General features: G+C 36.1%; 5 protein-coding genes across 11 annotated transcripts; 3 read left to right on the top strand and 2 right to left on the bottom strand.

Annotated features, from left to right (window-relative positions):
- Positions 1–8986: 8986 nt before the first annotated feature.
- Positions 8987–49401, top strand: EMILIN2 (elastin microfibril interfacer 2). Of its 4 annotated transcripts, none has more exons than XR_005557632.1 (9): positions 8987–9403; positions 15256–15378; positions 22352–22527; positions 23944–25833; positions 30875–31345; positions 33138–33173; positions 34076–34204; positions 38475–40769; positions 48894–49401. XR_005557632.1 is itself a non-coding variant. In XM_039351028.1 (8 exons), the coding sequence occupies exons 1-8, from the start codon at positions 9288–9290 to the stop codon at positions 38804–38806; spliced, it is 3273 nt and encodes a 1090-aa protein (XP_039206962.1). In that variant the 5' UTR covers positions 8987–9287; the 3' UTR covers positions 38807–41997. The 4 variants fall into 4 exon arrangements, 1 of the variants encoding a protein (XP_039206962.1); XR_005557633.1 differs by lacking the exon at positions 48894–49401 and adding an exon at positions 47026–47698 and having other exon boundaries at positions 34079–34204; XR_005557631.1 differs by lacking the exon at positions 48894–49401 and adding an exon at positions 47026–47698.
- LPIN2 (lipin 2) lies at positions 42544–85479 on the bottom strand. Its single transcript, XM_039351029.1, has 20 exons — positions 85303–85479; positions 78717–78914; positions 77675–77770; positions 76101–76402; positions 74334–74441; positions 73032–73158; positions 70787–71123; positions 66127–66226; positions 64669–64856; positions 63510–63603; positions 61521–61590; positions 60286–60375; positions 59338–59417; positions 57300–57447; positions 55881–56029; positions 55547–55633; positions 54664–54816; positions 52461–52575; positions 48564–48667; positions 42544–45499 (listed from the first exon to the last, which is right to left on the bottom strand). Exons 2-20 carry the CDS (start codon positions 78903–78905, stop codon positions 45355–45357), a joined length of 2682 nt encoding a protein of 893 aa, XP_039206963.1. The 5' UTR covers positions 78906–78914; positions 85303–85479; the 3' UTR covers positions 42544–45354.
- A 5723-nt stretch (positions 85480–91202) lies between these two features.
- On the bottom strand, positions 91203–162610 carry MYOM1 (myomesin 1). 3 transcript variants are annotated; one of them, XM_039351024.1, is made up of 38 exons: positions 162452–162610; positions 159947–160370; positions 154279–154401; positions 151856–152069; positions 149124–149281; positions 141499–141591; positions 135265–135353; positions 135082–135147; positions 132878–133048; positions 131584–131745; positions 129470–129611; positions 128129–128328; positions 126710–126766; positions 125069–125193; positions 123246–123429; positions 122591–122765; positions 121458–121579; positions 120348–120665; positions 117836–118032; positions 116672–116798; positions 116112–116296; positions 115278–115392; positions 110533–110689; positions 109657–109763; positions 109066–109110; positions 105821–105957; positions 104467–104611; positions 102418–102477; positions 102244–102311; positions 101691–101804; positions 99802–99889; positions 98333–98371; positions 98138–98243; positions 96405–96568; positions 94870–94906; positions 94074–94096; positions 93411–93466; positions 91203–92382 (listed from the first exon to the last, which is right to left on the bottom strand). In XM_039351024.1, the coding sequence occupies exons 2-38, from the start codon at positions 160330–160332 to the stop codon at positions 92086–92088; spliced, it is 5052 nt and encodes a 1683-aa protein (XP_039206958.1). In that variant the 5' UTR covers positions 160333–160370; positions 162452–162610; the 3' UTR covers positions 91203–92085. The 3 variants fall into 3 exon arrangements, with proteins under 3 accessions (XP_039206958.1, XP_039206960.1, XP_039206961.1); XM_039351026.1 differs by having other exon boundaries at positions 154279–154398; XM_039351027.1 differs by lacking the exon at positions 120348–120665.
- Positions 162611–169858: 7248 nt separating this feature from the next.
- On the top strand, positions 169859–181103 carry MYL12B (myosin light chain 12B). Of its 2 annotated transcripts, none has more exons than XM_039351023.1 (4): positions 169859–170013; positions 178320–178518; positions 178670–178831; positions 180598–181103. In XM_039351023.1, the coding sequence occupies exons 2-4, from the start codon at positions 178335–178337 to the stop codon at positions 180768–180770; spliced, it is 519 nt and encodes a 172-aa protein (XP_039206957.1). In that variant the 5' UTR covers positions 169859–170013; positions 178320–178334; the 3' UTR covers positions 180771–181103. The 2 variants fall into 2 exon arrangements, with proteins under 2 accessions (XP_039206957.1, XP_039206956.1); XM_039351022.1 differs by lacking the exon at positions 169859–170013 and adding an exon at positions 177633–177741.
- A 7691-nt stretch (positions 181104–188794) lies between these two features.
- Positions 188795–200277, top strand: TGIF1 (TGFB induced factor homeobox 1). The gene is made up of 3 exons (XM_039351021.1): positions 188795–189932; positions 197427–197653; positions 199255–200277. The coding sequence occupies exons 1-3, from the start codon at positions 189917–189919 to the stop codon at positions 199801–199803; spliced, it is 792 nt and encodes a 263-aa protein (XP_039206955.1). The 5' UTR covers positions 188795–189916; the 3' UTR covers positions 199804–200277.
- The last annotated feature ends 7418 nt before the right edge of the window (positions 200278–207695 follow it).

The raw sequence follows: 207695 nt of genomic DNA, 5'->3' as shown, positions 1-207695 counted from the left end.
AAATATTAACCTTATTCTAAATTGAAGAACTTAATAGTGGGAAATTACAACTGCACTTAGTGATTCTGAGAAATATACCAATTTTCAGTGATACAGTTTTGTACCACTGTAAAGTGGTACAAAACTGAGGTAAAATGACTGAATTCAGTGCTACATTGGGTCATAATATTAAGTGTTTGTTCATATTAAATTAGAAAAAGCTGTTATTCTGAAAAATGCATGAACAATAGTCCTGGAAATCAGCAAAAGTATTCTGCTCTAGATGTTATGTTTGTTACAAAAATCTAAATTCTCTTAGATTTCTTCTTTCCAATCCATTCTGATCTAATGATTGATGAAAATAACTCTGAAGCTGTCTACAGAAGTTTCTACCTATGAATCAGCACAGACTGGGCACTTTCCTTCAGGAGGAAGCCAACAGACTATATATGGGAGAAAACTAAAAGGAGGTAGTCTGAAATCACCAAGGCTGTTTTGGCAAAGCAAATTGGGTAATTCTGCTTCAGTGAAATAAAGCAATTCAGAACATGGAGGTAACTAACAAACCAAATCTGTAGTGCTTCTGACACACCTACTAGAGACTAAAATCCCCTACTGGGAACTTAAATTTGCATTCCTGCACTGAGCAGAAAGATGTCTAAATTATCCCTTCCAACTCTATGAAACTTTTGAGTTTTTAATTCTATAAAATCTTAAGGTTACTATTTCACTAGTGCCTAAATATTCACAATGCTTCTGGCTTTTTATGTCAGTTTAGGTTTTTCATTGGGATCTTGATTTTCTAAGCCCACAAAATCATCACAAACAACTCAAATTGGTTCTGAATTTGGCTAGTTCTCTTTATCTCTGCTAATTTGGTCCTTGATTATGTATCCTACAAAATCTTCAGGAACTGTAAGAATTTTGCCCTCAAGAAATGCAGTCTGTAGTAATACTGAAAAATAATTTAGCTTTATTGCCTTGTTCATACATAGTGTTCAGGCATGGCTTTGTTTGGATGAAGATTTATATGAGGCCTGCCAATTATATTTTGTAAATCATAGATTATGGCATAAAGTTACATTACATTATGATTTATTCAACAAACTGATTAAATAAACTTGACTTTGCATGATACACCTACCCAGTTAGTTGGGAGGTTTTTCAGCTAAAGTGACAAAATTATTTGTTTTGGAGAAGCTCACAACTAGTGAACAATTTTAGAAAAAAATATTGTTTAGTTAATCCCAGTTCTAGAAGTGAAAGAATTAAAAAAAAAACCACCTGATTTGATACAACTATTCTTGTTTAATAACTCAAAACAAAATTACCTCCCATTTTTCTACCTTCCCTCAGAACAAAACTATCATTGGTTTTGAAATGTAGAGAATAATTTAAGTACTTTTTCTTTAACACAGATTAAGCTAGGCTATTATATACTGCTTGCTTGCTTCATTAACTTTTTGAAACAAACTACTTTTTGAAGAGTATTTGGAAGAAAAACTATGTTTACATGAAATGTAAGAAAGATAATCTTGTCAATGTTGAAAATCAGACTGATTGCTTATTAGAAGGAGGCAGAGGACATTCCTTAGGTATGTCAAATTTGTGCCTTGGTTTCAAGAAAAAAAACTCGTTAATCTTTCTCAGTGGTTGAGAAGGAGTCCATAGATAATTGAAACAAATATTCATTTGTTTGTATATTGTTCTTTTATCTAATCAGAATGATTGCAATTGTAAAAAAAAAGCAGCATAAAGATACTAAATAAAAAAAACCAAGGAGACATAATAAATATATACCGTATATAAATACTAAATAATCATAAAACAGTTCACAAAATCTGGTTGTGAAGTGTTCACATCACAGAATCTTCTTATGTGAAGAAGTTACCTTTTTGCTATAACATTGTTACCAAAAAGGGAAACTGTTTTTACAAGTTGCAGTTCTTTTATTTAAAGATTGAAATTGCGGCATTAAACAAAAAACTCTTTTAATTACATGCTTTTTGTTGTCTGTTTGTCTGAAGACTATCTTTGGACCATGCTTGTTATCTCTTACATGCCATCCCTCTCATTAAGGCAGCAGCTTAAGATTGGTGCTTCCAGTAGATTTTTTTTTTTTACAACAAGGAAGGATTCTGGTTTAATTTAAAGGAAGAATGAATTTACATTATTCATATACTGGCCACATTCTGCAATAAAATCTTTTACAGTTTTAGACATTGTAGCCAAGCATTATGCAGTTAAAATGCCAAAATATGTGAGAGTGCACACACAAAGCATAGTAGGAGTCTCGATTTTGAAATAATTTTTTGTACTACTAAGGCCAGCTATCTGGAATTATGTGTCTTTGAATTCAAGGAAGCTTTTTTTCTTGAGGCTTGTGAACTATGATACATTAAGTATACTAGAATCAAAGAAAGATTATAGGTTTTCTTTAATCATTTCTACCACCAGTTCAGAATTACAGGAAAGGACCAATTTTATTGGAAAACTCTTAAAAGGGAACTATTTATACATATTAGTTTTCTATCTATAATGTTGCATTGTTATTATTCCTCATGAAATGCATTTAATGTTTTTAGGCAGGCATATTAAATATGAATTTAGAGGGAGAATTCTTAAAAGTGAAAACCTAAAAAATTCTGAACACTCATACATTTCAGGGTGTGAGTAATGAAGTCCATACGATTGTCTTCCAAAGATAGTTTGCCATTTAAGGCTGCAATCCATACTCCAGACTTCTATTCAACATGACACAATTATTTTAGCCTTGCTACTGCCAATGGATGTGTTTTCTTTTACAGTGCAGTTAGAAATTTGGCAGCTTGTAAATATGTAAGGCTTAATATATGATATGGTTTCATCAGATATTTATGCAAGTATCTCCACTTATCATAAAGCAATTGCATCTATAAATGGGGTACTTGTGATAAACTTTGGAAACTTAGAATGGTTTATAAACCATTATAAGTTTATTTATAAGTTAATATTATAAGTCAAGATTTGTTTGGTACTGTATTTGATTAGCACATTGTGTGAGTCCAATCATTTGTAAGCAACAGATAATGAGTTAAAAAGTACACAAACAAACAATTGAGTTCTATTTAATAAAAGTTTAAAACAATGTCTTAGCATGATGACAAAGTGACAAGATACAAAGTAACCATCCTATTTTTTAATTATTTCATAGAAAATAGAGGCTGTTGCTAATATAAACAAACAAACAATAGAACCATTCCCTACAGCCAGTCTTTCTCCTGCAACTATTGTAACTACATATTGGTTTGGTATTCTGGGAACTAGGCTTGCAATCTATTCTGCAACTTAACAAGGTTATGAAGGGTACTCTATTGAAGTATTTAACAGAGTAACAAAGTTGGAAGAGATCTTGGTGGTCTTCTAGTCCAACCCCCTGCTCAAGCAGGAAACACTATACCATTTCAGACAAATCGTTGACCAGTCTTTTCTTCAAAACCTCCAGTGTTGGAGCATCTACAACTTCTGAAGGCAAGTCATTCCACTGATTAATTGTTCTATCAAGAAGTTTCTCCTTAGTTTTAGGTTGGTTCTCTCCTTGATTAGTTTCCATCCATTGCTTCTTGTCCTGCCCTCAGGTGTTTCGGGGACCCCCCCTCTTCTTAAACGTTTTCTCTCAGAACCACTTCCCATTTTAAAAAATTATGGAGGTCCCCCCCAGAGCTTATATTTAATCAATATTATTATATTTAAAATTAAAGTCATGGCTTTTGCTGCTACTATTGCTTCTCACAATTGATGGGATTCTAAGATATTTTTAATATAGGCTAGCAAATAATTTTGATTTTGTGGACCTTTAAGAGGGTCCTGAGGAACGCCCGGGTATTGTTGGATCATGCTTAGAGAAACCCTGCTCTATTGTATCAATTAACCTTTTCCCCAGTCTTCCATTACAGTTCCTATTTTTCTTCTGTAGAAGTAGTCTATGTTTAGTGACTATTGTTAAGCAAAGTGGTTGCAAAGTGGAACTGCAACTGTGCTGATGATCTTACAGGTAGTCCTTGAGTTAAAATGGCAATTGGGACCAGAATTCTGTTGCTAACTGATGCAGTAATACCACATGTCACATGACCACATTGTTTAATATCCATAATCCCTGCAGTCCCCGCTGCAATCATTAAACGAAAAATTGTAGGAAATTAAGCAAGTATTTCCTCTCGACATCAGTTTTCAACAACTAAACTCAGACAGAAAGTCCCAGGTTACTTGCAAACAGGCCAGCAGGCAGGTAAATGACTGCTGTCAGGTGGGACTGCTGAATGGCTAGGGAGGCATGCATAAGCATAATGGGGCTTGGGGTGGCTGCTACCAAGTGGGAGGGTGTGCAAGTAATGGGGGAGGTGCAGCATGAATGCAATGGGTCTTGGGATGGTTGGTGGCAGGTGGGAGAGGTGCACAACTGGCCAAGGAGGTGTGGTGTGAGTGCAGTGAGGTTCAGGGAGGGTGCTAGGGAAGTTTGCTATTGAGGTTAAGGTGCTGGCTTAGAAACCGGGAGACTATAAATTCTAGTCCTGCTTTAGACATGAAAACCAACTGGGTGATCTTGGACCAACCATTCTCAGCCCAACCTACCCAGAGGATTGCTGTTGAGGGGAAAATAGGAGAAGGAAGTAGAATTATGTATGTTCATCATGTTGAGTTATTTATAAAAATAACAAATGCAGGATAACAAAAAGTTGTGATCATGTGATTGCAGGATGCTGCAATCATTGTGAATCAGCTCCCAAGTTCCCAGATGGTGATCATATGACTGCAAAGGAGTTGGTATGGTCAGACCTTGAGGACTGATGCTAACCATCACTCCTTTAGTACCATTGTAACTTGGAATAATTGCTGAACAACTCATTAACTGAGGACTACCTGATGTTCAGCTTTCCTTTGTTTTACAGACCTGCAAAGGTCATAAATGCAAGGGCTAATCACAAAGCTACTTTTTCAGCACCATTGTAATTATGAGTGGTCACTGCACAGTTACTAAACAAGGACTACCAGTATGTTTGATTTTCTGTATTTCTCAATTTTACAAATTTAACAATATTATCTGTATTTTATTATTTGCTGAATTTAAATTTCCACTCAAATTGCATTTTAATATTAAAATTTATATTTGTAAGGAACAAATAAATCCTTGTTGGTTCAATAGTAAGAGCAAAACTAGCAAACATTATACTACATATGGAAAATGTTTTTACATCTTGGGACGACTTCAAGGAAAAGAAAACAATTAGTCATAAGCTGAGGGCATAGGTACATTTTAGAAAATAATGTTTAGTTTCTCTCATAGCCCTAAGTAATAGGCACAAAATCCTTATGAAACAATTGATTGTTTTAAAGCTCTATTACTTCCACTACAAGGAAGAAATTGATACGTCACTATTAATTTTCTCTTTAACTTTGATTATACAATAAAGCTTGCTATCTAGAATCATTGGAATTTGGATGTAATTTTCACCACAACTCAAAACAGATTGTACTTGATGGGGTAGTAAATCAAGGCAAATGTTTTCTATATACAGGCATGACAGTATTTCCTGTTATTTTGATCAAGTCACAACTGATGTTTAATCATTCAGTACTGAACATAGAAAGAGCTTCAGCAAACATATTATTTTGGCAATTACTTTGTCATAGAAGCATTTGGGTGATTTCAAAAAAAGCTAAGGAAGGATTGGACCTATTTAGTATTTGGATGAGAAATCCCAGGGCAATGGGAAATTGAAAAAAACTTTCCTGAATAATGTTCTAGAGGTGCTAGAGAAATTAAAGAGAAGTTTTAAAACTAGTAAATTCATACTTGGCCACTAGCTGTTCTTTTTAATGGCTGCCTGAGTCACCCAGATGAAAAAATATGTTAAGGAACATACTAAGAATCCCTCTTTCCTTTCATTCTTGATTTCTTTGAACTGTTATAAGTAATATAGGTTGCAGGACTTTTTAAAGAGAATTATAGTAAATTAAAATTAGAATGTTCCTGCACTAATCTAACATAACTGATTAAGGCATGGTCTCATCCTGAGGCATCTGATAAATTTTGACAAATTTGAAATCCTAGTGATCTTATATCCAGCAGAGGTACAAAGAAGGTGCTGCAATCTCTCTTTCTCTCTCTCTCTCTCTCTCTCTCTCTCTCTCAGGAATTAATGTCACCCATTTGTTTATGTAGTAAAAGCTCGTGATGTGTCTCTGTTCATACATGCAACCCTCCTGTCTAAAGGTGGAATGAGAAATTACATTGTCTCTTTTTTGTGGTCCATTTGGACGTTTGAAATACAGGTGTGCTTATATATAGCTGTTGAAGAATCAAGAATCAGGTAGTCCTCAGGTTCTGATGGCAATTCAGACTGGAATTACATTGTTAAATGTTGTGATCTTAAACTGCAATGTCATACAGCTGTATCACTTACCAACAAGTGCTACTTGCCACACAAGTCATGAAGTGAGAAGCAGCAGTAGTCCTAGGTAAGGAACATGGAAGTGCTGCACGGGGGGGGGGGGAGATTGACAAGGCCCTGGTACAAGCCTTACATGAGTTGGGTGAGGCTGGGGATGAGGGGTGCTGTGGCAGGGCACAAGCACAAGAAGGCCATGAGGTGGATGGCACAGTAGGATGCAAGGGTAGGAAGATCGGGGTGGGTGGCGCAGCAAAGCCCAAGATTAGGAAGACCAGGGATAGATGGTGCAGCAGGAAAGCCAGAGGATGGATGGTGCAATGGAGCCCTTGTGCCGGGAGATTTGGAGGGACTTATTTGAGTGATTTACAACTTTCCTTGCCAATTTCCCCATTTCTTGTTTGCCAAGAGCCCAAGCAGTGATCACATGAGAGCAAAGATGATGTGATGGCTGGAACTTCAAGGATAAGCGGTATGTACCACTCAGCACTATCCCAACAGTCACTGAATGACTGGTCAGTAAGTCAGTAAGAATTCAAGTATGTAACTTCAATAGAAGTACAGTATTACAGTTATTGGTAATTCTGTATTGGTATTATTGGCCACGATTTATGAAATTTGGCTAGCATGTTTGTGCTCTGTGTACATATGTTTAAAGATTAGTACTTTAGAAAACTGCTTATTCAAGCTAGTAACATCAGCATTAATTCCTCATTCCTTTCCTCCTATTTATTAAAGATATATAATTTTAAAAACATATTTACACTATGATGCTGTTCTATTCTTGCCATCAAGTAAGCTCCATTGGACTCTAGGGAATATACTATTATATTGCCTAAAGATGTACTGGATTATATTATTAATTATATGCATGCCATTCCATTTACCAGACTTCACACATTTGTGATATTTTTTTTTCCTTTCAAAACAAAAACACATGCACATTCTGAAATTTATTATAGCCTCTGCTGTCACTATTTTCCTCATCAAAACTTCTAGTTCAGTTAAAGGCATACAGATGCCTTTCAACTGACTGGTAGAAAACCTTAGGTTCTTTCTTCAAAGTATATTAAAAACTAGCTTTAAAATTATGAATACAAACATATCTATTGAGATGGAGCCTATGTGTAATTGCTTTTCATGGAACAAATATTTCCTCACAACTTACAAATGTGTCCTAATTTATATTCAAAACATCTTCTACATCCGAAACAGTAATTTTCACACCTTCAAGGACATTGTTCTGTTATACTGAAATTATGATTTATTTCAAGTTTTGAAGAGCCATAGTGGTGCAGTGGTTAGAATGCAATATTGCAGGCTAATTCTGCCCACTGCCAAAAGTTCAATTTTCAGCAGCTCAAGGTTGATTCAGCCTTCCATCCTTCCGAGGTCAGCAAAATGAGGACCCAGATTGTTGGGGGAGCAATATGCTGACTCTGTAAACCACTTAGAGAGGGCTGTAAAGCACTATGAACCTGTATATAAGTCTAAGTCAGTGTTTCTCAACCTTGACAATTTTAAGGTATGTGGACTTCAACTCCCAGAATTCCACAGCCAGCAATGCTGGCTGTGGAATTCTGGGAGTTGAAGTCCACATGCCTTAAAATTGTCAAGGTTGAGAAACACTGGTCTAAGTGATATTGCTATTGCTACTGAAAATTGTAGTCAACAAGCATATAGTTGTAAGTTTATTCAGCTAGACAGGTTTGCATGCTTTTGTTCAGTAACTTTGTATTTGGTGTAAAAGTAGATGATTAATGAGCTTTCTTCAAGTAAGAGGTCTTGTGGTTTGCAGATTATTACAATAATTAGACTTTTTAAAGAAATGAACCATGATGTATCCTCAAGGTATGACAACAAAATAAATTGTGCAGTATATGCATGCCTTTAAAGGTAAGGAACTTTCTTGGCCTATCTATGTACTACAAAAACTCTTGTTGTCGTGACTCATGACCTTTAAATGGGGAAAATGCTGCATCACGGGGCAACAGTTTTTGAGCCAAGGCATCTCAAAGTGACTTTCTTACAGATTATGTCCAAAATCCTGAAACAATGTCCCAAGGAGGCAGGGGTTGTCTAGCTGATTACTAAAGTGCTTAAACATACTGAGCACTTGTTTTGGACACGTTGTGTAAGAGCATTCTTGGAAAAGGAAAAAGGTTCAACCAGTCCTCAGCTGAATGGAACAAAAAGGGCCAGGGAGGGGACGGTTTGGAAGCTAAAACTCCTTCTGGTCAGAGTTTTCGCTAAGCCTTCCCCAGCAGAGAGAGATTAAAGAGGCCTCCTGACAAAGGGCTCTGTAAGTGAGGGGATGAAGGTGAGGCATCCGGGGTGCTTGCGTGACTGCTCGAAGAGTCAGGAATAGGCACCAGTCTCAAACCCTTCACTACCATTTAGTTTCTCACGGCCACCACACGCTGTTTCTCCTCAACTCTCCACACGCTCTTCTCAGAAGAACGCCGAGAGCAATTTGTGCCTTTCTCCTTAGCAAGAATGAGAAAGGGTTGCACGCTGTTTGGTCAGAGAAGAAAGGGGGGGGGAGGAGGAGGAGGGGGAGGAGATGGAGGCTAGCCACCCTTCGGGTAGGATGTGCGAACTGGAGGGCGGAAACTTTGGAGGAAGAAGAAGGGAAGAAGCGAGCGGGCCGGAGAGAGAGTCGGTGGGATTTCTTGCGCCGGTGGAAAATCTCAGCGGGAGAACAGAACCGAAGTGAAGGAAAAAAGTGGCGGGAGAAGAGAAAAGGCGTGTAAGAAACGACGAAGCAACGAACAGAGTAGCCAGCGGGCAGGCGAATCCCACCACAGCGGCTCTGCATCTTCACGCCTCGTCGCTTCCCACGCGAGTCAAGTGAGCGGTGGCGCGCCAGTTCGAGCGGAAATGGAGCTGCTTGGGAAGCCCCTCGGCTGCGCTGTGGCGCTCGTCTTATCTCTCGGGGGCTGCTTCAGTCTGGTCTCCCCCCACTCGGGTCCAGGTCGTTCGGGCGCCAGAAACAAGTAAGACTCCCTCCATCCCTCCGACCCGGCTTTCCCCCAATCCACCTTTCCTTCTCCGAGCCTCGGGAAAACTATATGAACATTTCAGGTCTGCCTCTTCCCCCACCCTCTGCGTACAGAGACCTTTGTGGGCTCACATATTATTTTCCTGCCATTTGTAATGCTGCAGGGTGAATAATGTAAAACCCAAATCGACGGGTGGAGTCCCCCGTCTCTTGGATAGGCGGTGAATCCCGGCTTTTCTCCCTGGTGTTGACAGGTCGCAAGAGGCGAGGTCATTTGAGGGTTTGATACTCTTCTCAAACCGGCCAATTGGAGCAAATGGCTGCCTGGTGGCAAAACGGAGAATGGGTGGATTGGCGAGCCTACGGAACCTCTTCCCTGATCCATGTAGTCACTTACACCTTCTGGGCTGGGAAGCACGGCCTGTTGGAGTTGCCATTTTCTGAAAGAACTTGGGCTGAGTTCACACGTGCCTGATTTTTCCTTCCATGAGTTTCCTAGCTCGAACTAAGTAGAAACGTGTACGACTTGAATTGGCTGATTCCTTCTACAACGTTTATTTTGTGATTCATTTCTTCCTTTTGAATATTTGTACAGTATCCAGCCTTTGATTGAATTTAGAGATCTGGTTCCTTTTTAGCCAACCCAAAACAGTTTGCCTGCCATTGAATTTCAGTACCAGGCAGATACTTCTGCTTATTTTGACATTGTTGTATTCCCCCCCTCCCCGCCACTAATGACTTAAAGTTAGAATTATTGAGTGACACTTGACAGTTCTCCATTGAATTTATCTACACTTTAATCACCGTAAGAGTGTCATACCAATCTATGGCAGGCCAAAATTTTTTGGACAAATGATTTTAGCCCTAGTGCAATGGTGGCGAACCTATGGCATACATGCCAGAGGTGGCACTTAGAGCCCTCTCTGTGGGCATGTGTGCTGTTGCCCCAGCCCCACCTCCCTCCATGGCCCCCTCCTCTCCAGCAGCTCCCTCAGTGGAGAGTTGTCCGCGGGCGCGGCCTGCACAGAGCAGTGCAGCCAAGGACATGGCACCCGGGCAGCAGGGACAAGACTCCGCCCTCGCACCCCGTCGTGAACAGATGATGTGGGGTGCAGGTGGAGGACATGGCCGCCATGGTACTGCTGGGCTGCTGGGGCGATCTGTGGCGGGCTGTGGAGGCAGTGTGTGGTCCCACGGGCAGGGTGGGGCATGGAGTGGGGGCGGGGGCGGGGCAGTTTTTGGGCACTTGGTCTCTAAAAGGTTCGCCATCACTCCCCTAGTGGCTAATAAAAAACAAACAACAGTCGAACCAATTGTAATGTATGCAGCGTATGCACTCTTGAGCACACAATCCAATAGTTATTCTCTATGTGATGCCTAAGTTCAGACTGCGCTTCTTTTCAGTTGGAGATTATTATTTCTGACAGCAAAATAATATTTTCTGCTGTTTCTATAGCATATGAATACTATCAGGCTGGTCTTCCCCTTAGTGAAAACACATGTTGACAGTGCTTAGACTATATGTGTAGTTGTCAAAGCGTGTCTTGTCTTTATTTATTAAATGTATATGTCACCCATCTTGCCATCCAGAGATGGCATTTTTTTATTGGTTAATCAAAGAGAGATCAATTTTCAATTGATATCAGTAATACTTGAGTTCTTTTGAACATGGATTTAGTGCTACTCCTAGACAGCACTAAACATGTTTCAAAACAGAATGAGCACCCTAGATGCAATATTTACCACACTTGGAATAAATACTGCATTCAGTTTTGGTCACCACAATATAAAGAAGATGTTGAGACTCTAGAAAGAGTGCAGAGAAAAGCAACAAAGCTGAGTGGACTGGATGATAAAACATACAAAGAACAGTTGCAGGAACTGCATATCTCTAGTTTAATGAAAAAAGGACTAGGGGTGATATGATAGCAGTGTTCCAATATTTGAGGGGCTGCCACATAGAAGAGAGGATCAACCTATTCTCCAAAGCACTTGAAGGCAGGACAAGAAGCAATGGATAGAAACTAATCAAGGAGAGGACCAATCTAGAACTAAGGAGAAATTTCCTGACAGTTAGAACAATTAATCAGTGAAACAACCTGCCTCCAGAAATTCTGAATGCTCCAACACTGGAAATTTTTAAGAAGAGACTGGACAACCATTTGTATGACATGGTATAGGGTTTCCTGCTTGAGCAGGGATTGGACTAGAAGATCTCAAAGGTCCCTTTTAACTCTGTTATTCGGTTATTCCCTCTTTACAATCTGGATTGGAAACAATCAAGGAACAAGAATCCAAAAGCTCTAAGAGTATTTATTATAAATAAAATAAAAGTTACAATACAATTCAAGCAAATATCTATTCTCAAATGGAACAAGTATATATAGGTAGTTTTAGGGCAGCAAAACTCTTGCTTATTTTCTCCCACTCTTTCTATGCAGAGTGCTAAATACACTATTAGCATTTAGCAATATCAATGGCATTTAAGCTTATACAGTATACCACCCCACTGAGTTTTATAGCACTCTCTGAGCAGTTTACAAAATCATCTTATTGCCCCCAACAATATGGGTCCTTATTTTTTTTTATTGAAAATTTTTAAAAGTTTTTACAAATAAGGAGAAAAAAAATAAAAAACAAAAAACAACCCTACCCAACCACCCCAACCCTCCCAGTCCATCCCCCCCACCTTCCCAGAGCTGAATATAGGCTTAATTAAAATTTCTAAAAATCTTAAAAAAAATTAAAAAAATATAAACCATTAATATATCTAAATACATTACCTAAGCTTATAAGATAATTAACAATAATATATATGTAAAAAAAAAACAAAACATAGGTATTAAAAAAAGAGAAAAAAATTACTTAAAAAGAAAGAGAATAAAAGAGAAAAGAAAGAAGAAAAGATATATATATATATAAAAGAAATAAAATAAGATGAGATAAAAATAAAAAATATAAGGAAAGAGAAGAAAAAAAATACAATCTATAAAATATTAAAATTTATATATAGGTTATTGAAAAACTAAGTAATATTTTTATATCCAACTTATGTTGTATAAAATCTATCCATTTTTCCCATACCGCAAAAAACTTCTCTTGCGATTGATCCTTTAAAAAAGCCAAAATCTTTGCCATTTCCGCCAAATAAAAAACTTTAAAAAACCATTCTTGCAAGGTAGGCAAAGATTCCTTCTTCCAGTATTGCCCTACTAACAACCTTGCGGCTGTGATTAAATTTAACATCAGTATAACCTCCTTAACATCACAATCAGTAACAATACCCAACAAAAACAATTATGGGGTAAATTTTACCCTCCTTCTAAAAATTCTTTGAATATTCCACCATATCTTAATCCAAAAAGCTTTTATATTTTTACACGACCACCAAATATGATAATAAGTAGCATCCAAACAACCACATCTCCAACATTTAGGCTGTAAGTCAGGATACATACGAGACATTTTTTGTGGATCAAGGTGCCATCTATAAAACATTTTGTAAAAATTCTCCCTTAAGTTCTGGGCTTGTGTAAATTTAACATTCCTCACCCAGATGGTTTCCCAAGTGTCTAGTAGAACTGGTTCACCAAAATTTTGTGCCCATTTAATCATACATTCTTTAATTAGTTCTGGTTCTGAATCCAGTTCTACTAGCAAATATGGGTCCTCATTTTATCAACCTCGGAAGGATGGATGGCTGAGTGCCCCATCAGGATTGAACTCCATGCTGTGGGCAGAGTTTGCCTACATTCTAACCACTGCATCACCAGGGCTCTTCTTTTGTAATAGGCAAAAAATAGCAGAAAAAAGAGTATGGAGTATGTCCTGCCATGGTTATGTGCAAGCAGGGAAAAGTCCTGAGTAGAGCAGAATGCTTCTTGCTACTGGGAGTTGTAGAGTGAGGATAAAGCAGTTGGAAATGGTACTGTGCAGATGTATAAGATAAAAAAGTACACAGTTACACTGTACACACTAAGATATGTTTTATCTATCTATGCTTACATAAAGAAGCCTTAATTTACCACGTTCCTCTGTTTTGCTAATATCCCATAGCCTCATGAAAATGTATATCAGTGTTCCACATTTTGATATTTGCCAGATGTGAAACTATAGCTTCTATAATCCTCAGCCTGATTGGCTAAGAATTGAAGTAGTTTTAGGCATATACTATAAAGACACCAAATTTGTGAACATTGTTTTAGATGACTTTATTAAGTGTTCTTTGCACTTTAATTTTATCACATTTTTGTCGTTCCATCTGGATAGTGTTGACATCTGAAGTAATGATTTCAGTAGAAATGTATATTTCACTTGGTCTTTCTAAATGGTATTCTAGTTGGTGATGAGATTTTTTGGTAGTCTCTTGCAGGAGGTCATCCAAGTAGGCAGGTGTATTGTAGAACTACCACCATGTCACTTTTGTGTCTGTTGTTCCTCATTTATATAAAAGGTTGTGTGAAAAGTCTATATTACTTTAGATAGCACATGACACTAGAAACTTACATTTTTGCATAACATTTATAGGTAGTCCTCTACTTACAATCATTTGTTTAATGACAGTTCAGAGTATCTGAATGGCACTGAAAAAAGTTACTTATGACCAGTTTTCACATTTACTACCATTGCACATCCCCATGGTCATGTGATCAAAATTTGCTTGACAACTCGCATGTGTTTATGACACTTGCACTGTTCTGGAGTCATGTGATCACCGTTTATAATCTTTCCAGCTAACTTCCAACAAGCAAAGTCAATAGGAGAAGCATGGATCATTTAACAACCTCAGTGATTTGCTTAACAACTTTCATAATGGTTCGAGTCAGGGATGTCCAATCTTGGCAACAGCAAGGGTTTTGGACTTCAACTCCCAGTTGGATGGAGAATTCTGAAAGCTGAAGTCCACAAGTTTAAATGTTGCCAAAGCTGGACATCCCTGGTTTACAATAAATAATTTGTTTAAAAAATAATAAATATATTTACTGTTATGGAGATTTGAATCTTTGAATGCCTGTTCATGCTTTTTCCAGGGCTATTGTTATTGAGAGTAGCCTGACACGTAAGATTTTTTTGTTGTACTTGAATGTTTCAAAATTTTATTAAGCAAAATTCCACACAGATGGCAATACTTAATCTTTAAAGAAAAGAATAGAGTTCTATTAGAATAGGAAAATTTAATTCTAACAAGCAAAAACAGTAAGCAAAGATATTGAAATCTGATTTATGTACTTAAAATATTTGCCTTTTTTCATTTAGTTTTCTACAGTTGTTCCGCATGCAGAGTTTGCATCATGATGTATTTATATCATTATTCTCCACCTGTTCTCGCCCCGCAGGCATTGTTTGACCCACTGATAATCAGCCATAGCTTATATAATATAAATTTAATACATTAGTACTTAAGTAAAACCATATTATGATTTAGCACAATGTGTATGAATCCTGTCTCTTTTGCATTTTGGAATCAGGGATTTATGTCTCCGTATCTCAAAATACAAAAACCATAAATCCTGTGTCTATTTATCTGGGAACATGGCTCATCTTGCATCTGAGTAGACATACATAAAATGAGCTCTTATCCTCATACATTTTGTTATTCTCTACACCGCTACATTTTATTTAACTCCTATATTTGCATCCAAAAAGAACACATACATTATAGCTAGAGGATCTTCTGTGTTCCTCATGTGTTGGATCAGTGGTAGGAAGTGGAAGAAAATAATTGCTTCTCTGCTTTGATTCTCCCTTGGGTAAAACATTTGACCAATATTACATATTTGATTTAGACAAATAGTTTAATAACATGTACTGTAATGTGTGCCTTTTCTATTCTTGCTGTCTCTACAGAAACTGGTGTGCCTACATAGTGAACAAGAATGTGAGCTGCTCTGTGCTGGATGGCGCTGAAAGTTTTGTTCAAGTTCAGTATGTATGTCTTTGGAACCAGGAACCCTGCCCACATGCTCCTGTGTAAGTAAGAATACCAATCTAGAATGGGAGAATATTTGATTATTTTTTTCAGCAAAGCAGTATGGCCATAAGCAGCATATCATGAGGATCTGTACCATTTTTTTTTTAAAAAAATTGCAACTGTAGCATAAAATATTTATATTATAGTCCAAGACAGCTGAAGCAAATTAGAGAAACTGACTCTTCTTCAATAAATCATTGAACAATTTATTGTTACATTATTCAGACTAAAGAAGGAAATTGCAAAAATATTATAATTACATAACTAATTTGAGACTAATACCAGAGAAGAATTTTTCATAATACTTCAATCAGAGTTAACATATTTAGTACCTAGCGTTTTGTTCAGTCTACTGATCAATCTGTGTGACCGTTTGTTGGTGGAAACAATTCTTCGGCTTATATGTTTTTCATTTGCAGGTTGCAGGCATCCTGAGCAGTCATAAACTTTGTTGTAAATCATTAGCAGTCTTTGAAATAATTGGGATGAAGCCAAAATATACCCATAATTTTGAGTCTGTGTGTTTGAAATGTGTGTTGCCTTGATATTCAGAAATACATATTTTGGAATGTAAAGAGTTACACTTTTATTAAATAGAAACCACAAAGCCATTGAAGGAGTTATTAAAATAGAAATCTTAGCCAGCCATCTGGCCAGCAGCTAGCCATTTGGCCGTAGTGGCAGGGGAGGGATGTTAGACTGATGTGAACAGCATAATAACACAAGCCTCACCCACCCACCCCTTTTTTTTTTTTTTGCATGTGTGACAACACATGCTCAAAAGAGGCAGAACTTGTAGTGAAACTTCATGGTATTGTTTTCATCAGAATAATCCTGTGGGTGCCATTGCATCTGTCCAAGTGGATCATCCATGAAATACGGTACCAGAAACCATTCCATTACTTGGTTCTCAAATTGAGAAGTACTTAGAAGATACTTTATTCCCATATTTGAAAAAGTCTAGCAAGTAAATCCCACTGTTTCAGTGCCAAGAGTCTTGACTATGGTACATAGTCTTGGTCTGCCTCTCAATCTACTAAACCCTATTTTTGTAATATTTTGAATTGCAAATATAAAATTATATCTAAAGTGATAGCAGAATTGCAAATGTGATTGTAACTAGCTTGTTGCTGACAAGGGAAGTGGCAGTATGAATAATGGAGGGCACAGCATCCCTCTGTCTTTTCTTTATGTCAGTTGCCTTTCTTCTAATTAAGGATTTGGGGATTTGTTTGCCATACAAGTAAGGCAAAGTGTCTACTTAAAAGAAATTCTCTGTTGACTAGGTTGAAACAATGTAAAGCTACATACTCTCCTATTTCCTTTTAGCTTATAAAAGGGAAAGAAGGGGAGGGAGGAATACCTGAGGCTAAGATGTTACCTTACATGAACAAACTTGGATAAGTCATCCCTTAGGGTTACATTTGAACAAACAGCCTTACGTATGCATCAATCTCCAACATATCTCTGTCTTTATAGGTGAAGAATTATATCATTTTTAATAATGCATTCAAATAGCTCAATATGTTTTAAAATACACAGAAGAAAATATTGTTGGATAAGTACTAGAATGTACCAAAATGAACCAGGAATAGATTTTTTTATATATTGTAGCTTATTAATTACATTGGATGGGTAACTAAAGCATAAAGTATTGAAAAGACAGAAGATGTAAAGTATTTTAAACATGTATTTCAGTCTTTTGAGATTTTTATTTATAAATCCCAGATTGCTGGGTGGAATTAACTTTTCATCTTGCATCCTCTGATCTAATATTACTTATCTCTATCAACAAAGAGCAACAATACATTCCTTTTCTCTTATTTGCACAGAGGTTTATACTCTTATGCATCATTCACAACTAACCATGAAGTTCACGCTAGTTTCCCTTTTGTCCAAATGAAACATAGACATCTATATTTGAGCTTTAATGTTACTTGACGTTTTAAAGAAGAGGATAATGCTCTATTAATGTTTAAAATGATAATAGAGTAAAATATAAAAGTTTCACAATGAATAACTTTATGTAGCGGTATAATTGAATAGCTTAGTGTTGCTGGCTTAATATTCTCTCCATCATGGTGACCCATAATCCTTTTTATATGACTTTATATGCTGCACAGTCATTGTGATCAGCTTTGAAAAATGGACCATACTCTCTGGATGTAATATATATATTCCAGACCCCAGTTTGTTTTAGGATATTTATGACTTGCTTGCTATGGTCCCTCATTCTCATGTAGCAGATGATGTCCTTTTGAATAAGGGGTTAACTTGCCCAAAAGAACTTCAGGTTAGTTCAGTGCATGCAAAGAAAAGGAAGAGGTTCATTGCTCTGCTTCTTATTCATGATTATTTTGGAAGAAAGGAAGAATAATTCACCAGCAGACAGCATTACTTGTACGGGCAGAAAGTTGGTTGAACACATTGCATGCAGCTGGAAGGATGAATACATTCAGGGTTTTTTTGCTCAGTTCCTGTTTTAAAATTATATACAAGCCAGAAATGGAAGTTTAGACCAAATTAGCTGATAGAAGCCAGTTATGAATCCTGACATTATTTAATTGGCTTATTTAACTATATTGTAGAAAGAATAGAAAAAATGAGCCCAGTTTTTTTTCCCCCATGGGTTTCTTTTTGTTCTGGCACATGTATTTTACTAAGATAACACTGTGTAATGTTGTAAACACCCTCTGAAAAACTTAAAGCTACATTTTTCTATGAATAAGATTTATATAATTTATAATACTGTAGTATACAAAGTTCATAAAAATAGAGTATACAAATTCATTATATTACAGAATGGCTGGAGAGCCTGCTTCATGTAGTGATTAAGGCACCAGGCTAGAAACCAGGAGACAGTGAATTCTAGACCTTGGGCCAGTCACTCTCTTAGCTCAAGGAAGGAGACAATGGCAAGCCACTTTCCAAAAACCTTGCCAAGAAAATTGCAGGGACCAGCCCAGGAACTAAATTAAAGGCAACCTCCCCAACAACTTGACTTCTAGCATTTCTCTCCTAGTGTATGTTGCAATTTTTAAAAAATGAACAAAGAAAGCAATACATTGGAAAACAAAGCCAGAACTTTCTATTCATATGGTAAGTTCTAAAGATAAGTATTATCACATCTCTTGATGCCACTAGGAAGTTGTCCGTATGTTTGATTTCAGGAAGGCAGTGAATCTTTTCAAGACAAACCTTAGATCTCAATGAAAAACACAGGTGGTAGATGTTATAACTTCAAACACTCCTGTAAACTATCACAGAATGTTTCTAAAGGAAACTAACAATTAAGAAACCACAATATGTTTCTAAAGGAAACAATTAGGAAATCCCCAATAGATTTTAAAGGCCATCTTTAACTCTTCTGTGAAAAAAGCTTTAGAAAGTACCCCTGATCCTCTGGATAATTGGAACATTTTAAATAGTACAATGTTTGCCTTTGTGTGATTTTAGTTTCTCATGCTTTATAGTAAAAAACACTGTTAAATCTCATGGGAAATATGATTCCATGGTTTGGGAATGTTTAACTGCTGTGGATTCAGCAATAAGGGAGTGGTTCTGTTTTCAGCAGTTGCATAACACTTCACATTTCTACTGTGTTCTGCAATAAGCCCATTTGTGCACTGATGTGGAAAAGATTCTCTTCTCCATGAGGGGTAGAGCTATTTGGCTGAATGCAAGGAAATGATGTGTGTGTGTATGTGTGTGTACACTAGATAGCCCATGGCCCATTAGGTCATTCCTTTTCCCACATATAATAGAGGCATGCACCATTTTCTCTCCCCTCATGAACTTCAGGAGAGTCCCAGTGAAGCCGCCTCCTCCTCCTCCTCCTCCTCCTCCTCCTCCTCCTCCTCCGACCTGCTGAACTTCCTGCCTTTGCTTGGGGAAAGGGGAACAAAAGACTAAGGAAAACTGACCCCACTTCCCATTCCCCACCCTCTCTCCCGTGAGTAAGAGGTCCTCTCATTATTGGCATTCCTACCCAGACCTGCCTCACCAATAGGCATCTCACTTGGTCTCTGTCTGTTCCTCTTTTCACATAAAATGTAGGCTTGTACCATTTTCCCTCCCATCACAACCCTCAGGAGAGCCCTAGGTGTAACCTCCTCCTCCTCCTCCTCCTCCTCCTCCTCCTCCTCAGATCTGTGGAACTGTATGCCCCTTTCTGGAGGAAGGAGGAACAAAGGGAGCTGTGGACCATGAGGAAAACTACCTCATGAACCACTACTCCCAATTCCAACATGTTCCCAAGGGACCCCTCCCTCCATGGAAAAAGAGATTTCACCTTTTGACCCACATAAATCAGTAGACTGAGTATTGAGTGAAACATTGTCCTTAAGAAAAATATACTGAGGTTGTTTTGTTAGGGTAGTGATTTTCATGGGTATGTGTGTTAAAGACATAAAAAGAACAGACTTAAAATCACAATAGTTTTATTGATATTTGTAAACTTAGATCAAAATATAAACATTTGGGAAATCTTATCAGATAACATTATATGTTACTTTCCAGTGGTAAAGCAAGTGGTACAATGGATTTCATAGCTTTTTAATTATTTAAAGCTCAGTTTCCAATCATCCGTTTGAACTAATATAACACATTAAAAGGAAACCCCCAATACTACTAAGACATCAGTTTTCCAATTTTTGGTAGATGCTTGTACAGTCATGTAAAAAATAAAAATCATTTAAAGCATAATTGTAAATATACATTTTTTGAATTTTGTAAAAGTTTTGTTATTCAAAATTTTACTCAATTTTCTTATCCCTTATATCGAAGTCTTAATATAGAAACAAGTTGATGTGCATGAAGCCCATGAAGTTTGATGTAAGCTTAAATAGTGTTAGAGATATCTCTCTAAAGCAAACATCATATTCCATTCACTTCAGAGAATTAAAAAAAAAAGTAGCCTAAATTACTTGTGCAATAATAAGTGGGTATATGTTGTGGGTAAGAACAGAACACGGGGAAAGCTGTGGGTGGTCAGGATATTAGGTTTTCCACCTTGTTCTCCTTCACCACAACTATTGTTTACATATTTCTACATTTCAACTAAAAGTTAGTCTTGTATGTATCAGATACTGGAATTTATTCCTGAATGAACATGCTCTATGCATAATTTTCCCCATTTGTTTATTTAATTAATAATAAATGGTTTTTCAGATGTCTTAGCAATGCTTATAACAGAAAATTTTATATAACTGGAATTTATTTTTGTTTTGTGCACTAAAGACTTGTGCTTAGTGTACATAAACAGAATTTCCCTGTTTTCAAATAATGCAGAAAAGTAAAAAAAACAACGATGTGACTTTCAAAACTAGGTTCAAAGCTGTTTCTAAAATGCTGCAAAGATTTGTCCCTTAGTTTTCAAAAGGAATTGCAGTAGTTTCATTTGATATTGAAGGCAACTTTAAATATTATATTAATATTTAAATTATAAGCTTAGATCATGTAAACATTAACATTTGCAAAACAGTATATAGGTAGTCCTCAACTTACAGTTTGTTTAGTGACCGTTCATAGTTACAACAGCACAGAAAAAAGTGACTTATAATCATTTTTCACACTTACGACCATTGCAGCATCCCCATGGTCACATGACCAAAATTCAGATGCTTGGCAACTGACTCACATTTATGACAGTTGCAGTGTCCTGCAGTCATGTGATCACCTTTTATGACCTTCTGACAAGCAAAGTCAATGGGAAAGCCAGATTCACTTAACAGTCGTATTGCTAATTTAACAATTGCAATGATTCACTTAACAACTATAGCAAGAAAGGTTGTAGAATGGGGCAAAACTCACTTAATGTTTCACTTAGCAACCAATGTTGGGCTAAATTGTGTTCATTACTCAAGGACTACCTGTATGTGCAGTGATTAGACTGATAGGGTAGTATAGGTCAAATGGGATCCTACGTCTCATTCTTCAAATTGTCTTTCAAACTACTTCCATTTTACAAAGTAGTTTAAAACCTTTTCATATGTTTTGAAGATTTAGGACAGTGTTCAGCAGTAGTCAAGCTAGTTTGTAAATCCAGCCATGAGTTCAGTATTCTGAGAACAACAGTGTGATTTAAATCCATACAAATAATTCAAACAGGTCCTTTGCCACATGTGGGGACATGAATGAAGGAACTCTTTTAACAGTTAAGGAAGTGATATCCTTTGAAAGGTTCACATTGCTGTTTCCAGATATCCCTGTAAGCTTGTTCATGCACAACATGTGATGCATTATCAGTATCACAATGTATTTGCTATTTTCTATTAAGTGAATCTCTCCAGATGAGTTGGAATGCTGCTGCTACTATCCCTATCCATCTATGAATGTGTAAGTGTATCTCTCTGTGTACCATTGTCTCTGAAGAAAACAATTATTATGTTCACCATTTTCTTCATACATGCTGTATTTGTGGTAAAATTCACATTTTCATTTCACTCAAAAAAAGAAAGAAAATGGATTTGTTACAGTCATAGGCCAGAGTTCAACTGAAATAATTATAGAGATAAAAGGGCCATTTAAACCATCAAGTCCAAGATCTAATGAATAAAGGGATCCAGATTAAAGCATCCCTGGCAGATGGCTATAAAGGCCTTGCATGAACACAGTCAGCAAAAGATAAGCCATCACCTCTCTTGTAATTGATTCCACAAACAACCTACACAATCTACATCAGGGGTGGGGTCAAACTGCCAGCCCACGAGCTGGATGCATCATAGCAAAACCGCGCCCACCCCATTGCCGGCAATAGCAAAAAAGTTGTGCTACGTTGTGACACGTCATGTGACATTGCAAGTTTGACACCCCTGATCTACATTAAGGAATGATAAATACATCTTGGTATGTCTAAAAGATAGTACACTCAGGTTTCTTAATTTTAATTATTGTATTTGGTCTGCTTACATGGTTTGCTGAAAGGACAAAACAATAAAGATAGTTCAACATGCTACTTTTAATTAATTACAGGTATCGAACAAGTTTGAGGCCTAAATATACTTTAACCTACAAGATGGTAACCGAATTAGAGTGGAGATGTTGTCCTGGATACATGGGTGTAGATTGCAAAGAGGCTGTAGCAGAAAAGCCAAGATCAATAGCTTATCCAGCAGAACTTCCACCCAATGATATGAAGCCAAGCTTGGGTAAATGTTTCTTTAGCTCTTGATCTGCATGGTCTTTTTGCTGAATTTTACGCCAACCTTTTATTGTTTAATGTGCTTTGCTATGCTAGCTAGATTTATTAGTTCTGTTAATTCTGTGAGGTAGGTTATTCCTACATTATTTTATGTGTTATTTTCTACATCATTTCTACCAGTGCATATAATAAAATCATTTCCCATGACAATAGACAATTCTTAACCACTAGTTGAAGTTTAGTAGCTATGTTTTTTAAATTTATATTAATCAATGAAATTGGTCAATAATTAGCACATGGCATATAACCTTTATGATTTTGGCATAACTGCAATATATGTTTCATTAAATGAAAATAAAAATTCATTTTCAAAATTCATATTATAGAATTTGATTATAGAGCTGATTAAGTTTAGGACTATGTACTAATAAATATTTTATACCATTCCACGGAAAAGCCATTCCATTACTCATATTCAAAAATATCTTTTGATCTTATTCATAGTCGAAAGAAAGAGTAATAATTATTACTGTGAAAGGTCAAGTTTTAGCTTTAAAATTCTCTAGATTTTTCATCAGATACATTATCAAATTTATATAATAAATCTGAGTAATATTTTAAAAATTGAAAGTATATGTTCTTTGGGGATTATATACAGGTAGTTCTAGATTAACAATTGCAACGTTCAGCAACTGTTTTAATTTGTGACAACGCTGGAAAAGTATTTTATGATCAATCCTTAAACTTATAACGGTTGCAGGATTCCCACTGTCCAGTGATTGCCATTTGCAACTTTCACAGCTGGCTTCCTACAAGCAAGCCAGCAGTACACTTTCAAGTCACAGTCACATGATGCCACCCTTAACAACTGCAGGTGCTTTACATAATGACTGCAGCAGAACTAACGCCTTTCACATGACTGCAGCAGAACTGACCTTTCACTTAATGTTGTGCCATTTAGTGATGGAGCTGCTTATCCCAATTGTACTCATTAAGTGAGGACTATCTATATCTTATTTTTAATTACTATAACTATTTTGCCTTTTTTATTTCAGTCAGTTTGTTAAGATTCTACTTTTATAATTTTCCCAGCATTTTTGATGTGACCATCTTACAAAAATTTAGTTTGCTATAATAAGATATTATTCAACTCATATTTTCTGTATATCCATTAATAGGCTGTTACTATTAAAGAGAAAATTTTCCTTTTGCCTTTCAAATTGGTCTCTTAGTTGGTTTTGAGTTTCTAACATGATACATAGATTTAAATTTTCTTATGACTCCTTTCTTTATGTGGTTTCTTAGTAATGAAATGTTTCAAGCTGCAAAAATGTGAGTATGTAAATAATTTTTTTCAGTGTGCTCCTTTTTATTGTTCACTACTGAAAAATAATTAAAAGACTGCCACACTTTTCCTCTACAGATTCTAGACCAAAACAAAAACAAGAAGATTTACAAGATAAAAAAATACAGTTTTTGGAGGATGAATTATTCCGGCTTACACAGACTGTGCTAGAACTTCAGTCCTCTATAATAAGTGCGGATAAAAATCCAAAAGTTACTGGGCAAGAAACTGCAAGTCAGAGAGTAATATCTTGGTTGAATAATCTTCATGACCATCCAGGGTTGGACAGTACTTTGGAGGGAAAAACAGAGAATACCTATCCATTGAACACTAATGACTCATACAAATCTGGAACAGAAATCCTAACATCTGAAGAAGATGAAATAAAGGATGACCTGAAAGCCAAAATAAATAGGTTGGAACAACTGAATGGGAAAGAAAATGGCTATGAAGGACAATTAAAACAGCTCCAAGAAGCAGCCCAAGGACCAATAATAACAATGCCCAACAATCAGTTGTATCAGGAATATATAGACGCCAAATTTGAAGCCCTGAGACAGGAAATGTTGAAAGAATTTGAGAAGAAAATGGCAGATCTGAAAAATTCCTGTGAATACAAGCTGATAGGTATACAACAACACTGTGATAATTATGAGGCCAATTTCTTGGGACTAAGAGAATCTGTTGCAGAAAAAGAAAATGACCTAAGAAAACAAATTCAAAATCTACAGAATGTTATCAAAGCACCATTAAACCAACCATGCTGCAGTGATGCTAAAAGCGATGACATTAGAGAACAGATGAACACTTTGGATAAAAAGATAGAGAAAATTGCAGAAGCAAATAAAATTTTAAATGCCAGGATAGATAATGAAATAAAACATATTTCCATTCCATATGCAGAAGACAACTTTGATGAAAAATGGGAGGAAATAGAAGCAAGGATTAATGTTACAGAGAAAAATGCTGAAGAACACTGCTTTTACATTGAGGAAACTCTTCGTAATGTTATAGCTACTAAAGTAGACGAAGTAAGGGACTTATTTGACAAAAAGTTCCAAGCAATAGAAAGAAGACTAGGTTCTACTATTCTAGATATTGCTAATGTTACCGGTCCAGATGATATATATACTACTCAAGGATCAAGACTGCGGAATAATTCAGAATCTGAAAATAAGCATATTGTATTGGAGATTAATCTTATGAAGAACAAATTACAACACACTGAAGATTTTTGCCAGTCTTTATCAAAGTATTTGGAAAGTCTTCAGAAAGGAATAGAAAACACTAACAGTAAATATGATCGATTATTTTTGAAAACAAAAGACAATTCTGATATTTTAAAATCTTTCAATAGCTCTTTCAGTGAAAAGTTCAATTTAATTAAAGGCACTCAGCGTGACATTCATAAACTTCATAGGGATCTGCGAATAGTTCGGTTTGGTCTGAATGCTATTGATAAAGATGTAAAACTCCTTCAGAATGACTTAAACAGCTGTAAAGATGAACTTTTAGGTGTTAATTCTACATATGGGAAGATACAGCTTGAGTTGTTCAGAAAAACAGATGAAATACAGAAAACGATGAACAATCAAACAATTAATCAAAACAATCATTGTTGCAATCACTTAAGCAAAAAGATAAATCAATTGAATGGGGAAGATTTTTTTAACTTGACCAAATGTAGGGATAAATTACCTGGCATCTCAGACTTGGAAGATAAAGTATCAAATGTTGAGAAAACTTGCAATAAATTAGATTCTGTCTCTAGCAGTCTTCAAAGGATAAAGGAAGGATTAAATAAACACATATCCAGTCTTTGGAATTGTTTCAATCAGATGAACATAACTGTAACATCTCATTCAAAAGATATTTTTAGCCTCAAAAATTTTACCCAGCAGTTCAATAGCCAGTTCTACAAATTTACCATTGACCTACAGGACCTGAAGAAAATTCAGCCTCCCATATGTAAGTTGGCTTGCCTTTTCTATAGATTAATTTTTAATTAGAAATATAATTAATATAGTTAAACCAATTTTAAAAATTAAGTGGCAACTTTATTAGAAAACAAGGGAAATAGAACAAAATGTCAAATTATCCCTTATGTTTTGCATGAATGCTCTTTACTTAAGTCCAAGCCTTCACTATTATGCCAGTTTGTGCCAGATATCATATCATTGCTTTACATGCACCATTAAGGTAAAAGTAATCACGATTGAGTCTAGTTGGACTGTTGGATTGACATGGATATTTATATACATGAAACTTTTGAAGTATAATACAGAAGAGGTTTGCCATTGACTTCTTGGAGATGTTTATGTTTCCCACAGCAATACCTTTGGCTTCCCAAGTAGTTCAAAAAATTCAAGGTTAGGTAGATGCTGTCACTATGTTTTCATTATAACTTTAAATATATTACAAAATGCAAATATCTGGAGCTGCAAAATCCCAATTGACTTTGATATGGCAGCAGAAAGATACAGAATACTGTAACTCTTAGATGCCATCTAATAGTCCCACAGATTTTTGCAGCCCAGAATTATAAATATGCTTCAAAACTTAAAACTTGGAAAGCAGTAACAGTTAGCTTTCAGTCTCGTAAATATCAATATCATAGGGCAGATTTCTCACAAAAATGCTTGTGAGCACTAAAGAAAGAAATAATATATATATGTGCATTTGCCATGTGTTATTTTTTTTCAGTGCCTTCAAGTCAGTCTTGAACATGGAGACTACATGAGCAGATGTGTGCAATTTTTTTGCTAATATTTTGATAACATTTTTGGAAGAGGTTTACCATTGTTTTCTTCCCAGGACTGATAGTGTGTTACTGCCCTAAAATCACCCAGCTGACTTTCATACATAAGGCAAGGCAACAACTCATAGTGTCCTGGCTTTTAATCAAGTGCTTTTAATTACTACAACAAACTGACTCTCATCATATAATATACTCAATATTAAAAAAAATTGTATTTCAGACCATTTACATATACTTTTTATATCATATCATATTCAAAAGTGAGTGTGCAACATTTTAAATTTTGTTTATTTTCTTGTATTAAAATTTTCTATCGCTTGCTTCCTGGTTCTGATTCTCTGCAGTCCTTTTCTCTAGGCTGCAAAGTATATTTCATTCTTCTAATAGTTTATTTTATTTACTTGAAGCACAATGGAGCCAAGGACATTTTAAATGACTCAACTCAAATATATGTTGACAAGTTAATGAATATTGTTGATAGACTGTATGTATAAAACATGGACCAAAGCCTTATTTGGTTGCTTAGTCAACACTTCCATTTAAGGTAGTGAGATGCTTGGTCACATAAAGATGATTCAGCTGATAATGGAGAGTATCCTTAGAATGACAAAATCTGCTCATAAATGTGAAGATTTAGGTTGGGAGCAAATTTATTTTCCATAAAAAGGGGATTTCTGCTCAAAAGTGCTAGGCAAACCACTAAAATAGGATTAATTAATGACAAGTATTCACAATACCATAGATGCCTTTTTTGTACATGGAAACTCATGTTCAGTATATCAGAAGAGGATTAAATCATGTCAGCTTTCAAATAAACAATGTTAAAAATATATAAAATGTGCGATAGATGTAGTTAAATATAGTTATTTCTCCAGTCATTCCCATAATATATAAATATACAAAACAGCTGTATAAATATAACTTCCCTATCTAGGAAAACAATAGCTCAATATTTATTTCTGCCAGTAAGAATCTGTATTAGGCTCAACGCTTGTATAAAAGCTGTGTTCACATAGTACATTTACAGATACTTAAATATGGTTTATATGCTATTATTTCAGTTTTGAATTCCTAACAAATATCTTGTATTTAAGTTATCAGTCATGTCATGAGAAAGCATATCTTGATAGTTAATAAGTTTCATTTCAGAATTGTAGGCACAGATCATGGCTTTTCTATAATTTATATAAAAGAATTGTTAACTGTTTTAGCCAATGTTATTTTGCCTTAATTGGTAGAGAATGACAGGTGTTAATCAACTGCTAACCGTGTAAACAAAGCATTTTGTATGTAAGTACTGTCTTCTAGCTGCTTTGCATATAGATGTGTGCTGTTTAACATCACACAAGAATGAGCTTGCTATGGAAGTGGATTGACACCTGAAATAAGTTTTGTCCTTTTTAGATTATTTACAAATGTTTTGCCTATAAATGGTGACTGCTTTATCATTTGGCCTTTCAATGAAACTGTGTGTGATATAAAGCGACTGTATCAGACATCCAAAAGGCCAAAGTAGCATTTAGTGCAGTGTTGTGACATGGATGGGTATGTACCTGTCTGTTTTTCAATGCTGTTTGTCAGTAGCAATCCTTCCTGGAGAGGCAAATATATCTTTAAATGTAATCTCTAAATTTAATATTTGATATTTATAATTCTGCATACATCTGCCTATTTAGTAAGGCTAGTTGTTACTGACCAGGGAACCTGGCTCATGCTATTTTGTAATTATCCTTGGAACAAAAGAATTTGTGATTCCTTTTATATATTTCCTTATTTCTTCCTTGCCAAAGAAAATATCTTTTAAAAATTGATAAAAATAAGTAAATATGAACCTGAGAACATAATGTACACGCTAAGTACAAAGCAAAATGGAAAGCTGAGTAACTTTGGGACAGTCACTCTCTCTCAGCCCACCTGTTCAAGGGGAAAATAGGAAGAGGAAGGAATATTATGTATGTTCGCACCTTGAGTTACTTATAAAATAATAAAGGAAGGATAAAAATAAATTAATAAATTAAGAGGCACGTTGGCCCTCAGTATTATATAATAACATAGTTTTATCATTTTAAAAATTCACTTTCCTTCAGCTTCCTTTCTTGGCATCATGTGAGTCTTGTCTTTCTATACGCTTACCAGTAACATGCATCTCTCTTTTATTCTAGATTCTGGGAGATTTTTCTCCCTACTTCAATAAATCTTGTATTTCTTTTCGAAACTGTGCTGGGGGAAGCAGGACTTGACCTCTTGTTCTTATACACGGCTATGAATTACATCATGCCTTCCATCAGATGTGAAAGTCACATGGGTGGATTGTTTTTCTTGGCACATTAAATGGCAGCTCGTCCCATGTCTATCCTTTTCTTATATTAGACAAATAAGAACTAATTTCCAGTTGCTGTATTAGACGCAAAGGAAGCATGTGCAGTTTTAAATTTGTATCTCATTCAAAGTGTATAATGGAAATATATAGTGAAGATTGGAACAACTTAGAAAGAAGCTTTAAAAGTTGTCCTTCAACCTGGTGAAAATATAATCAAGTAAAAATATGTGAGAGAGACAGAATAGGTGCACACATCTATAATAGTTTGCCTTGATGTCTCTTCCTTTAAAAAAGTTATTTAAGTGGAGACAGGAAAAAAGATATTTAAAGAGAAAATAATTTATAACTATATATTGCTTTAATAATTGTTTATTCATGTCAGAAGCATCACAATTAAAATAAGTCATACTATATGACTTAAAATTTAAAATATAAAATGCAAGGTTAAAATATGTACAAATTAAACAGATCTTGCCCAGAAACTAGCAACATTAATTGTGTTCTGTCATTACATTAATTTTTTTGCCTCAATAATTAGTGCATCTTCTTAGTAGAACTACAATATTTGGGCTGTCAAAATTTGGATGATCAATAAATCAGGAGTCCCCAACCATCAGGCCGTGACCCACTACCGGGCCACGGCCCATTTGGAATCAGGCAACATGCAGTTCCACTTGCAAAAGTGGTGGGGCTTGCATGCAGCAGGCGCTCGTGCTCATGCACACCACCACCTGTGCGAGCGGCAAGCGCTCACGTTCACGTGTGAAGGTCCATTTGTGTGAGCAGCAGGCGTGTGTGAGCATCCACCATTCACACGGGACCATCCCTTCCCCCCCCCCGCTGGGCTGCCATGCCAGAAAGGTTGGGGACCGCTGCAATAGATGACAACAAAGAGGTACAGAAAACTAACTCATTTCTGCCATCTAGTGATAGTACATATTTTTGCTAACCTGATCTAATAGCCCTCCTTATTCATATCCTTTCTGAACTTTCAGGAATTACCCAAATGCTATTTAGGAAGGTTCCTCCAGTCCCCAGAGCAGATTTGATAGATGATTGTAAGAATAGTTCAGAAATTATTCTGCTAAAGATATTTTTTGTCAGTATGCGGGCAGCATACAGGTAGTCCTTGCTCAGCACAACAATTCAGTCCAACAATATGATTGCTAAGCAAAGTGGTCACTAAGTAGTAGCATCATATGACAACAACTGGGCTTACTATCTTACTTCCCTTTCAGTCATTAAGACAGTGACATAGTTAAGTGAAAAATCATGTGAATATAATTTATGGTTTTATTTCCATACAGTACAATATTAACTTTGCTTGTAGACGAAAATGTGCACCAATTGTAAAGCATATGGATGATCTTGTGATTGACAGATATTCTCCACTTGCATTCTTACCATGCACCCACCAATCTACACTCATCCACCCACTCACGAGCCCCTGTCTGGGGCACCCATCTATACCCACTCATATTCTCTGGTGCCTGCCCTTAGCTCTCACCTAACAGCTTGCTTGCCTGGCACTCCTGCCTCTTCCCATGTCATTACCATGGGATGTCCTTGTACAAAGATAAACATGGTCCTGGGATTATGAAGGCAACCAAGACTGCCAGAATTGCTGTGGTATGGTCATATGAAATCATACTTTACAACCATATCGCTTAATGGTATAAATTCTGTCCCAATTGCCATCATAACCCAAGGACTACTTGTATCTGGTTTCTATTTGAACAAAATCCTAGATCTCTTAATTAATACATATGGTTCATTGGTTGCTTGATGTGATCCTTTCATTATAAAACAAAAGCATATGATCAGCCTTGCAATTCTGTATTATAATTAGGTTAATGTTATAGATTTTGTTATAATATTATAATCTATAATTTTATCGATATAGAAGTTTTCTATTCTCTATATATCTTTAGATGAAAAGCCATCAGTGCTGCTACCAAAGGAAGTGCAAGGAGAAATTCCTCAGCCACAATCAGACCCAAGAAAACCATTACAGTCATCTCAGCCAGACAAATTTCCAGCGCCAACACAGCCAAGGATTCCTGTACAGTCACAAACAGAGGTGCATCTGAAACTATCACAACCCCAAAGATCAGTACAAATTCCAGAATTAAGAATACCTCTGCAACCATTGCGTCCACAAATAATCATACAGCCCCCCTTGCAAGGAATACCTCTTCGGCCATCCGATTCCAGAATTCCAATGCAGCCATCAAAACCAGGGTTCTCTTCTTTGCCTGGATCAGGTGGATTATTGATGGAAGCTGGACAGGCAGGCCCTCCTGGTACACGTCTAAGGTCAAGAAAAGGACTGCCTAAAAGAATAAATGGGCAGGATGGCCACAATAACATGCTTATAGCTGAAGGATATGCAGGTGCACCAGGTGAGGAAATCAGCATTTTTAACTGTGATCAGTTCTTTCAAATCGCTGATGAAATCAAATTACTCATTGTAATTTTTTGTTCAGATACTATATTAAAAAATGCAATGAATGTCATCAGTGTTGATTAGGCATAGATAAACATAGACAATATTATCATGGAAAAGATGTTAAAAGGGAAGCCATACTTATATTTGACTTGAAGTGTGTGTGTGTATGTGTGTAATATCACTAAGCTTTCCAGTATAAGTGCTTTCACTCAGGTTTTCAGCTAGCTTGCTTTGCATTCTGTTTTTCTTTGCTATATATCAAATTATTTTTAACATTCCATAGCTCAGTCCTCATTATGATATTTTGGGGACCTTTACCTTATCATTTTAAAGAATTTGTCTTTGCATATATATGAAAATCTCAAGATCATTAAGGGCACTTATATCCTCCCTCTAGTTTTCCAGTGATCATTTGGGAGCCCAGTTTTGTAAGCTTTAACTGCTGAGTTCACTATCAAGATTATCACTTATTGGAACGGGTAATGGATACAAATGAAATGCAAAGAAAGTGGGACTGAACATTACTAAGGTTTTTGAAATACCGTTCTGGAGTTTGTCGAAATCCATTAAGAAGGGAGTTAATTCTTCCTGTACTTCAGAAGTAGATGGTTGCTTAATCAACAGTAAGAAGGAGAAGCGCAGCGTGATTACAGCACAATCTGCTATTACCTGCTACTAGTTCAGGATAAATACTGGTCTCTAATTATGATATTAATGTATTAATAAATCATAATTTATTAATTTTTCCATTCATGGCTGAAACCCCCAAAGGATTCAATGGCATAAATGACTTTTTTTCAGGGCTTAATGCTAAATTTAACTAGCTTTCTCAGAGTAAATATTAAATATTATTAATAAAATGACCAGACTTGAAAATCAGTACTCAGAAGTAAAACCCCAGCTCGGAAATTCTTCCAACAGCTCATGATACATTTGTCTTGGAATTATAGTGGGGGTGTTAAGACAGTAGCTGCTAACTATATCCTTAATTGCTGTTTTACTGAGAAAGGATAGAATTTTTCTCACTCTGTCCCCCACCCCTTTCTTCTCTGAGAAATTACTTTAGAGCAAGGATATCCAACCTTGGTAACTTTAATGGCTAGGTGGGGAATTCGGGGAATTGAAGTCCACAGGTTTTAAAGTTGCCAATGTTGGGCACCTCTGCTCTAGAGTCTAGAGCAGCGGTTCTCAACCTATGGGTCGCGACCCCATTTGGGGTCGATCGACCATTTCACGGGGGTCGCCAAGCAAGGCTGTCCGCCATGTTTTTCCCCTTTTCCGGCGGGTGCCTTACTTCCCTTGGGCTGGGCCAGCTGGTGGCCCAGCCGGTGGTTGGCCTGCTCTGTCTCTGCCGCTTGCCAGCTACGCCTCGGCCGGCGCAGGGGGCGGCACCACGCATGTGCGGCACTCTCGGGCAGGGAAAGTCCTCGACTTATGACCGGTTGGGTAGTCCTCAACTTACGACCGGTTTAGTCCTCGACTTACGACCGGTTTAGTCCTCGACTTACGACCAGTTGGGGGTCGCGGCATTAAAAAGGTTGAGAACCACTGGTCTAGAGCAAAAGGAAAAGGTTATTTTTACCACTATCTAACTTCTTCATTACAGATAGCAGTTCTAAAATCACTGAGTTTGAAAAGAGCACTCCCTAAAATTATTTGAAGGCTGCACTAGTAAAATGGGACAGAGAGAAGAGAATAATAGTTTTTAAAATATTATTTACATATATGTTCTTCTTATTTTATAGGTTATCCAAACCCACCAAAATCTCCATCTCCACAAGGTAATGCTGTTGCTTCTCTTAATCTCTTGAAGCTAATTTCCACTTTATACTTCTTGAAACAATTTATACCATAAATGCTATTTTTGGAAATCTTATTTGAAGAAATCTTGTCTTAACAAATAAAGAAATCATCTCTTAACATAATTTCAAAATATGAAATGATCTCATACTCTACTTAAGGATAATGGAAGCAAGTGGAGAGAAAAATAAATACCTATTTATTACTTCCTTTTTGTTTACAAAGAAAGTTTGCAATATTCTTTTTTATCCTGTAGTTCAGTGAGTAATGCTGAAAATGGATAAATGGCACAGCAGCTTGGGAAATGATGAATGAAAAATAATAATAAATGTGAATATTTTTGTACACGTAAACATGTAATTTTTTATGTCATACATTTTGCACACATAAAATGGTGAATGAGAGTTTAAGCATGCAAAAAATCGCAAATAGGATTTTTAAAAGGTGCAGAAATGTATAGCATATAATAGTAATAGTAGTAAAGTTGGAAGGGACCTTGGAGGTCATCTAGTCCAACCCCCTGCTCAGGCAGGAAACGCTACACCATTTCGGACAAATGGCTAATCAAAGACTTGTTAATTCATTGTTATTCCTGATTATGATACCTAGAATCTTTGGATTCATGTCTTGAACAGGCACCAAAAATTGATTGGCATATCCGTCTGTCTGTCTAAACATGTACACACACACACACACACACACACACACACACACACACACACACTATATTCTTTTGAGAGTTCTCTGGAATAATATCCAAAGTTTGCATATAGTTATGGACTTTCTAATTTAAGGGGGAAAATAGGTGTAAGACAAATTCAGTGCTGTTTGGTATTAATATTTTTCTTAAACATATTTAAATTATATTTGTTTTCCATTTTAGTAGGAGCTTTTACTTCTTTGGTATCTTTCTCTGCTGGCCTCACAAAGAAGCCTTTCCCTGAAGATGTGGGTGTGATACGTTTTAACAAAGTCCTTGTAAATGATGGAAATTATTATAACCCTAACACAGGTAAGGGACAAGGTGGGCCTGCAACTTGGAATTTGCTTGGGAATTTTAATAAATTACAACAGCAGACTTCAATTATTTAGATTAAAGATTCATCTTTAATTTTCTGGTACTTTATATTTTCCCATCTTTCTGGAGGTTACTCAAAATAGAAAGTAACAAGGCAGTCTAGTTGCAGCCTGAATCTGACTTGGTTTCCTTGTCAGTTGACTCTAAAAACCATCTCATTATCTGTTCTGACTACAGTTTTTGATATCTTTACACACAAAGTTTATTCTGTTGCAAATGGCTGCTACAGATTGAAGGGTAGGGTGGTGTAGCTGTTTCACAAGTTTATATAACTTTTCTCCACAGAAAAAGTCAGTAGCACATTTGGACAAGTTTGAAAAAATATTTCCTGGGCGAAAAACAACTTTCTGCTTTTTCTGTTTTCATTTTATTTGTGCTATTGCAATGCAATCGATTATTGTACAAACTTTCAACTGTTTCAGTTTCTTCAAGCTGTATAGTTTCTATTTCTGTCTGCAGTTATATAACACAAGCAAGTGATGCAGAAATAGCTTGATTTAAACCAATTAATTTGCATTAAGTATGAGAAGCAGTGCATCTGTGCAGTATAATTTTTTTGCCTCATCAGATTGATACATATAGTACTGTTTCATTAGCCTAAATTCTTCTGGGTTCAAAGCATAACCAAACCAAGTTAATTCAGAGTAAATTAAGTCAAGACTATAATTTTAAATTCTGGACTAGCCAGAATGAACAGTTCTGAAGTATTCAGTACTTGTGGTTCCATTTAGTACAGTGGTTCTCAACCTTTTTAATGCCGCGACCCCCCAACCAGTCGAGGACTATTCAACCGGTCGTAAGTCGAGGACTACCCAACCGGTCATAAGTCGAGGACTTTCCCTGCCCGGGAGCGCCGCGCATGCGTGGTGCCGCCCCCTGCGCTGGCCGAGGCATAGCTGGCAAGAGGCAGCGATGGCGCAAGATGACCATCGGCTGGGCCACCAGCTGGTCCAGCCCAAGGGAGGTAAGGCACCTGCCGGGCCCCACGCGTGCCAGCAACCCTCCCTGCACCCGCCAGCCTCCCACCTCCCACCCCTGGCCCTCTTTTACTTACATTTTTAGTAGTTGCTCAGCAGGGAGGGGTGGAAGCTTCCAGACAGCTCGCCTTCGCTGCAGACAACTTGCAGCACCGTTTGCAGAATGGGACTTTTGGTGGGATCAGCAGGGCAGAGACAGCCTGGACAATTCCTATTGGCTTTTGAAAGCCAATAGAATTAGACCCTATTCAAGAGAGTCTATTCTATTGGCTTTCAAAAGCCAATAGAATAAAAGGGAGTAGCACAGCTAAGGAAAAGGGGGAAAAAATGGCGGACTGCGTTGTTTGGCGACCCCTGTGAAATGGTCGTTCGACCCCAAATGGGGTCGCGACCCACAGGTTGAGAACCGCTGATTTAGTACATGGGTGATCTTTTTCCACCCTGCATCTCTAGGGAAGGGTCCTTGGTGCTCTTTGAGCTTGGTTGTTTTCTTGTAGACATTTCATTACTCAAACCAGGTAACATCATCAGTGCACATCAGCTTTCAACTTTCAGAGGTGCTGCTCTGCAGGCCACTGGATGTGAGACCTATCCATTCAGTTGGGCTCTAGAAATCAGTTGGGTTTGTTACTGTGGTACCAGCTTCCTTGCTGCATAGCAGCTTCCCTGCCTGGGCTTCTTGATCCCATCTCTGGGTTGGCAAACTGAGTTCCCCAAACTTATGATCTTGGGTCTTCAACCTGCTTTCTTGGGGAATGGTCTGAGGCAATTATGATGGCAATTCATGGCCATCATAAGGGCCTATCCCCAGCTTCTATCTCCATGTCATCCAGAGCCTGACATAAGACAGTGATCGCACACTAGATCTGGTGTTTCTGTTAGAGCAATATCTACATGACCTTTGATTGGGAGGGGTTTTAGTGTCTCCCTTGTCATGATCAGATGAGGCCCTGATTACTGTAGGACTCTCTGGTGCTGGGATCCACTGCTGGAAGGTTGGAACCATTAGATTGGTCCTCTCCTGGTGATTGATAGACCTGGAGAGGTTTCAGAAGAAGATGGGAGTTGTTCCTGTTGATCTGGTGCTTAGTCTCCTGACACCTTGGTTGCCACTTGGAATAAAGGAGTGGCTGAAGCGCTGAATCGTGCTATGCAACAACTCCACTCTCACGGATCCCATCACTCCCTGTGGTTTATGGCAGAGTTGAGATGAAATGGGAGAAGAGACATGTAGAGCACTGCTGGCACTAAACTAAGCACAATCCAACATGGATTAGAACCACAATTAAGGCCCACCTTGTTGCAGCAAGGATGGCAGTACTTCTCCACCCTTATTGCTTCCATAGATTGCTGTTCCACAGCCCTGTTTCAGGTGATACAAGTTCTCTTGAGTAAAGAAGACCTGGGGAACTTTTTGCAAGGATGTGGAGAGGAATTTGTTCAACATCACTCACAGTTAGACCTTGGCCTTGTAAGTCCAGAAAAGATGGCTCAGATAGAATCTTGCATGGTTATCTGAGAGTGGCTTGAATTTGTTGAATCAGAAGAAAGCAGCACACATGGTGTTGCATGACTGGATCCTAGTGGTGGCTAATTGTTGTTTGAGTGAGTGGGTTGTTCCTTTACCTCTCTTAAGGAAGCCTTGGTCCACCGCCTTCTCAAGAAGCCATTGTTGGACCCCTCAATACCAGATGATTTTCACCTAGTATCTAACCTAGAAAGTGGTTGCACAACAACTTTAGAGGACCCTAACTGGAATGGATTATCTGGATCTTTTTTAGTCTGGTTTCAGGTTTGGTCTACTTTTGGATGATCTCTAGTGATTGGGTATCCGTCCTTATCTTACATGACCTCTCAGTGGTTTTCAATATCATTTATTCAAAGGATTATGAGTGGGAGGCATGGTGGTGTGCTTGTTCACCTTTTTTTCTGGGCTGAATTAATTTGGTAGTGATTGGGAAGAAGAGCCTGATCTTTGCCCCCTTCCTATGTGGGGTGATGCAGGAGTAGGTGCTCTCCACTCTCCTGTTTAACATCTAAATGAGACTGCTGGGTGAGCTCATCCCTCGCCATGGAATGAAGTATCATCCATATGCTGATGATACCCAATTCTACATCTCTGCCCTAACCCAGTGTCTAGGGGCTATGAGGGTCTGGATGGTGAACAACAGAGCAAGACTGAATGGCTTTGGTCTGGGGGGCTATCTGGTTTTAGGACTAGACCGTATTTGATGCTGGATGGAATCACATTGCCTCAAATAGACACTGTGTGCAATCAGGGATCTTCTAGACTCACAATTCCTGCTCAAGAAGCAGGTGGCAATCATGATTAGGAAGGCCTTTACACAACTTTATATTGTACACCGGTCATATCTATTCCTGGATCAAGGGGCCCTACTCATAATCCTTCATGCCAAGTCAACTCTCAGTTGGACTATTGCAATGCACTGTAGATGGGACTGCCCTTAAAGTGGGCAGCTGGTGTGTGCAGTTTTGTGAGTTTTTGGTAGATTGCAAGTTACATCTCTGCTGTGTGAGCTGCATTGGTTACCAGTTTGTTTCTGGGTCTGGTATCTTAAAGATCTAGATAAAATGAGATCGGTTATTTGAGGGAACACTTCTTCCTGATTTAATCTGCCCATCCCATTGGAACCAACAGAGTAGGTATGTTACACATTCTATTATTTAAGGAGTTATATTTGGTGAGCTGTAGGCAAGAGGGACTTTTTGGTGCCTGCATCATGGAATCTTTTCGCTCCAGAAATGAAGTCAGCCTTGTCATACCTTTGAAAGTCCCTCAAGGTCCGATTATGTCAGCAGGTGTAGGGACATCAGGGGATGGATGAACTTGTGAGATGGCTCATCATTTTTAATATCCCTCCATCTTATTATTTTGTTATTCTTAGTTCTTTTATAGTTTTTAATGTTTTAATAATTATTATGTTTTAAGTAATGATCATTTTATATATTTACTGTTTTATTGGATTGACTATTGCATGCCTCTCAGAGTCTTTTCTGTGAGATGGGCAGCCATATTTATTATTTTATTTAATTAATAAATAAGAAATCTAACTATTATGTGAGGAATTCTGCTTTAATAAAATGAAATAAAAATGAAACTTTCACAGTAAAGCTGTAATGTTTTTGTTTCTTTGTCTTGAAAACAATAAATATGCACTTGTCCTGTTATACTTAAAGGATGTTATTTACTGATACTTTTTTTGCAGGTGTTTTTACATCTCCATATGAAGGTCGTTATCTGATCACATCTGTTCTAGTGCCTGAGAGAGGTGAATATATTGAAGCGATGTTGTCGGTCTCCAATTCAAGTGTTGCTCAGCTTCACACAGCTGGCTATAAGAAAGACCTACCTGAATATCGCAAGCCGAGATCAGGAAAACGGATTTGTGGTGGAACTGGGGCTTTTCATCTTGTTCTTCATCTCAAAACAGGTGCAGAAGTAAGCGTTGTAGTTACTGGGGGCAGGTTAGCCTATACAGACTCTGATGAAATATATTCTACATTCAGTGGAGTATTTCTATATCCTGAAATTTCTTAGACCTGAGCAGAAAACAGATAAATTGAATCTGAAGGAAATAATGAATTGATAAGTGTTAATATTCCTCTTTCCATTTTTCTCCATTTCAGTAATTTGGCTCCTATATGAATCTATTTTCCTTCTCCTGTTTGTTTTATTTATAGAGTATGGTTATTTATGTATAGACCCAATTTGGTGTAGTAGTTGAGACATCAGGCTAGAAAGCAGGAGACCATGAGTTCTTCTCCTGCCTTAAACATAAAGCCAACTGGATGACTTTCGGCCAGTCATTTTCTCCCAGTCTAGGAAATGGCGAAACACTTCTGAAAAATCTTGCCAAGAAAACTGCAGAGACATATCCAGGCAATTTCTGAGAACTGGACACAACTGAATGTAAGAAAAGAAATATGCATACGAAGAGAAGCTATAACTTAGTCACATTACAAAATATTCAAAATACATATTTTGCAACATTTGCTAGTATCTGAGAGAGCTATGATGATAATATAATGGAACTTTATTCAGATTTCTATATACAACTGTTCTTATGAAACAATATCTTTGATATCTTTTTATTGTCTCTAGCAACTCTTTCTCATACATTATTTTTATTAGCTTCCTTTAGCTACTGGGAGTTTACACCAGTAGTATAGATCACAGGGATACTTTGCATATGATTTAAAAGGGACTTCATTCCCAAACAGATTTCATGACACTTGGCTATATCACAAAATCTGAAAATCTAGTGAAGGGCACCCATCACTGTCTTCCAAAATTAAAAATGGTTGAGATTTTGAGTGATAGCCACATTTCACGAAATCTTTATGTATGCACTTGAATTCTCATGAAGATTTGGTCATTTGCGTTTTAAGAAATGCAAGCATTCTGTTGCTTGAAGGCTGCTTATCTCATTCAAGGATGGGAGCTTCATTTCTATTCCAAGGACACTTCATCTTGGATGATCTGTCATGGTCCATACCCAATGCTGAACGCAGCAAGAGCTAGAACTGCAGAAGGCTGTCTTTTTTTCCTACCTCTTATTCTCTTTTTTAATGTATTTTGTCAGAAAGTGAACAGAATACTTCCAGATGGCTTTTAAAATACAGCTTACACCCATTTTTCTATTCCTGAGTTAGCTATTGAGATCATTGCAACAACTATGTAATGAGTTGTATTGTCCCTCATGTGAGGCTAAAATTGAGAAGTTGGCATGCGTGACTGCATAAATCATACAATTTGTAAACTATAGTTTATAGCTTTGTAATAGGAAAACAGTCATTATAAATTATGGCATGTGGCTTAGTAGCTTGTCTGACTCTGCTCAGTTGTGCCTTATTTAACACACAATATTAAAAGAACACAATTTTGAATCTAATATATTTATTGCCTATATCTAGTTTGTGTAACACAAAAGATTAAAATTAAGAATTTCATTCTTCATAGCTGTCTCATCTCTATAATACTGTTAATTTCTACATAATTATTTTAATTTTTCAAAATTCTCATTTCTTGTCAGTTTTCTACCAATTCTATATTATTTGAATCCATTTTTTTAAAAAATGTATCCAATATTTGCATCAGCTTATAACAAATGTTTTCTTTTTCCCAGGACTTCTTTATTTAGCATTTTAATAATTTACAAGCTCACAAGAGAACACAAAACTGTATTATTCATTCATAAGAAGTACTTTTAGAGCAGACTATGCTAATAGCAGCCTGCCAAATAATACTTTTTTTCTTCTACTTTGTAAGTTACAAATGATGCTAAGAGCTATTCTCATTAATCTTCCCTGTTGAGGTCTCAGAAATAGTTATGTCCTTCATTGTTCCATGAGCTATCCCTGAAGAATTGTTTCTAAGCAACATAAAGCAAACTTCCTCCTGAAAGATGAGCTCATTTTTAAATTGATACATATGCAGAAAAATGTTTTCTATCCTCAAAACTAGAAACATTCTTATTTTCTTCAGAATTTTATGAAAACATGTAAGTACTAAATTGTTCATTTTTTGCAGTTCACTCAAATCGAGTAAAATTATCACACCATAATCAATAAGTGATTGCTTTCTGTTTTACCATTTCACCTGGATCTACTTGAATACAAAGCTGGTAATTTTAATTTCTAAAAAAAGTAATCTATTCAGATTTATTTAAAAATAATACAATGCTGTCAGACAATCATAGGGGCCTAAGAGGGCCATAGCGCTATACATTTTAGAAAGATTTTTATTACAATTAATCATTGTGAACAGCTGCTTTGTTTCTTTAACATTTGAAGTTAAAAAGCAGCTTTTAGAATTAGAAAAACTCTCTTCTGGGAGTTACTTCTCACATTTAGAAACAATATTATATTTCAAGCATTTTAGGACTAGTTAATAAAACTCAAAAGTGTATTATTTGTCCAGGCTCCTAATGTATCATTGCTTTCAATAGAAGGGCCTATAACTTCCTATAGAAGGGATGGCAGAACCTGGGGTAGAGTGAAAAGGGTGATCAGCCTAGAATCCCTACACAGCCACAAGAAAACTACATCCAATCCTTGAGTGCTGTTGATCCTTATCTAACTAAACAAGTGTTAACCCTTAGTTGACAAGATTCCTGTGCACAGACTTTTTGCACTAAATCAGTTTAATTGAACCTTCATGTGTGGACTTGGTCTTTCATGCCTGATATATTGTTATTCACAACATTCTGTATGTAATTTTCAGATTTGGTTTTGCATGAATGTTTTCAAATTTTATAAGCTATTTCAGCAAAATGTGAATGTATCCATTTGTGCTTGGTCTTCCACAAAATTAATTTTGCAAATGGTTGTTCAGTTGTTCCTTTAGCATGAGTGTATTCAAAAGTAGAGCAATGTTTAAGTATCAAGTGTTTATTTTCAATTGGAAATTTGCTGCAGTATACAGTATACTTTAATGAAGAAATAGTTCCCATATCTTTTTCACCATCCAACTTTGTCAAGTCCAGTCACTTTACCTTTTTTCTCCAATAATTGGTTTCATCTTTGTTTATCTTCATATTTTATGGGATTTATGCAGTTCACATTTCATATTTCTAGGAAATGTCAAAGGCAAATCACTTTATATGTTTTCACCATAGTTTTCAAACATTTGCATATAATAGCTGAATTCTTACTGATGCTTGTTGGACTCAGTTAAAAACATTCTAAATATTTATTGCATATGCAATAAAACATTCAAGTGGAAGAACAGTAGAAATGGTGGAGTATTTTTGTTCCAATTTCTAGCCTTTATTTTCTTTTTTCATATCAACTCAGTATTTTGTATTCTGAATATGCACCATGCTCTTTGGATTCTTCCCAGTACTTCTTTCCCCAGTCCCCGCTTTCCTCCAGTAGTTTTACTGTCAAAGGATTAAATTATTACTTTATTTATCCTGAGATGGAAATGTTTCTATTTCCATTGCACACTGACAATTTTGCTAATATTACTACAACTGCCAAACAACTGCATAGGCTATAGAATACAGCACCCAACCACAAGTGCAACCACTAGAATGTGAACTATTTTTATACAATGGCAATAGCTGTATTGTACTTATTTGGTTCTTCAGTAGAACAAAATTAACATCAAAATGCATTTTAACACACTCATTTTTCATTCTCTTGTCCTATCCTAAATACTTGGTACTATAGAGTTTCTCCTCCTGCATTTAGAATTGAATTTTAATCCCCATAATATTTATAAGTATTTATTTATGCTATAAACATTTCTATAGAAACACTAAGACACTTAGGTGCAATTTTACTATAAACTTTATTAAACAATTTGATATGACATTTTTCCTAATACATCCAGTTTGTACCAAAAATCACTCTTCTGGAATGTTTATTAATAAGTAAACAATGTTGTATCAAAGGAAAAATCCAACTAGTTAACAAGAATGTTCTCAAAAGTTTTCTTCTTTCTCAAAATCTGAACTGATCAAGTGTAGAGTTTGTTTTTAAAAAATCTCAAGATTTTTGCCAACTTTCTTACTTGTAAGGTCAGAAAAAAACGTATGTTTTCAGGTATTATTATTGTATTTGGCATTATTTTAAAACCTTAGTTTACACATTCTAATAACCTATATATGATACATCATATTAATTGAATTACCCAATTCTGAGTCATGAAATTTAGTGAAATATTAATTTTCAAAATGAAGACAGATTTTTTCAACCAATATATTAACAGTAACATTTTTTTAAAAAAAGCTTATCTATTCATTTTTATATATTTTTACTATCTTCTGGACAGCCTGAACAGAAAGAAATAGGAAAACTGAGCTTTGTCTGACAATACAAAACACCAACATTCTGGGTCCTGCTTTATGTTTTTTTTAAAAAAAAATCTGCAGAGATTCAGATCAAGTTTTTCAGCTCATTTAGATTGCAGTATTTATTTATTCCAATTTATTCCAATTGACCGGTGCAGCAATTCATTATATTCCTAAAGTAAAATTACTCTTAAAAAAACAGACTGACATAGTAAATAAACATAAATGTACATTTCTTTCACAGAAAGAATTAGCTTACATGTACTGATTCAAAACAGAAATGGTACAAGGATTGTTTCCCAACTCATTAGCATTTGCTACCAGGAAATAGTTTAAAGATGAACTCTTATCAGAAAGTGAATACTGAGACAAGGTTAATCACTGGCCAGCTCAGGCAAAACCCAAGCTTAATATGTAATTATCTAATATGTTATCCAGAAAGATTTAAATAGATAATAAATAATCACCAAGTTAAGACCTGTATACTTGTTGCAATGAAAAGTAATGTTTAGATCAGGATGACTCAAGCACTTTATAAATTTAACAAAGAAAAGAGCAGAATTCTGAGTGCATATAACTGTGTAATGGAATTCTTCCTTGAAAAGGAATTTGGAAATTCTCAACATTCAAAAATAAGCCATAGGTTTTTTCCATACCAGCCACATTATCACAGAAAAATTAACTTCAGATGACTTCATTATGTTGTTAGGGATTCACTTTATCAAAATGAACTTATAAAACATTACTAAAATGCAAATTAAATACTACTGCAGCGTAGAACAAATATCACATCTTTTGTGGATGTTAATGGAATTTTTTTTTGTTTTACTGAATTTTAATCTAAGAAAGTGCTTTATCAAATATGAGCGTGATTACATAATACAGTAATGAATTTGATATAGTACAATTGGCAATGACTAATCAGAATTATATAATTTCAGCATACATTGAGAATATTGTTAATCTTCCAACAGGATGTATATTTGTTTCAACTATACTACACTGCAGCCGAAACACTGTTTATTTCATTGGTGTTAAGAATCTGTACACTTAAAATAGTGTAAAAAATGCCATACCTTGAAATTTCTAATTTTTTCAGATATATTTTCTATACAAGTTCAATAGAAAATAAACCATTCCTCCTAATATTGTGAAACACTGTTTCTAAACACTACTGTAACATGAACTCAAATCAATAGCAGACCTTATCGTTTGATATATTTACATATGTTTCAGTGTCCAGAAAAAAAAACACCCATTCACAAGTGTTGCCTATCCATTCTTAAAATCTGAGATAAACTTTAAGATAGTCTTTAAAATTATTTTGCTAGGACGTAAAGGTAAAAACCTGCAGCAGTGGAAAACAAATGAAAGACAACTACTACTTAATCCAGAACTTTGATTATTTTTTGAGATTTACTGTGCAGCTAATACAAAATATTTAATCAGAAGTGACATTTATAGCAGTTTCAAAATAATTCACTGACCTGCACCTTTTTTATCAAATTGAAAAACCCTGATGCAGAGATCCTGAAAAGCAGTCCCAGTTTTAAAAATTGACTGTATGTATTGCCTTTTATTTAGAAAACAAGTTTATTCCTGAATATTTTCTGTATGTGTTGCCTAGTAACTTTTCCATCAGGCATAAACTAAACTTAATTAGGAAATGGCAACAATTGCTCATTTTGCAGCAAAGGAGTTCTTACCACTCTGTAGACTTTCAATTTCAGGTGGTACTGTAGTTTACAAAAGAAAAAAGTGCTGCGAGTAAAAAGCTCAGGCAGGTCTATCATACTGTGTAGGATTTAAACAAACTGCTAAAGGCAAACCTGCATAAATGCATAATTAAAAATAGCATTTTACTTTGATTTCATTTTTCTAGATTTATCCATTAACCCCTACATTCCTAAGACACACATAAAAAAATTGCATGATGTTCTCAGTTGCTGCATCTAAAACACCTTAAATGCTATTTTGAATATTATCCAGAATTCTTATAGCAGACCAAACAGAAATACTACGAGTTCCACATTTTTTGTATTTCATATACACTGGAAGATGAAAAGCTAAATTCATCCATTTTCCTTAATTTGAAAATTTGCTATTTCAGAAAATTATTTTTCCAGTATCTTTAAAAAAACAGTGGGCTTGAATAAAGAACAAAGAAGATAGTTTTCAATTTCACTAGTTTGTATCAACGAATAGCTCTTCTTGTATTTAATAAGACATATGGTACCAAAACGTTATAATGATCTCTCCAGAAGGAAGCTCTGTGTTTGAGTGATGCTATTTAAGCTAAATCTTCCATATTCACTTCAGGAAGCAATTTTCTCCAGTAGCAGAAAGAGCTGAATTCTGGGCAGACAAAAGCAGAACTCTGTTCTTTATTAATTAATGGAAACAAATGCTCCACGAGTTCATTTAATCTGTAGTAGCTGTGTAGAAAACAAATTGAAAAAATATTAAAATATTAATATTAATAATATTAAAATATTATTAAAAATTATTATCTTGATTCTATAGTACAATATTATATATACTTACTCTCAAGAAGCTTGCCCCACTAAGTTTAATTGTACTTATGCAAAGGATAACAGTGATATTCAAGTTTTAGCAAATGCTACATTCATAAATATACATTTGAAGGTTATAAATACAAGTGTAAAAACATATAAAACTCAGAAAAATAAAAAAGTGCAAAGAAAAGAAGAAACAAAGGAAAGAAATATACAGAAAAAACAAAAGAGAAAAATTACAAACCGTTGCTTTCAATCTTCTCAGCAGAAGTTATAAATGCATTTATATTTATCCTCTTTCTCTAAGGGTATATAATTTCCTTCTTTCCGTAATCTACTCTTTCTAATGATCAAATCCAAAAATCACAAATTCATTTTTTCTTTTTGTCAGCCAAAAGCCCATGTTATCCCATGTGTTAATAAAAATAGTAGTTGATTTTCTGTAAGCAAGCAAGTTTCTTTTGCCTTCTTTACTAGTTCCATTATCTTCATCAACCATTCCTCCACTGTAAATACAGCTAGTCCTCAATTTAGCAACTGTTCAAAGTTACAACCTTGGGATATTTATGACCTGGATTCAAAGTTCTGACAGTCTTGTGACCAAACTTCAGGTGATCAGCAACATAGCCACTGTTTGCAGCATCTTATGACCACATGACCATGTTTTACAAAGGTTTTGCTAAAAACCAGCATTTATTTCCAATTTTTGGCAAAACCACGCCCATAGCAAACTTTAGCAACCATAACATTCACTTAACCAACACAAAATAGTTACAGACCAACCCGTTTCACTACTCTCATGACTCAGAACCTTGATGGGCAAACTCCATTACAGCTATAAGTTGAGGACTGCTTATATTTTAAGGTCATTCCATTTTGTGTCTGTAATATCTTGCAGCTGTACTCATATATAATAATATTCTTCAGTGGCTCTTCTCCAGTTGTTTGTCTAGTTATTAATCCCAGCAAAAATCCCAGTTATTTCAATTTGTAAAATTCTTGTATCATCATCAACCCTACATTTTCTGGCTTTTTTACAAGTCTACCAGGCATAATAAAATGAGACTGACAAATGCTAAATTTTATTGTCTATTTGCACATATGTGAACACAATTGTCTGTTTGCACATATGTGAACACAATGAACAAGGCATGACAAATCCAAAGTTGCAAATGCTCACAATCCTAGAGCTCAAGCTAATCATAAGGTGAAATCTCCAAGAGGTAGATATGTACAAATTTATCACAGATATCTAATGAATTTAGAGAAAACATCTGAAAGAGTTCAGACATGAGTTAAAGGGAAAGCAACATTCTAACTAGTGAGCAGAGATAATAGAAACCCTGAGAAAACCAGGCAGCAGAGCCATTAGAAGCACGAATATCCTTCTTTCCTGGGCTTTTAAAAAGAAAGAGGGTTATATCTAATTTGTCTTTGGTCTGTAGTTTTCTCACAGGTGAAAGCATCTCTTTTGGTTCAAAGTCATGCAGGTAATAACAATTAATCAGTGGAACAACCTGCCTCCAGAAGCTGTGAATGCTCCAACATTGGAAGTGTTTAAGAAGAGACTGGACAGCCATTTGTCTGAAATGGTATAGGGTTTCCTGCCTGAGCAGGGGGTTGGACTAGATGACCTCCATGTCCCTTCCAACTACTACTACTACTACTACTACTACTACTACTACTACTACTACTACTACTACTACTACTACTATTATTTCCTTTTTCACCAAGCTGAGACTTGGAAATCTAGGAAATATTAACCAATTTATGAATCATTAGAAGCTTCATGCAAATTAGAATGTTTATACTATGCAACATGAATGAGTGGTGGCTTTTTTTTTATTCTGACCACCAAATCCCACTTAATAAAGCCATTCCATTAGGATACCATCACTGATAGTATCAAAGGTATTGAAAGATTCAAAAGGTTCTCCCCATTTCATTTCCCCAGAGAAGACCATTCATCATAGCATCCACTGTTTTGATCCCAAATCCAGGCCTGAAATCTAATTAAAATGGCTTAAAATAATATTCATCTGAAGCTATCACCCATTATTGTTTTTCAATAATAATTTTATTACTAATTTCAATTGCAAAGATAAAATCTAATACAAATTAAAAATAAAAAGGAAATAGGAGCAGAAAAAAATAGAAAAGAAAAAGTAATAAAAAGAAAAAATATATAAGGAAATGACTTCCCTTTTTATCATTATAAATAATTTTAATAATGGGATACTTTCCATATCCCATCTCTTGTCTATAAACAAATCGTTGAAGTCTCATTTCAGTCCTGATCAGCAAAAGTCCATTAAGGATTACCAAAGACAGCATATCTACTTTATTTTTAATTTGTGCCTTTTTTTTTCCAAATTTAAATCCAATATAAGAAAATCCAGGTTACTCTCTGGGTTTGTTGTATGTTTTAACCAGAACCCTTTTAGTTATTAAGACATTATCCAATTTCTTTCGTATGCCCAGTGTAACATCTTTTTCCATGTTATTCTTGTTGCTGTAATTTGTAAATCCATTTTTAATTCAGTCTTGATTTTTTTTCAGGTAATACTTGTTCTTTTTCCATAATATCTTTTTAGACCGAGACTATGCATAGAGGTAAAGACTATTAAAATTAACTTCTAGGTCCACTGTTCAGAAATATCCTTCAACATACTCAATGCTAAGAATATTTTGCTTCGTTCTGTAATTTTTCAAAAATAAAATCAAAACAAGAGCATTTTGCTATGGGAAGGATATAATAACTGTAATATTTAATTCTAAAATCATATTTAAAATCCACCTGGACAATTAATCTGTTTGTAACTTTCCAAAATTAAAGTTCTAATCACCCCTTTTGTGCTAGATTAAAGAAATGCAGTTCTTTAACTATAGTCAATTTACAATTACACATTGTAAATTAATAACAAACATAACTTCACACAATATTGTAATCTTGCCCAGTCTGTTTTTAAAATCCTATACTTACGAAGACTTGTTTCCTTTTGTTTGTTCCTGGATAAGTTCACCCTTGGGGTTAACTGTAAATATTCTGCAGGCTGGAACTCCAACTTGCATATAGGCATAGACATCCTGCAGATAAACAGAACTTAACTGTATTTCAGTCCATAGGAGCTGATACCAATTTTATTACTTATCAACATTATACTAAACTACATAGGCACTCCAAATTATTTTGACATAGTTCTAAATTTGGTTAATTTAAAAAAGTTAGTTAACTAATTACTGTTGAAAGATATTAATTTCTAACATTTCTATCCTCCCAATCTTCTGAAATATATTATATCATCTCACTCAGTGTTGAAAAAATGAGTTGACTGGGAAAGCAACTATCAGCTGAAGTCCTGAATCCAAACAAGGATGTGATTAGAAAATGTTACTTTTGACTTCTGGTTTTGCATCACAGTGGGACGGGATGCAGGAAGGCAGGGCTCTGCCTTCCGTGCCCAATTTCGCCCTGCTGGAGGCCCTAAAAAGGGCCTAAAGTCGCCCTGAAGAGGCAATGAAAAGGATGGGTGCCTTGTTGATCACAGAGACAGCGGTATTTCCATTTGATCCAAGGAAAGCCCTCCAAACCGGCAGGGGAAAGACTGGCTACATTCTTGTAGCTAGCCATTAGCTGCTGACAACCAAAGAATAAAAAGCACTAATTAACACATCGTAAACAGCATGTTTGGAACTGGGTGAGAATATTGATCCTTTCTTTACTATTTTACAACTGAATTTCCTGGGAAAGACTCCCAAGAAGCCAAAAACCTCCGAATGTGAACAGAAGCAGCGTTTTAATTTTATGTGGGACAGAAAAATACAATACTGAAGTGGAAGTAACATAAAGCTATAGTTTTGATAAATTTGAAAACTGGGATAACCATTAAGATTTTCTCTTTTAAAAAAAATTGAGGCAAAATATAAGAAATCAATCCTTTGTCTTAAGAGTGGAAAATGGATTTTGAATGACGTCTAGTGGTGGATTTGTGTACAGCACTATAATTTGTTTTCTGGCTGCTTGGTGACTCCTAGCTTGGAAGAACAGCTGGCAATAAAGGAAAATATTTTGGCATACTTATTATCCTGACCTTCTTGGATTATAAATACCTACCGAGCTTGGACATTTAACCTCAAGAGCTAGTGGGAGAGGAAGAAAAATTTGACTTTGGACTACGCCTGGATGGAAGAGACTTTTGAGCTGTTTTCAGGGAGGTTGAACATTCTGAACACTTTGAACATTGTGGATTACAACCTTGCCTGACAGACAATTTTTGGATACTTGAGACAAAGGATCACTATAAAATATTGCTTTCAGGACTGGATCTATACTCTGGAATCTATTGGATTATAATGGCTACATATAAAGACCAGAAAACTAGAGGAAATTTTGATCTACTCTTACTGAGACTGATGATACTAGAAGATCTCCAGAAATCATGTCTCAATAAAAAACAAATAATTTTCAGAAGGAAATATACTCTATGTTACAACTAATTTACCAAACAATTGTTGCATACAAAGAAAACATAAAGAGAAATCATAATGAGACTAAAAACAATTTAGATAATATAAATAAGCAAATCTCCAAATTAAATCTACAGCTAGAAAGTTCCCAGATAACGACCACAAAATATAAACAAATAAACCAGAAATCAGAAGATGAAATAGAGAAAATGGATTTAGCGATGGAAGAGATAAAAGAAGGGAAATATAAACAACCATATACAAACAAAATAGTGCAAGATTTAGCCATAACAATGAAAATGCAAAAGACCCTTTACCCCTTAGGTTTGCAAAATACATCTGATGGCAAGGAAGATTTTAAAAAATGGAATATAGAGCTGTTAGAGGAAATGTCACAACTTGGGAGATAGGGAATGAAAAGAGAAATTGAGGATGTTGATTAAGGAATATAAATGGGCAGAATTCCCCCCCCCCCAAAATACCCTACCTAAATTGTCTTCCTCATGCCAAGCAATTTTCACAAAAATAGAAAGAAAATTCCTGGGCAATCTAATTGCCCTGGCTTGGAAATCTACTTGGCAAAGAAAGAAAGTGAGAGTCAGATTTAAAAAAACATAAGATTTGACCTTTTAGAGGGGCATTATATGTTTAAATACTTGTTTGAATCAGATTAAAAGAACGGATAACCCTTAGGAATAATTAGTCTTTTATAATGAAAGATATGATTTAGAACTAAAATAACATTTTTTTTCTTTCTTTTTTTTTGATATGGGAAATATGGAAATAAGAGGATTGGTATGAATAAAACTTTTAGCTATATAAATGTAATTAATATTGAGAAAATTATAACTGACAAAGATATTTCAAATACTGATGGGAAATCAAACCGTAACAAGGATATTGATTTATGAACTGATATTATTATTTGTATATTAGTAAAATATGATGAAGATGCTTATATCTAACTCTGTATACATCAATAGTACCAAAAATTGTAACTGTAATGACGGGAAAAAATATAGGACTGTGTAGTACTGAATAGATTTATATTGAAGAAGTTAATGTTAAATATCTGAACCGAGACATGTTGTTTACTAATCACTAAAGATTGTAATTCTTAAAAATCAATAAAACATTAAAAATGTTACTTTTATTTGCAATGATCTATAAACATTATTCTTGTCTGTCATCAAAAGAACCTTCTGATAGATGGGTGTCTATATAGGTTTGTTTAATTAATTAATGAGATAGATTACAAATAACATTACTAACAGTGAAAAAAGATAGTTGACTATATAGTGAAGAAAAACTAGATATGATTGAAATAAAATAAGTATGACAAAAGGAAAACATTTTACAGAAAAAATACACATACTATAGATTTAAAGTATCTGAAGATTACATTACATTTTTGGAATGAAATATTATACTTAAGGAGCTCAATGTGATATTGAATTATATTTTCAAGTATGGAATTTGTCATCGTATAAAAACCTTTTGTTCTATTGAACTTAACCCACAGCAAAGAGTAATTTTATATAATTGAGAAAACACTTACTGTCCTGGTTTTAAGAAATGGATCCAGAATATGAGTTTGTCATGTATTTTTGAAAAATATCTGTGTTCTAAAAATAAGGAATTGATGCAATTCATTGCTATACAACAGGAGTCTCCAACCTTTTTGGGTTGGCGGCCCGGTGGGAAAAGGAAGGACAGGCACCTTTATGTGTGCATGTGCGCACATGCAAATGTGGCACAAGGGGTAGGGCAAGTGCACTGGCCAGCCACTCGCGCGGCCCGGTGGCCAAGAGACCACTCCTGGTAGTGGGCCACAGTCCATAGGCTGGTGACCTCTGCTATAGAGTCTAGATTTAATGGAAAAATTAAGACCAAATTAACTTTACAGGTATTCCTCACTTATTAAGACTAATTGTGACCTGCAACTCGGTCACTAAGTGAAGCAGTTGTTAAGCAAAACATTGCAGTAAGCCTCACTTAGCAACAGCTGTCCTGACAGCAATCCTCAAACAAATACACCCATCTGACAGGACTTGTGACCTTCTGCTAGCTTTCCCATTGACTTTGTCAGAAGCTGGCTGGGAAGGTCTCAAATAATAATCATAAGACCATGGAAAGCAGCGATAGTCACAAGTCCAAATAAAGTCATATATCACTTTTTTCAACACCACTGTAATTTCATAGAATTGCTAAACAATGGTTGTTAAGTGAGAACTATTCGTATATTATTATTTGTAGGACAGAGGAAAGTCATTGGATACAGAATGGAAATTGCCCAATTTTGCTAGGATATGCATCCTTCCATAGTAGGAACCTGTCTTGTAACAATTATAATTTCATTTCAATAATATAGTTTAGTACAAAAGGAAACAAATTGTAGGATTATGTAACTTACATTAGGTCTGTTCCCAAAAGCTGCATAAAAAGGCTGTTCACATGGAGCAAATAAGTTCTTAATATCATTCAAACATTCAATTTTGAATTTCTCTGGCTTTTTTTCTATAACTTCCCTACAAGGAGAAATACAAAATGTAATTAGTTCCCTTTACTGTCAGAATTTCTTGTGAAATTTAGAAACAGTTTTCTTTATTTTAAATACCGTAAATGCCGGTGTATAAGGTGACTTCGCGAGCGCTGAAATCGGCGCCAAAGACGGGGGTCGTCTTATACGCCGAGTCGTCTTATACGCCGGAAATACTGGTAGTTTCCGGCGTATAAGACAACGTTCTAGGAATGCGGCCCGGCTATAAAGACGGGGGTCGTCTTATACGCCGGGTCGCCTTGTACGCCGGCATTTACGGTAAGTTATAAATATTCTGTAGGTGATATTAGGACCACTTTATTTTTTTGAAAATTTATAAGAAAATAAATGTAACCTAAAAAGATGGTAAATGAACAGGCTTGTTTTTCACATAAAATAGCCAACAGCATCACTAATTTAAACATAAGGCAGAAACAATGAAAATGCACGCTGTTGATAGAATTACTATCCATCAAAACAGTTCAAGTTGATATTGTTAGCTGTTGATTTTTTAAAGTTTACATGATTTGTAAACAACTCAGAGCTTTCAGAAATAGTGGCAAACAAATAAATTAATAAATTATGTACATTAAGTATACTCTGAATCAGTTAAATGTAAATAATTTTATGCTGTCTTGCCAAGATATTCTCTAGTTTAGAGATGTGAGCTTGGAGACACTATTTATGAGCATGTTTAGCATATCATTGGACTTTGATTCTTGCTTGTGCATACTGGCTAAAATGTGCTAAAATTGACTGGTAGTGTTATTAGCAGGAAATGCTGCTAGTAGCAAAGTGAGAATTAAGCCTAGAAATCTATTCTATATCCAATTCATGTCTATATTAATCATAATGCAAACGATTGAAACCATGGTAACCAGTTGAATTCAGACTCAGAATATTTGAATATTTGTGGTGATACCCATAACATATGAACATCTACAAAACTTCTCTTATGTCAGCTACTGGCATGAATTATAAGGAAGGTAGCTTTGTTCATAAATTAAGAGAAAAGAGAAAGGATGCAACTGATCTGACTAAAGGTGATTTGATCTTGTAGAATGGAATTGGTGAATCATGGATTATAAATGAAAGAACTAAAATTACATCAGAAAGTATGAACTGATGTTATCTAGGAAACCACGGATAGCTGACTGTTATTTTCCTTTGCATGGTAATAAGGGAAGAATCAGTCACATGTTTGGCAAAAACCATGGAACATTCTAAATAAATGCAATTCATGGAAAAAATATTTGTAAGTAAAAGAAATAGATATGCGAAAAAATAAGCAAATATGGAAAAAGCTATTGAACCATTCAAAGACCTTGGAAGGAATGATTGCTGAAAAAAATAAGTATGCTTCAAGCGTATGGTTTAAAGCATAAGTCTTTACAAGTCATCAATTGTAAGTAAGTGAGGCAAAGAAATGAATATACAGGTAGTCCTTAACTTACAACCACAATTGGGACCAGAATCTGCATCACTGATTGAAGCATTCAATAAGTGGGATGTCATGTGATTGTTTTGCTCAACGACTGCAATCGTGCAACAAATGCATTCCCATTTGCAGTTGCTAAGCAATTTTGCAGGTTGTTAAGTGGCCAGAGTCCCAGATAAGGAATGCCGGGTACCTCAGGGAGGTGGGGGAGCCTCTACTTCAGGCCAATCCCTGGCACTGCTGCCAATTAGTGATGTGCTACACTGCAGGATGGCAAAATGGCATAGAACAGGGGTACACTCCTATGGCCATAAATGCAGGAAGGCTGCCATGCACCTTCCTTTTGATCATGTAACTGCAGGGGTGCTGCAATAGCTGTAACTTCAGGCACAGATTGTAAGTTCCTTCATACGGTGCTGTTGCAATTTCAAACAGTCACTGAATGATTAAGTCAAGGACTACCTGCAAACCTAAAAGCATGACTGACTAACTGGATTTTAATATAAAGTATATGTAACTGAAACCACACATTAAAATAATGCAACTATATCATACCAGGATAAATGACACAAGCAATTCTTGCAGTTCCTGAAGCACAACACTAAATGATCAGAAATAAGATGTGTTTCACTTACATACCTATGGAAGGCAGAAAACAAGCTGCTAGGTGACAGCATCAAAGGACCCTTGGGTAAAATTGTTCCTTTATCATTAACCCAATGTAAGTATCCTCTTGTCATATCTGCCATTCCAATTGCACGAGCAGAACAATATAGAAACTTGTAGCCATTCCTAGGAAAAAAGGGGTTGTTAATAATATGACAATCTTACCTATGAAGAAGACCAGAAAACAATGAAAACTCCTTTGATTAGTAATGATTGGTCAGTTGCAAAGATAAAGCAATCTTTTTTTAACCCTTTAACCAGTAATATAGAAACTAGCTTACTATATTAAATAGGTATCTTTGAATAACATACTGTATGCTTTATTTTACTCTGAAATAACTTATGTTTATTCTGAAATGCTGCAAGAAACTGAGTCTATTATTGTTCAGGTTGCCTTTTCTTTCAAATTTCTACAGAAGCTACTTTTTCATCAAACATCATGTTGCTCCTCAGTTAACTCAAAAAGAAAAAGGAATTTAAAAGTATTTTCTTTTTCATGTTTGCTATAAATTCTTGCACACAGAATTCATAGCAAGGCTACATAACATAGTTCCTGAAAATCTACAAAATACATTCAAAATATACTGATACTCCCATTGTTAGAATTCTGGGATGAGGAAAGAATGAATTGAATGAGATTGCACCCTGAAGTCTGGATCAGAAAAGTCTGACAGAAATTTACAGCATGTTGCGAGACTGTTGTGGTATATGATATTCAAAGTAGCATTTACTTGTTTATATATTATAAATGTATCATATGTAATTTTCAGTTTCCATGTTAGCACACAGAAATGGAATAGAAATGGTTATCAACACAACTCAAACACAAGTTATTTTATAAACATTGATAACTTACTCATTAATAGAATGATAGAGTTTTGCAATACCCTGATGAGTCCAATCTTTGCCAAGCTGTGGTAAAATCTGCCCTAAAGCATCAGATCTAAACCAGAAACAAATAAAAACAATCAATGGTCTTAACTCATATTACCAGTTCTTAACTGAATTTATTTTTCTGATTAAATCAGTAGGTCAAGTAACTTCAAATGCTTGAACAAAATTAAAAGAATGAGGGCAAGCAAAAGCAGTTCTTTTCAGTAACAATTATTCAAAGCGTTACCTACTAGAAGTAGTTGAATGTTAACATCATTGCAGAGTTTCGTCAAAAAGAAAACTGTATTTTAGCTTACTTAGTTATTGTCCCATCAATATCAGAAATGATTATTTTGTCATTCCAGTTCCATAAATATATTGTCCCAGCACAACGACAAGTTCCTTGATACTGAGTTGTAATGCTGAACACAACATCATTTGGTCCATCTCTAAGCTTCAGTTTCTCCTTTAACATGAAAAGATGTAAACGTGATAGTTAAAAATAACATACAGTTTCTTTCTAAATTATTTTATATTTCAGGTAGTCCTCACTTATGACCACAACTGAGCCCAAAATTTGTTGCTAAACGAGTCAGTTGTTAAGTGAGTTTTGCCCCATTTTACAACATTTTTGCCATAGTAAGATGAGGACTACATGTATCCAACTTTTAAAGGTTTTGGAAGTTATGCTAGCATTATTTTTCAAACAGTGCAAGCCTTAATAACAGAATAATAAGAAGCCTTAATAACAGAATAATAATAAGAGGCAAGGCAGTCTTAACTCTAAAAGAACAATAAAAACGGATTAATGTACAAGAAAGATATTTTTTAAAACTGTTTCTAGTTTTGTACTTATTTCACTCAGGATACAATTGAGACAAAATTGAGATATCACTAATTGTACTACTTAATTAGTACTAATTAAGTAATAATTAATAGCATTAAAATATTGTAAAATAATTCATAATAAAGGTTTCCCTATCCAGTTGTTTCTGTCTCTAGGGGGCGGTGCTGATCTCCATTCCTTAGCCAAGGAAGCCAGCATTATCCAAAGACATTCCCACGGTCATGTGGGCAGCATGACAATATACCAAGACATATGGAACATTGTTACTTTCCCACCAAAGTAATACCTATTTATTAACTTGTATTTGCATGCTTTCAAACTACTAGGTGGGCAGGAGGTGGGGCAAGTAATGGGAGCTCACCCCGTCATGCGGCACTTGGGTCTGAAACCTGGGCTGTCAGCTTTCCAGCTAACAAGCTCAGTGTTTTTAACCACGGAGACATCGCACCCCTTAAAATAATCCATACATTATATACAGTGGTGGGATTCAAATATGTGAACAACCGGTTCTGTGTGTGGGTGCTGCTTCTGAAACTCCATTCTGGGCCTGGGCAACAAAAAATGAGCTATCAGTTCTGCCAAAGTGGTGCGAATCGGCTGAATCCCACCACTGATTATGTATTAATATCCCAAATACTTTTAAATTCCTATTATTCATTATTAATTTTCCAATTAAAAACCAAATTGAGAGATGCTTGAGATATAGTATTTATCAAATCTTTCTAAGGATCAAAATCCAAATAGATTTTAATAATCTCAATTGCAATCTGAACAGTAATCTAATGCAGAAATTTTTCACTGATGTATTTGTTTCATCAAAACTACTCTAGCTAAGTTTTATTAAACTAGATTCATAAATATTTAGTGTTGGAATAAAATAACAACTTACAATTTGACCTGAAGACAATCTAAGTGACTTTCTATAAGACATTGTGTTCCCGGAGCTTGAATGTTCAAATGGAATGGGATCTGCCATTAAGGATTGTTTCAGTTCCTGGGAACCTTCATCATCACTAGAAGATTCATCATCTGGAAGCCTAAGATGATGCAGACATATCAAGATATATTTCAGAGATTTATTTAAATATAGCACCTGGTACTTTGTAATATGTAACAGCATATTTGGATCAAACATTGCAAAAGGAAGAAGAATTTTTACTAATTTAAGACAAAACCAATTTAGATACACCAGGGGTAGGCAACCCAAAACTCTCAAAAAGCCACTTGGACACGTTTCCCACCAAAAACAAAACACTGGGAGCCACAAAACCCTTTTAATATCTAAAATGAAGATAACACTGCATATATCCTTGTTTACCTTTAATATATGTATGTACATATGTATCTGTGTTTGTGTGTGTCTATATAAAATAAAGGTAAACAAGGATATATGCAGTGTTATCTTTATTTTAGATGTCAAAATGGTCTCTCTCTGTCTCTTTCCTTTCTCCCCCTCCCTCTTTCCTCTCCCTCTCTTTCCTCTTTTTTCTATTTCCGCTCCCTCTCCTCTTTTTCTCTTTCCTCTCCCCTTTCTTTTTCCTTTCTCTCCTCTTTCTCTTTCCTCTCTCTTTTCCTGTTTCTTTCCTTTCTTTCTCTCTTCTTTCCTGTTTCTCTCCCTCTTTCCTCTTTCCTCTCTCTTTCTTCTCTCTCCTCTTTCTGTTTCCTCTCTCTCTTTCTCTTTCTTTCCTCTCTCTCTCTCTGTTTCCTCCCTCTTTCTCTTTCCTCTCTCTCTTTTCCTCTGTTTCTCTCTCTTTCCTCTCTCTCTTTCTCTCTCTCTCACGGAAGCATCGTCGGGGGGTCCCCCCCGCCCCCAGCCCGGCCTCTGCCATGTCCTCAGCCGAACGGGCGGGAAGGGGAAGCAGGACGGGAGGCAGCAGCTCCAGTGGCGGAAGCACGGCTGCATTGTTGGGGGTCCCTGCCGCCCCTGGCCTTGCCGTCCGCCCATCAATGGAGCCGCGGTGGGGACAGCGCCTGCCCGAGCTGGCCGGGGGCCACCAGGAGGAAGGAGGAGGGCGAGAAACTGCCACCGCCGCCCCAGCCAGGACTCCGCGCTGCCCGGCCTCGCCTCAGCCCATCCGATGGAGCCGCAGTGGGGGCTGGTGCCGCGCGGCCCCTGCCAGCCCTTCCGCCAGCCCAGCTTCTCCCCCCCCCCAGGCACCCCTCTTGTCCCGGCACCCGCCCGAGCTGCCCGGGGGGGCACCAGGAGGAAGAATGGGAGGAGGAAGAGAAGGACAAGGAAGCCGCCGCCAGCGCCAGGCCCCAGGAGGAGGCTCTCCTCTCCTACCATTGCTGCATCTCCTTCTTCCTTCCCGGCAGCCTAGACTCCGGTGCGCCTTCCTGGCCAGCGGGGCCAATGGTCGGGCTGGCTGGGGCTCGCAGGGGCTGATCTCCCTTGGGCCATGGCTTGCGGGAGGGCGGGCCCACTCAGTGGAGCCTCCAGCGGGCCGCTCACAGCAGGGATCCCGGGGCTTCCCCGGGCAGCTCCAAGGCCACGAGGCCCTGGCCGCACTTCTCCCAGGGGGTGGGGAACACAGGCGCAGGGCCAATCAGGAGCCCTGCAGGAGGTAAGTCCGCCTGAGAGAGAGAGAGAGAAGGGAAGCAAAAGTGCCTCTCTGTCTCTCTCTCTCTCTCTGCAAATGGCGGAGGAGGCTATGGAGCCACAGCAAATAATTAAGATGGAGTATTGTCATGAAATTTTCTTAGTTTATGTAGCTCAGAATTGATAACCACATTTCAGGGTTCAGGACAGGGATTTTAAAAGTGTTATTAGAAGATTCCAGATTGAGGGTAAAATCTTTTTTTATGAAAGGCACTATCAATACCTACAATCCTGCCAAAATATCACAACATTATGGATAAAAAAACCCAATTTTCTAGAAAGGCAAGATACTGTCTTTAAGCACAAATTGATTTTCAAAGTGACATACTGGTTTTCAAGTTGTTCCTTTATTGCTGTTGATTGGTTGTCTTTTGGAGCCTCAGATTTCCCATCCTTTGTTTCTGGAAGCTAGCATCAGAAGAGTATGTTAGACCACATCATTTTGCATTGCCACCTGAACAGAAAGATAACTTGCATTTCGGAAATACGTATCAATCTAGCTGTAAAAAGTTGTAATAGCATCAATTATTGTATTTAATCATTTGTTTAACATCACTCCTAAACCAAGAACAGGATGCAACATTTATAGAGCAGACTCCAAAGTTATAAATAACAACATACACATGAATACAACGAATTTTAATTACACTTACAGACACACAAAAAAAGTGTTTGATATGAAAAATAGAGCAACATAATTGATGAATAAGACTCAATTAGGAGCTTTAGAAAAGAATGCCTGCAATTGCTTATGCATTTTCAAAATGTATTATTTTTTCTGGTATTATGTTGAAGGTTTCCTTCTTGACAGTTCTAGACTTCTAATAACACCAAAGGAAAAAATTCAATAACACGTGAAGATGTGGAGTAAACAGTGTTGATGGGGGAATGTGATAAAGATGCATTGTAGCATTTCTGATGTTGAGTTAATTTGCAATTGTCAGCTTCAATTAAACCTGACATATATTTTAATATTACAAAGTGTCAGACACATTGTCAGCAGTTTGACGTGACTAATAAAATCACTATCTTGTAACCCTTCCAAACCTAGCACAGATCTCTGCAACCAATATAGTTAATGATAAATAGTTTAAAATTAAATATAAACTGCATTAACATTAGAGTATGTGATGCAAGTGACACAAAGTGAATTATACAAATAAAAATTCACTCCGTACCTGAATGTGTTTAACCTACATTTCTGAACTATGAAGTATAAAGCTTAACATATAACCTCTAAACTAATCAGATTTACAGCTAACATGTTTTTTTTTACCTGTTTAATCAAGCTGTCCTTTTTTCGCCAGAACCACCATCTTCCAGACTTCTTCGGCATCTTATCTTTAATCCAGGATTCAATTGTTGTCTAAATAATTTTTAATGTACATTCACAATATCATCTTCTTTTTTGCAACATACATAACATAATACATGCAGATATACATTTTAAGGTCATTATTTGATGATCTTAAACTTTCTACTTCTCATGCTTAAATTTGGAGACAATTGTATAACCTTCATGGACTCTCTTCTCCCTAGAACATTTCACTATTAAGATTGCAGGACACTGTCATATCAATGCACATTAATTTCTCATAATGTTTTCTGACTTGCATATTATTATTCTTCCAGCTCACTGGAAAAAAATGAAAATAAAAAAATTCTTCTACAACTCAGAACTTGGGAAAAAATGATCCAACCACATAAAAATAATGGGCAAAGATATATCAATGAATATGGCAATACCAAAACTAAGCCTCATTTAAATATATCACACACCTTCCACCACTTATCCATTAATGTGTGCGCATCAGTGGTGGGATTCAGCTGGTTCACACCACTTTGGCAGAACAGATAGCTAATTTTTTGTTGCCCAGGCCCAAAATGGACTTCCAGAAGCGGCATCCATACAGAGAACCGATTGTTCACATATTTGAATCCCACCACTGGGGCGCATGTATGAATGCAGTTCCAAATTACAAGTAAAGTTGTTTTCAAATTAACTATTATATCAGAGAAGGGATTGCAATTTTGAGGATGATCATATTTCAGTAGTAACAGCAGCTCAAAGCAGGTTATATGAGGCCTCCTTAGATTTTTATACTTACAACATTTTCTCAAGTGGTCTGGATTGAGAACAACTCATCTTGTGGGTTTCACAGATAAATATGGAACTGAACCTTGATTATCTTTCATATATTGTTTGCATGAGCAGCCAATACAAACTGCATTGTTGAACAATGACAAAATGTGAAGGACAGTGTCATAACCCATACCCTTACCTTTTTTGCCTTTGTATCTCAACATTTCCTCCCCACATTACCGGTTTCTAATCACACCATGCACACCAGTACTATTTAGCTGGCATTTTTACCTTCACAAATATCTCTTTGGGTGTGTTTTCTGTCAGAGATTGTCCCTCCTGAACACTTTCTTGTTGCAAAACTTTGATACGTCTCTGCATCTATGACAATGCGAATAATCATGGAATATTTTCTGTCATTTAATTACCTGTGGTAAGCTTTTCTGGAACACTTGCAAGCTGAGAATCATGGGAGCAGCCAATGCCCAATTATAATACCTATTGTAAACATAACAGTTTATCAAAATGTTTTATTTCTTGTAGTCTGTTCTCAGATTTCTAGCAAGTACAGGTAATCCCTGAGTTACGAGCATTCACTTAACACGCATTCAAAGTTACGTGATCAGCACCCTCTAGTGCTTACGAGCAAGTCCCGAAATTACGACTATTGCAGCACAGCAGTCATTTGCCCTTATGAGTCATCACAGAGGCTCTGCACTATTCAAAATCTGTCTCCTCTCTGCTGCGGTTTCTTTCTTTTGAGGGAGAGGAGGAAAGCTTGTAAATGCACTGCTTGCTTGTGTGCGCTGGCCTTATTGAGAGCAATCCTGCTACTGCGCCTCTGCTTTTCTCCATTCAGATGGACCCGAGAAACCCAAGCTGCTGCCGCTAATAAACTTCTTATCCAAAGGGAGACCTTGGGGAAACTGGATTCTCCCTCTCTGAGCAAATGGGGCGGTTCAAAATGAAGTAAACTGCTTTGTTTTCAAACATCAGATAGGCACACATAAACTTCTTATCCAAAGGGAGACCTTGGGGAAACTGGATTCTCCCTTTGTGAGCAAATGGGCAGTCAGAACAAAGCAAATTCAGAGTTTTCAAGTGTTGCATTCACAGACAGATGGAGCTCCCCATCTCCCCAAGATCTCCATTCAGATAAAAGGTGTTTGAGTGGGAGCCTTGGAAACGCAGTGAATGTGGATAAGAAGTTTATGTGCACCTATCTGGCATTTGAAAACGAAGCAATTTGCTTCGTTTTGAACCGCCCCATTTGCTCAGAGAGGGAGAATCCAGTTTCCCCAAGGTCTCCCTTTGGAAAAGAAGTTTATTAGCTGCAGCGGTTTGGGTTTCTCGGCTCCATCTAGTGGAGAAAAGCTAGAGGTGCAGCAGCAGGATTGCTCTCAATAAGGCCGGCACACACAGGCAAGCAGCGCACCCGGGTCTTATTGTTTGAGAGCAATCTTGCTGTTGCCCCTCCGCTTTCCTCCATTCAGACGGAGCTGAGAAATCCAAGCTCCTGACACCGCTTGAGTGAAAAGGAAGACAAGAAGAGTGTTAAGGATTTGTACCAGCCGGCCAGCCAGGCAAGGACTAGGTTGGGCAGCTCTTAGGGAAGGAGATCATGGTCACTCAGGTGGTTGCCGCCACTGCTGGCTTGGATTGGGTGCAAGAGACCTGACCCCGCAATGCCTCCCCACTCATTTGAAGGCTTCGTTCCTGCCCTCAAACTAACTCTGGTGCACACAAGCAAGCTGCTCAGCCGGGCCACGGAGGGTATTGGTTCCTGTACCCGGTCAACTCCGATTTCACGCTTTGCCCCATAGCCATGCAAATGAGGCAAACACTTCTCCCTCCCAAAGAATGGAAGCTTCCATGATCTCTTCTGCAAAGAACGGGTCCACGATATTATGGCACCCAGGAGCTTCCATTGTCAGCACAAAAAGCATTTGCAAGCTTTTCTCCTCTCTCTCAAAGGAAAGAAACCGCAGCAGAGAGGAGACAGATTTTGCAAGGCAAGTGATTCCAGTGTGGCAGGAAGGGAGGAGGAAGCATGAGGTTTCTTAGTTTGTCGGGGAGGCCTTGGGGGCCTGTTCCATCACTAGGCCCGACATGGCCTTCCCCACCTTGAGATACCTTGTGTGGTCTTAATGAGCCGTGCGCGTCTTAACAAGCAAGGGAGTGATCTCGTTCGATTTACCAGATTCACTCTATGAGTTTTTGATTTAGAGGCTCCATTATACTCATAACTCAAGGACTAACTGTATAAGACTGCCTCATTATCTCTTCTGAGTAAAATTAAACTTTAATTTTAAATTATTTTAAGGATAAATATCCAATAAGTGTCCAGTCACATTATCTGTCAATACAGTAAAATTAGAATAAAATATTTTAGCAACAGAAGACTTAGATAACATTACCTGTTGTATATCTTTATTACCAAGTTAGGATTATCTATAAGACTTGGATTTTCAGCAAATTCATGATAAGTAATTATATGTTCCATGAATTTTTCTGCAATGCAAAGATATTCCATCAATTGAATGAAACATATTTCATCTTCTTTATGAACAATCTCTTCCTTTAGCTCCTCTTATATAATTATGCTCTTTTTGCCACAGTTATGCTCATTGTGCTGTTGAGTATATTTCCATTCATTTGTTATGCTCTGTCTATACCCGCTGCATGCACTTTCTAGTACAGGGAGAAGCATATACGTTCCATTGTAGCATTATATATTTTAACTACTTCAAGGAGGTAGTAGAGAATAAGAGCATATAAATCTAAAATGTGCCTAAAATAATTTAATAATAATAGTTAAAATATGTATGCCACACTATAAAACAATTAATAAAAATAATGAAGAAAGCTGCAAGTAAAAGAAAGGCTGATATATTTCTTGCAACTGTATGTAACTATTTATATTAGGGGTTCCCAATCCCCAGTCCATGAAGTGGTACCGTCCATGGCCCGTTGGGAACCAGCTGCACAAGTGGCAGGCAAGCAAGCAAAGCTCCATTTGCACAAGCAACATTCGTGCATGTGAAACCATACCCTCCCCTCTGCCAGTCCACGGAGCTGGACAGGTTGGGGACTGCTGATTTACATGACCTTACTATGTTTAAAAATTTGGCAGCAAATAGACATAACTTTTGTCCATATATGGCAGAGCTTGTTTGTATCAATCCATCAATTCATTGCACCAACTATAGGAACATAATCCACAAGACATTCATTTCTATTATAAGGGCTAAAACGTTCAAGATTAAAGAAAAGGATAATATGTTACGGGAATTCTCTCCCTGAACATTAGGCATAAACATATAATTAAACTAAATAAAAGTAAATTTGGTAAATTTCTATTTCTATATACACTAAAGTTTTCTATCACAGGAAAATAAACAGTACAAAACACTTCCAGTAGATACAATTAGACGTTTTATACATTGCACATCTCAATAGAAATTATCTTCAGAAAGAAAGCTTCTATCTTACACGTAGTATACTTTTGTAGCTTCATACTGGAGATTCTTGTATTCATTTCATCTTGCCAAGTTATATAACAAGATAAAAATATACCTTTAGATATCTCTCCATTTTCACTAAGACCTCCACAAAGAGATAATGTAACATCAGGCAAGTCCATTGCAGAATCAGACATGCAGTCGGTACCACTGTCTGCAGCAGCACTTCCAACTGATTGTGGTGACTGGGAACCAGAGAAAGTGTCAGACTCCAACCACTGTCTAGTACCTGGATCAGAATCACTAAAGAGCATAAAGAAGCCTTTTACAACAATAACAATGATAATAATAATTCATTAAACTTGCATGCTGCCTGACTCTCAACTACAGCTCACCACAATAAAAGAAATTAGAATAAAATCAATGAAAGCTAAAATAAAAATTATTTATACATAAATGTACAAAACTGACAATAAAATATAGGTTCTAAAACAAAAAAAACCTTAAATGTTATTTATACAGCCATTTTTAGATTATTTAGATGTTCATTACATTGTAAGTTCATAGAAATTATTTTATGCAATTAGAACAAAGTATTCTTATTATTATTTTCTCAATTATTTGAGTTGTAGAATTATATATAATCTTCATTTACCAATGATAATTGGGACTGAATAGAGTTAGCAATGTTGCGAACTGACGCAATCCTAAAGCGTGACATTATGACTGCGTCAACTTATGATGGCAATCCCAGCACCCCGAGCTGCCATTGTTAGCAGAATCCTGCACGGTTTCAGTCTCTCATAGTCACGTGATTACCATTTGCAATCTCTTGCCAGCTTCCTCGTTCACTTTTCTTGTTGGAATCCAGCAACGAAGGTCATAAATGGTGATCATGTGATCACATACGACACTGGAATGTTATAATTGTAGGCCTGTTGCCTAGCACCCAAATCATAATCATGTGACCACAGGGAAGCTGCAATGGATGCAACTATATGGACCCATTGTAAGTCCTCCTCATTTATCACCAACCTAACTTTGGACAGTTACTGAACAAGTGGATGTGTAACATCACTTGTATCTGAATAGGAGAGTCTCACAGTCAGCTTTGCTATTAAAAAGTCAGGGAGGGCATTCCCATCCTCCATATCTAATAATTTTTGTCTGAGGAACTATGATGAATTAAAAACTTATTTTTCAAACTAGCCTAAGATTTATTCATATGTATTAGGGTAATTATAAAAAGGATGTATATTATTGAAAAGAAAAATAACAAGGTGAAAGATACAGTTGTTACTTAAAGAGAGCAGTTAAGCAATTTAAGACATCACAGAGTTGAGAATGCCTTTGGAAGTTTCTCTTTGATTATCCCAAAGATGCTTTTTCACGAGGCAACTGGACAACTAAAGACCAGTTCCCTCGTGAAAAAGCACCTTTGAGATAACTATGACTTGGATGACTGAGAATCTCCATAGACTTCTCTTTGATTCCATACATATTCTTAAAAGAGATATTAAATATACAGCATTACTGAAATGTGTGCTGCAATATTTATATTTTTGTCAAATACCTTTTGGGAAAATAAAGAGCAGCAACCTCAGGTTCTAGAGCCTTCAGATCATCCAAATATATGTCATCAGGTCCTTGGTGCTGACTTCTTTTATGTATCCCTAAAAAGAAAAAAGTATTATATTGACCAACTGAGGAATCTAAAAAATACAGTAGGAAAAGAAATTCAAGGAAAATGCTTCCATAAGGAAAAAAAAAAAAAACCTTTTACCGTTAAGTTAGAAGTTAACCAGCAAGCTAAGCAACATATTTCCACGTGATCTGGGGTATTTTTTCTCTAAAAACCCTCTTATATGGAGTCCTCCAAGTTTGATTGTTTCTTTGCAGATATTTGAAGATGTTACATAGTCTGGTAACAAAACATCTGCAAGCAATGAAACATCTGCAAGCAAACAACCAAGTTCAAACAACAACAACTGCAGTTCAAACTGAGCTCCACATATTCTATTCTATTGGCAACACTGTTGCATTCTATCCCATATTGTTCAAAAAGAATCTGACTTTCCTCTATTTAGGCTTCTTAAGAAGATAGACATAGAGGAGATATGGCATATAAACAAAATTCTAAAATTTGTAATTTTAAGAGCACATATTATACAAGTAGTCCTTGATTTATGACCCTTCATTTAATAACCATTTAAAGTTATTTATGGCCAGTCCTTGCACTTAAGACTGTCTCTGCAGTGACATTTAAATTTTGGGCAGTTGGCAACTGGAATGTATTTACAATGCTTGCAGCATCCTGGGATCATACGATCGCCTTTTACAACATTCCTTGGGAGTTTCCGACAAACAAAGTAAACAGGGAAGACAGATTCATTTACTGACTATGACAAAAAGCTGTAAAATCCGGCATGATTAATTTAATAATTGCATTGCTTAGAAATGAAAAGTTGAGGACTACATATGCTAACAAAATGAGTATACTAGTACTTACAAAATGGCTGCTATTACCAGTCACAAAAGGTTCATTTATTGGAAAGCAAAACAGCTCCCTATGATGATCTCTACCATTCCAGTGATAGGCATAACTATAAATAAAGATAATACTATCTACTAGTTGGAGCTCTGTAGTAGGTCTGCTTCCTATTTACATTTTTATAATTAAAAGTATCCTAAAACATATGGACAGGGCCACTAATGAGTATTTGTGAGGACACTAGTGCAACTAGCACTAAGATGGCTATAGGGCTAAGAAGATGAATATTTTCTTCTGTAATGTTTACAGAAAAACAATTACACTATGTTATATGTAAAATCCCCTTTATGGATTACTGCTTTGTCGTGGCGAAGGGGCTTGCGTAACTCAATGAAGCTATAAGCTATGCCGTGCAGGGCCACCCAAGACGGACAGGTTATAGCAGAGAGTTCTGACAAAATGTGATCCACTGGAGAAGGAAATGGCAAACCACTCCAGTATCTTTGCCATGAAAACCCCATGGACAGTACTAAAAGGCAAAAAGATATGACGCTGGAAGATGAGCCCCTCAGGTCGGAAGGTGTCCAATATGCTACTGGGGAAGAGCAGAGGGCTAGTACTAGTAGCGCCAGAAAGAATGAAGCGACTGGGCCAAAGCCGAAAGGACGCTCAGCTGTGGATATATCTGGTGGTGAAAGGAAAGTCCGATGCTGTAAAGATTTTTTCTCCATAGGAACCTGGAATGTAAGATCCATGAATCAAGGCAAGCTAGATGTAGTCAAAAAAGAGATGACAAGACTGAACATCGACATCTTAGGAATCAGCGAACTAAAATGGACAGGAATGGGTGAATTTAACTCAGATGACCATCAGGTATACTACCGTGGGCAAGAATCCCTCAGAAGAAATGGAGTAGCCTTCATAGTCAATAAAAGAATAGGAAAAGCAATACTGGGATACAATCCCCAAAATGACAGAATGATCTCAATTCGAATCCAAGGCAAACCATTCAATATCACAGTAGTCCAAATCTATGCCCCAACCACTGGTGCTGAAGAGGATGAAATTGACCGGTTCTATGAAGCCCTACAGCACCTTATAGAATTAACACCAAAAAATGATGTCCTTATCATCATGGGGGATTGGGATGCTAAGGTAGGAAGCCAAAAGATAACCGGAATAACAGGCAAGTTTGGCCTTGGAGTACAAAATGAAGCAGGGCACAGGCTAATAGAATTTTGTCAAGAGAATACGATGGTCATAACAAACACTCTTTTCCAACAACCCAAGAGACGGCTCTACACATGGACATCACCAGACGGTCAACATAGAAATCAGATTGACTATGTGCTCTGCAGCCAAAGATGGAGAAGCTCTATACAGTCAGTAAAAACAAGACCAGGAGCTGACTGTGGCTCAGATCATGAGCTTCTCGTTGCAAAATTTAGGCTTAAATTGAAAAAAATAGGGAAAAGCACTAGGCCACTCAGGTATGAACTAAATCATATTCCTGATGAATATACAGTAGAGGTGACAAATAGATTTAAGGAACTGGATCTGATAGACAGAGTGCCTGAAGAACTATGGATGGAAGTTCGCAACATTGTACAAGAGGTAGCAACTAAAACCATCCCAAAGAAAAAGAAATGCAAGAAAGCAAAATGGCTGTCTGAGGAAGCTTTGCAAATAGCTGAGGAAAGAAGGGAAGCGAAAGGCAAAGGAGAAAGAGAAAGATACACCTAATTGAATGCAGAATTCCAGAGAATAGCTAGAAGAGATAAGAATGCCTTCTTAAATGAACAGTGCAAAGAAATAGAAGAAAACAACAGAATAGGGAGGACCAGAGATCTCTTCAAGAAAATTGGAGATATGAAGGGAACGTTTCATGCAAAGATGGGCATGATAAAGGACCAAAATGGCAGAGACCTAACAGAGGCAGAAGAGATTAAGAAGAGATGGCAAAACTACACAGAAGAACTATACAAGAATGAGCTTAACATCCCAGATAACCACAATGAGATGGTCATTGACCTCGAACCAGACATCCTAGAATGTGAAGTGAAATGGGCCTTAGAAAATCTGAGCAACAACAAAGCTAGTGGAGGTGACAGTATTCCAGCTGAGCTATTCAAAATCTTAAAAGACGATGCAGTAAAAGTGCTACACTCAATTTGCCAGCAAATTTGGAAAACTCAACAGTGGCCACAGGATTGGAAAAGGTCAGTTTACATTCCAATTCCAAAGAAAGGCAATGCCAAAGAATGTTCAAACTATCGCACCATTGCACTCATTTCACATGCTAGTAAAGTTATGCTTAAAATCCTACAAGCTAGACTCCAGCAGTATGTGGATCGAGAACTACCAGAAGTACAGGCAGGATTTCGAAGAGGCAGAGGAACTAGAGATCAAATTGCCAACATACGCTGGATCATGGAGAAAGCTAGGGAGTTCCAGAAAAACATCTACTTCTGCTTCATTGACTATGCAAAAGCCTTTGATTGTGTGGATCACAACAAATTGTGGCAAGTTCTTAAAGAGATGGGAGTACCAGACCATCTCATTTGTCTCTTGAGAAACCTATATGCGGGTCAAGAAGCAACAGTGAGAACCGAACACGGAACCATTGATTGGTTCAAAATTGGAAAAGGAGTCCGGCAAGGCTGTATACTGTCGCCCTGCCTATTTAACTTATATGCAGAGCACATCATGAGAAAGGCAGGGCTAGATGAATCAAAAGTTGGAATTAAGATTGCCGGGAGAAATATCAACAACCTAAGATATGCAGATGATACCACTCTAATGGCAGAAAGTGAAGAGGAACTAAAGAGCCTCTTGATGCGGGTGAAGAAGGAGAGTGCAAAAGTTGGCTTGAAACTCAACATTAAGAAAACCAAAATCATGGCATCCGGCCCTCTCAATTCCTGGCAAATAGATGGGGAAGAAATGGAGGTAGTGACAGATTTTATTTTTCTGGGCTCCAAGATCACCTCAGATGGGGACTGCAGCCAAGAAATTAAAAGACGCTTGCTCCTGGGGAGGAAAGCTACGGCAAATCTAGACAGCATACTAAAAAGCAGAGACATCACCCTGCCAACAAAAGTGCGTATAGTCCAGGCCATGGTTTTCCCAGTTGCAATGTATGGCTGTGAAAGTTGGACCATAAGAAAGGCTGAGCGCAAAAGAATTGAGGCCTTTGAACTATGGTGCTGGAGAAGACTCCTGCGAGTCCCTTGGACTGCAAGGCGTTCAAACCGGTCAGTCCTAGAAGAGATCAACCCCGACTGCTCTTTAGAAGGCCAGATCCTGAAGTCGAAACTCAAGTACTTTGGCCACCTAATGAGAAGGAAGGATTCACTGGAGAAGAGCCTAATGCTGGGAAAGATTGAGGGCAATAGAAGAAGGGGACGACAGAGAATGAGATGGCTGGATGGAGTCACTGAAGCAGTAGGTGTGAATTTAAATGGACTCCAGAAGATGGTAGAGGACAGGAAGACCTGGAGGAACGTTGTCCATGGGGTCGCGATGGGTCGGACACGACTTCACAATTAACAACAAAATATGTAAAATCAAAATGCTCATATCTGAGATACAAATTATTCTGTATCCTAATCTAAAGGAATGGTTGCGAGCAAAGCTACTATATACATTTGTTACTTACCTCTCAAAACTGGTTATATATCTGAAAGCTAGAAAAAATGAAAAGTATTTCAAAATGTTACAAAGCAATATTAAAGGTGTATACCTTTTTTCTTCGATGGAGAGTCAAGCTTTGTTGGTGGCTTAATTTCTGATGGTGACTCCATTAGTGGGCTGGGGAGTATATCAGTATCTAAGTCAGGAGAATGCTCAAGAATTTCCAGAACAGGCTCTGTTACTGCAGAAGCAAGTCTGTCTTTGATATCTAGCTCTTTAAGTAGTGGATGTGTTCTTGGCTCTGGTTTTAAAACTGTACAAACTGAATCATTCATCAGAATATCATCTTCAATTATATCATTGCTAGATATAACCCTAAAATGAGTCTTCTCTGATGGAGTGATGGTAGCTGTTCTAAGATGTTCCAGTTTTTCCTTCTTGCTTATCTGAAAAGGAAAGCATCCTTTTTCTAAAATGGTCATTCATCATCTGTGTTGTTCAGTTCAGAACTGTGTGAACTGATCAAACCTATAAATTAGCAAAGCTTGAAGGATATTTGACTATGATGATCTATCATAAAATAAGTTATAGAAAGTATAGACATCTTGTTTGTCCCAATTTGGATATGATGTTTATTTCCACACTTTCAATATATTTTTCAGTAAAGTTTTCTCCCTCTTCATGATTCTGAAATAGATACTATAGAAATAGATATGGTAATGCATTGGCTCAACAGGAAGCAATCTCATATGAATAGCCAAATCACTGATAAAAATGTAACTATTTTTCCCATACTGCAAATGGGAAATTTAATCAGTGGAAAAACTTGCAATAATGTGCAAGCTGCTTGTCCTTTAACGCAGCTTCATGAAACTTACAAGCCATTGTTTCTTACATGTATAATCTATACTCATGTCTTAAAAAGTAAGATTGTTTTAATCAATCTTAAATATTGTTTTAATCAATCTTAAATATAAAAATATTTAATACTGATTACATAAGTCACTTTGAATTTTAAAAACCCTTTTCTATAATTTGAAGTAGGAAAAACCAAATACAAGAAAACTTCAGCAATTATGAGTCTCTGCAGTTAGCCCAAGCTTAAATGGTTAAACTGCTCATTACTAGCCCATATAAATACTTATTTTAATGTTTACATTAACTTGTTTTACAGTTTTTATATAATATCTATATATCATCAATTTATATGAGAAAAAAATCAATTTCACAAAGAAAACAATACATGAATTTATCATCAATATTCATATCAAAAACAGAAAGTAAAATGTTGAATCCTGGTGTTTTACTGATTTATAAGCTATTCTGCACCTTAAATTTCACTATTTCTATAAGATGCTCAAATATGTTTATTGTTTATACCACCTGCAACAAACTTTCAAGATCCCATTTCTTTCTATTTTCACAAAACTTTATTTGTAAAAATATAGTGACAGAAAATGTGTGGCCTAAGACTACCTTGTTACTCTATAGTTGGTTACTTCTTATATTTATATCCTACCCTTCCTGTAAGAAAGCCATAGTATATTCCTTACATATTTATCAATGAGTAACTAATAAAACTAATAGAACACAGTAACTTATAGTTACAATGAATAACTATAGAGAGTTACTCTATAGTAACACAGAGAAACAGCTGCATATTTTAGTAAGATGTAGCTTGAGCCTGACAAACCATGATCAGTAACTAAAATATAGGTAATTCATTCAGAATCCTCTAGGTGGCTCACATGTGTGCTGGTAGTATTCTAATTCAAATGAAATCAAATCTTTGCTAGTGTTTGCTGAATGGGCTTTATTGATGAAGTTAGACTTCAATAACTTTTAAACCACTGCTTAGTACTTCATTAAGCAAAATATTCCCTGCAAGCCTAAATAAAATTCTAAAATTTGAAACCGGTATATATTATGTCTTTATAAAAGTGCGAGTTAAACAAATCAGCACAACTTTTAGCATTATTTTACTTGCTGAGCTTATGGCTATTTATATTAAACATTTGCAAAGTTTACTTAGTCACATAGATCAGTGATATCAAATTTCAAGGTTTAGATCAACAAGAATCATTACAATAACCAGTAGAATTATCTAAAGTGCTCACAAAAGCAAAAGTTGAGGGTGGGGGAGGTGTTGCTGCACTGACTTTAACTAACACTTTTCCAGACACTTCCTTTAAATGTTTTGACTATTTTATAAAATGACCTATAGTGAACCACAAGAAGCAGCATCTTTTATGTATTTCTTTAGAAAATTATTCATAACATTACTACTGATAAACATGTTCCTACTGTATTATCAAATGTTTTCAGAAAACAGAATGATTTGCAAAGAGTTTTACCTTGGTAGATGCAGGAAAGCCTCCCCATGTCCATTCCATGTGAGATTCTCCTCTAATAAGCAAGTTCTCTGTAGGCTTAACTTCCAGTTCTGAATCACTTTTAGGACAAGTGGTCTGTCTAAAAGGGCTGTTAAAACAAAGGAAAGACATTTACTGTACAAGGTTATACAAAGAATGTTCTCTAATTAACATTCAGCAGCAAAGCAGAAAGCCAAGCTGATGTTTAGACTGATCTAGGAAATTAAAATAAAATCATAGCAGACAGTGTGAACATTTATCTTTTTCTATTTTTTATTTTGTTTTGCTGCTTTTCAGATTAAATGCTCTGAAAGTATACTTGAATTCCAAAACAGCTTTATCTACAACCGCTTGCCAATATCATTGTGTAACAGATTTAAATAGAAACAAAGTAGTATATTCAACAGAATTTTAGCAAAATCTGCAGAAGCCAGAATTCTCTCAAACCAAGGGCTACTGTATTAGCATTAATTCAATTATATGAAATGAAATGTTCAAAACCAGTTTACATCTTTTTACCAGCACAACTAACAGTTCAGACTTTTAAGTGTCTGGCCAGATAAGCCTCATTTTTCAGTTTACAGGCAGTTACTTCCAGTGCATGGAAAACTCTTTTTTCATAAATAAAAAAGATTCAAACGCAATGAAAAAAAAACCTGATTTGACTGGTATGATTGAAAATTACACATAATTTACACAAAACACTGAAATATAACTTATTTTGGGAGGAATATGGGAGATTGGCTAGATTACTGTTATTATAACCTTTACCCTTTTGCTCACCCTCTCTTTCAATCTCCTCAATACTAATCTTCTCTGCTTTAGTCCATATATTTCAAAAGGGCAGTAAAGAGAGATCAATGTGCCTTGAGATGTGCCCTAACTACACAGTTTGAATATAATCATATAATCTAACTGATGATTCAAAAATGTTGAATATGCATCTTGATATCACAACACATGCTCTGTCCTTTCATATTTGCATTGCAATATAACACATTGGTATATAAAGGGAAGCTGAATTGTAAGAGAATTTAAGGATATGTGAAAAGTACCAAACAAAATTTAAAAATATTTTAAAGAGGTGCTTTGTCAGAAAAGTTTGTACAATGAATCTTAGGAATCTTAACAGTAATATGTCAAAATGCATGATCCCTAACAGTACTGAAAAGTTGAGGCAGCTCAGTTACTAACCTAATGATCTTCCTTCTGCAGATTTAATGGCAAAAATATTTAACCTTTAATACCATTTTCATAAAAGAATGATACATGAAGATAACTTACTTCTCTGAAACAGACCAATCTCCATCTGATAAAGGGTAATCATCCTTTGAAGGGTAAATCAATGTATCTTTATACTCTTCAACCTTTGGTGGAGAATCTGCAGGGTTTCTGTAACGCAGAATTGATGTATTAAAGGAACTTTTATTTAGTATTGAATGACAGCATTAAAAGACTATTGTAACAATCTGCTTTTATATATAGATTCACATAGGGAAAAAGGTAAGCTGGTAGACACTTTCATCCCAGTATCAGCAATTCAGTTAACTATTCTATTGTTTTAGCTTTTTTTAACAGATCAAAGCTTGAAAGATTAGTTGTCTTTGGTCCTTGATACACATTCAAGTCTATATAGCAAAGATCTCTATAGAATGATGTATATTTGGGGGTATTATAATTACTTGGTTTGTGTTTAAACGTATGTTTTCTTAGTGGATCTAACTAAGCCAGCACTCCACACCCCCCACCAATATTTATAGACAGACGGCAGCTCCAATCACACTTTGCTCGCACAAGCACAATATATATATATTTATATTTGTTTTCGTAGGTTTTCACGGGTATAGGTATGCAGGTCTTGGTGTATTCGGGTCTTTTCCTGTGTAAGATTGAGAGTGTCTTGGTGACGTTTCGACGAGGTCCCACTCGTCATCTTCAGGCTGGGGTCTTCGGCTTCGTGATTTTATCTGTGGTGCCTTTGACGTAGGTCATTGCAAACCTATACATGGAACACTTCGAAACCAATGTCTTAGACAAATCTGAACACAAACCCAAATTCTGGCTCAGATATGTAGATGACACTTTTGTAATTTGGCCACAAGGGAAAGAAAAACTGGACAACTTCCTCACACATCTCAACAACCTACACCCTAAAATACAATTCACAATGGAAATAGAAGCTAACAACCAACTCCCCTTTCTGGATGTCCTAATCTACAAAAAACCCAATGGCTCCCTAGGACACACCATCTACCAGAAAAAAAACACACACCAACCGCTGCTTTAACGCACAATCCCACCACCACCCTGCACAGATCAACTCCATAGCCAATACCCTCATCTCCAGAACCAAATGCCTAGCTGACAAAGACCACCTGAAAACTGAATTACACACTCTCACAAACGTATTAATCTCCAACGGATTCCAAAGAAGTAGTATTACCAACCTAATCCAAAGGGAAACACCCCCCAAAGACTGAGACATAAAACAGTACAACGACATCGCCCTCCTCCCCTACATCATATATATATATGCCTACTTTTAAATAATTATTAATACATCCTAAAGTGAATGCAGAATACATCTATCCATACCTTAACTGCTGTAAATATAAAAGTCTTTATAAAAATTTTAGATTTCAATTACAATCCTTACAAAGCTCCACAAATGGTTACTTAATATTAACTAGGTATATTATTTAAAGTTGTATCCTTATGGAAAGATTATCGTTTCATTTTTCTTATTTTATAATAAAAAAGTAATACTTTTTTACTTGATATAGCACAGTTACAAAATCTGTTTTTGTAGCAAATATGCCTACTGGTATTTAATCTTGCTCATTACTTATTCTATTAGCTATTTTTAAAGTCATTATTACAGATATTACTCTGAATATGAATTTCGAAAGGTAAGTTAAATACCTAATTGAATTTATAAAATAAAAGTTATTTTTTTAGTTTAGGATTTATATAATATAAAAGAAATATTATTACTGAATGTTTTACAGTGTGGCTGTTTGACTAAACAGAACTTTTTGGAAAAAAAATTACCTCAAAGGCAGAATACACCTGTCATCATCTGAACTTATTTCCATTTCAAAGATTTCCTCAGTTCCAAGAGAAGAGAATTGTTCTTCTTTTTTCACATCTTGTTTACATTTTCTCTTTCTTCGTTTTTTTTTCTTCACTGACCCAGAGGGGAAAAAAGGCTCTGTTTCTACAATCTGCGGAATTTCTGAGCTTAAATCTATTTTTTCACTTTCACCTGACTTCATCAAATTGACATCATTTCCTTTGAAGAACTGATCTTCTGTAGGTATCGGTGATGTTGCCAGATGGGCCGGAACATTTTCCTAAAAGTCATTTAGGTGAATTTGAATTTTGTACATTATATATATGTTACCTAATTATTACAATATTTAACTCAGAAATTAAAACTGAAGACAATAAGAACAGATATAGAAGTATATGTTATGATGTCCAGAAAAAACTTATGTTTCAGTTGTGATAGTCATTTAAAAATTATTATTCACATATATTAAGAGAAGGAATATGCATAGGTTAACTGTTCATACCACATTTAAATGAAGATGTGTTTTGTACTGACATTCACTAAGATTTGGATACTCACTTTCTCTTTTCTCATAATGAAGGGTATAGTTGCCTAACAGAACTAAGAGATAAAGCTCTGAACATTTTTTCTAACCAATGTTTAGTTTTATATGCAAATCCTCAATAATCATTAATTTTTATGGTATGGTAAAACAAGCCACTTTTATAAAATTTTGTTTGAAATAGGTTGGTTTAAAACAAAGGATTAAAATTAAACTATGTGGGATTCAGAATAAAAAAAAATAATGAAAGCAGAAGAAAGTTTCAAAATTCTTCTTACCTTGATGCAGCAGCAGGAAAATGGTAGATGAATGCATATACCACATCTATATGCACTGTTGTATTTCATAACCTATTACCCTTATTTACGTAAGCTAAACATGACAAAGGTTCAGCAATTTTGCATTCCACAATTGGCTTTGCTAAATCCAAAGAAATGCTTTTTGCTTTATTTGGAAATGCATTTAAAAAAAATGGAAAGCAAGATCAATATAATTGATTTCTCCTATTCTATTATTTTGGAACTGACAAAAAATAGAATGGGATGTGTAGAGCGGGATGATATTTCTCATCCTCAATCCAATTAATACTGAGAAACAGAAACTGAGACAGTCTTATTGTTGCTTGTTAAAAACACATGGTCTTTCTTTGTGTTACTGTTTACTTGTATTCATGAATATTTTTAATTGCTGTCTTGTGTTAATATTTTTATTGCTGCTTTGAGTTATACTCTTTAGTATTTCTGCATATTCTTTGATTGTTATCTCATGTTCTATGTGTGAGAGAGAAAATATATGGAAGTCTTTTTAAAACACCCAGGAACAAAAATAAATAAGAGAAGGGAAAATAAAATAAAAATTAAGCTAAAGATGGAATTAAAAGGAAAGAAAATAATAAAAGATAAAGGTTGAAATATTCTGTCGGCTTGAAAAAATCAATTTTTTCTAAATAAAAAACAAATATCTGCCCAAATATTAGAATTGGAATAAAGCTACATTTGTTAGATGACTTACAAATTTTTCTTCTGTTTCCTGCACAAAGAAGGCTTCTCCATTATCACCCAGTTTCATGTGAAGATCAACTGCTTCTCCATTAATTTCAATATCAATCTATAAAAAATACAACAGAACACTTGCTGCAATAAAAACACACGTCAAAATGTATGTTTATATTTAATCAATATATTATTTTTTTAACCTAAATCATTGAAAGAAAAAAATTACCAATATACCATGTTTATTTATTTATTTGGTAACTTTATAGAGCTGCTCAACTCCGAGTGGCGCACTAAGTTAAAACACAAAACAATATAACAAAATAACAAAAAATAACCACAACAGTGATTTTAAAAGTTTAAAATAATACAAAACTATTACAACCATAATTTGTGGGAGATTGCAATCAATCTCACTAACAATACAGCCATTTTGCTGGCTTCATCCCACCTCACTATCATCAGATCTGGAGGCTAGCTGGCAAAGCCATATTTTCATTTTTGTTTGCCATTCTTCAAACAATTATCTAATGTGTTATGAGTTACGAGCAACAAAGCAACTTATCCATCTGACTAAGCAGCATGGATATCTGTAGGGATGTAAGCGATGGGCAAGTGACATCCTAATATTATAACAACATTGAGACAAACTATGTAATCTACCTCATTTACATTATGATGTGAATTAAATGTGACATAATTATATGACATAATGATGTAAGTGATGTCACTGGACTTCTATTAAATGTATATTAGGTGGTAGATGAAAACAACACTGTAAATCTCCAATGTATATCAATGCCAAGAAAAGCAAAAGCATTTATTTTTATGCTTTCTATGGCCAGACTTAATAAAGGCCTCTATTTGGCCATTCTGGGTAACTGAACAAAACTTTGCTACTGTATAGCAAAGCTCTCTTCCCTATCCTACCTTACAAGTATTTACTGAATCCGGAAAAATGATGTGCCATAATAACAGCATAATGTAAACTGTACATACAATTGGCAAAAAAAAAAAAAAAATATTTTGTTTCCCTAGTCTCTGACATTCATGGTACTCACCACTTTCTCTTTTGAACGTAAGACACCAAGTTTTCCAAATCGGACATGGAACGGTGAGCACAGATATGTACCATCTTGTTGCCGAACTACAATTACATCAATACATCCTGAAAGTGTAGCTTGATTAAGGCCTTTATACAACTCCTTCATAGTAACCAGAAGTCCAGCAAGCTGTCCAACATAATTCATATTTTAAAGCTACAAAGAAATGTTGATTGAAAATATTATTCCAAATACAATGAACTTTAAATTAAAAAAATACATGCACAATCATGTTATCATAAATTTTAATTTATTATAATTTAATCTGATAATTGTGATCTGTGGTTTTATGTGAAAGACATTGAAAGTAAAAGGTTACTCATAACTCCAGAGTAAAAGAAATCATGTGTATTGTCAAAAATGTCAAAAGTACACTTTCAATTATTTAAAATTTTGAAAAATCTTAAAGTTCAAGACCATTTATTATAATGAAATGCAAAATGGTAATGCATGTATAGGGGTCTAAACAAATCAAAAATTACAGTTACATAAAACACATATTATATGTACCTTATTCAAGTGGAAACTCAAAATTAACACTCAATTTATACACTTAGGAAACTGCAGACTATCATTGTTCTCTGCTTATGCATGGGACATTTACCCTTAATATTCACAGGTGCATAATCACTATTGTGCATCTTTTTAGGCAAGGATCAACTAAAAGCCTTAATATCAAATATTCATTTGGTTGCTAAAGGAATTGACATAATAATAATAATAACAACAACAACAACAACAACAACATAATAATAATAATAATAATAATAATAATAATAATAATAATAATAAAGTGGCTTTTCATCTGAGCCTGACATGATACTGTGGCTGAGAAAGTCACTGTGGCCCAAAGTCACTCAGTTGGTTTTCTTGTCTAAGGTGGGATTCACAGTCTCCTGGTTTCTAGCCAGGTGCCTTAATCACTAGACCAACTTGACTTTATTTTAAGTTATATCAGATCTAACATATAGCCTCCAGTATAGACCCATCACAACCTTGATTTAATGAAATCTTTTCTAAATCGTCAACTCCACTCATCTCTCATTCTTGTGTCTGCTTAGAGCAGTGATTCTTAACCTGTGGTCACAGATCCTTGGGGGTCTGGGAAGACTTGAATAAATGTTATGATTTAAATCCTAAGTTAAGTCTTGGTGATCTGCGACCATGGTCCATTGCCACAAAAGGTATTTAAAGGGTATCCATGGTGAATAAAAGGTTGAGAACCACTGGCTTGAAGAAAGTGCTCTCTTACTAATGTCTTCTTTTCTTCTCCATCAACCCCTGTTTACTTTCAGTCACCTCCAACAATTCATTGGCTGCTCTTGGCAATATGGATAATTTTGCAGCCAACATGCCATACTAAATGCAACCACCACCACTCAATAACCCCCCCTCTTCCAACTCTATTCCCACCAAACACAATCCAGACTCTCAGCATCCACCCCATATTCCGGACTCTGCTCTCACCAAGGTTTTCTTAGAGTTTTATTTCAGTGATAGCTAAAAATAAAAGGAAGTCACAGCATAGGCAAAAGAAATCCGCCCTTTTAGTTAATATTTAAAGGCATACAATATTGAAGTACATGATAAGTTGTTCTATGCTTTCAAAACATATTTATTATTCAAGATTTTTTTTAAAAAAAAATCCACATCTTTACTAGTTTATATAGATCTGATAAATGTTTCTGTTGCCACTAGCTTTGCTATAACATTATAAAGGAGAAAATGTGTGACAGTTAGGACAACAAAAACAAATTAAAACATCCCCATTCCTTATAACCTACCCAGGGACTTAGAAACCATGAACTCTTGTCAACTCAGCCATAAAACAGAAGATCAAGGAATGTATATAAAGCTGGAAGGAAGATACTGGGAACAAGCATAGGATCTGGGAAGCAAGGTCATTATATGATAAACTCACAAAAATATTCCCTAGAGAGAAACTACGCCCATGAACTGCCTATCTATTCTCTCAAATATGACACTGTCTTGGTAGTACTGTCCTTATTATATCAAGGTATTACTTTAATTATTTTTTCCCTAACTAAGCACAGGATGTACTGCTATATCTAATGCAATATATTGTGGCTGTCTACAACCATGTGTACAAATGTGGCCACAAGTATTGGTATTGGCTGCTCTATTTTTTCTCCCAAATAATGTCTATTTCCCTTGAAATAAATTGAAACTGACACTTGTATTATAAATCTTAAAAAGTACTGACAATCTATTTTATTATAAAACAGAATTTGGGTTTGACTGAAGTGAGTATATAGTTTTAATTATTGAACAAGAAACACATTTAAATATCTCAAAGAAGTCAAGCTTCAGTGTATTAACATAATGAAACAATGCTTTATTCAATCTCATTATCTTTCTTAAAAATGTTAAAGCATTATTATTATTATTATTATCTTCCTTTAATCATATCTGATTTTTGGAAATTGCCTGGACAGCTTCCTGCAGTTTTCTTGGAAAGGTATTTCTGAAGTGATTTCCATTGCCTCCTTCCTAGGGCGGAGAGAACGTGACTGGCCCAAGGTCACCAAACTAGATTTGTACATAAAATGAAACTGACTCATAATCTCCTGATTTCTAACCTGATGTCTTAACCACTATACCAAACTGGTTTTCATTAATTATTAAACCAATACAAAAATAATTAAAGCAATACAAATAATAACACTTGCCAACCAAACCACTACATTTCATTTCATTTATTACAAATACTAGATCAGTGGTTCTCAACCTGTGGGTCGGGACCCCATTTGGGGTCGAACGACTATTTCACGGGGGTCACCAACAACACAGTCTGCCATTTTTTCCCCCTTTTCCTTAGCTGTGCTACTCCCTTTTATTCTATTGGCTTTTGAAAGCCAATAGAATAGACTCCCTTGAATAGAGTCTACTTCTATTGGCTTTCAAAAGCCAATAGGAATTGTCCAGGCTGTCTCTGCCCTGCTGAGCTCGCCAAAAGTCCCATTCTGCAAACGGTGCTGCACCAGTTGAGTAGTCCTCGACTTACGACCGGTTGAGTAGTCCTCGACTTATGACCGGTTGGGGGGGGGGATTGCAGCATTAAAAAGGTTGAGAACCACTGTACTAGATGAACAAAACAATACAAAATAAGAAACAGAAATGAAGAGAAAGGGAAAATAAAATAAAAAATAGGATAAAACTACTTTTCCTACAGTTCTAAAATAATAATAATAATATAGTCCCTTTTTGTCTGAAAATTAAATCTAGGCCATATGGAATAAGTTAGTACTTGGGTTACGACGGTCACTGGGACCTGAAGTTCTGTTGCTAAGCAATATAGTTGTACAGCACATCACATGTCTACATTGCTTAGTGACAGAAATCTCAGCAGTCCCTTTGCTATTATTAACCAAATCCCACCAGGCAAATATTAGGCAAGGATTCAATCTGATGCAAGAAATTCCTGGTTGGTCATTTCTGAGTCCCCAATCTTGATAAAGAGAATGCCTTTTCTTGAACTCCCCCCCACTCACCAATCTCTCCCCCATGTCTGCTATTTTGGCCGCCATGCACAGTAGCACTCATTGGTAGTGGTAGCAGCACTAGTGGCCCTGGGGTTGAAGCAGAGGTCCAGAGACCTCAGCAGTCTTATGCAGCCACTGCCACCCCAGGTTTCTATTTCAGCCCCAGCACCACTGGTCCATTGAGGAAGGCTGCTCTGCAGCCAGCTACCTCAGTGCAAAACCCCAGCCATCTTCACTGTCCTGCAGTCCAGTCCTTGCCATCCCAACTGACCTTCAGTTTTCCTCCTCCCACTGCTGATGAGGAGCATCAGCCCTGGCTCCGTATGGCGCAGCTGCTGGCCATTTCAGGCCTTCTTCCCCTGGGCATGTAGACCATTCTTCAAATCAAGTGTGCTCTTCTTGTGATGCTTTGGAAGGCTTCTGAGACCTTCTGGAACCTCACAAGGCGGCCATGCCCATCATTCTCCAAATCACAGGCAGCCTTCTCAGAAACCTTCCAAAGCATTGCAAGGACACACACAATTTTGAAAGCCTGCTCAGCTTGGAGAGTAGGTCTGGCAGGGCCAGCAGCTGCCTCATATAAGCATAGGTCAGTTGGGCACAGCAGGGGCGGTGCTTTGTACTGGATTGAGGCAGCACTCCTCCGTGGAGGCCCCAGTGCCACTGAAGCTAAAGTAGAGACTGAGGGGTGGCAGGGGCTGACTGAGGTTGCTGAAGGCATGTATCATTCGCTTAATGCTGCTGTATCTTTCAGTCACTGAACAAATGGTTGTTAAGTAAGCATTACCTGTAATACGATTCTTACTATATTTCTAGCATTAAAGGAAATACAAAATTTTCCGGCCTTCTACAAATTGGAAAAGATTTTATATCTTATGCCAAATGGATATTCTGAAATAATTCTTACTTTAAATGGCAGGAAAAGCTTTTATTTTATTTTTTTAAATCATACACTGAGTAGAAATCACTTATTAAGCAGTTAATGGGTGAAGTTATGAAAGGAATATAATTTATCAAAAACAGCTGACAATATAGTAAATCAAATGTTACGTTCCTTCTTTGACACTTTATAGCAACCTTTCTCAACTGGGGTTTCATGAATGGTCACTAGTGGTTCCACAAAATTGTGATGGAAAAACATGTTTTAATTTTGCTCAATGCTAGCAGCTACAGTGCAACAATCACACTAACAGTATGAACTGAAGATAACCTTTTTATGTAGGAATATCCTGAGACCTGTTTCAAGAGTTCCTCCAGGGTAACAAGGTTGAGAAAGTCTGATCTTTTTTTAAAAATGACCCTGTAATTCCTTGCATTGGGGTGGAGTCGAGGTGATTGAATGGAGCTGAGCATTTATTGGCTGGATGTCCTTCCTGACGCCTATGCAGAGTTCGGAGCAGATTTTTTTTTTTTTTTGCGCCCAGAGAGAGATATCTGCTCTGCTAGAATCGAACTCACAGCCTTCTCATTGTGAGGCAAGAGCTCCACCTATAGGCCACCATGCCATTCCCCGAGAAAGTCTGGTCTAACCCTCTGAAATTCATTTTTATATCTGTACTGGAAAGAGTTTACTTAAAAATGTATTAGTGAAGTTTGAAAAAAAATACTGAAAATTCTACAGAGAAAAAATATGGCTATTAACAACAAAAATAATTATAGATCATTAATGCTTGAATTTGCAAAACATTTTCATTTTTCTGTAATTGGAATGAACTTGAAAAACTACCCAATGATATGGCCCAAGTGTAGCATACATTTGCTAAGTGAAAGTCCCTACTAGAATTTAAACATTATGATATATTTCAAATATTAGCCTAGGTTCCCATTTTCAGATTTTATATTAAACTGATGCAAGCATCAGATTAATTTCTAGATGTCCTAGAAATATCTTACAAAAACTACTCCAATCTTAATAAATTCCTTAGCTATGTAATAGCAGGCTGGTCTTATAAAACTTTCTAGTTTCTACATTTCCATTACCTGAAAATTTTAAGCCCAACTATCACTATGAAATATAACTGTTTTGAAGCACAACAGGCGCTATTATCATTGTTTTCATGAAAGACTGGCCTATCTAGAAGCTAGCTGGGCAAGGCCAGATGACAAGAATGAAAGTAAAAGTAATAAACCCTCAAAATGCAACATTATCCTGAGGGATTTAATCCTGTTTAAAAACAAGATGACACCAAAGGCTGCTACAAATCGAAAAGCCATAATTCTTTTTAACTTTAATAGCAATTTTAGCAATAGCAAGATAATCTGATGACAATAAGGAACTAATTATAGTAAGTGCATTGTATACTGTATGAACAGGGGAGATGTCTCAATCATATGACCAAATCATCCTTCTGTTTGTTTTAAAACTGTAGTTCAACCATTTTAAACCATTTAGTTCTATCAACTGTTTCTCTACCTCCTTTCCCCCCATTATTATTCTGGTTATGATGATGCCATGCTTGGAATCAGGCACTTAAGGAGTACCAGTTTTCCCAGAGGGGAGAATCAATACAGAATATTTGTAGCTTAGGGTTGAAATGAAGGGTCCTTGGGGCTCTCCGAGCTTGCTCGTTTTCTTGCAGACGTTTCATTACCCACACTAGGTAACATCATCAGTGGTGATGAGGGGAGAATCCCCCCCACACCCCACTCCCAGAGGAAAAATCCCACCCAAGCCTTCTCCCTGCTCGGGCTGAAAAACCAGCGCTTGGCCTGTGGGGATGGCAGAGGGGGCTGAGGAGACTTGTCGGGAAGACTTCTCCCGGGCAAGAATACACGTAAACGACCGAAGCAGCACAAATACATCTAAATTAGGGCTTCACGGTCGTCCGGGTGAGTTACCCAGGTTCATAGTAATGCTGGCCCAGGAAAGGGACCAAGAGGCAGCCGATAAGGAAAAGGGAAGAAGGATGGAGGACAGGACACGACCCGGAGCGGCAGGGGGGAGCGGAAAAAAAAGGATGCGCCCCCCCGCTCAACTAACCAGCCACCTCACACAAGGTTGCGTTCCCATCAAGGGACAACAGGACCTCCCCATTCGTTACCTTTTTCTCCCTCTCAACCGGATGGAACCGGGAAAGACGCAAGAGCAGCAGCCAGCGACCGTTAGCAGCGGCAGCGGCGGTTAAATGAAGTGAATGGGCTGGCCAGGCAGCCAGCGCGGGACTCGCAGGGGATGGGTGAAAGGGGGAGAAGCAGCAGTGACGCACCGAACGCTGCGGAAATTCTCGCTCCTCCCCCTCCTGTTGGGGCTAAGCTAAAACAGCAACAGGGCGGTTCGGAGTGGGCGGGAGGCGGGGGGGAGGTGGATCACACGTGACGGTAAGGGAAAGGCCACGTTGTTCGCCCCACCCACCCTCGCTCTTTGAGGCGACGTCTGGCGATACGGTTTAATTAGTGGGTGTGACAGCAGCCAGTGGGTGGAGCTTCCTTTTTCTTTTTCGAGAAATCTTCCTTTGACTCATGAGCACTTGATTACAGAGGGTTGGTAGATGGCACCGATCTTGGCATGAGTTCAAGAATGCCTTCCGCTCGAAGATATTGTTATAAACATTACATGTAAATGAACATTCCTGCTATGTTACAAATAAGCCTGTGCCTGTGGGGATACTCAGTCATCCAGGTCAGGATTGTTCCAAAGGTGCTTTTTTCAAAAGGCAACTGGGCCCTTGTTTTTCCAAAACTGGAAAAACAAAGTCCAGTTGCTTTTCGAAAAAGCACATTTGGGACAAATAGGTCTGTGATTCTCTGTCACGGTTCAAAAGTCCTTGTGTGTAAGGACTAGACTGGTGGGATCTGCCTCAAGAAATGCTTCATCTTCAGAGATACCTATACTATCTTGACAGAGAATCATTGTAGACCATAGTACTACCATAGTACTTGTGATTAAACTGGGCATCTGCTATACTTATTACAAATCTTAACTAGAGATGCATTATATATCTTGCCATAAAACAACATCCATCTGGGCATATAGAAAGATAAAAACATATAATTTCGCATACACAGCTTGCAACATCTTAATGTACAAGCTGGCTTCATAGCACTAGAACAGATCAAGTAATGTAATGCATATTAATAATGTTTGTATTGTTACACCCAGGGTAACATTAGGAGAGATGTACATCTGCTTGTACATTCAAAGAGTAATCAGAAATTGAATTGGTTTGAAAGAAGCTAAACATCCCTAAGATCACCTTTGAATCATTTATCTTGAGACAAGTGCAAATCAAAATGTTTTTTTTATTTTAGTGAAATACATTTAGTTTCATAGAAAACCTAAAGATAAAGCCCACTTGTGTCCGACTCTAGAGGGTGGTGCTCATCTCCATTTCTTAGCCGAAGGAGCCAGTGTTGTTCAAAGACATTTCCATGATCATGTGGCCAGCATGACTATACCCCGAGGTACACGGAACACTGCTATTTTCCCACCAAAATGGTACCTATTTTTTTACTTGCATGATTTTTAGGTGGGCAGGAGCTGGGGCAAAGATGGAAGCTCACTCGATCGTAGAGTGCTCAGATCTTGAACCCAGGCTGTCAGCTTTCCAGCTGACAAGTTTAGTGTGTTTAACCATTGAGTCATCGCACCCTCTTATAGGGAACCTAGAAGCTGGTAAAGGATTGAGATTTCATCATTTGGGCTTTCTTCTTTAGGCGAAGTAAGATGTTCTGGAAGAATGTATATTCTATATATTAATTGTTTAATGATCTCATAGAATGATAGACATCACTTTCTTCTCTATACTACATATAGTACAAGTTATAGTGACTTCATCTGATCTGAGAAAATCTCAATATCCTGAAGTGATGGATAAATGCAATACACATTTCAGACACATTTTAAATATTTTAGCTTCTTTTACAGATGGCCAAACAGATACCAGGGAGACAAAATAAGAACTGCTAATCTGAAGAGCAACATGACTCATGATTAGGAAAGTGAAAGGAGCAAGTCACATGTAGTTCAGTGATTGGTGTCGGTATGGCAGCAATTATGGTGACCAACTCTTTGTAGATTCCTAATGAACAGTAACATGTTGTAAATTATCACTCATATGTTGCATTCATTTCAAATGGATTCAAAATATTTTAAATCATGAAATATTTTTTGCTTACAGAAATAGCCATATTACTGATCTTTTGAAAAAACTAGAGTGATTTAAGGAAAACTGCTTGCTTGAGCCATTCTGAGAAAGTTTCCAAAGCACTTTTCATCTGATGATATTCATGTTGGTGGCCATAGTACAGTAGTTTAAAACCACAGAGAGTCCCCATAGATCTCTTGTTTGCGCCCTTGTGATTATAAAGTTTTGAAAATAAAAAAAAATGATAGAGAATATTTCAGTCTTTGATTCCTGTCATTCCAGATACTCCAATTTCAAATACTGCAGTAAATGTAAGTAAGCATTATGAATAAAGCATTTAGACTCTTGGATGCAGTCATTGTTTATTGACATAAGACAGATAAAAAAAGATACAGTATGAGTTCTGAGACTAATTGACTGCCGTGGTGCCTTTTTTTATGGATCTTGGTCTAGTGCCAGTAAAGCACTTCACATATTATTGCATAAATTTGTAGCTCTCATATGTTTAGAAAACTCTTTTGAAAAGAGGCCCTCCTAAATGGCTGAACACCAAATGCAGATTAAAAATATGTATATGCCAAAGCTGGATATTTAAAGCAACAACTTATGCCATTTTCCAGGATTTTAGTTTTAACTCATGAAATTTTAATACATGTACCTTTGCTTTAAGAGAATCAAAAGAATGGGGATTAGATGTGCACTTTATTTCAAGGCATTTACTTTTAAAAAAAATGAAAATACACTGTGGTACACAAGACCTGCTTTAGTATTTTTTTAGTGTTATTACATCCTTGACATTCAATAAAAAACAACAGCCATAATGCTTGAAACAGACCTTTGCGCTGGTGAAATCTGCTAACTTAATAGTACTGTTTGTGCAAACATGTTGTACATGCCGATGCATATATTTTGCATCAAAACTTCTAACTTTTTGCTGTCTATTATGTACAGTACCTTTTTTAAAGTACAAGCATAGGCAGTACAGTATATGAGAATTTGCTTCATATTGTAGTCACTTTCACACATGATTTTGGTGGTTAGCCCTACAGTCTCACATTATCACTGAGCCCATTTATTTCCAGCTCAGGTTCAACTGTGGTTTGGCTGGCAAGGAATGTGCTGCTGTTGAAACTAGGAGTTCTGCAGAAATTAAGGATCTTTTATTTTCTGGGTGCTTTAACTGCCAGTTCCAGGCTTTCCCTCCCCCTGCTCACTGCCATTCATAAAGCAAGTCTTTCATAAGTTCAGCTGAAAGTGGTCATAGAGGCATTGGTTGCATTTGTTGACGATCACTGGCAAGAATGGGATGGGGATAGTGCAACCATCCTCACTCTCCTTGACTTCTCAGTGGTCTTCAATACCATCAAGCATGGTACCCTTTGGGCCAGCTATGGGGGCTGCGCTGGGCAGCAAGGTTTTGTGCTGGTTTGACTTTCTTTATGGCCAGTCCCAATCAATGTTAATAGAGAGGGAGAAGTCTAACCATTGGTCATTATTTTGTGGCGTGCCACAGGGCTTGGTATTCTCTCCACTCTTTTTATTATCTACATGAAGCCACTAAGTGAGATCATTTGTCACCATGGATTGAGGTATGTGTAATACACTGACAATATCAAACTGTATATTTCTACCACTGGTTACCCAAGTGATGCTGTTTCTGCTCTCTCGTGGTGCCTGGAAGCTGTGGGGACTTGGATGGGGGACAACAAGCTATGACTGAACCCTGGCAAGACTAAATGGCTTTGGAAGCACGGGGCCCTGAGATCCGGGATTTTGTCATCATTAATTCTGGATGGGGTGGAATATCTTGCCCTCCGGAATAAAATCAGCTCCAACTGTCTTGATCTTCCATAACAGCCTGAAGACCTGGCTCTGTCAGTTAGTTTGGGCTGCAGTAGGGGAGCATCATAGCTGATGTAGTTGATAGATTAAAACAGATCCTACCTTCCCTCCCATCCTGCTTCCGCTCTCCCCATCTTTTAATTGGGCCACAGTATTTGACTTTTGTATTCTTATTTATGTTTTTAGTTTATATAGCATTTTTCTTTTATGATTTTAAGCGTCCCAGAGTTACCTTGAGGTAAGATGGGCAGCCGATAAATTTAACAAATAAATAGAGTGAGATGTAGAGGTAAAATGACCAATACGTAGTGCTAATTGGAGACAATTTTATCCAACTGATTTGAAACAACCAGTTTTCACAAATTTGTCAAGCCTACTTAAAAGTATTTTTCACTTAATAGCTCCCAATAAATACTTCTCAACTAACTTCTCTATTGAGTTGAATGGGAGGTCTGATATATTAATACATATCCATATTGGGTTGTTTTGGAAACAATACCAGAGTTGGGATGGCAGTGGTGTTTTTACTTTTTTATTTTATTTTTACTTTTTTCTGGATGTTTGTTAAACCCCCCAGTCTAGACTATAGCCTCAATATTCCTTCCAACTCCAATCAAGGACAACTTGTGTTGTTGCCTGTAGCAGTCTATATTTTTTGGAGGGGACAGGATTGGTATGCATATAAAGAGGAATCAAAATATTTGGCTTTTTAAATATGCACATCAAGTGATAAATTGCAAGTATTACATTCTTTAAATTTTGTGCTAGCAAAAACATTTAACTGAAGTGATTTAGCTAACACTTATTATGCTGAGAAATGTCCCAGTCAGAACAGTGTACAAAAATAAATAAACAAATAATAAAACTCTAGTTGTTTGGATTTAACAAGAAGAAGATACTATTTACTTAGCCATTATTTTAGTCCTTGCACTTTTGTTAAGCAAATAATAATGGAAATCAGATAATAGATTATTTATTTATTATTTTGTTAAATTTGTTTGTCACCCATCTCACTGCGAGGGGTGTATAATAATTCAGGAGTTCTATTCATTCAGTTCAGAGATACATCTTCGTGTTTGCATTCAGAAAGAGAGACAGAACATTCTCCACAATTCACACATACAAATATGTACATAATAAATTTACAAACATGCAAAGCTCTACTCAACACCCGCACTCATATATACATGTAAATTCACTCTTTAAGTAACCATTTGAAGTTATGATAGTACTGAATGAAGGGAACATCACAGGGTCACTGCAGTCATATGATTGCAAGTCAGACATTTGGCAACTTGCTCTCAATTGCAGTGTCTGTGGACAAGTGATTGCCATTTGTGATTTTTATTGCTGGCTTCTGACAAACAAAATCAGAGGGGAAGCCCATAGGAGGTTGAACTCAAATCAGAGGGGAAGCCCACAGGAGGTTGAATTCAAATCATTTGCTTAACAATAGTAACTGGAACTGACAGAACTGCTTAAGTACAGCCGCAGTGTGCCTTATTATCTATATATATAAGACTTTTTTTGCCAAATGATTGCTAGAATATAGCAAATAGTTTTCTTTATTACATTCTAATGGTGATCCGTGTTTTTGCAACAGAAGAAAAAAAATCACTGCATCATTCCAACACTGGGAATGAAAATATAGCCATCTTCATCCATTTTGCTCAGAGGAATGGGTGGATCACTCAGGTTTACTTTTTTCCCTCAGTAAAGAATGAGAAATTGTTGCATTTTTGTCCCTTGACAAGAATACCCAAAAGCTTTCTGTTCCACTTAAAAATATTAACAAGCTTAAAGTCATTGGAATGTTTAAGTAGATTTATAGTAGAGACCAAAGAGCCAGAAGTTAGTAGAAAAATAAAATATCAGAATTTCCTTTATAATTGCTGTAGTGAAGACTGGAAAAAAGGTTATCACAAGAAAAATAAACTTAGAAGAACACTGATGTTCAGTGAAAAGAACAATAACTATCAAGAAATGAACAAATAATAAAGACAAGCCCATACCCATATGGTGAAAGAAATACGTTTTCTATATTTATTTGTGAATAACAAGGAGTATCCAGAACTGAAGTTTCTGCTGACAACAGTATTAATATAATTAATACTCATTTTCTACTACTATGCTATAGTAAGTTCAGAGATTACCAGTATAACAATTTCTAATTAGTAGAGTATCACTACAGTTAATCATTGTTATTCTTTCATTTCCTTGTAGATTTATATGTAGTATATTTTTTACTCACAAACACCTGGACCTAGGAGAACAGCCAAACTATCTGTCACATGCACTCACTGATGGTTTTGCTTCATTATGGATAGGTAAGAGGGAAAAAAATAAAAAGCTTCTGAATGGTCAGAATGGGAAGGTGGTGGAAGAGATGTACAACTACTTTTGTCTAATATAATTCAAGTTTTAATATCTCAATTGAAATTAATGGAAGAATCCAGATGCAACTTATATACAGGTAAAACACAGGTAGTTCTCAACTTACAACCAGTTGTTTAACTACAGATTGAAGTTACAATGGCCTCAGAAAAAGTGACTTACAACTGTCCTCAAAGTCACGACTGTCACATCACCTGCAGTTTGTGTTGCAGTCACATGATCGTAATTTACGATCTCCCCGGTCAGCTTTCAACAAGCAAGGTCAATTGAGGAAACCAGATTTGCTTAAAAAAACCTCACATGGTTCACTTGATCTTGATTCATTTAACGACCATGGTAAAAATGGTTGTAAAATTAGGTCTGGTCATGTGATGACTCATTTAATGACCATTATCGCCTAGCAACAGAAATTCTGGTCCCAATTGTGGTCATAAATCAAGAACTACCTGTAGTTTACACACACATTATTAAGGGAGGGAGAAACATGTGCCCTTAAGCTATAGTTCATGCTTTCTTTTTCTTATCTCCTTTACCATATTCCGGCTGTGGGATTTCAACCCCTTCCTCAGGTATAAACACGCTGACAGTGAAATCACTCGTCTCTGTGCCATACTGGTTTTTTACTACAAGGCTGTATTTGCCCGAATCAATCGTATTGACAGCTGTAATAGTGAAGCAGGCTTGTTTTCCTGATTCATATTTCAAAATAATGTTGGCATCTGCTTTTAGAAGTTTTTCATTCTTGAGCCATGAAATCTCAGGGGCAGGATTTCCCCAGACACTGCACGTAAGATTAAGTGCCTGCAGAAACATACAAAGGATGCAAATATAAATAAATATTAAGAACTCAATAAACACTACTATAGTTCTACTATTATCTCCTCCTCCCCCCTCCTCCTCTTCCTTTCCACTATTACTGCTGTACTAAAAACTTTTGTGTTCGATTATTTTCTCTTTCTTGTAGTAATTAGAAACTATATACTTGTTTTACCATAAATGTAATCACTGGAAATACTTGGATAATTAGTCCGTTAATAGGCAACCACCCTTGTTTATGCTCAAAGAAAGTTACACTTACAATGCCAGTCACAAAATGATTGCAAAACAGGCTTTCAATTTAAATAATATGTTTAAACTACATAAAACAACTTTTTCTAGATTGTGATAATAATTGTGTGCTTGATAGGTTAACTTTTAATTTAAAATTATATATTTTTCCAAACCACATTAATTCTAGAAAGTTTTATGAGAAAATATATCCGTGACAAATATTTATGGCTTAGTTGACTAATTTTCGAAACATATTGCTGAAAATAATTTTGAGCCAGGTCAACTAATTAAGGTCATACAGCTGAGCTTGTTAACATGTGTTTAGCACTTTTTAGAGAAGTTCTGTGCTACAGAGAGAAACAGCTCAAGAGGTTTTAGGCAAACTTTTTGCCCTGCAAGGGAACCAAAATAAAAGGGGGGGAGGACAATACAGGACACTGTAGAGTGGAATTTTATCTGAATAAAAGGGCAGCATCCAGTGATCTTTGCAGTCTCTCTGTCTCACATGTAATTTGCTTAACAACCATTTCACTGGAACCAATTGCAATCACTAAACAAGGACTCTTTACTCTTTCATATTCTCTTTAAGAAGTGGAAGTGCCCTAAATACATGAAGCTGGCTGCCTAACAAATTGAAATTAGGTTCTCCGTATAAAATATGAATAGGAAATCTATTTCTTTATCAAAGTCAGGGTTTTTGGAAAAATGGGAAACTGCTCTTTGAGAATTAAGAAAGCAGCAGAATTACTTTTTTAAATATTGCAACTATTTTTTTATACCTTGCCTTCCTGAATAGTGACAACATCTGGCAGACCTCCAAGTACCCGAGCACGATCTGCAAAAATAAATAATCAAAAATAAAAATGTAACATTTCTTGCAAGTTAATCTGTGTCTATGGTTTTATTTTCCCTGTAATAAATGTTCTATCTGGCAGGTAGAAGAATAGTATCTTATTTTTTTTGCAAGCTGCCAATGTGTCATATAATCAGACAGGGCTCCTAGTATTTCTGCCCTATTCTGCCTAAACATAATAACAGTAATAAAATTGCTGTTATGAGTCACATGTTGTTTATCACATGAAGTGGTCAGGAATAATGGCCCGTAATAGACACTCAAGGTTAATTAACAACACGTGCAAATCTCATTCCAAATTGTTGATCAGGGGGAAAAAAAGGTTGGGGTTGTTGAAATTGATTAAACAATATTGCACTAGGGCCATTAGATTACTTTAAACTTGTACGCATTACCTTTTTACTCCCTGCTCCTCTATGAGTCAACTTATATATTTGTAAACGCTTAAGTGGACTGATTAAAATAATACATTTTACAACAAAAACCCTCTATGAGGCAAATGTTATGAAAAACCCTATCACTAGAAATAAATAGGAAGCATTCCATCCTATTGACAAAACAGGCACCAAATAAAAAAGAGTTCACTTACTTTTTTCTGCAATGGCAGCTGTTCTGTAATTGAGAAAGGCAGAAAGAAATCTCAGTTTTATAGTAAGGAAAAGCTATATTATGAGCAGCTCTAAACAGCTAAAGAAAATAATTCTATATAATAGCTCACTTTGTTAATTATTTTTTTCTATGATAGCTCAGCATTAGCCTTCAAACTAATGATAAAACTATTTTCAATAAACAAAGCACTAGACTTTCACCTTTTGAATATATATTGATAACAGCTATATAAAGATAGATTTTTTTTGTCATACATTGGATTGCTGGAGGGAAAAGTCATCATCCATTTGATCTGGATGCAGATTTCCCTTCAATTAACTATTCAGTAGCAAATAGTAGTTTAACTACTATTCGGAAAAAAGGAAAAGAGAAAAAATCCCACTATGTTCTCTATTACTTCAGTTAAAGCAGATAGTGCTTAAAATCCCAAAATATTGAAATTGTCCTATTATTAGAACAAAGTTTTCCAAATTGATAATTAATCTAGATAGTTTAAGGTTACCAGATCTGGATTGTAGGCATTTGTAGATTAAAACAGAGATGTGGAAAACTCTATATTGTCAAAGTTTTGTAGTCCAGATATGGTAGGCCAGACCTGTCAAACTTGCGACTTCACATGATGTCGCGCAACGTATCAGGACTGTTTTGCCATTGCTGGCAATGGGGTGGGCGCGGCTTCTGAATGACACATCCGGCCTACAGGCCGGCAGTTTGACATCTCTATAGTAGGCCTAATTAAAACAGCAGAATTTACTTAACTTAAATTATATACTTACTTTAATCTTTGGAATTCAGCAAAGGCTTCATCAAATGCTTAATAAAAAAGAAAGGGGTTATACTGCTAGTATCCTTTATGAAATCAATTTATGTAACTATTACTTTATTTAGCTTTTTGTGCAATATGTTGGAACATTGAGAAAGTCATGCTATACAAGCTATTACGTTCCTATATTAATTGTCTTATTAATTATATATGGAAAACTATATCATATACTATACCATATTCTAAAGAGTTCTAGGATAGTGGTACCTTCTAATGCTGATAGTTTTTTTTTTAAATAATGGATGTTTGGCACTAGGAGCTGCTAAAAATCAAGCAGTGTGCAAGTGGACAAATAAACTATCAGAATGTATTTTTACTTTAACAAGAAGAAATAAATGCTCTATTAGACAATGGTTAAACTTCACGTGACATTAACTTTAAGGTTTACAAACTGCATTCCAATGCACACAAGTCACTAAGACTTATTTCTGAGCAAATATGCAGAAGTTTGATCTGCAAGATACGCTCATATGTTTCATATATTCTGTTTAACTCATTGCAAAGTACATAAGTATTGAGTTTGTACATTGAACTGGTACACAGAGATGATCAAAACATGAAAATAAATCGATATGTGAGGCATAATCTCTTCTCTGTTTCATTCACATACAGTATTCAGTACAATGAATATTCATAATTAGTCTTAAAGGAATTTGTGAGATAAATCTTTGTGAGAAACATCTAAGGAAGTATTCTTAATCTATTTGTAATGTACAAACTAATGACACTGGTATTCAAAGATAAGATTGCTATCAATAACTCTGTTTCAGTTATGTTAAATGGGGTGAATCTAAAAGTAAATTTGCACATATTTTAATCACTTGAGTTAATATGTTTGCATACTGATGTTTAACATGACATTAAAAATAGTAAACTAAGATGTCAAATTTAAATGTAAGATGCAAACTGTCAGCCACAAACTCAGCAGTTCTTCATGAATCTGGAATTGTCACTTGAGGACCAACATTTACTGAGATCATTTTACAGTTCAAAACTTAAATTATGAAGACCCTGGCTAGCTTCTCAGATCTTTCTAAGTAGCTGAAAGTTATCATAAAATCATATAACTGGAAGAGCAAAAGATGCTATCACTAAGACTTCTAGGTTTCTCAGTTTCTGCAGTAATTTGTGAATGGCATTAGCAGCTACATAAAATCATTTCAGTAACAACATTCTGGTGAACTTTCCCCCCCCTGAATTATGTTGATCTAGTAATAAAAGCCTCTGAGAGGAAATCTCCTACAATAGGGAACACATTTGGTGCTTTGAACAATATACGTTTGGAATACCAGAACAACTTCTTATTGTAGATGATTTTGTTCAGGAAATCTTCAAACCATTCCCACAGTGACCAGATCACTATGCTTTGTAATAAAAAGGAAGACGCTGGAGTCTCCTTGAACACTGTATTCCTGGAATGTTATATACTGTATAACTCTAATTAAAACTTAGTTATTTCATATCACTAATTAAAATGTAATAATTTACCTTGTCCAGAAAGGTCCACCATTTTTGTATGTGCAGTTTTACCATCAAACAGCTCCAGTATATATTTGCCCTTATCATTTGTAGTTGGTTCATTAATTTGCAACCAGATTTGGTTTCCTGTAACACCAGTCTTAACTCTTTCTGTGTACTTAATTTTGACTTCACTAAAAATAAAAATGCAATAGAGACGTTATATATAAATAATATATTTATATAATTTATGCATTTATATAATTAAAATAAATGTACCAATAATGAAGAAAATTTGTAGCTCAGGGTTGAAATAAGGGGTCTGCATGAAAACCACCAAGCTAAGAGAGCATCAAAGACTCTAAAACTAATATATAAATATAATTTATTACAAGTTTTATTATATAGATAATATAGATAATAATTTTGCATGCATTGGGAATTTGAATGGATGGTTTACAGTTGTGTAACAATTGAAGATTTCTGTTCTAGATATACTTTGTTTCACTTCATTTTGTTCCAAAAGAATTTTTCCAAGTGTACTTGAATTTCAGCTTCTACTATATTGCAGTACCATGAACATTTAAGTAAAAATGATAATTAAAAGTAGTTTTTTAGATTATTGTAGCAATATTGTTAGATCTTAAAGAAATTGTAGATCATGTAAAGAATTATTTTTATGTTTTTCCATGAAAGTTTCTCTTAAACCTTCCCTCATTTACATCACACCAAGAATTTGCAACTTTATTTCCAGAACAGTTATTGAGACAAAATAGTCATTAGGATTGCAACGCATAGAGAAAGAGTTAGTCCTCTATGCTTGCAGTTCCAAATTAGAAGAATGAAGGATATTGTTAAAGTTTAAAAATGTGTTAAATACATATGCATATATGAAATAGATTTGCTCAACTTCCCCAAGAACTGAGGTATTTCAGGAGTGTCACCCTTATCAACAATTGGTTGTCTTTGAGTGATATGTACCTAGTTTTTATGCTTCTTATGCATGTGAAAATATGCAGCAGTTTCCTCGTAAGAAAGTGGTTGTAGCATTTTATTACCTCACAGTTTAATTTTCCAGAATTATGAGATGCATCACTAGAGGATTTATGCTCTGAGGAGGATGAGAGCTATGCTATCTGTTGCTACAAAGCCAGAATTGAGAAGACAGCAACATATAGCAAGTGCCAACTCTGCAAAAAAGCTGACGTAACAGTGGACCATCTAATTAGCTGCTGCAAGAAGGTTGCACAGACTGACTACAAACAACAGCACGACACAGTAGCACCAATGGTGCATTGGAACATATGCAAGAAATATCATTTGCCTGCAAGCAAGAACTGGTGGAACCATAAAATAGAGAAAGAAATAGAAAATGGACATGCTAAAGTGCTGTATGATTTTAGAATTCAAGCAGACAGCCATTTGCCATATAACACGGCAGATTTAACAATGGTCCATAAGAAGACAAAACATTCTGGACAGTGGATATGGCAATACTTGGAGACAGCAGAAGAGAAGGATTGTAGCAAAAAAAAAAAAAAAAAAGCAAAGATACTACCAGAAGTAATATGCCCTGTATCAAGTGAAGTGTTTTGAACCAAGAGGTCCATAGCACTTTTATACCTCTCCCAAATTCTAAGTTTTCTGTCCCCCATTATTAGAACCTGAAAATGAAACAGTATAAATATGTCCTACATTTCAATGTGTATAGAGTTATTCTTGTTGAATGAGGTGAGCAATACTGACAAGATTTCTTCACTTACTTGTGTGACCAACTCACTCTCAGATCGTCCAAGTAGTAGTTAACAGAGGAATACAATCTGATGCCCTCTGCTGTACTCTGAATTTTCAGATTAGTTGCAGATAAAGCTGAAATACAACACATGTTTTTAAAGATTCACAGTCATTCCTACAGTGTACAAATGAGTCATTCATTAGAAGGAGGAATTAATACTCACCAATCTTTCTGCATACTTCCGTCATCAAATCTGTAAAAGCTGTGGAAACAAATCCAAAGAAATACTCAGTGCTCCAGATCATATATTCCTGGTTATGGCTAAATATTGCCCTGAGGTCCGTTTACTGAGATGGAGCAGATAGGAAATTTAAATTTGTTTTTGAAATACATTACCTATGTTTGATCAATTCCAGACTTGCTTTAATAGCATTTAAATTCCTCTATTTTTATTTGACATCAAATCTTTTTAAAATCTTTTATTTATTCCCCCCTCCCCTTTCTGTTTCTTCAATAATCAAGGTTGACTTTGAAAGCAAGATATAAAATAAATCAACATCAGAATTAAAATTGTTGTTGCTGCTGCTGATATAAATAGCTAGATGGATTTATAGTGAGAAAGGCCAGTGATGTACATGTAGAGAGCAAGGCCTCTGTCTGCTAATGGCTTTAAAGGTCAAGGTGAACACTTTGAATTGTGCTCAGAAAATTGATAGCCAACACAGAATGTGCAGTTTAGGTGTTACATGGTCTTTATAACTTGAAGCTTCCAGCAGTTTAGCTATTTTATTTTACATCAATTGGAATTTCAGGAAACTTTTCAACTAAAGCCCATATCCCAGAAATCTGGGATCTTCCACACATCTTAACGTTGCCCGGCTTGAAAACTCTATTCTATACTATGTTAATTAATACTGAATGTTAAATTAAATTGAAATCTCATTCAATTTTGCAAATAACTACTTCGGAAAATAGTTCTGTGACATGATTATGAAGTTTTAGGACTATGATGAAAGATCCTCTGTAATATTGTAAACTGGGTTGATACTACTAGTGGTACCCATTGCATTCATAGATTTAAATCTGAATATCCTCCTCAAAATATAGATTATCTAGACTAGACATGTCAAATTTGGATGTCACGTGACATTGTGCAACTTATCGGAGCTTTTTCCCTATTGCCGGCAAGGGAGTGGGCACAGTTTCATTGTGATGCATCCGGTCCATGGGCCGGCAGTTTAAACCCCTGATCTAGACTATTTCTTAAAGCCACTTGTGGCATCAGCATTATTTTCCTACTATTGTAACAGAATTCAAAACACAAAGTATTTTGCTGAGACAATAACATTCTTCTTATATTAAGTGGTCATTAATCCACACAAAGCAATTCTGGTAATCACAGTCTATTCAGTGACTAATGGGTTTAGATATGAAAGACAAACTCTTTTAATAGGTACATCTATGCTAATCCCACAATCTTAACTCTAGCTATCATGAAACATCAGGACTTTGGAACAGAGATAATCTATTCTTCTTATTCCATCACTCAGAACTGCTGCATTATCTAGATTGAAATAGAATACAGTAGTGATATCCAGAAAATTTCCCACTAAGCAGGGAATAGGTCAGTGAGGGTTATATCCAAGTGTGCATTTGCAGGATTAGCCTAAATAGTTTTCAGAGCACTCTTACCTGTTTCCACAAGTTTCAATATACTTTTGTCCTTTCCTCTTTCATCTTTCAGTATCACTTCATATATACCAGCATCCTTCTTAGAAAACTGTGAACAAAATAATATTCATTAAACCATTAAAAACATTTGTATTTCCTGCAAGTAATTTCTACAGTGTGAAGGTCTGGAATCTTGAGACTGAGAGATAAGGGCAAAAGGGAAAGAGCTGACAAGTTTAAAAGGAATACTGAAATTTAAATAAAAGAAAATGTGTTGTTCTTTGTAAAAGTGACATTATGTATAAAAGCCTGAACATGGAAATCAGAAATTAATCTTCTAGCTTTTATTTGTACCATATTTATTGTTAATTTGCTGAAAAGCTACAGGAGTTAATGGCATATGATGTGTATTAAACAAACAGATAGAGCTTTTTATATTTTTCTAGAGGGAAACAAGAATGTGTTAAAACACACAACTATTCATATGGTCATAACAAACACAATGTGATACTTTATGGTCTCTGTAGTCTCTATAGTGCAACCACATGCAATGGGAATCTTCATGTACATGTAAACCCTTCCTTTGAAACTTGAATCTAAAATTCAGGGCTTTAGCTCCTATTGAATGAGTCCTAGATATGAAGAAATAGAGACTTTCTCCTGTAGTTATTTGTTTACCTTCTTTTGCAGTTTACTATGTATCGTTCTTATTATTAAAAATTAACTTTGCAAGTATACCCACAAGGAGGGGAAACATAGTGGTCAAAAAATGGTCAAAGATGGCAGCCATGACTATATAATCAAAGCCTGCAACTGCTTTTGTGTGGTACACATAAAAATGTAGGGCTTTGATAGGACAAGTTAGCTATCATCTCATCTTGATTTTTTTTCACAATGGGCCACAGACTCCACTAGTGAAATTGTTAATGAATCTGCAACATTTAGGAGTGGGAGCAAAAACCGCTGAGCAATTGCAGGACTTGCAGCAACAAGAGCAGTGAAATAAAATCCAATTAACTCCACACTAAATGGAGTAAAGTTTGTCTGACTATATGTAAATAAATAAATGAATGTATATTTTCTGTAATTAGGAGGTGAAGAGCTATCAAACTATTGTTTCTCTTGAACAATCTGTTTGCCTGTAGCTCATTACTTAGATTGTAGAATAATACAAGAGTTCCTGCAAATGGAACTACTGCCCATCCAGTAGCTTCAAAGGATATATACGTCATATACTTCATTTTTGCTTGATTTTCTTAGATTTTTCTGCTATCCCCAGATTTTATTTTGACATAATTTTATAGTTTCTATTCTGATAAATTATCTTAATAGATACAGAATATAATATGGTTTATTTTCAAAGAAATGTTAATAGTTCATACATACTATAACTGATACTATAAAGGAATAAAGCCATTTAATATCACTATAAAATTTTGATATGGTGTGAAAAGGAGAATAAAGAAGTAGAAAAGTTGTACTCTTCTCCAACTCACCATTCTCTAACAGAAAAATCACAAGTCTCATTATTCAAAGGCGAAGGAACAGTTGGGTAAAAGATGCAAAGAAGAGAAATCTTCTTTGAAGAGAAATTTCATCTTTCTCAAGAGCTTTTAGAGTGTGATAGTGCGTGGAATAAATGCATGTACAAGATTTTCATTTAGTGCTGGCCTAATAAATGGATCAATATGAAGCAGAAGACAAAAAGACACAATCCATACTATAGCCAACACTTTGAAGTCTTCAAAATACCATTCAGACCTCAATTAATATGTCCTCAGTGTCTCATCTGAATGAACCTCCTTTATCTTGCTGCATGGCAGGGAACTAGAGATCATCTGTTATCTAAAACTTCTGCAAGTTTGGAAATGTTGTCACTTGTAAAGCAGCTATCAAGAGAGCTCACTCACCTCTGTTATCAGCAGAGTACATACACCATCCTTAAAATCATGCTTTTCATCAACCATTATCTCTCTGTCGTCTTTGTACCAAATAATGTGTGTTTCTTTTTTAATGTTAGCAACCTAGAAAGAAAGTATTATTTGTATTGATGACAAACTCCAATGATCTGTGTGGGGAAGAATTGTCTTAGTAAACTATGCATTGGGTAAAAAAGAAACATTCAAGTTTGCTTAATCAGTGTTTGTATTTTTTCTCAAGAGAGCATGTTATATTTTTTTCTAAAGGGAAAGATCACAGCTCAAATAATAACAACATTTTTATACTGAAGCAAAGAGCTACAGTATTCCAACTTAGAGGTCATTTCAGGTCTGGAACAACACAATGTATAAACAATATTTGTGAAGACTGAACCTGTGATTATTACTTATCCCAGGTAAATAGATAAGTAACTAGGTCTCAAAATAAGCAATTCAAACAGTAGAATACCTGGAATGTATTTTATCATTAAGAATGCTTTCCCCTCACAACAGTAACAAAGCCAAAATCTTTGCTGTTCTTTACCTTGCATTTCAATAATACATTGCATTCAGAGGTAACTTCCCATCCAAGATATTCAACAAAATGTGGACCTGTTTGAATAATATGTAAAATAAGTACCTTCAACAAATATAAATCCAGGCAACTGAATTAAGTTGAAAATATTTTTTCTCCATTTTATATGATGTAATATGTTACCTTGCTTCCTGAACCATTCTTGCCTTTGAAAATCTGCTTCTTTCTGTAACTTCTGGAAGACTAGCAATGAAAAGAATAAATACACCCAAATCAAAATAACTGAATGATTGAATTGTATAAAGTCAAAACACTTTCACAAATGTATAGATACAGTAAGTACAGAGAACAATATAGTTTATGAAAGACTATTGCATTTGTATTTTTATGAAAAGATAATGTTCCCTTAAGTTAAAAGAGTTACACTATATAATTAACCAGGCTTCTTCATACTCATCAGATGAAATTAAAATAGAGATAATAATCTTTTAGCAAGTCTCTTATTTAGTAAGTGTGATTAAAAGGTAACTTTAATAGCAATTGTCACATTTATGACTTCATAGGTGTGTTAAGCAAAAGAAAACTGAAGTATCATAAGCAGAGTTTCATTTAGTGACTGCTTAATCCAAATTCTGATGGACATGATTTAAAAAGTACAACTAAAATGCTTCCTCCTCTGAAAACACTACACAATTATGTTTTGTCTTTTCTTAAATTTCCTGTTCATAACTTGTTTTGTAACATAGGAAGCTGCTGTTTGAACAGATACAACTGAAAATGAGGAACTGGACATAAATATCTTTTGATCATAACCTATAAATATGTTTTTCAGCATTTATAGAATTTCTTTCTATAAATATTTATTAGTAAATTCATCATTATTATACAGATTTTAAGGATCATTATTAACATATATATATTGTTTTTTGAATTCAACTAAAGTCAATCTGATATGGACAGACATCAAAGATTTATGAAAAGAAGTTGAACTCTTCCAGCTATAGAGTCCTTATAAAACTATACTACAATTCACACATTTGATAGGACATTGAAATGATGATGGTGTTGGCAGAAATTTGGGATAACTATTACAATGAATAAATTTTAGCAGGCCTATCAAACACAATTCTTTTTAAGAAGAATATTAAATAATATCAAATGGGCCTGTTATAACATTTAATGTTCCTGTAATTTTTTTCTAACTTTCAGGAACAAAAGAGGAAAAAGATTTCTGAGATTTGAGAAGTTATACGGTTGGGTGGGAAATATTTGGTGGCCAATTCTTTCCGCTTCTGCAATACATCTATTGCATAAGCCTTTTCCTAAATGCACTATTTCTAAATGAGGAAAAAACAAAAGAAACAAGTTGTTTTTATTGATCATAGCTCCCTAGACATTCTTCACCTGTGAATTTTCAAGTTTGTCATATGTATGAAATATATCATTTTCATACAAAACCAAATAAAAAAACAGTCCACACTGTTGAAAACTGGTTACAGTCTGAAATTCATGAATTATACAAGAACCACCGCTACTCTCCATCTTAAATTTGTGTTTGATAAGGGTTTTTTTTGTGAATTCTAAAATGTATGCCATTTCCATAACAATTGCCTCTGCCCCTCCAAAAAATTTCCTCTGCATCTATTAATTTCAAACTTGACATATGTGATCTTCTTAGAAAGGTCAACTTTGCTTTCAAGTTCAAGCAAGAAATTAAAAAATGGTATATTTTCCCTCTTTTTAAGCCTTAAAACCTAAAAGCTTCTATAGCAAATCACTCAATTTCTGGAAGTTTAATTTGCTAAAAAAGACTTAATATTCTTGTAAATTTAATGTAATTATATAAAAACAAATATAAAGATATTGCTGCTTCTTGATCTTAAATGCCAGTTAATGGGAGAGTTGTATTTTTGAACCAAGATTCAGATCTTGAATAAAATAAAGAATAAAAGAGGTTGGATGAAGGTAGCTCTAAATCACTTTGAGATAAAACAGACTGTTTTCTGAATCACTCAGAATACAAACTAAATCTTGTAGATTATACACATTACTTCAATAATTATTTTTCTTATTTATTTTTCTAATTAAACACAGGATGAATTAACTAAATAAAGGATCTGAAAAGACAGGACATCAACATTATTCCACGTTTATCAAGTATTTCAATATTTTCAACTATTCAACTTTAGGCTACAGTCTTTTAAAAAAGAAAAATAAATCAGAAGATCTTACCATCACCAATTAACACTAAACTGGATTGATTGGTTGCTTTTCCATCTTGAAGTTGAAAGGTATATGTACCTTCATCCGCATCATCAAGTTTATTCATAAACATTTCAATCATACCAGAATTATGATCACTCTTCATCTTGTATTTCTTTAATAACAAATATTACAAAGAGAAATTTCGTTTTCCAATCTGGAAGTGTAATCTTTTATAAGTCTTTAAATAATTTGATAGCAATTTCCAAGATGTTAACATTGGATGTTCTTGCTTTGACAGTTCAAATGTAATGTAATTGCTCCATTTCATAATCACACTCACTTGGCTTTGGGCACATGTGCAAATTTATCCTGAATGAAACTCAGGAAAAACAAGTCACCAAATAAATACATGTATGCATAGGACTAAGTGACCAGCTATCATATCAACCTGAAAGTAACTCCCCTTACAAATAAAAGTTTGAATAAATAAGCATGACATGAAATACATTGAAAAAATGAAAACAATCTATTTAAAATGCAGAAGGAGGAGCAGGAGATTCCGCATTTGATCCAGTGGCAAGGCAGCATTTGTGTTACTCATTCAGATATTCATGGGTATATGAACCACAGTGCATGATTCTTATTACCCTCATTTTCAAAGTCTCTCTCTCTCCTAACCATTTCTCTAACTACTCTTGCAGTGCTACCCATCACAAAAATTAAAAATAAAACCAGATATATGGTGGCCCAATCAGCATCATAGTCACTATTCATAAGTTAGAGTAAGGCTGTCTTCCCCTAAACGTTTTGGATCAACAAAGAATTTGTCCTGTGTGATGCAGGGGATGAAAAAGAAATGGGCATAGCAGTTTTCAAGTGTGTTGGGAACAATTCCACTTTGTATTTGGCTTTGGGTATGGAGGACAGAATAGGAAATCAGGTGTTTCTTGTTCAGATACAATAACAGACTAAATGGATTAATGTATCACACAAATTAGATTTATAATGTATCGATAGAGGATCCAAAGGCGCTATTGTGAATGATGGAAAAAGTGTGAAAGAAATACAGCTCACAATGTCACAGTATAATCCAAACTGATATATTTTCACATATTTGTATTCTTTGATTTTATTTATATTTAATGCCATAACAGTTTAATTATATCCTGTTCTTCTAGTATTGTACCCAGCCTATCACACATCATAACTATAAAAATATAGCAAGAACAAAAGTATATAATGCCAGTATTTCTATTGTTATAAAGATTGAAACAATAATGTTTGAGAAGTAATATGGGAGGTGAAATATGTTTGAATTTTTTATTTTAAAATTCAGTAATAGCAAGCAATGATTTTCTGATAGGAGCAATCATTAGCTTACCTCTCCATTGAAAATTTCCTTATCATTAAATATAAAGTTGACTTTGGCATTGCTAGACAATTTTTCAGCTTGTAGCCAGAATCGCACCTGTCCCTTATCCAAAATTTCAACTGCCAATTCAGACTTAAGAGGAACAACTGCAATAAAGGAAAATAATGTCAAAAAGATTTTTCATTGTGTTCATAAACACTCTGTATATGCATGGACAATTTCCTATTGAATGGCTATCAGAAAATGTATGTATTTTTTTGTTTTCTGTATATATTATTTAGTGCAATGATTTAATTTCTCTAATCCATTCTGTTTGAAAGATAGAATTTCTTCATCTGCTACTGATTTATCTGCAGATAGTTCTTGAAATAGGTGATGCTTGATTCAAACATACAATATAATGTAATTCAGATAAGAGGGAAAAACTATACTATTTGGAATCCATACATTTATATATTGCAAAAATAAGATATCAAGACTTGTTTTATTAGTAAAAGATGGCAGTAACATGTTTTGCAGAATTAACAGATATTTCTTCCCTGTATTGTATGTAATTACTCTAATTTTATTAGATATGTGAGATTTGCTTTTGCTATTAGTGTCAGAATCATTTTTGCAATTCTGTAAGTACAGAGTTAACAAGATTGTGTGGTAATAAGTCCCTAACTAATATGTGTGTGCCTTTGCATGTTTTCCTTATACCTAGATACATCATGCAAACAATATATTGTATATTTCACCTATATGAGATATATGTGAAGTTAACTATATTATTCATATGTTGTTTGTAAGATTCCTAGTTAGACGTGCAAACCCATAACTGACACATGAAAGGATGTGACATAGCCCTTCAATCATGATTTTGTTGCTTTTACTCTTATTTGTTGCAAGCATGCTAAATCAAATAGTTCTTTGAGATACATTTCCCCTTTTTCTATTCACAACGATAATAATGTTGCTGAATTTGCAATTGCAGAGCTTTCCTGTGCAAATAATCTGCCTGGTAAAATATACAGAGGCTAATAGAGATGATGAAACATGCATGGGAATGTCACAACCAAAGTTCTGTTTAAATCACAACAGGATTGTGCACATTTTACCATTTCTCTCCTATTGTTCACCTCTTTCTGGATGCCCATGTTATGGATGGCAATATCAACAGCTGTTGTTGATCTATACAGCTGTTGTTGATCTGAGGATTCTGGGAGTTGAAGTCCACAAGTCTTAAAGTTGCCAAAGTTGAGGACCCCTGATCTATACAATTGATAATGTCTTCAGAATTCATAGCTGCTACTTCCTTCTCTTTCACTCTACTGACCATTGTTTCTCTGCATCTCCTCCTTTTAAGCAGGGCTAAAAATGGCAGGTACTACAAAGGACTATCACAGTTCTAACACATTATTTTGAGGAGGGACTTTTTTCTAAAGCAACATTGATAGGCAAAAATAATTCTGAGAAACGACACAGAAACATCATGACTACTTTTCTCTGGTAGGAAATGTAATATGAGCTTTGCATGGGAACAGAGGATGGAATTGGTGCAGGAGTAATTATCTGTGGCTCTTCCCAATACACCAGGGGTCTTCAAACTTGGCCCTTTTTTGACTTGTGGACTTTAACCCTCAGAATTCCTCAGCCAGGCACGCTAGCTGAGGAATTCTGGGAATTGAAGCCCACAAGTCATAAAAGGGCCAAGTTTGAAGACCCCTGCAATACACCATTTGAATAACTCCGTTCCTCTGTTCTTGCTGAAGAAAATCTTATAGTTGTTGATTCTCTAAACAAGTGCTCCTTGCTCATTTTTTTCAAACATTCCAGATATACTTAAAGATAATTTTAAAATATATCTAGTCTGACACATAATGAAATTTATTTACTTTATAGTTAACTACATTATGGCCCAGCATTGTAAGTTGTATAAAACTTAATCTGCAATATTATTTTACTTCCCCAACGGGATATAAAAAGAGTGGTGTTTTGCAGAAGTAGAACAGAATAAACAGTCCCCAAATTTAGAATCTGTCTGGCATCACATCTCCTTGGAAACTGCAGCACAGTCCAAGGAATCTCCTGCAATAGCTCTGTTGCAAAAGAATCCAAGGTACTGAGAAAGTAGGACAGATCATTGCTTAATTTTGTTTTCTGTTCCTTTTGGTCTTTTAGAACAGGAATATAAATTACAATGGCAAATGGTAACTTAACATGTTCTTTTCTTTGCATAAGAACCATGGGGAAAATGGGAGATCATGAAAAATTCATTGCAAGAAAACAAAGTACTTTTCATCTGTTCTGAAATTCACTTGTGAAAGAAGAAATATGATTCAATCCTATCACCTCATATAGCTTCTACATCCAAGGAATTTTAAAGCCACATGTGCTAGTACTTACATCAGCCCATGCTATAAAAAAAAAACTCTTTGCTATATTATTTGTCTTTTACTGTCAGAACTGCAGCAATTTTAAACTCTTATATATAATTAGCTATGAATATTTTAGGCTAAAATAGAACAGAAAAAAAAAGCTAAAATCCAGAACTAGAATGGAAAAGATTTAAACCTACTGAAAGTTTGGCAACCTGTTCTACCATAAAGCATAAAATAAACAAGATACATATTAAAAATATATTAAACATGATTTTAAAATAGTAAGACAAGGAAGGTTGGTTCTTAATGCTCTTTGGAACATCTAAATATATTTGCTAAAAACATCTGAAGGCATTCTGAATAATCAAAGTAATCAAAGTACCAGTCTCCAGGGTATAGAAAAGGCTTTGCTGTCTGTGGGATCAGGCATTCATAACATAAGAATCTGTCAGCAACAGGACCTCTGCTTTTTCTCCCAGGAGTGGTTTTCATTTCACTATTTTATAAACTGCCATCTACAAATGCCAGTTCTAAGATAGTCACAGCAAGCGGTGGCACCTAGCTGACTTGGATTGACCTTGGAAAACTAAGCAGGGTTAGACTTGTTGAATACTTGGAAGTACCTGGGAGACATTCCGGATATACTGGGTTGGTAGACTAGACTAGGAAGTTGCAAATATATCCTCAAAAAAGACAATGGCATATTACCTCTATACAGTATCGGTGTAAAGAAATGTCATGAGCAAACAAGCCCAGAGAGCACCAAGAACTTCACTTTCCTGCAGTAACCAGGAGTTGAACTCAGCGCAAAGGAGACCTGACATTATTTTGCTAAAATAGTCCAGAAATACAAATGCTGTAGAGAATTTATCTTCATTTTTCTTTACTTACCAGGAAACTTGTGGTCATGACTGAGTGCAAGCAGACGTTTCATTTCTGCAAAGCAATATATTATAGGGATAAGAAAAGTCATATTTTGGTGCATATATACAGAGATAGATGATAGCTAATAAGAAAAGTCATATTTTGGTGCATATATACAGAGATAGATGATAGCTAGCTAGATAACTAGATAGATAGATAGATAGATAGATAGATAGATAGATAGATAGATAGATAGATAGATAGATAGATAGATAAGATGATAAAGTGAGGGAGTGAGGGAGAGCGAGTTTGATCTAGTGGTTAAGGTACCAGGCTACAAATCAGGATACTCACCTTAGGTATGAAAATTGACTGGGTCATTGGGCCAGTCACTCTCTCACAGCCCAACTTACCTCACAAGCTTGTTGTTGTATAGAAAATAAGAGGATGAAGGGGTATTAAGTATGCTCTCTACCTTGAATTATTTATAAAAATAATAGGTGGGATATAAATATATCAATATTCCCACATTTTGTTTTTATGATTGTTCATAGTCTTATGTTTATTTTGAAATGTATCTTGATTTATATTTATTATCAGAGACAGATCAAGACTTACCTTCTTCATCTATTGTATAGCTGGATGAGACACCATCTGTGTCAGTTACAGCACAGGAATATATGCCTAAATCTTCTTCATTTAGATCTTTAAATATTGCTTTTGACCTTTAAGACAAAAAAAAATTGTTCACAGAAGAGATAGGGTTTCAAACAAATGTGAAAGGAAGTCCACTTACATTTACTATAGTTTACCTTTCCTAACTCAGTGCTCTGTTGTTATGTTGGGTTTCAAATCACCAATTCTCCATCAGCATGGCCCATCCTAACAATTACCAGTAGAAAAGTTAAAATCCAATATACTTGGAAAGCACTAGACTGGGGAATATTGCTGTGTTTTATAGGCATGTGCATGAGGAAATGCTAACTCAAGCATTACAGTCTATTTTTCAAATAGACCAAGCAAATAATTGAAAGCTAGCCTCATATTAAAAAACACATTGATAACCAGAAACCGCAAGCATAAGAAGATCTATGGATGTCTTTTCTCACTGATCCAGCTGAACCTAGTATAAGCCACAAAGAGAAAAACAAATAGCCATAGTATAGATGGAACCCATTATTTTTTTGTTTGAGAGGAATCCTTTAAACGAAATACAGATTTAGAGCAATCATTCTACCAATCTACTGAATTATATCTCATATTTTGAATCAGAATGTGCAAAGCTGGCAGATTTATTTCTTTTTTCTCAGCATACATCTCAACTCTTCAGAAGTTGAGGGAGGCTTATAGTGCAGGGAAAAGGAAGTGCAGGGAAAAGGAGGTGAGGGGAAGCTTTCTTGGTATGACAGTTAAAATTCCATTACATGAATTAAACTTACAAATAAAATAATACCTAACATACAAGTGGAAAATAAACTTTATAGTAATTCTTACTTTCCACCTTTGGTGTCAATGGCTAATCGAGAGTCATCATCAATTGGTTCATAATTCTTGGACCAAATGAATTGAGAGTCTGATGTCCTCTGATCACATTCAAAATTCAGTGAAATTACTCCATTGTCATCAACTTCAGCCACAATTTCTTTTGTCCCTAAAAGGAGAGAAAAAAAAGAAGGAAAGAAAGAGGGAAAGAAAGAAAGAGAAAGGGAGAGAAAGAAAAAAAGAAAGAAAGAAATTGAATGATTACGTTTCATCAGTCTTAGACTATGAATCTCTGTAGACTACCCATGCATAATTTAATAGTTTTTTTTTTTTTGGATTTTTGCTTTTATTGTTGTTGTTGTCTTTTCAGTATAAATTTATAAGAGGTAACTGCATTTGTAATTTAATACTCACATACACCCCCAGGTAGGTAGTCCTTGACGTATGACCTCAGTTGGGACCTGAATTTTTATTGTGAGTTGTTGCAATTTTGTGACAATTTTTATAGTGGTTATTAAATGAATCCAGCTACCCTAATGAGCATTTTTTGCTGGAAACCGGCAAAAAAAGGTTGCAAATTGTGAACGCATGACTGCGGAATGTTGCAACTGGTGAACGTGAGCTGGTTGCCAAGTGCCCAAATTGCGATCATGTGACTGCGAGCGTGGTGTGACAGTTATAAGTGCGAGTAGGGATCATATGCCATTTTTTCCAAGGCCATCCTAACTGACCCATCAAACAAATTGTCATAAATCAAGGACTACCGGAATGTATCAGGTAATTTAATCAGATCTGTTGAATGGTTGGTTTAATATCGAGGGTGAATACTGAAAATTTTAGGATAGGTTTTCCACCACGTAGGATTTTTTATATATGACACCGTTAGCAACCTGAGCTGAAGAAATCTGAATGCTCAACCACATCACAGCAGCTCATCACAGAAACCATATTAACTTGAAATTAAATAAGTATTGTCTACCTTTTAATTTTTTCAAGAAAGCCATGTGTTTTATTTAGACTGTGTTTTGTATCTTTCTTCCCTTCTTTTTAGAACACCAGGTTAAAATAATTGTTGTCTTCCTAATATGACCATTTAGGTGTTGTTGAGACCTGTGCATCACTTGCTTTTCTGAAGATTTTTTTTTTTTATTAAAAAGTTTTATAAATTTTACAAAAAATAAAAGACAATACAAAAACAAAAAACAACATATACAAATAAAAACAAACATTACCCAACAAAACCCCCCTTCCCCCACCCCTACCCAAACCCCCCCTTCCCCCCCCCAGGGCCTCCCAGAGCAGAATATAGGCTTAATTAAAAAAAGTTAAAAAAATTTATATTTATATAAAAAAAGAATATAAAATAGAATATATATATATATATATAAAGTTAAAAATTATGAAAAAACTATATAGTATTTTTTATATCAAATTTAAATTGTATGAATTTTATCCATTTATCCCAAACAGCAAGGAATTTCTCTTGCGTTTGACCCTTTAAGAAAGCCGAAATCTTTGCCATTTCCGCCAAATGAGACACTTTAAGAAACCATTCCTGCAATGTAGGCAAAGATTCCTTCTTCCAATATTGTCCTACTAACAGCCTCGCAGCTGTAATCAAATTTAACATCAATATAACCTCCTTTGTATCACAATCAATAACTATACCTAACAAAAATAATTGTGGAGTAAATTTTACCCTCCTTTTAAAAATTCTCTGGATATTCCACCATATCTTAATCCAGAATGCTTTTATCTCTCTGCACGACCACCAAATATGATAATAAGTAGCGTCCATACAACCACATCTCCAACATTTAATAGTTTAAATTGCTTACAGGTATAATAACAGACAACAACCAATGTTATTTGGAAGATAGTAGCAACTTTCAATAAAACAGAAAGTAAATAAAAGGACAAGTAGAGGCACAAAAATAAACTTCTAATTGATAAAATGGTTTTGCAGAATTGCAAAAACCAAAAAACCAATTTATATGTGATATGGATTGATTACAAAAAGGTACTTGATTCATTACAACATAGTTGGATCATCAAATGTTTGCAAACAACTGGTGTCAATAAAAACAATAAAGTGTTTATAGCAAAAATAATGAAGACAGAATTGGTGGTTGGTATGAAAATATGGACTTGTCAGCATTAAGAGTGGGATCTTTCAGGACAATTCATTATCACCCTTATTATTTACCATTGCTGTGATCCCACTTTTAGTGATTTTAAAGAAAACAAATCTTGGCTATCAAACAGCAAAATATGCTAATAAACTCTCCACATACTGTATGTTTTATGTGAATGTTCCAAAGCTTTATGGAAAATCAGAAATTGAAATCTAGTCATTGAAAACTACCATACAAATTTTTAGCACAAATATATTAATGGAATTCGGACTAGAGAAATATGCTACTATAGCAGTAAATCACAGTAAAATCGTGAATAATAATGGAATTGAAATGGCAAAAGGCCAAACCATCGTGAATCATCAGAATGAAACCTATAAGTATTTTGTACATATGAGTATATACAAGTATATTTGACAGCCAGTTTGCCTTATGGTTAAGACACCAGGCTAGAAGCCAGGAGAGTGTGAATTCTAGTATCACCTTAGGCATGAAAGCTGGCTGGTAATTTTTGTCTCAGTCCAACTCATGTCACAAGGTTGTTGTTGTTGTGGGGAAAATAGGAGGAGGAAGGAGTATATTGTGTGTGTCCACCACTCTGAGTTATTTATAAAAATAATAATAAAGGCAGGATATAAAGAAATAAAAATAAAATTTAAAAACTGGCATTTCAATAACTGGCAGTTCAATAACATCAAACATTGACAAATTAAAACATGCAATTAGTAAAGAATACACCCAGTGAGTGAGAAAACTGCTAAGAATAAAATTGAATGGTGGAAACACCACTGAAGCCATCAACACCATTGAAGCCTGCCTGTAATGTGATATGATAACTGCTGGAATTATTAATTGGACACAAGTAGAACTGGACAGTTTGGACCAAAAAACCCAAAGAAAACCAGTGACTATTCACTATGTACTACATCCCCCTAGTGATATTGATTGATTATATCAGACTCACAGAAATCAGTTCAGAGGTTTATTTCAAGTCTAAAAAAATGTTTTGAAGAAGAATATCGGCTGATTATGTAAAAGACAGCCAAGAACAAGCATTGACCAAGTTTAAAATTACAATATAGTGAAACATGGATATAAAAATAATATAATAAAATCATGAACAGAATGCTGGCAAGGAAAAGCATCACATTATCAATTTCTACTAAAGATCAAGAGGAAGGTCGATAAAGATAAAACCTGATAATGGCTTACAACTGGAACATTAAAAAAAGGAAATGAAAGGCTTAATTTTGGCTGCTCAAGAGCAAGCTATTCAAACTAATGCGATTAAAGTCAAAACTGAAAGATCATCAAATGATTCAAAGTGCAGATTGTGCAAAGAAGCAGAAAAACAGTAGATCATACACTGAACTCATGCAAGAAGATTATATTAACATTAACTACAATGATACAGTATAACATAGTCACCAAAATGATTCACTGGAACAGTGATGGTGAACCTTTTAGAGACTGAGTGCCCAAACTGCAACCCAAAACCCATTTATGCATCGTCGAGTGCCGGGTGGGTGTGGCCCATTGGCTGGGCGTGGCCCATTGGCAGGGTATGGCCCATTGGCTGGGCATGGTTCATTGGGTGGGCATGGCTGTGATGGTAACAGCAGACTGGGTGGGACTAAAAAGTTCAATCAATCAATTCCAACTTTGCAAGATCTTTTTTTTTCCCCACGAGAAGTTGAAATTGACTGATTGAACCTTTTTTTTTTTTTTTGCACATGGCGGTGGAGGCCTAAAGTGAAAAGGTTTTATAAAACCCAGCTGAAGGCCTAGGACTGGGGCGATGGCACGCGTGCCCGCAGAGAGGGCTCTGAGTGCCGCCTCTGGCACCTGTGCCATAGGTTTGCCACCACTGCACTAGAATATCTGTAAAAATTATTGCGTGCCAGTAATGAAAAATTAGTGGAAATATATATAAAAAGTAGTAAATAATGAGCAGGTGAAAATATTGTGGCATTTCTGAATACAAACTGATAAAGTTTTGGCTCGTAACACACCAGAGTTAAACTGACTGAACAGAGAAAACTGTAGATAACTGATGTAACAAAACTAGAGGATGGCATAATAGAAGACAAAGTATTGGAGAAGAGGAGGACCTGGAGGAAACCTAGTAGTTTTCAGCACACTGGATGCCATACCCAAAAATGTTGGACTGCACATCGACAAAATTTTCATCTGTCAGTTATAAAAGGCTATGCTTCAAGTAGCAATTTCTGAAAGAGAGATTCCTGGGTTACATTTTCATAATACTGGCAATGTTATGAAAAGATGATAAAAGTTGGTAAGTAGTCTATGTCCTCTCCCTATCATCTTTGCTAGAGAGAATATACAAAAAGAAACTTATTTATATAGTGTTTCTATAGGAAACAGCGACCTTTATATTACTCTACAATTTCTCTGATGTTTTTTTTGCTTATACATCAGATATTCCAGGAAGTGACAAATATAACGCCTTCAACTAGAAGAGGAAAGGAAGTAGTAATTACAGTCTGTTTGTATGTTTTCTTTTAATAACTATAATAATTAATTAAATTAAATTAATATCACTATATGTTGTCAATCACTCTAATATCTATTTAAACTTTTCATCAAGCAAAATCAACAAACCTGGTTGGGTTTCTGCCGTTACAGGGTCAGTAGGATCTGATGGCTTCCCAACTCCAGCTTTATTTGCTGCTCGTACACGGAACACATAACTGGTGCCTTTTTTGAGGCCACTTATCTAAAGACATCAATATAGAGAAATCACCTATGAAAATGTTTACTATGCGCCACTTGCAGATGATGCAGAATTAATTAAAGCCACTTGAGTCTATAAATAAGTATAATAATAGGGCTTACTTAGGTTATCAGACAATTTCTACAATCCTAATCAAAATTCATGCTTTTCCTACTTGTAGGTTTATTCTCCACTGGGCTGGAATAGGAATTTACAATTAAACTGGACATCACTGGAAAGAACTGTAGAACTACAGAAATATAGAACTACAGATACCACAAGCATTATACATATATATTTATTTTAAAATCAAACATTAATTTAACCAGTAACAAGATTGATCCAAGAAAAAACTACAATGGTGACTACTTTAATGTGATCATTAAGATGTTTGTTTTTTATATTATTAATTACTACTATACTTAGTTATCATTTTTCCTTGATAAAGGTAAACAAAAATGAAGAAAAAAAAAGATGAGTAGAAAACTCATTGTCCTAAATATTTATTTCTTCAACAACCATTGCCATGATATCTAATTTGCCCATTTCTTGAATAACATTTCTGGTTTTGATATAGTAGATCAAAAATTTTCCAAGTCTAACTGTAATAATTTAACTTTTATGGAAAGGCCAAATAAATTTAAACCCCAAAAGAATACAAAATAAAATATTAGTATAAGTATGTACATAAGTACAGATTTTTTTAATCTACATCAGTATACCTTTAAAAATTTGTTTGTAATAGGTTTTTCATTCACACTCTTCCAACAATCATCTGATTGTTTTGTTGGTTTCACATCAACATAAAAACCAGTTACAGGACTTCGGCCAACATAAATTGGTGGTTTCCATAATAAAACTATGGAGTCTTTCCTAACTTCATTACATGACAAATCATGGGGTGGTCCTGAAAATTAGGAAAAACAACAATACATAGAAAACTATAGTAATTATTATTAGTGTATAGACAAAACAGTTATTATACAGAAAAAATGTAACTGAATCGATTTTAATTGTGTGCTTGGAAGATTTCTGGAAAAAGGGGGCAGTAGGAAATAGATGGAAAGGAAGAAAATATTAATTTTAATAATAGGCTTTGAGGATTTGGAATTTATACAAAAGTGATTAGGACCAAGGATTGCCCACCCAAGTTCCAGTGTCAAATTTTTCTAATCAATTCAGAAAGTGACTAGCAAAGAATTTACTAATACAATCAGCAGTCCCTCCCTTCCTTCCTTTCTTCCTCCCTTCCTTCATCTGAAGCTCCACTCCTGATTCTAACCTGGAACAGCAATGGTCCATTCTTCACATTTAAAGGATTGGGTAGCAGGAGAAAGTACACCAAGCCCAGCTATGTTAGCTGCAGCCACTTGAAATTGGTATGTCATGTTCTCCTTCAAATCATTTATCTGCCACATAATTGGAACAATACAACATGTTAATACATTGTCCTATAATGGAGTAAACAAAAGTAAAAACAATTTTTATTGTTTTAAAAATAAATATTGCTGAAATGTTAAATAGTTTAAATCAGGGACCCCCAATCCTGGTCCGTGAACTGGCACCAGGCCGCAGCATGCCAGAAACTGGGCCATGCAAAGAAGCGAAGCCCCATCACGGGATGCAGGTAGCACACGAACCACACCCCCTCTGGTCCACGGAAAAACCTCTCTCAACAGAATCAGTCCCTGATGCCCAAAAGGTTGGGGGCTGCTGATTCTACTGACGTAGAAAAAATAATAATGCTTAAGATCCTATGTTCTTTTTTATTAATGTTTGTATATGTGTATGTATGTGTATGTACAAAATTATATAGCACTGATGTATATATCCAATAATATATTAACCTTGAAAATTACTGGAAGTCTCAATTTTGTTTTATTATTCAATGTGTCTGTCTGTCTATCTCTCTGTCTCTATCTATCTATCTATCTATCTATCTATCTATCTATCTATCTATCTATCTACTAGCCTCATAGTCAAAACCAATACTGCTTTTTGAAAATTACAGATCTTAGAACACGACAATTGTAAGAACAACTACTTGACAAGAAGTGACATATTTTTGGGAAAAAAATAGTAGATTACATTAGCACTGTATTTGAAAATCATGAATAATAAGAAAAGACCTTATTAACCAAGCTGATAAGCCAATAGTGATCAAAATGGTCCTTTATATCTGGAGAAAAAAATTCAAGACTAAGAATAGATATCTTTGATAATACAAAACCTTTTAAAGGACAATTATTTTAGTTAATGAATCTAAATATTATGGATATAATTAAAACATTACTCACATGATAAAACAATCCAGTTATAGGTTTGGATTCTAACATAAATCAACTTGATATTAATAAAAGGAAAATTTTAAGCTGGGGCTGGTGACACTGTGGAATACCCCATATTAGGTAGCAGTCACAAGTCTAGAAACATAAAACTCTCTTACCCTATATGCCCTTTCACTAATGGCTTTAATGTTAGCTTCCTTCCATTCTCCATGTACTCCACCAATCACTTCCCGGTAATTCACATAATAGCCGGTGATCTCAGCTCCACCAATAACTTTTGGCTGTTTCCATCCAAGAACCATTGAATCACGAACACTTTCAAGGACTGTGATGTCATATGGTGGAGATGGCGGTGCTGTTTTATGATGAATAATTTAGTATTAGGATAGAAATATTCAGTTATCCAATCAAACTTTTGTATAGAGTCATTTATAATTTATCCTGGAGTTTCCTTCCTTCAAACAAAAATCATGTAACTAATTGAAACACATTTCCAATAAGAAATATAGGCTTCTCTAAACTCCATATTCTGTAAGTAAAAATATTAAGATAGGTTATTTAAAAAGTAATATATTATGGAGTGAATATTGTAGAGCAAAATGATTTTAGCTCTATTTCACAATAATGACATTTTTTAAAAAAATAGATAAACTAGTGGAATGTGGGTATGTGTGTATGTGTATATAATGTGTGTGTGTGTGTGTGTGTGTGTGTATACAAATACTCTTTTGTTGAATCCAAGCATATTGTTTCACAGATGTTTTGTCTTCTTTTCCTCTTTTTCCCACTCTTAATTTTTAGTATTCATAATGCTCTAATATCACATCTCCATTACACCTACCTTGCACACAGTAAATGTCCATCACAGCAATCCAACTCACATACAAATGAAAATATTTGAAGCTATATTTTTGAAGACAGCAAGGAGAAAAAAAATAAATCTCTATCCACCTCCATTGACATCTAATATGCCTTCTCTTTCCTTGCAATGCCTTCCTGATCTTGAAAGTGCATGAAAATGCCATAGGCCATCATATCTTGGATGTAGTTTGCTCAGAATCCTGTTTTCCAGTTGTTGAATCTTTTTGCAAAAATGCTTTCTTATTTTTTTAACTAGAAAAGAGAATTACCTGAAGAATCACAGTAATATCTATGAAAAAGAGTTGCTTAGGAAAACATTAGTGAAAGAATTTTTTTTAAAAAAACAAACAGTGCCATCTAGAGCAAAGGTTTTTCAGCACATGCCAGACTAACACATGGATCATTTTTTTTAGCCATTCCTCTCTGCTTCTCCGTGACATTTGCAAAATAAGTCCATTATTTTTTCACTAACTTTCTAAATACTTTTAATATACATCATTTATTTAGGTTTTAAGTATGGTTTCTAGCTATAGTACTGGAAGCTGCATATAACCTGGTAAATTAAAAACAGAAACGTTTTTTAATACAAATCTAATCAAGAACACTGCTTTTGGGTTTATCTTTCCATAAAAAGTAACATCAAATAAATAGGCTGAGTCACTTCATATACAGTATATGAATATTTCAAATTCTTTTGGTAATAGAAACTGAACCAGCTAGAGAAAAAATATTAAATGTTCATAAATCACTTCCATAGAATTACTTAAATTTGTGTAATTTGTTTCTATTCTCTCGTACATTTACTCATTGGCTAAATAGTTACATTATTGGGAAACTTTCACTTACTTTTTATTTATATATTGTTGTGTATTATCTTGTGGCTTGTATTCTTTTATAAACAGTAAACTGATAATTTAGATTAAATTTACTTTTGGTATGTTCCATGTATATAATTATACCAGGATAGTTCCAGTCACCATGGCCATTGGTAAAATATTATGGTAGTTAGACCTCTAAACAGCAGCAACCTTAAAAGATGAGGTGTACAAAATATTTTGTCAATCTCTTTAATAATTTATTCCTGATTATGACCGGTTCATAACCATTGCTAGATAGTGACTGTCTTCAGTCCATCCAAATTTAAACATTTTGGACTTATTTCTTTCTGAATATGAAAGTTAGTTATAACTGGGAGTTCTTCTCCTTAGATATTCTTTTACAATGTTTTGGGCAATGTACTGATGATTTGAGATATGCAAATATGCAATGTATTCAATATTTCTTCAAAGAATATTTACCGTGTTTTTCAGCTAAAAAGTTATCAGTGCACTGTACGTTTCTAACAGAAAATGACTGATATTATATTAATTAATAATTATATGTGTAATTTTATTTTATTTTCTGTTATGAAGAATTGGAAGAAATTAAAAATTCTTAGAAATTTTGGTAGTACTACAAAATAAGGCCATAAGAACTGAATGTTTAAATGGCACTAAATGTTACCATGGTATTTTAGATACGATATATATTATCTCTTAATAATAACATAGTAAACATTAATCTAACCAAATTAGCAAATAAATGCAACATGCAAGCTTGAGGTTAGATGCAACATATAAATGTGTCATAGCCTCGGTTACCTCTTTATATGTAATGAGCTTTGATGGAAGCTGAGCATTTATTAGATGGAGATGATCCAAATGTAGCATTGGCAAAGATGTCTATTTGCAACTTGGATGATCACAGATTATAACTGTTTGAAATGAAGGAGCTAATAAGGTGAAATCACTGCATATGATCAAAGCTCACCTATATTGTATTTCTTTTGAATTTTCTTCAGTGTTGAACGATCCCCAGGAACAGACTTACGTGGGTGCTTGGTAGTTGCCTTTTGTGATGAAGGAGTAGGAACTGTATCACTCACTTTCCTGTCTGATGGACTCCTCTGCTTATCAGAGCTACTGGGCATTTTTTGCCTATTGGGTTTAGCATTGCAATTTAACAAAGCATCTGTGTCAAAGATAGGCTGGGAGGACTCATGCATGCCTTCCCAGTTGACAGTGCGGTCTGTTAGTCCATCAGTTTTATCCCTTAGTCCAGGACAGACACCATGAAGCAATCCTCCCCCTATAATTGCCAGAAAATAACAAAGACATTTGAAATTAGAGTTCATTCCCAATTCTCCGTTATTGAACAAAATGAAGAAATGGAGACAAAGCAGGACAACGAAGGGACATTAAAGCATTAGCTACAGACAACATGTGATATGGCTGGATTCTATGAATTTTAATCTAAGATAGTTAATGCAGTTAATATTTCTATGAATGGTCCACCAAAAGACCTTCCATTATCTTCAAAAAAAGTTCTATAGTTTTTGGAATGGAGGATTAGTTATATGATCTATTTAAGCAGCCTCAGAATTATGAATCATTGAGTAGATGTTTAAAATTGAGTCAAACTAAATATAAAATTATTGGTATATTAATTATTTTAATTTGTTAAGCAACATGCAAGATCATGAATATATGAGAATAGTTAACAAGGAAGTAAATTGGATTAATATGAGAATAGTTAACAACGAAGTAAATTGGATTAATGGATTAATCAACTTAATCTCCCAAGTGATAGCATGTTAGAAATTAGATAAGTACTACATTATGGGATCAGTTTGCCAGATGATTTCCAAGTAATAAGACGATGAACATACTTTTTATACAGAGTTACAAGGAACACACCCAAAGATGTCTGAGATGGTGAAGGTGAGCAGTCTACAAGTGCTTATGCTTGGATGACTATGAAATGATGGAAGTGAAATATTAAACATTACCAATGCATATTCAATGTGGAATACTGAAGTTAATCTAGATATAATTATAATGTTGATTTGAATTTTTGCTATTGGAACAGTGCATTGCTTACCAATTGCTGCCTTGACTTCAATGGCTTCTGATTCCTTTGAATACCCACTTAATCCAGCTGCGTTAACAGCTCTGACACGGAAAATGTAGTGATCTCCAGTTGTAAGTCCATGACAAGTGAATCTTAAGTAAATCAATGTTTAAATTAAATTAAATTAAATTAATTAAAACACTGCTATACAGCGTTTCATTCTTTACACAAACAATTTCTTATACGAAATAAAGCACAAGGTTCTTAAGTAATATGGTAGGATTACAAAGAATATAAAAATGGCACAGTCCATTTCAAAATTACTTAATAATTTTTTTTTTTATCTTCCTTGTCTCTTCTTCATCAAGGGGACAGGGGATAGTAGGACTACAATCAAGGATCTTGATTGCCCGAATGCCTAAATTTATGGAGGGGCAATGAACAAATCCTTGCTCATGCCTCTTATATAACACAATATACATATATAGAAACACCTGAACAGTAATCCTTTAAAAGTTCACAAAAATCTCACCACAAAATGCCAAACGGGTCAATAATTTGAATGATTTTACTTGTTTACGTGAACTTAAGCACAATGCTCTTAAAATAATTTACTCTGAAATGGGCCTACTTATGATACAGTACTTTACAAATAATATATATGTTGTTTTGGTTGCAATAACATATATTATTTTATTGTTCATGATTTGTTATGGTTAAAATGCTGACATAATGGTACAAATCATTAGTGTGATATTGAGAAAAAGTGCTCTCTTGTGGGTCCTGGAATTAGCATATTTGAGGCTTCATATGCATTGCAAGAATTTAGGGCATATACAAGATTTAAGAGCAGTTCTTCAGTATATAAACAGAATTTATATGCGGTTGTTAAATTATTTAAATTATTTGTGTTGATATATGCAAGACTAATAGAATGCAGGGAATAAAAAAATGGGATATCCAATACATCGGTGCCAAGAAAAAAAATTGGCAACCATAAGTCACATAGTTTTACAAAATTACAACTCAACAAAATATTTCATTTATGCCACTTTTCAGGAGGGATCCAGTTACTGAACATTCATGTACCAGTAATATTTTTCCTTTTTTGCCCCTTTTCAAATATTATTTCGGAAATGATACTTAATTGTACAATCTATTACCTTGTGCCTTTCACAGGATTATTGTTGCATGGCACCCAATCACGAGACCCTACTTTACTTGCTTCTATGTAGTATCCCACCAATTCCTTTGCATCTTCAGATTCTGTCCAAGTGACAACTACTGACGTATCTGTATTTCGGGTGGGTATAATGTTGCTTGGTGGGCTAGGAATATCTAGAGGGAAAGATAAACCATTAGAGCATAGCATTCCTACTTTAATTGCAGTATATTTTATTTGTTTCTTTGTTTGCATTTAGAACTCTAATGGCATACCATTTAAAGGAAACATTACAAAATATAATGTATGATATGAAATATACATGAATAACATCCAGCTGGACAGCAGATATTATTTAAAAATACCCTTCTAACAGGTGGATCATAACCACTCAGAGGAACAATCAGTTTTCAAGGACTTCTAGAACAGCCTTAGGCACCATATGATCTCATTCCATGAAGGAAGGCACCATGACAGAGAAAGCATGCTGCCAGATCTTGAAAGATTACAATGTTTAATCAAGGGAACCCTGAGTACCAGCTTTATAAGGTAGGCAGAAACCCTGATAATTGAACAGTCTCTCTAATAGCACTGGAGTAGCAACATGTAAGCCAACAATCAACATTATATTGGAGTGTCCTTCACTGTGTACTTACCAAGTCTGTCACCAACCACAGTGGCTTCAGTGGCCTCAGAGGGCTCACCAATTCCAGTTGAATTACAACAGCGAACACGGAATTGATAGGATTTCCCTTCAGCTAAGTCAAAAAGTGCGAAGCGAGGAGACTTTACTGGGATCTCAGTATTCACTCTTTGCCAATTTTCTGTTCCTGCAACACACTAAAATAAAAATTTCAGGATTGGAAAAGACCAGTCTCTTTAGCCGAAAATCACAGACTTTTCTCTAATATGAGCAAACAACCTCCCCTTTAAATAATGCTTAATGAAGTTCATTATTAATCTGGAGCATGACCAATAATAGCTTAATTCTACTATGCATTTTTAGTTGTACATACCCAGAGCAGTTATTTTTTAAAAATAGAATATATAAGAAAATGATGGGAATTTAAAACATCCCTCTTTTGATCACTTTTACATTAGCTGGCAAAGAACAGGGTGTTACTCCAAAATATTCTGATGAGTTTTAATCTTTCTTTTCAAGTAACTCCATCTGTTTTCCAGCATTTCTGTCACAATCTAAAGTAAAATCTGAATGTGCAAGACTTTAGCATTTTCCACAAATCCAATAGGATGAGATCAGTTTTCAAAGTGTCAACAATGCTCATATCACATACAAAATCTTAAATAATGCTCAGAATGTAGACAATCCATATTCCCTGTTTAGTTGATTAATTGACCAAATGTTCTAGAATGCTGTAATCTGAAGGATCTAAAAAGTTCAACTTTTATTATGCCCAGATCTAGCCATCTACTCATTACTATGACATTTTAATTTTTAAAATTCTTCCTTGATTTGGTTAAATCAGGATTTCTCTGAGCATTTTAGATAGAGGCAAAAGGATGTCCACAGTATTATTTTCAGACTTTGTATTGTGACTCAAACTTACTGTGGATGATTCTGCTGTCTTTGAAATTTCTATTATATTTCAAATTATGCCCTTTGATGAACAAATCATACCCCAACCCCCCAAATGCTCTTCTTGTTCTTGTATTAGAGTTGGTCACATTGGATCACATTATCCTGGTTTTCTCCCTTATATCAAGCTTCTGTTTTGCCTGCACTAGCAATATTCTTGGGGACCTAAGACGTTCTTTCACAATGGTGTTGGAGGATTGGGAAAGAGTTGCTGTGAGAATATAAAATCAAGACAAATCCCATATAATCAGAGCAAGAAAAGTTATTGAATCGTTAGGAATGGCTTTGAAGGTACCAAGCAAGTTTAAAAATATAGATTTGTAAGTTTTCTTTCTTTCAACATTCTTAATATTCAATCCAATCAGTACTTCAACAGTTAGAGAACTAGTTAGTTCCCCAAGTATCACTTCTTCCTGTCCACCCACCCACCTATCCATCCACCCACCCACCCACCCACCCACCCATCCGTCGTCCATCCATCCATCCATCCATCCATCCATCCATCCATCCAATTTTCGTTAAATGAAACTGAAGAAAGAAAAAAGGACAACTTCTCTTTCTCTGCTTATTTCTTTATCAGTATTACTTATTCAATTATTTCATATATATATTTATAGCTCTTTTTCTAACTTTATTGTAAATACTACATTAAACACAGAGAGAAAGACATACATATTTAGCAGGATAGCTCCAAAGTCTTAAAATTTTAAGTTTTTAAAGTACTAATACTGTTGAGATACTCTCTCTCTCTGTGTGTGTGTGTGTGTGTATGTGTGTGTGTGTGTTTGATGTTAAATTAAATAGTTTGAAATGAAAATGTATAATAGTTTGAAATGAAAATATATCAGTCTAATAGCTTGGCACCATCATCTTGGTTTTTACCTTTTCAACAAAGTACATGACGCCTTCATGGCCTCGTTCATATGGAGGTTTCCAGCTAAGTACTATATAGTTCTTAGTCGCCTCTGTAACACGGAGGTCTAATGGAGGTCCAGGAACAATACCTTCTGCATGAAGAAGAGCAAAAAGAAAAAAAAGAAGCAGCAGAAGAAGTTTATTCCCTTTTTTCTCCAATAAGAGTTCCTCTGTATGCTGTATCTGCACTGATCTAGCTCTGGTGCTGTATTCTTGAGCAGTTAAGAACTGGCTCAGGTGTGATGCAGCTCCAATTGCCACACTTCCACTTTGCTATCATGGTACTGGAATTTCTTGGAGCTTGAGGTAGACCATTTCCCACTTTCAGGGATTTTGCATCATCCTTGCACTCCGCCCTTGAAATCAGAGATCTTTAGCACATTTTACACACAACCAAACTAAAACTTAATCCTAGTATTTTAAACAGTTTTGTAATCCTTATAGGAAAACTACTGAGCTTGATTTCTCTGCTTATGTAAGCAACATAAAGTCTTATCTAGCATCTGTAATTACTCTTTCTCTCCTTATACATAAAGATATGTTCTATGCTACAATTTACAACTATAACCACACCTGGGGAGGAAGCTCTTGGCTGCTAAAACTATAGCATCATATATAGCATTATAGATTTCAATGAGAATTTAAATCCAGGAATGATGTTTTGATGCTCAAATGAGTTTACCTTCAGACCAAAAGCTCAAATTGTAGTTATTATTGCCAAATAAATGACTATAGCATGAACTGAAGATACAGGGCTACAACTGAAAAGTAGTAATTATTTTTCTATTTTCTACATGAGACATTTTTTTTCCTCTAGAAGCTTCTATCAATGTCTAACTGAACTGCAATATTTCCACTCTTCTATCAGTGAGATAGAGAAAACACAGATTGGCTCATGACGATTTCTGCCTATCTTCTGCAGTCATGCTAATTTCAAATGCTTTGAGAGGCTTATGTTATCACTGAACAAGAGAAAGCAAATGAGCCTGCAGAACTATTGAATGCCTTTATGTAGGCAATCAACCCGAGACTAGAAAATTTCAGTTTCAGAAATGTATTTTCTTAAAGAAGATAAAAGTAAATAAGCATTTTCTATCCAACACAGCACATCTACTAATGTGGCTGGGAACAGTATATTTTAAAATGTAAAAGTAATAATTTGATATGTGCAAAACTTGGTATTCCAGAAACAACATTTCTGAGAACTTTGGAACATTGTTTTTATCTTTCAAACCAAACCAATTTGATCATTCTGGGAGTGCATGATGACTTTCTGAAGGATAATCCTCTGAACCAGAAATGATTTGTTGCAGTCCAGATGCAGTCCAGAACATGTCCACAATATCACAAATCATCTTTGGAACAGTCAGATTGACCCACAAGGGAAACAGAATAAGAATGATTTAAACGTTTTAGACTGTTCTGAGTAAGATTTTGCACATCTTTTCTCACAGTTATTTTAAACAGCATAGTCACATTCCCTGATGAAACTACAATCCATATATAAAGTTTTATATGAGAAGCCAAGACAAAAAGAGTGTGTGAATTGCACTGTAGATATGATCTCAAAATAAATTATTAATTTCTATATAGAAGAATTTGTGTTACCGGAAGGTTCCTCTTCAGTGACAATAATCTGTCCAGTCCAAGGAGCAGAAGGATGACCTAAACATATTAACAGTGATTAGTTGAGTTAAGCATTACTCCTTATTTGCACTATTATTTAACTTTCCTTATTGTAACCACTAACCTTAATATTAATATTTCAGTCTGGAAAACAGAAAGTGTTAAGGCAATAAAGTCAGATCTTTACTCGCTTCCTTGACTCAGTTCCTACCTGCTATACATACATATCTTAATAACACATAATAGTTGGAGTAGAGACATTAGTTATCTCCTTCCATCACTTACATCATGTTTTCCAAAACCGGTCTTTTCCAAATGTATTAGACTGCAGCTTCCATTGACTTCACTTATTTGGGCCATCTTCCTTCCCACAGAAAGAATGCCCTAATACACTATTTCAGTGCAAATTTATTTTATTTTATTCAATTCAATAATCAATTTCTATAGCCACCATCCTGATCCAAATTTTAAAACCACAAAAAAACAAAAAACAGTAACAAATTATACATATAGGCAACAAAAAGTATCATGATAATTACATAAAATGAGCATTCACAGACTTTTCTAACCTTGTGATGTCCCCATGTGCTAGACTAGAACTATCACAACCACCACTGCTCATGAGTGCTGGAGATCTATAGACCAATGCGTCTGGTAAGCATCAAGTTGGGAAACATTCACACAGCAGCTTTGCACTGGTTCTGAATTGCCCTGCTTACTGTTTCTTGTAAAGATATTTTCACAAAAGAGGCTTCATCTTAATGCATGCTGAGATAGACTGAAACTTGATCAAGGTGACCAAGCAGAAAGATGTGTCATTCATCAGTAAATAGAACCATAACTGCTTTGTGAACATTTTTTATCACATGGCAGGGAGTCCTTGGAAGGCTGACTACTTCTTGGACTCCAAATGGCCCATGATAGGATTCAGTCCTCCTATACAAATATGGGGTTCTGTACCTCTGCTTTCACTGCTGGAGAGTTCATATCTTTGACTGCTGACTATTTTCTTGTTATGTTTGTTTCTGTTTCATCAGGGGGACATCAGCCTCACAGAACACTTCTACTTTATTGATCTCCTTGCCAAGTTAGATGAGAAAAGTAGAGATAGGGGAACAAAGAACTAAAGGGAAGATTAATTCTCAAGGGAAAATTATAGCACAGAATTTCTTCGTGGAGAGGATTCTGGTTATGGTTACTATACTGGGTATTTCAGATAATGATACATAAGCCATGGTTGCAAAGAAATGTTATAAAAAGATACAAAGGTGTTTTGTTCAGCAAATCTTATTTTGATTAATGAAGGTTTTGTTTATTATTGTTTCCTCTTAGTCTCCATTCATATTGTCTAAAAATTAAAATTTCAAACATCTTGTTGACATACATTAGGAAGGCTCTTACTTTTAAGTCTGGCCCTATCAGCAGGATCTAATGCTGCCACAGGTTCTGAGATGCGGGACGGAATGCTGATACCAACATTATTCACAGCCCGGACACGGAATATATATGAATGCCCTTCAATTAATCCTGTGACAGGGAAGCGAGCAAACTTCACTGGTGTTTCATTGCACTGGGACCAGTGAGTGGTACCAACTTCACATCTGGGGGGGGGGGAAAGCAAAAAAGGCAAAATGACAAGAAAATAATAAATACATCTCAGTTCTTTCCAATATTTGTTCATGTTTGCTTTAATGCACTTGTTTGTTTCCTCTTCCCCAAAATTGCCCAAAGGCATAGGAATCCAGTAACTATTTTAATGGTTACTGAGTGTAGACTTATTGTCCCTTCATAAAGAAAAATGAAATAAATACATTTCAAAGATCTTTGTAAATTGAATACATTGGAAAAGATACAGTCCTTATGAATCCTTCTGGAGATTCCACAGGCCTATAAACACCTATGTCTGCTAGGATGTTGGATTGTAAAGGTCCTCATCAATTTTTAATCAGGCTTATTTAGATGAGCTCAGTCTACTCATTTTACTTGGGCTTCTTTTCATGCTCATTCTAAACATGAAGGACTGTGTCAATGTATTGACCTGATCCCTGCATATCACCACACAGCTTCTTCTCAGCACATTTAGTTTTAAGTACATAAAAATAATGTTCTATTTCAGACATTATGTTCAATGTTTAAGTTTACAGCTCAAAGTAAGGTTTTTCAAACTGCAATCTGGCACCCCAGAGGATGGTCACAGCCTCTTTTAAAATTTGATGAGACTTACACAGACAAAGTGACAGCATTGTCAACACTCACTCCAGATTTTGTTTCTATTTTGCCCGTGCAAAATAGATTGGCCAGCTGTGACACTACAGAGTTTGAAAATTCCTATGATAGATAGATTAAAATCTAAGTACCGTATTAAAACTAAATGATGTGTTTATTTTTCTAGCTTTACTCTCAATTAAATCATTAGTTTTTTTCATAGATAAGAGGTGTCACTAAAGGTATCATTTTACATGGCCACAATACAACAAAGTTTGAAGGTTACTGGGACATTAAGTAATGTGATATTAGATGAAATTCCACAATATAATCAGTGAAACAGAGAGAAAAAGATATTAAAATATTTAAGTGTATATATGTAGCATTATGATTACATGTATTATCAGTATAGTAAGTCATATTCTGGAGTATGTGTTAATTTGAGGAAATAACAAATCCAAAACTCCTTAATTCAAGTCTTCCTTACAGTCTTATTGCCAAAGAGATTACTTATTCCAGTCAATCATGAATACTAACTTATCAATGAAATATCCTAAAATAGGATGTCCACCATCAACAGCTGGTTGTTTCCAAGAGATGATGACATAATCTTTGTTAGCATCCAAACACTTCACATCTAAGGGAGAACCAGGGACTCCTGCTATATCAGCTTCAGCATCTACATGGAAGGAGACATGCATTTAAGAATATGTCTGTTAGCAAAATAAGTTCTATTACCTTATTAGTATAGTTTTAATTTTTCACTAATTTATCTATAACTGATGTCATAATAAAAACACAATCTCATTAATAATGAAGAAACTATTTTTGATTACGCACTCCCTCCTTCAGTGCATCCATCCAATCACACAGTATCCTTGTAAATTCACTAGATTGCTAACTAGTAACATCTATTATTAAAATTTAGAATATCAATATTGCAAGCCTAAAATTATTTGACTTTCATACAAAATTGATTATAAGATTAGAAAGAAGAAACTGTTGCTGATTAGCTCAAAATGTTTGTTATACAATGTAGGATTTGGCTTAAGCTGATTGCTTAATACTGAAGCCATACACACGCACAAAAACATGAAGAAAAACAGATAAGTAAATCATATTTTATAAAAATTAAAATACCCCCAAAAAGTTAAAAAGAAAGAAAAAGAAGAAAAGAAATCTGAGTTTTTAAGTTCCCCTAAGCCTCCTTAGAAGCCAGGCTGCAATTGTATTTGCCAGGCTGCATGATGTATTGTATGTATGGGACTCATTCTTGCTTAAATTTGGTTAGTCTTCTGTTGTATATTTGTTTGTGTGTGTGTATCGTACACGCACACATACATACACACACAGTTAGTTTTCCATTGCTACATGGAATAAAATTCCATTTCTCCATGTCTGTTCCTAATCAAATATTGTTGGAATTTTAACTCTTCCGTTCCATGTTATTTGTGAAATTACAAATAACTATCTCTTGGGAATGTTCTATGTTTGTAATGACATCTATTTTTGATCATGTTGTACAAGAGGAGTGTTATTTCCCAGGACCTGCTGACCTGGCGCCATTCTGGGCTTGATCAGAGTCAAGAATTTGAAGAGTTACAGAGTTGGCATTACTCTCTTCAGCTGCTTTCAACAGCTGACATTGTGATATGGAGGCGCTGCATGGACCAGTGAAATGTGATCATCCAACACTTGTGCCACAGAAATTCCAGAACTTGTTAAAAGTACCAACTCTCTAGGGAAATGCACTATCTGTACAAAAATCTAAAAACAACCTGATTGAAAAAAGCAGCATGAATATCTATAGTTAACAAAGTACAGATGTATGTATGAATATAAATGTAGAACTAGATAAAGTGATGTTTATAGGATTACAAGTCTTCATTTAAAATAAAATCTGTGATTGGCCTTCATAAGAATACATTCCATAATGAGCAAAGTGTGGTGGGCTTCATTAATAAGTCTGTTTAGGTATTATACATTAAGTATATACATTCCTTTAATTTTTATTCTTTAACTCCAAATATTTTATTTATATTTATGTATTAGTTGGAAATGTAGTCGTCTTTCTTCTAGAGGCAAAATGTGGGCTGATAGCATTCAATGCTATTTAATTTTGTCTCTGTCAATGAGATAGGGAGGGTTCAATGAGTCACATAAATTAACAAGTGGGCTTCTGTAACTGAGGATGGACATGAATATGGGTCTTTGCAATCCTAATATAACATCATAACCACTGTATCACATTGGTTGAATTTCAGCTTTAATAAAGCCCAAAAGAATGATGTACAGGATTAAATGGGATATGACACAAGACAAAGGTAAACAATTTGGTTCCCTTCAGAAATTTGGGATCGAGGGCTATATTTACAAGGGAGGCGAGAATCAGGTTGCCCACCTTTGTCATAATATATCTTTAATAAGATTTTGTGGCAACATTTTGACTGGTACAAGCATCTATTGTAAGGAAGGAATTTCCTGTATTAAATGATACTTTAATCATAATTAAAATATAATTATAATTAATCGTAATCAGAGCTATAAATCATAATCATATTAATTGTGTTTGTTACAGAATATCACTGAAGCCCCACTGTCATTGACACCACTTGCATCACTGTCTTTAGCATTAATATGGTACATCTTACCTTGAACAAAAACATAAGCACTGTACTCCTCATAATAGTCTCCCATTGTCACACGAAGGGTATAAAGGCCTTCATCTTCTTTATTAGCATGAATCAAGGTCAATGAGGCTCTTTCTCCACTCCAATGCATCTGAACCCATTTTGATGGAGAAATCAAAACTCCTAAAAATAAAAAAAAATGTCCTGAGCAGATTCTACTCACAATGGAATTATTCATGTTTAAATAAATTTCCTTTGCCAAGGCAACACCCAATAGTCCTTTCACAATGATACATTTGAAGCCACCTTTTTCAAAACACTACACAAAATTGTATGTCTTTTTAGTTTTCTTTCCAACCTTACATACCGTATATGGAAAAGCTCAATCAATAATGTGTTTGCTCAGGAGAACGAAAATAATCTACCATTTCCTCATATATGATATTAAAAATGCATATTTTCTTCATATATGAGTATTAATTGCTTTAATAATTGTGGCTTGGCTTTAGGAAATTAATTAATTTCACTCTCAAGTCTTCATATTGTTTTCATCCTCAAGGCAAAGAAAAGCTATTTCCAGTTACACTCAATTTATTAAAATTGATTGGCTGTTAAATCTTGTTTCAAGTCAGAAAAATATCCTCAAGTGCACCCATGAACACAGTGTAGATTAGAGAGTCAGGAGAGACCATAAGGTATATAATAGTGCTAACCATTCTATATTTTAAGTACCTGCCAGTTGAGAGGCTACTCTCCCACTCTGTCAACGGTCCTCAATTTCAACAAGAATACAGGAGAGGCTTTCACTAACTAGTTAACATACTAACTAGTTAACATGATATAGGTAGCTTTTTCTGTTATACAGTGCAAACAATTTATTACAGCCTTTAATGAAGAAAAATACTTCTTAATCTGAATAATCAATAGTTTTATAGTTTATTGTGCTATGATAGCTTATAAGTAAATCATAGTTAAATATCCTCGCTTATTGTAGTATGTAATTCAGCCAAGAATAAAGATAACATTAGTAAAGGTAGTTTTCAGTTTATGTCCATTTGTTCAGTGATCATTCAAAATTACAGTGGTGCTGAAAAAATAAATAAATCTACAGCCAGTCTTTGAAATTCTGGCCATCACAGAGTACCCCTGTCGTCATGAGATTGCAATCTGGGTGCTCAGATGCCTGGCTTTTACTGCCACGGCTTGCTTTCTATTGATCCACTTTTCCCCCTACAACTTCAAACATAGAAATATCCTCGGTCAGACGTCATCTAATTGAAACAAAGAACAAGTTTATCTTTTAGTGCATGCTTACCATTCCTGTACCACTGGATTTCTGGGTGAAAACGCTTAATATCAGGATGAATGACCACTGTGCAGCCCAGACTCATTGTATCACTTTCTCTTCCAAAAGAAACATCAAATGCATCTACAAAATGTATTTCAAACCTGGAAGCATAGCCATATGGACTAACACCAATACCAACTGTAAGAAGAAAAACTATGTTTATTTCTTTGTTAAAGGAGGATTATTTAAAGTCAGATTCTAAGCCCTGTTTTCTTCTTCTGAAAAGATAATTTTTCAGATCTCCAACAGTGGCAGCAATTTTAAAGAGATGCATGCTAATCTGGGAAGTATATAATATAAGTAAAAGTTGGTCAGTTTTTTTTTACCATAAGATCAAAGTTCCCAGTTAAAAATATATGCTTAAAATTCTTTTCACCATTCTTTTCATTATATTATTTAAGTAATCTAGTTATATTTCATTGTTCTATAAATACTTTATGTTAGTTATCTTTTGATCATGATTTACATGAAAGTGGATTTTTTTTCTGTAGGCTGGATGTTACAAGTCCGGGTTATATAACTATGCTAAAAATGGATTTGGCACTGAGTTAATCCAAGCTGTGTGTTATTAGTTTAAGAATTGTATTGTCAAATTCAAACAATGGTCCTTTGGTTAGAACATTAACCAGTGAGAAATTATACTGTTGCTTCTGTTGTTGTCTTTATTCTGAAATCACCTGAATAATAATTTTAGGGAACCAGATAATTTCTGTGAAAGCAATACTGGCAAAATAGATTCTATGACTTCAAAAGGCTGCATTTTATACTTTTTGCCTTGGCCATTTTTCTTTCTGTTATGCCTAAATGTCATGTGAATTCTGATTTCCACAATAACAGATGTACTCTAGAACCCTAATGACAATAAATTGTTGTTTCCCAGTGTCAGTCTGTGTTTTGTTCACCAAATAACAAAGTAATTCTTATGAAGGGCAGTTAAAGTCATGGACTAATGAAAACTAGATAAAACAGTGAACTCAGCAGGACTACCAGATCTGGGCAGCAAAGAATATGAATATAGAGCAGTGGTTCTCAACCTTTCTAATGCCGTGACCCCATAATACAGTTCTCCATGTTGTGGTGACCCCCAACCACTTATACATCACCGGGTGCCAGGGGCGTGGCCAAAGAAAAGGGGAAAAAAATGGCGGACAGCCTTGTTTGGCGACCCCTGTGAAATGGTCGTTCGACCCCAAATGGGGTCCCGACCCACAGGTTGAGAACCACTGATATAGAGGGTTTTGCACCTCTTTGCTACCATCTAGTGGTCAACTGGAAAGTACAGGCTGCAACTTTTAGAACTCTAGTCTTTTAAATAGGCAGGGATACCGATATATATCAAATTTTGTGATGCTGTGATCCTCTAAAATAATGATTTAATTGTAGAACATGGATGACAGAAAAAAACCTAAATATTAGAACTGCATAGTATCAACATGACATGGCTTTTTGCCAGATACTTTATTATATATTAATATATGTGATACCTAACTTAATAAGATAAAGTGCTTAAAATTTTCAAATTAAATTCTACCACATGTATTATCAAAGCCAATAGGCAGAACTAGGCAATATTCTTTGCCTCCAAACTGCATCTGATATTGTAGTATAAGATAAATCATTATAAAATATTAATTCTTTCAAAAAAGAATACATTTTTTTACATAATTTTCTCAAAACACCATATAGAACAGTGGTTCTCAACCTGTGGGTCAGGACCCCATTTGGGGTCGAACGACCATTTCACGGGGGTCGCCAAACAACGCAGTCCGCCATTTTTCCCCCTTTTCCTTAGCTGTGCTACTCCCTTTTATTCTATTGGCTTTTGAAAGCCAATAGAATAGACTCTCTTGAATAGAGTCTAATTCTATTGGCTTTCAAAAGCCAATAGGAATTGTCCAGGCTGTCTCTGCCCTGCTGAGCCCGCCAAAAGTCCCATTCTGCAAACGGTGCTGCACCAGTTGAGTAGTCCTCGACTTACGACCGGTTGAGTAGTACTCGACTTACAACCGGTTGGGGGTCGCGGCATTAAAAAGGTTGAGAACCACTGATATAGAACAAAAACACTATATAGAACATTAAAATTATACTAATATATTACATTTCTGAATGACCTGCTATAGTTTTATTGAAATATATTGAAGTATATATATTGAAGTATATCAAAAACTTACAGCTTAGGGGGAGTGTGACAGTTCCAGCATGGAAAAAACTTTCATCAAACTCTCCTTGTTTATATCCTAGAGTAAAAAAAAAAAGCAAAATTTCTATTGTGATTTATCTGAAGGCTGTAAGACAAAATTTTAGCAAGCAGCATAAAAACAAATGCTATGGAATAAATATTTGAACAAACCTACTTTTTACTACTACGGAAGCATAAGCTGAAAGTTCTCCTTTGACATTCATGGCAGAAGCACGATACTGAGCAGTGTCATCAAAGTCACATCTGTGAAGAATGAAGGATTTAGGAATAATGTCAATGTCACAAAAAAGAATAATGCAATATTTAAAAATATTTTGCAATATTTTTTTAAAAATTGATACTCTGGTCCCTTCCACACATGATGGCTGTGCTGCTTTTAGATTGTTATCATTTTGGCATGTCCCCATGTACACGAATCTTCCAATGGGCTTTGAAAGGAAATGCTGTGAAGATAGTGTTTCTTCATAAAAACTGGAATGGGCAGTCTCCCATTAGTGGAAATGCCCGTCTTGTTCTTCCTTTTGGACTACCAGCTGTCTGAAGGAAATGAAAGTGAGAGTCTTCATGGATCGGTAAGAGCAAAGGCAGTCGCTGTGTGGAAGGGGCCTTCTTAGTTAGGCAAATTTTACTCAGATTTTTTAACATGTTCCCTGGCCTCCAAAATTTTTCAATTCAACTAGATGAAAATGTTAGCATAAGAGAAAAAGGTTATATTGCATGGTAGAATTCAGAGTGGGTGAGTATGATTAAGCTTCATGATGATTTTAAAAGCAGATGTGATATAGCACAGGGATTTTTTAAAAAATAAATTAAAGGAGCTTGTTGTTATTTTACCCCATTATCCAATATCTCCAGCTTCCAAATTTACTCCACTTTTCAATATCATTGGGATATAAATATTTCACCTTCATTTATTATTTTCTATGTCTTGTCTAATGTGTTAATGCCAGTAGCTAATTTGATTGTTCACTTTCACTTATTTATTTATTTACTCAATCTCTATACCACCCATCACAAACAAGTGACTTTGGGAGGCAAACAATCATAAAATGCTACACTATATAAATATTTCCCTACATCTCAAAGGAATCCTGGTTCTTAAAATATGAAAACAAATAGCTTTTATTCTTCCAAATTCACCCATATTTTACCAATATGATGCTCTTCCACTAGACAATAATTTAGTTTCTCTGTTAAAGTCAATTATTGCACAGTATTTTTAAAACTCTGTTTAGTAAAGGATAGATGTCAAATAGAATAGTTTGAATTAGGAGCAGGATGGGAATAGGAATACGCAATGTAGTTAGAAAGATAGGAAAAGGGGAAATATTACACATGAAACTAATTATTGAAGGATTCAACAAAAAGGAAAAATAAAAGAAGCAATTGTTAAAGGGTTTGGGGGTTTGGTTTGGCTTTTGTTTGGTTCTTTCAACCTTACCTCAGGTTCTCAATATTTCCTCTTGGGAACAAATCTCTCCACAAAAGCAGTTTCTTGTGGACCCCTTTTTCTTCATGGAACAATTTGACTCAATTTATACAAAAGGATTGCCTTTTGCCAATGAAGAAATAGGATAATGTGCTACATAGCACCAGGATCTTATGTCCTATGCAGTTATACTGTAATCTTAATTCTTAATAATATTTTGATTGTATTAAGACCTTAAATCTGATTAGCTCTATTTAGGAGATCAGCTTAAGCATGGCCATAAGACTAAGCTAGTGTTTATGGAAGATGAATGTTAATTCACTTCAGCTGATATTTTGTACATCACTTGAGTTGGAAGTGAATCTTTATGACAAGCAGTGAGGTTTTCTCACACTTTATGGGCAAAGAAATGAGCGAAGGTATCAATCATCAGAGTGGCTTGAATTCAAGTCAGGATAACCTCAGCTGAACCATTTGCAGAATAAAGTGATATTCCAGCAGCAAGTGCTAAGCATCATGAAAAGACAGCAAACTGTTAGTCATTTAATTTGTTTCTAATATATTTTTATTGCTAGATATTAGGTGAAGGAATTGTGACATGTTTTGTTTCATATGCCAAAATAACTTGTGTGAATACTGACATTATCCAAGGTATTATCTGGCACCGCAACCAGAAAAAATATCTTAAGTCAGACTGACACATACAAGTGGAAGATGCTTCCATTGAATAATGGATGTGGTCATAATTGTTTACTACTTTTTATCTTCCATGACTTTTAGCCCTTCTACTAAGTAGCACATCATTCTGTGTGGGTCTCTGGATTTCTGTAATTGAGAGAAGCTGCAGTATTTTAGGTTCAAGTTAATAGTTGTCGAAATAATACAGAAGATGCCACAATGTTACATTTCATTTTGTATACATTAGCTTCTTACAGATAATCCCACTAGGGCCATTTTTTTTAAAGAAAAGGCAGTTTGCATTGCAGAGTTTTTCTAAAAAGTAAAACCTTCATCTTTACACCAAAAGAAAAAAGTCATGGGCAATGAATTCCAGTTGTACACAGAATTACATTAATGGAATAGTGTTGGAATGAAAAAAATATAAATCAGATAAAGCCCAGGACTAAAGAACTATTTCTTTTAAGAATGTAAACAGAGGCATGTTTTGTCTGAAAGTCATCTTTAGCCTTGCTGTTAGTATTTATTAAGTGCTTAAAATTATATTCTAGTTAATAGAATAGTTAGAAAATAAATAGAATAGTTAGAAAATAAAATTATTATTTTCTAATGGCTTTCAGAGTAGGATTAGAATCCATCATGAAGATAATACCAAAAATAAATGTAATTTAACAGACTCATTTGCTAATAATGTTCTTATAGAAATTGCTGACAGGTAATGGTGATGTGTTTTCAAAGTATTATGTTATTTAATTGTTTGAATATATTCTAGCATTATTTGTGGATATTTAGTTGAAAATTTAGATATAAAGGGGGGATCTAGGTGTCATATGCTAACATAATTATCTGGAAAACAGTTAATCTATAAATAATAGTTTCAGTTAAAACAATATTCAATATTTCAGCAAGGAAACATTACTTCTTAATGATCTTTGATCACATTCCTTATAATGTAATAACATTGTACAAGAGCGAATGGAACGTATCAATCAAAAACTAAGGTTCATTCATAAAGTTGTACCTGTTGAAAATCTACATTGTGATATATCCAGTCATTACTTGGGCATCAAAAAAACTTTGCTAACGAGTTTTGAGTTTAACTCCATGGCTTATTGCCAGTTAAATGGCTGTGATTATAAAATATCTCAGACAGGGTAATAATGAAGTCCATGATTACTTTTGCAAGATTTCAGTGTAAATATCAACATTTCCAGAAGAACAAGACTGGTATACTCTAGCATCACGTTTAGGAACACCTTGACAACATGGATAGACTGTTGAGTACCAGGACAGCAAGTGTACCATTATATTTTTCTGAAAACACAAGGTTTAGAAACATAACTCAGAACCTGGTAAAGGCTAAATGAAGCAACTGACAGGGATCACCAGTCCACCTTCATATCATCAAAGTCAGATCAGTTACTGAACAGGACAAATTCAAATAGATTCATCGTCCTATATTACCTGCATTGATCTGGCAATGTTACATTGATAAGACACTCAGATCCTGGATTACATGTTTCTCTTATTCACAATCTGGCATTTGGTGACAAATCTTTCTAGCTTTGGGATATGGACATAAATTACATGGATACTGCTTGCTGGATGGACAAGCAACAAATACATATCTAGAATCTAGATAAATTTCCACTACAATGACACTATCATTTTCTCTCTAGCTTCTTCTACTGATAGCCATTTTTCAACCTTTAATTCTGACACTTCACATCCTTCAAGGAATGCTTTCCCATTCCCATTTCTTCTAATCATAGACAATAGCTTGTTCCCTTAAAAGTAACATCACACAATAGAGAATGAAGACATGTTAGTTGGTTCCCATGCTAAATCCTATCATCCTCTGTTCTCTGGGAGAGGAATATCTGCATTGACAAGCAGGGCCAGATCTAGGCTAAAGCCTGATTAGACACAAGCCTAGGGACATTAAATTTCAAGGGGTGCCAAAATTTAAAAGATTTCCCAAAAATACAATAAAAAACTATAAACAGTAACTGCGCAGCAGCATGCCTGCTCATGAATTAAATATAATTTTGCAGTGTAAATAGAGTGAAAATGCTTGAGAAAAGAAATTGTCCAGGACAGAATATCATAAATGTTAAACTCAAAAGTTCAATGTAAAAACAAAATCAGAAGATAAGTCAAATCTTAGGGGCCACCAGAATATGATTTTTGCCTAGGATACCAAAATTTCTAGAACCAGTTCTGTTGGCAAGCTTAATATATTAACTGTTTGCTGAAAACCAGGAAATAGCTAATTGTTCTTAGTATACAAGGTGTAGAATAAAAGGAAGGGGAGTAAGGAACAAAAAGGCATTATATTAACCTTTTTACCTTAATTCACACTGCCCAAAATTATGAAAAGGGTTACTTGTACAGTAAAATGCCATATATGTATACATTTATTTCCTAAAAGGAAATATCATGTATCCCCTTTTAGGAAATAGATGTACATTCATAGGCCATATAAATTATCCTTCTACACTGTGTTGTCCACTCCATCAATGATGCACATATTTTCATTTATTCTATTACCTAAATACAGAAATTTCAGTTTTAAATGTTCTCTATATTAAAATAATTGATATTCCATCATATAGTCTTAATGTTTTTGGAGCACTGGGAAAGAGAAATATCAGGGAAAGACAACAAGATCTCTGAAAATCCCACCCTGAAAAAACAAAATGTTTCATAAAATGCTTTTACTACTTATTTTTACAATAATATAAGTTTATATCAGTATTTGAGAACTGGACACATGCAAAAAAGTAAAATCAAAGTATTTTATATTAATATCAGGAGATATTTCCTACTCTAAAATCTATTTAAGTATATAGTATAATAAGAATACTACTGTATATTATATAATTCATTATTCCTGCTATCAAAACGCATACAAGATAGTAAAATGCTATTAGGAACATAACTAGAAAAACAAAACGTGTTTGGATACATTTTGTATTTTCTACAAACTATTAGATTTGAAGTTAATTTTATAAACTTTCTGCTCTGTTGGCATTCTTAATTTAGTCAGTAAAAAGATTATATAAATAATTTGTAATTTAATTTGTACTTTTTATTCTAAATAAGGTCAAATAAGATTGAGGTATTAAAAATTCTTTTTTACAATAATTTAATCTAGACTAATTTCTAAATAAAGGTACATTAAATTGGTTTTAAGGCTGTCTGCCATAGTTTGCTATAACATGTCCAGTTGTCAAGCTTCTCATTACCATTCTACTTATGCTAAGATTTTTTTTTAAATCAATTACATGCAATATAATAGAATAATCACAAAATCTCTTTTAGGGGATTCAAAGAACAGATATATTGGTAGCTTTCATAAATTGTTATTGTCCCAGTAGACCAAGATAGCTTTCAATCATCCAGTTCTTCCTCCCATATTTTCCAGGGTTACACATCCCATAAACATAAACACGTTTTGTTCTTCTAGCAACAGCATCCCAGAATATGAAGCTTGAGCAGGGCCAGCAGATTTCCTTGTGTGCCCTACAGTCATGGGAAATTAAAATTTGTGAAGGCTCCAACATCAACAGGAACTCTTGCTTGTTAACTATGAGTTTTTGTATTTGCTTCAATAAGAAATTACAGAATGCTACTTAAATCAACTTGGAGCCATTGATGACAGATGATCTTATGAGGAAAAGATATAAAAATATTTTGGTGGTGTGGAAGACCCAGATTATATTGAGAAATTTAAAGTTCCTTGTAAGGACAAGATTTGGGAGAAGAGACTTTTATTTTAATTATGAATAAAAAAGCTCAATATCACAGACATATTATGTTTCTCTTTAATGGCCAAATTTCCTTAAAGATTAAGAGCATTACCGGGCATTAAAACATTAATTTAAATCTTTAGAAATTACCTTCGTATATGTCTAGAATTCAGTAAATTATATGAGTATATGCCAAATATAAATATTAACATATTAATTATGCTAGATAAGTAATCTTAATACAGTACTGGTAGAAATTTATCAAGAAGGACATACAAAACATCAAGTCCAACTCCAGGAAGTCTTACACCTTCACAAGGAGTTTCAGAATATATATAACTTTTCATAAAATCATTCAGTCCCCAATAAAATAAAAATCAGTATAGTTTATATTTCAACAGATTCATCCACTATGATATTAATAGCACAATCTTCAAAAGGCATACTTATATACTATTGGAAATTATCATATACTGTAATTCTAAAGAAAAAGGAGAAAGATTACAAAAACTATATACTATTCCCTTACTTGTTAATTTCCAAAGAGTGCATCCCATACCGACTTTCGATTACATATTTGCCAGGATGAGTATGGATATTGATGGGAACATTGTTTTTGTACCTATGAAATAAAAATGTATTTATGATAAACACATCAAACATGAAGAAATGAAAAAATATAAATTTCATTAAAAAATAGATTTAGCAAAAACTAAAGAATGAGACTAAATTCAACTACATGCTCACAGATATACAGATTGATAGTGTTTCAATATCTAACTGGAATACTGCAGTGTAGAAAAAAATGACACGTGCAACACATCTACACAGGTGATTTCACTTCTACTTAAAGATGTACTTTTGTTGGAGAATAAAAGTAATAGGTTGAACTGAAATATCGGTGTACTTAGCCTACTAAAAATAAATTGGACACGGATTTACTCTGACAATGTATAGATTTAATGTTCTATTAATCTAAGCCATCAATCCATAATGTCTTGAGAGTACAGGTTTTTCTTGTTTGTTTAATGAGTAAATTGAATAAAGCAATGGCTGGGGATAACATCATGTGAAAATAGGAATCACATAATGTTATTTGTAGGGCCATTTTGATATACAGTATATATATATGCATATTCATTTCTATATATTTATGAAAAAGAATACATAGTAATAATAAAATAGGCATGGCAAACTTCAGTAAGACTACTGAATTTTTCTTTAGCTTTAAAAGCATTTGAGGAAAAAAATATCCAGAAGATGGCAGCAAATATTTCTTTAAGCATGGAATATGAAGCATTTGTTGGTAGTACTATTGAACTTTAAAAGTCTTAATTAGATAACATTCAATTATGTACCTTATCATATTCTCTTTTGTGAAACTCTTTCAAAAAAATCAGATCCTGGTTTGTGTTTCTGTATTTTGGGGGATACTTTATGGCTATGCTTTGTACAAGTAGTCTTTGAGTTATGACTATTTGTTCAGGGACCATTTGAAGTTACTTACGACTGGTCCCTGAAATTATGGCCACTGCTGTGTTCTTGCAGTCATGTGATCAGAATTTGGATGCTTGGCAACTCATCCACACTTACGACCCCAGGAGTGCTTCAACTCTTCCACCTGCCTATCTCCACCCACATCTATGCCCTTGCACCCCTGCTGCCCTAGCTGATCTTTGCTTTCTGCTGCTGATCAAGCATGCCCAGCCTGGCTCTTGGTAAGGCAGCTGTCGGCTGCATGACACTTTTTTGCCAAGGGCATGCCTAGCAGTTTCTTTGGGAGACCATGGAAAGATGGCTTCTGGTAGCCAGGAGTTGCTTAATGAATGGCCAGGGCAGACACACCTCGTCAGCACTGGGAGCAAGAAGGTGGCAAAGGTCAGGGCAGCAGGGGTCTCAAGATGTAGAGTGGAGAAGGCTACTGTGGCGGGTATTCAGCTGGGGCCACTGAGGCTGAGTAGGAGGATTGGGGCTTTGGCCATACTGCTGGGGCAGCCAGTGCTTCCTGGAGCAACTGTAGCTTTTTGTCACACTGCTGGGCAGGCTGGCGTTTGCACTGTGTTGCTGGACCAGGTTGCGGAAGCAGAGGCTTTCAGAGTGGCTGTAGCTTTCATCTGTGTTGCAACTCTGGGCCTTCTTGGAGCCCCAGAGCCATATTGCAGCAGAAGCTCCTGAGCTTCAGCATGGCAAGCAGCCCCAGAATCACATGGTTCTCAGGCCAAGGGAGGGTGCAAAGTGGCCAGAAGAGATGAGAGGGAATAGGCAGTTAGAGAGAGCTGAAGGGGAGGCAATCCCTTAGCTTGGAAGAACTGAGTCTCAGAACTGGGTGGGATCAAGGCTGGAATGAACTCTTAGTTATAATTCTGAAATCATAATCCCTCTTTATGTATTCTTCTTCTTTATACATTACATCACTACATTTTCTCTAGATATAATAATAGTATTAATTACAATTTTTCCATGGAGTTTAGTATTAAAATGGACCAATTATATTTTAGATCAATAATTTTATTATTTTATTATTCTAAACATGTAATTACCTTATATAGATTGTATACCCTATTGTATTAATTTTTATGCCCCAAATTTTTAAATTCTAATTTACAATTTACTTGTATTATTATGTGACTATATTCTAATCCATGATTTTAGTTTATGACAAAAAAAAATGCAATCTGCAGTACTGTTCTATTATCAGCATGGTTCCCTTTGATAAACAGCTAAGTAACATCTAGTTGGATCAGACCCCAAATTATTATATTTAGCTCTTCTAATGAAAGGCACAACAGAAAATATTTCTTCTATCCCTCTTCACATTAAAAGGTGTTGCCTTTCAACAGCTTGTGTTGTGGAAAATGTAGATCAGAGCACACTAGTTATATTAAATATACATGGAACCAATTTTACCACAACAGCTGAACTAAAGCAGTGGATTCTTAAGGATTATTTAGCTTAGCATGTTAACAATTAGTATACATGTACAGGAAAAAAATGAATCAAGAATGAGCCTACCCTTAATAATAGATTTTTTAAAAAAACTACTATACAGTTTGCAGCAACAAAACTTTGTTTCCTCACTTTTCAACTGCATGTTATTTTGCAGTAAAATAATATATTATTGCTTATATTATGTGATAAAAAGTTAAGCTGAAGATGACTTTGAACTAAAGTCATATCTTTGGACTAAAGATATGATGTTATTGAATATAAATATCTATTCTGAATATTCTGAATAGCAAAATACTAAACTGAATGGATCTGTGATTTTTTTTTACATTAACGGGAATTTACCTGGGGCATACAAATATCAGAATTGCAAATACCACTGATGTTCATAATTGGGTGTTCTTATTCTATTATTAATTACATTTTTAATTATACCATAATAATATAAACAAATGTATGTGGTTGAGAGAGAACAGAGTAACTGGCTGAACTAGATTCAAGAATTGTGAGGTCAGATAATACCCTCAACAAATAGAGACTTTAAAATGACCCCTTCCATCTTTTCCTCCCTCTCTCTCTTTCTATCTCTACATATGCATTTGAGTGTGTGTGTGCATTATGTGTATGTGTATCTATGTGTGTGTGTGTGTGTGTGTGTGTGTATGTATGTGGTTTTACATTAAACAGTCTTGTTTGTATTTTTATCCTGGTGATCGATTTTTCTTTTGTTTTTCTAATATATATACCTATATTAATGTGTATGTTTGAAATATTTGAAATGCAGAATAATCCTTTTAATAAGCTGATTTGTGTAATATTCAGCTACATGCGTTTCAAGATGCTTTTATGCAAAGCATGATTATACAATACCAACAATACTTTAGCCCTAATTAAAAAATTACCCTGATACTGTACTATAGCATTAATATAATGTAATTATTTGTTTTGTTTTTTCATTTCTAAATATGTGAATATATCTCCTTCTCCAAAGGGGTTGGGGGTTGGAGAGGTCCTCAAATAGGGGAATGTCCCAGAATAGACTGCATACATGCATAAACGAAATGACCTGGAATTCTTTATTTATGTAGACAAGGTCTAACAACTTTCACATATATAAGAAATTTAGAGAATGTTTTACTTCAGGCTGTTCTTAAAGACAGAAGTATTAATTTTTCAGAAGGATCAATATTGTTATTCAAACCTAATCAGTTAAAATCTCCCCAAGCTCTGCTGTGCTGCCTTAACATAAAATGGGAGGATGCTCCTGGGAGGGATGGGCAAAGAACGTCAGGAGTCTATGCCAAGATTATACATTCCAGCAGGCTCACCCAAAGAATGAAGGTCATCCCAGCTGCCCAGTTAAAACAAGCAGGCACCTATATTGGGAATCAGTTATATAGGAAAATGGGGAGGCAGATTATCACTTTAGTGACAATGGCAAAAATGTCAGTTCATACTGCATGCAGAAAGGCAAGGATAAACTACTCCTGTATTTTTACTAAGAAAATCAATGGATGGACTATATAAAATGATGGACAATAAAGTGCCAGATGACGACACACACACATACCAAAGTCAGATGACATTCAATGTACTACTGAGGAAGCGCTGAGGATCTTTCAGAGAACTGACGATGAAGGCATATATACATGTCCCAGGATAATATTGCAGGATCCAGTCTGGGTCAGTCATGGGGACCAAAGGCTTAGTCTTTTGAGTTTCTGGACTTGTGCTGGAGCCATCCTCAGGGAACATCTCTCTAGCAAAGTATGTGCTTTTGGCCAAGGGTCTTCATCCCCCGATCCGTGGACTGGCACCAGGTGGTGGCATGCCAGAAACTGGGCTGCGTAAACAAGCAAAGTTCCATCCATGGGATGCAGGCAGCATGCAAAAATATGCCCCCCTCTGGTCCATGGAAAAAGTCTCTCCACAGGTTGGGGGTTACTGCTTTGAGTTATTCTGTGTGTGGTATTTATATTGTGCCTGGTTCTGTGTGGCTTTTTAGTTATTGCCATATAAATACCATATAAATATCACACATAGAATAACCCAAAGCACACATTCTAGTGAGAGAGAAGTTCCCTCAGGATGGGCTCCAGCACGAGTCCAACAGCTTGGAAGACTAAATCTCTGGTCCCAGTGACTGACCCAGACTGGATCCTGCAGTACTAATGGTCTTTATGGTGATGCTGGATTAAAGCCTTTGGGATGTCTACTTGCTGATGTTGCAATACAGAAAAAGAAAAGCTACGGTGGTTATAGGGACACCATTGGGAGACTTGAATGATCAGGTTAGGGATAAATCAGAAATGACTTACATAATCAATCAAAATCAATCAGTTAAAAAACAATGCAAGTGTTATGTCAGGTTTCTATCTAGGTACTAGAGCTCATAATTTCAATAAAGAAATGCACAAGATGAAAATGTGGAAAATGTGGAAAAAGGTTAGTGCTCAAACAAACCTCTGAGACTCCGAGAATCTTAAAAAGTCCAGGGCTTAAACAGAAGTGCAAAATCACAATTGCAAGAAACCTAAAAATGCACTCAGAACCTCAAAATTAAGTTAGTTTTCTAAAAAGCAACAATTATAGTTAATTCTTTTAAGATTGCAGAAGTTTCAAATCACCAATATAATGAAATCTCATTGTAGTAATTTGAGATCTTCTGCATTTTCTAGAAATTGAGAATAGTATACATATTCCCCTACTCTTCCCCCATTTCTGTCCAGTTTATCTCTTTAAATAAGGTTGGATTCCCACATTCCCACAATATTAGTCAAGCAGAATATGGTTCAGAAATCAGTGATTACAAGTTCAAATCTTTTTTTGTTTTGAAAATCAACAATTGCAGGATAATCCCTGGAAACTGAGAAATATATTAGGAAGTATCATTTCATCTTTTCTTCCCATCTCTTTTCCTAATGTCAATTAAAACTATTTTAAGAGTGGGGAACTGAAATGGGATGAATGATTACAAAAATCCCTTCACAAAGCATTGTAGCTCAGAGGCCTCCAACCTTTCTCGGTTGGCGGACCGGAGGGAAAGGGAAGGGAAAACATTTTATGTGTGCGTGTGTGTGCACACACAAATGGGGCTGCAACCACATGCAACGCCCGCAGGTTGAGGACCCCTGCTGTAGCTCTTTCCTGATCTTCAGAGCATCCTCATACTGAGAAATAGGCCCTCTACTGCCCTTCAAACATTTTTAGGGTGTAGCTCCCATAATTTCTAATCATTGCCCAGGTCTAAGGCATATGAATGTAAATGTAAATTATCTGAAAGACCAAATCTACTAATGTCAGCTTTAGCAGAAACCTTTATTACGTTTGGATCAATATTGTCCAAGATGTAATAATTGACACTTTTTTGTCAATGGTTTGCAGAATAGCAGTTCTAGAAGCAAACTGCAATTAAGAACTTATGTATTAAAGTCAACAACACAATATCTGACTTAAATTTTGGGTTTCTTTCTTCCTGCATCATTTTACATCATGAACAATTCTGTAAACCCATCAGCTTACTTTTCTGGTACTTTAGAAGCTACTGGATCTGACATGTACTGGATCCAACATGTTTCTTCTTCGTGTTTAGCTTATTTTAAGGAACACAATTTTATTTATGACATGAAATAAAAGTCACATACTTTTAGCACCCAGAAGAGGAAAGTCATTTGCTAATTTGGAACTGCAACACATTTACTCTTATTATTAGCAGTTCAAACATATAGCTGGACTCACAAATAATATGGGTTTTCCATATTTTTCCCAGTAAAGCTAATAAAAGAACATGATTGAATGTAATATAATTCACTATATAATATTTATTCAGCTGAGAACATTAAGGGTTCACAACTTTTATCACATTTCCAGGTTGTATAAGTGCTGTTTGTGTCAAGCATGTGAATGAGATCTACTTAACAAATGTTAAGCAAGAGTTATCAGATTTCATTTCATATTCCAAAGCAAACACCTGTCTGATGCTCATTCTTTCCACTGATAACTAAGTACTTAAAATACAATTCTCTACATGTTTCAGTCAATAGCAAATCACACTGAATTCCTAGATAAATAGGACCAAAACTTAAATATTCAGTGTTACCACAATTTAAAGGAAAGTACTGCATCACATTCCATACACATATCTAAATGGATACATTTATTGCTAATTTAATTTAAAGTGAATTCAGTTCTTGGATGTAGCTGTATAACAATATTGGAGGGATGCAGATTTAAATCATTCACATTCTCACATTATATTCCAGGCATGCTATGAAGTCAAAAATAACTGAGAAGAATAATGAGACCACTACTTTTATTTGGATCAGATATCACTATGCCAAATTAATCATGTTCTCGTATTTCTGACCTTGAAAGGATTTTTTTTCTTATTTCTTCATCAAGTTGCATTTATGTTTTAAATATATAACCTTTTGTATACATTCCTCCTAAAATACACAAATGTAATGCCTTTCACTTTATACTGTCAGATTTGCAAACTTTTCTTAATATAAATGTATTTGGAACATACCTTTTTCCGAAATAAATGCTTGTTAATTGGCAAATTATGCTACAAAATTCAGTAGTGCCAAAATCAAACTGCTACAGTGTTCAGTGTGCATATTGATTCAAGAAGTGCAGTCTGATAAATTTATATCAAACATGAATTTCCTCCTCATTCAAATCATTAACACTTGAAATTTTTTTCGCACTCGAAAGCTCTGACTCTTGTCAATGTGGTTGCCAATATGTGCACACAAAATAGATATAGATTTCTCCCTTGAAATGAGTGGATATTCAATATAGAAACATAAATGGATAAATTATGCAAATATTATTCATAGTGTGGTTTGGAACACTCTTACTTAGAATTAATTATTGTGTTGAGGCAAAAGTTAATTGTTGTGTTATAGCATACTTAATGATACCATTATTCTCAAGTCTTCTGCAGGAATAAGATATATCTAAGATATAGCAGTAGTAAGATAACCCACAATGAATATATTTACTGAATTAAAGTAAAAATGTGAAATGTTTTTTTAATTTATATAATAATGTGTGAATTACTTTAAGCATGCAAAAATTCACTAGATAATGTTAAGAGTTGAATTTGATTACTTCTCAATACAGTATTTATAGTAAACTTTATGTTAACCTATTCTAAATGCATTACTTCATTAACTTATAATGCTGATAAACAGACAAGCATACCATGTAACACGAGGTTCTGGCCAACCTCTCACAGTGCAGTTCAACCTGGCATTCTGTTTTTCCCAGACAGTGTGTGAACGAGGTTTGATAACAAATTCAGGAGCATGTAGCAGACTATCTTCATTTAACTTTCTGTGGAATTCCTGTGTCTCTGTTAACTGTAAGACAAACATTTCACCTTAAACATCATCCTCTAGACTTGCACTAGTTTCCTAATAAATAAATCTTAGCTTTGATGTAGATTACTATATGAAATATAGTTGTGAAATATGTCATAAGTATATGATACAGTATTATTGTAATTTTCAATGTGCTATTTAAACATTTTTTTTCAATAATAATAATAATAATAATAGTTGGAAGGGACCTTGGAAGTAATTTAGTCCAACCCCCTGCTCAGGCAGGAAACCCTATACCATTTCAGACAAATGGCCGTCCAGTCTCTTCTTAAAAACCTCCAATGTTGGAGCATTCACCACTTGTGGAGGCAGGTTGTTCCACTGGTTAATTGTTCTAACTGTCAGGAAGTTTCTCCTTAGTTCTAGGTTGCTTCTCTCCTTGATTAGTTTCCATCCGTTCCTTCTTGCTTTCTCCAGATTTAGATTCTGGGCAAACTTAGAATGGACTGCCTATCACTTCCTTAGTGCAGAAACAGATTATATCCTCCTCCTCCTCCTCTTCCTCTCACTTCCCCATCCCACTCCCAGTCTCAGGGAATTGCAAAGGTTTCCCATACCAGTGTTCCAGCTTTGATTCAAATTGATGTTTTCTGTTGCTTTAGGACCTTCAGAGTTGATGGTCTTCAGCATTTTGTTCTAATCTAGATGCAGCCTTGTCTGCCAATGGCTGTGCTGCCTGGCAAGCTCCTTGCCCTCCAGCAGCTAATCATTACACTGTGCCACTATTGGGTTGCTATGTTCTCTCCTGATTAGTATCTCCCCCTTTTTAAAAACAAAAACAAAAAAACAAAAAACAAAAACCCTTTAAAATGCAGTGTTTACAATTTACCATGAACCATTCTTACTTCTGGAAGCTCATGATCCATTTTCCAGTGGGCACCCTTTCCTTTCTACCCAGTCTAGGCAAAGCATGCTCTCTTTGCTTTCCCAGGTCCTGCTTTCAGTACTGTACTGTACTGCAAAGCTTCCCTTCCTCATTTTTCAAAGAATATTCAAGCTGCTTCTGTAGTTGCTGCTTTGCTTTTTGAAGCTAAGCTATCAACTCTTCCTTATTACAAAGCTTCCATGCATCTGCAGGAAGATGTAGGAATGAAAAAGAAACCTTTTTCCTGCTGCATTCATCTTGTGGTGACAAAGTTAGGACAGTACCATAAGGGGAGGGGGGGGGGAGAAGAAAAAGTCTGGATTGGAGTAAAAGGACATAATGTGAGAAGAGAAGGCATCCATGTACAAAAACAACTGGGAAAGATTTAAAAAAAAGGCACATGGAATAGCACCTAGTAAAAAGGGAACAATCTCTGAAAAGAAGAAGTGGCACTAAATCAGCCAATGAGGTGCCTTCTCTGCATGGGTTGGAAGGGAAAGAAGCAAAGAAATGACCATTCAGGTCTTGTATTGGCCATGATCTGGACTGACCACACCCTAGCTCCACTGCCAACTCTCTGCATTTGGAACGGGTATTTTTGAAGTTGGCTTAAGAAAGAGGTGAGGACAGCATGGGAAACATGCGGTTGAAGTTACAGGCCAAAATTTTCCTTTCTTTTCTCAGAGCAGAAATCTTATTACTGCTTTTGCATTTTGCAGATGTTTAAAGACTTAAAGGAAGCAATGACGCCAAGTAAAAGAGAAATATGACTATGAAATTATGGAAATATTAGTATTTGTTTCTCCCAACATTAGCCTCCAGGATCCCTTACATGAAGTGAAATATAGAAGGGTCAGAAATTGGCCACAGCACGAGCCAGTTAGGAGAATAGTTCTGCTGGTTGCAAAATCCTTTTGGTATGCTCACTCACACTCCAAGCCAAAAAACAGTCTACAGCAGTTCTGGAGCTGGCATTGATTTATTTATTGGCTTCAACAGGAGGGAATTCCTTTTATTTAAAAAAAGAGAGTACTGGGGATGGGAAACTGATCCTTCTTGCCCTTCAGCAAGTGCCAAGAAAGATGCTGGAGTTTTTCTCGGAGAGAACAGATAGGATACATCTATAAGGGCGGATCCGTATCTATCCGCCCTTATAGATGTATAATTCTATCATTTTTATCTGTAGAGCAGTGGTTCTCAACCTGTGGGTCAGGACCCAATTTGGGGTCGGACAACCATTTCACGGGGGTCTCCAAACAATGCAGTCTGCCATTTTCCCCCCTTTTCCTTAGCTGTGCTATTCCCTTTTATTCTATTGGCTTTCTAAAGCCAATAGAATAGACTCTCTTGAATAGAGTCTAATTCTATTGGCTTTCAACTTACGACCGGTTGAGTAGTCCTTGACTTATGACCGGTTGGGGGTCGACCACTGCTGTAGAGAAACAGAAGCAATACCTGAAAAATATATCCTACATTTCATATTTAGATACTGAACCCTGCCAAATGTTTTAAATTATAATGGTTCAGAAATAATGTTTAATCCCCCCCCACTCTTAATCAAAGAGATGTACAATAACAATAATAATGGCTTACCTTGGTAACCGTATCCTGTATTTTGATATTTTTTAACAACAGTAAACAACAAAGCCTCACTTCATTATCACATTAATGAATGAGTAATTTAATACCGTTTTTTTAAAAGCCAATTTCTCAGCTGTCTCCCGTATTGCTACTTTTCTTGATTTTTTCTCATATTCTTCTTTTTCTACAGAAGAGGAAATTTTCTTTTTGGTTGCAGTAACCCCTTCCCCAGCAGCAAAGAGATTCCTTCTGGCAATATAGGCAGCACTTTCCTTAATTCTTTCTTCTTCTTTATCTGTAATTCCAGTAATATAGTTTTCTCTGCAATAATTAAAAAAAATCCATTGCATACTGGAAAATAAGACATTTTATGTAAATCTTAACAAAAATCAGTTAAATATATTCACTGAATGTATCTAGGCAATGGACTTTCCACATCAATTTTTCCTAATTTGTGCTGTTGATGTAAGAGTCAGGAATGAAGTTTGTGGATGACACAAATTTTAGCCCAATTTTCTGCATAATATGCTGTGGCGTGGAGAAGCTGTTTTACATGATTTCCTTGAAAAATATTAGTTATCATCTTATTGTCTCTTCAGCTTAAGAAAATAAAGGTAAATATGAAAAGATACCAATACTTGTACAAAACGCCAATGTTATGAAAGTCTACTGTATATCAGACTAGCTTGGTTCTTTTTAAAAACATTATAGTTATTAGACTTTTAGATCTGCTATACATATATTTCAGTATCAAAGTAATATACTTCCACAATATAAATCATAATGAAGACTAAACTTTGAATGCAGCAAGCAGTTGTTTAGAAGGCTAGCACCTGGAATTGGAAAAGGCAAGAGTAATGGGCTACTTATTTAGCTTTTCAGTTAGCAGCTGCAGTTATTGAGTATAAGCAAATCTTCACATGTGTGTGTATGTGTATGTATGTGTATATATATATATATATATATATATATATATATATATATATATATTCATCTGTATATCCAATGTTGTATTCTTTTCATTCTTTATCAATATTTTTAACACAAAGCCAATTCATTGAAATGTGTCTGTATTGCAGTAAAATCCACATACATAATTTATCACTATATAGTTGACAAATATGCTTACTCTGAATTTCAAAGTTATGAAATGGCTATCCATGTCATTCTAAACATTCATTCAAACACTGAGCAATTAGAAGAGATACAGAAAACTTTTCTTGAGATGAAGTGCCAAACATTTAGGCTGATCCTGAATGCAATCCTTAAAGACTTTAATCTTTAGCCAGAGAGAGCAGAATGGCAGATTTACATATTAAATCAGATAACTGAACGATACCTTTGGAATATTAGCATAATAATAGTTATACTTTCAGATAATGCCATTCAGTAACTCTCACCAGCTCTCATCCGCTCAAGGTTGACTCAACCTTCCATCCTCCCGAGGTTGGTAAATGAGGATCCAGATTGTTAGGGACAATATGCTGGCTTTGTAAACCACTTAGAGAGGGCTATAAAGCACTGTGAAGCAGTATATAAGTCTAAATGCTATTGCTATTTCTCTATTTTTAACATTATGTACTGAACAAATTTAAATGATTTTGAAAAACCTGCTTGTTGTTCAGGTATGTCTAACCATTAAATAAATGGTTTTTGGTCTAATAATCTTGGATACTACTGCAATATTTTCTTATTCAATTATATATAATAAAAATTAGAAAAATGAGACGAATATAATATATATGTGTGGCATGTATGAAAAAGCAAAAGACAGCTTCTCTTGTATTATAATGAATATACTGATTTAACATAATTCTAAACTGAATATACAGAAGATAGATCTTTTCTGATCTAAATTAGAATTCTTAGCTATTTGCATAATTTTAAGAACTTTTCCCCTAAAAAATGTCATTATAAAACAATGCAAATTTGATCATATTGCTTATTAAAGAATTCAAGATTTCAGTAGCAATTTCTGTCGAAAATATAGCCTCCTCTGTAAATTTCAGACCCATCAACTTTTTATAATTTGGTTAAATTCAAGTTCAAACTCAATACAACTCAAATATATCTTCTGATATGTTTATATTGACAAAGGACTCCATTTTTCTATTAAAAATATCACAGAAAATGCAGGACAGTGAGATACTTAAAAGACAGTATTTAGTTTAGTTGTAGTGCCGTTATCTTTCTGTTTCCTCTATTTTGTTGATTCCTTTACTTTTCAATTATTCATTCATAATTGAAATATCACATATGAATAAGCAGATTCTTAAGGATAAAGACTCAAGAATTACTTCAAAGGAAACATACATAGGATTGCACTATTTATGGCTAATGTCAGGGAGATTGTATTTTAAATCAACCCCACTATCTGTGCACTTATATGTGCAATATCAAGATCATTAGGAATTTAATTATATGGTTATATTTCGCAATGAAGCCATTATAAAGCTGTAAACATTTTCTTCACTCTTTATCTCAGTCATTTTTTTTGTCCTATTCACAAAACAGCACTAAAGAGACATACCTTCCAGTGAACACAGGGACAACATAGTCAACAATAGTGTTTTCTTTTTCTTCTGACAATACACTTTGCTTAGCTCTCTTTGCTTTAGGACTCAACTTTAGAGTATGATCTTCTACCAGACTTCTGAAAGAAAAGTCATATTATTAGTCTTTTAAAGACATCTGCCTTAATGTTATCTACTGTAATGCAACTTGAACACAATGGAAGTAGGATGTCAGAAGGCATTAATAGTCTTTAACTCAGCAATATATTTTTCATTCCCATACCCAAGTTGCTTTTTCCAGGTAGCTATACAACATTAAAAGAATCCCGATCTCAGAAATATCTCATGGAATTCAATGTTCTTATTTTTTTTATAGTATAACATATCTGAGCTTTAAAATTCCAGACAACCAGATTACAATTTTTTTTTGCTGCTATTTTTTTGTAATATATTTTATTGATTTTTTAAAAAAAATTAATTACTTAATAATTGGCGAACAGTGTGTTGTCTGGGTTACATTTGTAAAAAAATCACTAACAATTGATTTCTATAATCCATAATCCACATAATAGTTTTAGTTGATTTCCTCTTTTCCCAAAATATCCTCTTCTGCAAACATTGAGTTAACACAGTTCTTATTGTTTTGATAGATAACAATTAAATATATAATTTTCCCAATAGTCCTAAAAATAACAATCACATCAATATAATATTTCTTTTCTATCCAATCATTCTGGTTGCCTTACCATAGATCCCGTTACAGTCTTTATTTTAATTTGTTTCTCCCACCAAATTCTAGATATTCTTACTGGTTAAGAGTTTCTCAAAAATTAATTACATTTAAGAATTTAACTCTATTTTTCCATATGAACCATCTCACACTTTTACAGTTCTTAAAAAATAAATAAAACAGTAGAAAAAAGGAAAGAAAAGCAAGAGTAAAGAAGTATAAAAAATAACATACTACTTAAAATATATATCCCTCCTACGCTAATATGTATTTATTAAATGGAATGTTTAAAGATTAAACATATTTTAATTATGGTTATTTTTTGCTGCTATTTACAAGTCTAGATTTTTGTAGCTCAGATTTTATGCAACTACTGTGTTAATTCTGGAATTTTCAGCCTTAATTACTGTCCTTCCTACTTACTAAATTCAATATTATTCATTTTTTACCCACATTCGTATATGCCACCTATTTCTTGTGCCTTTCTCTCACACATAATTTCACTGCTGCTTAAACAATTCTTGTAGTAATAAAATGTGAATTCTTGCCTCAGGCTGATACTAATAAATGAGAAGCAAACTACATAAATGTCTGATTTGGAAGGCATATTGTAAAACAGAAAAAGGAGTCTGCAAGCAGTTTATTCTATTTCTGTTTTGCATGGAGCTGGGCAGGGAGGTGTTGCTTCCAGTGCAGGACTTGTGTGAAGACTTTGATGAAGATAATTGTTAAATGATATTCCTTGCAACCTATTCTCAGCATTTTACGATCAGCAGAAGTGAAGAATGCCATAGATTATACTGTTCTTGATGGGTTTTGGAATAAAAACAGTGATATTGTAAACAGTGTCAGCTTCAGGGTATATGGGCCTCAGGACATCTCCTACCAATTAAAAGATTTCTATTTTTATAAAGATTCAGACAGAGGGGCAGCATTGAACCTCCTACTTTTGATACTCGCCCTAGGCCAGTGTTTTTATTGAATTTAGCATAAAGCCAGCTCTAAGCATTGTTGTGTCTTGAATTATGTCTTAAGAAACACTCAAAATAAACTTACAAGAAAAAAATATGTAAAAATATATAAAACATGAGTAACTTGCATGAGATTCTGGCTGCCATTTCTGTACCACAAGGCATAGTTTGGGTAGAGAGTAAAATTTATAGGGGAGAAACGATGGCCAAGCATAGATCTCCTGCTTCACTTTTTTTTAAAATTGATTAATGGTTTGACAGATATTTGGTACACATTGTAATAAGTAATATTTATAATATATTCATATTAAAGTACTTAGCTATGATTCCAACACTTTATATTAAAATGCGTATATTGCAGCATTTCCCTTTCTAGGCCTTCAGTCCCAACATCATGGATGGAGTACCCACTCTACACATTATTTACATAGTTTAATTTTCAATACTGATGTGGGAATACTCAAAACAAATATAGTGTCTTAAAAATACAAAGCCATGTTTTCAATGAATTAATTATTTTGCACTGCAGAGATAAATCATAAATGCACATATACTGAAAAATTGGATATAGCAAGTTCTTTATACTATTCTTTAATTTCCACTTTGTTTTCTGAAGATAAAAATTTAAAACATTTTACTGATGCAAGCTTGCATTTGCTTGCAGTGAAAACCATGTTATTGTTCATATTTATGCTTTAGTTTCCAATCTATTCCTACCCAAGCTTCTGTTGGGTAATTACAATCTATAATAATTTTTATAATGCTAATTATAAAGGACAGTTTCCACAGGCAAACTGAGAGAATTATTGAAATATATTTACCAAGAAGTCCTATTTTTTTTCAAGGAATGTACTATTGCATCTTTATCACTATACAGTGTAACCAACATTTCTTCTAGAGGAGAAGCACAAAAGTGCAAATATTTTAATGCTGGTTTAAAAAAATCTGTTTTTCCAGACAAAGATCAAATTTTACCACTCCTGTAATCCCTGAAAATCAGAAATCTACTTGAAAGAACTAGGTTTGGACTGGAAAAATACATAAAACAACTCTCCTTGAAATGAGAGAGCAATGAAAGAATCTTCCTTGGGGAAATATTATTTTACAGAACCTTAGTTGCATATCCTTAGCTGATGAGTAAGAGTTTGAAATCTGTTTCTGAAAATTGAGAAACTTAATTATTTTTTCATTCCTAATAATCCAGATATACCGTATTTTCCGGAGTATAAGACGACTCAGCATATAAGACGACCCTCAACTTCGGAGACAATTTGCATGCTTTAGAAAGTCGTCTTATACGCCGTAAAATATGGTAAATATTATTAATATTTTCAAATTTTTCTAATGAATAACCCTGTCAATCTTTGTCTGTAAACTAAAAGACAAATTTGTAGGTCCTTAAGCACTATTTAATTTGTCACAATATAATAAATGTTTATGTTTTTCATTAGTTTATAAGATAATTAAAAATAAATAAATCATGGATCCACTGTGATTTTTTTTCTTTTGAATTTTTACCTGTATTTATTTTACATATATTTTAATTTAGATTCCTAATTTGCAGTTAATCTTACTAAGAAATAGAAAGTCAGCTCCATGGAAATCAATAAACAACTTACATATGACCGAAGTCCCATTGATTTTAATGGTAAGCAAAGAACTGTCTTCCAGCTAACCATCATCTTTCTAGGATTGGAATATCTATGGGGCTATAAACATTCTAAGGAAAGGAATAGTATACTATAACTGGGCAAGCCAAATATTTAAATAAACATGTTTTGTTTTTGTTTTTTTAAAAAAACAAAAATGGGATGGAGAGGTTCCTGTTCAGCTGGCTTGCACCACTTCGGCAGAACTGGTAGCTAATTTTTTGTTGCTCAGGCCCAGAATGGACTTCTGGAAGTAGCATCCACACAGAGAAACAGTTGTTCACATATTTGAATTCCACCACTGTTCCTGTTACTCCTAAAAGTTAAGTTCAGGGATCTGGAAAGGCACATAGAACATATTATCATTGAATATTTTGTTAAGTATTAATGTATTATTGTTTGATTGCACTTTAACTAGGCAAATAAGGCTTTTGAAGTCTAAGTACAATCCTCTTTATTCAATGTATCCTGAAGGTGATTTTCTTATTTGTGCTGAGCTCTCTTTCTATTAAATATATATTTGGCAGACTCTGTTACTGTAGAAAATAATGTTTTGGAAGGGAAACAAGAATGCCAACCTAGGTCTTGCATTGAACTTCTTAGAAATCTTCTTTTGGGACCAGGCACTTTCCCATGAGTGTTACTTTTGGACAAACCAGAAAGCAAATGGCAGCAGACTTGTAATACTAACAGATGAATTACTCCTACAAGATAAGCATTCAAATAGGGCCACAGGCCTCTAAAAGTCAGAAACCATTGCTTTACTCATCGACTACTCACCACATTATAAAATCTATCAAATCAAGCAATTTAAAACATTCACCATGAGGCAGCTGAAAAATGTAAACTGGTTCTAAGCCTGCAGGACAAATTAATTAGGAGTCAAATATCTAAATTCCTCTCACTCCTCTTTCTCTCCATCTCAGCTGATGACTAGTTCATGACATGCCAAAAGGAACTTCTTCAAGTTACATTCAGTCTGGTGAACTGGGGGTTTCCCTTCTGGCCAAAGCACAGAAATATTGTAATATTTGCCATATGATCAAGAAATTACTGTAACAACCAAAAACTAACACTTTTTTAAATGAATTTTTATATTATAGAAGAAAAGAAATATTTCTACAACAGGGCAAAAAAGTTTAGAAATAAAAGACATGAAGAACGAATAATAAATAATATTTGGACTGCAAGTAAGGAATTTATCTTCCTATCTTTCTTGCCACATAATTGTGACTAAACTAGTCACAAATTCTTGCTATTAAATAATCCAGTTAATTTTTGTGCATCTACCATTAAAACTATTTTCAAGCTGAAATAACACAGCTACTTAAATAATAAATGTGATGATATGTTTAATGGTATCAATAATTCAATTAAAGAGGTCGATACTGGGCTCACCTAAGCTTAAATCCATCTACAGCAAATAAGTTAATCACTTCAGGAAAAAAATCATTTTCTTTTAAATCTGCTGAGAGATTGAACACTTGCATTGTATTTCCTTATTGTATTGGATTTCAACTGCTAGCACCAAATTATCAGAATAAAATATGAACTCAAGTAAGGGTAAAAAAACAATTTGTCTTTCCTCATCTTTAGATAAAACGACTGTAGTCATTGACAGTCACTGATATAATTCAAACATTAGTTAAGTTCAATTTCTTCTTTTTATTTCTGTTTCTTTGACAACACCAATAGAGGAATTGTCTTTAATTTTTCTGACTGTAACATTATGGAATAAATCACAGTGTTAAATCTTATGAATTCAAAGCCAAAATAAGCATAATACAAAAAGTATATGCAACATTTCTGTAATATTTTTCTCCTTCAGAAAAACAGCAATGAGATTATGAGTCTGAGCTAGAATACAGGAGAACCACTAAACAGAAAATTTCTCCTCCAGCTATTTTATTTATAATCAAATATTTGACTAAATTATTTTTCCACCCAGAGGAAGATTTATAACCTTTCTTTCCATAGCCAGAAAAGCAGCTGTGCTGAGTGCTCTGAATGAGGGAAAAAATGGCTAAGATGAGTAATGTTTCTCCTCTTCCTCACTCAAACCCACACACTGCATAACTGGTCAAAGTGCCGTCAACAGATTGCTTTTTGACTCTGATGATATACCATCCATTGTAATGTACATCAAGGCACATAAATGATTTTACAAATCAAATTAATATTTAAGGAATACAAAAACAGAAAGAAACATTTTGTAAAATGGTAATCTGAGAAAGCTTATTGTCGCCAAAAATATTTATTATCACAAAATTTGATCCTGAGGAAGTAAAAATGGATGAAAAGCTACCATACTACATAAAATTGGATTTTACTCTACCCGCGGCTGTATGTATTATATCCAAGACGATATGCTTCAGCTTTCTTATTGATCAATTCAGATCCACAATGATACGCTTCAGCTGTCTTATTGACCAACTCAGATCCTAGACTGTAAGCTGCAGATCGTTTACTGTGAGCTGCAGATTTATGAGCATGAGCTTCTGATAATTCTTGGCTGGCTTCTGTGGATTTTTGATCAGAAAAAGCTGACTCCTGGCGGTAAGCTGATGCACCTCTGTGACTGTAGGCAGCAGAGCCATGTGTATAAATTGCAGACTTGCGCTTTTCTTCTTTCTGATATTGATTTAGTGTGGATTCTAGCTCTTTGTGACGATAAGCTTGATCGAAATGCTGATGATGCCTCTGATAGAATGGTAAAGACATTTTGGATTTCTCCTAACTCAATTCACACTTTGGATAAACTGTCAAAAGAAAAAGGATAACTAGTTAGTCATTATTCTCAATTCATACAATATGTTTGATGGTTTTAGCAAAACCATCGAATGAATATTTCTCCATGAATTTATCCAAAAAGTTCTGCCACCAAGATACAACATAAAAAACACTATACAATATCAGAGTTTAGGACAAAATATTCACAGGGATGTAAATAAATCTTAGAATGTTCACAAATAATGCCTTAAGAATTCCAGTTACATGAAAAATACTTTTCGCTTCATATTTATGAGCAGCCATTATTTTTTAAACATGCAGATTTGAAATCTGAACATGTTTCTATGGGAAAAAATGGGTAATGGATATTGGTTAAAAATAAAACAAAATATCCATTTAATCCAGTAGTTCTCAACCTGTGGGTCGGGACCCCATTTGGGGTCGAACGACCATTTCACGGGGGTCGCCAAGCACCATTTTCCCCCCTTTTCCTTAGCTGTGCTACTCCCTTTTATTCTATTGGCTTTTGAAAGCCAATAGAATAGACTCTCTTGAATAGAGTCTAATTCTATTGGCTTTCAAAAGCCATTAGGAATTGTCCAGGCTGTCTCTGCCCTGCTGAGTCTGCCAAAAGTCCCATTCTGCAAACGGTGGTGCACTAGTTGAGTAGTCCTCGACTTACGACCGGTTGAGTAGTCCTCGACTTACGACCGGTTGGGGGTCGCGGCATTAAAAAGGTTGAGAACCACTGATTTAATCTAATGTAAAATCCTATTAAATCAAAGCTTAACATAAAAAAGCAGCTCCCATAAAAGATAAGTTTTTCAGTGATTAGCTATTGCAAAACGAAGATGCAGGATGGGAAAGTTTACATTTAAAATATTCACCATTCTAACTGTGATTTATTTATTATGTTGGTTTTCTTTTATGAGTATTAATCCAGATGAATGGAAACTAATAGTCTCTTTTTATTCATTGGCCTCCGGAGCTGAAGATTTATACAATTATGATTTTGTTCAAGAGCCATGTATTGATTCCAACATAAAATGTCATCCCACACATTTTTAAGCCTCTTGACCTTCATTTCAGTCTTTCCTCCTTGTGGACCATTGCTTAAAAATACTATTCACTCTGTGCATTGCCATCAGGTTTACCATATATAACAGGTTTGTGAGAAAGGATTTCAAAACATCTTTATACAATTTAGTGGACATTAAATTAATTTTCCATATATGGCAAAAAAACAACAACCCAACAACAAATACTGATAATCCAATTCTTCAAACAATGGAAACTATCCAAGGAACTGCTTCTCTGATTATACACCTATCCAGTTGGAAGAAGGCCTTTTGAAGATGCTCTGCTGTCCTTTCTGGTATGGCAATATGGGCCCTTTTCTTACATTGATTCTGGTTTGTGAAACTCTTGAGAGTTTCTTTAGCCTACTCTCTTTAATATTTCAGGAAAAATGCTGAGATATCGCTTTCACCAGACTTTTACATATTAGATGAGTTTATTATCTATTTTGTTAATTTTAGTTTAGTAAACTTATTTTTTTTTAAAAAAAATAGTGTGAATTTATTTTAATAAAGAAACAACTACTGGTTGACATAGTTATTTTCACCAAAACATAAGATAGAAAATATCAGTGCTAACAAAATAGTATAAAACTTCTTATATTTGAATGGATGACAATAATATCTATTTTAAAAGTATACTGAAATCTCTGTGTAAGAGAATATTAGCACTTTAGTAATCTGAAAAAGAATTGAAATTTCTCATAACACAAATCCAAAAGTGTAGAGGATACTTGTTGCTCAGCTAATCTTTTTATTACAGACATTATATCTAATATGAAAAATATTTAAAAGATTTTAATAGCTAAATTGGTAAAATACTAAGTTTTCTATTATTTAGCTTTAAGACTCCTTTGGCCTATTACCACAATTACTAGAAATTTCCCGGCCTACTGCTGAACTCATAATAATTGGGCAAATGTAACAATCATCTGTGCAAGAATTAGAAATGAAAGAAAAAGTGGCATTTTGTCCACAGTTTAACATACATAGCAAATACATTTGAGCAATATTTATGAACACTGTAAACTTACCAGAAGCCAGATTACAGTATTTCAATCTTGTATGCGGATAAATGAGAGGAAGAGAGAAATCCAACTTAAAGATCAGTCCAGCAAAGTAGAAGACAGGACCTGTGTTGAGGATGGACTCCGAAGTTCAGAACAAAAATAATGCCAGCAGTCACTGGAATGTGAAAGCAACACTCGCAACCTTTTATGGCTGTGAAGGCTGTTAAAAATAGCAATAGCAAAGAGGGAGCTAGAACGCTCACAATCTTTCTGCAAATATATGATGACAGCAGCTTTAAGATACAACTCTTCTGTCTCCCAATCTTAACTAAATCCTTTCTGATAGCTTAGAAACAATGTAAATGTGGTTGTGCTACTTTTTTTTAAAACAAATCTAATTTAGAAATGTGATAGCACTCATACATCCATTTAGAATAGAATTGGATTTTAGCTAAATCAGTTGGTGACAAATATCTACATCTCCTTTCACATACGATGTTGGGAAACTGTGTTTTCACAAAGTTGCAGGTTTCCTAGTTGTTTCAGAGAGCATAACCAATTAACTCTGATATTAATCAATTTGACGTGTGCATCAGGGAAGCTGCTGTGATCACTGTTTTTGCAGTACTGTACTTCCTCAAGTTGACAGTGTGAATTCCTCCTCATGCTGCTTCTTTTTTAAGATTCACCCCTTCCCGCCCAAGATGTCATAGTGCTTTGATTTCCCCAATTCCTCCCAGCCAAATAGATGAACAGCTTTGGCACTCCTCTAACAGTGATCTTGTGTTTTTCTTTCTTTCTTTCTTTCTTTCTTTCTTTCTTTCTGTCTTTCTTTCTTTCTTCTCTCTCTCTCTCTCTCTCTCTCTCTCTCTCTCTCTCTCTCTCTCTCTCTCTCTCTCTCTCTCTCTCTTTCTTTCTTTCTTTCTTTCTCCATCCCTTACTGCATATAGGTAAGCCTGCACAGAGAAGAGCAAGGATGGGCGTGAAAAGTTGCCTGCCTTCTGGTTTTGGCATTAGACTATTGGTCGGAGGAAATGTTGGTCAGCACAAGAAGGTGAATAAAAACTGTTGCTTGGTACTATGCAGTAGTGCCGAAATGATAATGACAATGGCTTACAGAACAGAGCTAAAATCCTTACTAGGATTTTAATATTTTTTTTCAGTGTGAAAGCTGAGGTTCAGAGTAGCTGTTAACATAAGGTTCCAAATTAAGAACATAGTATCAAGTAAAACAATTTCATTAGGAATAAAAACAAATTAGAAGCCTTAAATCAAAGGTTGGACGGTTTATTTGTAATTAGGCAAAATTCAGCTATTTCCTGCTTTTTAAAAAATTTTTTGTCTCAGAAGGATTTATTTGAAATTATTTTCTAAAGTGTTAAGTCCAAAACAGCTTGACAGTATCTCCTAACACTAGATCTGGAACACATACTCTGAAAGACAGATACATTGAAGTAGATCATAATTGTGATTATCATTATCATCATTATTGAGTTTAACTATCTGATTAAATATGTCAGGGCACTATGCTGCAGTGATTTCTTCCAGTGGCTGGTCCAGCAGGTTTGTCCGGTTGGCTTCCCCCCCCCCACATTTTTAAAATACTTTTGCAGCTGATCCAACACTGTCTCATTAAATCAATGAACTACCCGAAGCTTAGAAGATCATATTTCATTCAAGTCGTTCTTTCAGTTTCTGCTCACATGGCAAAGCAAAAATTTCTTGCTTTCCCATCTCCTGCCCACATAACTGCAAAGCTTCACTTCTTTTTTTTATTTTTAGGCACCTTTAAACTGTAAAATAGGAACATTCCTATTTTAATTTCTGTGAAGCTGACCTATCAGTTCTTCCTTGTACAATGTTTCCATGGATCTACAGAGGAATTTAGGAACCAAAGAACCCTTTGTTCTGCTGTTGCTTTGATTATTGTAGCATAAGATCAACCATGCTACATTAAGCATAAGATCAACCATGCTATATTAATATGGGAAAGGGATGAGAAAGCAAAGGAAAGTACGGAGACCAATGAAGAAATAAATATCCTTAAAAAAGAGCCACTGGGAGATCATTGCTTGCTTTTCCTGCTTGTATAGAAAAGATGGAAAGACAAGATTCTTTCCACACCGCACCCACCCATGTTCCATAACACAGCACTCACTGCCCCGAACACCCAACCACATTCAGTAGCTCCCAGATGCAGCACCCACACTCCAGAGCATCTCCCCACAGCACCTGAGCACATGCACACATGCATGACCTACTGGTCTGGTTGTCTGGGATTCACTTTTTCCCACATTGCAGCCACAATCCTGGGATTATGATAGCAATCAGGCCTGCTGAGGCTTATGGTGGACATTCAATAAAGCATGACATGGAGAAAGAGTCATATTTTAATACAGAAAATTCTTAAAGTAAAGATAAAGATGAAACCAGTGGCTTTTCTTCTGGGCTTAATGGAAAAAACAATTGGAACTCTGATCTTACATATGTTGACAGCAGCAGGACTATTGTATGCACAAAAATGGAAGGACATTTCGATTCCCACTATGGATGAATGGCTACAGAAGTTGATAGAGTTGGCAGACATGGCTAAATTGACTGTTTGATTAAACAAAAGAATATAAGTATTTTTGTTTCTACATGGAGACCACTTCTGGACTTAATGCTTGAGGTGGAAAAAAATGAAACTTTGATTTTGATTTTACTGATTAGATTGATTTGTTGTTATAGAAATGGCTAGTTTATACTCTTATGGAAAAGTAAAAGGTTGAGCCTCGATGATAATATTTTATTCTACTGCAACAGCGGGTTTCGGAAGTCACTGTTTTTTTTTTTCTTTTTCCCTTCTTTCCTTCACCTTCCTTTCCTCTTTTCCATCCTCACTGTGTCCTACTATTTGCTTTGTATTTTGTATTCTATTCTATAATCTAATAAAATGCATAAGTAAAAAAAGACTGCTGAGATTGCTATCACTAAGTGATGCAATCACATGATATTACACTTTTATGACATCATTTAGTGACAATGGAAATTCCAATTCCAAATGTCATCGTAACCTTAGGACTACCTGTAGCTGAGTCTCTTTTATTGGGTTTTTAGCAAAATAAACACTGATGAAACCTTGGGAAACCTGATTTAGCTAACCTTTTACATTAAAAAAACTTTTAATAAAAAAAGCAGCTGGCATGATATAAACAAGAGTATTAAAAATACAGCTGGCGTGATATAAACAAGAGTATTAACCTCTCATGTCATCTTTATTTCCATATAGTATACTTTCCATCTGTTTGTGTTTCTATTTATATAGCTGACTTCAGTTTAATGAAGTTTCTTTGACAAATGCTTTAATGTCTAAACACAAATGAATATTTAAAACTGGAGTCAAGCATCCTTGAAATTTGATTAAATAACTAAATAACATATTTTGTCCTTCCTCTCTAATGGTAGAATAGATACTAATAATCTCAGTATGATTTGGGAAGGCCTTAAAATTTGTACTAACTTAAAATAGGAATGTTTCTAAAATGTAACATTTCAAACTATTGAATACATATTTTTTGGAAAACAAAACTTAGGGGCATTTAGCAAAAACATTTTGATCTAGGAAGGAGACAGTTCATGTTCATTAGCAAAATATTTCCATTTTATTTAGGGACCCATTCTTATATTATATGTATTATTATAATCACAGATGAGATTTATAAAGATTCCTTCAATTGCTTTATTTGAATCTTTTGTGAACCTATTTTCTTTTTAAAGGGTCATAGTTCCCTATAAACTAGTATAGCTGACCACATGAAATTCATTCCCAGGTTTCTAGATCCCTAAGGGAATTACTGTTTCATATGATGCATCATTAATTAAATATTTACATTTGTGGTTTTCAATCAACCTTCTCTCTGACTAAGAATTGTATTTGGGGAATATTATTGGTACTTGACAATACTGTCATTAACTACAAGAGTTTTATATAAGTTTTATATTTGAGTTATATGTTCCAGTACTGTATATTCTTTATATACTGGATAAAATGTATATAAATGTAGAATCCTATCTACATTTAACTTGAAAATAATTCCATGTAAATACATGATGATTTGCCTTATAGGTTGATATATGTAAAATAGTAGGGAACTGATCTGATTTTTTAAATTAATTTTTAAAAAATTCCTAATTTTCTTTCAAATAGTAAAAAAAAATAACTTCAAATATAGCTTTTAAAATGGTCTTTTGCTCCCCAAAATTACTTAAAATAATTGTCAATTGCTTCCTGTTGCCTGTCTTTTAAAATCATAGTGTTTGGATGACAAACATGGAATTATGATGTCAGTACTCTTGCCAACATGTAATTTAGCTACACAGTAAAAGTATTTTAATCATTATATATTTCAGAAAAATGATTATAGTAAATTAGGTAATGATTTCAATAGTCGAAGAAAACAATTGAGATATTCATTGCTCTGTCACACTATGATTTCCATCAATCAAATATGGGCATTTGTATAGTGCATGAAAATGGGATGAGATTTTTCAGCATAACTATCAGTTCTTGCGTCTTTAAATCTCTGGATTTACAGTTACTGATGAGTTGATGGGCTAGCTTGGTGTGCTGGAATTTTGAGAGCAGACTACATGAGTACTCTTAAAAAATAACTGGTGTGGAAGAGGACAGCTTTATTTCATCAACACTGAATAATTGAATAAAATCACATATTTAAAGCCTTATAAAAGACTAGGCTCCCTTCCTAGTCCCTGACAGATGGCATTCCCATGTAGACAAGACTAGACCATGCCTCTCCTGCTAGACCTAATGGGAGATCTAACTGGGCAGACAGGATTCCTCAAATGAATGTGAAGGAACTTGACTGAGGCATGGTGGAAACGTTTAGGAAAAGGTTCTCCCAGCTCCATCCTTTATCTTGTGAAATGGGAAGCAGATCTTAAGGGGAAAGGAATACAGTATTGTAAATATATATTTAAGCTAGGAAAAGAAGCTGAGGGGAAATACACTTAAAGGTTATAAAAGTAAAGGTTTCCCCTGCCCAGTCATGTCCGCTTCTAAGGAATATCTTCAGATTATAGTCCCCGGTGATTTCCAGAAAAAGCTATGATATCTATACATATGTTGTATATAGTATGCTTAGGTGTGTGTCATGTATGTGTTTCACTTTGAGAGCGGACAACTAAATTTCATTTTTGATGTGTGCCGTTGTGCCCACAGTAAAAAAAAAATGACAATAAAGGTTATCATAGCTTATCTATCTTATCTTATGATAGGCAAAGAAAGACAGATGAAACGGTAAGACATTATCTCACCACATTGCTAATATAGAAAATACAGAACCAGTGGTGGGATTCAATCGGTTCACACCGGTTCAGGAGAACCAATACCTAATTTTTTGTTGAAGTCGACGAACCAGTTATGATAAATTCCCCAGAACACCTGGTTTTCATTCAACTTCCTTCCAGGCGAAAAAAAAAAAAACCCTCCCCAAAAGTCCAAGAGAGGAGCGACGGAAACCCATTGGTGAGGGTGGGGATGGCCCCGGGACAGGTGGCTCCGATGGGGCCAGAGGCTACTGCTGCTTCTGCTGCTCTGAGACTGGCTGGCCGCACAGAGAAGCAGAAAGAGGCAGAGGGGCAGCTGAGGGTCTGGAGCTACCTCGACTGCCAGCTGGCCACATCCAGCCCTACCTCATAAGCCCAACAGGGTGGCAGATCTCCTGCACTGGCTGCCGCTGCCCCAGCAGATGCTGTGCTGTGGAAGGGAGACGGCGGTGACTCCAATCCCCCCTGCCCGGCGCCCCTTCTAACCAAACCTACGTAACTGCGGTGTGGATGAGAGGCTTGGCTGGTGGGGGGCAGCTTTCCTCTGTGTAGGCGTCCCAGCTCTTCTGCCCCCCCCAGCCGGACCCCCTCACCTCTTCCCCAGCCGATACCTGCTCACCCCTCCGATCCTCCTGCCCCCACCCCAGTCTGAGACTCCTGCAGCTCCTCCAACTGTGCCTTCCTTCTCCCCCCCAGCTGGGACCTCCAGCAATTCCTCAAGACCTCCTGCCCCCATCGCCACGGGGACCTCCTGCTGATCCCTGAGGAGCCCACCCCGGCCAAGGCGGAGGGAAGGAGAGGCAGATAATTGGTTGTTAAATTATTTGAATTCCATCACTGACATGAATGATATATTAACCACAATGCGAAAAGGTAAAGAATTACCAGAAAATAAGTGATTAGCAAAATCATAGGAAATTTTATAGCTACAGTAAATAGGATTAATCAAGAGTACTCAGGCAAAGCATCTATAATGGAAATGAGGTTAGAGTAAGATTTAAAGATTGTACTTAAAACTCTATAAAGGGTCTATAAAATGACAGAAACATTTGGAAAGAAAATATATTGAAGAACTGTCTCCATTGGAAACTGACGTATGACAGGCTGTCAAATAAGTAATCTCCAAGAACTGATAAAATACCAATTGAATTTCTGGTGGAAAAAAGCCATTAAAGTGTCAACAGCTATATGTCCAAAAACGTAGAAGACAGCCTGTGTGGCGGAGTGGTTATGTGATTGGCCTATGTAGCAACCTAGAGGCCTCTTTTAGACATGCAAGCTGCAAGGGTGACTTTGGACCACTCTCTGAGCCCTGCCAACCTCACAGGGTTGTTGTTGTTGTGGGAAAGGAAGAGGAAAAAGGAGGATTAGGTGCATTCACCACCTTGAGTTGACCATAAATATCTCTGGTAAAAAAGACCACGTGACGCCGAAAACGTAACAGATTGATGAGCGGGTTTCTGCTATATATCTGGACGTCTTAATATCTTAACTTTTTAAAAGAACGGCTCCTCGTATTGTGCTTACATATATCAGGAGCCACAGACAGTTATAGTCATTTTATGGGGCATCCCTTGGATCAGGTTTCCCATATTAAAAAAAAAAAAAACTGCGAATAGCCGAGGAATCCTCCTAGGATGGAAGGAAGATCTCTCAAAAGCGGGAAAGCTCAAAATCCCCCAAGAGGAGCTTCCCGCTCCGTTTAGTTAGCTGCGCTCCCCTCCCCTTCCTAGGGAATGCGACTTGAAACACGTCAGCTTGACCCGCGCGAACCTCCGGACGTCATCAGCGCCCTTCCCTCTACGGCTGAACAGGAAAACAGTTTCAATTCCCTTACAAGGTCATCAGGCGCACTCGCGCATGCGCCCCCAACTTCTCCTTCCCACTTTAGCCACACCCCGTCTCCTGGAATGCGGTGAGCAGACCGGACTGTACCAAAATAATAATAAAAAACGGAGGGAAGTGTTGGACCAACCGCTCCTTTGCTATTGGATTTTTGGGTTCCAGCACATATCTAAACTTTAGAAGAAAATAAAATCTTCAGTTAATGTCTGTCTTATCAGCAACAGGCTATGTTTTTTCACTGACTGCACGGTCTAACTCTATTTTGCTCCCCGACCTCCTCCTCCAGCGCGACAATAGTTTCCCCCGCCGTTGCGCTCTCCGGAAGTGCCGGGGCTGTTCGTTTCCTTGCTTTGAACGGCCGCTCGTCTGTTACCGTGATCCATCGGCGCCGAATTTCTTCCGTTAGAATCGAGGTGAGAGAAACCGGGAATAGTTTGGCTGCAGGGCCGACTCGTTTGCAAGAGGGAGCTGGAATAAAGGATGCGAAGGGGGAAGGCTGCTGTTTCCCGTGTGATCCTCTCCCCCCCCCTCCTTCCCGCCCTTCCCGTTTTCCCGCGGTGGTGCGAAGTTCGGCTTCGGTTACTTTTGAGCGGAGAGCAGGAAAGGCTGGGCAGGTCTCGTTGGCCGGAATCGGAGGTTGCCTTCTCTTGGCAGCAAGTCCGGACAGGGTGCGGCTGGCATGGCGGTGGCGGCTGGAGAAGGGCGTTGAGTCGAGCAGGAAAAGGGGGGTTGAACGGTCGCCGTGGGTGCCCGGCAGTCGCGCCGGCCCCGGCCGGTCTCCTGATCCTGCAAAACCTCGGCCGATCTCCGGTCTTGGCGGGTTGTCCGGCAGAGGCGGAGTCGTTGTTTACCTGGCCTTGGCCAAAGAGGGAGGCAGGTTGAAGCTGTTTCTGAACGCTTTGAAGAGCCTGACTGGTCTTCGCTGAATGCGTTGCGACAAGCGTCCCCATCATCCGCAGCAGACAAAAGCGTTCCTTTCCCTCTTTTGTTTCCTGGCTTCTAGTCTTACACGACCCAGCATTATCGTTCCCATCACACTCAATAAGCTTTTGTCTGCTGCGGATGATAGGGACGGTTGTCCCAATGCATCCAGCGAAGACCAGTCAGGTTCTTCAAAGACATACGAAGGTTGCTCTGCATTTTGCAATTTGGTGTTGCAAGGAGAACGAATCTATCTGGAGAATAGAAGTTTATAGGATAATTTCCTGAACCAAATACTTTAAGAGAGCTTTGGCTGCCCCCAGAAAGCAGATTGGGTGTTGCTGCTGTTCTGCCTGACCATATTTCCCAACAAATGGTATTATGTAGTTGGTGGTTTCCTCTAATGTCGTGCTATGAGATTGTGCAGATTTTTCTTTCCTATCAAAAAGCCACATCTCTGCTTTGGTAGATCTGTCAAATGAATCCAAAAGGCCCGATTCACAGGCTTTTTAGATGCATGTTTTAGTTTAATTTACTCAAGCTATATAACAGATATCCATAGTGTAGTACAGTATGTAGATTCAACCAAATCATTGCATTTCAGAAAACTTACAAAACCCATCAGTGAGGTACAGAACCCACAGTATCAGAGAGATCCACATTCAATTACAGGTAATCCTTGATTAATGATTGTCCTGTTTAGTGACCATTCGAACTTACGATGGTGCTGAAAAAGTAAGTTTATGACCTTCAAACATAAGATGGTCACAGCATCCATGTGATTACAATTTGGGTGCTTGGAAACCTGTGAATTTATTTAATGCTCATAGCATCCTGTGGTCACGTGATCACCATTTGCAACTGGGCAGCTGGCTTTTGGCAAGCAGAATCAGCAGGAAGTTGTAAGTTATGGTCATATAACATTGCGCTTAATGACCTCAGCAAAACTGACATAAGCTGGGCACTGTCATGTAATGTTTTACTTAATTACTGTATTCTTTGTATTGTGGCCATACAAGTCCTTGACCTACATCCATAATTGAGCCCAAAATTTCTGTTGCTAAATGAAACAGTTGGAGTTTTCCCCCATTTTAAGACCTTTCTTGCCACAGTTGCTAAGTAAATCACTACAGTTGTTAAGCTAGTGACATAGTTGTTAAGTGAATCTGGCTTCCCCGTTGCCTTTGCTTGTCAGAAAGTTGCAAAAGGTGATCACATGACTTCGGTCACTGCAACCGTCATAAATATGAGTCACCTGCCAAGTATCTGGATTTTGATCACATAAACATGGGGATGCTACAACAATATTAAGTGTGAAAAATGGTCATAAGTCACTTTTTTCAAGGTTGTTGTAACTTCAAATGGTCACTATACAAATTGTTGTAAGTAGAGGACTACCTACATAGCTACTTTTAAGAAAAATGTTTCTCTGACTTATTCTTTTAAGGAATGAATATTCAATAACACTTGAGAATTTGATTTGTTCCAAAATGAAGACCTAAAATATGATTTTTGTATTCAAATTTGGAAGATATGCTTCTCTCTTCTATTACTATGCAATATGAGGAGCATCTTTCCTACTCACTATGAACATACCTACGTAGTATTTTCATGAAAACAAAATAAGCTCAGAATAATTATAAAACTGATTTGTATTAGAATTCATAGACTTTAGTACAAGAAGATGTTTATTGTTTCCGTGTGAAAAATAACTGAAAAAAAAAATAAGTCTGGAAAACCTTGGACTCTGAAAATGTGCTGATAGTGGTGAGGAATTTGAAATATTTTCCCAGCCCTTTTAGTTCATTCTGCTTAGCACATTCCAAAGGAAGCCATGTTAAAGAAGATTTGCACTATGCTTGTTTCCAGTTATAGTATTGATTGCTATGGCAAACCCAATTCTAAAACCAAAACTTTTTAAAAATAGTTTCTAACAAAATAGGCTATTTCTGTATTCTGAGTCATAATCTCAAATTCAGTATAGTGAATGCATAAACTGGAAAGCCAGTAGATGGTTTCCTGCCCCCCTCACTCTGGAAAATAAAGCTTGAATACAGATTTCTTGGGTTTTGTTTTGTGCTGTCATGCAGCACATTTTAGGAGAATGTTCAACAATGAAATCTAATGGCAAATCAACTCAATGTTCATAAATTTACCTAAGTTCTTATGTTTTAAGGATGCAAAGTAGAACAGGACTTGTGTGAAATAAAATGTTTATATCTGTCCAAAGTCATTAGTGCTTCTTTCCTGTACCACCACTTTGAAAAAGGAAGATTTTCTGATGGTCACTTACAAATGCTTTTTATAAAGTTCCAAACTGAACAAATTGTAAACACCCAAATCAATTATAACTTGGAATAAAAAATAATGAGTGTAAATGTCTTTTATACTTTGGCAATCAGGTGCAGTTTACATTTTATTATATTTTGATAGGAGTAATAAATATTAATTGTCTTTTCTGTTTAATTGCAAGACCAATGTAACTGAGATACATCATTTCCTATACTATATGGTGGTATTAGCGGATCCTGGGAGTCTCAGAGTGCAAACATTTAAAAAAAAAAATTCACTTAAGATTTAAGTATATCAATAGGCTTAAAATGCTGTTTGTTTTCAAGCAGGAGAAATCAGAAAACCACGTGGTAGAAATAGTATAATTTGATTATAAGCCTTTCTTTTATAAATCAGATTTCGATGCTTTTGGCTCCAGGTTGCTAAAAAGATGCTGTTCACTCATAAGAGAAAGGTATCAGTGCTATCCTTGGAATCTTAGGTTTTTCAGAAACACAAAAATAATTTTAAAAGGAAAAGTTGAGGGAAAAAGATATCACTAAAAGAGACCAGTGAGGACTGAGCATGCTCATTTGGTATAAGCTGGACTGATTAAAGTAGGGGTCCCCATCCCAGGTCCATGGAGCGGCACCGTGGGATGTAGGCAGTATGCAAAACCATGCCCTCTCTCATCCGCGGACAAATCTTTCTCCACGGAACCAGTCCCTGGTGCCCAAAAAATTGGGGGCCGCTCTATTAGAGGAACGGGAAAAAAGTGATGACTGATGAATGTAACGGACGCTTTAGAATCCTGAATAATACACTGCATTGCATTTACCTTCTAGAAGTCTGATAATATAAAATTGATTAAAGTATTTTATTTATACGTAGGGTTCCCCTCCAGCTATTAATAGATTAATATACATGCACATCTTTGATTTAGTGCTTAAGGCACCAAACTAGAAAGCAGGAGACTGTGAATTGAAGTACCTCCTTAGCCATGAAAGCCAGCTAGATGACTTTGGGCTAGTCACTCACTTCACAGAGTTGTTGATCTGGGGAAAGTAGGAAGAAAAAGATGTGTTAGATATTTTTGCGGCCTTGAGTTTATTTATTTATTTATTTACGAGACTTATATACCACTTTAAGTGCAAGCACTCTCTAAGTGGTGTACACCAGTAAGCAATGTATATATATATATTTACATTGCCCCCAACAATCTGGGTCCTCATTTTACCTACCCCGGAAGGATGGAAGGCTGAGTCAACCTTGAGCTGGTGAGATTTGAACCGCTGACCTGCTGAACACAGTCAGCTAAAGTGGCCTGCAGTACTGCACTCTAACTGCTGCGCCACCTCGGCTCTTTTTATTTGTAGAGTTATTTGTAAAATAATAAAGGTTGGTTAGAAATAAATAAAAATAAAGATGTTTGACTGCATTCTTAGTTCTAAAGTATTGATTGGGAGTTTTTTTTCCCTCCGTGCTGACAAATAGCTGATTTTTGCTGCCAAAGCTGATTCTTCGGCAGCATGCTGCCCAGATTTTAATGGGAGCAACTAGGACCAACCCTGGATGACTCTCGGATTATAGCAATTACTTACCTATGATGAGGAATCTTAATGGTTGCAATTCACAGTAAGAACGGTCAGAGAGTAGGTTCTCCATCTTTTCCTATCACTTATTCAGATTTTTAAGCTCACCTTTGTTGTAACATCACTTTTTGAAATTGTTTTCTTTTGCTTCTGACTTACATTTTAAATGCTAAACATCTGGTTGAATGCTGAACTATCCTTTACCGCCTTGCTGGATTATAAATGTGATTTTTAAAAAATATTTTTACTATTTTTTGGGAGTAACAAAATACTTTTGCTTTTGCCACATAGAAGTTGATGGGGTGAAGATTTCTTCTTTTGTAGTGAAAGCGATCTGATGTACACTGGACTCTTGCAATAAAGAATTTGTATTTTACCAGTTTTTATAAGAACTTTGCTGTTTTACTGAACTTTATTTCTGAATATTTTTCTGGTCCTTTTTTTAAAAAAGAGACAGGAACTTTCCCCCTTGTCTCTTCTATTCATTCTATATGGTGGGAAAAATTATCTCAGTCCTTCCTGTGGTTAGCCATTGGTGGAAAAGACTGTCCTTAAGAGGAAATGCCCATGTTCTTGGACTACATTAAAAATGAAAATAACAAAACCTTCTTGAAAGCCTTCAAAGGAAGAATGCTTTTTAACCTACAAAAATGTGGATAATAGGTTTAATGAAGCAACAACAGTTATAAATCAACTTAAAGAGGATACTCAGATACAGGCAAAAGCAGAATCAGATTTGCAATCAGATGGACTGGAAATTAATTTGTTGTTGGCAGGGTGTGTGTGGAGGGGAAGAACTTGGTTGGAAGCCTGAAAGGGCCATGAATTCAGTGATGATGGATTAGTAAAGAATTGGACTTTCTTAAGAAAATTCATGGACTTTTTGAAAAACATATGCTGTGGAAATATTATAACAGAGATCTGACTTTTTGGGAAATGAAATGCAATTATATGGAAAAACCCTAGTTATAATTTTAAGGAAAAGTTTTATCATAAAGAATCAATCAAGGATATTTGATCCTGGACAGACCAGAGACAATGACTATAGTGGAAAAGACTGAAATCAAAGCTGTTGCCAACCTTCTACAGGATAAATACAATAATAAATTGTTAACAGAGGGTTAAATTAGTTTTTGCTGTTGGGCTTACCTGTTAACTGCTTTTTTTATGTAAATAGATGGAAGGTCAAATTGCTTGGGTAAATAGAGTCATAGAAGCTTATGTATTGTAGCTCTGTTCTGTAAAAGTAGGAAACTATTAATGTTGAAATATATTTATCAGTATTCAGTTAGGGCCGGCAATATATGTCTATTTTTATGCAGTTTTTTTGGTTTCATTGGTTGTTCTTTGTCCTGTTTAGTTTTGTTCTGTTCTGTTCTAGTTTATATTTTAAAATTATGAATAAAAAATAAAAAAATTAAAAATTAAAAAGGAATTTTAATGATTTCCCAGAGTACTGTTTGTACAAATAGTTGTCAGCTTACCATCACAACTGAGCCCAACATTTCTGTTGCTAAGCAAGGCAGTTGTTGAGTGAGTTTTGCCCCATTTTATGACTTTTTTGCCACAGTAATTAAGTGAATCACTGCAGTTTTAAGTGAATTATGCAATTATTAAGTAAATCTGGCTTCCCTCATTGACTTTCCCAGAAGCCAGCTGGGAAGGTTACAAATGGTAATCACATGACCCTGGAACAGTGCAACTGTCATAAATACATGCCAGTAGCCAAGCGCCTGAATTTTGATCATGTGACCATGGGGATGCTGCAACAATGATAAGTTTGAAAATCTGCCATAAGTCACTTTTTTTCAGTGCCATTGTAGCTTCAAATAGCCATTAAACAAGTGGTTGTAAGTTGAGGACAATTTGTAGTTTAGTTATTTGTGATAATTTTTAATATTTTTTAAACTCTTGAATGTTTTTTTTTCCCGAATTTGAAGGTGGAGTGATTATCTAAAGATTGGAGTTTAGTATGTGATCCAATTTCTATTGTCAGTTCTTGTAATAAAGGTCATTGCAGATATTTTTAAATTACTTTTTCACACTGGTTTTTCTCAGCTATTGGGACATTTATTTAGGACAGGGCTTTTCAACCTTTTCACTCATTGTACCACTTTTAGGATATGGCAACATCCGAGTACCACCAGTCGCCTAGCAAGGTGTCAAAAACTTGATGATCAAAAAAAAAAAAAAGGAAAAAAGTGATAAAGTACAGGTAGTCCTCGACTTACAACAGTTTGCTTAATGACTGTTGGGGGGCACTGAAAAAAGTGCCCCCAAGCCACAGCCGAGCAAGACACCTGCCTGCCCACCAGGTGGCACTCTTCCTCCTGTCCGAGGTTTTCATTGTTGTGAGCATTTCTGTTGGGGATTGGCAGTGGAGGTGGGGTGGGGGGGTGTTTGGTTTTTATTCCCCTCGTCTGCTGGGTGGTTGCAGCAGGTTTCGATCACTTCACATGACCCTGGGACACTGTGACTGTCATAAATATGAATCAGTTGCCAAGCATCTGAATGTAAATCACAAGACCCTGGAGATGCTGCAACATTCCAGTTGATCAGCGCTTCTTGTGGGCTCAGCTGGAGTCTGGCGCTGATCCTGGTGCTTCCACTGAGCCCTGACAGCCCCGAAGAAGGGCCGATTAGTTGGAAAGCGGCACTGATCCTGGTGCTTCCACTGAGCCCTGACAGCCCTGCAGCTCCAGCCATCTCTCGCTTAGGCTTGTGCGGTGCTGCCACCGGTTCAGCTCATTCCCCTCCCCTCCCACTTTTCTAGATGGTTGCGTACCACCTGCCAGGTGCCAATGTACCACAGGTGGTGCCCGTACCACTGGTTGAAAAGTCCTGATTTAAGAAACTTGACCAACAATTTTTGTTACTGTATGATGCTGAATAAATAATATTTTAGCTAAAATGTAGTAGTCTCTAGGATAATTGCAGCAGTAGTTGTATACAGTTATACCTAGAAATATTTTACATCTAACCGTTAGTGGAAAATTATGATCATTTTAATTCTAGTAACTTTGATTTAGATCATTTAACATCTGAAAGTTGAAGACGCTTCCATGGAAGATTCCAAATATTATTCTTGTTGGCTATTCTAGCTATGGGGTAATGAATGTTTGTTGAGTGACTTGTACATGGGCTTATTTTTAGTCGGACAGTAATTTGTGTTCTTATATGTCAGGGGACTGTTGTAATAGATCGAACACAAGTTTAAAATTGTGAAGTTAATCAGTGGATGATATCAGGCTTACCTATTTATAGATCTTCCCTTTCAATATAACCACCAGCAGCATCTTTCCCTGCTGTCTGGAAGTTTGGACTAAACTATTGGGCTGTAATCTATTTTGAATTATGGTAAGGTTTTACTCTAGTATATAAATTAAAATTAAATTCAGTTACTTGATTTCAAAAAATGTTTTAATTTTTAAATAGCTTTTAATACCTAGTTGCTAATTCAGTTAGAAATTCAGTATTGTTTGGTTCAACAGCAAAGAAATCAAAACATATTTTAGTGGGCAATAGAAAACGGATTTATCTTCATTTATCAGGTTGTTCAATTGAAAGGTTTGCATTCCCAAATCTATACAGTTATGCGCTACCAGGTCTGATACATACGCACCTTCCTACTTTCTCCCTAAAGAGTAAATAAAACGAGAATGTTATAGGATATGAACTTTTGTGAAGTTCAGGAGTAACAGGTTATTTAAATTTCATTTTTCTGTATTTGAATACAGCATGCTGGCTTTTTCTTCACACTATCTGTTGCTATTTTTGTTTTTCCCAAGGATGCTTTACAGTGAAGATTTCTCTGTTTAGAACAAATTGTAACTGTGGTGATGATGAATTGTTAAATTAAGCTAAACAGCCTTGAAGATAGATTGTTGCTTCCTTTCTATACTGTTCCTTATTTCAATGATTTTCTTTCTTCCTAGAATCCAGCAGCCAACATGTCAAGCAAAAGAGCAAAGACAAAGACCACTAAGAAGCGCCCTCAGCGGGCTACGTCCAATGTATTTGCTATGTTTGATCAGTCACAGATTCAAGAATTTAAAGAGGCATTCAACATGATTGATCAAAACAGAGATGGTTTTATTGACAAAGAAGATCTGCATGATATGCTTGCTTCACTTGGTAATCACTTTTTCTATTTTACGTCAGCTATGTTTCTTGTAGCTAATTTTCTCCCCAGATAAAGTGTAAGGAATTTTTATTTAATACGTTAGCATTGCATCTTGAAATATAACCCTTCAACTGCTCAATTTTAAATGTCATTTGATTGTAGGGAAAAATCCAACTGATGAATATCTAGATGCCATGATGAATGAGGCTCCAGGACCCATAAACTTCACGATGTTTCTCACAATGTTTGGCGAAAAATTAAATGGTACTGATCCAGAAGATGTAATCAGGAACGCCTTTGCATGTTTTGATGAAGAAGCAACAGGTAAGAAGCTATAGAGTATCACAAGTAATTTCATAGCTTTTGATTTTGATTATATAATCTTAGTTAGTTATATATAAAATTATATACCAGTTCAAGGCAAAGGAAAGAAACACCTTCCAAATACATGTCAAAATAGTTGCCTGAAATGCAAGGCTGTGTGACATTTAATTTTTAAAACTGCAAAAATTAGGGATATTTTCTGCAAAGGAATTTGGCTTATATTGGGTTTAGTATTAAAATTCAAACTGGGGTCTGATCCCTGGCCTATTGCTTTCTCATCCAGTCAACTGGAAATTTCTGATCCTTCTCTGACATGTTTAGCTATTTGATAACAAAACCACAGCATCATTCACATTTTACTTCATTATTTCCAGTAGCCTGAGTCATTTGCTGAAATAGTTTTACTTCAGGTCTTAGTCATAACTTTAATTTGGTAACAGCTATAACTGACAAAATTGAAGTCTGTGAGACTTCATACTTCTACTCGTGCAAATAGTATTTTTGAATCCATAAATTTTATTTAAAGTGGAAAAAATTGCAATTATTTAGTACCATGTTTTCCCCAAAATACGACCTAGCGATAAAATAAGGCTTACCTTATTTTGGGGGGTTTGAGATAATATAAGCCCTACCCCAAAATTAAACCCTACTTAACCCCACCCACTCTGTCCCACCATAATTTTTTTGGCAGGCTGGATCATGTGCCTCCCCCTGCCTTACTTGCTGCTGATTCCACCGCTGCAAGTTCAATTTTGCAGCTTGGCTAAATTGTTCAGCTGCAGCAGGCCGCAGTTCCCATCAGCTTCAGGAAGCCTGGGCAATGGAAACCTTAGGCCAGGCTGCTCACAGCTGAAGCAATCTGGCTTGTCGGAGTCAGGTTGGCCATCGGAGGTGTGGCCTGTCCCTGTCCTTCAGCTCCGCCGCACATGCAGGACGAGGGAAACAAAAGAAAGTTGTGGCGGGGGGGGGGGAAAGGTCAATCATTTTTTTTCACAAGAAGTTGGAATTGATTGACCTCCCCCCCCCCCCAACTTCTTTTGTTTCCATGCATGCAGTGGTGGTGGATCATGAAGGAGAAATGGCACAGGGCTGGAAGTCAGGTAAGGAAAGAAATGCAGTTCCTGGGGGAAGCGAGGGATCTGGGCAGTGGTGTGGCAAGTTCTCCAGCTGCACTGGGAAGGGGCAGCCGGTATTGATGCTGATGGCAGGACACCCGCCTGCGTCACCACCCTCCCTCCCCAGGCCTCTGGCCACTTTGTTCAACCTGGCCGCCCCCACCTTGGTGCCCTTTCCGCTGCTACCCAGCATGGCCGCCTCAGGGCTGCAAGGGCTGGCCTGGCATGGGAAGGGCACGTGCCTTGCCTGCCCTGGTACGGTACCTAGTCCGCCACCACGCTGTCATTGCCACGTTGCTTCTCCAGCCCATGCACAGGCCTTGCCCCACTCCTGCGCACTCGTGGCCTACTGGTACCGGCAAAAAGTAAATCCTAGTGCTTACTTCAGAGCCCAAAAGAAAGTAAGACTGGGTTTACTTTCGAGGAAACATGGTAGTAATTGTATTTGCTAAATAACTACAAACATGTTATTTGTACATGCAATTAATTATTTGTTAAAGTATAAATAACTGCTGAATTAGTAGAATTTTAAAAGCACTTATAGTACTTTCAATAAAACCCTTTGATTAATTTTGCATTTTTTGTGTATAATACATTATACTAAAACTTCTTGTATTAAAATTCTCTCTTGAAATCTTTTCATATTTCTAGGTTTTATTCAAGAAGACTACTTGAGGGAATTGTTGACAACAATGGGAGACAGGTTTACAGATGAAGAAGTTGATGAGCTGTTCAGAGAGGCCCCAATTGATAAAAAGGGCAATTTCAATTACATTGAGTTCACACGCATCCTGAAACATGGAGCAAAAGACAAAGATGACTAAAACAGAACTCTTGCCTCTGCATTGCTCTTTAGATCTCATGGTTATCTTCAAGGGGGATTTTTCCTGGTAGAACCTGTTGCATGCAGCTAGCTTTACAGCTTTTACCTATCTCAATGTATTTATCTATACAAGGCCATTCTGGCACATCTTGCACCTGTGTAATAAGGCCAGCAATGGAAATTGTAATTTTGGGGAAATTGGAGGGTAAGACCAATGAGTTTGAAGGCCCAGGAAAAATATTCTCTGTTTTTCTGGTTTAGCTGGATTTTTACATTTTGTAATAATGCCATTTTGAAATAAGATTGCTATATCAATAAAATACCTCAAATGCTAGATTGCGAAGTATAAGATTTTTTTAAGAGTTGACAATCCAAATTTCATGATTTCTATCAAGAAAATAGGAAAATGATCTTACGAAACACTAATATCACTATTTCATATAGATTCAGCTGTATATAATTTTAATTTAATACCCTGCACATATATTTTCTGAGTAGATTGGCCTAGGGAACCATGGCATTACTACTTCCATGGATCTCCAGTTTTTTACCTACCCTTGTTAAATTCATTATTCTTATGAAGCTTTTATTTTTTGACATTGGTGAGAATTTATGGATCATGATATTCTGGATTCATAAACATAATATAGTTTTTCTCAGTGTGTCAGTGGACAATAGAATCAGAAAAAAATGAACTAGGAGTTTAGGAAAGCACAATGCTTTGATTTCTTCCCTAGCTAGTTATCACTGCTTCTATTACACTGATCTTTTCTCTCCTTTCCTGTATCAGCAGTAGTTCCTCCAAGCTTCTGTTTTTAAGAATTTTGGTGTGTGCTGTTGTCCAGCCAGGAATGGAGAAGCATTGCTATCTATCCTGTTTTATAACCTGCTTTAGAGTGCTATTCCTATCAGCTAGAATAATGCACACAAAAATAATTTCCATTTTTTCTAAGGACTGTATCCATTTCAATGGATATGGTCTGTGCATCCTTTTAGTAACCAGGCTTGGCATTATTGGCTAGAAGTTGGCTAGAAATCCCAACACCTCAAATAATGTATGTAAGTTTATTGACAATTTGTAAGAAAGTACAATTGAAAATATGTGGTAAACTGGTTTTCATTTCTCATACCCGCCCCGCCTAAGAAATAATGATTAATTAAAGTTTTTGGACTAATGAAGTAGGAATGAGGAGACCTAAATTTTAGTCTACCATGGCCATGGAAACTAGATGACTTTTGGCCAGTCATTCTCTCAGTCTAGCCAACCTTCCAGGATCATCACTGAATAGAAAAATAAGGAAAAAACATCATGCACTTACTTCAAATCAGAATACAATCATACTGCCAACCATGCTATCACTGGTCACCCCAGGAATCCGATGGTGACAGATCCTTTACTGCTTTTTCTACATGATAGTCAATCTCATAAAAAGTTTTTAAAATACAGAAAAGCTAGTCGTGAGAAGCATAGAATTAATTCCTGGATTACAAGAATTTATCACATTAATATTTTTAAACTTAATAAATAAGGTATGCTCAGCTTCAGATCAGGTCCAACTACACTGTGATTTGGTTATAAGTTATCTCTATGATTATCAGATGTGGAATGATGAAGAATAAGGTTCAAATTAAACTTTTGCTTGTTACTGTTGAGGTTTCCCCTTCCTCATGTAAAGAGATACCGTATATGCCGGCGTACAAGGCGACCCGGTGTATAAGATGACCCCCGTCTTTGTTGCCGAGTCGCATTCCTAGAACGTCGTCTTATACACCGGAAACTACCAGTATTTCCGGCATATAAGACGACCCCCGTCTTTGGCGCAGATTTTAGCGCTTGCGGAAGTCGCCTTATATGCCGGCATATACGGTAGCTTATATACAAAACCCAGCATTGTGTTTTAAGAGTAGAGATACATATTGTGGCACATTTAAGATTAACACAATTATTTGGTCATAAATGTTTGCTTGTCAGACAGATCCCAATTTGACAGTTGCATGATGTAAAACAGACATCAATCAATAGATGCATTCATGAGCACATAGAAGGCACAAATGAAACTAATTTACTAAGCTCTTAATATTTGCAATTCACCTTTTCAGGTCATCCAGATGACAAGCTGATACCATCCTTAGAGTTGGGCCTTGTTAGACATAATATCTAAAGAAATTCTTCAGAGGCAGTATGATTCTGCATATCCCAAAATGTGGATTAAGGAAGGCAATCAATTTTCTTTCTAATGTTATCAGCTTCCCCAGAATTTTGAGTGCTTGTAGGAAAGAAAAGATTTGAATTCATGAAATGTATAAAGTACGTGCCAAGGGGGCTTTTATAGCCAATCTTATTTTCTGATGCCATGGATAGTATGTGATTCCAATTACAAGCCTCTTTTAATGTTTCATTGTCATGCAGGAGATAATTTTGAAGAGTGGGAACAGAAACTGCAGCTGAAAAGAATCTTTGGGGAGATTTACAATTTTATCACAAAAATTTGAAGTGGGCTGTTGCCACTCGAGAGACACAAAATAAACTGCTTCAAAATGATAAGCTTCATTGCAATTGAATTGGGTGGATTGTCTTTATTTAGAACAGTGGTGGCGAACCTATGGCACGGGTGCCAGAGGCGGCACTTGGAGCCCTCTCTGTGGGCACATGTGCCATTGCCCCAGCCTTGTCTTCCCTGTGACCCCCTCCTCTCCAGCAGCCCCCCTGAAGAAGAGTCGCCCCCAAGCATGGCCCACACAGAGTAGCTCATCCAAGGACATGGCAGCCAGGCAGTGTAGACAAGACTCTGCCCTCACACCCCATCCTGCAGTTGATGCTGCAGGGCGCGGGTAGAGGGTGTGGCTGCCATAGCGCTGCTGGGCTGCCTGGGCGATCTGCGGCAGGTCGTGGAGGTGGTGAATGGTCCTGTGGGCAGGTGGGGTGGGGGATGGGGGGCAGAGCGGGGGCGGGGCAGAGGGTGGAATGGGGCGGGGCCAGGTTTTGGGCACTTGGTCTCTAAAAGGTTCGCCATCACTGACTTAGAAGTTCCAGAAAAACATAGCTGGTTTTTTTTTTTTGAAAAGCAGAGATTTCCTCCTCATTATTCCTTCCAAAATGGATCAAGTTTGAATCTAAGACATGTTAATATATCATAGTTTTTCCTGATAATTTGTATATATGGATATATCTTCCATAATTCCTAGCCAGTCAGGTGAGAGTTCTGGGAGGTGTAGCTCAACATATCTGACAGTCATAACGATAGCCCAGCATGTTCACAAACAAAGTCTAACTTTCACAAGGTTGATAATGTGCAATCATTAGCTATCATCAAGCAGACAAAAGGAAACACATTATGTGGACATACTTGCTTTGTAATTCCCTTACAGCTTCTATTCAATTTGGTTAGGCAAGTCAGGCCCTGACAACAGTGCAGGCAGACAAGTTGTGTAGGCATGCATGAAGGATTACATATGAATAGGCTGACAGAATAAAGAGAAGTTATTTTTGAAAAGGAAATGCATGCTTGTCAGTACAAGTTATGACAGTCTGTCTTTGGATTAAAGGCTGTTAGTCTAAGTAGAGTTTATTCATTCAGAATCATTCCACCAGGTGGCACTGTATAAATACAGTGATGTCAGAGGCTTAAGGTTCCTTCTGTACCATCACTATCATCAAAGCAGGTCTTGTGTTATTACTTTTCTCATCTGTATATTTTTCATATCAACTAAAAAACTGCTTCATTTGTATTTGAAAAGAGAAAAGAAAAGCTTGTTAATCTGAATATTGACCACCTCCAGTATTAGTGTATACATTCCCTAGGCAGCTGTGAAAAAGAATTTGGATCCATCAATCTTGGGAGATGAGACATCTTAACTGTCCTTCAAGCTTTATGAGGAGCTTATCCTTAGCTTTGACTAAATATATGCTTTGTTGGGAAGAATTCACCATAATATGTGCTGGGTTTCACCAGACAGAAATGTTCATTTGTTTCTACATACGAAGACTCCTTGCCTTCAGGGCTATGGGAAAATAATTAACATTTAAAGATCTCTTATTATCCAGGGATATTTTGCTAGACATGGGTAAAAAAGCTCATAATCTCAGTAAAGTACACATTTTATACCAATTAGAATTTATTTCTGTAAATATTGTCCAGTGTTATCTTCTGTTATACCTGTAGTATGCAACAATAAATGCAATTTAAAAAATAAATCATAAATATTAGTGAAAGTAAACTATCAAATTTAGGATACATGTAAAAAAGGTCCAGAACTTTAATTGTATTTTTGATCTTGGCTTTTTAATCTCCTCATTGCAGATGCCCCCTACTTTAGATACGTTAGACTTATGGATTTAAGCCTTAAAAGTGTAGTATCTACATTTATTAAAGACATCTTACAACAACTCTTATTCATGCTTATTTAGGAGTATCATTGAATTTCGTGTTCTTGGTCAAGTCTAGTACATTTAAATTTTATCTGGAATATATGCACTGTGAGGATAAAAAGTACACCAAAATAGTGTTGAGTTTCTTGAAGCATTTAGATCAGGGATGTCAAACTGGCGGCCCGTGGGCTGCATGCATCATGCACAGACCAAGCCCACCTGGCTCCGCAAAGACAAAAAAAGTCACAATGTGTCATGATAAGTCATGTGACATCAAGTCTGACACCCATGATTTAGATTTTAAGCTATTTTCCTACATAATGTACCACAATAAACATAAATGCAGATTTCTCTCATCTTGAAAGAGAATCAGGACTCCACTTGTAATTTCAAATTTAATGGAATTTAATTTTGAATAGGCTAAAAGTCTATAACCCTATGTATTTATTACTTTAATGCAGGGCTTTTTTTGTCATAGAAAGCACCAGAACTGAGTTCTGGCACCTTTTTTTGACAGATTTTCCAGAATTGTGTTCTTTTTCTATTGTTGCCCTTCCTACCCTTCTTTGCTTTTGAAAATGCCCTGCTGGTGGTACAGTGTGAGCGGGATCCCCTCTGGCGCTGTCTCTGTCCTCTAGGAGGAGCCATGAGGCACCGGAGCACCACAGCCAGAGCATGGCTTGATTGGCTGGATCGGACCATGTGGTGTGGAAGCTGATGGTGGCGTGGGAGACACATAAACATGGAGGCTGTTTTTCATGAGAGGCTGAGTGAGCCTTTTGCCTTCCCTTACATAAAGTGGGGTGAGGTTAAAAAGAGGCAAATCGAGAGGAAAGAATGGCGGCTGGCATGGAAGCTTGCCCGACAGTGAAATGTTGCTGTTTCGGTTCTTTGGGCAGTTCAAAGGCTGGGATGTCTATGAAAATCTCTTTTTAGTCTTTTATACTTTATATTCAAACTGTAGAGGGGAAGAATAAGAATAAAGCCAATGTCTTGTGATTTGGAGGTATTATTATTAATATATATTAATTATGTATTAGATGTAAAGGTAGACCTACAGTATGAGGTTTAATCAGATCTATTTATTAAATTGGGTTTAACATAAAGGTAAATTAAAAGTAATCTGTTCACTGACAAAGTTTCAACTTTAATTTGTTTCAAGTCAATATCCATATTAAACTCCAAATGTAAATTTTTCCACCTTGTTTGATACCTTCTTAAAACTAATTAAATCTTTTACAAGCAACCAAATTTTGTTTTATTGGGCTAATTTTATTCCACATAGAAAGCTGACATTTCCACTCATTAAACTAAATGGGTATGCCAGTGGTAAATGTCCCAAAAGATTAATAAAATGCCTTCTTGTAATTTAAAGCCACACAGTGCATGGTAACATTAATTGCCCCATTTTATGATTTTTCTAGCCACATTTCTTAAGCAAATCACTGCAGTTGTTAAATTAGTAACATGGTTGTTAAGTGAATCTGATTTCCCCATTGACTTTATCACCTTGCAAAAGGGGATCACACGACCCCAAGACACTGCAACCGTCATAAATGTGAGTCAGTTGTCAAGCATCTGAATGTAAATCACATGACCATGAGGATGCTGCAATGGTCATAGGTGTGAAAAATGGTCTTAAGTCACTTTTTTCAGTGCCGCTGTAACTTCAAACGATCATTAACTGTACTGTTGTAAATCGAGGACTACCTGTACCCATACTTCAAGCATTCCCTTCCTGGCCTCGAGCTGCGTCATGCCAACATTTAGGGCAATAGATCGGTGTAGCCGAGAGGTGATCCTCTGCTTTCCTGAACAAAGAAGTCAACCTCATAGGAAGATGGAAAAGTCAGGCGAACAAGGATTTCCTCCAAAAGGCGCAGCCAGCCACCTCATCGGCTGCGAGCGAGACTGCCAGGATGGCAAAGCAACCGCTTGGCGACGCTTTGGTGCGCTCAGCCCGGATGTGAGGTGTTCCTGACTCAGCTTCGGTCACCAATTGCAGCTTCATCGCCGAAAGCGACCTCGGGGCTTCAGGCAAGAAGGCGCTGTAAAGATCAAGCCACCTCATTCGAGCCAGGCAGCCCTTTCGCAAGCTCAAGTCCAGCGCCGCAGATCAGCAGACGAGAGCCTTGCGGGGGGGGGGGGGGAGAGAGAGAGAGAGAGAGAGAGAGAGAGAGAGAGAGAGAGAGAGAGAGAGAGAGACGAAACGCAAGGCGACACTGCGAGGAAAGACCGGTGCTCTCGCCTTATTATAGTTTGATTTCAGAGGAATGAAAGCACAAGACTCGATAGTTGAAAGAACGGATGTCGACACAGTTTTAGGTCTCTTCTGAAATGCGGAGGAAGGCTGGGGTCACACAACGTCATTCTCACTATAGTATGCCTCCTCGGAATTCCGTTCAGTGTTGCGGATCAGCTGAGTGATTCCGTCATTAATGATGACACGGCAGATCTGCAAAAACCTCTCAGAAACACCTGAGAGGGAGGCGTATTTATTCCTTGGGCCCGATAATGGCTTTCGGTCCAGATAATATGCAAAAGAGACGGGAGAAGTTTAAAAAAAAGTTCACCCAGTAGTGCAACTGCAGAAGATTAGTGCCTTAGGACGATCCTACGGGGGCTGGACTAGAAGACCTCCAAGGTCCCTTCCTGCTTTATTCTATTCTATTCCTACCCGCCCGGTTTGCCATACTGTATTTAAGTACATGAACTGGCGCGCTGCTAAGTTATTTAAAGAAAACGACGAGGCTTTGGTAGCAACGTGGTCGTTGACTTATTACCTTTGTATACTGAGGACCGGAATTCAAGCATAAACACGATTCCTCCCGGGGCTCCAATTCCCCCCTCCCTTCCGGAAGGGAACCCACGTGGTCTCTGAAGGCCCCGTTGTCTGCGGCTCAGTCAGCTGGTGGTTCAGTGGCTGGAAGAGGTTGTGGCTCCTTTCTATTAAGACATCTCTTGTTCGACTGCCGTGTGCTTGTTGGTTGTGATAATTACTGCATGACATTCACATTTAGTCATGATGACTGTGCTCATTAAATTCAGGATTATGTGAAGGGCTAACGCTTGAGCAAGAGGGTGTTTTTCCGCCCGTTTCCTTCCATCCCAGATGAGGAGAAGCCTCTTCTTACAAGGAAGAAAAAGAAGACTTCTCTGTCCCTCTGTCCTTGGCAGCCCATTCCTAAGTCCCTAAATTCCAGCTCCGGGACCTGACGGAAGGGGTTGGTGGGTCTCATTCGGATGCAGTAACGTCCCCGTAACAGTAAATGCGTTACGCACGTGTTTATTCAATGAATTAAACCATGAAACCTAAAAGAATGAGAGGTCGCGGGAGCCGAACACCCCCCCCCCTTAAATGCCATGTTTAAAGCATATGAAACCATTAGTAGAAGCGGAGCGGTGGTGAAATATTATAACTGCGGGATCGGCGAATTTCCCTCCGTGTAGATTGGAACTGACGTAATGTTGTTGTTTTTTCCTTCTCCAACTTCGCCGTCTGAACAAGAAACCGCACCGTTCAGGCAACGGTGTGATTCTCGCGGTACTTAAAACCCCCACACCTTCTGTCCCGAATCAAGTCAACACGCTTCATCTTGCAGCTGGGCTCTTTTAAGTTAGCAGATCACGTGTATCTCAAAGCGCAGCGATATAGATTACAGCAGATTTGGGATAGGATTGAGGGTGGGGTGGTGGGTAGGGGTTTTTATAAGAATCGCCACCCCCCACCCCAGTAAACTCGCGGAAAGGATTTGAGGGGCTTATTCAACCCAGCAATGAGTTATTCGGAGGGGAGCTGCAGCGATCTCAGAGGAAGCGGAAGGGAAACAAGATTTGAGCCACCTGGCCGCTACGTGCGCGGCCGAAAAGGGGGAAAACTCGCTCTCTTCTCTCCGGCGGGCCAGGGAGCGGCTCGTTGCGAGGACTCCGCCAATGGAAAGAGGCCGCCAACCTGACTGTAACAATCCAAGAAGTGGCGGAAAAACCTGCCACGAGGCCTTCCACGCTGACCGAGCCGAAGGCGGTCTTGGGGAACGAGAGCAGTCTCCGCCTGAGGAGATTCCTGAAGCGGGCCGCAGGGCTATTGGCACAAACTTTCTATACAGTGTTTATACCGCTTCCGGCAGAGAAATCCCGGCGCCTGAAGCATTTTATATTCTCTCTTCCTTTCACTCCGCTCCCCCCAAGCCCTCCCCCCCGACGACTTCCCCCTTTCCCCTTTTCCCGTTTTTGTTAAATTAGCGATCCTTAGGACTGCTTAGGAAGCGAAGCACTGAGGTTTTCCCCTCGCCTCCCCATGTTTATGCTACGTCTTGGGAAGAGCTGCTCTACCTCCTCTTCGGTTTAGCGCCGGTATTTGACAGTCTTGCCCTCCCTCCCCCCAAAGCCGTTAGCCAGCCGGCCAGCCTGCAGGAGAGGAGGGGAGGGGCACTTCTGGCTCCTCTCCCGCTTAGTCAGGGCCGGGAGGTGGGGGAGGGCACACCTCGTGGCGGAGGCGGCAGCAGCAGTTTGTGCCAAGCACCAGTTGAAGAACAAAGAAGGAAGAAGCGGCGAGAGGGCCACTCTCAAGTTACTTTCTGCACCAGCCAGCCCCGTCCATCCCGCACGCCAGACGCTGCCTTTGCAAAAGACTGCTTGGAGGCTGCCTTCTCCGCTCTTTTCTTTCCCCCACCCTTCTTTTTTTCCCCCCTTTTCCAAAGTTTCTTTCGACCCTTTTCTCCCCTCTTCGCAATAGAAGGAGGGGGGCATCTTCCACGAGAAGGCGGGAAGGCACCGAAATGAAAACTCAGAAAAGTAAGTAGGTTTGTCCTGCTCTGAGGCGTCTCTCTCTCTCTCGGCTTCGGCAGCGGCTCCAAGTGAAAAAGAAGGAGCCCTCGCTTGCCTACCTCGTGGCGTTGCTAAACAATTGCGTGCGTGTGGCTTGGGTGTACGCAACTCTAAGAGAGTAGGGGGCTGTAGAAGAGATTGGGACTTCTGCCCCTCCATTTCTTTGAAAAAGCCGGGCCTCTTTGTACAGCGTTAACGCGAAGTTGAGGAGGGGGTGGGCAGGTGAGGGGGCTTCCCCCTTCGGACAAAACATGAACTGCTGGCGCCCTGTCAAACACAAGTCTCCCAACGGCCTGGTTTGTGTCCGAACGAAGTTTTCTCTCCCGGACCCGCTCACGACTCTTTCTCGAAGCCTGCTTTTTTCGCCTTTTCTATTCCGTCCTTCTATTAAAAGCGCGAGCTTTATTGAGCAAGGCGGCATCTGAAAACAAATTCTTAGACTAGCAACAGCGTGTGCTTGAAGTAGTTTCTTTGTTTGCGCTTGTCGGATAGGGAGGGGGCAGAGGGGCAGGGGTGGAGCCTTTGCAAAAATCGGTTAAGAAAGCCTGGAGAGCGGATCTCCCATGCTTAAGACTCTGGACATGTAAAAAAAAAAAAAAAAAAAAAATGCCGCTTATATTTTAAGAGGACACAAAAGCAAGTTTATAGGCTATTTCCAGATGCAAGCCTGGGCTACCCAAGATAATTGAAAATCACTTTAAAGAAACCTGGACATGGTGAAATGTCTTGTAGGCATTACTGGTTTTGTGAATTTAGCAGCATAGTTTTGGTCATGTTTCTTTCGTAATTTGCCCCATTGAGTTAGAGTTTCTTACCTGTGTATACTACCTGTAGTTTATGTTACAATAGTAGCTGCATATACACTCTGGAAAAAAGAAGAGAAAAGTCAGTGGCTTAGAGTTAGGTATTTAAATGGAAAGACACAATGTAACTCCTGTTTTAACAATTTAGGCTTTGTGTGTGGTTGTGAAACTTATTTTTGCTTTTGAAATGCATCTAAAACTTTTCATGCAACTCTCTCGTGTAGTGACGTGTAACTACCAAATATAAAAGGAACGTGAGCTAACAAGTTAGTTAGAATCATTAAATGGTAACAGTATGTGCTCCAACAATACCATGGCATACCTCTGAAGTTAACAAATATAATTGCTTTTGAACTTTGTACAAAAATATTTGTAACATTACTGGGCAAAAAAAATCCAGACTGGATAATTTGTATAGTTATTTTTGTAACTGCTGCTGTGCTCTCTTTATTTTGAACAATGGGGATGAGCTGATTTCCTTCCTGCTGATCCATTGTTCCAAGATTTTGGGGAAGGGAATGGGTGGGATGTGAAATGCTCTGTTTTGTGCATGTGTGTTTAAATCTGGAGTTTCTGTCTTGTCAACTTTAAGCATGCTGCCTGTTCCATCTGGCCAGACAATGTTTAATAAAAACTTTTAACACATTAAGTGCATGAAAGAAAGTGGAAGGAGTTGAGGAGTGGAAGAATTGATCAAAAAGCATGAGGAAAAGTTTTTATGAAATATAAAAGAGATCAGAATAAAACATTTTGAAAAGTTGGATGGTTGATGGTGCTTGTGGTCTAGAAGTCTAAAATTTTATTTGTGCTGTAATCTAAAGATTTGTATAATTTTATATGAATGTATTTTTTCTATTGGTGATGTAAGTTTCTGTGGTCAGTAATATGCAAAAGGTTAAAAATATTAAAGGTGGGATAGATGAGTTAGTAGACTTCAAATTTCACTGACGGTTTCACTGACCAGTGAAAGTGGTCTTAAAAACATCTATTAACTGCACAGTATACTATACTTATGTATGCTTACACAAATTGTGATAAATCTGGCATTACCATTGTTTTGTGAAAGCATACACTGTGAGTTACATGTGACTAAGCTTTAGCATAATGATTATGTGTATCTCTGGGATTTATTTCCTCTTACTTCATGTCCAAAAATTTCTCCTTTGTCACTACAACTTGGGATCATACTTAATCTATTTTTTTTGCCTATGCTAAAAGTTTTCTATTTTAAAATATGGTGAGATTTCATTCTATAATGAAAAACATGTTGATTTTTGAAGAACTATATTCCTATTCAAATCTCTAAACTATCTTCTCTAACTTTTAAAGAGTTAGATACATGTCCTTTCTACAATAAAGATCACAGATAGGGTGTTATAACTTTCTGGCCAAAATGAACTTGGAAGGATTATATGCTTGTAATTATTAGAAAGTTAGTTCTAGGAAAGTTCTTATTTTTTTCAAGTAATATTTATTATCTTAGCAGTTAATAACTTTTGTGTCAGTCTCAAGTCTGCTATTTTTCTTTGTAATTTTGTTTTTCTTGCATTGAAAGTCAATACAACATGTGTACTTAAAGTTTTCAAATTAGGAATAATTTGAAGCTTATATTTTTAAATTCTGCAGGTGTTTTCTGGAAAATTACTGAGCTGCTCTGCAAAGCAGCTTGATAAGAGTTTCACACACAAAGAGATTTGTGGAGAAAGCAGTTTTGTACATTGCTTATGGTACAAAGTGAATTTATGTGATATAAGGCATTTTGAAAATTTATCAAAGCATCTGGTATCTACCACTTTCCCATCTAATATTTTTCCCCCACAGAATAGTTCCACTATTTCATAAGGTTAAATTTTTCAGTAGGTTTGTCATTTCCTTAATATGCAAAAATTAAGGAATTAATATTCTTACCATGCATAGTTTACAGATGTGGGCAGGGCTTAGGAAGTAATTTCATGTTAACTTTTTGGCCACAAAGGAGCAAACAGGTAAATAATTTACACATAAAAGGTATTTGTCCTTGTTTAAATGTATTTAGACAAGCTGTCATACTGTACATGTCTTTAAAGGAGTTTTTCAAATTGAGTCCTGCACTATGAGATGAAAATCAACTGTGCCCATAAACTTTGGACAAAGTGACCTTATAATGTACCTGCAAATTATAACTGTGGTTTTGGGTTTGTTTTGTTAGACAAATAGTATTGTTAAAACTATTGTCTTCAGAAGAATAAATGACTACTGAACATTAAAGTTATTTCAACAACACAGACAAAACTCTTGTGTGTGTGTGTGTGTGTGTGTGTGTATAGACACATACATATACATACATACATACATACATACATTAGTATGTTGTACAATGTTAAATTGGTGTTAGCTAAATATTTCTCAGCCCTCAGATGAATTTAAAATAAGCTATTTTTTTTTTAAATTGACGCTTTGGTTACATTATGACCAACTAAGTCATGTGAAAATTGTAATCTGTTATGTTCAAACACCAAATTAATATTTCTCCCTGCAAGAATTTTGTAAAGAAACTAATAACAAAACACTGAGACAGGCAGCCTAGTCAGACCACCTTTTAACTGTTCCTTGTTAAAACAGGAAATGCAGAGCACAGACTGATTACAGGCTAGCTTTGGTTTTCCCTTGTTAGTAATCAGCACAAACGCTCCAATGTAAACACTGCCATGGCAGCACCAATGTGGCCTTTGCTCTAATAAAAAAATCAGCTAGACTATTTTGCATCTAATGCTCCCTGTAGTTTCCTGTAACTGCAGCTTCTGCACAAATTCAGGGTCTCTTTCCTGGCAGTTCAAAGAGTTAAATGCTCCTTTATTGAAATCTCATTATCTCTCTCTCCCCCCCCCCCAAAGTTGCATAGCATTTTTCTCCTGTTTAGCCTAAACCTGTTTTGTATCATTAACCTCTTAGCAGAGGGAACATGTCACAATAAGTAAGCAGATCAAAGGCCACTCAGTACTGCAGGTTTGTTCTTGTTTTAATTTTTATTTATACTGTCAGGAGCTTTACCAGTTCTTCTTTTTTTATGTTTATAGGGTGAGGAGGAGATCAACTTTTATATTTTGTTTTGAAGGGACCAGAATAAATTTTCTAGCTTTTGAACACTTTTTATTTCAAGTTTCAAACGTGTTAGTTTCATTTCTTTACTTTTAAGGTAATCTTCTGTTCCAGGTAGCTGAAATAGTTTGGCTTGATTGCTTTTCTCAGCATTTTGGTGTCAATCTTCTGTAATATATTAGGGTCCGTTGACTTGCTTTTTATTATATCCCTGAATGAATTCCCATTTTTTATCTGTGTATGGAAAGAGCAATGACTAAAGGTCCATGAATCAGACTATTATATGGAAAGTAGGATCCCAAATGCATCCGGACAGGAGGGAACTACTACAACAATAAGCTGTCAATATTATAAACTATCTGGCAGCACAGTACGAAAGTGTTTTTAAAAGGAATATTCCATTCTGTTGACACATTACTATGGTTTCTATAAGGCAGTGGTTCTCAACCTTTCTAATGCTGCGACCCCATAATACAGTTCCCCATGTTGTGGTGACCCCCAACCACTTATACATCACCGGGTGCCAGGGGCGTGACCAAAGAAAAGGGGGAAAAAATGGCAGACAGCCTTGTTTGGCGACCCCCGTGAAATGGTCCCGACCCACAGGTTGAGAACCACTGCTATAAGGTATAAACTACGTTTTTATATTACTTTCTGGTATCAAAAGTTTTAGCAAATAGAAATATACTACCGATTATCAGACTGAAACCTAGGCTATTTATGGTTGGAAGAGCACTGATGAAAAAAAAATCTGGCCTTGTATAGTTCAAACATTAGTTGAATGCCCGCCCCCCCTTTTTTACGTTCCATTCATGGGAAGACCTCTGTCACAAAACCCTCTATTGAAAGAGACCATATGAATGTGCTAACGTACTATAAATTATATCAAACACAATGAAAAGAGACCCCAGATTTCATATATTACGGTCACATGATGCACTGGATCACAAACTGGCTAACCACAAGCCTGTTGGATGAACCCAGCTCTTGTGTCTAGGTATACTGGGTGATCTCAGAAATGTTGATTAGTTGATTAAACCAGGTTTAAATCAGCAATGGTTAAGAAAGTTTTGTAAACATCACCACACCCCTTTACTGAATATGCTAGATAAATATCTGGAAATGCAAATAAACCAATCAACGTCTACAGTAAATGTCTGGGGCCTTTCCCTTTGCTTTCCAACTTGTCACCAATCCCTTCTCAACTGATGGTTCATTTATGGTGCAGGACACTTTGTTAATCTCTGTATTCTCTTCAGGATAAATGGTCCAACAGTTAGCTTTATAATTGTATTTAGAGAACACTGACCTATTGTATTGTAATCACCTGGTTTACTGACACACTAGTGACACAGCATGACCAAAATTAGATCTTGAGCCCCGATACAATTGAACACCAGAAATCTCATTCTTAGCCCTGCACATGATCTGTTATGCTGACATTGGTAGATACAAATGCATTTCTTATTTACCTTGAAAAGTTTCTTTTTTATTGAACAGTATCTCTTAGAAGGTATAATAACAAATTGGGTTACCAGAGTTTGTGTTCATAAATAACTCTGGAAGTTGCTAGGAAAAAAGTATCCACCGATAAACAATGAGCGCAATTTTCCCATCAATGTGTTTTATGCTTAAGAAAGCCACAATTGTTATCCCTCACCATCAGACATTCTGAAAAGATACAGGACCCTTGCTAGAACAAGCAAAGGAAAGAAAGTGTGCAGAATGTGGCTTCCGGAACAATATCCAATCCTTTAATTGCAGCTCCAGTCTAGATCATGTGACTGGAATGGAGGATGGAAAGGATTTAGAACGGAGGTGACGATAACCTAATTTCTTGCCTAACTGCTTCTTCCATTAGGGATGCATTGGAATAAGTTTTCTGTATTTATTTTTTTTAATCCACAACTCTGAGCCTGATGTGGTCCATTTTGAAATATAATCTTTCTTTTGCCAGCTCTATAACAAATTTGATCAACTTTGCTTAGTTTTCAAATTTATACTGGGGGATAAATTACATATTTTTTTCCCAATCTTACTTTGGAACAAGAAAGAATAAAAGGTGGCAGCGCAAAAGAACAATCAAGCCCTTCTCACGTTGTTGAATTAAATAACTTTACAACCAGTGTCCACTAAATCACATTTAGTGTCTTTTAGTCATCTGATTGCCATTACAGTTCCTATGTGTTGTCCTGTGCCTGACCTGTTGCTCTCTCTCAGTATTGCAGAGTAGAAAGATTGGAGAGGAAACTTTACAAGAAAAAAAGAAGGTACACAGTGGGGGGTGTGTACCATTTGTTCAGTGTGCTCATGGTTGCCAAGGCCAGCATCTTGCTTTCTATGTGTATTCCCCATTGTGTGCCTGCTTACTCTCTTGTAATGCCTTCCTCTCCATTGTATGTAAATTACATTAAATTGAAACATTAATTTCCTTCTTGCTAATTATATCAGGGGTGAGCATTCCCAGAGCTTGAGAAGTGGTTAGGAAGCAAACAAAGTCAAAGTTTGTCTTGTCAGTTTCAAGCCAGCTATCCCAGCACCAGTGGGGTGAACATTTCAAAGGACTGGGGAGTGGGAGAATGGACAGCACATTTGTGGTCATATGAGTTTTCATTTAGTAACTGCCTCACTTAGCAATGGGGGTTGCTGGTCCCAATTATGGTTGCTAAATGAGGATTATCTGTAGTACCTATAGAAAGGCTAGACAAAAAACTTCATTCTAATGTAGACAAACCACCTTTCTTGAGGACTTCAGGGAGAAGATGAAGGAAATGTGGATATCATTCTGAGGCATAATTTATCATTTTCTCATGAATTTTTTCTCAGTATAGTGCTAAATGCTAATTTGAAAGTACAGTTGTAGAAGTAGATTGACATTTCTATTCATAAATGAGATTGTGATACTCCATGCAAAATGTTAACTGTTTTGCATGAAGTCTCATATATAGCTATTATTGGGCTTAATTTTAGTATGTCTTCTAATTACCAGGTTATTATTCTTAGATGACTTAATGTTAGAATATTTATATAAAGTCAGTGTAATGAAGAGCAGCAATTTAAAAAGGTCAGCTGTGAATGGGAAACAGCTGATGTTCCGGAAAAAATTGAGTGCGATTTTTTTCATTCTGTGGGTTTATTTTTATTATTCTCATAGACTGTGAGAGTGGTTTGTGTGCTGCCTCCGCCCCCCCCCCTCTATATATACACGCTAATTTTGGGGGGATTGCTAATATAATTAAATAAGCACAATTTAGTGCTGTAAGTGAATTAGCTCTGAAAAACTGTTCTAAGTTAGTAAAAAGTGGTAGAGTTGGTTTTGAAGAAAATTGGCCATATGCATATCCACATTGTTGGCCAATAATTGGTGTGGTTCTCCAAATAAAGCAAATCATTGTATGTATACAGACAGATACCCAAGTTGCCCAGATTTTCAGAATGAAAGATACTAGGACTTTCTGCCTAATCCTCATTGGTGCATATTACCACATTTTATTGCAAAGGATGGTGATAACGTGTTTGAGTAGAGAAATGCAGAATTAGAAGAGACAGCATCACACCTGCCTTTTCATGTGCATCATAGGTGCTGCTGCAATATCAGGCAGTGAGACGGAAGATGATGATAGCATGGATGTGCCCCTGGATCTCTCTTCTTCTGCCTGCTCAATCAAGAGAAGGAGACGGGGTAACTTGCCCAAAGAATCGGTGCAGATTCTTCGGGACTGGCTGTATGAGCACCGTTACAACGCTTATCCTTCTGAACAAGAGAAAGCACTATTGTCAAGACGGACGCATCTTTCCACACTGCAGGTATGTAAGCATGTCCTAGTGAAGCTTAAGGCAGTAACGGCAAGTTCGTTTAACCTGATGAATACTATGTATTTTGCTTTTAAGAAAATTAATATTCAGTGTTCTATTGACTACTAGCTTCCACTTTCCTTAAAAAATGTCTTGATATTTGATTGACAAAGGTGCTATTTCAGCCTGGGTTTTGCTGTAGACCCACAAAGTTCATAGCTTAAGTGGCATGGATGCTTCCTTACCCAGGAATAACCTTTTGGTCAGTGCCTAAAATAAGTATGAAGAATGTTCAGTGCCCATCTGTGCCTTTTATTAGGACAATTTAAGCTTCAAGCTTGATGAGAAATCTTGATTTACATGAGGCAAGCACATGCAGTAATAGTGATGGAAAGAATGTGAATTTCGGTTTTTCCAAATCTTCTGGATGTAGTACCTTTGAAACTCAGTGCCCTTTCTTACTGAAATACTTCTTTCTGCATAATTAGAAATCAGTTCATGTCTAATTGTCAGCACCCTGATTTATCTAAGAATGCAAATTATTGGTTTTTGTTCCAAATTCTGAAAAAAGTGTACAATTCTGAGTATGTAAATTAAGTGTTGATTTGCTTGCTCCTTCAACCAGTAAAAAAGATGAATGTGTAATAATTCTCTATCTAAGTTTTACTTGCTTTGTAAATATATATGTAGTTGCACTTTCTAATATTTGAAATAAGGTTTGCAGCAATATTTGAAATAATCTAAGTGTATTAATTTAAAGATATGAAGCTTTTTCAAGACCAGAAAGCTTATTATTAATTTTAAATCATACAGGGGAGGAGGGTATGGAAACATAAAAGAAAAATTTCAAATACTCCTTTTGTTTGTGGGATTTTAAACATAATGTTCTTCAATCCATTAACTCCCTGATTTATTTTTTAAATAATACATTGTGTGTGCAGAATTTGTAACAGGTGATGAGTCTATTTGTATTTTTGGAGTGTGTCACTTCAGTCTATTTCATGGGCTTTGTTGTAAATGTTGTTTTGACAGGTTGGCTCAGACTAATTGGTATTATTTCTTTGTAGGTATCCCACACAGTTTCTTTGTAAGGAGAAACAGTTCTTGTACAGTAAACAAAAAAGGACTGTTGGACTTTCTTTTATTGCCCAGGAAACTGGCTTGATACTCAAACAAGGGTAAACTTGGTGAGGTAATCCCTCTTTTGCCTGTTGACATAGTCAGTTGAACAAGGCAAATCAGTAACTCCTTTAGGGAGGAGTTACTGTTTCAGAGGAAAATATTTTCCTGTTGTTAATTAACCTAACTGTAATGAATTGGATTACTCTTTGTTCATTACTCAAAGATTACTCTTTGTTCATTACATATATTCAGACTTAAAACCAAACTTAAGGCTTTACCCAATGCAATATTTGGGTTTTCTGCTGAGAGGAAGGGCTGGCCAAACCAAGAAAGACTCTTTAGGATGTGTCAAAACTTGTTTGCCAGCCTTTTTTTTTGATCACATTTAGGAATCTAGCTTTAAGGGATTTAGGCATTTAGCTGAACTGCTTCATGCAAGACATAATTGGAATTGAATGAAGGTAAGAATGAAAGTGTCATTGTATTCTCAGGTCTGCAACTGGTTCATCAATGCACGGCGCAGACTTTTGCCTGACATGTTGAGGAAGGATGGGAAGGACCCAAATCAATTTACTATCTCACGAAGAGGGACCAAGGTAATTGATGGCCACCTAGCAGAATTTTCCAGCTCAAAAAACTGCATTCCCCTGATGGAGAGCTCCTTTTTCTCTGCTAGCCCAGGATCAAACAAGACTTGTAATGCTCCTTCTCCAGGATCTCTTCTGGCTCGTCCCTCGGTAATTTGTCATACCACCGTAACTGCACTGAAAGATGTCCCTTTCCATTTCAATCATCTCACTGGTACAGGTCAGACCACAGATGATCTTCAGTGGGCTTCACCTACCAGCTTTACAGACAACTCTCTCCTATTGCACGAGGATAAGTTGGGACCTAGTTCAAATGCACAAAGTGGGCTTTTCAACACTCCTCCTCCAACTCCCCCAGATCTCAATCAGGACTTCAGTGGATTTCAGCTCCTGGTGGATGTTGCACTGAAACGGGCAGCAGAGATGGAATTGCAGGCAAAACTCATGGCATAAATTGTTCTTCATATTTTCTCTCCCCCAACAGGGATGTAATAGAAAGATGTGACAATTGTTTCAATGATATCAAGGATTTAACTGCATTATTTGTTCTAATTAATCTTATTTGCACAAGGGATTGCTGAAATGAAGCTTCCTATCCCTGTAATGGTCTTCAGTGGATTCCAGTCATTCCAAGGTTATAAACTTAAAGCTACTGTAGAAGCAAATTCCTACTTTTAAAGTTTCTTAGTAGATTTTTTTTTCATAATGTGAGATGGTTCCCAAGATCATGTGATTTTGTTTTGTTTTCATTATTTGTCTCTTTCAGACTGTGCAATATTTAGTAACAAGATTAGTATTCATATCATTCCCATGTGGAACAAAATATACCAACAGGCTGTCTTAAAAAAATTCAGATTTTAAAACAAGTTTGGATTTGAATGATTATACTTTTTCATAATGTAATAAAATATTTTCTTTAATAGTTGATTTACACTGAGTATTTTGTTTAACTAGTGTTTCAAAAGATAGCAAATTTGCATTGTAACATGGAGACATTCAGTTCTTTTAACACTATATTTTTTTAAAAAAATTGTACTCCTGATTATAAGTTGCTGGCAATGAAACATGCTGTTAGATTTATATGAGCTTAATGTATTTCCTTTAGTACAGTTTATGGCATATTCTTGCTTGTAGACAGTTCTGCTTAAACAAGTAAGCATTTAAATGCAAGTTCCTTGTTTATTCAAAAATAAGTGATTCCATTGTCTTATTGATTAATCACTGGTTATTTCAGTATGGTTTGTTAAGATTCTGTTTTCCAAAATGCCTTATAGGAAATCCATATTTATCTGAAAACTGAATTTAAGATGACCCTGCCCCAAAGGATTATTAAACACATACTTTTTTTTTCATTCTCTAAGGATATTAGCCATTCTCAAGTGGGACCCGGATTTTTGCCTCCAAATACACACAGATGGTCACATGTTAAATCTGGTTTTTATTTCAGAGTGCAGCAATGTGATCTGAAAATGGACAACTGCCCTTTGCTGTGGTCAGGTCACTTTCTGGTTTTCATACATCTCACCATCATGTTTAATCTCTGCAGAAATGTTGAAATAATCCACTCAAGGTCTATTTGGGCTTTGGGGATTGTTTGAGGATTTCCCCAGTCTGCTTTCTTGCATGTCTCACTAATCTTGGGAACATGAAAATGGTGAGGAAGTTGAATGGAATTTTTCCAAATTTCTGTCCTCCATTGCAGGACCTAGCAAGTTCCTTGATTCTTTCTGTAGAGCAGACATGTCAAACACAAGGCCCACAAAGTGGTTTCTTGTGGCCCGCAAAGCCATCCTAGAAACAGGGAATGGCCCCCACTGCCTTGGCCCTGGCCCAGGCCGGTCGGCTGGCCAGGAGCCAATGTACAATTTTGTGATGGCCATCTATGCTGAAACGCATTCAGTCTCCCTCTGACTTTGCCCTGGTACCCATCATGAACAACCTGGCTAAGGAGAGCAAGTACAGCAGCAGCAGCCTTGATGAGGAGGTAAGTGCAGCTGGGCGCCCCCTTGGGGAAGTGGGGCTGGGCTTGATGCCATGGGTGCTCGAGAGCCAGGCTGGGCATTTGACCTCTGCTGCTCAGGGCTCCGGGCAGCCCGCACCACCATCCAGCCCCCCCCCACATGGCCTGAGAGGAACAGTGAGGCTCCTCCAGTGGACCATGCCTTGGCACTTGTCCTGGTCCCATCCCCTTCTGCCAGAGACCCTCAGATCTGTCCCACTGCTGCCCACCATGTAGGCCACACTTACTCCCTCCACGCCTACCCAGTAGGCTGCACCTATCCTGGCCACACTCACCTGGCCCCCCAAGGGCAACTGCAATGCTGATGCGGCCCTCAATGAAATTGAGTTTGACACCCCTGCTGTAGAGGAACTGCAGAAGATGAAACAAATGCAGAGATGATGGAAAGTAATGGTGGAAAAAAATATGCACCTAACCAATCACAGTTTTATCTCTGTTTGGGAGTATACCATAACAAATAGGACAGCAATTTCTCTGCCCTTACCATATCTGCAGACTTGCATCTGTTTAAGGATATCCATTCCCATTTGGGAAAAAATAGTGAAGATACTGTTGGTGTCATGAAGTTACATTTACAACTTTGTTTATAGATAAAATATTGCACATTTGCTCCAAGCTTGGTTCCATTTCAATAGAGTATGTCAAGAAGTCCAAGGCAATGTCTTGCAAGAAGATCTGACTTGGATTGACCAAGATCAGTCAATGTGTATTGGGGCCCTTTTTGACATGAATTTTCTCACATTGATCCATGTTTGTGGTTCGATTCAGGAGGTGATCACTGCTTTGTTAAGGGAGTGGGAAGTTCTAGTCATCTTAAGGAAAGTAATGGTACGCCTTCTTCTAAAGCCAGTTTTCAATCCAGCCACTTAGGACAACTATTAACTAATTTCTCATCTTGCCTTTTGGAAAAGGCAATTAGAATCTAAACAGAATTCTAAAGAAACAAATTTTCTCGACTTCTTGAAGTTGAAATTCAGGCCTGGGCATGGGATGAAAATTGTATTAGTTGTCCTTGTGTATTATCTTTGTTTGACCAGAGTGCAATATGTCCCTCCTAATACTTTAGACTTGTTGGTGGCTTTTGATACCACCAACCATGGCATTATTCTGGATGTATGCTAAGATTTGAACTTGGAGATACAGTTCTGCAATGATTCTGTTCCTATCTAAGTGAGCAGTTCCAGTTGGTGTATGGGAAGAAATAGTCATCTTGCCACAAAGACTTATCCTTTTCTTTATGCTATTTAATAACCCCCTGAAGCTGCTGGAGGAAATGATTAGTTTGGGATGCAGTAGCATCTGTATATTGAAAATCAGTTAAACATCATTATTCCAAGTATTGCTGTCTGTGTTCCAATCTAGAGCTTGGATTCTTAAACATCTAGATGGGTCAAATCAAGCTTAAATTACATATCTTCAAGATTGGTACTATTTGTTGATGTTTCATTGGCCTGAACCCAATTCCAATTTTGATTCTTAATAGGGTCATGCCCCTCTATTGGAGTAAATCCATGTTTTCTGGATTCATGACACTTCCTGGAACATTAGATATAGGCTGTGGCCAGGAAGGTCTTTGCGTTAATTTCAGATCTTTTTGAACTGGGATTCTCTGGCAAAAGTTAATCATGTCTTTGGCACACTCCACTGTAAGATAATTTATGAAGATCTTGGGGCTGCTGTTAAGATGGCTTGAAAATTTCAGCTGATCTAATAACCAGAAGCCCATGAGTTAAACAAGTGGTGTTACTATGATGTTGGCTATGTTTTCTTGTGGATTAAAAGCAAAGTGCTGGTTATAACCTAATGCTGTGGCAGCCCATGATAAAGGTACTCACTCTACAGGAGATGAGGAAAAAGAGCATTCAGCAACAACACTTCTCAGAGAAAGCTTTGCCCCTTGTGTACTTTATTTGCAGAGGTGAGGAATGCATCCTATTAAGAAAGCTTTGAAAACTTTCCTATTATACAAAGCATATGGGCATTGATGGTCTTAGATTACCTAGATTCGTTACTTTTTATTGGCTGTTGTTATTTTAAACTGTTACATCATTTGAATGAAGACATTGTGTGTGGGGGGCATCTCTTTCTTTCTTTCCTCCTCGCCTATGGATGAATATGGTGGGAATGAGACTTTTGTACATGTTCTCATATATAGACACTAACACCATATCTGCATTTATATTCCTGATTTAGGAGCTTAAATATAGGATTCTAATATCTTTGTAGCAATCAGATGTTAAAGCATGTAGATAACTCTCCCTAGCCAGCTGAATATGCATACAAACACATGGGTAGATGTTCAGTGATACATGAATATCACCAGTCTTCATTTACAATATTTACAAATGCTGTTTCTTCCCCTCAAAATTAATAATTTGTGATCTAATTAAAAATAACAATTTCAAGTTATCACCCACAAATACCGGTATGTTGAATTAAATTCTGAATAATTTATACAGAATTATATAATTCCTTTAAAGAGAATTTCCCACTCAAATGGAATTTGAAAGCAATATTACAATGTAGGCTAGGGTCATCTCATTGAATACATGCACTTTAAATTTAAGTACCCCTTTAAGTGGCAGCAATTTGGATATAGCTGGAAGGAAGAGGACAATACTAAATTTCCCCTAATGTTCTCCCACTTGAAATATTGTCCACTAAAATATTCCTCTACAGGTATTTCAAATACATTTTTTTCTGACAGAAATGCCTTTATTCTAAACATAGTTGTAGTGAAAAGCACAAGTTTCTAAGTTTCACCAAAATTTTCCATAGTACCAAGAATACCTAAAATATTAAGTTTCTGATGTATAAGCTATGTTTGTGGTTTTGTTCCAGTACCCTGTGAAATCAACTGTTTGCTTATCTTGTATCTGAGCCCAAAATGACATGCCAGGCAGCCTATATCAAAATCTGATATAATTAACTGAAATTGTTTTAAATCTGAGCTGAATTTGCTGTTAATATGACTATAGCAATGAATTTTTCAGATTTATCAGCTGTTGTAGGTTTTTTTTTTTTTTTTTTTTTACTTTCTTAGCTAATGTCCTTGAGTATTTTAAATTGTTTCAACTGTTATCTGTCTTGGTTTCAACACTTTCCCTAAAAATACCTATTTTCTATTGAAAACATTATGAAGTTTGTTTAGTTGACACACAAGATGTTTTTGGTTAGATTAAATTACTTTCAGTGTAGCATGAAACCATGATTCTAAGTGAAGAAAAACAGAATTAATAAAACTTTGTTCTAGTGAGAAACAGCCAAAGCACTTAGGGGCCACTAAGATGCTTTTGGCTTAACACTACTGCAGTGAGAAAAAAAAGGAAAGATATTGTGGAGAAGAAAAAGATCCATAATAAAAACTCATTTATTTTGTTGCTAAACCAGGAATGGATCATGTTTTGGTGGGAAAGGGCTGAATTAAGAAGAGTTTTAAAGGTATGAGGGTCATAAAATGAAAGGTTTCTATCAATGTGGACAGGACTTTAGAGTGATGTTTCTAGGTTTTCTTTTAAATGACGGAATTCCTATTTTAGGGTTTAAGCTACAATGTTAGTGTACTTCCCATTTCAAAATGGTAAGAAATTACTATGATTATTAGTTTAAGCAGAGTCAGACAAGAGGATCCAAGACCTAGGGCAGTGGTGGCGAACCTATGACACAGGTGCCAGAGGTGGCACTTGGAGCCCTCTCTGTGGGCACACGTGCTGTTGCCCCAGCCTTGCCTCCCCCTGCAACCCCCTCTCCAGCAGCCCCCCTGAAGGAGAGTCATCCCTGAGGGTGGCCCATGCAGAGCAGCGCAGCCAAGGACATGGCAGCCACGCAGCATAGACAAGACTGCCCTCACACTCCATTGTGCACAGTTGATGCTGCAGGGCGCAGGCAGAGGGCGTGACCGCCATAGCACTGCTGGGCTGCCTGGGCAATCTGCGGCGGGCCCTGGAGCCGGTGAGTGGCCCTGTGGGCAGGCGGGGTGGGGGATGGGGCAGGGCAGGGGGTGGAGCAGGGGCGGAGCCAGTTTTTAGGCACTCGGTCTCTAGAAGGTTTGCCATCACTGACCTAGGGAAAGCCTCATCCTTGATCTAATTGATAAAAATCTGATTTGGATGTTTTATATATTTAGCTGTGAATTCTACATCTACTTACCTAAGAGTGAACCTCACTGAATATACCTATGTACAAAATTATTCTCAGTCTTCTATTTGTGTACAAATTTAAGATTCACCATTGTAAAATGGCCAACAATACTTCAGTTTTGGAGAGTTCCGTTTAGTCTGAAGCCTGGGGTATACTTAGGAACAGGAACATCTGTTTTCTTGTGGCAGCATTTGTATCTAGGAAATAGGAAAGGGCCTGGTGTGGCTCATGAGAGTGTCTAGTACCTACAGAAATCTTAGGGCAAAGTATTGGGCCCATTAGCAACTCCAGAAGCCACATTTGACTACTGTACTGTTCGTCAATTCTAATCTATCCCAAGCTTTTCATCTCTGTTAGGATGGCATCTTGAGCCTAGCTAGTACAGGTACTGGTTTATGAATGGAAAATAGTATAATCCACTGCCAACCTAACAAAGACAGAAGAAACAGAATAAATCGTGGATTTCCAAAGGAAGCTTAGTGCAGGTGCATATGGGGAAGAACAATACAATTTTCTTAGGTTAAGCTTTTGTGTTGTATCTCATAGGATAAATGACTGCTCATAAAAGAAAAATGGGGTTATGATTCAGTGAAAAATATAAATTGAATCTACCCTGAAATTTAATGTTGCCATCTCCAAGTGAAAGGATTTTTGCCTGAAATCTTGATCAATCAAGAGGGACAACACTTCTCTCATTTATCAGTTTCTAGCTGCATTGGGACTGTAACACTCAGAATTCCCAAATGGCTGGGTTCTGGTTTAAGTCCAAACATAGTAAATCCAAATATAGCTGAAGGGCATCAGATTAGGAAAGGCTGATTAAAAGCTATCTCATCGTAGACATTTAAAATTATCAGCTCATATTTCTGTCACTTATTTTAAAGAGCAGATACGTTATAGTAATTGATATGAATTATTACTGTTCAAACATAGTTATTGTTTCTTGTTCCAGAAAATTGCAAATTCAGATAATTTCTTGTTTAGAAAAAAAATAGATCACACAGCTAAGATATTATTGCAGAAGAGCAATAAATAGCTAAAACATTTCTATTTATATACAGTCGCATATACAGTCTATGGTTTACATTGGATGCTCCAAAATGATGATTTATAAGTTAATTTCAATCTTTTTCAAAGTTGGATTCATTATGCCTTTCCACTATCAGAAGAAATGTTTTATTCCACTTAAGCGATGCATGAAAAAAAATGAATTTAAACTTAGAGCTATTTTGCTTATGGAAACATTTATGGAAATATAACTTCTGTAGCTGTGATATTTTATATCACTGCATAAACACTTCCATTATCACATTGTGCAGGCATTCATGGACCAGCATAAAGAGTTGGTTTTCATTTCATTTATCATTCTTTGGATCCAAATAGAGTCCTTAAACACAAATACATTACTGTAGACTTTATTTCAGTCTTGAAATAAAATCTGACATGTCTTGTACCAACAAGGCATTGTAGATGTACATAAGCACTAATCACTATGCAAATTTTTAGATCTGAAAAAGCAGAGGATTATTAAGAGTTTTTGCTTGATATACTTTATTGGAGAAACTCCTAAGCAATGAAGTGATCATAGAAACAAAACTGTTGTAACATTTGCTTTTGCTACCACTACACTGCAAATTAAATTCAGAGTACTATCTGGAGAACAGATACTATAAATGTATTTTGCCCTTCAGAGATTTTTTGCAATTGCTATAGCCTAGAACAGTGGTGGCGAACCTATGGCATGGGTGCCAGAGGAGGCACTCAGAGCCCTCTCTGTGGGCATGCATGCCATTGCCCCAGTCCTAGGCCTTCTGCTGGGTTTTATAAAACCTTTGCACTTTAGGCCTCCACCACCATGTACAAAAAGAAAAGGTTCAACCAATCAGTCAATTTCAACTTCTCGCAGGAAAAAAAAAATCTTGCAAAGTTGGAATTGATTGATTGAACTTTTTAGTCCCACCCAGTCTGCTGTTACCACCGCAGCCATGCCCACCCAATGGGCCACACCCACCCGGCACCCGATGATTACAGGATGATAGGTTGTGATTGGTGGATGTTAAAAATATCCAGATGTAATTTGGAAATAGGAGACATGAATTATTGTCCTTTTTCATCATGATCAGAGCAGACCCTAATTATTTTGGAGATCCTGGGTACCTATTTATTTTATCTATTTGAGATGGTC

This window comes from Crotalus tigris, unplaced genomic scaffold, assembly GCF_016545835.1.
Source record: "Crotalus tigris isolate CLP2741 ecotype Arizona unplaced genomic scaffold, ASM1654583v1 scf7180000018368.3068619, whole genome shotgun sequence".
Taxonomy (NCBI): domain Eukaryota; kingdom Metazoa; phylum Chordata; class Lepidosauria; order Squamata; family Viperidae; genus Crotalus; species Crotalus tigris.
The sequence above is the reverse complement of the archived record's forward strand: the minus strand, read 5'-3'. Positions and strand labels throughout refer to the sequence as shown.

Bases quoted from the DNA above. Each gene is read 5' to 3' on its own strand.
- EMILIN2 (XM_039351028.1), top strand. From the start codon at position 9,288: ATGGAGCTGCTTGGGAAGCCCCTCGGCTGCGCTGTGGCGCTCGTCTTA. The intron at 25,834-30,874 runs GTAAGTTGGCTT...ATATATCTTTAG, and splicing joins GAAAATTCAGCCTCCCATAT to ATGAAAAGCCATCAGTGCTG. The intron at 34,205-38,474 runs GTAAGGGACAAG...CTTTTTTTGCAG, and splicing joins TTATTATAACCCTAACACAG to GTGTTTTTACATCTCCATAT.
- LPIN2 (XM_039351029.1), bottom strand. From the start codon at position 78,905: ATGAATTATGTTGGACAGCTTGCTGGACTTCTGGTTACTATGAAGGAG. The intron at 74,442-76,100 runs GTAATTTTTTTT...TCTGCGTTACAG, and splicing joins AGGTGTATTCTGCCTTTGAG to AAACCCTGCAGATTCTCCAC. The intron at 57,448-59,337 runs GTATGTCACTTT...GCATCATCTTAG, and splicing joins AAGGAACAACTTGAAAACCA to GCTTCCAGATGATGAATCTT.
- MYOM1 (XM_039351024.1), bottom strand. From the start codon at position 160,332: ATGTCTTTACCATTCTATCAGAGGCATCATCAGCATTTCGATCAAGCT. The intron at 102,478-104,466 runs GTAAGATCTTCT...TTTCATTGCTAG, and splicing joins TTTAGTGTTAATTGGTGATG to TCTTCCAGAAGTTACAGAAA. The intron at 93,467-94,073 runs GTAAGTGAACTC...TTATTTTTGCAG, and splicing joins AGCTGCCATTGCAGAAAAAA to ATCGTGCTCGGGTACTTGGA.
- MYL12B (XM_039351022.1), top strand. The intron at 178,519-178,669 runs GTAATCACTTTT...ATTTGATTGTAG, and splicing joins TGATATGCTTGCTTCACTTG to GGAAAAATCCAACTGATGAA. The intron at 178,832-180,597 runs GTAAGAAGCTAT...TCATATTTCTAG, and splicing joins TTTTGATGAAGAAGCAACAG to GTTTTATTCAAGAAGACTAC.
- TGIF1 (XM_039351021.1), top strand. The intron at 197,654-199,254 runs GTATGTAAGCAT...TTGTATTCTCAG, and splicing joins CGCATCTTTCCACACTGCAG to GTCTGCAACTGGTTCATCAA.